The sequence below is a fragment of the Thalassophryne amazonica genome, chromosome 13 (assembly GCF_902500255.1).
Source record: "Thalassophryne amazonica chromosome 13, fThaAma1.1, whole genome shotgun sequence".
Classification (NCBI taxonomy): Eukaryota; Metazoa; Chordata; class Actinopteri; order Batrachoidiformes; family Batrachoididae; genus Thalassophryne; species Thalassophryne amazonica.
Genome location: NC_047115.1, coordinates 29,713,477 through 30,000,975, shown reverse-complemented (window position 1 = coordinate 30,000,975; position 287,499 = coordinate 29,713,477). Strand labels below are relative to the sequence as shown.

General features: G+C 41.7%; 3 protein-coding genes and 1 long non-coding RNA gene across 13 annotated transcripts in view; 2 read left to right on the top strand and 2 right to left on the bottom strand.

The window, feature by feature from the left end:
- The window catches only part of LOC117523387, a 17,349-nt gene extending 12,702 nt beyond the window's left edge, over window positions 1-4,647 (top strand). The window contains exon 3 of the long non-coding RNA XR_004564490.1: window positions 4,635-4,647. This is a non-coding gene — a long non-coding RNA (uncharacterized LOC117523387). The remainder of the gene's footprint in view (window positions 1-4,634) is intronic.
- The window catches only part of ppp2r2d (protein phosphatase 2, regulatory subunit B, delta), a 29,585-nt gene extending 13,751 nt beyond the window's left edge, over window positions 1-15,834 (bottom strand). Inside the window, exons 1-2 of the mRNA XM_034184879.1 lie at window positions 15,645-15,834; window positions 15,367-15,441 (exon numbers count right to left, since the gene is read on the bottom strand). Coding sequence (XP_034040770.1) covers window positions 15,367-15,441; window positions 15,645-15,651 — 82 coding nt within the window. The 5' untranslated portion in view covers window positions 15,652-15,834. The remainder of the gene's footprint in view (window positions 1-15,366; window positions 15,442-15,644) is intronic.
- Window positions 15,835-46,088: 30,254 nt separating this feature from the next.
- On the top strand, window positions 46,089-170,500 carry LOC117523373 (transcription factor COE3). Of its 9 annotated transcripts, none has more exons than XR_004564487.1 (17): window positions 46,759-46,889; window positions 47,172-47,328; window positions 47,694-47,757; window positions 47,985-48,040; window positions 49,694-49,767; window positions 51,576-51,644; window positions 113,461-113,542; window positions 115,507-115,648; window positions 120,244-120,377; window positions 126,511-126,637; window positions 146,547-146,635; window positions 151,560-151,625; window positions 151,821-151,992; window positions 157,444-157,629; window positions 158,079-158,168; window positions 159,462-159,555; window positions 170,479-170,500. XR_004564487.1 is itself a non-coding variant. In XM_034184874.1 (16 exons), the coding sequence occupies exons 1-16, from the start codon at window positions 46,759-46,761 to the stop codon at window positions 159,491-159,493; spliced, it is 1,722 nt and encodes a 573-aa protein (XP_034040765.1). In that variant the 5' UTR covers window positions 46,089-46,758; the 3' UTR covers window positions 159,494-161,337. The 9 variants fall into 9 exon arrangements, 7 of the variants coding, with proteins under 7 accessions (XP_034040765.1, XP_034040764.1, XP_034040763.1 ...); XR_004564486.1 differs by having other exon boundaries at window positions 158,079-158,246; XM_034184874.1 differs by lacking the exon at window positions 170,479-170,500 and having other exon boundaries at window positions 46,089-46,889; window positions 115,507-115,624; window positions 120,247-120,377; window positions 158,079-158,246; window positions 159,462-161,337.
- Window positions 170,501-170,802: 302 nt separating this feature from the next.
- Window positions 170,803-197,303, bottom strand: mgmt (O-6-methylguanine-DNA methyltransferase). 2 transcript variants are annotated; one of them, XM_034184886.1, is made up of 5 exons: window positions 197,214-197,303; window positions 187,347-187,495; window positions 178,576-178,736; window positions 174,191-174,330; window positions 170,803-171,443 (listed from the first exon to the last, which is right to left on the bottom strand). In XM_034184886.1, exons 2-5 carry the CDS (start codon window positions 187,481-187,483, stop codon window positions 171,315-171,317), a joined length of 567 nt encoding a protein of 188 aa, XP_034040777.1. In that variant the 5' UTR covers window positions 187,484-187,495; window positions 197,214-197,303; the 3' UTR covers window positions 170,803-171,314. The 2 variants fall into 2 exon arrangements, with proteins under 2 accessions (XP_034040777.1, XP_034040778.1); XM_034184887.1 differs by having other exon boundaries at window positions 187,347-187,492; window positions 197,214-197,295.
- Between the last annotated feature and the right edge of the window lie 90,196 nt (window positions 197,304-287,499).

The window sequence follows — 287,499 nt, the reverse complement described above, 5'->3', positions numbered from 1 at the left end:
ATGGCCATATGTCGGCCTCAGGTAATAAAATCTGTACATGGTCACTGGATCCTTGATCTCTGGACATAAATAAAATAAATAAAATCTGTAGTTTTTGTCAAAAGCATTTCCTTTCAGGTATTAATGAAACAAATTTAACTCCATAGCCTCTGAGCTGCAGCCTCGCAAATGATCAAGATCAATGTAATTCATAAAGAACAGAGGACATCTCAATTGGGGGGGGGGGGGGGGGGGGGGTTGGTCAGTTGTAGCTTATTGTTTGTATTGCAATGTTTGGAAAAACCGTGTCATTTGATTTTAAAATAGCAATTCATTTTGAAGTTAGTAATTCCAACTGAAATCTATCTTTCCAACTTTACTCGGCAGAGAGCCGCACAGCGTTTGGAGCTGTGCAGTTAGTCCCACAAAATAGAGGCTATTATTATTATTATTTCCTTTACATGAAGGACAGTACTGCAATGTTCTATTTTCTGGTTTTCCGCAGTCTAGCATTAGGGGTCTCCAATTGGTTCAAAATGCTGCAGCCAGACCTTTGACACAAAGCAGAAAGTTCGACCACATTACACCCATTTTGGCATCCCTTCACTGGCTTCCTGTCCCAGTGAGATCAGATTTTAAAGGTTCTGCTACTAACCTATAAAATTATTCATGGACTGGCACATCCCTACCTAGCTGATGTAATTAAACCTTACGAACCGACACGGGCTTTACGTTCTCAGGGTGCAGGACTACTTTGTATCCCGAAGGTGAATAAGTAGTCTGCGGGTCACAGAGCTTTCTCTTATCGTGCCCATGTTCTGTGGAATGATCTCCCTGCATCAATAAAACAGTCAGATTCTGTGGAGATTTTCAAGTCCAGACTTAAGATGCACTTATTTTCCCTTTCATATGGCTAGCATACTGGTACAGTTTTGTTTTATGCTTTTTACTCTTTTAATTCATTTATTAGTAATTGGAGCAGGCCGCAGCCTCAAAATTCTGGGTCTTTTAGTAAAGTTTAGGGCTAGTGGCCGGCGATCACCTTAGTATTTCTGTTTTTCTTGTTGTTTAATGCTGGCAAATTATACAGTATTTTTTTGTCTTTCTGATGCCAGATTCTGTTTTTTTTCTCTGTTTAAGGTGCAGCTCCACCCAGAGATGGGAGTTGTATTCGTGTTGTGCTGTGTCCTGTGCACCAATAGCATTTCTTGTATATTTGTCCGTGAATTGTTCTGTAATTTATGTTTGTAGCATGGCCCAAGCAGAGGGTCACACCTTTGAGTCTGGTCTGCTTGAGGTTTCTTCCTCAGAGGGAGTTTTTCCTTACCACTGTTGCTCTGGGGGTTGGTAAGGTTAGACCTTACCTGTGTGAAGCGCTTTGAGGCAACTCTGTGATTTGGCGCTATATAAATGAAAATAAATTGAAATTGAAGTACTTGAGTTTACAAACTGGCGAAGGGGGTTCAGGTCATGCCTAGGGATGGGTATTAATATGATAGATGCCATTATTAATTCCACTTACTGAGCCTATTCCTTATCGATACCTCTTGTGAATTTTCTGTGTACTATAAGTAGGCTTTACAGGTTTTCTATGTCAACAACATTTTAAATTGGTCACTGGATCCTTGATCTCTGGACATAGAGATAAATAACATATGTAGTTTTTGTCAAAAGCATTTCCTTTCAGACATTTTGGCATGAAAGTCTCTCCGTACCTCTGAGCTGAGCTCAGCCAGCTGCTGCACATCAGTGCAGGACGCCTCATTTTGGGAGGAAAAAAAAAAGTTTTGATCGACTGCAGTTTATTTGTATTACAACCTTTGGAAAGAGGTGTCATTTGATTTAAACGGCGTTTCGCTTTGAATTTATTAATTCCGGCTGGACTCTATCGTTTTTTTTTTATTTATTTTTTTATGTTTATTCAATTTTCTCTTAATACAACAAATTCAACACAAAACAAAACACATATCTGCTCAGCAACACACCAACAACTGCACATATAGCCATATGCAAACAACAACATCATCGGTACCAAACAGCACAGCACTGGCCCATGGGATGTTGAGATGGCATCTCAAACCCATCAATACATAAAACATTAGACAACAGCGGGGGACAAAATAGAAGAGACATTTCCCTCAAAATAATCTAAAAGGGGTTTCCATATGAGATAAAATGTGTCAGTCTTGGCATGGCTCAAAGCTGTCATAAAAACAAGTGGAATATGCTCCAGAATTAACTTTTTCCACCCAGAAATAGTGGGAAGCCGTGGAGATATCCATTGAAGGAGAATATTTTTCCTGGCGCAATAAGTTAAAATATTATACAATTTACTGTTGTGTTTATTTTTGATGCATTTATTAGATAGATCAAGAAGAAGAGATAAAGGATCAAGTTCCAAATTAATTTTAATAATCTTTTGAATTTCAGTATTAATATCTTTCCAATATTTCAGGATTCTAGGGCACGACCAGAAACAGTGTGTGAGAGTTCCTTCTCGCAATGCACATTTTGGACATAGTGAAGAGGAGCTTGTTTTGAATTTGGACAGCCTGTTCGGGGCCATGTGTGATCTATGCAACACTTTTAACTGAAGAGCCTAACAAATAGTAATTTGTTTGGCTGCATTCCAAATAATGCCCAGTTTTCTTCGGTTATGTCAATCTCTAAATCTCTTCCCCATGTCTGAGCTACGACAGGAGCAACAGTCTGACAGTCTTTTAATGTTTTGTAGTACATGCTAAGTGACATCTTTTGATCCAAAGAACAGCCTTTCTACATCTGAAACCCTAGTGTCCCTCAAAAGAGAGGTGCCTTTTTTAATAAAGTCCCTTATTTGGAAGAATCTAAAAAGGTTGTTCCTCCTGATATTAAACTCCTCCATAACTTGTGTGAAGGACATAAGTGTTCCTTCTTTGAATAAACAACCAAGGGTAGAGATTCCCGCAGATTCCCAGTCCCTGAAACCCAGATCCATTACGCCAGGAGAAAAGTCTGGGTTATTAACAATAGGTGAAAACGATGATGTAATTTCAGCTCTCCCTTGAACATATCATACGGCTCTTCATGCCTGCACTGTATTTATAATAACTGGGTTATTGCAGTATTTAGTAACAGTTTTCATACTTCTTAAAAAGAGCAAGCTTTTAAGTGGGCATTCACACAGGGAGGCCTCCACATCTAACCAAATGGCTGAAGAGCTCCTACAGATCCACTCTTGTGCATACATTAGGAGAGAACTCAATTGATACTTTTTCAAATCTGGGAGATCCAAACCTCCACTGTGGGTAGGGAGCTGCAGAGTAGACATTTTAATGAGCGCCCTTCTTTTGTTCCATATAAATGAACTAAACCACCCTTTTATTTTTTGGATTAATTTGTGTGAAAATAAAACAGGGATCATTCTCATCGGATAGAGTAAGCGAGGGAGAATATTCATTTTAAGAAGGGAAATCCTACCAATCCATGATATAGGGAGGCAGTGCCACCTTTCCAAATCCAATTTGATTCTATCTAGTAGTGGGACGAAATTTTCTTTGAACATTTGGTCAAAATTAGGTGTAATAAAAATACCCAGATATGTGAATCCTGCAGGAGACCATTTGAAGGGAGATGTGGAAATGGGCTGTTGATTACCTAGAGGCATTGCCTCAGACTTTGAGAAATAAATTTTATAACCAGAAAATAAACTAAAATTGTTAATAATGGTTATGACCCTGTGGACTGATGTATATGGGTTAGACAGAAATAATAAAACATCGTCTGCATATAAAGAAATTTTGTGAACTGCATTTTTAACTAAAATGCCACACACTGCATGATCACATCTAACTGCTTCAGCCAAGGGTTCAATGGCGAGGGTAAACAGAAGGGGCGAAAGGGGACAGCCTTGTCTGTTGCCCCTTCCCACCAAAAATTTTTTGGATCTGAGTCTGTAATAACTGCTGCTCTGGGATCCTGATACAAAACGTCAATCCATTTGATAAATTTAGGACCTAGCCCAAACTTCTGCAGAGAATAAAATAAATATGACCACTCAACACGGTTGAACGCCTTCTCCGTGTCCACGGAAACTACCATGCCGTCAACTGCACGTCGCTGACACAATTGGACTACATTAAGAAGACGCCTAACATTATTACCCGAGTTGCGACCCTTTATAAAACCGGTTTGATCATTCTTTATTAACTGAGGTAAGACACCTTCGAGACGTACCGAGAGAATTTTAGACAATATTTTAAGATCTACATTAAGTAATGAAATAGGCCTATAAGAGCCACAATTTTCAGGAGCTTTGTCCTTTTGGAGAATTAAGGATATATTTGCTTCCCTAAGAGAAGGGGGGAGGACACCTGCCCCAAACGAGTCATTGAGCATTTCCATATATGGTTTGGTTAATAAATCCTTGAATTCTTTATAAAATTCAGATGTTAATCCATCTGTACCCGGTGCCTTCCCACTCCGAAGGGACTTAATAGCTCTGTGTATCTCCAACTCTGAAATATCTGCATTTAGTATTGTTTTTTTGTCTTTTGAAACAGTGGGAAGATTAATTTTAGAAAAGAAAGCTTCCATCTTAGATTGGGAATTTTTGCATTGCTCAGACTTATATAAGTTGCTATAAAATTCAGAAAATGTTGCATTAATGACCCCAGGGTCAGTGGAGTAGGAGCCATTCCTATCAGTGATGGAGGCTATTGTTTGGGAAGCAATTCGGGATTTAGTAAGGTACGCAAGGTATCTTCCTGGTTTATCTCCATGTTCAAATAATTTGTTTGGCAAATTTTATTTTATCTGTTGCATTTTGGGTTAATAAAGTATTGAGTGAACATCGAATGGCATTAAGTTCCTTCAATTTAGACGGTGTGGGTCTTTTAATATACTCTTTTTCCCCAAAACTAAGTCTTCTTTCTAAAATGTTTTGCTGCTCTGTGATTTTATGCTTCTTACTGGCCGTGTAAGACAGAATCAGTCCTCTACTGTAGGCTTTAATAGTCTCCCAGAGAAGAGAAGGACTACTAGCCGTGGGTGAATTAATAGAAAGTGCTTAAATTCTGTTGAAAAATATTCCACGAACTTAGAATCTTTCAAAATAGTAGGATTCATTTTCCAGTAGTTAGAAGTTTTGTCTGCATTTTTGGGGGCAAAATTCAGATAAACAGCTGCATGATCAGATATAACTATATGTCCAATTGTGCAAGAAATCACTTGCTTTAAGACAGTTTTAGGAAGAAAGAGGTAATCAATACATGTGTGGCATTTATGTGGGTTAGAATAAAAGGTGTACTCCTTTCCAGCAGGGTGGAGTCTCCTCCACACATCCACAAAACCTACTTCTTCCTTAAGGTTTGATACTTGTTTTGGGATAGAGGGAGAGCCAACGGGGAGCCGGTCAGTCAACGGATTCATAAGACAGTTAAAATCACTAGCAATAATGGTGTTCTCAATTGGAAAACCTGAAAGTTTTGTGACGATTTCAGTCAGATATGTAATAGGGTGGCCAGGTGGGAGATAAACATTAAGTATAGCAAATTCTTCACCATGTATAACTGCTTTAATTAGTACATATCTTCCATTGGAATCTTTATGGCATTCTAAGAGCTTAAAGGGCAGAGAATTTCTAATAAGGATCGCAACCCCTCGACTATTACTTGTAAACGAAGAAAAGAAAACCTGATCAAAACCACACATTTGCAGCTTTAAATGCTCTGTGTCATTTAAGTGCGTTTCTTGTAATAACGCTATGTCAACCCTTTCCTTCTTTAAAGATAGAAGACCTTTCTTTTAATTGGTGAATGACTCCCCTTAATATTCCAAGTACAGAGTTTAAAGGTGTTTACAGCCATGACCATATATTCATATACTTATGCTCCAGTGTCGATGATGAGTCTGAATAACAGTGTGCTGAGCTAAAACCATAACAAAAACACGTTTGCAGGAAACAGCACTGCATAACTAAATGAACATGAACAAAAACAAAAACTTTAGCTTTCCAGAAGCATTCCTCCGTCCACTCGGAGATCAGCTTTTCCCAACTAACATTCTGTTCATCGCGCACCACTATACAGGATGAGCAAATAGAGAGAGCTAATTATATATAATAAGTATACTCACGTCTTTTTAGTCCAAAACAGTAGCTAAAAATATAAAAAGAAAAGAAGAAGAAAAAAAAAAACCTATGTCCATGGTATACAATCCAACTCAAATCAATTTGTCCCATTGAAGCAAATCTCGGGGTCTTCATTTCAGACTGTCCACAAACGCTGATGCCTTTTCCGGAGAGTCAAAAACTGTAATTGAACCTTCATGAGTGACTCTTAGTCTCGCAGGATAGAGAAGAGAGTATTGGATTCCCGCATCACGCAGCCTCCGCTTCACAGCATCAAATCTCCTCCGTTTCCGCGTTGTGTCAGCCGAGAAATCTTGGAAGAACATGATCCTGGAGCCTTTATACGTCTTGTTGGTGGTGCCGCTCCTCCGTGATGCCTCCAGCACTCATTGTTTGTCTCTGAAGTTATGCGCCCGCCTTTAGCCTCGATTTGCAGGAACTCTGGCAGCCATTTCTCAAAGAAGTGCACAGCGTGTGATCCTTCTGAAGATTCAGGCAGCCCGATCACAAGAACATTTTTCCTCCTGCCTCTATCCTCAAAATTGTCAATGCACTGTGTTATGGAGAGGACCTTGTTCTCCAGAGTTTGGATGCGATCCGTGGCTTGCTCCAGCTCGTCTTCCTGGGCTGCGATTCTGTCCTCCGCTTCAGTAGTGCGTTTACTCAGCTCCTTGATTTCCCCGGATTGGGTCTTAAACATTTCAGACAGCGCGTCTATTTTTTTGGGTGACGACAGCTGTTGTTAGTAACTTCTTCAATAACTTGACAAAGGGCAGGGTCAAGCGTGCCGACCGAGCCAGGCTCAGCTGGTGGCTCTGAAGTTGACTCTGTGTTAGTATCCATGCTAACGCTAGCCACCGTGGTAGCAGCTGTCTCGGCTTCAGTTGTTTTCACATTTTTCTTGGCACTTTTAGGCGGCATCGTGCTGGGTCGATTCAAAAAATATCCCTCAATACTCATAGTATCAAGGAAAATCAGAGAGCACCGGGGGGAGCGTCAGGTTATGCTCAAATAAAAGAAATGTGGTGCGCAGTGAAGCGATACTGACCACTCCTTATGCCGCCATCTTGGAAATTCGGACTCTTATTTTAACTTGACTCGGCAGAGAGCCACGCAGCTTTTGGAGCTGTGTGAACAGAACGGAGGACGATTTTCGTTTCTTTCTCCCAACAAGACAGGAGTCCCAGTTAGTGACTTTAATCCACACAAAAGTGACTCACGATTGACATATTCAGGGATGAATGTGGTGAAAACCAAAAAAAGCTGAAACCCAAAATTACTTCCCAACACCACCCACATGAAAATGTTTGAATTCTCAAAAGCTCTGAATTGCAATCTGGGACTATTCCAAACTGCAGTTGAGTGAAGCATCCATTTTGGGGAGAAAAAAAAAAAAAAAAAAAAAAAAAACTTTCCTTATGGCCCAGTCACACGACGATTCCTGAACGAAGGGAAAAAGTAAAAAACGTCACAATTCGTTGAGAAAAGGTGGACGAAGGAGCTTTTATCACCGAACAGTCTGCGAAGCAAGAACGCAAAAGGGATGAAAGAGGAAATTAACAAAACCGAAGCTCACGATCTCGACGAAACGCACCTGGAGCAGTGTGTGTCTGCGTCTCTGCGTTCCAGGACTCGGCGCTGGGACGGAGCTCATAGCACCTGAGTCCTGGAGAAACTGCAAACAGAATCTGTGGAGATCTGTGTGCACGTCAATGGACCACCTGCTCTGGTTCTTCATCCAGAACAACAGAGGGATCATGTCCATCATTATCAGAATCCACACTGTTGACGCGCTGCGCACTCCGTCTTCCTCCAATTAAAAAAAAAAAGAAAAAAGTGTGCCGTGGTTACTGCTGTATCACAGTATTATGTTCTAAGCCATATATATTTATTTATAACAGAAAACTGTCAAAAGGGAGAGTAAATATAAGTGTAAAGATGTTTGAATATATCAGATATTTTGATTCATCTACCTGTTGCCACATGTACAGAAGGACTGGATTATCATTCCTACACTCAGATTGTTATATTTAATAATAATAATAATAATAAGCGCACGCAGGAGCTCCTGCTAATGCTGCATTCAAGTACCGTCGGAAATTACACAACTTTTGTTGTTTCAAATTCAACAGTTGCTTGTGGCAAAATAATTAATTATGTCCACACAAAAGATTAATTTGGGCCTATGTAAGGTGCCTGAGCCCACTGAAGCTGCCCCCCCACACAGATCAAAAAAAATCCAAGCAAGCAGGCTGAGTTTGCCTTGTAATTTCCGATGTACATGAACGCAGCAGCAGCCTCAGCCCTCACAAACCGGCTTCTGCACTGTGTGAAAACGTTCAGCTGCTCCAACAAAGTCAAATTAAACAATAATGTTACAAAAACTACACAAATGCTTAAAAAAAAAGTCAAGAACGACAGCAAAACGAGACAGACGAATTGAGGTTTTCATTGCCTTCGTTCAAAATTTTCAACAGTTTAAAAATCCTGATGAAGCGCCCGCTGCAGGAACGAGGCTGCGCGAAGGTTAAACGATGCCAACGACAGTCAACGAAGGTCCAGATTTCTTGTTTTGTCAGGTCTTCGTCACCCTTCATTAAGTGCCATGTGACTGGGCCATTAAATTCAAATTAATTCCAGTAGTATTCTGCTCTTACTAGGATGTAGTAGTTTGAGACTGGCAGATAGTTCTGGAGGAAATCACTGAAGAAATTAACAAATTGAAAATATGGTTTGACCGAAACAAGTTGTCATTAAACAGGGATGAAGTGGGGGTGTAAGAGTCACTCGGTGTTCACAAGAAACAGTTATTTCTATATTTATGTTCATTGTTAATTGGTTTTATCTTTTCTGTTGTGTTTTGCTTCAGTTTCTTTGTCTCTTTTTCTAAAATTCTATTGTAGCATTATAAATTCTGAGCTATTATTACTATTGTTGTTTATTAATATATAAAGAAAAATAAATAAAAAAATACAATTTGACTCTTTTACGACAACAAACGCTGAGCCATTAATAATTATACAGAAAAATACACACAAACGTGCTGAGATGCGAACAGCTTAATGCTAACTTTATCATTGAAAACACCATAGACATGCCAATGTGTTAGCATCGGTCCCATTTTAAGTTAGAAAATACATCAAGTGTTTCAGTAGACCATAACAGGTTGGTTTAACATAAAAAAGTAATTACTCACAGACATATATATGGTCTTCAGGGTTTTAGCGGGAAAAATTAAGATAAAGCGAAATAAAACAATGAATTAAAGCAGCACATGCGAAGCAGTGCTTTGATCTGTGAATCACTGCTTCGATTGGTTTAAGGTTCAAAGCAAAGCGGTGCAGCAGAAACAGTTGATTACAGATCCACTGCAGGGTCTGTAATCAATGTAGAGAAATGATCATTTTCCTGACAAACACCCCCCAAAACAACGGCCAGTCTGAAGGACCGAAAAGGAAATCGTTAAGCAAAAAGGTTATTGATGTTGGTGGATCGAGCCATTTCTTAATGATACCCGAAAGGAACTGGTTCCCGATACCCATCCTGACTCACGCCAGAGAACGACTGTGTGCGCTGCCCCACACAAAGTTAATAAGGAACAAATTAAAAAATCCAGTGTGGAATGAAAGACAATTCTCATTTCTTGCCCGCAACAAGACAAGTGTCCCAGTTAGTGACTAATAAATCAGCACAAAGGTGACTCATGATGGACATCTTTAAATGGCTTTGAGGGGGGTTAATGAAGATAGAAGCAGCTTCACTGCTTGTGCTGTGACCCGCTGCTTTGCAGTGTTTCAGACACAGCGGGTCCACAATCAACGTAGATAAATGATCATTTTCCTAATACACACCCTCAAAAACAATGGCCGCTCCGGCATATTGTGAACTTATAACCGATAAGGGAATCGATAGGCAAAAAGGCTATTGATGTCGGTGGAGCAAATCATTTCTTATAGATACTTAACAGGAACCACTTTCTGATACCCATCCCTAGAGGTTCTTAATCTCAATGGGATTTTTTTTCTTGGTTAAAGAAAAATAAATAAGAAATGGCTAACTTAGCTTTTCTTACCCTCCACCTCAGTTACCAAGAAAGACAACAGGCTAAGCTTGGTTCTGGTGTTTCTATTAACACATATTTCTGTGGACTGGATGATGGTTTTCATGACAGAGGGCTTATGTGCAGGTATTAAAAATTATGAGAGGTTCATCGCCTCTGTGGCTTTGATAGTTTAGTTTTACCTTACAAATTAGATCAAATTTATTCAAAATCACAGTGAAAATCAGGTCTGGATTCTGAAGGTCTTCTCTCTCATAGGCGATCCATTCTTTTAGAATCCCGAACAAAGCACTGAAACAGTTTTTAGAAAACAATATGTGCATGACAAAAGGTGGACCTTATTTTGCTAATCCCTCCCTTATTGGTCCCCGGTGGGCATAGAGGGAGGTCCAGACCCCTGTGATAATGGGATATATTGTAATATATATTGTAACTTGAATCTCTTTGTTCCAAGTGGTAAAACTGATTGAAATCAGTTCCACATGAACGTTTAAGCAGATAAGGTCGGGCTCTACATAGTTTCTTAAAACTCGATATGATACTCATCATTGGATGTCCAATACATATCATAATATCAATTCCGGCGCCCCGTCCAAGGTCTACCGTGCTTCTCACCCAATGACACAGACTCCAGCCCCCTCATGACCCTCAATTGGAGTAAGCGGTTTTCAAAAATGGATGGATATCTATGGGTGTTCCATTTCAGTTCTGCTGTCCATCATTGAAAAACCATAACGTGCTTCCAATTAAAGCATCACAAAGCTTCATACTGCGCCCTCACGTCCATGACATTTCTGCCTTTCACATGGAAATTAGTATAAGAATGAGTATTCATGGCAACTAGTGATGCACGATACTGGATTTTTGTTGATATTCAATATGCCCATATTTTCAAACTCATTTTGGAAGATACAGATATATAGACATTGGGGGATTTTCTTTAATTTAGCTGAAAAGCGCCAAGTCCCTCCTTTACTGAACTGACCTATTACACTTACACAAAATATGACAAACAACATTTAAAATGACACATTAGCGATTCCAGCTTCAAAAAGCACTCATGAAAAACAAGTATATAAACTTGTATGAGCTATAAACTGATGCTAGTACCACATTTCAATGTTTCGTAAAATAGTAAAATTAAGAACCCTATATCATTTCCTCTGAGTCACAAACAGACCTATAAGAACCCAGTAACAGTCAGCTCTCTACTGCATGAAATGTATCACATTTTTTAAGTAGGCTATTATGTTTTTTGAAATAAAACTGTAAATCTTCTGGTAGTTGAACAGGTTTGCATGATGCTTCTCTGATATAATCCTGACAGAACAGTTGATGTTGAGGACAAAACTTCATTATTCACGTCAGTTCTGTGAGCAACACTAACACGGCTTTCATCACAATACAGAACTGCTTTGGGTTCTAGATGGCAACCATACAGGCAGACAACAAGTCCATCACCACCTCCTGAAAGTTACAGTCTATCAGGTGAAACAGTGGTATGTTCTTGGCATTTTCCAGCCACTGTGGTCCTCAACACAGACACCTGTATGCTGGGCCATGTCCAGAGAAATGCACCACATGATTAAAATGGCATAACCGGCATTCCCTTACAATGCAAGTGCTGCTCCTCATTATTTGCATAAAAAAATAAAGAAGAAAAACACAAAAGAAACCCCACATACTTCAGTCAACTAAAAATCCAGCTTTGTGTGGTGTTTTCGGTTATCCACAAAAGGCACTATAACAGTCAGCCATGCACTGGACAAAGTATTGTGAGAACCTGGCAACAGTTGAACATTTATGTGCAGAACTAAGTTGTAAAGGGATAAACTGTTGTGGAGTTACACATGTCGGAGAGTGAGAGAAGCTGGAGTCATACACACAGACTGCGTTAGCATTGGACCTGTTGAGCTTGGTGTGAGGCCTAAACAGTAGCTCTTTTGAGTTACAAGAGCTTGGAAGAGTAAGCCCCTTCGGCATCTCCCTTGTTTTCACTCAGGGTCGCCACAGCAGATCCGAGGTGGACCTGCATACTGATTTTTCACCGGATGCCCTTCCTGATGCAACTTCATATCGGAAATTGATCAGGGGTGGGTTTGAACCAGGAACCTTCCGCACTGGAAGCAAGTACACTTAACCACTTGGCCACCACCCCTGCCTAGTTAAAAGGCTTGAAATAAACATGTAAATTGATCAATATCTCAGACTGGTGTTGGATGAAGTCCAGGGCATTTCAATATTAAATTTAATACTTTGCCATCTTCAGCTAAGGGAGGCTGACAGACAATTTTTTTTTTAAATAAACGGCACATGTCAGTTTCTCCTATGCATAAATTAACAATGCTACTTTTTTCCCTTTTTAACAAGGCAGCATCCTGTGGGCGCACACACAAACACACATGCGCGCAGTCACAAGCCTCAAGCTTACAGTAGCCTGTTAACATTGGGTGACTTTTAAAAGATGCCATTTCAAGACATCAAATATTAAATCCACCATGAATAGCTGCTTTAAGATGCTTAGGTCATCCTCCACAGTTTGACATGAAAATCAAAACACCTCCTCAGGAAACTCCATATAGACATTCCCCATAATGAATTCCCCCGGCAAGTCACAACAATCTATTGGCCATGTGTATTAAAATAACAAGATGCTGACACTGGAACTGCCTTTAAAGGGAAAGTCACACATGCTGCAGCCACTGATCTGTGGTGTGGACAACACTGGACAATTTTATCTGCACACGATTGTATCAGCGTAGATTTTCATATCTAGAGATATGATCGATTTGTGCTTTTATCAGGCAACACCGCTATTTCCCCCCAGTATTATTGTGCATCCCTAAACAAAAAAACTGATCAGTAATGGTTCTACTTGCACAAAAACAATCCTGTGTGCACCACAAAAGAAAAGTGCAGGGCTGCAGTCCCTGTTACATGCAACAAACTAAGCACAGATGTATTTAGCACTATTTACAAAACAAGCATAAATACATTTTTACCTCATTAAACATGCACAAAGTTTAGGGGCAGAAATTATTATTTTTTTTTCTTTCATTAATGAGAAGGCTGCAATAAGTGATGAAATCACTACACACTGCCTCATACTTAAAAGACATGTTTTTATGTTCTGAAAACTTAGGAATACATATGAAACTGAGTGGAAACACTGGAAATCAAGGGGGCAATATTTAATAATAATGATAATATAATCCATCCACATTCTAACCCGCTTACTCCAATTAAGGGTCAATTAAATTGGAGCCTATCCCAGCAGTCATAGGGTGTGAGGCAGGACACCAGTCTGTAGCAAGGCCATGACAACAACAACTTCTGGAGTCGGTTCCTTGGAACCGACTGCAGATGTAGAGACGCTGCCCTGGTCAAGGGCAGAGAAAAGAGCAGATCCTAAATAAGCATGTTTTTTGATTGTTGGAGGAAACTCACACAGACAGAGGGAGAACATGCAAACTCTACACAAAAAGGCTGGGAAGCGATTCCACAACCTTGCTGCTGTGAGGCATTAGTCCTAACCACTAATCAACCAGAGCCAAAGCTGAAAACAACACAGCATTAGACTAAAGGACATGAAGACACTTAACAGTTGAGGAATGTTTCGATGAGTTGGACGGACATTTTTGTTAAACACCTGTGCTAACATAAAAGATGTATGAAAGTGTGTGGACACTGGAAAGTGATCACTGCACTGTTTAAAGCACAAGAATACATTACATACATAAATGAAGCCTAAATAAGCCCAAGGCTCCCTTATAACATTTATCATAGAAGAAATGCTCATTTAAAGTTTGGTCGATTTCTCAATTCTTCAAATCACAGTTCAAGCCAAACTGTTCCAGCTGGACTTAACCCCAAACTAGGGATGGGACCGATCCGATCTTGGATCGGGTTCCGATTCCAACGTAATTCACTTATCGAAAAATACCGATCCAACCCAGGACATTTTCTGATACTGGAGAAGAGCCACTGTGAATCCTCTCAACTGCTGTTGTTTGCTCTCTCTCTGCTTGTTTACTACTGAGCGGGAGGAGGAGGAGAGAGGGAGGCTTTTGAAGCCAGGCTGTTTGAGAGAACTCTCTTCCGCAGTGTTCAGCTGCGGTTAGCGGCTCACGGGTTCAAATTGTCTGTTCCTCAAGCACGGATTTTCTGAAAAATGAACTGAATTGTTGCTGAAAATGTGTGCTACAAAGTTAGTCGCTTCACTGTCCCAAGGCTGTAAAACGCCAGCTCAGAGTGCAGCTGAGGAAGACAGCGGACAGAGATTCTGTCCCGCTGAAAAGGAAAAAGTCTCCATTAAAATCCTGCGTGTGAGCATTGGCGATGATACATTTATTTTACAGTTGAAAGGCTTTTGCGTTTCCCAAAAGTATGAAGTTTGCACAGCACGAACAGTGAGGAAGAAAAAGATAGAGACAGAGGGAGAGAGAAAGCAAGCGAGCAAGAGAGAGAAAGAGTGACAGAGACAGACACAGAGAGAGGGAGAGAGACAGAGGCAAGGAGATAGTGCTGTCTTTTCTCTTTAAGTCTATAAAAATAAGGCTATAAAAATCTATAAAAAATAAAAATACTTAATTCTTTCACCAAAACATCAAATCTAGCCTTTCATCTTAGATACACCTGGCAAATTGTTGCTCAACATTCAGGTCTCATTTTTAAGAAAATCCTCATATAAAAATCAACAATAGTAATAATAATAATAATAAAGCAAACAGAGCTCTGGTATCAGATCGGAAAAGTATCGATATTGTCAGCTATCAGAATTCAGGTATCGGGACTGGAAGTGAAAAATTGTGGATCGGTGCATCCCTACCCCAAACCCTACTGCTGTGTTTCAGTGCAGACTGAAACAACTCTTTCCTTTTATAAAGTTGCATGCATAATATCCCATGTGTACCCATTTAAGCAGCAAATGAATGAAAACAGGCATGATGTCACCAAACAATTTATGGACGCAGCACATTGACGTCACAGGCACGGTCGCTCCCCTTCCATTAGCCTAGCCACCACCTAGCCAGACAACATTTTTGCATTTATTTAAACACTTACACCATAAACCCGCAAACGTGCTTCCACAAATGACCTCAGACGCGCTGCACCCAGACCGGTACAGCAGCCTAGCTAACGTGTATCGCGTGAGAATCCCACAGAGCAGTTTAGCACAGTGTTAGCATAGCTTACCGAGCTAACGTTAGCCACATACCTTCCGCAACATCTTCATCTATCGCCCCCTTCACTTGGGAGAAACACCACTGGAAATCATTTCCTCCTGCAACACCTGTAAAACAAACAAAAAACATTTAAAAAAAGGGTAGTCGCCATGTTAGTTTATAACAACTAAGCGGTGAAAAAATGAGACAGTATCACACTTTGACAACTTAGCTTCGGCTAAGCTAAGGTGCAGAGTCAGGCCGTCACACAGCAAAGTGAGCTGGATCCTCTGCTCCAAAAAATAAGACAAAATTATGAACGGGAACTTACCCGCCATTGCTTCATTGAGCAGCTCTTGCAGCGCACGGATTCCGAGACCTGATCAAGCAGCGCGGGGTGCTGGTGGAAACGGCGAACATCCACAGTCAGTGTGAAGACTATCGGCTAAACACAATCTGTCACGGAAATTATCCGGGAATCTTTTTTTTTTTTTTTTTTTCTTCCCTCGTTCAAAATGGCGCACGCGACATGGAGAAATGACGTCATGCACGCATGCTACACATCTTGGCTGCTGCATCCATCCGGAGCATCAGGTTTTTAAAATGTGCCTTTTTTTTTTTTACTCTGACTTTTATCCACATTAAGCGTTACTTCATCACATATTACTTGTAGTGTGTATGCGTGTGGTTTTAACGCATATTCAGCTATCACTTGATGGATCCAGAAAGTACATTTACACTACAAATTGTGCCTGAAAATGACTGAATTAGTCATCAACAGCAGAATTACATTTTCCCCCTCCGATAGCCATGATTTCTGTCTATGTCGAAATATTTCTTAAAGAATATACGCAGTGTTTTTGCATGTGTTAACACATTTCCATAATGTTTTATTCATTCAAACTTTATTTTATGTTTGTTAAGTGATTATTAAATATTACATGAAATGTGCTTTACTCAGAAACATGATGGACCTGTTTTAAGTGGTGAGTCGGTGACATCTAGCGGTCGAAATGTAGAACTGCAGTCCTCCTCCTTAAATTGACTTTTTCTTGCCTAAAACTTTTAACAATTTGTCTTACAACCCCTGGCAAAAATTAAGGAATCACCGGCCTCGGAGGATGTTCATTCAATTGTTTATTTTTGTAGAAAAAAAGCAGATCACAGACATGACACAAAACTAAATTCATTTTAAATGGCAGCTTTCAGGCTTTAAGAAACACTATAAGAAATCAGGAAAAAAAATTGTGGCAGTCAGTAACGGTTACTTTTTTAGACCAAGCAGAGGGAAAAAAATATGGAATCACTCAATTCTGAGGAAAAAATTATGGAATCATGAAAAACAAAAGAACGCTCCAACACATCACTAGTATTTTGTTGCACCACCTCTGGCTTTTATAACAGCTTGCAGTCTCTGAGGCATGGACTTAATGAGTGACAAACAGTACTCTTCATCAATCTGGCTCCAACTTTCTCTGATTGCTGTTGCCAGATCAGCTTTGCAGGTTGGAGCCTTGTCATGGACCATTTTCTTCAACTTCCACCAAAGATTTTCAATTGGATTAAGATCCGGACTATTTGCAGGCCATGACATTGACCCTATGTGTCTTTTTGCAAGGAATGTTTTCACAGTTTTTGCTCTATGGCAAGATGCATTATCATCTTGAAAAATGATTTCATCATCCCAAAACATCCTTTCAATTGATGGGATAAGAAAAGTGTCCAAAATATCAACATAAACTTGTGCATTTATTGATGATGTAATGACAGCCATCTCCCCAGTGCCTTTACCTGACATGCAGCCCCATATCATCAATGACTGTGGAAATTTACATGTTCTCTTCAGGCAGTCATCTTTATAAATCTCATTGGAACGGCACCAAGTTCCAGCATCATCACCTTGCCCAATGCAGATTCGAGATTCATCACTGAATATGACTTTCATCCACAGTCCACGATTGCTTTTCCTTAGCCCATTGTAACCTTGTTTTTTCTGTTTAGGTGTTAATGATGGCTTTTGTTTAGCTTTTCTGTATGTAAATCCCATTTCCTGTAGGCAGTTTCTTACAGTTCGGTCACAGACGTTGACTCCAGTTTCCTCCCATTCGTTCCTCATTTGTTTTGTTGTGCATTTTCGATTTTTGAGACATATTGCTTTAAGTTTTCTGTCTTGACGCTTTGATGTCTTCCTTGGTCTACCAGTATGTTTGCCTTTAACAACCTTCCCATGTTGTTTGTATTTGGTCCAGAGTTTAGACACAGCTAACTGTGAACAACCAACATCTTTTGCAACATTGTGTGATGATTTACCCTCTTTTAAGAGTTTGGTAATCCTCTCCTTTGTTTCAATTGACATCTCTCGTGTTGGAGCCATGATTCATGTCAGTCCACTTGGTGCAACAGCTCTCCAAGGTGTGATCACTCCTTTTTAGATGCAGACTAACGAGCAGATCTGATTTGATGCAGGTGTTAGTTTTGGGGATGAAAATTTACAGGGTGATTCCATAATTTATTCCTCAGAATTGAGTGATTCCATATTTTTTTTCTCTGCTTGGTCTAAAAAAGTAACCGTTACTGACTGCCACAATTACTTTTCCTGATTTCTTATAGTGTTTCTTAAAGCCAGAAAGTTGACATTTGAAATGACTTTAGTTTTGTGTCATGTCTGTGATCTGCTTTTTTCTACAAAATTAAACAACTGAATGAACATCCTCCGAGGCCGGTGATTCCATAATTTTTGCCAGGGGTTGTATAAGGTGGAAAAAACAGGGCCTTTGTTAGTTCATTTTATTTTTTAAGAATGTGAATAACAATCATGCATATCTATGTGTCACCTGCTCCTATATTCGATCCTTGAGCATTAAAATATGAATGAAAAACAGTATGAATCAAACTTTTTGCACGGTTTATGTATTTCAGAGGTACGTGGCTGTGTTTCAATGACTGTTTAAGGCTAAACCATGCAGGTAAGCTTCGATGAGCTCAGACAAAACCCACCTGGAAGAAGAACAAGCTGCAGTTCCTTAAGTGTCCACTTGAGACTGGCTCCAAATGCGAGCAGGTTCCCATGTTAAAATCTACAACTTTAGAGCACAAAGAAACATGTTTACAGCCTGGTACAAGATGGTTTTGGTCTCTATAGCTAGTTTCGCCCGACAATGACAACTATATGGGGTGAATTTTTTCTAACTTATTAATTTAAGACGTTTGAAGCAATGAAGTTCTGTATAATTGGGGGTGTGGTTACTTCCAATCGTGAATCTCACTATGTTGGTAACTTGTTGTACGCTCAATGCGGCTGCTAGCTGTTGTGGCAGCTGTGTCTCTCATTTTGAGCATTCTGTGACAAATGCCTGAGATAATATGGCTTGTTCTGTGGTGGAACATTCAAACGGATCATCTAAGGGCCGGGTCACACAGCACACGGCATTAGCTGAATGAAGGAAAAAGTCACAAATTGTCAAGAAAAAGTGGACGAATGAGGCTGCACTTCTCCCATCAACGAAAAGTCTGTGAGTCCAGAGTGCAAAAAAGAACGAAACAAAACCAAGACTGACAAAAGAAAAACGAAGCAAACGGCGACCATGACGCTTTAAACACAATCAAAACAAAACATTCATGATGATGTGACTTGACAGCAGGTATCAGACAGCAGGTTGCAGCCGTCTCTGGCTGCAACATGCGTGCGCACACACACACACGTTGCAGCCAGAGACAGCTGGAATGCGTAAATAGTTAAAGTAGTTGATAAAACGTTTTTGCCACTATTGTTTCTGTATGACAGTGTTGCTTTTCGTCCCACACATGGACAAGTCACGTTCAGCTCGTTGGATCTTTAGTTATTGATCCGTTCAGATATCGTCAACGTTCATCCAAGAGGTCGGACTTGGGAGGTTGGACCAAGTTGGACGACAGTCAAACGGAGCATTGACGGTACGTGATCTATGCAAACGATGAGGAACTATCAAGGCAGAAAGCAAAACGGAATATGGATGAATTGAAGTTGCCATCGGGATTCGTTCGCATTTTTCAACAGTTTGGAAATTCTGACAAAGCGGCAGCTGCATAAATGAAGCTGGACGATGGTTAAACGATGTCAACGTAAGTCCAGATTTCTTGTTTTGTTTTGGCTTCGGTGTCCTTCGTTAGTGCCGTGTGACCGGGGCTTAAGACTTCCCTGATGCCATATTTGCACTGAGTGAAATTCTCTTCCTATTTAATGTTGTATACTAATAGTATTAACACTTTTTGTAGCTGTCGGTAGCCTGATCTGATAGGCCACTTTAATGCATGATTACTGAGAAAATAAGCTGCTCATAACTTTTAATGTCCACACCAAACCAAACCATTTTGGCAACCACTGCCCAGTCCCCAAAAATATGATTTAATCAACACGTGAACCGAAGTTAGCCTGTCAGCTGAGCTGGTTCAGTCTCAGAGAGAGAGCTGCGTGTTCAGGCGTCTTTTCGTCACACACTGAGCCACCAATGCTCCACCCCTTTATACATTTAAGGGTTCACTGTGGCGTGGCCAGAACAGTGCTGCCAACATGGCAACATCCACACATGAGCTTCATATCAGCTGTTCCGTGTCTCCACAGAAAACCTGTGGGTGATGTTGGAGTTTGTGGGTTTAATGAGCATTTCAGCACAAAACTCTGCTTCCTAACATATAAACCCACAAAACACACATTTGAGATAATCCTGCGGCAGTTATTAAAATAAATTATTTCTATACGAAAAGTAATTAGCATGAGTTTGACTTACGTTGCAGAACTACACAAAAAGTGAGCAGAGTTCTTTATCCCTCAGCTTTTTGCCAATGTGCTGAAATTGGTATTGATTTCCAGAATAATGATATTTGGTGTTATTTTTCATTGGCATGATTAAAAATATATTCCTGGCCTCGCACTGATGAGTTTAACTGAGTTTAAATTTTTTGAAATTATCGCCTTACTTTGACAGAGGTAATTATAATCTAAAATCCCATTGAGTAGGGCCAGCACTCTATGTATAAGCTTGAGCATGAACTTGCATGACAGAGACATCTGGACTTTTCTTTATTTTCTCATATTTTTCTCTTCAGATTGAATTTGGCATGGATAGACACAGCATTCCATCATTTAATTTTTTTTGGAGCGTAAACTCATGCGTCCAGCAGCTGCATTGAGGTGTGTGTGAGTTACTGTGTGATCAATGCACATTTACTCTTGCAGGGTGTACCTTTGGAAGATCCAACCAAGTCACAACGATCCCTGAAGCTACCTGAAGCTAAATTCGCCCCTGTCAACTGCTGAATGGGTCATGGTTGTCATGACCCATTGTATTCATAAGCCATCAATTAAAATGAATAATAAATAAATAGATGTCATATCCACAATTAGAGCCCGACCGATATGGATTTTTTGAGGCCGATGCCGATAATGATATTTGGATGAAAAAAATGCCGATAATCGATAAATCAGCTGATTTGCAGATAGCCGATAAATCAGCCCATATTATTATTTTTTTAATGAATAAAATGTTCTTTTTTGGACCCTTAACAAAAAAGGTATGAGCTAAAAGCTGAAATACAATTTACAAGTTATTTACAATTTAGTAAAGCTTGGTCCCAGCCGTCGTCAGCCCCAGAGGGTTAATGGCGAACGGCAGTAATTCCCAGAACCCTTTCGGACGACCAGTGAATCTGAATGTTTCAACCTCTTAGCAGTAAACAAAAGTTTTTCATGCTAGAAATAAGATCTACACAACGTGGGCTTAATAAACAGCATGACCGACGCAATGAAGCACATTTGACACATTACTACATAAACCGAGTTAATCAAACTGAGTTGAACTGTTTTGGGAGAAATGTGGGGTGAATGTAATTGCAAAGTTGTTACAAACAACATCCTTATAAACTTACTTGTATGCTTTTGTCAGCCGATCAGTGCAGTGTGACGGTGAACTATGGGGGCCGGTGATGAACACATTTAAGCAGGGGTGTAAGCAGCTCTCAGTTGAATGGAGTCAGAGCTCCATCTACTGGACAAACAGTGCAAGGACATTTTACATTGCTGACACAAACATTATTTCAGTAACTGTTCTGTTTATGAGAAATTATCGGCGTTCTATCGGCAAAATTTCAGCCGATAGTGAGTACTTTGAAAAGGGCTTATATCGGCCATCGGCCGATAATATCGTCCGGCCTCTGTCCACAATATTTCCCTGCACTGGTAACAGCGTGTACAGCAAAAATATAGACGAATGGCGGAGTGGCGTAAGGTTGCGTAAGCAACAACTCAAAATTAATGAATGCCATCATCTTATAACTGACCAGCTTAAAAAAGTAAGGAGGATGGTGTGATTAGATGATGATTAACTTTGACTTGGCTACATTGCCAACAAAATATCCAGCAGAACAGGAAAGTAAAACTGGAATTAAAGAATGCCTAGAATGTGTGGCTGGAAAATACTGTTGGATGCTTTTTTCAAATTACCGTTAATTTTCTTGTTTTATGTCTTTCATTCATGCATCATTTGCTTTTGAGCCATTTTTTAAACACAGAATTATTTTGTGAAGCAGTTATTCATTTACTGTTTCTGGTATTTCAAGAGAACATATTTCAGTTTTCCAAAGCAAATGTTTCAACTGCTTCATTGGCATAAATGCTTCAGTTGTTTCAGACAGTTATGCTGTACACTGTTAAACTGAACACTCCATTTTAATACAATAATTAAGTTAATGTAACTCAAACTTTGAAAAAAGTTATAGCCACTCATTTCCATTAATTAAACTAACTCAAAAATGAATTGTCATAACAACTCAGTTCCTTTAAGTGCATTTAAAGTTTTCGGCATTTAAGTGTTGGTGATGTATTTTCAGTGATTTCCGTTTACTCATTTTAATTGAGTTTATGTAACGGAGGCCAGCAGGTGTCGCTGTGCATATGTAGTTAGTAAACCTCACTCCCAACAGCTCAAAAGGATTCTCTGGTCACAAGGCCAGAGTCCTGGGTTTTAGGCTTCTGGTCAGAGAGTCCGACTTCCATGCCGGAGATCGTGAGTTCGCGACCTGAGGAGAGTGAATGGGCGGAGTCATAACAACTCAAAGCAGTGTCAACAAGTAAACCAAAGAATGCATCAAAAAAAAAAAATCTAATCCAAAATGTAATGCAAATTTTTTAGGCAAAAATGTATTTGTCACTTTTTTATTGAAAAACATAAACTAGATTTACATAAGTTTAATTAACTATAAATTGTTAAGTTTATATATAAATTGTTAAAACTTTAACAATTAAATTTTTGAAAATTATTTTATTTAAGTTGGCACACTCAAATGGTTTAAGGCAGTTGGTTTCCTCAAATGGTTTGAGTTCAACTAACTCGTTGAGTTTTACAGTGTAGTCATGATATCCAGTTCAAGACTACCTGTGCCCATTCTCCATGTAATGTGGAGTGGCATCCGGTGTAAAACTTATGCCAAATCAACATGCAGATCAATCTCAGATCTGCTGTGGTGACCTTGAGTGAAGAATGGGAGAAGCAGAAGGGACTGGTTGGCCAGTCTGTTGTAAGCCAGCAAAAGGCAAACATAATGGAATTGAGTAGAAGGTCTAGAAACCCAACTCTGGGCTCAGTCAAAGTCTGCTTTCTCTTATCGTGCACCTGTTGTGTGGAATGATCTCCCTGCAGAGACAAAACAGTCAGATTCTGTAGAGACTTTCAAGTCCAGACTTAAGATGCACTTATTTTCCCTTTTGTATGGCTAGCATACTGGCATAGTATGTCACTATGCTTTCTATCCTTTTAAATTCATTTTATTAGTAAACAGAGTGGGCGCGGCCTTAATTTTATCTAAATTCTGGGTCTTTTAGTGAAGCTTAGGGCTAGTGGCCGGCGATCACCTTAGTATTTCTTCTGTTTTTCCTTGTTGCTTAATGCTGACAAATTATAAAATTATACATTAATTGTAGTCTTTCTACCACCTGATTCTGTTTTTTTTTCTTTCTCTGTTTGAGGTGTGGCTCCATCCAGAACTGGGGTGGGTGTCTTCTTCTGCAAGCCTCCCATCCTGGACACCAGCATGGACTCCCAAAATATCCTCTATATTTGATTTGTCAATTGTGTCGGTCGCATGGCTCAAGTAGAGGGTCACCCCTTTGAGTCTGGTCTGCTTGAGGTTTCTTCCTCATATCAACAGAGGGAGTTTTTCCTTACCACTATCGCCCGTGTGCTTGCTCTAGGGGTTGGTAAGGTTAGACCTTACTTCTGTGAAGCACCTTGAGGCAGCTTTGCTGTGATTTAAGCCTATATAAATGAAATAAATTAATTCAATAGATGAAGAAACCTTTGAGCTCTTTAAAAATCATCCTCCATGCTCCTAACAGTTTTTTTTTTCACACTGATGAGCTCTTTTAAGGGATAAAATGCTTTGTGAATAACTTTTATTCTTACGAGGATTTAAAATTCTGAGAAATTTCATAATTTTAAGATGTGCCTTGCAATATCGTTATAAGAAACTCTTTGAATATGGATTATGGAGGTTATTATCAAGATAAGTTGTTCTGATCATTTTTTTTTTGCCAACCCAGAACTAATGTGTGTGTTTTGTTAAAAGTTTTGTGGATTGTTGACCCTTGACAGAGGTAGGTGCTTGAATAAGGTTGAACATAGTCATCTGCACTTTTAGTGACTCAAACACCAGTAAGGTTTTACACGTATAACAAGCAGCAGTATCCTTGGTGAGCACTCGATCTAGCCTTTCGAAATAGTACAAACATTTGAACAAGCTCATTTCAGGCTACAAATAACTAATTTTCATGATGCATGCGTTGATAAGATTATTCCCTGCAAAGGCATACAGTAATATGGTGTAATACCAAAGCAATAGAAACATGGTTTTGTCTTGACCAGGTGCATGAAAGTAAAACCGATTTTAATCTGTTCATCCTCACAACATGCCCTTTTCATTTGGATGCTTACAAGATGATAAATTGAGGCACCTGTACCAGTGTACTGGAGGAAAAACACCAAATGTAATTTTGGTTATAGTGAAATAGGTTGTGAATTTAGAAGTCTAAATATATTTTAGTGTTGAAGTGCTTATTTTTACCTTCATGGTTTCTTTCCAAAATAATTTTAAAAAATAATAATTTATTAATTAACTTATTTTTAGATGTGATACTATATATGAACTCCTGTGTGTTGACTAAGTACGTTTACTGTGTGAAGGTCTGGTCATGTCTGGCAGCATGCCCTGGTGCCACGCTTCACCGCATCCAGCGCACCATGGAACCGCCTTAGGCCTTGGATGGCAACCACCCAGGTAGACTACAGAGCCATCTCCACCTCTCAAAAGTAACCATCTACCTGCTGCTGCCAGGTGAAATGTGGGCATCTCCTTGGCCTTCTCCGGCACTTGGGGTCCTCAACACTGAGGCACCTACATGTTGGATAAATGCACAGAGAAACTTGCCACATGGCTAAAATTAAATAGCCATCGTCACTCAGTTTTCTCTTCACTCAGTTCTCCCTCAGTAAACATTTATTTGATATAAAGTCATTTTGGTGGTACCCAAGGACCCTGTAAAGAGAACTGGTCCCAAAATCATCCACTTGTCACGTTAAGTCACGAGTTAGTGTTCAAGTCTCCCAACTATACAGTAAGCCAAGAAACACCAGGACCCTAAAGACTTGGACCGTGATTCTCTTGCAAAGATATCGCCATCAGCACACACCTCTGTCCAGCGCCGGAGTGACTCCATAAGCTATTGCTGGTTGTTTCTCGAGCTCAAAGGCCGAGGACCCAGAGACATGAATGTCAGTGCCAAGATAAGTAAATAAGTAAGTAAGATAAGTAAATGTCTCTGCAAGTTCAACACTTTCACCACATACAGATACACTTCTGATGGCCGAGTCCAGGAAGTCATTTGAAAGCCTGGCTCTTGGTTTTGATCCAAGACAGTCGCAAACCAGACACTCACGCACTCTGTGCAAAAGACCATGGGTTTAAAACTCTTTCTTTTGCCCCACCCTTTGGACCCCCCCCCCCCCCCCCAAAAAAAAAACAACTATGGAGCCTTTCCACAAAATTATTGTTAATATTTTTGAAATGCTAGTAATATTAATATAACCAGCAACAATTACATTCATTCAAAATGTTTTATTATAAATAATCAGCCAACTGACCCACTGCTTTGCAGATGTCTATCTATCTATCTATCTATCTATCTATCTATCTATCTATCTATCTATCTATCTATCTATCTATCTATCTATCTATCTATCTATCTATCTATCTATCTATCTATCTATCTATCTATCTATCTATCTATCTATCTATCTATCTATCTATCTATCTATCTGTCTGTCTGTCTGTCTGTCTGTCTGTCTGTCTGTCTGTCTGTCTGTCTGTCTGTCTGTCTGTCTAGTAATTTTTGGTGTAAACAGACTCTAAGGGTCAGGGGTTGTCATGAATTTGAGGGATGGAGATAACTCATGGCGTCTGATTGCATAATAAAACAGCAATAACAATATCAAAGTCTAAATAGTGATGAAACATAAACCCGTGTGACACTGAGTCTCCAAAACTGCCTATGAAGATATATACAGTGCATGATACAGGTCTCATGACAGCTAAGCATCCACACTGACTTTATGTTCTGCTGATTTTCAGCCGCACTCATAATGCTGCGACTCTTGTGCTTCTGAGCTTTGTTTGTTTTCTGCCACAGCAGATTGTCTTGGAGTTGGCAAGTGAATAAATAAGGATGAACCCTGAAAGACCTGGACCAAATCTCACCAAAACCTTCTCCCTGGTGCCTCCTGAGTTCCACATCCCTCTCATCACTCACTCAGCGTTCCTTTGGGAGAAGCGAAGCAGAGGCCTGGAGGTGAGGGAAAACTGTGCACAGTCTACATGTTCATACTGCTGCTTACTGAACAACGTCTTTTAAAATGAACAGCGTTTAACACAGAACTTGTAGGGGTTAATGTTATAAAAAAAGTACATCTGTGTTTTCTGTTTTATTTGTTTTTATTCAGTGGCTCAACATAAACATCTAATTCAACCTGTTCAAACTTTCCTATTCTAACAAAAACTGAAATCAAATAGGAGGTCACAAACCTTGTTTTCAAATAAAAACAAAAAAAATTCTTGATTTCTTAATATGTGGACTGTGAGGTACATGGCAACACAAAATAGTTGCTGATGATTACTTGGTGTAAAATACTGTTTAAATAAAAACATATTTTAATTGAAACTGCAGATCAGTACCACATTATTGTTGGGCAAGTCCAAAACACTAGTTTTTAAAAACTGAAAACCACATATTTTGGATATAACAAGTCACAGATCAGAATAAAAATAAAGAATGTGGTTATTCAGATTTTTAGCATTAATATATTTAAGATACTGTTCTCTATTTTTTGCTGTTCAAATACTTAATTTCTCTGGAAATAGGGGAGGTGTACCTATATTGGACCGGTCCTGAAATTGGACCAGCACCCTTTCTTGGATTGATATAAAGCTATCACGTGATCGTGACGTTGCAATAACGCGCCACGTGAGATTTTGTCTGCTCGTGTTAAATGATGGCAGTCGGATCGAAAATGACCAAACGGTAAGCAAAAAACAGTTTTTACACTATTTTTAGTAATTTTAGATCAATTTCCTGTGTGTGCAGTTCCACCGTATGCAGTGCTAAGCTTCCACAATTGCATGTGTTAGTTGCTTGACGTTTTAATTACCAAATAATAAGAAAAATTGAAAGAAACATTAAGGTTGATGAGAACTACATATGGGAACTTACACAAGGGCACCAGCCCGATACTGGACCACCCCATGTGCCTCATTTTGGACCGGTGGCTCAATATGAGGCACCATGGTCCAATATGTGTAACAGTCCCATCTTGAAAAAAGGTTGACCATTAACCTTGTAATTTAGCATGTAGAGCACGTTTTTTTTCACTCACAATAAACAAAATATTCGATTAATTTTCGAAATTGAATATATAGCTGACCAATAGAAAGTCTCGGGGGGTTTTGTGTATAAATTAGGCCTATGTGATTCCTTTGGATCTGTCTAGTCCTAACATTTGCCCTATAGGATATTAGCTCTCACAAGCAGCATGTCGAGGATGATTGGTGTCTCATTGGGACTCTAAATTTCAATTTTCAAAAGCCCTGTTTGGGTAAGCCCAATTTATAGTCTACATGTAGGCATGGGCCTATTTATATTTAATCAGCCAAACTCACAGATTTCTCTTTCTTGTCTTTTCAGAGGTAAATATGGCAAATGGTCCTAAGAAGATTTAGAAAGAGCAGTGATGTCATTCATGAATGGCGATGCAGGCCTTAATGCAACTAGCAGAGTTTATGGCATCCCCAAAGCCACCCTGAAGTGGCATGTTGAGAACAAAAACAAGATTGCCAGTGGTCCAAACAGACATTTTGGTCGCCTTTCTACCCTGCCCCCAGAACTTGAAGAAATGCTGGTTGAGCATATTCTAGATCTGGAAAATATGCTCATCGGAATGACCAAAAAAGACCTGATGGAGATCGCCTTCCAATTGGCCGAGCTAAACGGACTGAAGCACACTTTCAACCATGATAAGAAAGCTGCAAGTACCCACTGGTATCGAGACTTCATGAAAAGACACCCACAGTTATCCCTCCGTCAACCTGAGGCAACCTCAGTGGCCAGAGCAAAGGGATTCAATCGCCAAAGTGTCGACGAATTTTATGACAAACTGGAAAACTTGATAGAAACACACAACCTTGGTCCTAATGAGATTTTTAACATGGACGAATCGGGCATCACAATGGTTCATAAGCCAGGGCGTGTACTTGGAAGAAGAGGAAAAAAGCAGATTGGCTCCCTCACCAGTGGGGAGAGAGGCTCCACAACAACAGTTGTTTGCTGTATGAGTGCTGGTGGAACTATCGTTCCTCCTATGATCATATTCAAACGCAAACGTATGGTCCAAGCATTCCGGTCAGGAGTTCCTCCTGGCAGTGTTGTGGTGAATAGTGAATCTGGTTGGATGAATAAAGATTTCTTCTCAACTTGGCTGAAACATTTTGCATCCCATGTGGGCTGGTCAAAAAACAAGCATGGTCTTCTGATTCTTGACGGACACTTGTCTCACACAAAGAATGTTGAGGCGACAGAATATGCCCGAGACCGTGGCATAATCATGCTGTTGTTACGTCCCCACACAACACACCGCCTCCAGCCCCTTGATCGTGCATTTTACAAGCCACTGATGACCTTCTATAACCAGGAATGCGACACGTATATCAGAACTGAAAAGAGGCCAGTCACTATTTTCTCAATAAGCCATATCTTTGGTAGGGCATACATCCGTTCTGCCACAATGTCAACAGCTGTGAACGGCTTCCAATGTACTGGGCTTTGGCCCTGCGACCGACATATATGGACTGAGGCAGATTTTGCTGCTGCTGGAAGGTTCCATGTCGAATGTGATGGTGATGATGGCAACAGGCATTGTGAGTCCCCACACACCTCTCTGAGAGCAAATCTGAGCCAGAACCAGCAAACTGTCCATCAGACACCCTCAGAAGAGTTACAACAGTCAACTTCAAGTCGGCAAGTTCCATGTCAGCACCCATCATCAGTGGATGTTACAGTTAGTGAAGATCAACAGCCCCCCTCAAACACAGAAATCTCAGAGAAGACTCAGCAACCAACAAATATCCACTGTCAGATGTGTCAAAACAGCACAAGATGGACAATATTTTTTCCGTGCGATAGCTATATGCCAGAACAGTGAGTTCCAGACAGCAACGAGAGATGGCAACGGCAACATAAAAGAGCTTTGGCTATGAATCCAGGAGATGAATTCGGCAGACTTGCTTCGTTCACAAATCATTTGTCATATGCTGAAGAACTTTGAGAAGTATGAAAACTTCAACCCACTGGTGATAAATGCTGATCTTCCTAAGTAAATGTGTTATGGATCCATGGAGGAAAGAATCGCTGCAATGGCCAATCCAAGTGAAATGGTTGGCGAAATAGAAATTGCTGCCACAGCTCAGTACCTGCAGCAGCCCATTGGTGTTTGTGTTGGTGAGAGCACTATGCCTATCACGTTTGGAAGTGAGTTCGAGTCAGCTGAAGGCCTTGGCCTATCTATGAAGTACCTTAGGCTAGGCGAAGATGTTGGCCACTATGAAGCTCGAATCCAAGAAAGGGTGGTTCAACAAGAACAGAGGTCAAGGCAGTTAATCACTCCAGCCATGCTGTTGCCTATTCCCAAGACAGTGGTATCAAAGGCCAAACGTAGGAGCAGCAAGTCTGAAATACGAGGTCTGTCCATAAAGTATCGTACCTTTTTTTTTTTTAAACTATATGGATTTGATTAATATGTTTTCACGTCAGACAAGCTTGAACCCTTGTTCGCATGCGTGAGTTTTTCCACGCCTGTCGGTGACGTCATTCGCCTGTGAGCACGCCTTGTGGAAGGAGTGGTCCCACCCCGTCATCAGATTTTCATTGTTTGGAAATGGCGGAATGATTTGGGGGTTTTTTCCATCAGAATTTTTTCAGAAGCTGTTAGAGACTGGCACCTGGAAACTATTCGAAAAATTTAACTGGCTTTCGGTGAAAATTTTACGGGCTTCACAGAGAATAAGGTCTGGTAGTACAGCTTTAAGGACGCTCAGCGCACCGCGCTGCAAGCTGCAACGACACGGCACAAGCCACCGGACCATTTCTGAGCTGATGGCTCTGTGGATACGAGACCATCGTGTGCTCTTTCTCTGGTTATCACAAGAGCTGGACATCAGCCATTTTCCGGCAGATTTCACTTTTAAGAAGAGATTTTGTCATGGAAAACCACGCGGAGGCTTCGTGCGTCACGACTGATTCGCTTTGGAAGTGAGACAAAGGAACACCTCCGTTTCGGCGTGTCAGAGGACAAGTTGGGACATGTCCAGCTCTTCACAATTTCACTGCTACTTACTGGACTGGTAAGCATTGAAAGCCGAGATAGACATGTCCAAACTTGTCCTGTGACACGCCGAAACGGAGGTGTTCCTTTGTCTCGCTTCCAAAGCGAATCGGTCGTGACGCGCGAAGCCTCTGCACGGCTTTCCATGACAAAATCTCTTATTAAAAGTGAAATCTGCCGGAAAATGGCTGATGTCCAGCTCTTGTGATAACCAGAGAAAGAGCACACGACGGTCTCGTATCCACAGAGCCATCAGCTCAGAAATGGTCCGGTGGCTTGTGCCGTGTCGTCGCAGCTCGGAGCGCGGCGCACTGAGCGTCCTTAAAGGGGTCCTTAAAGCTGTACTACCAGATCTTATTCTCTGTGAAGCCTGTAAAATTTTCACCGAAAGCCAGATAAATTTTTCGAATAGTTTCCAGGTGTCAGTCCCTAACAGCTTCTGAAAAAATTCTGATGGAAAAAAACCCTAAATCATTCCGCCATTTCCAGACAATGAAAATCCGACGACGGGGCGGGACCACTCCTTCCACAAGGCGTGCTCACAGACGAATGACGTCACCGACAGGCGTGGAAAAACTCACGCATGCGCACAAGGGTTCAAGCTTGTCTGACGTGAAAACATATGAATCAAATCCATATAGTTTAAAAAATAAAAATAAAAAAGTACGATACTTTATGGACAGACCTCGTAATTACGTCAAACCCGTATAAAAACAGCCTCAAGAAAAAGCATAAAAAGCCTTCCAACCCAGTCAGAAGAACCGGAAAGAAGTCTACTCCAGTTGCTGCTAAAAGACCTAGAAGGGCAGTTGCTCCAGTTACCTTGGAGGAAAGTGACCAGGGTGACGACACTGACAATGACTCTTGGTACTACGTGATATGTGATGAGGATCACGCTGAAACAATGGTGAGATGTAAATACTGTAACACATGGATTCACCAGAGCTGTGCCGGAGGGCTTCCTCCTGACTATCAATGTGACGTTTGCGTGTAAAGAAACTGTGTATTCAGGACTTTAGGCCAACATGTCTGTTCGGCTGCCATATAGGCTATACAATGTGACTGTTACTGCTGTTACTGACTGTTAGTGTTATTGACTGTTAGGGTCTATCGAATGTAAGCCCTGTTTGAAATTGAAGTTTTGTTCACTCTTTGACTGTTTCTTGTTTTTCAAAATGTTAATGAAATGCTATTAAATGTTGTTTTCTATTTTTGGTGACCTATAGTTTTTATTTTAATGGAAATCCTTGTTTAAGCTCACATATGGATGTCAAAAGGGAGTGTGGTCACTTAAGTACCGTAGCTCAGAATACATTTCAGCATACCCAGCAATTACATAGATGACACTTCCCCTCCCGCCTTGAGGTCCTGATGTGAAACTAACATTTTTAGTTTAGAGAGATCAAAGAAGCATTGTTAAAGAGTTTCTATGCCTTGGAAGGTCATAAGATTGCCAGTGACTTAAATTGGTCCAGGCTGACCCCAATATTGGACCAATATTGGGGACAGCCTGGACCAGTTTAAGTCACTGAGTCCGGATATTGGACCATTTTGAAAAAAATTGATATTGCCTACTTGAAGGAAGTATATAATATTTTGTGAACTCATATATTGTGTGCATAGATTGCTTATTTTACCTTATCCCTTGATCTAAATATACAATTAATATGACTGAAGAGAACAGAGGTACACGATGATATTGTTAGGTGGTCCAGTATAGGTACACCTCCCCTACCAATAAAATGCTGTTTTTGCTTGGCTCATGTTGTCTTGCTTTCACTTAATTTATTTGATCTTGACTTGATCGGACATCATATCTTAAGCTGACCATACACATGATGATGCCAAATGATTTCAGGTGACAGCAGGATTGTGGAGAAACACACACTGCATGACACAATGTATGGAGTAACTGCAATGCGATTTTGCATCTTCATGAGTTTAGACTGCATAGCAACAGCTCAAACATGGTCGAACATTCATGACGTGTAATATGCAATACATGTCATGACGTGTATTGCATGAACAGGTACGGAGACACAAACAGGGCTGTACAGGTGTGTGTACATGCACATACTTGCAGTTTATACAGATATAATGGCAAATATAAATAAATAAATAGAATAATAATAATTTTGGTAGCTCATAAATGGAAAACTTTCACTTCTACATCTGGGGAAATGCTGATATATATATATATATATATATATATATATAGAGAGAGAGAGAGAGAGAGAGAGAGAGAGAGAGAGAGAGAGAGAGAGAGAGAGAGATATATATATATATATATAGATAGATAGATAGATAGATAGATATAGATATATATAGATATAGATATATATATATATATATATATATATATATATATATATATATATATATATATATATATATATATATATATAGATAGATAGATAGATAGATATAGACCACAACCTGTTGCCCAGCTGAGTGTGTATGGACACATACTGATACTGCAGGCCAAAACAAGTATGTCGTCATGTTGTGTTTTTTTTGCAATATGCGACTGGATTACATTGATATGTTTATGATACAGCCGTATTGCATTGTGTCATTGTGTAGTGCCTATCCAGCTTTATCTGATCATATTATCGAATCTTATATCTTCTTGTCCTGTATTATATTGTCCTTGCTTGTCAGCTTTAGCTTGTCTCATCTTTTCTTATCTTGTCTTTTGTTATTCTGTCTTGTCTCAATGTACTGTGTCTTGTGTTATCTCTTCTTGTATGATCTTATATCTTGTTTTAACTTACATTATGTCAAATCATCTCGTATTAGCTTTTCTTGTCTCTTCCTATCTACAATACCCCATAATGACAATGTGAAAAAGTTTGTTGGAAATTTTTGCAAATTTATTAAAAATTTCCACAAAAAAAGAAAAATCAATAACAACTAAGAAATCACATGTACTTAAGTATTCACAGACTTTTCCATGAAGCTCAAAGTTGAGCTCAGGTGCATCCTGGGAGAAGGACCTTAGTCAGAGAGGTGATCAAGAACCCAATGGTCACTCCATTAGAGCTTCAGAATTACTCTGTGGAGGGAGGAGAACATTGCAGAAGGACAACCATCTCTGCAGCATTCCACCAATCAGGTTTGTATGGTAGAGTGTCCAGACGGAAGCCACTCACAGCCCACCTGGAGGTTGCCAAAAGGCACCTGAAGGACTCTCAGACCATGAGAAACAAAATTCTCTGGTCTGATGAGACAAAGATTGAACTTTTTTGCGTGAATGCCAGACGTCATGTTTGAAGGAAGCCAGGAACTGGGAGACTAGTCAGGATTCAAGGAAAGATGAATGCCGCAATGTACAGAGACATCCTGGATGAAAACCTGTTCCAGAGTACTCTGGACCTCAGACTGGGGTGACTATTCATCTTTCAGCAGGACAATAACCCTAAACGCACAGCCAAAATATCAAAGGAGTGGCTTCAGGACAACTCTGTGAATGTCCTTGAGTGTCCCAGCCAGAGCCCAGACCTGAATCTGACTGAACGTCTCTAGAGAGATCTGAACATGGCTGTGCACCGACGCTCCCCATTCAACCTGATGGAGCTTGAGAGGTGCTGCAAAGAGGAATGGACAAAACTGCTGCTGACAAAAAGCTGTGACATCATATTTAAGAAGACTTGAAGCTGTAATTGCTGTCAAAGGTGCATCAACAAAGTATTGAGCAAAGTGAGTGAATACTTATATGTACATGTGATTTCTTTTTCTTTTTTTTAAATAAATTTGCAAAAAAACAAAATTAGAAAACCCCAACAAAACCTTTTTCATGTTGTCATTATGGGGTGTTGTGAGTAGAATTTTGAGGGAGCAAATGAATTTACTCCATTTTGGAATAAGGCTGAAACATAACAAAATGTGGAAAAAGTGAAGTGCTGTGAGGACTTTCTGGATGCACTGTATTTCCTCATTTCCTGCTTATTTTAGCTCACCTTGTATTGGCTTGTTTGTAATCTTATCTTGTTTTATATTATCTTGTTTGCACTCATTTCATCTTTCATTATCTCTTGTCTTGTGATCTTTTCTTTTTGTCTTATCCTATCTTATCTCATACTGCATTTTCTTCATGTGTCTTGTCTTATACTGTATTATCTCATTTTATCTTATTTTATTGAGCTTCATCGTATCCTATTGCCTCATCTTATTTAATCTCCTCTCATCTTATTTTCTTGTCTTGTTTTTCTCATCTTGTCTAACCGCGTCTCATCCATCTTGTCTCTTCTGACTGTCATATTTCATCTCATTTGATCTCATCTTATCTTATCAGCACTTGCCTTCTGTAAGGTATTTCACTAAAAAAAAAGTTTTTATATTATTAAAGGCAATTCATCACTTTCTCTTATTTGTTTTTTTTTGTGCAGAGTCCTGCACTAATGAATAATATGGTATTAAAAATAATTTCCATTCAGCCTCACAGCATGAGGCAGAAACACTTTAGGACAGATTAATTGTCGGCAAACTTTACAGCTTAATTGCTGTGTACGTTTTTCACCATTTCATAACTTAAGCGTCTTGTGTGTATGTTTGCGTGTGTGTGTGTGTGTGTGTGTGTGTGTGTGTGTGTGTGTGTGTGTGTGTGTGTGCGGCGTAGCTTCATCAGGTATAAGGAGAGGTGTTGACTTTATTCCGAGCCTCCAGTAACACCACTGACTCTGATAGTTCCCCATCCCTGTGGGAATTCATTATAAGACAGCTAGAGGCAGCTTGTGGATGGTTACTGTGCTGCCCGTATGTTAACTTGTCGCTATCGCACAAGGCAAACATGTGGTGCAGCTGCTTTCTCTGGCTGTGGGCAACCTGCAGAGATTGATTGGTGAGCCTTCTGTTTTATCCAGGATCAGGGCCACATTCAGTAGACACGGTGCCTCCGGAGTAGCAGCCATTTTCCCCAGAAAATATGGCTCATTACCAGTACAGACGAAATGAAGGTATATTGACTTTTTGGCTTTTTTTTTTTTTTTAAACATCTTACAACACACCTATTGCTGAGTCGTTTAATAACAACCAATTGTTATCCTGGAAAAACTTTAGTTGAACCTAATAGTGACTGGATCCATGAACACTTCTTGCATTTAATGTGTTTTTAAGTTTACAACTTGTCTTTCGGATAGAGTTTATTACACAGGCGTGCACGTAAATACCCAAAGACATTTGAACCCTGCACACACACAAACATACCCCCCCGTATATTTGGTCCGTCAGACAGTTTTTAACAAAACCCATTGGCCAGTGGATGTTTCTGCTCTGCTCAGGGGCATAAGCTCAGTCCAGACCCTCTGTCTCTCCAACTCTCTCTCTCTTACACACACACACACACACACACACACACACACACACACACACACACACACACACACACACACACACACACACACACACACACACACACACACACAGTAAAAGACAAACACAATCAATTATTCAGGACTCTTGTTTTGGCTCGTGTGTTTTTTCTTATTATTTCTGTTCTCTTGTTCCTATAGCATCTCCTGGCAGCATAACAGCCAGGAGGCCCGGTCAGCCAGATATGAACCCTGATGACTCCAGGTTTGTGTACGTCTGTGTAATTTAGATGGCAGAGTGTAATTTGCATGCTGCTTGCCTTCACCTTTTGCTTCATTTTTTCCAAGAGAAGATGATCCTTTAACAGAGGGGGCTTTTAAAAAATAAACCCTGATCTGCACGGGTCGATTTTTGCATGCTCTTACATTGCCGTCTTTGACACCGCTTTATTTATTTGTTTATTTTAAAAGCAGCTGTGCGCCGTAATTGCATGTGCAGACAGACATCTTCTATAATTTTGCATGCACGCTACAGTGTGCAAATGTGTGCACTAGATGGCACTATGGCACTTATTATTCAAAACCAATAAGTAATTTCTGTTTGGGAAGACAAGTATGTCCTGCTGCCACAAGTGATGATCACAGGGTGCTTGTTTTACTGAACTGAACCTGCATTAAAAACATCAGGAAAAAAGCATATTAGTTATTGAGTTAATTAGCTCTGCTGACCTTTATGCATGAATTAGTTTTTGATCTTCTGCCAGAGTTCCAGGTGAAACTACAAACACGAGTTGAGTTGATTCGAATGCATTGACCGGAGAGAGTTGGGCTCCCGTCACCGTGCACGTCAAAGAAAATCCACTCTCACCAAATCAGCAAGGAGCCACACTTGAGGAGTTATATTAAATGTGAATCTGTGCAGCCATGACGTGTTTGTAACAGATAATATTGTAAATAAGATAGGTTAAATTGCACTTGTAGCTTCCTTTCAAACAGTCAGGCTATTCTCTCGGGGAGACGAGGCGAGCGCCGCAGACTCTTCCTCTAATAACACCAGACAATGAGATCCCGGCTCATAACGTAGGCCTCCACTATATAGAACAAGTATTGGGGCTTAGCAGCTAATAAAGTGGCAAGTCTTCAAATCCATGTCAGAGGAGCACAGTGCCACAGGGACCTTTCATAACACTTGTATGTGCAGGTTCAACTGCAGAGTAAAGGTTACATGTCCACATTGTACTGATCTAACCTGATGAGTTGTCTTAAGCCTCACAAATTTCAAGGATGCGTTTCTTATTTATACGTAGAAGCAGAAGTGAATAATTCTCCCACCCACTAAGAGACGACAGCCGAAGACAGGAGGCGATTCAGTGCGTCAAAAAGTCTGCAGCGTGTTCTGCTTGCTATTAAGTCATGATGAGATTTAAAGCTACAGTGTGTAGGATTTAGGGGCATTTATTAGCAGAAATGAAATATAGCATTCTTAGCTATCTGTTCATTAGTGTGTAATTACCTGAAACAATGAATTGATGTATTTTCATAAGGTTAGAATGAGCCCTTCATAGTTACATGAGAGCGGGCTCCCTCGTGGAGGCTGCCATGTTCCACTGCAGTAGCCCAAAAGGGACGTACGAGGTCTATTACAAAAGTATCCGACCTTATTATTTTTTTCAAAAACCATATGGATTTGAATCACGTGTGATTACATCAGACATGCTTGAACCCTCGTGGGCATGCGAGAGTTTTTTCACGCCTGTCGGTTACGTCATTCGCCTGTGGGCAGTCTTTGAGTGAGGAGTCGTCCACCCGCTCGTCGATTTTTTTCATTGTTTAGGAATGGCTCAGAAACTGTTGCTTTGTTTGATAAAAATTTTTTCAAAACTGTAAGGCACAACTGAGTGGACACCATTCAATAAATTCAGCTGGTTTTCGGTAAAAATTTTAACGGCTGATGAGAGATTTTGGTCTGGTAGTGTCGGTGTAAGGACGGCCCACGGCGCCTGACGGCGATCTGCGCTTCGAGGCAGCAGCGTCTCGCCGTTTCAAGTTGAAAACTTCCACATTTCAGGCTCTGTTGACGCAGTAAGTCGTCAGAGAACAGAGAACTTTCAGAAGAAGTCGGCATGAGGAGTTTATTCGGACATTCCATTGTTAACGGTCATTTTGTAATGAAAGAACGTGCGGGCAGAGTCGCATGTCGGGCTGGACCCGACCGCGGGGGGTCGCGGCAGGAAAAACACCTCCGTTGGAAATCTTAACGGGCAAGTTGGAACATGCCCAAGCTGTTAAACAATTTCTCAGTTACTCACTTGTTGAAAGCCATTAAAAGCCGCCTGAATTCTACAAATGGTTTTCAACACGGAGGTGTTTTTCCTGTCGCGGCGCACACAGATTTGCCGAGTCGTCACGGAAACGACTCGGCGAATTTGCGCGTACGTCTTTCATTAAAAAAATGTCCTTAAACAGTGGAATGTCCGCATAAATTCCTCATGCCGGCCTCTTCTGAATCTTCTCTGTTCTCTCACGATGTCCTGGGTGAATTAAGCCTTAAATTAGGATGTTTTCAGCTCGAAACAGGCCGACGACAGCGCCTGGAAGCGCTGCAGGACGTCCCGCTCCGTGGGAAGTCCTTACACCGACAGAAACACCCCATAATCTCTCATCAGCCGTTAAACTTTTCACAGAAAACCAGCTTAATTTCTCGAATAGTGTCCACTCGGATATTCCTCACAGGTCCAGAAAAAATTTTGATAAAGCAACGCGCGCCGTCTCGAGCAGCGTGTGAAACAAAGGAATTCAGCCGAGAGGGCGGGACCACATCTCACTCAAGGCCTGCCCACAGGGAAATGACGTCACCGACACGCGTGAAAAAACTCACGCATGCGCACGAGGGTTCAAGCATGATTGGTGTAATCGCATGTCATTCAAATCCATATAGTTAAAAAAAATAATAAAAGGGTCGGTTTATTATCTAAGAGACCTCGTACTTATTGTGTGTTCCATTTACCTCAGAACTCGGAAGTTGTAACTGGGAATGATGTCGCGCTCGAGTTGAATGCGTTCCATTTTCCATACAGCACCACAGTTCGGAAAATGAGCTGGATATAGAGTGCTATAAAAAATATGCGGACCGCCGAAGAGATCTTATGGAAGAGAACAAATGGCGTAGAATTTCCATTAGTATTTTAACTCACTGCTTGGTTTTTAGACAGTCATTGTTGTTAGCAACATCTATTGGGTTAGCCAGTTTTAAGAGCACCGCTTGATAAATAACACATTACGTAGAATTTAACACACACGCACACACACACACAAAAATCCCACAGCAACATGTCCACAGACACTGGTAGGGCAGTATTGTGTGCATAATTTACAAAAAAGATCGAAGTTCTAAAAAAACAAAACATTAAAACTACAATTTTCACAACTGTTGCTATGGGAGCAACCATGTTGGATCATGAAGTCGGAGTATGTAGGGTATGTACGAATTGATAACTTGGAATTATGAGTTCAGGGAGTGTTGTGGAAGGCTGGAAATGGGAAATTTTGCATTTTTCAGCCCAGCTGGAAACTGAAGTGAAAAAAACAAACAAAAAACAAGCGGAATCAGTGATTGCACTGTGTGCTGGCTGCTAGTGCAGGCTAACAACTTTGAGAACCCTCATTTTTGTGAAATGCAACATCAGACATCTTGCTTATGACAAGAGAAGGCAGCATGAATCCCCGTCACCAACGAAGCGAAAACATGAGGGGTCACCATAATGCAATCTGCAACCTCACCAGTAGATGACACCAAATCCTACAAACTGTAGCTTTACATTGGTGTCCATGCAGCAGGCTTCTTTTATTGCAGTACATTTTTGCGAAGGTGATCGCCCCCTCTCCCCAAGAAATGATTGAAAATGATGACACGCATCAATTTTGTTAATCGTGCTGCCCCTAGAGTTCACAAAAGACAGCCTCAGTAATTAGTCTTGATTGCCTAGTCTGCGCTTCGTAAACGGCCTGTGCTGCCTTCTCGCCGGTGAACCTGTCCTTCATTCGAACACAGATGCTCCTCCAGCATTTCCACCCACTTTGTTTGTGAGTCTTTGATCCACAGTATTCCAGTTAAAGTTACACCCATGTGCTGCAAGTTGAAACTTTGAGCATTGTCGCTCAGGGGAACCTTATACCCGTGGCGCCTTCTGCTTTTGTCCTTCCCTTTAGCAACAGAACTCTCCTATGGTGGTGGACAAAAGACTACTCATGACACCATTTTATGATCTCTGTGATGATACCGTTTCCTCCTCTTGCTTGCGTGTTACTATCTAATCCCCCTCCCAAAAAAAAAAAAAAAAAAAAATGTCATTAAGGGTTGTTTCTTGAGACAGCTGTTGATTTGGCTCACAGGACCATGAAGTAAGGAAAAAGAAACATCTTTTACCCCTGAAATGCATTTTAACTGCAATAAAACCAATTTAAATTAGTACCTGTGCAGATGTTTTTTTTTTTTTTTTCGATTTAATCCATAATAATAATAATAGAACAAATTTGACCAAGTTGATCATAAAACTAAAAAGATTGTTTCTTTTATGATCCTATTATATTGATGTACACTGTGCACTGTTGCTCATAATGCTCATTCCGCATGCCGGATGATTGTTTGCGCACATGTGTGCAAGTATGTGTACTTGATTTACATGTGCATGTTAAACCTAATTGAAACAACAATAAAAGACATTTTAACGAAAAAAAAACAGGCAAGAACAACAAATACACGATATTACAGTGGAAGTGTGAAGCGCGGCGACGCCGTGCCTCTCCAGTCTGTCTAATCACTATGTGAGTGAAACATTCATGGTACACTAGATCAGTTCAATATTTAATTTCTCAACAAAGACTACATGATGGAACAGATGCTCAAACTTCATACATTCTCCGGAGAGCAAAACTCACTTTGGCGGACAACGGCGAATACAGAGATCCTCATTGGTGGGCGAGCTTTTCACCTGGGCACTAAAACGTACAGTTGTGCAAAAAAGAAGGTGCAAAGCGAGTCATGCCCCCAACAACTATGAGCCGGATGCATCAACTGTTTACCGAAAACTCAAGTCGGGGGGGGCACATTAGAGATGCAGCATCGGTTGCCCTTTGCCTCCGTGTCACATTTCGAGTGAGAATTTGACTTGGCATGTTTACACAGGATTTCTTCATCTCCCTTTTAAACCCCTATAGGCACGCTGAAGGTGAGGGGGAACTAAGATTATTATCCCCCGTTTCTCTGAGGAGCTTTTCTTCGTGCACACCCTCACAGATGTCGACATTTGGTTAGGCGGTGTACATAGAAGCCCCAGATTATCTTGCGCTTCAGGAAGTCTGTTCAGCTAAAGTTAGGAGTGGTTACTTTCCAGCACCTAGATGGGTGCACTCCGTGGGGTGTTTTGTAACCACCATGCATCCCCCTCCCCTTTGAATACTCATGCAAAAGGTAAACACATTGATGCCCACTGAAAAGTACAGGTCTAATCTTCAGGCTCCCATTTGTGCGGTTGCAGGCCGAGTATAAGGGGGAAGTGTAACAGATGGTGTACTATATGTCATAATTCTATAAAATCCAACAGGAATTGACAAATGAAATCCCACCCTGGAGTTTGCCTCTTTTAGCTTTGGCATAATCTTCTCAGGATTTCAATTGCAAAGTCAAAGGGAATAGTCTAGCACACGGGGACTAGTTATCTGGGGCAAACGCGGTCTAAGGTTGACAATGCAAAGGGTATGTTTATGTGCATCACACCAGCTATACTAAATGTTTCCCAGAGTGCAAGAACATCCTCCCCTGAATTCTACTCCTCTTCCCACGTCCCAGCGCTGCCGTGGAAAGTAGGCCAAGTGAGCACCAGGGCGTTGCTTTTTTAAGATGATCAGTTTGTCAGTGTGTTTTGTGTGTGTGTGTGTGAATGTTCAGGACGGCTATTCATGTGGCTCGACTCTGCGGAACAATGAGTGGCATTATACAATTTGCTGCTCTTCCCAATAAGAGGGAAAGGGAGAGGTTGGAAAAATAGGGACAGGACGAGCACGGATGAAACAAAGACAAAATCTGGCTTGTACTCTAATTCGTTTACTTCCTCTTTTGTTGCAGCAAAAAGGTCCCTTGCCAGTAACACTCCTCTGCAGGATCATACTGTACTTCAGATGGATTATTTTTAGAGATCGCCGTGCTGCTTTCACCTTGACTCTTTCACCGTCTTGACACCATAATTAACATTTCTCTTACTAGTAAAGGCAGCCAAGTATTAATAAAGATTAAAAAAAAAAAACAGCGTGAGCAATGCTGCTGATTTATGAGGCACCATCAAACCTGTATCACCTTAATGATCTCAGCAGATGCAAATGAGAGGCAGTGATGCAACGCAGCAAACATACAGCGGTGGTGTGAGTGACTCCTGCAGGTGGAAGAGCATCACTATAGGCTGGCAGGAGCTCAGTCAGTCAGCTCGGATGAAAGTTCTCCTGAGTGCTGCTGCTGCTGCTCGTGTGCACGCGCACATGTGCTGTAAAACAGCCAAGGTTAAAGCTGATGCCTCCCATTTTATTAATTCATTTATTTATTCATCTTGGAGGCCTCATCGCCCAATGCAACATGTGTCCATACCAGACTCACTGGTGAGCAGTTTTTTTTTTTTTTTTTTTTTTTTTTTTTTTTTTTTTAAGTGACCTTTAAATTCTGTTTTTGCAGCCGTTTTCTGACTGGCACATTCCAGGGCGCATGCATTAACACACAAAACAACATAAAACTATCCGATGGTGAAATTCACTTCGAGATATGCATTTTTTTTTAAATAAAGAATTTCAGACAGGGCTACAAAACACTGATGGACACACAACGGAACAGGGCTCGGAGAGCGATGGTATCCCTGGGTATTTGGCCATGTGTATTTTGGTCCAAATTTCCAGGGGATATTTTAGATGTTAATAGCCCTGAAGTGGTCTCGGTTTCTTATTTAATTTCTCTCGCCTTCTTTAAATGTAATTCGCCCACAGACTGCGCCGCGAGGCTCTAAACCGCGCAGAAACTCTCTCATCATTTCCACAGCAGAATGGAAATGCAAATTGTGCGCACGGGCAATGCCCTTGACAGAACTCACCACTGCACACAATTAACATGAGCGCTCCTGACAGGAGTTAGTGACGAAATGTGAGCTCACACCGTGCTGATGTGCAGCCTCAAAATGCGCAATAATAATGCATTAGAATTTATTTTTATTTTTGTGTACACTTTGCTAAAAAATTCTGGCACCAAAAATGTTTTTTTTTTTTTTTTTCAAAATCTGCAAAAAAATTTGGCTTGCGCATTGGCGATTTTTTTTTTTTTTTTTTTTTGGACGCTTTCTACGCGGGGTTTTAGACAAAACCTATGTTGAGATTTAACTGTCTTGTCACTGAACGAACACAGCTGCCTCACATCGACAAAATGATCTCAACTGTAACCAACGAGGGGCGCTGTCCGTCTATCAGCCGCCTGACACGCACAGCCCGCCTGATTAATCTCATTACTCTCATTTTATTTGGGGTTTTACTCCAATAAAAAAAGGAAAAAGAATTAGAATAAGAATAAATAAAAAAAGCATAAATTGTATTTAATCATTAAATATTTTAAAACGAATTTACATTCATGAGGCCTAACGTGCTGAAATAAAAATGTGAGGCTTTTAATATGTTATCACGCAGTTCGTTAATTTACAAATACAATATAATTCCTTCATTTTGTGTCACTTAGAAAAACACACAAATTTATATATATATATATATATATATATATATATATATATATATATATATATATATATATATATATATATATATATATATATATATATATATATATATCAGTTAATTTATTTTACTCAAATCATACATAAATTACTTAAAAATAAGTAAAAGGGATAAATAAGCTGATGCTTCACCCTACCCCTTTTCGGACATGTTGGGTACACAGTAGGAACTTTTTTGTTGTTGTCTTTACTGATCTATCTTGTAACTGTTGTTGTATCAAATGTTCGAAATAAACAGTTTTCATTCATTCAAAATTAAATAAATTGATTTATTTTTATATGGACACAGTTGGCCCTTGCGAGTTCACTTTCGGTATATAAATGTATGCAAAAATATTATTAATCATGCAGAATATGATGAGAAAAAAGTGTGCTGAGCGACTGTTTCTGGTATATGGATTTTTGTTGTTTTTGTTTTATTATAGGTTTGTCTGATTAATATTTAAAGTGTTTTTTTCAGGTAAATCTAATGAAAAAAATGTCCCAATAAAAGTGCACGGATGGACAGCTGGGCAGCGGCCGGCTGATTGACTTTGCCTTGACATCTGGGAGGCCCGCTGGCCCCTGGCACGCGTGTAGGCTGATGTCGCCATTTACATGCAAATTTAAGGAGATCATGAGGGCCTCGCCCCGTAAATTCACACAAAAAAAGAAGACGTCACCCTTAATACGGAGGAGGCTCGTCCCGTCGAGACGGGAGGTCTCCAAGTCACCGTGTACATTTTTTTATTGGGAGCCAGCACGCGTCCGCAGGAGAGTTTGGTCAATTTTTCTTTATTTTTTGGAAGGGGGTGGAGGTGCTTTGGCTGCAGAGGAAACTTTGCACTTGTTTCACATCACTTACCTCCTCTTTTTTTTCCTTTCCATGTGAGAAATGACAAAATGATCCCCTAATCCCGCACCCGTGTGCGCAAGTTTGCATGCGTAAAAACAACCGTGGATCAGCATTCCCTTTATTTCTGATGCTGTTACGTTTCACCTAATGATGGCGAGCGCATTTTCCACGGGTGTAAAGCCCAACCACCACGCAGATGATCCCAGAGAATGAGCTGAGACGGATTCAGGCTCCGCGCCTCACGCGTGCGGAGCAGCTGACTCCCCTTCTCTCCACGTCCAGATGGCTCCTGCACACAGATTTGCATTCATTTTCCCTCTAATATCTTCTGAAATAGCGGGGCCAGCTGCATTTGTTGTCAAATACGGTTTAAAACTCCCTTTCAGGACAGCATCGTTACCTACGTGACGGGTGTGGAGATCCTTTTTCCCCCCTCTCTCCAGTCAACAGTATCAGATCTAAGAGGATTTGTCTCCTAATTTGATAATCAGATTTAAATCGCCTCGGTGCGTGTAATCAGGGGTTAAGTTCTTGAACGTGCGCGAAAAAAGAAGGAAAAAAGTAGAAAAAATGGAAAAGAGGGTTTGAAAAAAAAAATCACTTGATTTAAAAAAAAAAAAATGCATTTCAACAAACAGGGCTTCATTTGAAATTTGCACAAATTTAAAGTTCTTATAAGCAAAAATAATTTTTGAACAACAACAAAATCCACACCTTAATTTTGTCTTGGCAATTTGGCAATAGATTGTGCAGAGGTGAAAGCAACAGCTTATAATTCACTTATCTTTGGCAGCAGCTATTAACCCTCAGCACCAGCTAGATAGATTGCTCAGGATACAGAACACATCTCTCCTCCTCGCTCCCACCCTCTTCTCTCCCTCCATCCTCTCCTCCTTTTCAGCACTAATGAACCGAATTGCCTGCTTGCCCCGTTCTCGGACAGAGTCGGACACGTATGGTCTGTTGGCTCTTTAAAAAACAAGAAAAGAAAAGAGAGGGAGAGAGAGAGAGAAAAAAGATCAAGATGTTCCTCATTATGACTGATTTTCCAGGACGTGCGTGAAATGGACACACAAAGGGCGTGAATGTCCTGAAGTTTGTTTAATGTCACACACTTATTATTCTGTTTTTAATAAAAGTGATCAGAAAATGTAGCTTTATATTCTCAGGATTTATTCAAATTGAAAATAGCAATAATAAAATATTCCATTTATTTAAAAAAAAAAAATCCAAATTAACATTTAATGCGAAATAACATTTGTTCTATTCTTTTCTAATGAATCTTATATTTAGTAAATTAATCTAAAATAAAAAATACCTCTCAACGTGCAAGCAAAGAAGATGAAATAAAAAAAGAAGCATGACGTGACATTGAAATAATTATTTATTAACATCAATCAATGTGTAATAATAATTAAACTGAATCGAATAAATAGATGAAGTGCTAATTTTAATTAAACACGTTCATTTAAAGAAATCAATAAGAAAAAAAATGCATTCATCAGCTGATTCCTGATGTAACATTTGCTTTAATTTGTTTTATTATATTTATTATTATTATTATCTTCTCCTGATGTATGTGTGATGGATGCACCTCGTTGAATTTTTTATTTTTTTTCCCCCGTATCATTAAAAAAGTCAAACTCACCACATATAGGGCCTAAGCAAGAGGAAAAGTGGAGCGAGTGAGTGTGTCTCAGGCTGCCGCACTACACGGCTCAGGCAGCGCGCCGGAGCGCCGCCGCTCGGCAGGAAGCGTCACGGCGCCATATATGGTCAAAGCTCCGCCCATTCCGCGTCATATTCTGACAGCGCCTCTCCCGTGGGTTTAGAGTTTTGGCTCCCGGGAAAGATTTCAGTCCTCGGGGAAAGAGGGCTTAGTTTTGCATGTTCCCATCCATCGCGCACGACGCGAAAGGGCCCCTTATCCACCTCTCCTGTGTCCAAGGAACACCTCCACTGGTGATCAGCCTTCGCCCGTGTTTGTCTTGTGGAGAAGCGAGCAGCACCTTTTTCAGGAGTGGGGTTTTTTTATTCAGCAAGAAGTCCTGAAGGTTTTGGATGCGGGTGCTTCAGGGATGTGGGCACTTTGAGAGCAGCAGCAGCATCACCCACAAATACAAACAAGCGCCATCGATTTTTCTCTAAATAGCGCAAAAAAGAGAGAGAGAGAGAGAAAGAGAGAGAGAGAGAGAGAGAGGAGGAAAAAACAAAAGAGGAACAATAGCAACACGAAAGAAAAAAAAAATCTTGTCTATTGAACAATTCACTTTTTTTTTCCAGTGTGTGGATACGGCTCTGACTAAGTGCAGCACTTTGAGAATTGTTCACATCGGACGGACTGAAGAGGGAAGCAAGCAAGACCTGTGGACCGGGTTTTCCCTCGCAATCCCGTGAAAACACCCTGAAGGATAACACGCGTGGACGTTTATTTCCTCACTAATTTCGCAGGAGGCTCCTCTTTCTTTTTCTTTTTTTTTTCCCCCTTCCTTCATCTTCTTCTTCTTGTTCTTCTTTCAAATTGTCCTAAATGTTTGGGATTCAGGAAACTATACCGCGGGGTGGGACGACGATGAAGGAGGAACCGCTGGGTGGACTGAACTCGGTCCGCTCCTGGATGCACACAGCTGGGGTGGTGGACGCGAACACAGCCGCCCAAAGGTACGCATGCCAAAAAGCATCAGATTTTTCTCACGCATTCCCTTCCTCATCATATCGACCCCTCAATCCCCTGAATACTCTGTATCAATTACGGTCTCCCAATAAATGCCCCCCTTCGGCTTTCCCCTTCTTTCATTACATCAGATTAGCCATTATTGTGACAAATCAAGAAATCTCCAAGCGTGCTTGTGCATCTCCAAATGTTTCCATCAGCTTCTCCATCATCCAGCATCCCCGGTGTCCGGTGCTTAACCGAGATGGTCTCTTGTTTTCTCCCCGCAGCGGTGTCGGCTTGGCACGGGCACATTACGAAAAGCAGCCCCCTTCCAACCTCAGAAAATCCAATTTTTTCCATTTCGTCCTGGCGCTGTATGACAGACAGGGTCAGCCCGTGGAGATCGAAAGGACAGCTTTTGTGGACTTTGTGGAGAAAGAAAAAGTAAGCGGTGCATTTTTTTCCCCGAATCATCAGCATTGAAATTATCTGCTTTGAAACAGCAGCTCTGGGTTACTGAAGGGGGAAGTCACGTGTAATATTGATTTCTATAAAAAAAAAAAAAAGATTACAGTGGTACATGTTAAACGGTTTCTCATATATATATATATATATATATATATATATATATATATATATATATATATATATATATATATATATATATATATATATATATATATATATATATATATATATATATATATATATATATATATATATATATATATATATATATATATATATAAAGCATAGTTTGATAGTTTATTTCTAAAGTTGATTCTCACAAAACTTATTGTCTCCTGCAGGAACCAACCAGTGAAAAAACTAACAATGGGATACATTACAAACTACAATTATTGTACAGCAATGGTGAGTTAATATCTTATTAATATTCGGAAAACACGCATGCTGGCTGAATAAAATAGTAGTAATAATAATAATAATAATAATAATAATAATAATAATAATAATAATAATAATAATAATGGATATTGCGCTTCACTTCAATTTTATGATGTTTTTTAATGTTTTTGAATTATTTTTTTCTAACCAAGACGTATTAAAAATTGACAAGTCCTCTTCCTTTTTCTCCCCAGGCGTCAGAACAGAACAGGATCTTTACATACGGTTAATCGATTCGATGACGAAGCAGGTAAGCTGTCTGGTACACTTGTTTGTACGCACATCCACGGTTCACTTGTGCCAACCGAAACGCGCCGTGCGTAATTGTAGACAGACACGATTTCTCAAAAAAGAAAAAAAAAAAAAGAAGAAAGAAAACATAAAATAACATACAATAAAAAAAATGTTTTGCAAATGAATGCAGCCGTGCCACAAATAAAATCTAGTCACAGACGTAACAAGAGGAGACAGCTTCCGTTTCCAGTGTTTACGTTTGGTCGGATCATGTTGCAAGAACCTAAAGTGAATTTTACTGTGTCGGAGTTGTGCTTCTTTGTCCAACATTAAAATTTAAACGCCGCATGCCTGCTGCAGATGATCTAATTTGACTTTCGTGCAACGAGTCAGAGGTGACGTTCTAAACACATTTTTTTTTAAATTTGCATCACTCATAGATATTTATAAATATTAATATTTTTGCAAAGGTGCGTTTCATCTATCTTCATCGGCACACGCGCATTTGTGTGACTTTTAACCCCGAGCTGAACGCACAGCCTTAATAATTTAAGGCCTGGCGCGCACATCTTAGCAAACTCAAATATAATTAGAGAAATATAATCAGGCCTTATTATTTCAGCTTTCCATCTCTTGTCTTGTGATGAAACGGTGGGGTTTGGATGCCCTGAATAGAGCCGTGAAGCCTGGGCCACCGGTCACAGGCAACACTCCAGCGCGAATGATCCGAGTCAATGACGCAGAACAAGCAATTTATGGATTTCTGTTTCTACACCTTCAAATGGCGACATAAATTAAACCAATATAGATAATCGTTCCAAGAGTGGATTAAAGAAGAAGAAGAAGAAGGAAAAATGACAGACATCAGGTCAAGTATGACAGCTGTTAACAGCGACATGATTCAGATGTGTCACCTTTTAAGGGACTGATGTTTTTACGCACGCCATCAAAACAGAGGGGAAAGCAGTGTTTTATTTTTCCCATTTAATTTTATTGTTGTCGTTTTAAGTCAATAATGTCGTGCTTTTTTGTGTGTGCCGGATGGTGTAAAGTGTTTATCCTGAGAGAAAGGAGGGAGGGATCGAGGGAGGGAGAGAGAGAGAAGAGCGGCAGAACTGATAGCTCCACGCCATCTGTTTCAGCCAATGCTCAAAAATTACTCAACCGTACCGCCAGACACCGCTTTTTATCCACAGAAAGATCATTGTTAGCGGCTCAAAATAAACAACAGATTGCCCATTAACACTTTCCCCCAAATATCCCCAGATTATAAGCATATTGATGACACTTCTATTGGATCCCTCCTTGTGAAAATCTCCCTCTTGTCTCGCTCTGTTTCTGTCTGTCTGAGCCCCTACATATTGTCTAGATTTAAGAATAAAAATGACCATTTGCACTAATATTATGATTATATTTTTATCAGTACTCATATTTGTAATATCAATATTATTTATGGTTGTTAATGTGCTGATTTATGTTGATGCTTTAGTTCATTTTAAATTAATTGTAGCTCCAACAAATTTTAAAGCATTTTGCTTTTCCTTTGCTGATCTTAAATTACTAAAATTATTTTATGTAGTTCAAAACTACCACATGTGTTATTGCAATTATATGACTGTGATGTGTTTAAGATTTTTTTTTAAACTATATTTGTCATTTCTACTCAAAGGCCATAGTTTATGAGGGCCAAGACAAGAATCCAGAAATGTGCAGAGTTCTTCTCACTCATGAAATTATGTGCAGGTAAGAATTATTATTAATTCTTATTATTGGTATTTGCAGATATGTGCAGCAAAAAAGTAATCTTTCAGTAGGTTTTGACACTCATAATATGATGCAGCAATTCTGAGTTTACTGTCCAAGTACAGAGAAAAGCTTCCTGTCATTTCAGACTTTGATTATGATTCGCCTTTGATTCAAATGTGATGCTGGAGAAAAGAAAATGATTTGAGATCATGCATGTTGTCTTTTTTAGTGAAGGATAATTTGATGGATAATAAACTGTTAGTGACACATGTCTGCAAGTTATTTCTGTATGTGTGTGTGTGTGTGTGTATATATATATATATATATATATATATATATATATATATATATATATATATATATATATATATATATATAATATGCACGTGTGTGTATTTTAAGAATCATCTGCCATTATGTAGACCTGCCAGACACAATATGTTTTCCGTTAAGTTATGCACAGGCGTCGCGTGCTATGCATTTGTTTATTCTTTTATGGTACAGAGTCAGTTCTTGCTTGATCCCACCTGTCAACAATGATCAGCGAGCCTTTTAGCGTCATTTAACCACATAAATCTCAACCTCTCATATTGCGACGCCATTGAGCAGTGTCACCGATACTAAAAGGAAAAATGTCTTTTGTTGTTATTGTGGAGCTCAGCGTGAGCTTTGTGAACATTGAATTCGGATACTGTCGGTTAACCTCTCCTTTGTTGCACCGGTGCATTGTTCAACTTGCTGCTTGAGAGCAAGTGCAGCACTGGAGCTGAGAGTGATTTGTCTTTTTCCATGCATAAACTCATCACTCATGCTCAATTTACACATGCATCCATCACTTATTTGTGACACACTGAATATGCTGGTGCTCTAGAGGTAATCTGTGTATATATATATATATATATATATGTGTGTGTGTATTTTTGTCAAGTGCTTTTGGCTGCAGAATAAGGATCTATTTTAACAGCTGTAGATTATAAGATAAGAGCTGATTAAAATCAGAATATTCTTTTGATATCTTATTTTTTCAGCCTTTTGAATTCTATGTTTTTTCTATGCACTGCAGGGCTTCAACTGTATAACGCATCTTTATTATTGCTGTTGCAGAGTTGTGTAAATCAGACATATTTTTAATAGACCGCGCTTGACTGACAGTAGCTTTGCACAAAATCTTGTTTTTCATTCTGCACCGTATGGCATAAATCAATCTCATATGTTTATATGTTTTCATTTCAAATGGGAGCCGGAATGATGTATTTGTTTATTTTCGCCGTTTTGATTCAAGCTCCAATCAAAAGACCTGAGCAGCAGCTAGCTATAGGCTTAGGGAGGAGAATGTTGAAACATGTGGTGGAAGATAGATTAGTGCTTTTGAGGCCATAATTGATAAATGCCCTGCAGAAATATTGGTTGAGGGTGGCACCTTGCATCTCCCTCAGAAATAGCAGCTTGGCAATTAGAGGTAAACAAAGCTGAAGCTGTGAAAAGTGACTCCCCTGCCTCCTGGCCCAATCCCCACTCCCCTCCCCGCCAGCACTAAAGCCAAACAACACAACATGTTTTCACCGTTTTTATCAGCCATCAGCATCAATGGAATGGATGGATTGAGTGAAAGAAATCTCATGGCTATTTTTTTCCACTCCCTCCCCGATATCAAAAAAACTCTCCAAGGCACTTAATAAATGTATGTGTTTGTGTGTGTGTGTGTGTGTGTGTGTGTGTGTGTGTGTGTGTGCATTATTTATTTATTTTTATTTATTTAGCACAAGTGTTGCTTGCTCTCTGAAAAGCTCTATCTGTGTTCCCAGCCGGTGCTGTGACAAGAAAAGCTGTGGAAACAGGAATGAGACTCCATCGGACCCCGTGATCATTGACAGGTAGGCCTCGCTTTGTGAATGAGTGAGTGAGTGAGTGAGTGGATGAACAAATGACGTCCCCTCCTGGTGTGCCAGACGGTCCGTTTGGGGCTTCTAGTCCCCCCACCCGCACCACCACAGTGTGGGAACTGTGGGTGAGGCTGTGTGAGATGCTGAGGGGCCGCCTTTCCCAGGTACCTGTGCACTGAGGGAGCAGTCACCACCTGGATAAGGTTTGTTCAATCACAGGTGGTTCAATCACTGGAGGATCACGCTGGGAATACACCTAATTAGCTTTGGCGACTTCACATTTATTTGGCTGGCTTCCTTCTCTTTGTTTACGGCGGTGATGCTCACACTGTCAATAGTTGTTTTCTCTTGACCGATTTCCTTCCTCGTGAGTTTGCACCGAGCTGGATGTTGTTAAAGTTTGGCTGTAAAGTGGGATTAAACATTTTATATGTGTCTTGATCCAGGTTAACGTTTTAAAGAGGGCGAATTAATGTGTTTTAAGGCTCTGATGTTTTGTCAAACTTGAGCAGCTATACCAATCCCAATGAGTGCTGCTGGGTGTCATTCCAGCATCAGTCTCAATGTAACTCTCACCACGTAGCAGGGAGGGACAGCAATGCTAATGTTTGACTAGCCAGAATCAGTGTTTGCTTAGCGGAGAATGTCTGGTATCTGACAGAGGGGACAACTCTCTTATTAGTAATCAAATAGGGCTGAGCAGTTGTTGCTGCCACTCTACTCCAGCGGCTTCTCATGCATCAGGAAGTAGGAGCTGGCTGCCCTGGGAGCCTGGATGGATTACTAGAGTCTGCTGCTGTCTGAACTCACACAGACAAATGCAGACCACAACAATGACGACAGCAGCGACACCACTGAAAAGACAGACAACTCGCACAGCCACGTGTGTTGTTTACGCTGTTCCTCTATTGCTAGAATGTTTATACTGTGTTGCATGCTGGCAGTCACACACACACATAAGAAAACTGACTTTTTTTTTTGGTTTTTGTTTTGCTTGCTTAACGTATTTGTCAGGTGCATTTGCTAGCGAGCAGCGCAAACATTAGCATATAACTTGAGATGTCTACTTTGCCTAATTTCCGCCGCTTTTCATGTTGGCTTTATGTTACTCTGCTGCCTTTTTTTTTTTTTTACTGCTTAGAGTTTCACACGCCATTGTTCTTCAATCTGAGGGACAAAACGTGTAACATAAGTACAATAAGCGAAATGAACGCACGGAGAATTAAAGTCGAGAACAGGGGTGGGGAGGCAAGAAAAAAAGGGGGACGTTGAAGCGGATGGATATTGTAAGCTCAACTGGCTCAGGGAGGGCTCAGATTTTCATTGTGACGAGTCTGAATAGGAGAAGAGTATCCCTTTCCTTGCACAATGAGCGGCTCTGTTGAAACACAAAAGCATATGTTCCTCATTAGACCCTCCCATTGTCTCCATGTCGTAACTATGAGCCCGTCAGCTCGCCCTAGCAGACCCACACAGGCTTTCAGGGAATGGAGAGGTGCCGGTGAAAGGTTGCAGAGTTGAGCGAAAGTTACCGACGTGACCAGAGCCCAGTGCGATTATTTACTGCACTCACTTAACTATTCCCACTGTGTGCGTGCACGGGGTAAGCTTTTAGTTAAAGCTTCCGTGTTTTACAGCCATTTCTGTTACATCTGTCATTTTCTCATGCACATCATTACAGGCACCTGCGCTGCGGTCGCTGCCGGCAGAGACTGATTATTTCCAATTGAGTAGAACATAGTTGAGTGACATAAACCTCGCGGAGAGGTCTGATTGTAGAATCAGGCACGTCTCATCTGTCGACAATTACAGTATGAAAACCGGCTAGCACCGCCATGGATTTTCTTTTTCTTTCTTTTTTTTTTCTTGCTGGAGAAACAGTAGCGTGGCTGAACCTTAAGAAACAGATTTGGAGTGAATCATTGATGGCGCTCGTTCGCTGTAACATTTTCCCCAGATGGTAAGAGGGGAAAGCGCACACAGCTAGCTGGCATCTAGCGAGACATTAACTGGCGTTCCCATGGATCTGGCATATCCAACGGAGTTTGGGAAACTTATCATTCCAAATGTGTCCTATTTTCCTGTGGTCAAGCCAGACATCTGTTTACCCTATTTTCTCTCAGAGTTTTGATACAGTTTTTCAACTGAGATATTTTATTTATTTATTTATTTTATTTTTTTGAAGAGGAAGGATTCTGTTTAAAAAAAGAAGAAGGGGTGAGGGTAGGGAAAAAAAAAGAAGTTTGTTAGATATAGGCCCAACAGCTGTCACAAAGTTTCAGCACTGCTCAGTCTTTAAATATTTCAGCACTTCATTTCGATGCCAGTGCATTATTTATTAGTGATTTTTGGATGAAGAAAGACCCCTATTTTTGTTGCATTTATGTGGGTTTGTAAGTGTTCTAACTCATATTTGAATATCTTTTGAATGATCATTAGTACAACACAGGGGTGGGGGACAAAACATAATCCCCTGAAGTCTGAATATAAAAAAATCCTTAAAGACAAATGAGGGCTTGCATTAAACAGAAGAAAGCATCATTTTACGCTGCCTAATTGTAGCACTGCTGCTGCTGCTGCTACGGCCACTTTGCAGGTATAATCATCTTTTCCCCTCCTTTATGAATCCAACAGTGCTACAGATGTCACACTTATAAGTTAATGGTGCCTTAAAGTAAGCAGGGGTGTCGATTTATTCACTGGGTAATTTGAGCTTTTAGAAGTGTAGTGATGAGGTGCCCGATATCTGATTAGCCAGTTTTCCCATTTACACTGTATGCCGTGTACAGCCAAACATAACTCAATTTGCAATGACTATCCAGGTCTGGAATCTGTCTTCGCTCTCTTGCATATCGACTTTGTCTTCTCTTGTGTGAAAGATTAGATACATTGTTCGGGCTTATGCATGGATTTTGTAATAAGGCATGTTGTTGAAAGTGGAGAGAAAATGACTCATTCTGTGTGGTCAGGGTTCAAAGGTCACACTTTACTGTGAGCTGTGTGTGTGCTGTAATTGTGCACGTTATTCATATATGAACTTGGAATTAAACGTGTGTTTGTGTAACTGCCACTCAGAAACAGATCCGAACATGTCAGCGGCATTTATTCTAGCATCTACGGCACTCCCTTTCACTTCCTGTCACAAAGGTCAAAGAGCATCGACCTTTGGAGTGCAGCCCAGCCACTGAATAATTCATGACATTGACTTGTTTTTTTCCCTTGTCCTTTTTTTTTTCTTTCTTGTTTTTTTTGGTCAGCACACATGGTCGTGTTGTGGGAGGCTTTTATTCATTTAGCTCATTTATAAAGGCTTCACCGCACCTGTTCATGTGTTAACGCAATTAAATTTTGGCCTAATGTAAATTTTGCTTAGCTTTCCGTTATGTCCCTCATTAGCGAGCCTGTATTTTCTAAATGACTTTGCGTTATCGTTCATTTGTGGAACACCTACGAGGTCATTTCCCAGAGTGCACTTGACTTGTTGTCAAGTTGTTTACCAGAAAACAAAAGACGGCAGCCTTAGAACGCCTCACGTGCGGCTCCCCTCGGCCTTCGAAGAAACAAATCGGAAAATTTGTGCGCTCCCATCTGGTTTTTGCAAAAGCGTGATTACCTCCAAAAGCTGAACAAATGCCAGTATTTATAAGGTCAGCTCTTTATGTGGAAATGTGATGTAAATGAGAATCAGCGAAAGGGGACATTAAGCAAAATTAAATTCATTGTCTCCTTTAATGTCATTTACATTTTTGGCTAAGCCCTGGACTGTCAAAGAGGATTTCGAAAACCATTTTAATTGCACATCAGCATTGAAAAAGAGGGTGTGTTTTCAATGAACCACGCTCTTGATAACCTGCAAAAAAAAAAGAAAAAAAGAAGAAGTCGGTTTATGAAGTAGCTAAATTACATATTTCCACTGCATCTGCACAGAGACAATTAAGGTGGCACCCGGTAGGTCGTGTTAATTTAGCTTTGTGTTCCCACCCAACCATCATGAAAATGATGCAGTGGAGGGGTTGCTGTTGTTGTGACTGAGAGCTGATCTGCTTTTTTTTTTTTAACACTACAGCATTGAGCAGCTAGACTTGCAGAAACAAAAAAATAAATGCACTTTGCACATACTTGCACACGCCTTTTCCTTGCATGCATTAAACTCGTGGCTTGTGTTGGTGTAATTCATGTGACAGATGTGAGTTTTTCGTGCTGACTGCGAAATGGGAGAATAATCTGGCCACCCTCGGCCTAAATCGGCGTGATGTTTGAGTGAAGCCTGTCTCCTCTCGAGCCAAAGTAGGAAGAGCAGGAAGTGTTGAGAGCGAAAGCTGTACTTGGCAGCTCTCCGTTGGCTTGCACTTGCTGAAAAATGAAACCCAGACCCTCTCTTGCAGCCCCAGAGCCAGAACCTCCTTCCCCAGCGCACCGACATTCAGGATTGGGTAATACTGTTCACTAAGCAAAACATTACCTCAAATTATTCTCGCCCTGTTTTCTATTTCCTCCTCCCTCATGTCAGTTTTATCGCAGTTTGTAAATGTCAAGACACGTACAAAGACGCACAGTATAAATGATATTTTCCAAATTATGCTCACATGTTTGGGTTCACATGAGTGGCGGCTGAACGTAACGTGGTGCCTGATGCTCCCGCGGGAGACCCACCTCACTGGGGTAGGATTCCCCAGTGGCATCAGCTAATGGCAAGACTTGACAACAGCAGAGAAGCCGGGGGTGTTGTGTTTTACTAGCACTGAGCAGGGGTGATGACTTTAACATGTGCGCTCAGAGAGAGAGAGAGAGAGAGAGAGAGAGAGAGATGCTTGTGTGCAGTGTGTGTGTGTGCATTCACACGTGAACGTGTGTGTGTGTGTGTTTTTGGGGGGCTGTGCTAAAGAGAGAAGGTGTGTGGTACAAAAGTACGGCGCGGGCCAACAGAGCGACGGATTCGGCTCCAGCTTGACGGCAGTGAAAGACGAAACATGGTTCCACATGTGCTGAGAAAGAGCAGTCCATCTGTCCATGGAGACAACCCCTCCCACCCACCCCCCTTTCACCACCCCCCTCTTCTCTTTCCTTCTCTTCCTCTCTCTCTCTCTCTCTTTTTCTCCCCCACTCTTTTTACTCCCCTGGTTCATTGCTGACAGAAACAAGGCCAGAGCTGGGGTGATGGGATGAACACTGGGCCAAGACCAACATTGGCCCTCGTACACGACATAGATACACGCTCACATGTTTAAGCAAAAAAAAAACAAAACACATTTTTTTCTTAAATGCTAAACTTTACGAACATTATCGCTTGTTATAATCCAACTGATTTACTTCGATACCATGAAAGAAAACAATCTATTAAGATTCATGCACTTTCCCCGTCTGCACACTGTGAAAATCTTACATTATTGAAATTAAATCCCAACTAAATAACACATGCTGCTCTTTCTGAAATATTTAATGGCTCTCCTTTATAGTTAAACTTTGTAGCTGTTTTGAAGATGCAGTTTGGTTCCTTAAAGCATCCATGACACAGAAGCTTTGTCAAACATCTGCAGATTCTGTGAATCACACTCAGGTCAATTTGGAGTAGTGTTTTTTTTTTTTTAAGTCTTTTTTTTTACTTGTGAAAAAGAGTCTCCTTTCTTTCTTCTGGCACATTCTCACTCCCATTCAATCCTTATTAGGTTTCCACTAATTGTCAAACAAACTGTTGGGTCAACCTCAGTTGTATCTGGCCGTAAAACAGCACATTAGGCCCCGGCGAGGGATATATGTGGTATTTCATCGGAGACGGAGTAATGCTGGGGTTTTATGGTTAAGTACCAGTTCACGCCCACGCCATTTGTTTCGCATTAGAGTAGAGGTTTTGTAAATCAGATCAATATGTTCGCCGAGATGTGATTCCTTGTCGGGATCTCCCGAGTCGTTCTTTCTCCAAGTATTTTTCTTAGGGGACTGGTTGTCGATGCTCACACCCCTAACCTGCCCCCCCCCCGTCTCCCACCACCTCCCCACTCTGCCTACCTGCTCCAGCCACTTCCTCCGTCTCCGTCTTGATTTATTTCCATTTTCTGAATGTGGCAATTTGTAGTGTGACACGGGCAAGATTAGGACGGGAAGCAGTCTGAAGATTTCATCGGACATGGTCCTGCTCCCGCTGGTGTGAGGTCACAGGACAAAGATGGCAGGGTGGGGTGGTGGTGGTGGTGGGGATTCAGGGATAGGGTCATCAGTTACCTCGGGGAAACGAGCTGGTCTGCTGGCTGCTCTGTTGGCCCCAGGGGTGCCTGGGATGTATCGGAGGAGAAACCCCAGAGAAAGAGCCCTGAACCAGTGTCATTTATTAAAAGTGACAAGTTATTTCTAACTATAGCTCTGTTTTTATTGTTTTACAATGCTGTCATTTGGAACGGTGCTCTTCTGTTCTGAAATCACAAACAAGTGATAAATGAACGCGGCGACCTGCTTTTTAAACGTACACGCTTTCTCTACGTGCGTGTGCTGTTAAATTATACTATGCATTTAGCTGGGGCTCTTAAATCAAACAAATGTGCAGATTTAATAAGATCGACCGTGTGATAGAAGCAATAAACAAAATATTTCACTCTTCCCCTGATTTCTCCAGGACATTTGTTTAGCAAGTTAATAACAGCTTACGGTATGAATCTCCAGCTGACCTCCACATAATCAGGACCAGAAGTTTCACAGAACGTGACCACGTTGTGTTTGTTTGCAGAAAGTAGAGCTGCAGTCTATTTTAGTTTTCCAAATATTTAGTTGGACAAGTTTCTTCGTGAAATCACACCAAATCTGCTTTAATAATGGAGTATTTATTCAACGTTTGACCAACCTTCTTCATTGAGGGTCACAGAGGTACTCTGCACCCCCTAACCCCCCTCCCGTTTTTTTTTTTTTTACTGCCGCCCCCCAACTGCGTTAATGATATATGACAGAAATTTCCTTGTGCTGGTTCAGTGGCAAGAAAGGTCCTGGCTAGTCTATATCAATCCATCTGACTTATGTTCCCATGTCTTGAATTACCGCTTGATGGAAACCTGCTGCGGGCTTCTCTTGCCAATTGAAATCAGATCTCCTCCACAGCCTGGTGTGATATTGATCCATATTCAACACCCAGGCTGCAGATCGATCAGTATTGATTTACAATAAAAAACACTCCTGTGCTTGTTCAGCACTGCGATCAATACTTTAAAGCAAGGTGGGGAGGGGGGAAAAATGTAAAAAAGAAGAAAAACAGGACGGTGCTATTACCATGCAGTGACCTGCAGGAATATATATAAAAATGAAAGGACATATTTTATATCATTAACAATGTAGAAATGGCCATAGTGAACAATGATTCTCTGAGGCAAACAATAAAAACGGTTTAACAGGACAGCACTTCTATAAGGACTCGTTTATTGAAGGAGGTGTGTCTGTTTCTGAATTAGTGGCACATCTGCACTGCAATGGGGAGTGCTAAACCTGTCATATCAAATATGTCGGAAAATTGAAACAGAATGCTGAAAGTGCCGGATCAAGCCGGAGCACTTTAGCTTGATTTCTGCGTGTTAACACAATGATATAATTTCCTGTGGTTTTGATATTAATTTGTGTCTCGCTCTCCATCCCACCTGCACACACACATGTTGAGCGTCCGCCTCCCACGCGGACCTCATCCCAACCCAGTGTGGAACACAATGGGAGAGAGAGAGAGAGAGAGAGAGAGGGAGAGAGCATGGCGACCCATTCAGCTCCGGTCCTGATCCACTTTTCTCAATGTCAGAACTTTAGTCCTAATCTCTCGGACTTCCTCCCCTCTGCCAAATAACCGTTCCCATCCAGCAGGTCCCAGCACTGGCCGGAGCTGCCAACATCTGAAAGTTATTATCCCCAATCTCTGACATCCAGGAGTTTACAGTTATATAATGATGGGGAAAACCACATGTCCCCAGAGGCAGAGCACATTTTTGAGATGCCTCCCCATCTGTTTTCGGGGAGCTACCCATTTCGGGCCAAACTCAGAATGGCAGGCAGGCAGATTTTTTGGGGGGGGGGTAAATCTTTTATTTTCTACCACTGGAACAGGCCAGTCTGGAAGTCATTATATGGGGTGATAAAGCAAATCCAATTGGGTCAGGTTCCCCCTGCACACAGCGCTGGTGGCACCAGTTCTCCCTGCCTCATTGCTCGTCCCCGACTGTGTAAGTGGTGCTTGTTTGTTTGTCCTAGAGAGGCTGGGTTGGGGGACTAATGCAGGCCTGGGGGCCAGCCAGGTCGGAGGCGACGGTAAACCCGAGCTGCCTGGTGTAGCAGTGCTCCCTCACTGCTGGCTCGGCCTTGTTTGGACTGCAGCTCCGGTTTGCTTTCTTAGAGGGAAGCTGAGCCTCCGTAATCATTGAGCCCTTCGCTCGGGCGGAGAGCACAGAGGGAGTGATGACATCGGTCCGCAGAGGCCTGGCCTGGTCAACCCCTACCTCTCTTAGCATATTTATTTTCTTTTCTCATTGTATGGTTTAAGTCACACCATATTATGTTCGGACCTCATGCACGTGCACAGTGATATGATGGCGTAAATCTGTAAGCTTTGTTTTTAATAATAACGCCAGGGATTAGTGACTTGCTGACCTTGGTGTAATCTTTATTATTCTGTTAATTTTATACTCCGTATAAAGCAGTCGTAACCTATGTGAGGCGGCGACACACGCATGCATTTAAGTTGTAAAAACATCCAAATCGCATGTTTTCACTGAATTAATATACAGATTGATAACAGATTGCAACAGTCTTATGTGTATGTGTGCATGCTGCTTCTGCAGTCTCTGAGATTTAGATAATTTAAGACCCCCATCTTGCCCCCTGGGCACTCTTCCAAAAATGTTTTATTCAACATCACGACTCTGTTCTGTTTTGTTACGTTATTGAAATGGGTTGTCGATTCGAATAGAGTCAACCTGGTGGGCCAATCTCATTGTAGCCAGTGGAGAGTGAAAGCCATCTCTGCAGCGTGGGCTCACCAGAACACACACACACAGATTGGAACAGGGGGGCAGCCAGAGCAAGAGTGCCTTCTCCAGATGGAGATCCCAGATATGGGGGGGAAATGTCCGGGCCATTTTCCAGGGCTTCCATAATGGGAATCTACCCCTTGCTTGCTTATTAAGTTGTGCACACAAGGAAGAGTGAGGAGGGAGATGGAGAGCAGAGGAGATAAGGGCAGGCGGAGCAATAGATGGACAGCCTGCACGGCGTCACCTCGCTGTTGTGAGTGTCAAGCGCACCCTGTCGGAGAAATCACAGGTCATGTGGATAGATGATTGTCAAAGAATTGATATAAGGGTTGTCTTTTCTTTTTATTCCCCCCCGACAGAGTCGCAAAGGCCAATGATAACATTTGTTTTTGTTTTTTTTTGCTGGAGCGAAGGAGAAAGTATGATGTTCAGGTCAGGGAGGTCAGCTCGGAGGGGTCACGGGGTCACGGCCTTTTTTGGTACCTGACTAACCTCACATGGCGAAGCCATTTCTCAGGCTCCCTGAAATGACAGTGGGGGGTGGAGGGGGGGTGGGGGGGGCAGGTTGAAGGGCCGGCCAGCCGGGCGATCTATCAGCGGCGGCAGCAGACATGCAGACAGCATGGCAGCTACTGCAGCTAAACAGAGTGAGACAGATCGGCACAACTCTCTCATACGTAACACCGGGAGCATTAAGACGACAGCGCTGAGTGTTATGGATGCTTGACATTGACCTCTTATACACAGATAGTGTATTTATCAACACCGTAGGACAATCGCGTATTTGTAAATTATTTAGCTCGCCGAGTGATGTGCGACTGTCCTCACGTAACAATCGGCGCGTTTGCGAGATGAGAGCGATCGCTTTCTATTCTCGCCTTATTCATTTGTTTTTTTTGTCGTCTCCTGTCAGCTGTTTTCTACATGACTTAGAATTTAGGTGATCACATTTTGAGCACTGTTACTTCTATCACGTCGCATCCACGCTAGAAAGAGAAGGAGGAGGAAAAAAAAAAAAAAAAAAAAAATACAAACCCCACGCTCTGAATCTTACATTTTTCTGGAAGAGACATATTTGTGTACAGATAGGGGCCTGTCATTTTGTGAAACAACATTCATGATTCTTTTATTGGTGCTCAGCCGTCACCCCCCCCCCCCCTTCGTTCTCTCTTCCTCTGCGGGAAAAAAGGGCTAGTCTACAAAGTGGCTTTTTGTCGTTTGAGAGAAGTAAACTTCATCAGGTCGACGGTGAGGTGTGCTTCACATGTCACTCAGTCGAGCTCCCTCCTAATGAAATGCTGCATACAGATTTCTGCCTGCGGGCTCGGGGGGATAAGACCGTGGTAACAGAATGAAACAAACCCTTCCCATTCCCTTCACTCACTCACACACATACACGCGCGTGCGTGCGAAAACGCACAAACACATACATTCGTGCGGCGGTGCCGCTCACGCGCACACGCTCCTGCTGGAGAGCATCCATGTGAGGAGATCCAAATCTGCAATTTATTCAAATATTGATATTTCTACTTGTCAGGAGAAAGGTGCCTTGAAATTTCCTCTGAGTACTCCTGTCAAAAAAATAGCAGGAAATATGTCAGATAATTCATAAATGGAGTTCAGTGCTTGCAAAGTCAGTTGGGAACAGCAAAAAAATATATATGCTTGTCAATGAAGAATAGGAGCAATATTACAGAGCCTGCTGCTCATTCTTCCATCATGTCAAGCAAACAGCCTTTGCAGGCCCGTAAGTGCACGTTTCACAGCCGATGAGTGTATTTGTGTATATATATGCGTGTATATTTGTATATGTCTTCATGTATGTACATGTGTGCGTATATTTATTCATCTGAATGTATGTGTGCTTTGGCCATGTTGTGACTCCTACTTAGACGTGTTTATCTTTTTCCATCGCGACACCCCATTTCCCATCCCGAAGCAGCCAGTGGGAATGTGTCCTGTTCTGCAGAGGTCCGTAACCGGACGCTGGCCTCCATGTGGTTTGAATTAGGGCCCCCGAAACTGTGAAAGACGCCTCGAATGACGTGAGGCACTTGCAGACCAAATTCCATTCTGCTGAATTGTGCAGAAAAAAAAGCGCTCTCCGGAATCCTCCGAGATTTTTTGGCTCCAGCTCGGCAGCGATTAAAACAGGGCGGAAACCAATAACTCAGTGAATCACGGGGCAACGTCCCATGAAATCTCTCACTGCTCTATCTGTCACACCCACATGCAAACCCAAATCAACTCTTAACTTTATTGATTATACTTTTATGCAAACTGAAAAAGAAAAAAAACATGCACATGCTCTTCTTGCAGCGCCCTCCTGCTCCTCTCAGTTGTTTCCAACGCGAGTGTCGGCTTTCACATGATGCATCGCTTGACCATGTTGTGCCAAGACAAGACAGAATAGGACTCTACATATCTCCTGTGGTCATGTGATGCCATAGTTCATAGCAAATGATGAGATGCAGTTTGGCACAGCTTGGGACCCATCTGGGAGATGCAGATATGCAGACATGAGAAGTATTTTACAGCAATGCATCTGCGCGCTTGAAGAGCTATTTAGCATATGCTGCTATACGAGAGAATTAGCTTCACCGTTGCCAGCTGCAGATTAGTCTTCATTTCTCAAAAATCCGACAGAACAGCTGATCCACAGTTGGAGATGGCGATGACCAAAATAGTGTTCATGCAGCATGATGTTTAATGTTTCCCTTAATTGCTTCTGCAGGAAGCTGAATTATTTTGTTAATGCGGCGCAGCCAAACGGTGTCTGTTTTTCCAGTTTCTTTTTGCATCAGCTGTAACAATGTCATGCGGGGCAGCAATGCTTTTGCCAGTGCTGGCTGGCTTGCTTCCTTTAGCTCTCGCAGAAGTCAAAGCCCATGCTGCTGCTCTAACTCAAGTAGCTGATATGTTCGGCCATCTAGTGCATGGCAGGCGGTTGACAGTCCATGCAGCCTGTCTACCCACAGGACATCTCCACATAGTGTGTCCACAGTGGGGCCAGCGCTGTCATCTGGCCCCACTATGGAACGCTGCTCTGCTGACAGTGAGAGGGTAAACGTTTACCACCTCAATCCCCCATTAACTCGGTGAAGGCGCTTCGATCCTCTGTGAAAATAATGATATTGATTGGAGCTTGGCTCTACAAACGAAAACGGTTGCAACTAAAAGAAGGATGGGCCCTTGCATTAGAATACGGGATTTTCGAGGATAAAAGAGTGTTTGGATCTTGTTATATTTTTCCTCTCCTCCATCTCCCTCTAGGACCCCCACCACCTTGCACCGCCACCTCCTTGTCTCTTTTTGCATTTGTATGTGTGTGCATGTTGCTGCACAAGGACCCACTCGTCCCCTAAGATCATCTGCCGCAACCCGCCCCCCCTCACCGCAATCAAATAACAAATGACAAGATCATTGCACGGGCCTTTAAAAAATGCGACACAAAAAGTGCGTTGCATTAACTTGCAACAACCCCCTAATAGACCCTTGTGGGTTTTGTATCTCTCCCACTTCTCCTTCCTCTCTTCTGTCTGCTCGGCCTGTCACACATCCACCCCACCCTTGCAGAGCGAGCCTCCGAGCCTCGGTGGAGATCAGGAGCTCCCTGTCGGAGGTGCTTTGTCACGTAGCCCAGGGAGCGTGGAACTCACCCAGAGCTGTTGAACAAACACAAGCACAGGGGCTGTCAATAGCAGCTCCGCAAACTAATTGCCTGTCAAATGAACCACCTTCGTTAAGCTGCCCTCATACACACAAACACACACACGTGTGCACTGCGACACCCGTACGTTCACACACACACACACACACACACACACACACACACACACACACACCACACACACACACACACACACACACACACCACACACACACACACACACACACACACACACACAGATGAGGATTTGATTCAAAGAGTAGTGATACCTTGTTAGAAGAAAAGACACGAGTGGCACTTCTCTGTTTGCCGTCTTGTTTCCGCAATCGTTACCGCCATGTGTAGTGCAGCCACCGTGAGATTGCCTTTTTGTTATTATTAAGGGGAGCATACCGTTGTATTGTATAGCCGATGTAACCCACACACACCCCGCACATCCTACAGTGTTATCAGCGGGCATAAGATTTCACTTTTTAAACCCACTCATTAGATGGTAGCAGAGCCCCGCACGCCAACTGTTATTGTTTTTGCGTTTGTTGTTGTTGTTTGTTTTTTTTCACCCCCCCCCCCCCCCTCTCTCTCTCTCCCCTTTCTGTAGTCATTAGGCGGTAGCAGTAGAGTGCCCAGCGCCTTGTCTGGGTGCCTGTAACAGCACTGTCGGATTGACACAGCTGGGGAGAGCAGCTTGAGGCTGCACGCTCAGGAATACACAGGGGTGTTCAAAGCCCCTCTCTGAATCCTGATCAGAGCGCTGCCCCGGCCAACTGATGGCCTATTAAATATACATGCACAGAGGTCAGAGCTGGAGGTCCCGGCTTCCTCCCAGCCATGTGCACTTAAGCGGAAGGGCTGGGCAACAATAAAATCTCCTCTCGCTCCAGCGAGCTCTCCCCTGACACCCTCACCTCCAGTGTGTACGTCAAGTACAGCGCTCACCTAGCGCTATATTACAACTGCCTTTGTGAAAAGGCCAAATGATGCATTTTTTACACGGTTATTATATATTTATATTCAATAACACCAAGTACCACTCTTGCGCCTGTCTGTCTCCTTTATTCTATTGTCGCTGATAAATAGCCTGAGTTGACACCAAGCGTACAGTAGAGCGGAGATTGAGACGGGGAGGAAGAGGGACGAGCCCCATAATGGCCAGTCATGATTAACATATTCAGAGTGACACTCTCTCTGTGTTCCTTCGTTAAGCCCGGTCTGTCTGACTAATGAAGTGGAGCGGCAGTTTATCAATTAACCCAGCTCGGAGCCATTTGTGTTGGGGATAACGCTCTCGCTGGGTATCGCCGTGATCCAGTTTGGTGGCATTTCACCTCTCGGCTCGTCCACCAATGCCACTGACAGCAAGATACACAAGGACACAATTGGACATCCGCTAAACAGGATTTGTACCCGCTGTTCACCAGTGGAGAAAAGGGTGTGGATTGATAGGGTAATGGGATTGTTAAAAAAAGAAAAGAAAGCCAGAACGAGATCTCTACACACTAACATTGGGGGTTTTTGGTGTTCTCAGACTTCGCATAGATCATAGCAAACAACTTAGTGCTGTCTCTATTAAAACAAGCCCTCCCCTGCCATTATCTTTCCCCCCACTGCTCCTTCCTCCATTTCACATTGTTTGTGTTCATTAAGACATGGGCGACCTGCCTTATCCACACATCAGACCCGGCTCTCAAGAGTAATTGCGATGGTCTCGCAGAGGATAATGTGGTTTAAACTCAGTATAGCCTGTCTATTAGGAGAGACATGATGGCAACCACAAATAATAAAGAACTATTTATTCCTCTCTCTGTGACGCTAACTAGGTAACATATCAAGCCAGCACCGCTAAGGGTCTCTCTTACTGTCAGATATGGCACCCTTCATCCATTCCCAATGGCCCTCGCCTCGACATCTCTGCTCTTCATTTTCTACATGAGCTTGGTCATAAATGCACCCACACCTCATATATATTTGATAGTTAATATTTATTTTCGCTAGGGAAGTGCACTTTACATGTGGTAACATACGATTACCTGCAATTCTTATAGCAAAGAAACAAAATCGATATGGATATATAATTCATGATGGAGGGGCTATCAGTTTTTATGGCTCTCTATCCAGGCTCATTAAAGTTTTATCGTAATTGACTGCAAGCAAGAGTTTTTAAGGCATGTTTCTCCCTCACTTTCTATCTTAAATAATTAAGTAAAGTTTAATTGGTAGGATTTTGAAGCACCTAGTAGATGATAGGAGTCTCCAAAATTCAGAAGTCATGAATTATATAGTGGTGTGTTATGCATTAACCTGTCAGTTTGCACATTTGTTAAGGCAGAAAACTACGCCGCCAACCGCCCGCCGCCCATCTCAAAATCACATCCCGGAGTCCAATAAATGGCCGGGCACTTCAAAAAAAGAAAAAAAATTCCTTTTTATGTCTTTCATTGCCGTGTTAATGTAGTGACACGACGCTGTCACTCAGAATGCGCCCGTCAACCGCCGGCCCCCGAATCGACTCTGCTGATTGGTGGTCAACTTGTTCTCTTGAAGGGAGATTGACAGACGGAAAATTGCACTCTCAGATTTCACCCTTCATTCGTTGCAGTTGTTCTTCCACTCGTCAACTCTCCGCCATGCCTGAGACAGACAGAGGCTTTATCCATTAGCTGCCGGCTTGGTGGGTGGGTGGGCAGATTGAGGCGGGATGGAGGAGGAGATGGGGGTAGGAAGACAATCCTACATTTGAGCACTCTGAGGGAAAATCAATCATGTCATCATAAGTGAGAAGTATGGATGAATTTCATCAACTGGTTCCTGTCCTGTTCACACCGCTAGCTTTCTGACTGGCCTGTCCTTCTTATTGTCTTCCTCACTGACCCTAAATCTGAGAAAGGAGGGGTACGATGTTGAAAACTCTTTAATAAGAGAATTTGGACAGTACTTTCAGGGTTACAGTTTCCCACATTGCCTGCTGTTACGCTGTGGCAGACCTCAAGCGGTTTCTCCTGACAAAGTGGCAATAGATTTACCATATGATTTTGTGCCAAACCAGCATTAAGTCAGTTTTGTAAGAAAATGTTTCTCAACTATTTTCCATCCGCAGCAGATATGATGAAGTGTTATAAAGGGCAGCAGCACTCTGCCACTGAAAATTTATTTTAGAATCCCCCCCCCCCACCACCACATCACCTCGCATGGTCACAGATGAGCACTAAAAGCATCATAGGTGCGGCGTGTGAAGCAATCAAAAAAAAAAAAGGAGAGTGAAGACATGGAAATCACAGATGAGAAATTGACAGGCGTTTACAGCCTCGCTGTTGATGGCAGTGACAGAGAGCGGGAGAAAGTGAGCGGGAAAAGGAGGAGAGAGGAAGGTGGTGGGGGAGGGGGCGTCTGTGTGGAAAAAGGCAAGTTAAAGTGGTGATAAATTTAATGGAAAAATCAAATACAAAACAAATTTGTTCCTCAGAACTTGATGCTGGAGCTGTTCTTTTCTTGGCCTGTGCTAAGCCTTAGAATAAACTGTCACTCCTTATTGATCGCATCTGAATTGTTACCGAGATTTCTGAGAAGTAGTCTTGACACACACCCGGCAAATAGTAATCTTGGGAGATGAGAACATCCAGACCGAGCAGCTAACACCCCTGACTTAAAATAAAAGAGGCTTTTCTTCACTCCTGTTTTTTCCCCCCCTCCAAATCCAAGCTAATACACTTTGGTGAATTACAAATTCAGTGATAAATATGTTGGGGTGAAAGATGGCGTTTATTGCGTTTGCTGTGACTGAAGCAGAGCTGGCGTTGGTCGCGGTGGGGTCACTAGTTTGTCATAAGGAATGTTTACAAACAACGACGTGGGTGTGAAATGTTTGCACGCCATTTGTGACGGACGTGACGCCATCACAATAATAAAATCAATCCGCTTGCTAAAACTCGTGCTATCACGGCGCGGTTCGTTATAAAGCAGCGGTGTATTAATTACGACTATATGTATGGAGCGCTGTGCTTGTGAGCCATAGCTTAGCTGCTGTGTGCCGGGGGGAGCTAGCCTGAGGAGGAAAGCTCGGCTTGTATCCACTCATCCCTCAGCTGACAGGCCTGCTCCAGGAGAAAAGGATTTCTACGGATTGAGTGCCATTTTCTCTTCTTTAACAAGGAAATTAGTGTGTAAAGGAGATCTGTCAGGATAAAGTGCAGCTTGACTGCCACCGCCCTCCCCTCCTCTCTGTCTTTCCCTTCCTGCCCTTCCCTCCCTTCGTCGTCCTGTAGTTTGCGCTCCACCTCTCTTTTTGCGCTCGCTCCCTCGATCTGCCTCCTCTCCTTCCTCTCACTTTCTTCGCCTTCACCCCCGCTCAATGGCTCCCTCAGGGGATCTTCCTTGAGCATTAGCAGAACACATCCAATGTCCCAGCTACATGATTTCATGATATGATTTGTACGGGGGATTTGCAATAATCCGCAAATAAAGTTGAAAGTGAATGACTCTCGCTAAGAGACGCAGACAAGCAAAACTGAGATTTTCTTTATCTTTAATGGCATGAAAAATGAATTTGTTTTGCATTAGATTACAACAATTTAGCAATAGCCCCGCGTATGCTGTTTTGTCTTTGGCTTTTATGATCATGATTAATTCCTGCACAGGAACCCTAATGATATACATAATGTATCATTCGCCCGTGTAAGTGTTCAATTCCTCTGCAGTTGCTCAGCGCTCGGTAGCTCATTACGCATTGCCAGTGTGCGCCTGGCAGTCGGAGTGTGCCAGTAAAGACACCGTATCTGCTGCTTTAGCAGGATGTCACAACTAGACGATGTGATTAAACTCAGTTGTCATCACCTCCACTCTGGCTTCGTTCACCTCATGTTAGTCCCTTTATTTTGCTTCGACGTCGGCGAGAACAAACTTTTCGCCTCAAGTAGATGGACAGGGCCAAGCCCCACCGGCTAATTTTAATAAGTCTCGCTTCAAAGGTGGAGGGCGAAGAGAGAGAGAGAAAAAATAAGAATCAAAACATCCTGGGTTAATTTGAAATGTATTCTGCATCTGTGATGGGAAACGGGCCTCACAGGTAAGTAAGGGAGACAATTAGGGGAATATCCATAAGTGTAGGAGCTGCATACTAAAAAACGCAAATCACTATTTCCCCATCTGGCCCCCACTGTGCCGAGAACTGCAGCTGAGGTCCGATTTCACCCGTCAATCACCGCCGCCTCGCTGTGGGGTGTGTGTCCTGGTGAGAGAGCCTACCCCCAAGTCATTAGCACACACAGTCAAACTGTACTGAGAACTGCCCCGCTCGGCTCCGCTCTGTGCCACGGTTTAAATATCCCCAGCCTGTGACAGGATCAGTTTAGCGATCTGTAGGATTGATCTCCTCTTTAAAGTTTTGCCTGAGGCGACTCTAATTGGGAACGAGGCTGCCTCCCACTCCCCTCACTCCCTTAACTGTCAGTCTTGGCTTTGTTTACTGAGGACATGCCCAAACCTATTTACTCAATAATGAGGAGACGTGGTGGGGATGCTGCTGATCACATTGAGGCCCCCCGCGGGACTTCTGCATGCTGTGAAGGGTGGGAACATCATTTTAGACTTTTTTTTTTTTTGAACTGCTGAAAGTTAGCCTATTGCCAGCGCTATACATAATGTAGAGGATATATTTTCCTCCCTCGTCTCTCAGATGGCTCTCACTTCTTGTTTTGCCAAGCACTTGCTGACCCTCGGGGGGGATCTACTATTCCTCTAAAATACCGTGTAGTTGTAGCTAAATTCGCAACCGCGTTCATAAGACAGAACACACTTTGCGAAAACGTCTGCCATATGCGGCGTACGGTCGAGTTACATGTAAAGGATTAAGAGCTGAAGCCCACTCGAGCCATGTGAGGTGTTGCCAGTGCCTTGAGTGGACTATTCATGATTGGAGTGGTTTGGCCAATCAGGTCACTTCCTTGTCTTTTATGGTGAATTCCTCAGATTGTGACTCTCATTGAGGTTGCTTTCATTTGCGCTGAATGGCGAAGTCTTTGGTGTGGATGTTGAGGCTGTGGAGTCCATTGATGCCCAGTGGGATTATGAATGATGAAGTGGAGAAGCCGGCGCTATCAGAGGGACACAACGCTGCTCTTAATAGAAAAGCATTTAGAAAGGCGGCGGAGAGGATGCGATGGTGCGGGGGGGTGGGAGCTTTCTGACACTCGACTGATAAGAGGCAGCTCTTCAGAGGTGGTAGTGTGTACAATGAAACACGCTGATGGGGATACAATGACACACATGTTGCATCTGACAGGCGGTGATTTAGATGTGGGGGTTAAAAGTGGGAAAAAAAAAAAATCTCTGTGCACAGAACAGAGAGTTTCATGACGGGCAGCCATCAATGCCGAATTTTCCTTTTGAGGCGTGTTTCCACTTATTGGTTTGATTTGAGGTAAAGAAATGCATTGTCATTACTCATATCTGCCCTTGACAGATTGAAGAGGGGCAGGGAAAAGGGAGAGGAGAGGAGTTAGTAGTGTAGTGGCACGGGAGCAAAGGAGAGATATGCAGAAAGGGAGAGCTGTCAGTTTGAGGAATGAGCCTGATAAGAGGAAGGGACTTGGCAGATGGGCAGAAGGAAGCGGCAGCACACTTCTCAATTAAACATGTAAATACCAAAAGCAGGCTGAGATGGAGATGAGAAAGTTAAATAAACAGAGCGCTGTGCTGTGATTACAAGATGAAAATACCGCCACCTTTTGCCATTTTTAAAGGAACCCACACACACCGGGTCTCGTGCATGAAAATTTTTCATAAACTCTTAGCAAATTTCTCATACATTATTCTTTATTCTTTTTTTTTTTTTTTTAGGGTGTTAGGTTCATACAATAGTGTGGGCACGCCAGATTCTGGAAATGCTCATAAATGCAGAAAACTGCATAAATTATGTGTGTAAACATGCTGAATTCTGCCTGTGCATAAATCAGTGCACGTTCATGAGAAACGTGAATCAGCCCCCAAAAATATCAGTTATATTTACATTATATTAATTTAGCTGACCTGATGATCTAAAAGGACTTAGCAGCCGGTCTGCTCTGTCTAAGCCTGATCCCGTCAGATCTCAGAAGCTAAGCAGTGCGGCATCTGGTTAGTACTTGGATGGGAGACCTCTATGGAACACCAGCAGCTGTGTGTTTCTCCATGTGAAACTGAAGTTGCGTCAGGAAGGGCATCCGGCGTGAAACTTGTGCCAAATACCAGTGCGGATCTGGTTCTGTCCGCTGTGGCGACCCCGAACAAAAAGGGAGCAGCTGAATGGACAACAACATTATCTAAAAGGACTTACAAATGAGGAATAAAGGGGGATTTATGCGTAAGATAAAAATACAACCTCAAATCAGAAAAAGTTGAGAAGATATGGAAAATGACCCCCCCAAAAAATGCAATGATCTTCATATGTACATTCATTTCTACTTCATTACAGACAGTATGAACCCTGCATATTCAATGTTTTGTGTGGTCATCTTCATTCTGGGCAGTGGTTAGCACTGTTGCCTCACAACAGGAATTTTTTGGGTTCCATTCCCACCTGTGGCCTTTCTGTGTGGAGTTTGTATGTTCTCCCCGTGATTGCGTGGGTTCCGTCTATGTGCTCCGGCTTCCTCCCACATTTAAAGACATACAGTGTAGGTGTATTGGAAACTTTAGAATTGCCCAGGTCTCTCTTGCAAAAGAGGTCTCGATCTCAATGGGACTAACCTGGTTCAATTAAATTCCATTTGTTAATAAACATCCATTCCTGCATTTAAGGCCTGCAACAGATTCCCCCAAAAAGTTGGGACGGGGGCAAGTGATTGTAAATATAAGGACTAAATCATCACTTTTACAGCTAGTTTTCTTGAGACAAGTTAGGGGATGGATGCATGAACATTTCCAAGTCACTGAACATGTCTTGGACTTCATTCACATCAATCATTGTGACATACAAACAGTATAGTTCTATATGATAAATCTGTCTTGATTAGGTAGTTCTCAACAACTGAGTGACGAGACAACTGAGGGAAGCCACCAAGACACACACGACAGATCAGAAAGAATGGACGTCTTCTGTGCGAGTGCAGTGTTAGTTTTGACAGCATGTTTATCCAGTTTAGATGTAGTCACAGTCTTGACTAAAATGTCATGCAGTTTAGTCATAATTTAGTCACATGAATTGTTTTAATTTGACTCACCAAAATATCATAAAGTACCAGTTTTCTGCCTTGGTGGTTGCCATCCAGGACCCAAGGCCGTACAGTGGTGTTGTGGATGCTGTAACCACCTCGTGCTCCCAGACTCTGACATTTTAGTCATTTTAGTCAATAAATCTGCTGTAGCGTTTGTTATGATGCAAAGCACAAACAAACATAAACATTTACTCTGACTTCGATATCACTGCATACAGTTATGAACCTAAGATGTGTGATGTTTTGTGTGTAGTCAGTGTCATTTCATTTGTTTCATTCCTGTAGATTTAGTTGGCTAAAATGTTATGATAGCAGAGTAAAATGAAAACAATTCAAATGGCTATATTATGACGACAACTAAATGACATTTTTGTTGATATTATGACTGAAACTAAATCAAATTATGCTGTCAAAATTGACACTGCATATATCCATCCTCTCACTTTTCTCAAGAAAACTGCCTGTAAAAGTGATGATTTAATCCTTATATTTAGAATAAAATGGTTATGTACCATTTTTTTTGGAATGTGCTGCAGGCCTTAAATGCAGAAATTGATGTATAGTAAGAAATGAAATGAAGCTGACATCACAAAACATGAAATATGTTTTCATTCATACTGTCTGTAATGAAATAGAAGTCAGAATATATATATATGTAAGGATCACTGTGGGTTTTATTTATTTATTTTTAACATTTTCCACATTTTTCCAACTTTTACTGATTTGTGGTTGGATTACTTCACAGTTTATATATGACTTCAGTGGTGAACATCATCTTTGTACAAACACACAAAACAACAAGTTGTTATTTGTCTTTTTGTTGCTCCTAGTGTTCAGGGTTGCCACAGCAGACACACATTAAGATCTGGCACGAGTATTACGTCGGATGCCTTTCCTGACGCACTCCAGTTGTCCATGGAGAAATATACACACAGACACACACACACACTGCCCTTGTTCTTCCCAAGTGGCTCCTCAACCAAGTACTAGTCAGGACCTACTTTGCTTCAGTTCTGAGGTCTGATGGGATCAGATGCACACACAGCAGGTTGGCTGTACACAAACCACTGAGTGATAGTGTAAAAACGCAAGTTCACACCTGAGAGTGAAGTATGAGTAGGCAGTGAAAGGTTGAGAGAAAACATGCATTGTAAGGAGCGTCTGGAAAGTATTCACAGCGCTTCACTCTTTCCACATTTTGTTATGAACAGCATTATTCTGAATGGAGTAAATACATTTTTCCCCTCAAAATTCTACATATCTACATACAATACCCCATAATAACAACATGAAAAAAAGTTTTTTGATATTTTTGCAAATTTATTAAGGTAAAAACTAAGAAATCACATGTACATAAGTACTCACACCCTTTTCTCAGTACTTGGTTGATGCACCTTTGGCATCAATTACAGCCTCAAGTCTTTTTGAATATGATGCCACAAGCTCGGCGCACCTATCTTTGGACAGTTTTGCCCATTCATCTTTGCAGCACCTCTCAAGCTACATCAGGTTGGATGGGGAGCACCGGTGCACAGCCATTTTCAGATCTCTCCAGAGATGTTCAATCAGATTCAAGTCTGAGCTCTGGCTGGGTCACTCAAGGACATTCATAGAGTTGTCCTCAAGCCACTTCTTTAATATGTTGGCTGTGTACTTAGGGTCATTGTCCTGCTGAAAGATGAACCGTCAGCCCAGTCTGAGGTCAAGAGCGCTGTGGAACAGGTTTTCATCCAGGATGTCTCATCAGAGAATTTTGTTTCTCATGGTCTGACAGTCCTTCAGGTGCCTTTTGGCAAACTCCAGGTGGGCTGGGCTGTGAGTGGCTTCCGTCTGGCCACTCTACCATTTTGACCTGATTGGTGGATTGCTACAGAGATGGTTGTCCTTCTGCAAGGTTCTCCTCTCTCCACAGAGTAATTCTGAAGCTCTAACAGAGTGACCATTGGGTTCTTGGTCACCTCCCTGAAGGGCCTTCTCCCCTGATCTCTCAGTTTAGACAGATGACCAGCTCTAGGAAGAGTCCTGGTGGATCAGAGCTTCTTCCATTTATTGACGATGGAGGTCACTGTGCTCACTGGGACCTTCAAAGCAGCAGAAATGTTTCTGTACCCTTCCCCAGATTTGTGCCTCGAGACAATCCTGTGTCGAAGGTCTACAGACAATTCCTTTGACTTCATGCTTGGTTTGTGCTCTGACATGCACTGTCAACTGTGGGACCTTATATGTAGACAGGTGTGTGTCTTTCCAAATCATGTCCAATCAACTGAGTTTTCCCCAGGTGGACTCCAATTAAGCTGCAGAAACATCTCAAGGATGATCAGTGGAAACAGGATGCGCCTGAGCTTCATGGCAAAGGCTGTGAATACTTATGTACATGTCATTTCTTAGCTTTTATTTTATTTGTCATAAATTTGCAAAAATCTACAATTTTTATTATTTTTTTGCATCGTCATTTTGGGGTATGATGTGTAAAATTTTGAGGACAAAAATGAATATCATCCATTATGGAATAAGGCTGTAACATAACAAAATGTGGAAAAAGTGAAGCACTGTGAATACTTTCTGTATGCACTGAAAGTGCCAGATAGGCATGTTAGGGTTGTTAAAGATTTTTGGGGAAGAGGTTCTCTCAGAAGAACCATATAATGCTATGTGTCCAACCCACATGTGCCACAGGTGTCCAACCAGAACACAAAGTTTGGCAACATTTCATTAGTCAGAGATTGAAGTCCTGCAATCAGACAAAGAGAAAAGAGACTCTGTAATTGTGAACAGTGTGAAAAGTGGAATCTAGCAATGTGCTAAACCCAGGGAATGATAAAAAATAACAAGTATTGTTACTATTGTACTGTCTGAGAGTGGGATTCTGTTGCTGAAATAAGGAAGTAACAGTTTGACATGAAAACTGAGGAAAAAGAAGTCTCAAGGCCATCGCCATTAGCTAGAAGAGACAGATGCAAAGTGACAAGCTGCTAGTCATTTTTAAACAGAGTGGGTGTTTTACAGCGACAAGAGACAAGTGAGTGCTGTGCCACTAGCTAGGCGGGGCCAAAACAGACAATAAATGGTAAATGGACTGCATTTATATAGCGCTTTTCCATCTGCATCAGACGCTCAAAGCGCTTTACAATTATGCCTCACATTCACCCCGATGTCAGGGTGCTGCCATACAAGGCGCTCACTACACACCGGGAGCAATAGGGGATTAAAGGCCTTGCCCAAGGGCCCTTAGTGATTTTCCAGTCAGGCGGGGATTTGAACCCATGATCTTCTGGACTCAAGCCCAACACCTTAACCACTAGACCATCACCTCCCCAATAAGTCTATTTTATGCAAATACTGAGCAATGCCACATGACAAATTTCAGTCTGAGTGAAGGCAGTGTGATGCTTGTTTGACGTACGAGGTCTGTTAGAAAACTATCGGACCTTTTTATTTTTTTCAAAAACCTGATGGATTTGAATCACGTGTGCTTGCATGAGCCAACCTTGAACCTTCGTGCGCATGCGTGATTTTTTTCAAGATGTTGTATGACTTGGTTGGTTGACTGCTTGGAAAAAAAAATTCAAGATGACAGAATATGCTCCCAGACAGCTGTATTTCTGTATAAATCTCATGTGTTTTCTGTTTTTTTCCTTTTATATATTGTATAAGTTAGTGAGAAATACTATTTTTCTAATTTAAAAACCCAATTTTTGTAACCCCTTAAGCAATTCACAAAACATCTTACCAAAGCATTAGCATGTTAAATAGCGATACAGGAATATCACCATGACACACATTGTACTGAAACAAATCAATCGAACTTTGATTCTGTCTTTGGTGCAGTCAAGTATGGAGGAACAGCTCACAGTGACAGTGTCGGGTTTCCTTAACCTTTATAATTGATCTTTAAATGTGTACAGTAACGCCAAGTAACCACAAGCTGACCACATCCCAGGAATGACCATCAAACGACAAATGCCAACTGCTTGCCACCCTCATTGTAGCTAATCTGACTTCATCATGGAGATGAATGAAGGTGTCATAAATGGTTTTGCACAATAAATTGTTTGTATTAATATCCAGTTCATGGAGGGTGGGCAGACCCACCTCTCAGGAACCTTTCTCCTCCACACTGGATGGACTGGATTATCAGAGGCAGGGGTCTAACATCTCCTACAATGGTTAGTTTCACTGTTTACATAAACAGAGCATACGAGCATTGTGAACACGCTTATGTGAGGCATATCTGGATATTTAATAACTTTATACCAGGTTTCTGCTCGTCTATGGCCCAGTCGCTTTCTGCGTTCTCACTGTACCTGACCACGGCTCATCTTAAGACTGACATGTTCACGGGTGTACAAATGAGCGGAATTCTTCTCACTATTTACACGATGTGAGTGCTGTGATTGAAAATGACAACAACACCAGTTTACGTGAAGAATAACGCTAACGTTGTGCTGTATGCTGCATTGCACCAGGTAGCAGATAGGGCCCCTCCTGTTTTCAGTTTGAGTTTCTCACAGCTTTTCAGACGGCTCTGGTCCTACAGCACCCACGTTTCCATAGCATCTGTTAGACATTGTTTATACATTGCACCGGGATCAACTGAACAAATTAACACCACTCATATAAGGCAAAATCTATTTATCTTTTGATTATTCTATTTGTCTTGGGATGCTGGTGTGATTAAAAAGGGATGGTTTCCTTGTCATACATCGTTGTTCATGAATCAGAACCTGGTGAAATTAAGAAATGGGACTTTGAGAAAGAGTGAAGGGGAATAGTGCCACCTAAAGGACAACAGTCTCTATCCTAACTGTGTCCTTATGTGTGAGTGCTGTCGTTTTTTCTGTTGTCCTGTCTGTATGCTTTGCCAAAAGTGTCCAACTTTGCATTTGTTTCCTATTTGAAGGGTCACTGTTCTGATTGCTGTTGGTGTCTGTTATGTGTTGTGTGTATGAGCTAACCGCTATGTTAAATACAGTCATATCCATAAAAATTTGGACAGTCAGACACTTTTTAGTAGCGATACCTCTTTACGTCACCACATTGAAGTTGAAAAGAAACAATCAAGATGTGCTTGTACTGTAGATTTTCAGCTTTAATTCAAGGGGTTTAACAAATACATTTTGTTATATTACCTTATTCCAAAATGGATTAAATTATTTTTTTCTTCAAAATTGTACACACAATACCCCATAATGACAAAATAAAAAGTTTTAGATTTTTTGCAGATTTATTAAAAATAAAAATAAAAAATCGCCTATACATAAGTATTCACAGCATTTGCCATGAAGCTCAAAATTGAGCTCAGGTGCATCCTGTTTCCTGGTCCCACAGTTGTCAGTGCATGTCAGAGCACAAACCAAGCATGAAGTCAAAGGAATTGTGTGTAGACCTCTGAGACAGGATTGTCTCAAGGCACAAATCTGGGGAAGGGTACAGAAACATTTCTGCTGCTTTGAAGGTCCCAGTGAGCACAGTGACCTCCATCATTTGTAAATGAAAGAAGTTTGGATCCACCAGGACTCTTCCTAGAGCTGTCCGCCCGCCTAAACAGAGCGATTAGTGAAGGAGGTGATCAAGAACCCAATGGTCACTCTGTCAGAGCTCCAGCATTCCTCTGTGGAGAGAGGAGAACCTTCCAGAAGGACAACCATCTTTGCAGCAATTCACCAATCAGGCCTGTATGTTAGAGTGGCCAGAAGGAAGCCAAGGCACATGGCAGCCTGCCTGGAGTTTGCCCAAAGGCACCTGAAAGACTCTCAGACCATGAGAAACTAATTCTTCTGGTCTGATGAGAGAAAGATTGAACTCTTTGGCATTAAAGCCAGGCGTCATGTTTGGAGGAAACCAGGCACCATCCCTACAGTGAAGCATGGTGGTGGCAGCATCATGCTGTGGGGATGTTTTTCAGCAGCAGGAACTGGGAGACTAGTCAGGATTGAGGGAAAGATGAATGCAGCAATGTACAGAGACATCCTGGATGAAAACCTGCTCCAGAGCGCTCTTGACCTCAGACTGGGCCGACGGTTCATCTTTCAGCAGGACAGTGACCCTAAGCACACAGTCAAGATATGAAAGGATTGGCTTCAGGACAACTCTGTGAATGTCCTTGAGTGGCCCAGCCAGAGTCCTGAATCTGATTGAACATCTCTGGAGAGAACTGAAAATGGCTGTGTACCGACACAGCCCATCCAACCTGATGTAGCTTGACAGGTGCTGCAAAGAGGAATGGACAAAACTGACCAAAGATAGGTGCACCAAGCTTGTTGCATCATATTTAAGAAGACTTGAGGCTGTAATTGCTGCCAAAGGTGCACCAACAAATTATTGAGCAAAGGGTGTGGATACTTATGTACATGTGATTTCTTAGTTTTTTATTTTTTAATAAATTTGGAAAAAAAAACTTTTATCATGTTGTCAATATGAGGTGTTGTGAGTAGAATTATGAGCAAAAAATTTAATTTACTCCATTTTGGAACAAGGGTAACATAACAAAATGTAGAAAAAAGTGAAGCGCTGTGAATACTTTCCAGATGCACCTTATATTCAATTTATTTCATTTATATAGCCCCAAATCACAACAATGTTGCCTCAAGGCACTTCACACAAGTAAGGTCTAACCTTACCAACCCCCAGAGCAAGCGCACAGGTGACAGTGGTAAGGAAAAACTTTCTCTGAGGAAGAAACCTCAAGCAGACCAGACTCAAAGGGGTGACTCTCTGCTTGGGCCATGCTACAGACATAAATTACAAAACAATTCATAAAACAAATATACAGGAAATGTTGCCGGTGCACAGGACAGGAGGTTTCACAAACAGACACCACACTCGTCTCTGGATGGATCTGCACCTCAAATAGAGAGAAGAAACGGAATCAGGCATCAGAAAGACAAGAAATACAGTATAATTTGTCAGCATTAAGCAACAAGAAGAACAAAAGAAATACTAAGGTGATCACTGGCCACTAGCCCTAAGCTTCACTAAAAGACCCAGAATTTAGATAAAGTTGAGGCTGTGGCACGCTCTGTTTCCTAATAAAATTAATTTAAAAGAGTAAAAAGCATAGTAACATACTATGCCAGTATGCTAGTCATATGAAAGGGAAAATAAGTGTGTCTTAAGTCTGGACTTGAAAGTCTCCACTGACTGTTTTATTGATGCAGGGAGATCATTCGACAGAACAGGGGCATGATAAGAGAAAGCTCTATGACCCTCAGACTTTTTCACCCTAGGGACACAAAGTAGTCCTGCACCCTGAGAAGCAGGTGGAAGAAAGCAGTCCTCATAATATCTCTAATGTGGAGGTCAAAGGACAATGTAGGATCAAAAATTACCCCAGGGTTCCTCACTTTGTCAGTGTGATGTATGACACATGAGCCTAGGCTAAGTGTTAGCTGGTCAAATTGATGCTGATGTCTCACTGGACCCAGAACCATCATTTCAGTCTTATCAGAGTTTAAAAGTAGGAAGTTGTTAGACATCCACCTTCTCATTAATGCAAGGCAATCTTCTAAGGATTTTATGTGGATGAGATTACCAGCAGTTATCGGCATGTATAACTGAGTATCATCAGCATAGCAGTGAAAGGTAATCCCAAAATGCCGCAATATGTGCCCAGGAGGTGCTATATAAAGGGAGAAAAGCAGGGGGGGCCTTAGACGGACCCCTGTGGAACCCCAAATTTCACGTCACTAAGGTTAGAGGTAGTGTTACTGTACACAACACAGTGAGAACGACTGGTCACGTATGACGTCAACTATGCAAGGGCACTCCCAGTAATCCCAAAATGATTCTTCAGCCTATCAAGTAGAATATGATGATCCACGGTATCAAACGCAGCACTGAGATCTAACAACACCAGAACTGTAATGGTGTCTGAATCCATTGCAAGCAGAAGATCATTCACCACTTTAGTGAGACCCGTCTCTGTGGAATAGTATTTTCTAAAAGCAGACTGCAGTGGCTCAAAAAGATTATTCTCAGTAAGATGGTCCACAAGCTGCCATGAAACCACTTTTTCCAGAATTTTAGAGCAAAATGATAGATTTGATATCGGCCTATAGTTTTTCAATACACTCGGGTCAAGATTAGATTTACTAAGTAATGGTTTAATCACTGCAGATTTGAAACATTTAGGAACAGATGAGAGATCGCAGGGGCGGTGGCCAAGTGGTTAATGCGCTTGGTTTCCCACCCCTGCCACATTTCTCCATGTAATGTGGAGTTGCGTCAGGAAGGGCATCCGGCGTAAAACCTGTGCCAAATCAACATGCAGATCCACCTTGGATTTGCTGTGGCGACCCCGAGTGCAAACAAGGGAGCAGCTGAAGGGACTTACTAGGAACAGATGAGAGATTAATAATTTCCAGCACAGTTGGCCCAAGAGTGGGCCACAGGTCCTTAAAAAGTTTTGTTGGTATAGGATCAAATAAGCAGGTTGTGCTTTTTGTAGATGTTACGAGTTTCATTAGCACGCCGAGTGACATACTGTCAAATTCTGTAAATCTAGGTAATACCTCAGTAATGGCATCCACCTCAGCAGCAGGGTGTAGTGGCTGGGTTAAGGCATGCTGGGATATGTTTAACCGTTCTAGACCTCTAGCCTTATGCTTGAGGTCACGCAAGTAACCAAGGTGAACTGAACCAAGGTGGCTGTGTTTTGGGGGGCGTGGTTTTAATAAAGGTGGCGCAATCATGTCGAGTGTAGTTTTGAGCGCTGAGTTTAAACTATCCACAAGACTGTCTACTGATTGGGCATTTTCCAGACGTGAAGCTAAGATATCAGGCAGTCTAGCTTCGAGTTCAGTTCATGGTAGAGTGGAACACATAAGGATTTTCTTTAAAATAAGATGTGAATTTTCAGTTACAGAGAAAGTCAAGTCTACATTCGATCTGCTTTCTTGTATTAGAACCCTTCTATGTTCCACTCCACGGAAGCCTAAGTCCTTTGAAGTTGTCATGAATGTTTTTTGGTGGCTTCCCTCACTAGTTTCTTTTTTTGCACGGTCCCTTAGTTTTTGAAAACTGCCTACTCCAGACAGATTTACCAAGCAGTACCATACTGTTTGCGTTTCTTAATGATTAAGGTCAGTTGGAAATGTTCATGTGTCCATCTCCTGACTTGTCTCAAGAAAACTAGTAGTAAAAATGCTAAATTCTATTAATAATAATCCTTCAATTTAGTTTGTCCAATTACTTGTGGGCTCATTTCAATGTTTCATGCAATATTTTGGTTAAACCTCTTGACTTAAAGATTAACATCTACAAAAATATTTAAATTGCACTCCATTGTGGTAGTGCAGAGGAAAAAAAGCACAAAAAGTAAAACTGTCCATATATTTATGGACCTGATTGTACATATTTGCACATCCCCCCACTAAATCCAAAACATCACATTAAATGCTTCAATGAAATCCATTAATTCAGATAAACTTGTAGCATCACATACATTTTAATCAATTAAAAAAAAAAATCATCAGGTGGCAGCAGAATGGATTTTTAATAATCCACCACAAATGTTGACATGACTTATCAATTAGAGTCATGTCAGCCATTTATCCTGTCACTTCATTCTCTGTAGTAATGTCACGATTATGATATTGTTGCTTATCATTTTTACATACGTGCCCCCTGCTGGGAGCGACGGCGAGCAGCTTCAGTACTTCAGTCGGCAGTGTCCCTGACATAAATTACAATGAGCTTGGCATAACCACAGTACATTCTTAGGGAAGATTCACAGTTTGACATTCAGCCCAGATGCTATCGCTGAGCCTCAGTGTTTAAGACCGCAGAGAAGACAGACATCTGTCACTTGTTACCTTTGAAGTGAATGAGAGAGGGGACGCGGAAAAACACAATGGACAAAAGGCCATTCTGACCACAGAGCCTCGGTGTTTACACACGGAAAGAGAGAGTGACAGGAGAAACTCAAGATGAATGGATCACTGCTGTTGATCCCCTCCTCATTCCGTGTGCTAAGTTATTCCGAGGCTGCTCCCCCAGTGGGGGGTGTAGGGAAACAGGAAGTTGAGAACGGCAGGGAGAGGCAGACTGAACGCCTCAAGGACTTTGGAAGAGCGAAGCATTGCAGCCTGTAAGGGGGGGGTGAAAAATATTGCTGTACACTTCTTTAACCTGAGGTAGCAAACATTACAAATGTGAACATAACACACATTTTAATGAGCAGATGATGCTATATTAAGGTGATATTTGCAAGAGTGTGATTTGTTGTGTGCGGAGAATTGAAAAAATGTGCATCTGTTGCACAAGCAATCTATTTTTAATGCAAAAAATACCAATATTATTGGTAATTAAATGCCGAGGGATGCATTGTATCAATTAGAGCGACAAATGTAGAATGGCACTTTGATTCTTACGTCTTTTATTAATGTCGCCGCTGGAGGCGAACACTCTGATCACCTTGGTCTCGATCTGTTTGACTGTACGCATGTGAGCAAGATATCGGTATCTTAAGAAGGCCTAATTTGATTTAGATCATTGGGCTTACAGATGTGAAGGCGTGATTAGAGTTTGGTTATAATGGGAGAATGTTCCAGGTCAGAGGTCAAGGTTAAATTTCTGGCCCCATGCTAATATGGCATGGAAAATTAATAACTTTATGAAAATTTGTTCAGATATTTTATTTTTAGCTAGCTAAACTGTTTAAAAGCCCACGCAACATTTTCACTCTAAGAAAGGAAACACAGGGGTTTTAAATGTAATGAACACTATTATTTTCACTTGCAAATGTTAATTTTAGGGATTTAAGTAATAATGTTTCATTTGATTTAATTAATTTCAACTACAATATTGTTTTGCACTCAGTTGACAAAAGTTACCTTAACTCTATCAATTAAATTCAACGTTTTACTTCTTAGAGTGTACATGCGTGATACTTTGAAATGTGGGTGTGGCATCTCTGTTCTTGTGCAGTTTTAATTGATTCATTATTATTACTTTATTATTTTTATTATATTTTCAGTTCATATAAAATTCTCATTTCAACTTGATATCTTCTCCACATAACTCATTAGCTTATTGTTATGCTACATTTTCCACTTCCCTTAAGTCTGGAAAACCTGCGGCTGTGCACCGGGGCTGAGCCAATTTTGCATCTGACCAATCAGAGCAATTGCTTCATCTTGCAAGCTCCACCCAGTAGTTAAAAGAGTCATTGAAGAGTTCCTCCCCGGGAGTACTGATGAGAAATAGTCTCCAGAATTGGAACCAAAATAGCTTGCGTCATGAGGAAATCCACCACAAGTGTCCTGAAAAGATACCCCGGACTTGACTTCAGGTACATAGATGTAATAATGGGATCAGTTATATATTATCAACGATGGCAAAGATGTGTATTTTGATATTTTGATTTTTTGATTTTGATAATTATTGGAACAATGGCCATGTTCATTTAGCTTCTGTCAGGTCTCATCAGACCTGTTTCTATTTCAGGTTGCACATCAAGTGAGAGCAGCTATATCTGGCTGGCAATTAAACTGGTCCTGCCTCCCCTTGATGCTTGATTAGTCCGATTGATGGAGGAGGCCATATGTGACGGTGTCAAAACTTGGCAGCCAGACTCCATCCTCTGAAATGAGAGGCAGGCAATAAAGAGGCAGGCTGCCCAAAGTGGGGACACGTACGCAGTGCCCGCAGCATTGGGATTTACCCCCCCCACCCCACCCCCCAACCCCCACTGACATGTAACATTCTCTCCTGAGGTCTTTGGGGCACTGACCACTCCGGCCAAGTTCCCGTCAGGGCAGAGGTGGCTACCGGGTAGGGGTGCCACTGTACCAAGCCCTCTGGGGCACAGGCTCCAGGCAAGGTGGTGGTGGTGGGGGGGTGTATGTGTGGGGAGGGGGTGGTGGGAGCTTTAGAAAGCTGAGAGATATGGCCCCCTTCCCAATCTCACTCGGAGACAACAAAAAGGGAATGCTTGAGAAGGGGAAGCAGCGGGAGGAGAGCACAAAGACAAAGGCGCGGGCAAGGTCAGTCTAGCTAATGGGCCTGAGCCGTAGGCTGCCTGGGGCTAGGCACACTTCTGTTCTCCCTCACACACTGGGCCTTCAAAGACCCTTCAGTCCACCCCTCTCCTTCTCTCCTCTATTCCTCCAACTCTTCCACTCCTCTGTTTACTCTTTCCCCTCTTCCATTGGTGACACTTCCTCCTTTCAAAAGGTTCCACGCCCTTAAAAACAACAACAAAAAAAACCACATTTACACTCACTTTCATCAAATGCATCAACAATTACGATGTCCCACCAAGTACTTTTCTGTAATTTCTTTCTCCGATTTATCGTCAACTACAGGGCGGCGGAATTCTTCAGGTTCATCCGCCGTCGTGATCATTATTAGGTTCCAAGGTGGGTCCTTTGGAAGTGCTAAGAGGAGGAAATGAGGAGGAGGCGGAGTGTTGCTGTCAGGTTGGCTGGCTGGCGTTGCTTGGCTCCACTCGAGGGCTCCTTTAATGTGCAGCGGAGTAGAATAAGTGAGTAGCTGTGGGCACCAGCTGAGCTCACTCTCGTCTTCGCCTGGTAGCTGAGGGGTGAGCCGCTGCCACCTGACACTGGGCACACGGCTCAGGGCTCCTCTTGGCAACGTGGCACAGCACACATGTCCCCTCATTTGGATGGAGATTCAGACACAACACACAAAAGCTTTACCCCTTTACCAGTCCTCCTCCTCCTCCTCCCCCTCCCCTCCATCCCTCAATCACTCACGTTGTCTCTCTCTTTTCATCCCCCTCTTGTTTTTTTCCTCCCTTCCTTTAGTTTTTGATGGCATCATAATAATCTGGGTATCTTCTTGATCATGCCCCGTGTTTTTTTTTTTCCTTCATCTTCTTCTCTCTCCTCATCTTCTCGGAGACGAGTTTGAAATTGCCTGCGTCAGGACTTTGCTAATTAAAGTCATACTTTCAAAAATGCCATAATAACTGTTAATTAGCTTGATGCTATTTTCAGCATAATTTGCTAATTAGTGGAAAACCTGTACAGCGTTTCTCTCTAATTACAGTATGGCTCCGCACGGCGCATCTGTGCCTTGACTCCAAATGATACCATTACAAAGTCCCGTATTACGCATTCTCTCAAAACAGTTAATTGCCTCCACAGATAGTGAGATACTTCAGTCAGCTGATTTTTATGGTAATAAATGGACAGGCACAGACTCAACCCTTCCCGGTTCATATTTATGAAATATGAAAAAGGAAAACAACCTCTTTATGAGATGCATGGAGTTAGCTTGGAATATAATCTGGTAGGTTCTGTGATGATTTTGTGTGCTCATGCGTACAGTTGCCGAGACTTTTAATGAAGTTTGATTTATTCAGTGTTTTAACCTTTGAAGCGAGTAAGCCATAACGGTGTCATTAAAGGAAAACGGTGGGTTGAGATAAGGATGACACAATGCAATTTTTTCATGTCTGATACCGACACTGAATCTGCCGATACTGATATCAATCTGGTATTCTGCAATCAATGTGTTTTCATAAGGTTCAAATGAGCCCTTTATAATTACATGGGAGGGGGCCTCTTATGGAGGCAGCCGTGTTGCACTGCTATGTTGATACAGTAGCCTAAAAGGGACATACTCTGTCTTTTACATATTGCCCATTGTGATCAGTGATGCCACAGTGCAATCTGCAACCTCACCACTAGATAACACTAAATCCTACACCCTGGAGCTTCAAAACAACTAATTTGCCAATGAATATATTTGTCTGGAGGTAGTTTTTTGGTAACAAGAGAACTCAGCCCTCAGGAGAACTCGGCCCAGGTTAAAAACTCTTCTTGTGGTAGGGTTACGGTTGGGTTAGCATTCGGGGTAGGGTTAGGGGCGGCTTAGTCCTGGACTCTGTTCACACCAGGAGCTGAGTTCACATCATGCCGACTTCTCCTATATCCACTTTTCTAACCCCAGCCAAAACAAAACATCAACTCAAACTGTCAAACAAATATTCTGCCTTTTTTATTTACTGTATTCCATCCAGTAATTTTGGCCAATATTGGACTGACACAATCGAAAATATTGCATGGACGAACCCATAGTTGAGATGATAAAAATGAATGGCCCTACTGGCTCTGATTTATTCCACTTTCAAAGGCAGATGGAGACGTAAGTCCCATATGGACTTATCTCTTAATTCGGGGTTTTCATGTATCCCATAATCCCTTGTGCGCGAGAGAGTCGCTGCAGTCAAAACAACATAGAGAATCCACATGATGACAATTGTAAATGAATATTATACTACAAAAATGTAATATTTTATGATTTTCGTCATGTTAATAAGAGACTGCTGCAAGATACCCTGAAAACTTGCTAAAACAATTATAACAAATAATCCGTGTCTGCTACATTTAATCTGCGTGGAATTTAATAAACACAAACCGAATTTCAGACATATTATATATATTAGTCTGGAACAAAGAGGACAAACAGTGTTGTAAAGAATCAAGATGTTAAAGAGCACACTTCACTTTCCCCGAGAACGACATGATCAGGAAGCGAGCGTAGCTCACAGCAGCTCCCACTGAAAATAACAGAGAGACAGCCTGTGATTCTCGCATGTTTACATAAACACAATAACAATGTCTATAAACCCAGAGAATATATTCATGAGAGTTTTAGGCACAATATAAAAATAGTTTTATGTTGCGATGTTAATGCTGTTGTCCGTTTGCAGCGGTTAAAGTGCAGTGTGATCAGAGCATCTCAATGCAGATCTCAGTGTTACTGAGATCTCGCCGCGCGGCGACCTCTCCGAGGTTTTGCGGGATTTGAAACCTGAAAAGGGTGAATTCCTTAGCGTCAAGTAGATGAGAGTCTACAACTCCTCTTAGATGGGATGCCAATCAGATGTAGGTTAATTCCCAAGGCAACGCTGGTGTCCATTTACAGCTGGGTGGACTGGGACAATGCAGACTGAGTGTCTTGTCCACGGACACAGTCAGATAGCATGAGCAGGATTTGAACTCAGGTCTCCATATCGGCAGGCCAACTCCTAATCCACTCAGCTACCTGCTCTACAGATTTAGCTGCCTTGTAAATACAAGTAGCAACATAATGTGGCCATGCTACAGCTTATTACGGCGTATGTAACCACCTTGTCGCCCTGACAGTTATTTTCTTGTAGCCTAGCAAAGGGAGAGAGTTATTGACACGACCACAGGTTGACCCTCATACGTGTGTACACCAGACACAAATTATGACTCATTAAGTGTGGCGAGGAGCATGATTGGCACGACCTCTGACCTAAGGATGTCAGCCGTGCCCATCCTCCGCTTTGCCCCGGTTTTGACAGCCACCAGTCTGACAGGGCTAGCATTGGCGTCGGCTAATTAATGCGCCACTTCAGAGACCCTTTCATTTATGGCTTCTGAAAGGCATTATTAAATTAATTAAACCACCAAGAGTTAGTCATTATGAAATCAGGAGGTTTACATGGATGACAGCGTTTATGAATTAAACATCCCCAAAGTTCCTTGCAGGAGATACCCCGAGCAGCGTGCGGGTACCTAGTGCGACAGATGTTTGGCCCCCCTCCCCTCCCGCACCTTCCTCGAGCTAACCTGTATTGCAAGCGATTTAGGTCTCATTTGGGGGTTTGAAAACTGAAAGCTGGAGAGAAAGAGGTGCAGGATAGCTAATGAGCAGAGAAAGAGAGGGGAAAAGGAGGTCACTCGCTCTGTTCATCTGTAGACAGTACAGATGGTTGTGTTTTATACAATACAACAACGGCGTACATCAATTTGTTGATCGTTAATAAATAGCTATTCTCCCATGAATTGCAAGCCGACATCAGATGTCTGTGTGGTTTTTTAGCTGAGAACTCTACATTTATAGCCTCCAAACATTTAGAAAAGCAATGTGCTGTTTTTAACTCATCATGTGATGTGAAAACTACAAATGGTTCAAGAGATAAATCCCATAAACTTGGGCTTAGCTGGAGAGCATAGGGCAGAGATGAGTAGCTCACTCAGGAGCCTTGACGATAGACTCCTTTTCATCTGCGGACTGAGATTCACAGATTATCTCAAGAGGCTCTCTATCTCTGTCCTCGTCTCTATTTCTCTTTTTCTGTTTCTCCACCCTCCCTTTCTCACCCCTCGATTCAGGAAGTTTGCCAGCTACTGTCTTTGTTTACAATGCCAAGGGAAAATGTCAGCGCCGTTGAGAAAAATATCCTTAGAATCTTTTTTTTTCATCTTCTTAATCTAACAGTTTACTGAACTTGATAAGTGTCCTATCAACATGCTAATCAAATTACTTCGGAACCAAAATTGACAGTTTTCATTAATTATACAAGATTATTCTAATTGCAATTCAAATTTATTCATTCCGAACAGAAGGTATTCAGTAATATTTTACAAAATTTGCATATTAAATGGAGGGAGTTGTGCATTATGCATGGTAATGTATGCACAGTTTCTTATTTTTAACTTCGCGGCCATATGTGGTGTCGTTGTAGGAGCAGGTGAAAAGTCTAAGTGTGTTTAATTTGCTTGACAAACATTCGGCTGGAGCTTGTCAAGGGGAGTATTGTGAATGCCAATCTTTATTCCCTCTTTATTGATTACCCTAAACTCTAAACATCTGGAGGTAAATGGCACTGAGAGAGATGAACTGAATCATGGGATTAGTACCTTCAATGACTGAATCACTATCAATTACTTCAATAGCATAATTCAAGTGTTCTGCATAAAAGCTACAGTACCTCGGTTTCAGACGGGATTAATATTGCAATTTAACGTAACAATGGAAGCATGAGAAGGATATGGATGGCGTCCAACTTTTTCACATTGATGTCATAAAGCTAATGCCGTTATCTCAATAGGAATGTATTTAATTCTTAATTTAGGCTTTGTTTGTAAAATGAAAAGCCTGAGCGCATTAGGCACATCTTTTAAAAGGTAATGGATTCTGTGAGTAAAACAACCTTATTTATTCACTGAGACGCAAAACCCCCAATTTGGTCTTTGTTTTTATTTCCTAGAGCAGGCAGTGAAGTGCAAACAGCTTACAGGAAAGCTGTTTACTACGGTATGTGACAAAGGTTGGTGCGTGTGTGCGCCTTTTTACGTTAGTGTATTTGTGTGTTTATGGGCAAAGGGGTGTCTCTCTTCCAGCTCTACAGGCAAGGTCTTGTGTTGTAATGTAAGCATAATAATTATCAAACAGCATCAGGGGCTCTGGGTACGGGCTTTAACAGGGGGAGAGCATGTTTGATATGTAGAATCAGCCCATAGTGCATCCATAGAGGGCGACTAAATCGCACGGTTCATGGATCACATTAGTATTGCTCTGCATCCACCCTCGCGCTATAGGTGATTTCCATTTAGACACACATTTCCACATGAAGATAAATATGACTTGAATCGTAATTTCCCTGAAGTAAATATAATACAAATACAACATAATACAGTGTCAGGCCATGCAGGCTAATAGATTACTAGCGTGTTTTCCATTTGTATGGTAAGTGGTGAACCTGGGTGGTGGGCTGCCGAGTAACAAATTGAATGTTTAATCCATCTCAGTGCAGATTGAGGGTATCGGCAAAGATCGCTAGTCACACCAGTTCTCCTGTGACTGCTGGTGTATTCGATGTTTTTTACTCTTTAGGGGGTTTGAGGAATGCTGTTGGATTAACAAGAGGTGTAAAGTGGTAGATAAATGTGTTTTCTTATCTTTTTTGAAGTTGTCTCTTATTTTTCCAATAGGTATTTGGATTTGGCAGTCTCAGTGGATTCTACATATCTTTTGTATTTACATGATCAAATTTATTTAATAGTGGAGCATTAATCCTAAGCAACTACACAGTAAATGTTGCAGAGCAAAACAGACTACATCTGATCCTACTGCAGAGTTAAACAAACGCTATCACAGTGTTAAATCAACTTATATGAATATATATTGAACAACTTGATTTAACATTGTGAGAGAGCTGATTTAACACTGAAACAGAATTTATTTAAATCAGCTCTATCATGGTATAAATGACTTATGAGAGATGAACAACTTGATTTTACACTGAGTTTATTTAACCCTGTCGTAGTTCCATTACAAGGTCAAATCGAGCTACAGTATAAATGACTATTATTAAAGATGATTGAACAATATAATAGAGTAACCCTATGATAACATTAAATCAACTCTATCATAGTATAAATTACTCATATGAGTTGATCAACTTGATTTAACACCATGATGGAGCTGATTTAACACTGCATTGGAGTTTATTTGACTCTATTATAGTGTTAAATCAACTCTGTAATTGTAGAAATAACTTGTTAGAGTTAAGCAACTTAACACTATCACAGAGCTCACATAAAGTTGAATATATTCTATTTTATTATATGGCTACATGTGTTCTGATTGGCTGATTTCTGGTCTGATATTTTCCCATATCAGACTGTTACCATGACATTCGGTCCGGATCGCGTATCGCATTTGTTTACAATTTTCACAGAGCAAAATAAAACAAAAAACGCAAACAAAGAAAATGGAGGAATTAACAGCAAATGAGCTGAAAGTAGACGTGCAGAATGAAATGCAACAAGATAAAAACACAGCTCCAAACAGTCAAGAAGAGATTGAAAACTTCGTTACACACCAGAAAGCTAAAAACACGATTAGAAAAACCAAGTCGGACATGAACATACTCCATCAATATCTAAACAGCACTGGAAAAAAAACACACAGATTGAAAGCTTACCAGCTAACGACCTTGACCATCTGTTCTTCATGGAGGTGAAGAAAGCAAACAGGTCTGACTACGAGCCCAAAACCGTCAGAAACTTTCATATTCGGACGATACTGTAAGCTTGTGTGTTTATATATAATAGCCATATAAGAAAACAAATTATTATCCCCACTTGCGTGGTCTGTACGGGGATATCAATCAATTCAATCAATTTCAATCAATCAATTTTTTTCAATCAATTTTTTTTTTTTATATAGCGCCAAATCACAACAAACAGTTGCCCCAAGGCGCTTTATATTGTAAGGCAAGGCCATACAATAATGATGTAAAACCCCAACGGTCAAAACGACCCCCTGTGAGCAAGCACTTGGCTACAGTGGGAAGGAAAAACTCCCTTTTAACAGGAAGAAACCTCCAGCAGAACCAGGCTCAGGGAGGGGCAGTCTTCTGCTAAAGATATCAGACCTCTGTAATTTTTGCACCAACCATGCGCCTGATATTTTCCCGTACAGACCACGAACTTGGTTAATAATCATTTAATATTAAATCATTATAATAGAGTACATTTAATAACTAATTTAAAAACTATTTACATAGTTATTAGAGTAGAAGAGTTTGCTTTAATACTATGATAGTGCCAATTAAAGCTATAAGAGGGTTGATTTAGCTCTCTGATAGTGCTAAATAAACTCGATCATCATGTAAATGATTTATTAGAGCTGAACATCTTGATTTAACACTGCGATAGAGCTCATTTAACACTATAATACAGTAACTTTATTATAAGATTAAATCAACTCCATCATAGTATAAATTACTCTTATAGGGGTTGAAGGACAACACCAAGGTAGAGGTGATTTACCACTACAATGGAGTTTATTTGACTCTATTATTGTGTTAAATTAACTGTAATTTTATAAGTGACTTGTTAGCGTTAAGCAGCATATCAATATAATAGAGCTGACGTAGAATAAATTTAACTCTATTATGTTAAATCATTATAATAGAGTATATTTAATAATGACTAATTGAAAGCTATTTACAGTTATTAGAGTAGAACTTTATTTAACAATATGAGAATATAATTAACTCTCCAATAGCACTAAATAAACTTGATTTAACAATATGAGAGTATAATTAACTCTCCAATAGCGTTAAATAAACTATCATAGTGTAAATGATTTATTAGAGCTGAACAACTTAATTTAACACTGCTCATTTGATACGATAATACAGTAACGTCATTTTAATATTAAATCAACTCTATCATAGCGTAAATTACTCTTGTAGGAGTTGAACAACTTGATTTAACACCATAATAGAGCTCATTTAACACTGCAATAGTTTATAACTCTATCGTAGTATAAATGATTCTTATTTAAAAAAACTTGATTTCATGCCATGAGAGCACTGATGTATTATGATTGAGTACATTTAACTCAATTATTGTGTTAAATACAATCCATTATAGTATAAATGAAAGAGGTGAACAACTTGATTTAACACTATGATAGAACTAGTTTAAATCAACATTATCACTGAGGCTTATTAGATTTGAATGGCTTGCTTTAACACTATGATAGCATTGTTTTAACAGTGTACTAGTGTATATTTAACTGTATTTGGAGTAGGAACAAATGTAGTTCATTTTACTCTGGAAAATTTACTGTGCACTAATAAATATATATTACATTATTACTGTAATATCCTAGTTTCTTATTGGTTTATTGGAAACAGATATTTTTATATGGATTAGGAGGAATACAGTGAGAAAGTCTGATATATGGAAGTACTAACTCTTACCTCACGACCAATTAATGATCAATCCATTAATAAATTAATTATTTAGTTTTTTTAGGCTCCTTCCCCGCTTGTTTGGAGGCTTACTGTGGAGAAACCAAAACAAATTTGCAAATGATACACTCCCTTAATGTTGCCCGACATCCTCTAAGTACATATTTAATTCTTTAATAAATGTTTGCAGTGGCATTTTGGAGAAGTGAGATTAGCGTCGACTGCACAGCATCTCTATAAAGTGTGACAAATTGATATTTTTATATAGCCTAATCTGTTTACTATGATGTTTATGCGAGGAATTATTACAAACTAATTAAAGAAACCACTTTGATATAATTAGTCAGATTTCAGGAAGCTCATTAGTAGTAATTTGCATGAAAAATAAGCCCTGTAGTGGTGCTTAGACCCAGCTATTCGATCTGCGTTTTATCTGGTTACACATCAACCGCCTTTGTTTGTTGTTGGAGGATGTCTGAAGTGGCCCCACAATATTTTCAGTCATTGCCCTGACAAGCAGTGGGGTGTCTTTCAACAAATTCCTTCCCTAAAGCAAGTCAACCTGTATGTGGAAGCAGACACACGCCTCTGTGTACATACGGCAGGCGGAGTGAGCGGCAAAACACTGTCTATTTATCTGTCAGCTTCCTGACAAAGAACTGAGCTGACAAGTGAGGGTTTCCCTCGGCAGAGCAGGGGGGCTTTATTCACCGTACTTACATGCCCAGTCTATGCCCAGAGACTCATGTTATTTGCAAATCACACACTCTTTGAAAACTCACAAACGGGGCGAGACACGCCACGCTCCGGGTTTGTCAGCTGCCTTCACCACAGCTAGCCGTATCGCTAACAGCGTGCGGTTCGCTAAGGAAGCAGCTTTCTCTTAGCATTTGCCTCGCTGTCACTTTTTCCAACACATGCGATCTGTGTCTTCATGCTTGGGGTCTCTCCTTCCTCAGAGGGTTGCCATCTTCCCTTTGGACTGACAAATAACATGCCCGCGCTCCCACTAAAATAAAAAAAATAAAAAAAAAAGAGAGGGGGGAAAAAGGGAGACTGGTGGAGGGATGAGAGTTGCTCCTGGAATTACATCATTCACTGCTGCGATTTCACTCCCACAGAAATGAAAAAAAATTAATAAATACATAAATAAAATCAATGTATATAAATTATTTGGAGTTTGATAAATATTTTAATAAAAAAAAATGCTGTATTCTTTTCTTAGAATATCCATGTCTGGTTACAAATCAAGGTCTCAGTGGAAAAAAAAAGTAGTCGTGTTTATTCTCTATACCCTTTTCCCACCATGGACGAAATCCTTCCCTAAACATCCGGACAGAGAAGTACTTGTGTGGCGCTGATGTCACGGACCTACCTGGCCTCCCTCTCACAAAAGCTAAGGTATCATTAGCTAGGTCCACACAATGGCCATTCAACCAAGTCACTGCACTCCTCAGGACTCAGGAACAATGTTATTTTTTGTCTCAGAATTATAAAGACAGAGTTTTGCAGGAAACCTGACAGACAAAACCCTTTAGAGGTAAATGCTCCAGGCGGCTTTTGGGTTTAATCTTTTCCCATTAGCATTTTGCTCCCCCCTTACCCTCCCTTGCTAACACACAAAGGCCATATTTACAGGGTCAAAAGTAAAGGCTGCCAGTCTCAGGAGACTGTTTTTTTAAGAGACTGTTACTATATATTGACCATACTTGTTTTTTTCCTAATGTGTTTCTTCAGAGTTTGAGATAGCTAATTAAACCTGCATGTTTATTTCTAACAAGAAATATACATGCTAATGCAGCACTGACTGTCGCCTTTCTACAAGTAATGTAATTTGTCATTATTTTTTCATTGTTACATAAGTATTTTTTATGATTCATAATACTAAAATCCTATTTCATTCACTTTTGTTATATTATGTTTAAACACCAGAGGGTGCTACTCAACTGGATGAAGTCAAAAACGTGATGACTATGATGTAATGAGGCCACATTTACAGCACATAATGTCTTCCTTTTGATACAGAGTTTGGAACAATGTTTCAAAACTAAAGTTTGCAAAAAAAAGGTTTGCAACATTCTGAACAGGGGGTTTGGATCATTATTCTGAAGGTCCATTGGTCTGACGGTCCCTAAAAAGGCTGGTCAGCTAGTTAGCTAGCAGGCTAACAGCATGCAGCAACAGCAGTATGACCAAAAAAGAAAAAAGAAAAGACTGTTCAAATCAGCCGCAACACTTTTCCATTCTCGAATCTTCCTCGGAATTTGAAGGTTTCTCCGCGGCACGTCCCAGTTCAGCTTCTGGCCTGGCAGCAGGGAAGAGCTAAAACTCCAGGCATCCACCTGCATGCTCCTCTGACGCTCAGGGCCTTCTCGATCAGGCATTACGGCGTCTTCACATCCAGCCTGATGGATGTTTGGACCAATGGGCCTTTGGATATCGAACAGTGTTTTTTAAGTTTGCCATCAATAATTTGCAGTAACCATTTTGTTAGCATCCATAGCCACATGGTCTGGCCATGCTTTAATTCCAGTTTTGCGTTCCTGTTCTGTTGAACATTTCATGCTGTACTTGACCACACAGTGGGTATCGTGTTAACCCTGTGGTTGCTAGCATGTTAACTGGCACTTGCATGAAGGAAGTTAAAAGCTGATGCTTACATGAAGACAGTTAGTGGCTTGCTAGCTCATGCTGACATGAAGGAGGTTGCTAGAGAGTAAATCTGCAAGAGTGAAGGTGAAAGTCCAGAAGACAGTCATGAGACCAGCTATGTTGTACAGCTTAGAGACAGTGGCACCAACAAAAAGACAGAAGGCAGAGCTGGAGGTGGTAGAGCAGAAGATGCTGCGATTTTCTTTGGGACTGATGAGGGTGGACAGGATTAGGAATGAACATTTCAGAGGTACAGCTCAGGTGGGACAGTTTGGAGAAAAAGTCAGAGATGCGAGATTGAGATGGTTTGGACATGTGCAGTGGAGGGATCCAGGTTATATAGGGAGAAGGATGCTGAGGATGTGAAAATGGTTGCTGGCTGATGCTCACATGAAAGAAGTTGTTGGTCTGTTACGTGACACTCAATGTGAAAGCACTTGTTAGTTTGTTAGCTGACACTTGTGATGGTGATTGCTAAATATGTTGGCTGACACTCATGTGAAGGCACTTGTTAGCTTGTTAGCTGACATGCGTGATGATTGCTACGTTCGTTGGCTGACACTCATGAAGGCACTTGCTAGCTTGTTAGCTGATTCTCTTGTGAAGGTGCTAGCTGATGCGTTCATAAAAGCATTTGCAATCTTGCTATGTGAAGGCAGGCAGCTGTTTCTAATTTTTCATAATCCATCCAGTACCTATTAACCATTCATTAGGTGGCACATCTATGGGATATTACTAATCAGTTCATCCTCTTTATGTGTTTTTTCTTTCTCTTTTTGTTTACCTCAGCGAATTTAAAGATTATAGCATTTACCGTTATTCCGTTGGCTAGAATGGACTAACCCACTCACTCACCCACTCATTTACATTTTTGCTGTCCAAGCCCTACACTTTTAGCACCATAGGGAATTATAAATAGTATGTTTTGTAAGAGCATAACAAAAATAACAAATTAACATGTTTAACCAAATATTGAGAAAAAAAAAATCCCACACATGGAAGCATATTAAAAATTATTAACCTATGACGTTGAGGTTAATTTAATAGTTATACTGTCCAAAGTGCAACAGCTATGAGGGTTCATATGTGCTACCTTTATATGTATGTGCGTAGGTGTATGTGTGTGCACACATTCACTTATGACTGTGTGCACGAGTGTGTGCGAAAGAGAGTATGTGTATGTGTGTGTGACTCCATGTGTGTGATTCATTCCAGGGCAGTTTTAGTCCTTATAAAATATTCATTTTGGTTGTGCAGGGCCCTGTAATTGCCATCTCTCACCCTGAATTATTTATACCTTGCACAGACTGACAAAGCTTTGCCATACGGCCCCAGATGAATCAGAAAGCAGCCATCTCTGCTGCCAACAGCACTGGGCTTTCACACAAATATGGCAGCCACGTCTCTCTGCCTGGCCTCTCTTAATTTGACATTTTCTTTTTCCCCCTGCCTTTGTCCTAGGTGCACAGAAAGGTTACCTGTTAGCTTTAAGCACCGACCCTCTCTCTGTCTTTCTCTCTCTACCCCCCCCCGTCCCCCCAACCCCCCAACATGACAGTCCACAGTAGGTGTTTTCTTTCTTTTTTTTTTATTTTTTGTTAATGTGGCAGCAACGTCAGTCTGGGCTGCCTCATGTTTTATGATGACTGACCAGCCCTGACAGCCACTTTAGATGTATGTATAATACATTAGTAATAATACCATGTACAGTATTGCATGCATTTGTGCATGCATGGACCTGCTCGTTGCACACACTCGCACATAAAAGTCCCCAGCCATCCCGCTGGATCCAACACGCCTGTTGGTAAATGGTCAAAGCCCCCCTGCTGGCTTTCCCTGTACAGCTGTGCTGCTCCGCGTGCCGCCTGGGTCTAATCACTCCGTGTGGCCACAGGAGAGCGCCGGGGAGAGACGGCGCTCTATGGCTCTCATTGTAGACCGGCTCTGGGCCCTTCCAGAACCCATCGTCCAACACCCTAAATACTACTATTCACCAAGTCCAGTTACTCCAGCATATGCTTATCTTCCATCTCACTGGTGCAGGGAGGTGCTGACTGGTATTTCCTCAAGGCCCCGAGCGCCAATGCTGACCAGTAATCAAAGCACCGTATTTCACCTGAGCAAAAAAAACAAAAAAAAAACCAACCTGCAGATACAGTATTTCTCTCCAGTTTAACTCCTGAACAGAGAATATCTATTAATGATGATTATTCTTGCGATGTCAGCAACCTCTCGGCCGACGGCGTTGAAACTGTCACCGCCGGTATCAATAGTTGTCATGCATTCTTCATAGTTGCCGGTGATGAGTCGAAATTGTTTATGAATTCCAGTTTAGATGTAAATGTGTCGACTCCACACCAGCAACTGGTGTTTGAGTCCGTTTTACAAGCAGGGTAGCAGAAGACGTAACAACGCGGAATTATTTATGCTTTGTGTCTTATTATATTGTGTTCAAAGTCTGGGAGAAAAGCCGCATTTGGAGTAAAACAAAGAACAGCGAGCAACAGTACACAGCCTCAGCAGTATCTTGATGTGAGGATGGGAGAGGTAGCGAGAGAAAGCTTGGGGCTAAACATACAGTATATGGTGGGCTGGAGCTAAAAGCTGCATAAAGCGCACAGCCCTAGTCCACTGTTAGCAAGTGATGGATAGTTAGTAGGAGCTCAGGGTCTCCGTCTAATCTGTTACAGTAAACCTGTGCCAAAGCCTGAAGGGAATCAGTGGGGGCTACAGCTAGGAGTCGGTTTGACGTGAAACCATTTGAGAAGACGAGCAATTCTCTTAAGTAAGAAACTAACAGTGTCTGGGAGAGAGACAGCGAGACATGAGGTGAGCAGAATAAGTGAGAGGGAAAGCGAGAAGGCAGAGAGAGAGAGAGAGAAGGCGGAAGAGCTACCATAATGAGTCCTGTAGCCATGGAGTAAATGAAGAGGGATTGACAGAGTGAGGGATCCTCAAGTGAAATAATGTCAATGCCACTCTGCCCATTAGAGAGAAAGGGGGGGATGGGGATGGTAGTGGAGAGGGTAAAGAGGGATGAATGGAGGGACACAGCTACATGTTAGGATGCAGGGGAAGCACATGAATTATTTGTGACACCCCCCCCCCACGCAACACACACTCACACCGCTAACAAAAAAAAAAAAGAAATATGAAACAATACAATGAACTCACAATGGCAGCTGGGAAAGAAAAAGAAATAATAAAAACAAGGCCTTGGAAATACACAATAAATTCTCCAAGACATGCACTCGTGATGCGCTACAATAATAATCACAGTGACATCTGCTGTGCTTCGCTCTCCGAGGAGACGGGTAGAGTCCGTGAGCGGAAGGGGTTAATCTCCCAAACCCAATAAGGTTGGATAGTGAGGCACTTGTTCCCTGATAAAGAAGTGATAGGATCTGTGGGTCTGGTCCCTCGGTGCTTGTACAGGGGTAGAGCAAATATTGTTAATGTGCTGTGGTTTACTTCAGCTAAGGCGAGAGAAAAACAGCCCCGCTTGACGAGAGAAGACAGCGGCAAACCTGAATACGACAAAAACGGCCATGGCAGCTCAGCTCGGCCTCCTACAGGCTCAGCGGCCAGCACACACACACACACACACACACATATATATATAACAGGCCCACTCAGCTGCATAAATAAGTGTTTGAGAAGATTAAGATCTATAAGTGTCTCTATTTCTAGTTTTACCTGCTTCGCCTTGTCACAACAGGGATCTGAATGCAGTTCAGTGGAGTGCCTAATAACTGGAGCAGTAGGTAAGGAAGGCAGGAGGCTTGACATTAAGACCCCGGCGTTTTGGAAATCCGATACGCTATTGACCCGTGTACTACTATCTCAGCATAGAGATCTGGTGTCAGCAGATTGTAGTCTGGTGTTGGAAGCTGTTTCTTTCAGGGCTTCTGTAACAGGGGCCCATTGAGTCTGGGCGGCAGCTGGGGCCTGATGGGCTGGAGCTGGGTGGTGATCGATACTCACCGCCTTGCAACGGATGACCTCACTGTCATGGCTGCCGGCTGTGGACACTGCATGCTAGTCATTAGTGCCGGGGCACCAATCAGGAGCTTAGGGTTGTCAATACCTGACTCTTACAGATACTGCGGCCATCTGTCAGTGTATTGTGTAACTGCACTAAACAAATATGGGGGAGCGCTTTTGTACAATAAGAACAAGGTGTAGGATTGAAGGAAAATGCCTATAAAGAATGAACTTTCACCAAAGAAAAATCCAAAAACCATTGACAAATTGACAGTCGATCTCCTTGCATCGACTGTGGCGCCTTCTTAATAATACAACATTATCCTTATTTGCCCTCTTCGCTCAAAGCGACGGACATTTATGCACGGGTGACATCAACCTGGCAATTAAGTTGGCCATTTAAATGAGAGCAGGCCTTTCTCACCTCCCCTGTTTGTTTTTCTCCCCCCCTTGCTCTCCTTTTTTTTCTTCTCCCTGCTCATCTTCCGTTTGATGATAGGAGAGGGTGAGCTAGAATTAGGGCAATGGGTCTCCCTTTGAGTGTCAGCCTAAAATGATCAGAGTAAAGATAAGAGAGTCTAGCAGCCCTCAAATCAGTCAAAGTGCCAAAGTCGGCCTTTTTCTCCTCAATTACCGGGTCTGTGAAGCCAGCGAGTGGAAGGCGCAGAGCCTGCTGCATTACTAAAGAGACAATCTATTTCCCCTTTGACCAGAGGGAGAGAAATCATTATGGCATGATTAGTAGCTTCGGCAGTGGGCGAGCATGAAGGTACTACAGGAGAATCGTATTAATTGCCTCAGACCGAGGCATGAGCAGGATTGTTTTAACGCTGATTTGTGGACTTGTATGACTAGCTGTCGGAGATAAAAGCTGATGTCGGGTCTTAGTTATACCGGCAGACTTCAGGCACGCAGGCAGAGGGTTGGTGTCAAAAATGAGCTTCCATGGCTGCCCTGGAAGTCTTTCTCGATATGCCAGTCGCTGTCTTCCTCTTTGTCTTTCTTCACACTTCATAGTTCTCCTTTATGCCTCCCCCCATCTCCTCCCACTCCTCCATCCCACTTGTCCCTCAGATGGACTGCACCCCACCCCTTCCCACTCTCCCTTTCTCTCTCCCCTCCAACTGATAGCTGCCTTGGCCGATTATTTCATCCAGTGCGGTCCGCTGAGAGCCTCCTCTCCCGGCTTTGGAAGAGCTTTAATTAGCCATGTTAATATCCCCTTCATTGGCCTTAATATCACTCAACACCTTCCTCCATCTCAGCAGCCACCAGGGTCCCCCTGTCCTGTCAGAACAGCTGATTATTGAGAAGGATAGCTTTAATCAAACCTAATTGCAGTTCATTCTTTCTCTCTATCCCCCTTTGCCCTCCATTGCCAACATCTAATGGCAGCGACGACTTGATATCCCATTAAAAAACAATTAAACAACCTTCTTTTGTCTCTGTGCGTGCCAAAACACCAGCACAAACTTCTGTAGATATTTAAGAAGTAAAAGAGAGAGAGCGGGGCCTTGTCTTAATTGCTCTCCTTTCCACCAAGGACCAATTTGCACTGTGCTCATGGAGAATCTTAACCAACTCAAATGTAATGGATGCTATAGCACCGCCACTGCTGCGGACTATGAAAATTAAGCTTATCTTTTTAGCAGAGAAATTGTGCTTAATTGCCTTCATAACAGTAAACATAAAGGAGCTCGCTTATGAAAGCGTGGGCACTCAATTTCTTGTGTTTATTGTTTCTTAAGTTTTAGTTTCGCCGTAGTAGAAACCGTATGTAAGGGCGTTAAAGTATCCCGCAAAAGAGACAAGACGAACTCTGGAAGTAATGTGTTTCTTTTATGAAGTCAGCTGCATAGTCTGGGAAATGTATTCTATCTCTCGCACCGACATAAATCCTCCACCAACGGGGTGACACGTGCACATACATATGCTCACATGCATGTGCACGCACGGGCCTTACCCAATCAGTATGAGAGGCGACAGACAAATAAAAGTCGTATTTCAGGTCTGCTTTCCACAGATGTCTGCTGCTCTACATTATGACTCTTTTGGGAAATAAAAACAGGGTCAGGGAATTAGAGTACATAATGGTCATTTTGATGATCAGCCAACAGATGCAACCCGAAAAAACATGGCGAACACAATCAAGCGAAATGCACTAATGACAAGTCAGGTTTTTTTTATGGCCTCACCACACACCGACAGGCAATCAGCATTTTGGCATGGGTTAAAATGTCTTTTATTGATGTCCAAGCCAAAGCTCCTTTGGATGCGGAGTGAAAATATTTTCTCACCTCTCCGCTCCCTCATGGGCCCTCAGTGAAGCACAAGGTATAGGAGTCTATCGAAGAACGCTTCTAAATGACCAGCGCATGTGTTAATGTGGCCAGGGTTAGAAGGGTCATTTCAGACTCTGATTTATGGCCTGGCCCAGATCCCACTGGGCAAACCAGAAGACTTAAGTGTTGTGAAAGCGTCCTCACAGGCCACACAAGCCACCGCATTTAGCCGAATGAAATGGCCTTGCAATCTATGGTGCAATCTATGGTAATCCAACAAACCGCCGAGATTCTACGAGTCAAGTCAGTGTTACAATGGAAGCTACAGTATTGCATATTGTAATGTTCATGCGACTTGATAAAAAATAAATACCACCGCACTGTATTTCTAATGAACATGCGAAAACAAAGGCGCAATCAGTCACGATTCTGTGGGGAGACTTTGGCGAAACTACAAGTCAATTTCATTGTTTATTCTGTGTGGTTGTGTAAGACAATAGGCTACATCTGAGACCATTTTTCTTATTGGTCTTGCTGTTAATCTTCCTCTCTTTAACTGTCTGCTAGGCTACATCTGAAGTACAGCTCTCGACGTGAGGCGTTGTAAATAAATTCTGCAAGATCAGAGACAGAGGCGGCTCACAGACATACCAGATCTCACTCAGACGTGACATTTGTTCAGAGGCGATTAGCCAGGTTGTAATTTGTGGCATAATTGCCTCACCCACCCACAAGTGCATGGTTGTGGGTGTGTGCGTTATGTGTGTGTATGTGTGTGTGTGGCATACGGTAGTCCCAGGAGTGTCCGCCTAATTGCCTGACAGGACTATAAGTTTTGTGGCGCGCTCTCACCTTGTTAGGTCCTTTATCCCTGACGCTCTTCAAACAAGACCTGGTCACAGGTGGGCCTCATTTGCCTCCCTATTGAACAGGAGAACTTTAATTGCACAGGGGGCGTCCTGGGATTAAAGAGGTGGGTGGAATATCAAGTGGCTTCCTGGATGTTAGTGGCAGATGGGTGTTGGAAAAGACCCGTGAACTCAGGTGAGAGGATGGAACGACAAAGAGGCTGACGCAATAGACTTTGAGGCAATAACAAATGCAAAAATATTGTCCTGCTTTTTAAGTGAGTGAGTGAATGAATGTGTTTGACAATACGTATTATGTCTTTTGATGGTGGCCAATAAGGGACGCAACACCTGCAAAAGCAGAATTTTTTTTTTTTTGCATCAATTCAACAAGTGGTAGTTGCATCACAAATAATAAAAAAGCCTTGCACATTGAAAAAAGAGAACACAAACACCTGCAGCACATGCAACAGTTTAATATGATATGATAATGTGTCTGTTGCAGATTCACACAACGCACGCACAGAAACACTTTGCAAAACTTCACAACAAAGCAGAAGTAGTCGCACCTCAAAAAGACCTCTCTGCCCAGAGGACATTAAGTCTGTTATCTTTATCCCAACCTGGTCAGCAGAGCTCAGTATATTTATTTATTTACTTTATTCAAGATTTTGCTCTTACGCGAGTTGTATTGTCACATTTTATCATTTTATTAGTAATGCACTGAGGGGTAGAAGTCAGTTAAAGTCCTCCAGGCAGGCTTGTGTTGTGAGTACGGTACTTGCGTTATGTCTTGAAACTTTGCACAGTAGACACGTTATCAAATTAAATTGTCACGTGTGTGCAGGTTGGGTTTGAATTCTCTGCATTTGCGAACAACTTTCAATGTGCAAGACATTTTTTGATCCAACTACCCATCATTGAATCGATGTAGGTGTTTTTTGTATTTGTAAAGGCCGAGGCTGTATACACGACAATCCTGTAAGCACTGAGCTTCTCTACACAGTGATTGTGTACGTAGTGTGTCAAAAAGCTATATACCCCACACATTATATAATGCACCATAGGGGTTCACGAGTCAAGTTAGATGAATCTCCTTTTGTCTTAGACAGAGAGAGACTTGTAAGAACCCACAGTTTTGTGGCATTATACTCCAGACTGAACAATAACTGTGGCCTGAGTGACATTTTATTAAACTAGAGATAATATTGCATTATTGATTCATATATACAGTGGTGGGCACACTTCCGATAATCCGATAACAGATAATTATCAAAGATAATGTTTTCATTATCGGATTATCTTTTTAGATAACTTTAAAAACCATTATCGGACTAATTATCTTCCGATGAATTGTTGTCCGATTACATAGTAAACCAAGCTGAACAGCAGCAAACATTTTTAAAATTTAAAATCAGTTGAGACCTACCTGTTGAAAGTTTCCTAAAAGATGTATAGTTCTACCCTCTACAAACAGAAGCGAGCTAGTTTCAGGAGAAATCACTCTACCCTCTGCAGGCAAAGAAGAACTGGTCACAAAAAAAAAAAAAATAATAATAATTTGCTTTAACACCATACTGATACGCTGGCAATATCACCCAAGTCATCCAGAGGCATACATTTTTAACTTATGGTTCAAATTTTGACCAAACTAATTTTGGGCAAGTTATTTAAAATTACTGTCATGCCTGAAGTTTCATAAAGTGAAACATCAGATATATGTTTTAATTTTAAAGTAATGTGCTAATTTTTAAGGTTTTGTGAGCACATGCTGTGCCCAGCAGTGCATTATGGGTAATCTCAGTATGTTCACGACAGGACAAATGCATTTCAGACACTCTGTTCAGGCTCCACGGACAGCAGCATTAAACTCTAGTGCCTAAAACTCTCGTGAATATATTCTCTGTGTTTATAGATGTTATTGTATTTGCGTTTGTTAAATTCCACGCATCTTAAATCAATGTAGCAGACATGGATTATCTGGAATTTTGTTTTGGCAAGTTTTCAAGGCCTCTACTGCCATCTACTGGCCAGTAGTGTTCATGGCAGTATTCGCCCTAAGTACTAAGCGTCGGGGCACCAGTAGATGGCAGTGTTCTATTTATTTGGCCCCGGTTATATCAAATGGTTGTCAGATCAACTTTTTGGCTTTGCAAATGGCTTTTTTTTTTTTTTTTTTACAAATTAAGTTTAAAAACAAAACAACAACAAAAAAAATAACATTACAAGACAGCTCTGCAGTGTTTACACATGCACAGTGTGAGCGGTTGGGTGCTTGTAGCTCTTCAGGAGCAGGATACAGAATAATATCAAACAGATTTGATTTTCATTCGAGCATACGATCGGCGAGCAGGAGGTGGTCGTCAGATGTTGAACGCAGCTTGTTACTCCATGTACACTACACGATGCAGGACACGCGATTAACCTGAAACTCGGTCCAAAAATTTCTCACACGAATGAAAAATCATCTGAAAAAGGACCAAAACTCGCACAGTATAAAGCCAACATTTATGTGTCAACACAATATTGAGTGCACGTTTTACAACATCATAAAACGTGCGCACGGAAATAATAAAACGTACGCACATTCTCTCCACATGCAAAACATTTTGCGATGACACTTCCAGGACTCCATAAAAATGCCTGTTTTTACAAATAAAAAATGGAATATTTTACAAAAGCACATTTATCTGTAAACACCAACACATGACACACGTCACATTAAAGTGTTGGTTTACATAATGAATGATTGAACCAGTGTTTAGCAGAGGCACTTTTACCCAGAATCCGTTGCGATCTGTCTGTGTTTGTTACAAAACCTCAGAATTAGTGCATTATTCAACATTAAAAGATATATGTTATATTTTAATTTTGTACAAATGACAGAATTGACATTAATGGAGTTATTCTATCAGTATTCACACAAAACCATAAGTCAGGATGCCTTTATTTTTCAAGACCTCTGCCTGACCGGAGCATTTTGATTGGTTGGGGGCTGGCTTTCTGGCTGCTCTCAGGGTGCTGCAGTGCTGTAGCTTTGGAGCTTCCAGAAGGGGGCATTATGTTCAAACATAGCAGTGCTGACTCACTGTTTGGGTCTTTTGTCGCTTTTTATGCTTCCAAAAGCAATCGTGGTGTCAAAACTCAAATTCAGTTTGTTAGTATTTGCAAATGTACCAGAGACAATACTGTAATTTATCGGTTATCTGTAACTTCCGATACATTTTTGGGTGGTTCATCGGTTTATCTTTATCAAAGATAATGTTTCAGTTATCTGATTATCTGTTATCGAAGTAAATTTTTTGCTAATCTGTGCCCACCACTATATATATATATACTTAACAAAAATATAAATGCAACAGTTTTGGTTTTGCTCCCATTTTGTATGAGATGAACTCAAAGATCTAAAACTTTTTCCACATACACAATATCACCATTTCCCTCAAATATTGTTCACAAACCAGTCTAAATCTGTGATCAATCAATCAATCAATTTTTTTTATATAGCGCCAAATCACAACAAACAGTTGCCCCAAGGCGCTTTATATTGTAAGGCAAGGCCATACAATAATTATGTAAAATCCCCAACGGTCAAAACGACCCCCTGTGAGCAAGCACTTGGCTACAGTGGGAAGGAAAAACTCCCTTTTAACAGGAAGAAACCTCCAGCAGAACCAGGCTCAGGGAGGGGCAGTCTTCTGCTGGGACTGGTTGGGGCTGAGGGAGAGAACCAGGAAAAAGACATGCTGTGGAGGGGAGCAGAGATCGATCACTAATGATTAAATGCAGAGTGGTGCATACAGAGCAAAAAGAGAAAGAAACAGTGCATCATGGGAACCCCCCAGCAGTCTACGTCTATAGCAGCATAACTAAGGGATGGTTCAGGGTCACCTGATCCAGCCCTAACTATAAGCTTTAGCAAAAAGGAAAGTTTTAAGCCTAATCTTAAAAGTAGAGAGGGTGTCTGTCTCCCTGATCTGAATTGGGAGCTGGTTCCACAGGAGAGGAGCCTGAAAGCTGAAGGCTCTGCCTCCCATTCTACTCTTACAAACCCTAGGAACTACAAGTAAGCCTGCGGTCTGAGAGCGAAGCGCTCTATTGGGGTGATATGGTACTACGAGGTCCCTAAGATAAGATGGGACCTGATTATTCAAAACCTTATAAGTAAGAAGAAGAATTTTAAATTCTATTCTAGAATTAACAGGAAGCCAATGAAGAGAGGCCAATATGGGTGAGATATGCTCTCTCCTTCCAGTCCCCGTCAGTACTCTAGCTGCAGCATTTTGAACCAACTGAAGGCTTTTTAGGGAACTTTTAGGACAACCTGATAATAACGAATTACAATAGTCCAGCCTAGAGGAAATAAATGCATGAATTAGTTTTTCAGCATCACTCTGAGACAAGACCTTTCTAATTTTAGAGATATTGCGTAAATGCAAAAAAGCAGTCCTACATATTTGTTTAATATGTGATAGTGAGCACTTCTCCTTTGCTGAGATAATCCATCCCACCTCACAGGTGTGCCATATCAAAATGCTGATTAGACACCATGATTAGTGCACAGGTGTGCCTTAGATTGCCCACAAGAAAAGGCCACTCTGAAAGGTGCAGTTTTGTTTTACTGGGGGGGGGGGGGGATACCAGTCAGTATCTTGTGTGACCACCATTTGCCTCATGCAGTGCAACACATCTCCTTCGCATAGAGTTGATCAGGTTGTCAATTGTGGCCTGTGGAATGTTGGTCCACTCCTCTTCAATTGCTGTGCGAAGTTGCTGGATATTGGCAGGAACTGGTACACGCTGTCGTATACGCCGGTCCAGAGCATCCCAAACATGCTCAATGGGTGACATGTCCGGTGAGTATGCCGGCCATGCAAGAACTGGGACATTTTCAGCTTCCAAGAATTGTGTACAGATCCTTGCAACATGGGGCCATGCATTATCCTGCTGCAACATGAGGTGATGTTCTTGGATGGCACAACAATGGGCCTCAGGATCTCGTCACGGTATCTCTGTGCATTCAAAATGCCATCAATCAAATGCACCTGTGTTCTTCGTCCATAAGAGACGCCTGCCCATACCATAAACCCACCGCCACCATGGGCCACTCGATCCACAACACTGACATCAGAAAACCGCTCACCCACACGACGCCACACACGCTGTCTGCCATCTGCCCTGAACAGTGTGAACCGGGATTCATCCGTGAAGAGAATATTTGCATTTGCCCACTCAAGTCGGTTACGACGACGAACTGGAGTCAGGTCGAGACCCCGATGAGGACAACGAGCATGCAGATGAGCTTCCCTGAGACGGTTTCTGACAGTTTGTGCAGAAATTCTTTGGTTATGCAAACCGATTGTTTCAGCAGCTGTCTGAGTGGCTGGTCTCAGACGATTTTGGAGGTGAACATGCTGGATGTGGAGGTCCTGGTGGGTCCTAGTGGCTGGTGTGGTTACACGTGGTCTGCGGTTGTGAGGCTGGTTGGATGTACTGCCAAATTCTCTGAAACGCCTTTGGAGACGGCTTATGGTAGAGAAATGAACATTCAATACACGAGCAACTCTGGTTGACATTCCTGCTGTCAGCATGCCAATTGCACGCTCCCTCAAATCTTGCGACATCTGTGGCATTGTGCTGTGTGATAAAACTGCACCTTTCAGAGTGGCCTTTTATTGTGGGCAGTCCTAAGGCACACCTGTGCACTAATCATGGTGTCTAATCAGCATCTTGATATGGCACACCTGTGAGGTGGGATGGATTATCTCAGCAAAGGAGACGTGCTCACTATCACAGATTTAGACTGGTTTGTGAACAATATTTGAGGGAAATGGTGATATTGTGTATGTGGAAAAAGTTTTAGATCTTTGAGTTCATCTCATACAAAATGGGAGCAAAACCAAAAGTGTTGCGTTTATATTTTTGTTGAGTGTAAATCATTGGTTGTCTGGATCAGAAATTTCAGTTAAATGTATCATATAGGAGACGAACACACTGATATTTGAGAAGTGAAATGAAGTTTCTAGTATTTACAGAAAGTGTGCAATAATTATTTAAACAAAATTGGGCAGGTGCATAAATTTGGGCACACTTGTCATTTTGTTGATTTGAATACATTTAGCACTAATTATTGGAACACAAAATTGGTTTGGTAAGCTCAATGACCCATGACCTCCTTACACAGGTGAATCCAATCATGAGAAAGGGTATTTAAGGTGGCCATTTGCAAATGTTCCCCTGTTTGCATCTCTTCTAATGAGTGGCAACATAGGAGCCTCTAAACAACTCTCAATGACCTGAAAACAAAGATTATTCAACATCATGGTTTACAGGAAGGATACAAAATCTATCTCAGAGATTTCAGCTGTCAGTTTCCACTGTGAAGAACATAGTGAGGAAATGGAAAACCACAGGCACAGTACTAGGTAAGGCCCAAAGTGGCAGGCCAAGAAAAATCTCAGATAAGCTCAAGCAAAGGATGGTAAGAACAGTCATAGTCAACCCATAGAGCTGCTCCAAAGACCTACATCATGATCTTGTTGTAGATAGTGTCTCTGTGCATTGTTCAACTATACAGTGCACTTTGCACAAAGAGATGCTGTATGATGCTATAATGCAGAGGAAGCCTTTTCTGCGTACACGCCACAAACAGAGTCACTTGAGGTATGCTAAAGCATATTTGGACAAGCCAGGATAATTTTGTAATAAGGTGCTGTGGAGTGATGAAACTAAAATTGAGTTATTTGGACATAACAAGGGGCGATATGCATGTTTGAAAAAGAACACAGCATTCCAAGAAAAACACTTGCTACCTACAGTAAAATTTGGAGACGGTTCCATCATGTTGTGGGGTTGTGAAGCCAGTGCAGGTACTGGGAATCTTGTTAAAGTTGAGGGTCACATGGATTCCAGTCAATATCAGCAGATTATTGAGAACAATGTTCATGAATCAGTAACAAAGTTGAAGTTGCGTCGGGGCTGGATCTTTCAACAAGACAACGACCCTAAACACTGCTCAAAATCTACTAAGGCATTCATGCAGAGGAACAAGTACAATGTTCTGGAATGGCCATCTCAGTCCCCAGACCTGAATATTATTGAAAATCTGTGGTGTGATTTTAAGCGGGCTGTCCATGCTCGGAAACCAACAAACCTGAGATGTTTTGTAAAGACGAATGGTCCAAAATACCTTCAACCAGAATCCAAACTCTCCTTGGAAGCTATAGGAAGCATTTAGAAGCTGTTATTTCTGCAAAAGGAGGATCTACTAAATACTAATGTATTTTTTCTGTTGGGGTGCCCAAATTTATTCACCTGCCTAATTTTGTTTAAAGAATTATTGCACACTTTCTGTAAATCCTATAAACTTAATTTCACTTCTCAAATATCAGTGTTTGTCTGCTATATGATACATTTAACTGAAATTACTGATCCAAACAATCAATAGTTTATGAAGGAAAATCATGGAAATCATTGGGGGTGCCCAAACTTTTACATACAACTGTGTGTGTGTGTGTGTGTGTGTGTACATTTTATATATATATATATATATATATATATATATATATATATATATATATATATATATATATATATACGAGGTCTGTCCATAAAGTATAGGTCCTTTTTATTTTTTTCAAAAACTATATGGATTTCATTCATATGTTTTTACCTCAGACATGCTTGAACCCTCGTGCGAATGCGTGAGTTTTTCCACGCCTGTCGGTGACGTCATTCGCCTGTGAGCACTCCTTGTGGGAGGAGTCGTCCAGCCCCTCGTTGGAATTCCTTTGTCTGAGAAGTTGCTGAGAGACTGGCGCTTTGTTTGATCAAAATTTTTTCTAAACCTTCAGAAATGCTGAAACCGACTTCTTCTGAAACTTCTCTGTTCTCTCACGACGTCCTGGATCAATAGAGCCTGAAATGTGGAGGTTTTCAGCTTGAAACAGGCTGATGACGCCGCCTGAGAGCGCTGAGCGACGTCTCGCACCGTGGGAAGTCCTTAAAGCGACAGTATCACCTCAAAATCTCTCATCAGCCGATAAAAGTTTTACTGAAAACCAGCTTAATTTTTCGAACCATGTCCACTTCGATGTGTCTCACAGGTTTAGAAAAAAATTTGATCAAACAAAGCGCCAGTCTCTCAGCAACTTCTCAGACAAAGGAATTCCGACGAGGGGCTGGACGACTCCTCCCACAAGGAGTGCTCACAGGCGAATGACGTCACCGACAGGCATGGAAAAACTCATGCATGCGCACGAGGGTTCAAGCATGACTGACGTAAAAACATATGAATGAAATCCATATAGTTTTTGAAAAAAATAAAAAGGACCTATGCTTTATGGACAGCCCTCGTATATATATATATATATATATATATATATATATATATATATATATATATATATATATATATATATATATATAAAATGTACACACACACACACACACACACACACACACACACACACACACACACAGTTGTATGTAAAAGTTTGGGCACCCCCAATGATTTCCATGATTTTCAAAAACCATATGGATTTGAATCACGTGTGAATCAGCCAAGGTTGAACCTTCGTGCGCATGCGTGAGTTTTTTCACGCCTGTCGGTCATTCGCGTCATTCACCTGTGAGCAGGCTTTGAGTGAGGTGTGGTCCACCCCTCTGGTCTGTTTTTTATTGCAAATAAATCTCTGAACGATTTGGAGCTTTGCTGCATCAATTTTTTTCCAGAAACTGTGAGAGACCTCCAGGTGGACACCGTTCGGAAAATTAATATGGCTTTCATGGACGATTTTATGGGGATTACACAGATTAAGTGATCCAGACGGTTTAAAGACCGCCCACAACTGCTGAGAGCGCGGCGCGCTCCCAGCCCCCATCGACAGGCTGACACCCCGCTGGAACATCCAGATCATTTCCAACGTGAAGGCTTTGTTGATCCGGGACCTCGTCTGACTTTCACAAAAAGGTTGAAGATGTGGACATCAGCACTTTTTCGGTACATTCCACCGTTACAGGAGTTTTTTTCATAGAAAGAAAAGCGGAGGGATGCGCCACAGAGCCGTTCATTACACGGGACAAAACCACCTCGGTGTTGGTCTCACAGGATGGCTTAAAGGTGGATTTCAGATGGATTCCAGTTGCTTTTCAGTCGTGTGATTATCCGATTGTGATTGTGCATGAGCTGAACCTGCCACGACATGTCCTGGAAGGCTTCATCATGGTGTTGCTTTGCACCATGCAGCTATACCGCGACGCGCGGGATTCCTCCGTACATCTGTCTCAATGTGCCGAAAAAATGCTGATGTCCACTGTTTTCACAGTTCCTGTGCTAGTCAGACGACATACCGGATCAAGACAGTGTCCAGTTTAGAAATGAATGGCACATTCCACTGTTACAGGAGTTTTTGTCATGGAAAGAGGAGCGGCTCCACCATGCGTCGTGGTGGAGCTGCATGGCGCAAAGCAACGCCGTGATGAAGCCTTCCAGGACATGTTGGGGCAGGTCCAGCTCATGCACAATCACAATCGGATAATCACATGACTGAAAAGCAACCGACAGCCGTCTGAAATACACCTTTAACCCGTCCTGTGAGACCAACACCGAGGTGGTTTTGTCCCGCGTAATGAACGGTTCTGTGGCGCGTCCCTCCGCTCCTCTTTTCATGACAAAAACTCCTGTAACAGTGGAATGTGCCGTTCATTTCTAAACTGGACGCTGTCTTGATCCAGTATGTCATCTGACTAGCACAGGAATTGTGAAAAGAGTGGACATCAGCATTTTTTCGACACATTGAGACAGACATGCGGAGGAATTCCGCACGTCGCGGTGGAGCTGCATGGTGCAAAGAAATGCCGTGATGAAGCGTCACAGGACATGTTGGGGCAGGTCCAGCTCATGCACAATCACAATCGGATAATCACACGACTGAAAAGCAACCGGAATCCATCTGAAATCCACCTTTAAGCTGTCCTGTGAGACCAACACCGAGGTGGTTTTGTCCCGCGTAATGAACGGCTCCGTGGTGTGTCCCTCCGGTTTTCCTTCCATGAAAAAAACTCCTGTAACGGTGGAATGTAGACCTCGTATATATATGCTTCTTTTGGGTTTTTTTTTGTTTGTTTTTTGCTCTTCAAGAGGCATTTTTGACAGGTGCAACTTATAGTCTGAAAAATACAGTACTATGATTTCTATTTATGTATTTCGGCTACCTGTGTGTCAGTGAACTGAGATAAGATAATATTGAAGGGGAAAAAGAATGCATGTTGGATTTGGACATGTGCAAAGAATGCAAATGGAAAACAAAAAGAATACACATTACTACTGTAGGAGATCCATATCTGTATCACTGCCAACTGCTCACAACAATATGAAACAGGATGAACATAAATAAATAATAATAATTTAACAAAATTTTCCACAATGAGATTCAAACTGGTGTGTCTTGCTCAAATAACTCAAATACTCTACTGATGGCACCACTGATGTTAATGAAGGTGGTGCGTATTCCTTCTCTTGAGTTTCCTGGGAGTAAATGGAGCCAACCTGTTACACTTGGAAGCCCTTTCTCTACACGACAGTCATGTAGATCACCACCTTCACATGTAAATGATTTCTGCCTATGGGCCACTGTATCTTTTATTCAAAGGGATAAAATAATCTTTTCTGTTTGTTTGTTTTCTTTGTGCCTCTTTTTTCAGATTCTTCCTAAAGTTCTTCCTCAAGTGCAATCAGAACTGTCTGAAGAATGCAGGGAATCCTCGAGACATGCGCAGATTTCAGGTAACTCAAATCAATTTTCTCTTGCGCTCTCTCTCTCTCTCTCTCTTCATGTTACATGTCACATGGCTCCACATTTACACGAGAGTACATTTCTGTTATTGCCAATAAAGAACACAAAAACGAGTGAAGGAGAGCACAAGAGATGTCGTGTCCTTTGTCCTCTGAGCAGAATATTTATTAGGGAATCACCATCTGACACAAATAAGGATGAAGGATTTAAGACTGCCATCAATTGTGTTCCTGACAGCTTCCTGAGCCTCAGCACAGAGGGGAGGACGATCCAACCACATGTAACAACAGTGTTAACTCAGATCTGTCTGGCAGCGGAAACACATACCTCTCTATGCACGCATATGTGCAAGCACACACACATACACATATGATGCATGCACATATAATGCATGCACTTGCTTTCTCTGTTTCCCCATTTCCCTTTTCTTATCCACATGCGCACACATTTGCACGTGTGCTTTTCTTTACGACACTGAAATCCATCCTGGGCCATCTGAAAATGATTATTATTGCAGCTTGACAATACACTGAAATTTACACTAAAGGGCATGACCCCGAAGCACTTTCAGTGCTTATTTAACCCTCTTGCTTCTAATGTGTCAAGTTGAGCCTTGAAATTAATAACCCACACTATTGATCCATTTATCCAACCATCCATCCATCCTGCCTGGGCATTTCCACCTCGAACAGCTCACTAGGTCAAGGTGAGAGAGTTTAGTGTGATTTGTCCTATCTGGCTAACTACAAACTGCAGGGGGGCGTCCATCAATGCCAGCTGTGTGCTGTGATAGTCACAAACCCCAGCATCCTCCTGGAGGAAGCCCAGACATGAAACAGACAAGACAGGGTGTCCCGTCCTGATGTCACCACCATCAGACCTTCCCTGCCTTCTCAAATCTTCCCTCGGGGGGAATCTGGACTGATGGATGACAGCCACCAAGGGCTTTCACCTCTCACTTTTCTGCCAAAGGGAAAGCAAGAAAGTCACACCTACCCCGTAAAATGGAAATGTATACTTGAATCCAAAGCAGGCAGGGGATAAAAAAGCACATTTATTGTTATCATGGGGGAGGAAGAAGTGGATTTTTTTTTTTTTTTTGGATGATCATCTTTTATCTTCGGTGCAACAGTTAGTAGACTGCGCCATTTTCTCCTCAAATAGATTTGCCAGATGCTCCACTGTAGGTGTTTCTCTGACCAAAGTTGTGTATTCTGCATGCCTTCCACTCCACTTATTACCCCCCAAAACCAGCTGGAGGCCAGAGAGGGCCCAATCCATCATCCTCAGCTTGGCCCAGCTCTGAACCTGCTTGCAAGAATGGAGCTCTTTCACTTCCCTTTCTCTCCCCTCCGCTCCGTCTACCCGCCACGTTTCCCAAACCAACCAACCAAAAAAAAAAAAAAAGCTGCCCCCCCTCGCCCCCTTTAAATTCCACTGCTACACTGAGGTCACTTACCGGCGAAGCAAACCTGAGAGGGGCTCTGTGTTTCCGGCTCAGAAACACTTTGGCCATTCACACGCGGCTCGCTGTTTGGAGATGTGGTAGCCAAAAAAACAACAACAAAAATAAGCATTATGAAATATTGAGTGTGGCTTGGAATTTGATCCTAGTAAAATGTTTGCTGAGTGATGAGATGCCGTCGGATTCGGTTGCTAATGACTCCAGTAATATTTTAAAAGGGAGGCCTTCCTTCCTCAAATAGATGGATGAACTGATCAATAATTCTGAGCTTTGGTTATGATGACAGTTGGTCAAATGGGTAAATGGAAATGGTATTTTAGCGACTGAAAAAGACAATTAGCTGGGCACAAAGCAAAACAACCACTCTAATAAAAAATAAAAAAAAATCAGCTGATATTACGCAGATTTCTTACACCTGTTGTATGATTCTTTTTTCAACTTTTCTCCTACAAAGAGCAAAAAAATTCACTGTGTACTTTCCTTTTGCAGGTTGTCGTATCGACGACTGTCAATGTGGACGGCCACGTGTTGGCCGTCTCTGACAACATGTTCGTACACAACAATTCCAAGCATGGGCGAAGGGCTCGCAGACTCGACCCTTCAGAAGGTACGCCTCCTTATCTGGAAAATGGTAGGCACATTTTTACATCTTATAATTTGCTACGCTCGTTTCTCCTCTATTTTTTTCCCCACTTTCAGACACCTTTCCATCTTAGAATTCACAGGCTAGTAGTTGCTTCTAGTTGTGTAGAATTCTGCATCGCACCATCATTGCCATTTTACTTTTTAAGCTGCTTTTTGTTTTGTTTTTTTTTTGCTTCCCTCACACATGCTGCTGCATATGGAAATAGTGTGCATTACTCAGTGTGTTCACCATTTTTGATGCCATCACTTATGATGAAAATTAGGCATATGTGTGATTTAAACGTGCTATACTGTTTCCACATTTCTAACGCTTAAATGCACCTACATTTGTCCTAAAAGCTGATGTGAAACATGATCGTATTGCTTAAGAATTTGGCTGTGAGGTCAATTTCCTGTCATTGGGTTCTGCAGATTTAGCTGTGAGAGAGCTGAAACAGGGGAGGAAAGAGAAAGAAGGGGAGGGAAGGGTGGGTCGATGGTGTATGTGTGTGTGTGTGAATGGTGGTGGTGGTTGGGGGCGGGCGGGGGGTGGCCTATGAGGAAAACAGAACTTACTGTTTTTCTTCCAACTGATTCCATATGATAGACTGATTGCCTGCTCGGCCAAAAAAAGAGAGAAGAAGGACCACCAAACCATGGGAAATCCAAAAACTAAAATGCACTAAACATAACCTTATGACCCTCGTGGCCTCCACTCACAGATGGGAGCGCGCACAGCTGAAAGATTGTTCGGAAAAAAAAAAATGGAGAACTGACTCGGGCCAATTGTGCAAATTGCTTATCTTCAGATTTCAAGAGCCAATTACGGCTGGGCAAACAGTTTATATCCACCCCTGACTGAAGCAACCTTCTCTACACATTAATGGGCATTAATGGTTCTATGACCAAAAGCAAATGTAATGTTTAATACAACAACGACGACTAATAAAAAAAAACAAAGACCAGACAATTAATATATCTCGGTGCACTGCAGTCCTAGTGGGGGGAAAAAGCTAATCTATTTGTTTTTGTCTTTATTAATGACTCCTCTACTGGAGAACAAAATCAAATAATTAAAGTCCTGCCCGGAGCACCAAAGTCATTATGTTCACTGACGTTCTGTTTGTGTGTTTCACGTTTATGACACGATAGGTGTGGATCGCCTAGCAACCAGTTTCTTAATGAGGAGAGCAATTAAAGAGGTTGAGCCCTCGCCTCCGTGTTCCCCCGCTCCCGTGGGACCCCCCATGTTTTGTGTGTATGCGTGTGTGTGTGTATCTTCACAGGTTACCCCGACCCATCCTTCTCCTCGCCGCACTCTTCAAAGCGGCAGAGTGACGCCCCGTAAAGAACGAAAAGAAGCGATTGTCAACCGCCCAGTTGAACACGTCTTTGCATAATAACTTTGATACACCTTCCCTTTGCTTAAACACTTGCGTCTTTTAAGCTGAGATCTGTAACAACCCCCCCCCAAAGAGCTTGCAGTCTCAACTCCACAACAAACTAATTTAACATGCTTCGTTCACTTTGTTTGAGTCACCTTTAACAAATGGTAGACGCGACACTAGAGAAAAGGCTGCCCAGTCATAAAATGTAATTGCAGCCGTGTCCTCCATCGTGCTCTGACAGACAGCGTGCTTTAAATTAGCAACACATTCTTCCTCAGGAGTTCACTGGGCCAGAAGCTCCACTGACTGACTGACTGTGATGCATCCTTCCTCTCAGAGGTGCTGCCCCCTGTTGGTGCAAAGAAGGGATAGCCTGTGGATGACAGAACATCACCATGTGACACTTTTTGTGTGTGTGTGTGTGTGTGTGTGTGTGTGTGTGTGTGTGTGTGTGTGTGTGTGTGTGTGTGTGTGTGTGTGTGTGTGTGTGTGTGTGTGTGTGTGTGTGTGTGTGCACTTGCTTGCACTGTCACACGACAAGCATATTATGCATTCAGACACGAACGTGCTTTGTGGCTGCCTGTCACTCAAAAACATATGGATTCAGGCTCAAAGGTGCATAAACATGCACAAATAGCTTAGCCTTTCAGACGGAGCATCACCCCCAATAACCCCCCCCACGATGCATGCAGACACACATAGACTCGTGCTCGCTTGCAGACACACGTTCCTCAGCTCGGTTCCACCGTTACAGAGCCCCAGACGATATAGGAAACTCAGTGCAGAGCCTGCAGCGCCTGCCTCATTTGCATGCCAAGTGGCTGTAATGCTGTTAGGGTTTATGCAATAAAGACAAGTGAATCCAGACTGCTGGGCCTACGAGGAAGAAAGAGAGGGAGAAAAGAAGTGGGGAAAGGAGAGAGTGATGGAGAGAGTATGAGATAGAGAGAGAGAGCGAGAGGGAGAGAGACAGAGACAGAGAGAGAGAGCGAGAGAGTCAAAGGGAACAGATGGCCCAGGGAGAGGTAAAAGGTATAATCCCATCAGCTGCACTATCAACCGACCATCTGGACATCCCACAGCACAATTACAACACATTTCAGCAGGCAGAACAAAGGACGGCTTCGTGGGGCCACATCAGACCTGTTTGAGTGTCACAGTACTAGATCTTTGGATCATTTACGTCTAGACCTAACTAGAGTAGAAAATATCAGGACTGATCACGGGCTGTTTTACAACCAGCGGCGGCTCTTCAAGTCAACACAAGTGGACAACCCCACCCCCCATCAAAAAAACAAACAAACAAAACAAAACAAAACAGTGTAACGTTTCAGGAAAGGTGACATAAATTCAGCTCGGCTGTAGCTGAAAGTTTGCAGTGACTTAGTGATGCAGCACTCGCTCTTTGCATCCTCATGCGTCCGCTCCTCGTGATGCCTATCATCTGTTGGGGGGGGTGCATTGTGCGTGTCTGTCATCAGATCGCCTGCGCTGACTGTGTAATCCACTTTGCCACGGTCTCCATTCAGCACATGCTCCCCGCGCTGTCTGTGCATTGAGACATATGCAAATTTTTTTTTTTTTTTTTTTGGCGGCAGAAGGGTGGACGGCTTAGGGTCTGAGTCGCTGCCTCTCCATGGGTCCTTCTGTGTGTGCACGGAGGGCGGCGGTGGGGGAGCTGGGATTTCCGACGTAGCGTGTCTGCGTTTGTGTGCATGCGTGATTGTGTGTTCCTGTCGTCGGGTTCAAGCTGCAGCTGCAACACCAACACCCCCCCCCGCCCACACCGCAACAGTCACCGTCACCATCAGGCCCGCTCCTTACCACCACCACCACCTCCTCCTCCTCCTTCCTGCACCCCGCCATCCCCAAAGTCAATTTGTTTACAGTAATTTTGAAGGGTGAATTATTTGCTGTAATCGTCCGCACTGATGAAGGTCAGGCCCTTAGAGGGGGCCCGGCGTGCCCATAGAGGGTTGGTCCTCTTTCAGATGCTCCGCTTCGCAATTAAGGAAAGCAAATGTCACTCCTCCAGGCCTCACAAATGAAAATCTGTACGGGGTGATTAGCATGAAGTCAACAGCGCCTGTTAAAGTCAGATTCCCTGTAGTACCGGTGTGTGTGCGTGCACTTTATGGGCAGCGAGAGAGAGCAAACATGACCTGAACAGACCCAACAGCAAAGCAAACAATGGGAGATGTCTTGTCGGAGGTGATCCGTACAACAATGGCCGACTGTGATTTACTTACTGGATGGGGAAGGATAATAGAGGTGTAGAACTGAGCGTGCAAAGAAAGGGAACTTGCTGAAATAGTTGCTCACGCTTTGAGAAGCGGGAAGAAAAAAACCCCCCACACACATAGTTCGGAGTGTATTAAAATATATTGATGGAAATAGATTAAATTTGATATTGCTATTTTATGGCTAGCTGTCATGCTATTTGTGTTGTAAACACAGTGTTGTGCCGCGCACCATATTAAGGTAATGCATCAAATGACAGTGAATGTGCGGCACCAGATCACTCAAATTAGATTATAATAACAACGCGGAGTGTTGATGAATGGTGGCGCTAGGTAGCAGAAGTCATGCCAGATGAAAAGCATTGTAATAAACAATATGAAATGGATTGAATCGATCACAAAAAGGGAAAAAAAAGACCCTCAATCTGAATAATTCATGAGTGTATTTCACGTTATGAAACCTGAAGCGACACCGTGCGCCTGCACTCTACTGTATACGCAGAACAAAGGTAATGAAACAAACATGAAACAGCAAAGCTTGAGCTTGTCATTTCCACTTTAACAGCCTGTATTCTTGACTCATTTGAGATTTATTCAACTTTGAAATTTTACTGTACGTGCCGGCGGCGTGCTTAATCAATTCTGATAGCTACATTTGCCCTGACACGTAATTTGCTCTATCAAATCATTTTCCTGGTGAGCCCGGCGTTTAGCCTTTGTGAAGTGGACCATTTGAAGGGTCTGCTTAACTACACCACTCCAGCGCGTTGATAAATGATTTTGATTCTCATGCCTTAAAGGACAAATCCATCATTTTTTTTTCCAGGGGGCAATTTTCATGATATGTCTTTGTGAGGCAGACAGGAAGGGATGAACGTAGAGGTGATGCAGTGATATGTCTGTGTGAAAAGAGATATGGACTTGAGTGCTGGAGCCCAGGTGCTGAATTTGCTCTTCTCTTTGTCTTGGATAAGCAGCCACCCCATGCATCAAGGCTATCAGCCCCAGTGAGGGATGGACCACCGGAGGAGCCACTGTCATCCTCATTGGCGACAACTTCTTCGATGGCCTACAAGTTGTGTTTGGCACCATGCTCGTATGGAGCGAGGTGACGTCTCAATTTATCCGCATGCTTTTAGATCTCTTGCAACATTTATTAACAGCCCCCCCTCTCCCATGTGGAGTATACAGGTTATGGCATCATTTGTGTCTACAGTCCTGTTTTTTTTTTTTTTTTTTTAAAAGATGGATTTTAAAATATCTTCAGAAATAAATGCAAATGAACATATTTTGTATGAGCAGAATAATTCATGAAAAATCTTGTTATTGACAACAAAAACAACAACAACAGCAGCAACTAAGCCAATGCTTTCATATAGTGAAATAAGACATATATTAAATGAACGCCTGACACAATTATTGGCAAACTTTGATATGAATCATAAAATTAAAAATAAAGAATAAGGACAAGATTAAGAGAGAATATAGACAATTAGAAGAAAAATGAATGTAAGTGCTGAAATGTAAGGCTTTCACATTACTGATGATGATATTCACCCTATGCTTGGTGACCTGATGATGAGACGGCATTGGGGTTGGACTTGAGGAAACAAATGGACTTTTAAATTTTGTTTTAAGGACCAGAGAATACTAGATTTATCTTCTTTTTGCTCCTTTTTGTTCATGAAAATGCTTACGTAACAAGGAAATGACTGAATGAAGTGACACGAACAAATGAACAAATAAAGTGAAAGTGATAAATTTACATTAAATTGTCATTTTCACAGCAGATGTCATGAGGTACATCAGGAGATGGATACATAAACATTTCCAAGTCACTGAATATCTCTTGGATTTCATTTACATTAATCAAGTTGTTAAGCGGACAAACGTTTCTTACGCCCCCTGGATGCTACACCAGTCCATTGCAGGTTACTCCCCTGGCCAAGATTGGTACCCATTTACAGCTGGGTGGACTGAGACAATGCAGACATGTCACTTGTCCAAGGGCTCAGATAGATAGTATCAACAAGAACTGAACTCAGGTCTATATAGTGGGAGTGCAACTTCTATCTCATTGGGCTGGAAGAGGTAGTTGTCAACGCATGAGCATCCATACAAGGAGTAGACTAGTGAGGGAAGCTACCAAGAGGCCCAACCAACTCTGAAGGAGTGATAGACTTTAGCAGCTGTCATTGGAGAAATTGGGCAGAGTGCAGCTATTGTCCGTTGCAGGAGTCACAGCGTCATGGTGGAGCAGAGAAGGACTTTGTGGCAAACAAACCGCCAATTAAATCTAGTCTCAATTCTCCCATGAGCCATTTGGCAAACTGTAACTGAAACTAGCAACAGTGGTGTTAGTGGCCACCATGACCCTGTGCTTCACAACAAGGCTGGCAAATCCCATGCAAGCAACAGGGCTATTCTGTACAAACATTCCTATTTAAACTCATATGTAATACGAGTACAACAACTGTAAATTATGTTAAAAGATGCCATCATGGCCCAAAATAGGAGGTTTACTGGTTGTCAGCTCTGTCTATCATAATCCAAAATTTCAGCACTGAATATATGCAGTTATGAAGTTACTGATGGAAATTTCATGATCCCACTCACTCATTGTGACTCCCGTCCTCTCATATACATGCCCTGCTAATAGCACAGAATTTCACTTGTTCTTTTCAAGAAAAAACATTCTCTGTTCCACTCCACCCTGAACCTGTGTCACTGCTGATGCAAATGACAAAAGTTGATCTGTGCACAATTTTCATATACAGTACTCATGGTGCTTTACAATGATGCCTAATATTCACATGCAGACACACTGACACACCGATGTCAGCGTGCTACTATGCAAGACACCCAGCTGCACACTGCGAGCAACTGGAGGATTGAGGACCTTGCTCAAGGGCACCATAGTGAATTTCCCGTCTGATGGGGAGTCAGATCCTCATCAAATCTGCAAGCGACGCATCAAAGTTAACTACTGTCTAATCACTACATCCTCATTATGTGCACTTCTAATTTGGTGTTACAAAATGATAGTATTTATTGTTTTGGGGCTTGTACAGCAAAGACTTAAGTGAGCTGGAGAATGTGTGTTTATAATACAACCCTAATTCCAATGAAGTTGGGACGTTATGTGGAATGTAAATAAAAACAGAACACAATGATTTGCAAATCCTCTTCAACCTATATTCAATTGAATACACCACAAAGACAAGATATTTAATGTTCAAACTGATAGACTTTTTTGTTTTTGTGCAAATATTTGCTCATTTTGAAATGGATGCCTGCAGCACAGTTCAAAAAAGTTGGGACAGGGCAACAAAAGACAGGGAAAGTTGATGAATGCTCAAAGAACACCTAATTGGAAACAAGTGAGTGTCATGATTGGGTATAAAAAGAGCATCCCCAAAAGGCTCAGCCGTTCACAAGCAAAGATGGGGCGAGGATCACCACTTTGTAAACAACTGCATGAAAAAAATAGTCCAACAGTTTAAGACTATTTCAACATTCAGTTGCAAGGAATTTAGGGATTCCATCATGTACAGTCCATAATATAATCAGAAGATTCAGAGAATCTGGAGAACTTTCTAGACGTATAAGCGGCAAGGCCAAAAACCAACATTGAATGCTCGTGACCTTCGATCCCTCAGGCGGCACTGCATTAAAAACTGACATTATTGTGTAAAGGATCAACAACATCCAGAAATGCTGCCGTCTTCTCTTGCCCCGAGCTCATTTGAAATGAACAGACGCAAAGTGGAAAAGTGTGCTGTGGTCTGATGAGTCCACATTTCAAATTGTTTTTGGAAATCATGGATGTCGTGTCCTCCAGACAAAAGAGGAAAAAGATCATCCAGATTGTTACCAGCGCAAAGTTCAAAAGCCAGCATCTGTGATGGTTTGGGGGTGTGTTAGTGCCCACGGCATGGGCAACTTACACATCTGTGATGGCACCATCAGTGCTGAAAGGTACATCCAGGTTTTGCAGCAACACATGCTGCCATCCAAGCAACGTCTTTTTCAGGGACGTCCCTGCTTATTTCAGCAAGACAATGCCAAGCCACATTCTGCACGTGTTACAACAGCGTGGCTTCGTAGTAAAAGAGCACAGGTACTAGACTGGCCTGCCTGCAGTCCAGACCTGTCGCCCATTGAAAATGTGTGGCGCATTATGAAGCACAAAATACGACAATGGAGACTCCGGACTGTTGAACAACTGAAGTCGTACATCAAACAAGAATGGGAAAGAATTCCACCTACAAAGCTTCAACAATTAGTGTCCTAAGTTCCCAAATGCTTATTGAGTGTTGTTAGAAGGAAAGGTGATGTAACACAGTGGTAAACATACCACTGTCCCAGCTTTTTTGAAACGTGTTGCAGGCATCCATTTCAAAATGAGCAAATATTTGCACAAAAACAATAAAGTTTATCAGTTTGAACATTAAACATCTTGTCTTTGTGGTGTATTCAATTGAATATAGGTTGAAGAGGATTTGCAAATCATTGTATTCTGTTTTTATTTACATTTTACACCACGTCCCAACTTCACTGGAATTGGGGCAGTAGCTCAACATCCAATAAATGCTATTATCGTGTATATTTCCAACATTAAAAGGGAGCTAATGAGGAAAAAGTGATTCAGATCTGGTGAATTTTGATGCACCAGATCAATAAAAAAAAACAAAACAAAAAAAAAACTGAGAATGGGGACGACAACAAAACTTTTCTGTTTGTATTTGTCAATGACTGATGTAGATGAAGTCCATGACATCTTCAGTGAGTTGGAAAAATGTCCATCTTTCCATCCTCTGACCTGTCTTAAGAAAACTGGCTGCAAAAGTGATGATTTAATGTAAATTTATCAAAGTGTGCTAATAATTGTGCCACATGTACATTTTGTGTCTATATATATTTTTTATTTAACTTTATGAATGTTTTTTGTTGCTGTTGTCATTCAGTAACTTTTGACATTTTCTTAAATAGTTTGATAATATATACAATTTATTAATTTGCATTTATTTTTGGAAATATTTTAAATTCTGTTTCTAAAAAGCAAGCGTGCCAACACTTTGTTGGTTTGTGGGAAAGACGCATAAAGACAGAACTAGAGGGCTGACTCCCTATACTGTGTATGTATTGCAAGTGTGCCACCGTGGGGAGCCGTCGGCCATCCCTGAATGGGTCAAGAAGTGCTCATGAACAATGAAAACTAGTCACTCAACAAGGAAGCAGTACATAAATTTATTGTAGCAAACTCATAAAAATAAAATGATTAATAGTACTTATTACAAATGCATTTGATAACAAGAGCAATCTGAGATTTCTGATGTCTGCCAAGGATTGACGAGGACTCAAAATAAAAGATATGTGATTCACATCATGACCCGGACTTTACTTGGATCTGGATTCCACAACACAATGCAATAATTGCATACTGATCCAGAATTGTCCAACTGAGATGTTGTAAGGTGTTGTTGATCTTTAATTCACAAGCTGAAACAAAATAGCATCTTCTTGATCAAGGTTTTACATTGTGATGTTGTAGCTTTCTGCTGCAAAACCTGCATATTGATCCAGATTACTCCCAACAAATCCTGAGCTAGATCGGGATCCGGATCAGCTCCAAAATTCAGTGGAGTCTTCTTCCATGCCTTAATATCTATCTGTGTTGGAAATTTCACCAGAATCCATGAAGTAGTTTTGAAGTAATACTGCAGAGACTAAATAAAGTGAAATCTTGATCCAGATCACCTCCAAAATTTAATGTTGTCTTCCGTGGCTTAATATGTATCTGTGGTGAAAATGTTGTCTAAGTCGGTGCAATACTTTTGAAGTAATGCTTAAAAGTCTACAAAGCGAAATCCTGACCCAGAATCCAGATCTGGATCCAAAATTTAATGGAGTCTTCCATGGAATAATATGTATCTGTGGTGAAAATGTTTTTTTTAATCAAAATCCGTGCAGTAGTTCTGATGTAATCCTGCCAACAGACAACACACACACACACACACACACACACACACACACACACACACACACACACACACACACACACACACACACACACACACACACACACACACACACCACAGAGCTGGGTAAAGAATAATAAATAGTTCACAGGTAAACAAACCTGTTGTTCTACATTGCAGAGCGTTGCTTTTATTTCGTTGAGTCGCTGCAAGTTGACCCACTGAGTGATGGCGACGCTGCACACTGAACGGCTCATGGTCACATCTCTAGTTCTTCTATCTTAGAAGATGGTCCTTGACTTAAAAAAGAGGTTGATCAAATGTTGGTGGATCTGGATCTGCCTCAATATATATATTTTTTTCTTTTTCTTCCACATAGCAAGAATCTACTTTACTAAGATGTTTACCTGTGGGGAACTACAGGTTCTAGATATGGCTGTTTGTACTGTATACAGAGGACAGCTATCTTTTGGGGAAACTCTGTTTACAGTTACGCTACATTTTTTAAATATTGACACAGAAATATTTCTTGCCTTTTATGAAAGTCTTTATTGATGGTTTAAGCTGTTTTCAGTTGTGTTCAGTTTTCTAAAAAGAATTGTTGTCAATAAGGTTTTCTGAAGCTAACCAGTACAATATTCCATGTAAAGAAATTACAAATAACTGAAGTTTTGTATTTGCACTGTGACAGTATTCACATTAGATCAATTTTTTTTTTTGGTTTGTGTGAGACATTGTTGAGACACAGTTCTGCTGTTTTGCCTACAGTCTGAACATGTTAATTGTAGGTTTGGGATCACATGCATACAGAAAATGTCCAGATTTGAATCTGCTGTCTGGGATGTTAGAGGATGGACAGACTGATGAATTCTGTGAGGTCTGCAGCAACCTCACAAGCTTTTATTTTGAAATACAGGCTCTTATTGTGGAAGTGCGTATTGGTCCAATCACCTTGCTGTTTTCAAGACTTGAATCCTCGGGTGCCAAAGGACGAAAGTCAGCTCTTTCTGGATACACAAACACACAGAGGCCACTTCCCTTTTATTATATGGATGATGTCATAAAGATCTGTAGTTATCTTGCAGACAAATAAGCTGTTAACCTTGATGGCATGCCTCGTAGTTTCCTCAAACAACTTGTGTCAAATGCAGCTAAGACTTTGCTTAGATAGAAAATCTTTACTTCGAACAATGTGTATGTGAAATTCTCCAGCTCTTTGTCATGGAGGACTCATTTCTTTTCATTTCCTCTGCAATCCAGCTGATAACTCCCCACGCCATCCGCGTACAGACTCCACCCCGGCACATCCCTGGTGTTGTGGAAGTCACGCTGTCCTACAAGTCCAAGCAGTTCTGCAAAGGTGCTCCTGGGAGATTTGTCTACACTGGTGAGTCAAAACCTTCTTTTCCTCTTTCTTTTCCTGCAGGCTGTTGGCTTCCATCCCTCCTTCTCCTCCTCCTCCTCCTATCTGGATGGAGCCTTCATCCCTGAGCGCAAGTCGCTCATAGTGAACTAGCCAAGGCCCCGCTTGCTGATTGCTAAATGTGTGAGATCTGCACTGCTAGTGAAAAGGTGTTTCGTGGAGGGGCTCCTCCAAGTGCAACTCGATCCCCCACTGACCTGTCATCGAACACGGCTTCTGCCAAGCTCCGTTAAACTCATGCTGTCAGGACACCTCATTCTGCCAGTTCTCTTCATCTGCTTTGTTGTGAGACAGATCATGCTTTCGACTAATTTGCTGATTTTTGTCAGACAAAATGTGGTTTTGTTCTTTTTTTTTGGGCTCTCTCTCCATGAATAAGAGTAGCAGGCAAACCCGAGGTTCCATCTGTGGTTGTCCTCGTGTATGTGGACATTGATATGAAGTAAGGGATGTGATTATCTTTGCTAACAGAAGGAAGTGGTGGTCTTATCTGTCATCATTGGTGAGGAGACAGAGGTTGCAGGGAGGGTCACAGCCTGTCTGACCTGGAAGCCTCTGTCTGTTCTAACTCTGATGGACGGAATGAAACAGGGGCGCGTCATAGCCGCTCTCACTTCCCCCAGCAGCAACCCCCAGGCCTCCAACACAACCCTGGCCTTGAGCACAGCAGAACTGCAAAGTGGGGGCTGCCCACCCAACCTCCCCCTTGGAAACCCCCAACCAGACCCCTCCGTCTTGGGGCAGCTGTTTCTCATCAAGTCTCCCCCATCACTACCCAAACCTCCAACGCCGTGCCACCCCTCCCCACCTAACCTTCCCCTTCTTCTCCAACCGTGCAGTCTGGCCCAGATCTCCTGCATTTAACCTTCCTAGCAGGAGTGGAGCAGAGGCCAACAAGGCACCGGGATAATGAAACAGGAGAGTAGTGTGGCTGCTAAGTGTATATGAGTCTGTTTGTGTGAGAGCAAAAAGTACCCAAGTGTGTGTGTGTGAGAGAGTGTGTGTCTGGGTGAGCTGGTGTGGAGCCTTAAGAAGGTGTATAAGTTAAGACATTAATGGCTTCTATAGCACCCTGGTGAAAGTGCCAGGTCCCTTAAGAACAGACCCCATTAGTCACAGAGGCTAAGCGGATTGGGATGATTACCATCAGGTTTTACTGGGGAAACGTGTCCCCTTCTCTCTCTATCTTTCTTGTTTTTTTCTTTCCCCCCCTGTTCTTCATCTCTGTCTTGCCTGGGTTCCTCCTCACTTCCAGTTAGTATAAAGATACAATTACCCCTAGAGGCAACGGTGGTACAATTGATTAGCGCGGTGAATTAAAAGAGAAAGTCACCAATAGACAGGTCCACCTCCTCTGCACCGTTATTCCCCGCGTAGCTCACCCTGATTGTATAAGGGTTGACGCTCGAGAGAATGAAACCGTTAGAGATCCGAATGCTCAGCAGCAGAATTACTGATTCCATATGCGCGGTAATTGCAAGGTGGAAGGATGTTAGCTAACTCTCTCAGACATTAAAAAGTGAAATCGCCGACGCGCTGTGTGCAAGAGACTGGATCATCATTTAAGAGCCAAAAGTGTAGCCTTCCTTCCACCTGAACAAACGCCACCATGCAAGCTACTCAAATAGATTCAAAATGACCTCAAGTTACAACTGCAAATTACTCTGTGCTGGAAAGGACACGTAGTGATGTACCGCCGTCTGAAAGACACGGAATGTTCTGGCGTGAGCAACATGTGTATATCAAAGGTCTAGTCATCAAAGCGTGCGCTTTGAGGGCTTCGAGCACCTATTTAAAGCAGGGTGACTCTCCTTACAATGCTGCCCTAATTGTGGAGATTTAACTCGCTCAATTTCAGAAATTATCATAAATTACGCAGAGTCAACATACAGGAGACTGCAGTCAATTCCAACAGTGGAGGGACACGTCCCAGCCTCAGGTTAGTGCCCTGGAACTGATCCAAAACTCACAGCCCGGCCTCAGGAAGAAAGCGCCCCGCAGTGTGTGTGTGTGTCAAATAATCCCATTATGGACACTAATAAGACAGGCAGGCATACTTTTTTAAACTTTAGCAGGCTGTACTTTACTCTTCTAAAGAGGCTATCTTTGCACTATAGGTGGCACATTTCTAAAGGAATGTCATTTTATCTATTTGTGCTATTTTACAGCCGAACAAAGTGTTGTCCCTTGGAGCGTGTGCACTTGTCCTCTGTGTAATCCATGTATTGGTTATCCATTGGTCAGGACAGGACTGGCAGAACCAACTGTCAGCAAGGTTGTGGAAAATCAAAAGGAGAAAGTCCAAGCTGTGCCCCAGTCAATACTTTATTATACTTTACACTTTGTGTGCTTGTTGGAGCTGATTTTTTTTTCTATTAATATATATTTTTTTTTCAGAAACTCTCCATTTTCAGCCTCATTGGCAGTGCTGTAACCTTTTTACTGCACAGCTTCAGCATGGTTTGAAAGAGTAAATCATAAATAAAAACTTTGACTGTACAATTTATTCAATTTAAGCTCCTAATTGCATCAGAGCTTTTGGTTTTATATCTTGGCCAAGTTTCCATGAGCGTTCCCCCTCCAGGGGCAATGATGCAGGCTCTTGGTAATATGGTTCTGCAAGCAGTTCTAACACACTCAGCCACTATTTATCCTAATCAGTGACATCCATATAACCAGGATTGCTTAAAATGAACCCCTTCTGTGCCCCAGAAAACGCACATTTACCAAGACCCCATTTGTCATGGGTAAATTGAGGGTCAGTAAACTTCGCCTGTATCCTCCAGTGGGGATCCAGGACATGCATCATAACGTTAGCAGAGAATGATTGGCGAAGGCGAGCTGTCACACATTTGTCAAGGGGAAGGGAACATTATTTGCTAATTTCCCAAGCTGGGCACTGACAGGGTGCTTCGTCTTCAGACCTTTGGTGACCAGCATGGCTTCTCGGCGATTAGTACAAGTCAAGTGTTTTTTCCCTGTGCTTTTTTTCCCCCCTCACTGTAAAGTGGCAGTAATAAGAGCTGTTCATTTGACCACACAAGAGCACGGCACGCTGGGTGAAGGATTTTTGGAGTGAGCGGATACCCCCATACAGTGAGTTGCTCTTGCCAGGCCTTAGTTGAGGCCAGACAGCCTTGAGAGCTGATGGATCGCAAAGTTACCTTGTCAAGGTGACGCTATTGACTCCACTGCACCAAAATCTGACAAAATGGGTAAGAGGCAGCCATTCATCAACATAAGGACAAAGGGGTCATATGTGCTTCACTCAATACTGCTGGAGATCAAGAAATGTCAGCCTCATAAGGGATGGAAAAGGAAGACGTTGGGTAGTGTAGAAGTCGTCTTTTTTTACTCCCTCATGCTTCATAAGAAAATTCTACAGGCCTATCAAGCTTCATGTATGTGCACACTTTTCCAGAGCAAGTCAGACGTAAAAATCATGAGTCCCGTTTACAAATCCAAAAGTAGAGGTAATAACGGCCAAATATTATTGGCTTGAAAGGCTTTCATATAAAATCGCTCAGCTTTTTCCTTCCGACCATCAAACATACAAGAGGAATAAGTCACAGAGCACAAACCTCAGCCAGGCAGTAATGGCCGAGCACGATTACACCTGCCAACTGACAAAAGAGAGCAGCAACAATAGTGCTCCTTGGATACGACGTCATCATCTCATTTATGTTCATGAAAATTCAGTAAGATATATCTTATATATTATATTCCAATTCTAAGGTGGAACTATGCCAGTATACAAAGGTATATCTAAATATCTAAAAAGGAAGAGTAAAATAGGAGAGTAGAAAAGAGTAGAGTAGAGCCACTTAGGTGCCTGGTCTTGAGAACCAGGGATGGTAGGTTAATGCAAGACAAAACAATCCTCATGACCACCGCAGCATATACATGTGAAAGCTTGGGGTATAATTAATAATTAACCAATAAAAATTGAAATATCCATATACAAATGTCCTTTTTCTTGTTCTTTTAAAAATATTATTATATTAGTAATAAAAATGGAGGAGTGGGGTACAGTTAGTTAAACCAAACAGCTAACGTTAGCTTATCGAGCCGGCTGCAGCACCGTTTATCATAGCTAACAACATAGTCAGTTCTGTTCTGTTTGGGAAGCTAATGTTAATACACACTTTTGTTTAGATTTGTTGTTATATGTATTTGTTGTTATTGTAGGGTGAAGCAATGCTATTGTACTTTATATGCCAGTTAACCGGCTTTGTTTAGCTTTGTTGGCTAGCAAGTTACGGTTGGCTAGTTAGCGGCTAAATTAACAGTAGCTCATCTGGCAATAGCTGGCCTACGTTCGTGATTTACACTTTTATGTTACATGGTGTAGATTTTGAATGGTTCTTCACTTTATGGGTTCTTTAACAGATAAACCGATAGTATCTAAGTTTCTAAGGTTGGGGTTTCCATTAGAAAGCACTTCAACCTACCATCCCTGGTTTTCAAGACCAGGCACCTAAGTGGCTCTACTCTATTCTTTTCTACTCTTCTCTTTTACTCTCCCTTTTTAGATATTTAGATATACAGTACCTTAGTATATACTAGCATAGTTCCACCTTAGAATTGGAATATAATAGATAAGATATACCTACTGAATTTTCATGTACAGATTTTGTCTTCCTATAGTAAGCTAGCAGGATGAACTTTACATAGAAACTGAAAACATATTACATCATAGCTTCTGTTTTTATAATAAAATAACCATATTTATAGCTTAGCCTACTCGCTATAATTTAGTTTTACAACAAGTCTACAGACTCGGTAGATGTATACTACAATCTTCTCCTGTATGAACATTTAGGTTTCAGGAGCTAACTCCTATAATATTATGTAGTAACTGTATTTCTTGTATATGTTGTTTACTACCCTGATTGTGTAAATGTCACTTATATACATACTGTCCATATTCTTGAGCCACTTAGGTGGATAGGGAGAGTTCCCATGGGATAAAAAAGCTTTTCAACCTTTTTTTTTTAGATATTTAGATATACCTTAGTATACACTAGTAGAGTTCTACCTTAGATTTGGAATGTATAATTGAAGATGTACCTTACTGAATTTTCATATAGACACATGGACCCCTGCATTGATCTAAATGTACAAGCAAAAAAATGGCTCGATTTTAAGTTTACAAAAATCGACTGAATTAACCTTGTTTTGCTGCCACTTTCTTTCCTTCAAACTCACGTACAAGTTCAAAGGATGTGAGGCTCTCACGAAACTGGTCACAGGAACATTAATGTGCAAGCAAAAAACAAAATCAACATGTCTGAATGTGGTGGGCAGTATAATGTTCGGTTCACAGTCTGTTCATATCTGTTAATACTGTCATAGTCATTCAGAATAAGAAGGTTACGCTGTGCAGTTGATGCTATACTAACAACAGCTGGCATCTTCTGCTATGCTGCACTTTCTGCGACTGTATATGGTGCTGCCCCAGTGGTGAACAAAGGCAGTGCAGATGCAACGTGTTGCGGCACAGTAAAGTAAGAAAAACCTGACGGCGATTCCTAGTTTTTCACAGAATATATATTTGAAGGTAAGCCATAAAATATTTTGGTTTATTCTGATCCATCATAGAAAATGAATGCCTGCATTAAACAAATAATTGTCTTGTATTGCATATTGTCGCATTTAATCGTTCCATAATACAATAATTGTCCCTGAATCACAGCATAACCCAAGTATCTAGGTACATATCAGATCCTTTTATAAGGGAGATATGTACACCACAAATAAAAGTAGTCCGATCAATATTTCCATAAATAACTAACTTTAGCAAGATCAAATTTTTACCAAAAATTATGGACCAGGAGCACAGTTTACTGCAATATAGGTAAAAATGTACAGTTTAAGCTATGGTTGGATTCCCCCCTCCCCTCTCATTTTGGGTTGCCAGAGTGACTCATTCATCTCCAGTATTGAACTTCTTTTTTTTATTTTGATTGGCATATTGATTTGGCAGAGGTTTTACACCGGATGCCCTTCGAGTACCAAAAACCCCGTCGACAAACATGCAAAGTCCACACAGAAACGGTCATGGTAAATGGACTGCATATCTGTCACGCTTTTCAATCTGAAGCAGATATTCAAAGCACTTTACAGTGATGCCTCACATTCACCCACACACTGATGTCAGGGTGCTACCATGCAACAGCATACCCGGAACAACTTATGGATTAGGGATCTTGCTCGAGCCTCCTTAGTGATGTTTTTCTGTCTGACAGGGAATCAAACGGAGGATCCTCTCTGGTCACATGCTCACTGCTAACCGCTCTAGTGGCATCGGTGAGCATACTTCAGTAATACTCATTCATAGTTGACAGTCTGGCAGAGCTTGGCTTAAGGAGAAACCATCCTTCATATAATTCATATCTGCATAGCAAGAGTCACTATTTCATGTCCCATAACAGCAGCGCGAACATAAAATTTTATCTGTGCTCCTATCTGGGTAATATGATACTGTTTTGTGGAAGAAAAAAAAATTACAAGTAAGAACGCATTCTTGAGAGCCTGTAGTTTGAAGGCTTTGCAAATGATGTTGGACACTGCAGTGTGTGTTTTGTTAATATAAAACAACAAAACACTCAAAAAAAGAACAAGAAGGAGAAAAGGATTATGTACGTCCCTATCACAAGAGTCCACAAATACTGCCACAGGATGAAAGTTAACCCTTTTTTGGGGGGAAAACATGCATCAGCAACACACATAGCGACTTTTTGGACTTCCTCTAGCAGCTAGAAGAGAAAGCATAGTGATGTAGGAAACTCCACCTATTCAGCGGCCAACATTGTGTTGTGTGTGAAGGGCCCATAGTAACTATAATCAGTTGTTTTAAAAAGGTTTTTTTAATTTGTTGAGTTAAACATGCACGTTTTTCTCTGCGTGGACTGTGTTCTTGCTACCAGACACTTCTAATGACATTGTTGCCTGTTCAGTGGTGTCAAGAAGTGGTTTATAAAAAGTGCTTTAGCGTGCCCCACGCCATTACATTCATTAGCCTGTATCAGACTTTGTGTTCTAAATCAATAATGGGGAGATTTATTTTATGTTTTTTGTCCTGTGTGAATAAATGACCTCAACAACTTCCAATATAATGCAATGCTAAAATACCCTCGGCCGTATGAGCATATTATCAATGAAAGAGTGTGTAGGAAGAATGTGACCTTTTGACCCCTTAGAATAGGTCAACGTTAGCCATCTTTGAACTTGAACAAGGTCTGTGTCCCAAGAATGCTTCCTGTGAATTTGAAGACCCTGGCAGCACTACGAATGGAGTTATACTGAGTGTCTAGAAAGAAAGTGCCCTTTTGACCCCTTAGAATAGGTCAAGGTTAGCCATCTTTGAACTTGTCCAAGGTCTGTGTCCCAAGAATGCTCCCTGTGAATTTGAAGAGCCTGGAAGTAATAGGAATGGAGTTATGCTGAGTGTATAGAAAGAATATGACCTTTTGACCCCTTAGAATAGGTGAAGGTTATCCATCTTTGAAGTTGTCCAAGGTCTGTGTCCCAAGAATGCTCCCCGTGAATTTGAAGACCCTGGCAGCAATAGGAATGGAGTTATACTGAGTGTCTAGAAAGAATATGACCTTTTGACCCCTTAGAATAGGTCAAGGTTAGCCGTCTTTGAATTTGTCCAAAGTCTGTGTCCCAAGAATGCTCCCCGTTAATTTGAAGACCCTCTCAGTAATAGGAATATGTTGAGCAAAGACAGACAGACAGACGGACAGACAGACGCAAAGTCTTCGCAATATGGCAATTGGGTAAAAATTAAAGCAGAGGCTGAAAAATGTTTAAATTCCCCTTTAAATAAATTAAGCAAAACAGGGAAATCAGGCAGCAATATAACCTCCATCCATCCTTGGTCAGTTTGTGGAGGAAACTAGGACACTCAGAGAGCATATGCCTCTGCTGAGGTGATAATAACTAAACATTATTATCTCTGTCATTTGACAGAGGAGAGCAGTCACAATGCTACCATCAGATCTTTGTGATGTCATAAGGTGTCAACGTTACATAAAGGCAGAAAAGGAAAACCTGTGTTAAAGAAATCAAAGAAAGACTCCGATCAATACCAAAATGTAATCCATTCTTTCTTGACCTATAAGAACCATGTCTCCACAAAACATAGAAATGATCTGACCAACTTTTGAGATATTTTAACTTCAAACAAACAAAGAGACGATCATATAACCGTTGTGCCTCTTCTGTTAGTGTTCTGATGTACTTAAACATATTTGTTGCTCCATTCTTGTGTGTGTGTGGGTGGTGTGGGGGGGGGGGGGGGGGTGGTATGGAGTCTTGGATACTCCGCCTTCCAAAAACATTAAGCAAATAAACACAGACATGTTTATCGGACCACATCAGATCGGGAACCGTGCTGCTCTGTTTGTGAATCGGACCAACCCTTATGTCTATTCTCTGTACTGTGCTGCCGTCAAAAAACACTTTGAAGTCTCAAACTAAGAAGCCGATCAGATGATCAGCTTCCTTCCGTTTCCTGTCTGGTAGGGTTGGGTTTGGTGCGCCAGTGGTTGTTGGGTAGTGATGGGTGTGGCCTACTGCAAAGATATGCTATAATGAAAGCCATTCAAGGAGGTATGTAAACAGATTTCGAGGAGAACTTACAAATGCATGCCAATTCCTGCAAAACTGTTGCATTTTTATTTTTTTTTGCAAAACCTATGGAAAATCCTTCATTCACTTACGATATGTAACTCACTGTCACATCTTATCATTATAGAATATACTGCTGCAGGAAGAAACAGCCGTCATAAATGTCACGGTCACAGTCAAGTGGGTTGTAACCAGTTGGCACAACAGTTTTAGCATGTGTCAAAGCATGTTATCCACTCACCGTATCCTCGTACCTGCCTGTCTCATTACAACCCTGGTATTTAGCACTAGCTCCACGGGAGTGGAGCAGACACTCGTTGCCAAGTTAGATGGGCTTGGTTTGAAGGCCTTGTGAGCTTGTGCGGAGCGCAACAAGGTTCCACTGAGGAAAGTCCTTGTGTCCAATTAGAGGGCTGACGTGACACGTGCTAGAACTCCCCCACTGTCAGGCAGCTTGTCAGGTAGGCTTTGAGAAGCACACTGTGGCATTATTCCACAGCGTGTTATCAGCAAGTGACCTGTGAAATCCAGCTCCAGGAAATTGATTGAAATAAGTACTTGCTGTTGAGCATGTATTTTTTCCCCCATTACATCTCTCTGTGAAATGAATTGTGGGTATCTTTCAAGAGAAAAATGAAAGTATGGGCGTGTGTGGTTTTTCTTTTCCTCCCTAGTAAGGATGGTATTCATTGATTTAATTTTAATTGGGCCCACATTTTGTGCTACGGTATGGTTAGAGGTCTGTTTTGGAACAGCTCTTAAAATGGATCGTCCTCACTGAGTCACAGCATCAGTCCTTCGCCACGAGAAAGATAGGCAGACGAGGCGGGCACGGAAGGGGGGGTGTTCTTGATAGACGTGGATCTTTCACCTCCTCCTGTCTCTACCTCCTCTTCTTGCCCCACTTTCAGTATGATCCACACCCAACGGGCTTTAAAAGAACTCCATCCCTCATGCCCTCCCCTCCGCCGTTCTGTCTCCACTGCCGCATTTTGATTGAAATTCATCGGCAAGTTTATTGAGAAATGAATGAGGGAGGCAGCGCGGTATTGACTTTGAGAGGAAAACACAACTCATCTTGAATGAGGGGGAAAACGCGGCCGTAATTTAGCTATCATCGATCTGCGCCCCGTCCATGTATTGATCTTCATTTTACAATATTAATTTGCGCTTGCAATCAGCTGTGAAGGGAACCCATTTGATTTCTGTTGGCCAGTAATGTGTGAAAGTCCGCCACCGTCCTTAGAGAAGTGGCACACTTGCTTTAGATGTCGTCTAAGAGGATTGAACAGGTGTCTTCGGCTTTTTCTAATATTACAACCGATATGAAGGGGATTTGAAATTATGGACGGGCAAGCTGTGACACTGCTCCCTTTTAACCGTGTTAATTACATTTTATCTGTTGCAAGAGCAATAACTGCTGGAGACTGTAACTGTCTAGGCTTTTTTCATCTGTATTGGCTCAAAGTTCATGAAATTTCAATGAACATTGATCTGTCTCCATTGATTTATCTTAACTGCAGATCTTTGAAATTTTAATTTCCTGTTCATCTTGAGACTCCCGGAGATGGAATCACTCAGTGATTACTGGCTGCAGTGGATGGAGATGATATGGTCAGTGTTAAAAACAGACAAAGTTTGCACTGCGTGGGTTTGCTGTGAAAAATCCAATCTGGCTTGTCTTGGTGTTGAAGAACCATCTTTTTTCTGCATGCCTGTTTTCTCTTCTTTCAACACTGGATAGCTAACATGCAGCAACAGCATGACTTCTGAGTATCTTTTGTGTTTGCACCGTATGCACTCCTTAACTGTGTTACCGGCACAGTATTAATTCTTCCAAAACTACACCAGCGATACAAGGTCATTGCGTGCGGTCATTTCTGATCTGACCCGCGTCCCTCCAACGGGCTGCAGGTGCCTTGAAGGTTTCGGTTCGAACGTTTGACAAGGCGCAAATGCAATAACACTTGAATGAACTTCTGCCTGTGCTGTTCATCTGACTCCCCCTTTCCAACTCCCACTCCACCTCTAATTTGTGTTAAGAGGGAGAGAAAAAAATAACTGCTCAATGGTGTAGGAGGAGTGGAGATAAGCTCGAAGCAGTTAAGTATAATTAGCGAAAGTAATAGCTGGCAAATGGCAACAAGGCTAGGTTTTTATCTCCTGGAAAGATAGAGTTATCGTAATAAGCTGTAATGGCTGGCAGGAATGCTGGTAGTCTGTGCAAGCTTCCATTCAGCCCTCGTAGACTTAACAAGGAACAATTTCCCTTAAATTTACTGCTTTGCTCAAACATTTCTCCATGTTTATACCCCGATACTGTAAATCAATACATGTGTTCAATCCACTTCCACACAGACTGAGGGCACGCGGTGGTGTTTTGCCATGTAAGCACTTCTAGCTGCCAACATCGGCCGTGTTACACTCTTGCTGTGGAGCGGTTACTCATGTCCTATTTCCAGAGAACACGGCGAAGGAGCAGCGGACCACACTCAGATGCCATGTACACTCCATCCACTCTACATTTTAAGTAAAGTAGCTCGACTGAGACAGCTAAAGCAACGCTCGGAGACGGGGGGAGGTTAGCGCCCTACAAGGACGAGAAGATTAAGGCATCAGATCAAAATGAGATTGGGCGATTGCACATTCCGGGCAAAGGATTTCCAATGAAGCCTTGCCATGCACGCGCGCACATGCGCAGTAGCAGTCCAAATGCGAAACGATACCGGTCACAGCTGCACGCAGAGTAATGCATTCCATCTCCAACAAGATCATTCGCTTTGTGTAGTGGAAAAAACATTTTTCTTGCGTGAAGACAGACCAGGTCTGTTACGTGTCGAGACTTTACTTCTGTTCAGTCCACTTAAATAATTCTCGTCTTTTCACTGCCTGCTGTTTCAGGCGAAACACTCGTCACTTTGTTCTGTTGCTTTTGTTAAATTCTAATCATCTCTGAAATGAAACCATGGAAACGAATTCATGAACGATTATGTCTTCTTACTTGTAACATGACCATGGGAAAACAAAAGATATAAGTGATGTAATTGGACAAAACGCGCGTCCTGTCGAATGCCGAACAGAAGATGAGAGAGAATGAAAATTCTATTAGTCCATAATGCTCCATCTGCACCCCCCCGCCCCACCGCCCGCCTCCCTCCACGTGCTCTTCATCTCTCCTGCAAAGTATTCAAATGCAAGCCCTGCCTTACCTCCCCGTGTCTCTTTTTCTCTAATTATCCATGAGGTCAGTAAGCAAAATGGGGAAGAAGCCAGGAGATCAATACAAATTATCCCTGAGCAAACCAGTGCTGACAGTTTGAATTGCAGCATATGTTTACCCAAAATCAGGCAATTTATCTTAATATCAGGCGAGTAATGCAGCAGGGGTGAGAGGTCACACAATCTCTCCACCTCATAATTACCCGCCTCTAAAACAGGAAAGTGGTATTGATTGGCCGCTGGCCGGGAAGTGGGCGTGACTGGAACGTGCCAGCGACCACCCCACCTACCCCCCGCAGCTTGCCCCCTCCCCTCGATCCTCCCTCCCCTCAGCAAGACTCTCAACCCAGTGCAGGATTTATGGGATGTGTGCGGAGGGTTTCATGTTTCTTCGCAGCGACTCTTGGTTGGGGGGGGGGGGGAGCAGGCGCTCCTTTTACGCCCTCACGCCCCTCTCTTATCATATTAGGTTGGAAGGACAAGGATGGCAAGCTAATTCTGGCATGCATGGAGTCATGCATGGGAGTTGCGCAGCTAGATTTGCCTGTTATCTCTTTCGAAGAAAGTTGGGACGGAGTGCGACGTGGCAGCAGAATGATGTTCCGGGGATTAGGCATAGACGAGGGTGAAGAGGATGAGGGTGGGAGTAAAAGCTACTGTCAGACAGTGTGGTCCATGAAGTGCATATATAGCAGCAGTGATTCCTGTAATGAAAATCTGTGCTTGAAAAAAAAAAAAAAATCCAATGAACATAATGCATAATACAGTCCTGATTGAATATAAGCGCTGAGTATATGTCATCAGCAGCTCTTACTGGATTATTGACATTGTCGGTGTCTGTCTGCACCAGTGTACATGCTATGACTACAAAACTGTCAACTCATCAACTGACAGCACCGTTTAGCGCTAATGCAAGTCTCCATCAGCTGTCAAAAGCATTTGCATGAAATCAATAGCAGATGGCGGTGTGTGTCACCAATTTCATTACGCCGGGGTTGTTACAAAGATCATCTCCATGATAGATGAGATGGCGACATGTCGACATGTGGAGATCATGGCTGTCGGTTGGGCCGCAACTGCAGAACCTTCAGCTATGTGTTAAAGATACTAAAAGCATAAGGTCCCACTGTGAAGCAGTTAATGGTGGATATAAATGATAAAACACGTGACAAAATTCAGTTTAAGCACTTCTTTCATTGCGTTTAAGGGGGAAACGTGCAAAAACCTGATTTTATCTACTTATTATGGTTTAAAATGGTTCAGGTTTCAAGTTAAACATCCCAAAGTCCCATAATTTTATGGCCGCACGTAAAATATATGTGCAGCTGCCTCAGTGTTGAGGATCCAGGCGGTTGTAGAAGGCCAAGGGGACACCCACACTTCACCTGGCTGCAGCAGATGGATGTTTACTTTTGAGAGGAGGGTATGGACTGGCTGTCTGCCTGGGTGGTTGCTGTCCGGGAGCCAAATCAGTTCCGTGATGTGCTCCTAGACATGACTTGAAAGAGAATATAAGTCAAATTTAGGCCTGAAACAGATACATTCAGACTACTATGACACACATGATGAAAATCCATAATTGGACTCCTGATTCATCTATTAGCCACGCCCACTGAGCTAGTCTGCTCGCTGTGTGACAGGTCCACATGGTCTGCAAGAGAGCGAGAGATGATAAAACACTCTCTCAGAAGGTAGAAGGGGGCGTGGCGATCTTTGAGATGCCATTTGTTACATTTAACACAAGCTTCACAAAGCATGTGAAGATAGTTTCTTCACTTTTTTCAAAGAGCGAGAGAATATTGAGGTTTGTACTACAACCCCTGGCAAAAATTATGGAATCACCAGCCTCAGAGGATGTTCATTCAGTTGTTTAATTTTGTAGAAAAAAGCAGATCACAGACATGACACAAAACTAAAGTCATTTCAAATGGCAACTATCTGGCTTTAAGAAACACTATAAAAAATCAGGAAAAAAAATTGTGGCAGTCAGTAACGGTTACTTTTTTAGACCAAGCAGAGGGAGAAAATATGGAATCACTCAATTCTGAGGAAAAAATATGGAATCATGAAAAACAAAAGAACGCTCCAACACATCACTAGTATTTTGTTGCACCACCTCTGGCTTTTATAACAGCTTGCAGTCTCTGAGGCATGGACTTAATGAGTGACAAACAGTACTCTTCATCAATCTGGCTCCAACTTTCTCTGATTGCTGTTGCCAGATCAGCTTTGCAGGTTGGATCCTTGTCATGGACCATTTTCTTCAACTTCCACCAAAGATTTTCATTTGGATTAAGATCCGGACTATTTGCAGGCCATGACATTGACCCTATGTGTCTTTTTGCAAGGAATGTTTTCACAGTTTTTGCGCTATGGCAAGATGCATTATCATCTTGAAAAATGATTTCATCATCCCCAAACATCCTTTCAATTGATGGGATAAGAAAAGTGTCCAAAATATCAACGTAAACTTGTGCATTTATTGATGATGTAATGACAGCCATCTCCCCCAGTGCTTTTACCTGACATGCAGCCCCATATCATCAATGACTGTGGAAATTTACATGTTCTCTTCAGGCAGTCATCTTTATAAATCTCATTGGAACGGCACCAAACAAAAGTTCCAGCATCATCACCTTGCCCAATGCAGATTCGAGATTCATCATTGAATATGACTTTCATCCAGTCATCCACAGTCCACGATTGCTTTCCCTTAGCCCATTGTAACCTTGTTTTTTTCTGTTTAGGTGTTAATGATGGCTTTCGTTTAGTTTTTCTGTATGTAAATCCCATTTCCTTTAGGTGGTTTCTTACAGTCGGTCACAGACGTTGACTCCAGTTTCCTCCCATTCGTTCCTCATTTGTTTTGTTGTGCATTTTCGATTTTTGAGACATATTGCTTTACGTTTTCTGTCTTGACGCTTTGATGTCTTCCTTGGTCTACCAGTATGTTTGCCTTTAACAACCTTCCCATGTTGTTTGTATTTGGTCCAGAGTTTAGACACAGCTGACTGTGAACAACCAACATCTTTTGCAACATTGCGTGATGATTTACCCTCTTTTAAGAGTTTGATAAAAAAGTAAACGTTACTGACTGCCACAATTTTTTTTCCTGATTTCTTATAGTGTTTCTTAAAGCCAGATAGTTGCCATTTGAAATGACTTTTAAACAACTGAATGAACATCCTCCGAGGCCGGTGATTCCATCATTTTTGCCAGGGGTTGTATAAACAATGTACGAGGTTTATTAGAAAAGTATCTGACCTTATTATTTTTTTCAAAAACCATATGGATTTGAATCACGTGTGATTACATCAGACATGCTTGAACCCTCGTGGGCATGCGAGAGTTTTTTCACACCTGTTGGCTACGTCATTCGCCTGTGGGCAGTCTTTGAGTGAGGAGTCGCCCACCCTCTCATCGTTTTTTCATTGTTTAGGAATGGCTCAGAGACTGCTGCTTTGTGTGATCAAAATTTTTTCAAAACTGTAAGGCACAACTGAGTGGACACCATTCGATAAATTCAGCTGGTTTTCGGTAAAAATTTTAACGGCTGATGAGAGATTTTGGTCTGGTAGTGTCGCTGTAAGGACGGCCCACGGCACCTGATGGCGATCTGCGCTTCGAGGCGGCAGCGTCTCGCCATTTCAAGTTGAAAACCTCCACATTTCAGGCTCTGTTGACCCAGTAAGTCGTCAGAGAACAGAGAACTTTCAGAAGAAGTCGGCATGAGGAGTTTATTCGGACATTCCATTGTTAACGGACATTGTGTAATGAAAGAACGTGCGGGCAGAGTCGCATGTCGGGCCGGACTCGACCGCGGGGGGTCGCGACAGGAAAAACACCTCCGTTGGAAACCTTAACGGGCAAGTTGGAACATGCCCAAGCTGTTAAATAATTTCTCAGTTACTCACTTGTTGAAAGCCATCAAAAGCCGCCTGAATTTTACAAATGGTTTTCAACACGGAGGTGTTTTTCCTGTCGCAGCGCACACAGATTTGCCGAGTTGTCACGGAAATGACTCGGCGAATTTGCGCGCACGTTTTTCATTACAAAATGTCCTTAAACAGTGGAATGTCCGCATAAAGTCCTCATGCCGGCCTCTTCTGAATCTTCTCTGTTCTCTCACGATGTCCTGGGTGAATTAAGCCTTAAATTAGGATGTTTTCAGGTCGAAACAGGCCGACGACGGCGCCTGGAAGCGCTGCACGATGTCCTGCTCCGTGGGAAGTCCTTACAGCGACAGAAACACCCCATAATCTCTCATCAGCCGTTAAACTTTTCACCGAAAACCAGCTTAATTTCTCGAATAGTGTCCACTCGGATATTCCTCACAGGTCCAGAAAAAATTTTGATAAAGCAACGCGCGCCGTCTCGAGCAGCGTGTGAAACAAAGGAATTCAGCCGAGAGGGCGGGACCACATCTCACTCAAGGCCTGCCCACAGGGAAATGACGTCACTGACACGCGTGAAAAAACTCACGCATGTGCACGAGGGTTCAAGCATGATTGGTGCAATCGCACGTCATTCAAATCCATACAGTTAAAAAAAAAATAAAAGGGTCGGTTTATTACCTAATAGACCTCGTATATATACACGAGGGTAGGCTGAAAAGTTCTACGGCTCCCCATGAAGGAGTAATGCATTAACTGCATTATAGTGAGCCTTAGAACTTAGAACTATATATATATATATATATATATATATATGGTTACAGTTTTTTAACAGTCACACAAAAAGATGGTGAGAAAAAAAAAATCTTTCGTTCATTAATTTGAGTCATGTTAGCATTGGCTACCCTTAGGTCACTCACTGGAAAAATAAAGATGTTTACAGTATAAATAAAAATAAAGATGTTTAGAGTATAACTCCATCAATAGGCCTCATGCAAGAACTGCTTTTACAAACAGATTCATTCATAAATGTCTCATACAAGTGATTTAAGGGAACTTCCCACATTTACTAATTTTCTTGTATTTATAGTTTTTCGTAAGTACGAACAAAATCTGTAAGTGGCTTAAATGTGCTTCCTTATTTTAAGCATAGCTTGTTTTGTTTTTTTTCATTAATTGAAAACTGCATTATCTGTGAATGGCGCAAATTGGACTACAGCTAACTTTTGTTATACTTTTGTGCAAAGGCAATAAAGGAACTCTGTTCTATTCTATTGTATTCTAGTAGAAGCCATCTGCTGTCATCCAATCCTAAGTTGTCAATCATTGATTGTGTATTTCATTACTTTGGAGCAGTTGTAGTTTGAAAATCCGATATAAATTGCATGTGTATTTTAGCGGCAGAGCCCGATCCTCAGTTGACACGGCATTAAAAGTGCTCTTTATTTTGTTCTTCCTTCCCATTTTCTGGCTTCCGTTAATTCCACTTTTTATACTCTTAACAATTACAGACTTTATTTTATATTTCTGTTCAATGTCTTTGAGCCCAGTGTGCTGAGTGGACACCTCTGGCATATATAAGCAGGGTGCAAAGCATAAAATGGTATTTTCGAGGCGTTATTTATGCTAATCCAGTTTTCTCATGAACACGCTGATTTACATACAGGTGGGCTCCAGCATCTTTACACATGCAATTCATACAGTTTTCTGGATTTATGAGCATTTATAGAATCTGGTTTGAGAACATTGTACTAAAAAGGTTAAGAAAAAATTAAGAGGTTATTAAAATGTCTTTGCACGAGGCCCACAGTTGTCAAATATTTGTTTCATTCTCGAAAACTATTCGCACACGCTCATTTCGTCTGAGGACTCACGCTGTCATTTTATTTACGCTGTAAATGGGCATCAGCTTTGGCTGGGGAAGTAACCTGTGTTGGACAGGCTTCCTATGGAATCTGAGGATAAAAACTGGCACCAGTGGCCTTCAGGGCAAACATAGCACATCATCTTCTTCTATTTTGCCAACATAGAGTGATGTTGCGCTCTCTTAACAAGCTTAAAGCAACAGGTTATTGTTTTAGGTATAAGGATTGCTTTTTGGATGCATCACATCACTTTCTGTGAAGTACGAACTTATCTGTTTCCAAGACCGCTGGTGACTGATACTAGCTTGCTGCAAAGGTGTCTATTATAACCCCTCTAAGGGTGCAGCATACCCTCCGAATCAATATTCATCATAATTCTTAGGCATGCATTAACAGAGGGCATCATTATCATTGGAAAGGCACATCTGACAGAACACCTCTCCCAACTCAGGTGTCGTCCTGTACTGTACGTCTCTCTGGCTGTGTTCCCAGCATGCCTGGCGGGTTGTGTAGGCCCCAGCTGAGGCAGAGGACAGGAGAGCGTGATGTATCACCCTGAGAGAGCCCACTGACAGCCTCTGATGATGGATGACCTGATTATGGAGTGCTTTTTACACATACACAATTTACATCACACTGAGCAGCGAGGTCTGGCAGGGCTGCCGTGCACATACACTCAGTCAGGCGGGCACGTGCACTCATACGCACCCATAGATGCACAGGCTTGTGTGTGTACGAATGTATACATGTATGGGACTGCCACAGTGCATAGATAAGAAAGGGGGGGGAAATAACAAAAGAAAGGGGGCAAATTCCCTGCTACAGCCTTGTCATGTACAATCAATACCCCAGATCAATCCTTTATTAAGGAGAAGATGGCATTCCCTGACATTCCGAAGCAGACTTTTGTCGTTTTGGGATGCATGATGACATGTCAAATCAGATTTCCAGCAGTGTATGTTGTTGTGGGTTTATTCAGGTGTGGCTGGCCGGTCGGTCTGTGTTTGCGAGCTAGATCCGTGCTATCGATTAGCACTGTCCACGCTTGAGCACATAATTGCTCCATTTGAACATGGTCGAGCTGGCAATCACTGTATACAGGTTTTTACGGCGGTAATGCATGTGTACAACTGTGCGCCAGAACTAGTAACGTTAGACGTGCAGGTAGGTAGTTGGAGGAGAGACACCAAAATAAAAGCACGTGTAAATATTCACTTTCACGCCACGCCTTCCTGGCTTATGCTTCAGTGGCCTTGCCTCTCTTGAGCGTGCGGGGGGTGGGGGGTGGGAGCGGCCTTCACGTTCGGCAGGTTCAGCGAGCTGTGCGGTGTTAATGCTGAAATTACATGCTGAGTAATGAGTGATGGGCCAAATTACAGGCTGAACAATGAATAGAGGCAGGCCGCTCTTATTAGTCTCCATAGAAAGCCATTGATTTATGAAGCGCCTCGCTTGGCGGAGTTACTCTCCTGAAAATGATATCTACATTGAGAAGTGATGTTCTCTATTAAGTCGTTCCTTCCCCTTTACACCGCTCGCCTCTGCCCTCCCTCCCTTGCCTGTCCTGCCTATGAGTGTACACATGATTGTTTAGAATCAGGCGGAGTTGTAAGGAAGCCTTCAATTACCCATTAGGACTGTCAGACATAAAACGCCCTGCTCTCACCAAAGTCTGGGTTATGATTCATTTACTTTGTGCCTCTGATTCATCGCCCAATATGCCTCATGCCCCAGATTACTATTTGAGGGGTGGGAGAGATTAATGGCTCCGTGGGATCTGCTGTCGTATTTCACAGGCCCAGTGTTGCAGTACAGTTGGTGCAGAAGGGTGAAATGACAGCAACTTACAGTAGATCAATGTGTGGACAGCCTTTCACAGATTATTAAAGCTCTGTTAGATTAAAAGACCCCTGCTATGTAGTTTGCTGTAGTCAATATTCTCAAGCACGTAAAAAGGGGGAGGCGCCCCTCTGAAGGATTCTCAGATTGATGTAGGTCATCACGGCTGTTAATGGAATAACACTCGGTGACACAAGTGTCACAGGAACTCGTGTCATTTTCCAATCGCTTGGCCCCTGGAGTCGCTGATGTTTCGTGAATCAACCCTTCACCCCTGAGGTTTCTCTGAAATTAGGCATTCCGTAATGACTTTTGTTCTATAAACTCTAACAGATTTGTCAGTTTCTTCCTCTTGCTGTAAAAAAAAAGAGAAAGAAATCAGCCCACGTGTTTCTAATTTTAGCCTTCCTTCTCTTTCAGCCCTGAACGAGCCCACTATCGACTACGGCTTCCAGAGGCTGCAGAAGGTCATCCCCAGACATCCTGGAGATCCTGAGAGGTTACCAAAGGTCAGTACGGTGTCACGTCACTGTTGTGCACAAAACAACGAAGCGGCGACACGGCAACAGCGAGAGACGGAGCGAAACAACATTAGCATCTACGCGGCGCGCTGTGACCCCCAAACCGTAACAGCTTTGCTCCACATATGTGGCTTACCCACTAACCAGCGTGGTAATGGTATTGGCTTTGTGCAGGGAGAGAGGCGTAAACTCTCTGTGTGGTAAAATAGCTCAATCAGGCCTTTTCCTCTCCAGTAGTCTGTGGAGATGGTAATCTGGTCAGAAACGACGTCTGCACCCTCATTACCCCACTCATGTTTTCCTTTCATTTTCTGCAGCTCGATTTGGTTTAATCTTTTGTTTACAGAACCCTGTGCCGTAAACCCCCTCGTCTTACTGCAGCTAATAGACAAAGACTGCATGCTATTATGCTTTGGCTTTCTTATTGTTTTCGTTTCAACCTGGCGAATCAATTGGAAGCCACATCGCTGTGCCACATAAACAGGCTGCCATATTGGTACACCTAAGCCTGGAATCTTTTATTCTTCCTTCCCTGCCCGCATTTCCTGCAGAGAGACTTTGATTCTCTTTCGATTTCCTTTGATTTCTCTGACTCTTTCCATTTCCTATTGATAAAATCTATTTGTGTGCTCGCTAATTGCCGCCCTGCTCGTAACCATTGTGGAGACTTGGCGTTCCAGATGTGTCAAGTGTAATAATATGACTGATTAGTACGCTGGAAACCCCTCGGCATGCAGTAAATTGGTGACCACCTCAGAGTTTTAATATTACTGTAAAACCTTTAAAGACCTTATCTATTAAATCCCAGCATGCAACACAGCAATATCATTAGCGTCCAACGGACAATTTAATAAAGAACAGAGTGTGTGGTAGCTGGAGATGTTTGACCAAGCCAATGTGAAGAAATGGGACATCACAGCCAGGTTCTGGTTCACTATATGAAGTGTTTCAATTAGACCCAGTCCCCATGGAGCCAAGAAACAACACCTGGACATGAAATGTTACTCTAATTTCAACTGTAAACCTCGACCAAAAGGTAAAGAACACTTACCTTTAATAAACCACAGGACTTTTCTCTATCTCCGCAGGCATCAGCGGTCAATCTACCTACGCTGTTTGAGTTTTATAAGTCACAGCGTCTTTGTAAAATCCGCAGCGCTCGGACAAAGAGAGCAACGCTGTTAAACACAGCTTTATCACAGAGAAACCTCGTTTCTTTCCCTGAATGCAAAGCATCGTCGGGCTGTGATTTTGACACTGAATCCAAGATTAGTTTCCTGGGTGCGCGTATACTTAATTTAGCGTGGTCTCCCAGCCTTTGCATGAAACAATCACAGAGTGAGATGAAACCCTGCACTTCCAATAAACAACATAAATATTTGATTTGCTCTCTAATGGACCCAAATATGGGGTTCAGGGGGCATGTAAATGATCCCACCAAGTGATTCGTCATTGTTAAGCTTGCCATCTGAGGGTCAGCTCTTGGGGTCAAAAGCACATTCCCAATAAAACAGCCTGAAGGCAGGCAGAAGCCGGAATGTACATGTGAAATGAGAACAGAAACAGCATATAGAGAGCAGCCATTACAGGGTGCAGGTGAGGCGGGGACACTCTATAAAAAGAAGATAAAGCTGGAGGACGCGCCGTGTGCATTAGCAGAAAGGCAAATCGACACCAAGTCCACTCACCGCCTCTACCCCCCCCCCCCCATGACTTCACCCTCCAGTTGATAATATTACTGCGCTATTGATTTCCACCAGCCTTCTCCCTGGGACCAGTAAGACACGTGGTAATTGTAAGGAGACAGAAAGCCAATATGGGAGTGCTCATGGATAGCAAGGGATGCACGCTAATATTGTTGCTACACATAGAAAAAAAAAAGAAACAAAACAAAACAAAAAAAAAATAGAGGGGGGAAGCTGCCTCTGATTGAAGTTTACCTCATAATTCTAAGACAACAACGCAGATGACAGTCTGACCCTGTGGGAGGAGCGGAGGCATAAAAATTCAATGCAAAGTCCAGGGTGAATATGAAAGTAATAAGTGTGAGCAGTCAAGTGATAAGAAAGGAGATTGGTTTGCGGGCATCACGTTAAGTGAAGAGAGACTTTAGAATTCACCCTCCTTTTTAAGATCTTGTTATAAAACAATTTTCTATTCATAATATAAAAAAGACAATTTATAATACCATTTTGTGCCCTCTGGCAGTAATGGACAAATAGACTGGATATCACATTATATCACACTCAATTTCTCTCTTCTGTAACAAATTAGATTCATTATGAAATTAAAAGTGGAAACTCAATATTGTTTTATTATTAAGCTGATTGCTTTGGATTATTTCTTTCCCCTCAAAATGAGCATAAGCCCATTCTTTTCCAATTCTTTGTGTAATCCACAAGGAGAAAAATATTACAAATGTGTTCATGTCAAGCAATTACCCATGTATTTAAATGAATCTCTCTTCCTGTGCTCTTTGAAGTACCTTCATCTAATGGCCCTATGCTTCTAAATGCATTCATTACCTCAGGCTAGAGCTAACAGAGTAATTGCCTTACAGTTTTATAATGGCATTAGCACTCCAAGCTACATAACCTAGGCCCTCTTTTATTAACTGTGATAATATAAATACAACATCCAAGCTAATCTAGCGCTTGAAAAATCACATTCGGGCCCATTTTAGGCCAAATCAGCTTATTGTTACGTTATTTTTTTTCCCTCTTTTTAAACGCGCCATTTATTACGTCTAACATGAAACGGCTTCTAAATCTTGGGCGATCTGTCACCTTTATGCAAAGTGAGGCAAACAATAGCAGAAATCTGTCATGCATTTGTCACACAACAACAGAAATCATTTGAGGTCCTTTAATTGTTTCAATTTAGCATGGCGTGTTCTGATATGTCTCCATGACAAGAAAGCCAATTACACTTATGTTGGAGTAGGATTGAGATTTACATGGAAATGCCCTCGGAACACTATTCCGTGTTAATCGTATTCACAGCGTGAGCCGACACGCATGAAAGCGCCTCGTCAGAAGAAAACAAACTTCTCCCTTGATTGGCTGCAGCACTTCTCATCATCCGTGGGATATGACTAGGTTGCCACTTAAGCATAGCCTTGCCAGTCGGCTTGGTTAGTTAAGACACCACGCGGTAAACGACAGATTAAAGATGAGAGGCAATATCGTTTCATCGCCTCCTTTTTTTTCCCTCCCAAGCTGTCCTTATGTCACTGCTGCAAAGTACCATATGGACAAGGAGGGAGAGGACATTTCGCCGAGAATGAAACATGGCTTGCGAACGCAACGGTCTTAATTGCTTTAATTGTTGTTTAAAATTGAGAGCCATGTAGGAGATCTTGAAATATGATAGAATAGATTATTGGTAATTATTAACCGTAGACAAAAACGAAAGAAAACCACTTTATCTCACTCAGCAAGAGAGAGAGAAATCTGTTCTGCCTGATGAGAACACATCAAGACAGCTGGTCCTCTCATTTAGTCTACCTGCCTCACGACAAGCATAATTCTTTATTTGTATGCAAACTAGATGCATGCAACGTTGAGCATACACACCAATTTAAGAGGTAAATGCCCATTCTAAGAGCCACCCATCCGCTAACCTGGGGCGGATTAAGCGATATGTTTCTATAAGAGAGCATGGCATATGCTGGAAGTGGCTTCTACAGCGATTCATCTTGATAAATCAAGGAGTGTGGTAGATATGCTCCTCAGGATGAAAGGGCCCATACAAAGACTCCGTACACACTACATGCGCCGCGCCTCGGAAACCCAGGCCAAGTCTTGGAGGCCGCTGTTTGAAGGCGCGAAGGCTGTGTTTACATTCATTTACGGCAGCTGCCGTCTTAATCCCGCACCGCTATTGCCAAGTGATGGAACACTTCAGACAAATTACCGAGGCCCACAAAAGAAAACACGGCGAATATGGGAAGAAAACAAGCGCCATCTGAGATGTTTCTGGTGACAGATTTGCATTGCTTTTAACCAGGGTTCTAACAGCGCAGTCGACAAATCTCTGCTCTACAGCAGGTGACAACAAGCGAGCATTTAAAAAAACACACACACACACACACGCAACAGCCATGTCTTCAACTCGCCTTTGTCAGATTAAATGCACTCTAAATGGAGAAGAGGGTTTTCATAGCGCATATTGCCTTCTGCATTCTAGAAAACAAAGAGAGCAGCCCAGGCCTTGAGAGGGATTTAATTGTAAGTGGCAAATTCAAAGAGCAGATAAAGGTGCCCAAACGGGCCAAACCCCACCTAGTTGAACGCTCAAAACAGAGTGGAGGCAACGGGATCCGGGGCAAACTCATTTTCAGTGTTAAGAGCCAAAGCAACACAGCTAATCCGCATTGTCGAACGGGGGCAAGCATGCAGACATGGATAAGACCACATCCGAGCATCCGTGTCCCCAAGGCACAAGCACCCAGCTCTTGCTGGATGGGAAGTCATTTGTGAAGTCCTTTGCAACAGCCAGTCAAAGAGGTTAATTGAAAAATTCCTTAATGTCATTACAACAGAACTAGATTAACCCAGAGCTAATTCACTTTATTGTTCTGAAGAGAGGCGACTCGGTGCTGAACTCTGGTGCACACGTGAAGCCCAGAATCAGGGGTGAGGTGTTGTTTTTAAAGGGCTATGCCAGTTTAATTAAGATAGGGAACATTATTCACTGCTCTGCACGGTTGGAAAGAGCAAAGTAGTAGAGCTGTGTAAAAACCAAGGCTGGTGCATCTTAAATCAGGGCAGCTTTTGTTTAGGCGGTTGAACCTGTAAACATCTCATCAGCCCACCTCGGCCCAAATGTGTAAGGCTGATTGTGATATTATTCGCTACTGTGCTGACCGCCGGGGTGTCGATCATAATGCGTTTAACATTTTTCTCACCAGGAGGTGTTACTGAAGAGGGCGGCTGATCTCGTCGAAGCCCTCTATGGAATGCCGCACAACAATCAGGTCTGTATATGCTCGCTTCTTCCACCTCTTTGCTCATTGCTAAGCAAGAACCCATTTCGAATTTTCAGGCTATTTTCATTGCTGTGGCTCAAACAATGTAGGCTACATGCGTTATGAGTTAACCGTATAACCGTGAACCGTGCTTCAAAGCAAACCATAAATAACAAAAACCTCTGCCTTCTCTGCGCTTCTCAGGAGATCATTCTGAAGAGGGCAGCTGACATCGCTGAGGCCCTGTACAGCGTTCCCCGCAACCACAACCAGATCCCCTCTCTCGCTAACACAGCCTCCCACGGAATGATGGGAGTCAACTCCTTCAGCAGCCAGCTAGCAGTCAATGTGTCTGAGTCACAAGGGAATGACCAAGGTATGTGATATAGGGTATGACTCCAAAACTCAGAGGTTCTCTAAAGTGGGGTCCAGAGACCTTCGGGGGCTTTTCAGGGGGTTTGCAGGGGTTTTATCAAAATGAGAAATGGTTAGATTTAACTTTTTTCCCCACCAAATACAATGAGAAAGTGGATAGAGATCACATTTTTGAACAGAGGGTTTACGGCCTCATCTCCACTTACAATACGGACAGTTAAAGTCCCAATTAAGTACCAATTTCTTTTTCTACAACCTCATTAAACTTGCATCTGCAAGTTTTATGTAGGGGTCATTCATATGAAAATGTGCAGGAATTAATTCTGGCAGTAAAAATCCTTTATTACTTAGCCTGCAATTTGCATTCATTTTCATTATTGATTAATATAAGAATTATTTGTACGATTAATTGAATAATTGTATTGAAACTATTTTTTGTTAAATCTGCCAAATTTTATCAGGACACAGGAGGAAAGTCTTTTATTGATAGCTGCTTTTAAGAAAATAACTTCAATTGTAACCAGTCTGAGTCCTGTTCTCAGTGTTCCATTTATATTGAACAGTGGCGGCTCCAGAGGAATTTTTGTTTGGGGGTGGGTGGTATCAATGAGGGTATAGTTATTCGGCAATGAGGAGACAAATTTTGTAGTCAACAAGCAAATGTACACCTTGAAGTAAAGGGTACTACAGATACAACTGATAAAATCATTCATTCATTCATTCATTCATTCATCTTCTACTGCTTAGTCCAACTATGGGTCACGGGGGGCTGGAGCCTATCCCAGCAGTCATAGAGCGCAAGGCGGGGTACACCCAGGACAGGACACCAGTCTGTCGCAGGGCCACAAACAGACAAACAAACACAGACACACCCACACACACACACACACCTACGGACAGTTTAAAGATTCCATTCCACCTAACCCGCATGTCTTTGGATGTGGGAGGAAACCGGAGCACCCAGAGGAAACCCACGCAAACAAGGGGAGAACACGCAAACTCCACACAGAAAGGCCACGGGAACTGATAAAATCAAATGTTTAAAAATGAGGGCAGCATGGTGGCTTAGTGGTTACGCTGTTGCATGTTCTCCCCATGTTTACATGGCTTCCCTCTGTGTACTCTAACTTCCGCTCACCTTAAAGATGTGCAGGTTAGGTGAATTAGAAACTTTAAATTGTCCACAGGTGTGACTGAGTTTGTCTGTCTATATAACACAGCACAGTGATAAACTCCAGTCACCCACCATGATCTTTAAATGGAGTAAGTATGTAAAAAAAAAAAATGAATGAATGAAAACATTTAAACATTGTAACAATCACCAGATGCTAATACAAAGTTGGAAAATTTAGCAAAACCGAGAGGTAGAACAATAAAACAAATTATACGGTGGGGGGAGATTAGAGCAGGGGTGGCCAAGTTCAGTCCTCGAGAGCCACCTTCCTGACACTCTTAGTTGTCTCCCTGCTCCAACACACCTGAATCCAATAAAAGACTCGTTAGCAGACTTTTAATGAGCCTTTCATTTGGATTCAGGTGTGTTGGAGCAGGGAGACAACTAAGAGTGTCAGGAAGGTGGCTCTCGAGGACTGAACTTGGCCACCCCTGGATTAGAGGCTATTGTATTCTTGGTAGCACTGTTCTCTTTCAGTCTGAGTGTAGGACTGTCACCCACCGGTTTCTTATTTTTACCAGGTTCTAGGTCCTGGAGTGGTTTCATAAGGAAGAAATCCATTTTTAATCATACTAGCATAGCTTTATTGTACAAGAGCAATCAGAGATTTCTGATGTCCACCAATCTGGATCCGGATCACCTCCAAAATTCAGTGGAGTCTTCCATGCCCTAACATCTATATGTGGTACAAATTTGGTGAGAATCCATGAAGTAGTTTTGAGGTAATCCTTCAAAGCCTATATAAAGTGAAATCTAATCAGAATCCGGATCCAGATCACCTCCAAAATTTAATGGAGTCTTCCATGGCCTCATATGTATCCATGGTGAAAATTTGGTGAGAATCTGTTAAGTATTTTTAACGTAATCCTGCAAGGCCTATACAAAGTGAAACTTGATCCAGAATCCATAACTGAATCACCTCCAGAATTTAATGGATTCTTCCATGGCCTAATATGTATGTGTTGAAAATTTTGACAAAATTTGTGCAGTAGATTTGACGTAATCCTGCAAACAGTGATCCTTCAAAACCTATATAAATTGAAACTTGACCCAGAATCCAGATCTGGATCACCTCCAAAATTTAAAGGCATCTTCCATCACCTAATATATATCTGTGGTGCAAATTTGGTGAGAATCCGTGAAGTAGTTTTGACGTAATCCTTCAAGGCCGTGAAGTAGTTTTGACGTAATCCTTCAAGGCCTATACAAAGTGAAACTTGATCCAGAACCCGGAACTGGATCACCTCCAAAATTTATTGTAATCTTCTATGGCCTAATATGTATCTGTGTTGAAACTTTCGCCAAAATCTGTGCAGTAGTTTTGACATAATCCTGCTAAAAGTAATTAGTCAAAGCCTATTCCATGGCCTAATATCTATCTGTGGTGCAAATTTGGTGAGAATCTGTGAAGTAGTTTTTAATGTAATCCTTCAAAGCCTATATAAAGTGAAATCTTGATCCAGAATCCAGAATTGGATCACCTCCAAAATTTAATGGATTCTTCCATGACCTAATATGTATGTGTTGAAAATTTCGTCAAAATCTGTGCTGCAGTTTTGACGTAATCCTGCTAACAGTAATCCTTCAAAGCCTATATAAAGTGAAACTTGATCTAGAATCCGGATCTTGATCACCTCCAAAATTTAAAGGAGTCTTCCATCACCTAATATGTATCTGTGGTGCAAATTTCAAATAAAGAGAAATAAATAAACAAATGCCAATGATTTTATTACATCCTTGGCGGGTGTAAGACTGACAAACATACATATATTTTGCATTATGTGAGTCATGTAAACTTTCTTCAGTCACTCTGAAGAAAGTGAGTCTGAAAACAAGGATTTTTAACAGCAAATGTCAGTTTTCTCATGGGGTAAGGGCCCCTTCACACATAACACGAATGAGGTGGAATGGCGCACGGAGGAGGATTTGAATGGCACACTTGATAAATCGGAGCTGCATTGCGAAGCCTCGTGCAGCAGTCGCCACATCCATTCGGGCACAGCACATGTACTCCACATTGGCGTATCGCTCGCGCCGGAAATCCATTCGAACAGCGGCAGATGAGGTCACACTGCCATCTAATCGTGCCTGCAACATTCGCATGGCATGTCGAACGCAGGTTGGACATATTGTGCCGCAGCCGAGGGGCTGCACGAAATCATTGGCCATGTCGAACCCTTGCTGAATGGCCCGTTACGGGTGGGCTGCTGAAATTCTTTTGGGTCCACAGTCCCATCAAGCTTGAGTGTAAAGCCAGTCCGGCAAACACTGTATGTGTCTTAAAATCACCCTGAGTCGGATTAAACGCAGTCTGAACTGTTCTGTCATTGATACAGGATGTTTCCAACCTTCAAGCAGCACAAGGGTGGACCTCACAGCCTGGAAGTTGTGCTTGCACTGTTTTAAAATCAGTGCTTCTCAACAAAATGGCAATTATGACAATGATTCAAAGACTACATTCTCAATAACAAAAATGAGCCAAAGCATGACATCATGTGACATCGTAGTCCTGACAAAAATGCAAGGACACACAAGATAACCTCCAGGCTAAAACAGAACCTACTTACTTTCTGATGATGTCACTTATGGAAGAGTTTTTAATTTTAAAGTCCTTCACCATCATTCGACACTAGACAAGTAGAGGATTTTATTCATGGGTCAGTGTCTCAACAGCAGCTGCTTAACCATGAAAACAGGCACATTTTCCAGTGTGTAAAATATGAGACAGGTCCATCTATTGGACAAACAGCTGTAAAGAAATTTAAAAAAGGCAAAACTAATGATGGAGAAGGTTTCTATTTCATAATGTGTGTGGAAAAAATGTGACTTTGCACTTGTTTTTATGTGTTTTTCTGGACAAAAGTCAGTCTTGGCACAAAATGGACACTGTCGCGTTTGTGCCAAAACAGGGACAAAAGTGGCGCCAAATGCAATCATTTTCTTCCCAGTTTGTTTATTAATTCTAAATCTGTCATCAGTTACAGTTTACATATTTAGCAACATTACAAACGTTAATCCAAGATGCTGGATTGCTGTGTTCCTGAAATTCCAAACCATTCTGACAATTGTTTAACTTGAAATAAAAACATTTTTTAATCAATATTGTTGAACACATGAGTATCTAAACTCATTTGCTGAAAAATTGAAAGGTTTTCTGTTAGTTTGTACAAAGTAAATGAGGCCTTTTTAGTATTTCAGGAATAATAAGTGGCCTTTAATTGTTGGGGATGTGATTTTGATGGAAATTGCTCAAAAATGCCTACAGGTCATAAAAGGTGAAAGATGTATACAAACAGATTATTTCTCATTTATCCAAATTCAAACTACTGCATATTAGGCATTATTTGGTGTAAAGTAGTGGAAATTTTTCATTGGAATAAAATTTCATGCTAAAATGGATCAAAAGTTGTCATATCCTTCTTGATATATTATTTAAACAACTAATGGGCTGTCAAAGTAGCTGATTTTTTTTTGTTGTTTTGTTAAACTGTAAAAAAAATAGTTTTTAACTTAAGAAAATGTAGTTTCTGACAACAAACATAAGTTTAGTGACCTACACACAATAATTTGTGACGTGTGAACCTTTATTATTGGTAACAGTACAGTGGCACTGTGGTAGTGCACCTGTCTTATAACAAAAATGTCTGTGCTTCAAAGTCATGGGTGATCAGTGATCCAAAGGAAGTTGCGAAAATAAAATATAAGAGAGACAGATAATGCCTACAATGAAAAAGAAAATTTTTGGACCAACTTACTCCAATTAATTAAACTGCGCTAAATTAATATTAATATTAATTAATAATAACAACTATATTATTATGTACTTTGAAATTGTTTTCCACTTGAAAGTGCTATGTAAACATGTAATATTAATGCCAACTTGTTAACTTACTTTAAGCAAACTTAATTCATTGAAGTGTTCCCAGTTCAAGCAATTTATTTAATTTCACGTTGTGGAGAGTTTATTTATTTTTATGCTGTGTTCCCCTGAAATACATGTTACTGAGCATGACACCATGGATCATTTATTCATGAATGATACTTATAAAAGTTACAATGATAATTATAAAAGTTACCTCAATTTATTTTTTCAAGTTTAAGTAATTGAAATTTTTAACATAGCCCAAGCTTTGTAAAGCTAAACCAGTCATTTTTTAAAAGCGTAACTAACCAAATAAGTTTTTTTTACTCTATCGCTTACTTTAATCTGTGAATATTTCTCTAGTGAATACAGAAGAAAAGAAACTAAAATTTCCTCTTTTGCATTTTTTTTTTAAGTTGGCTACAGCCGGAACACCAGCAGCGTGTCCCCTCGGGGCTACATTTCCAGCAGCACCCCGCAGCAGTCGAGCTACAACACAGTCAGCAACAGCATGAACGGCTACGGTAACGCCGGCATGAACCTGGGAGTGCCAAGCTCCCCTGGGTTCCTCAACGGATCCTCTGCCAACTCCCCATATGGAAGTGAGTAGCCTGCCACTATTGCACGCTGTAGTAACACTAAGCTGCTGCAGATTTAATTCCAGCAGTTCCCACGTTTGTTTTCACAACTATGAATCACTGGTGACAGGGTTATAACATTATTTATGATCATTTTATGTTACTGTTCATTCACGGGGGCTTGTTTGGTTTTAGTGTTTCACGCACACGTAGCTCGGAAAACACAAGGAATAATCATTTTTATGTAGATTTCACCATATGCCACCTGTATCTGTTGAACCGGACAAGATGTTGTTGATGGCAGGGGCCTGTAATGCTGTGCGAGTACTGATCGTGTATCCCCCCCCCGGCAGTAATACTATCCCAGCCTTACCTTAACTGCCCTCTCCCTCTTCTGCATCTTCAGCACGACTCGCCGCACGTTCTCACTCTCGCCCTCCCGCCTTCCCTTTCCTCCCCTATCGTCTCTGCAGTTAAACAAAAGAGCGCCTTCGCCCCTGTGGTCCGACCCCAGGCCTCCCCACCCCCCTCCTGCACCAGCGCCAACGGCAACGGACTGCAAGGTGAGCCCCCCTCACCCCCTCATCCTTTCCCCACGGACTACTGGTCAGATACCGCTGCTCAGGCCTCTGTCCGGTTTGGTGAGGGATTAATCATTACAAATATATGCATTTTGACAGGCCAATTTACACCTTTCAGTTCACATTCAAACACACACTGAATTCAGACGATTCCACCATGCATCTGCACCCACATGCACGCATGCACGCACGCACGCAGGCACACACCACTCAAACGCCACGTGTCTGTGCAAACAACATACACGCCGGCGTGCATCCTCGTTGCCCTTTCGTACAAATGATCCCCTCCGATGTCGCAGGAAAAGACCTTCCCCAGAATTGTTTTAGTAATTATGTTTATTAGGTTTTGTGCATGTGTCATGACCAACATGATTGCTTTGAAAACAAGCTTAGCCGTAGTCTGTGCCCCAAGATTAATAACATTGGGCTTAATGAAGTGGGAAATTAAAGTTCATCTTGCTACACGTTCATACTTATTAATACATGTTGTGCAGAAATTAATGAGCAATGCCTTGCCATCATCTGCGCTGGCAAACTTAAAAGCATTTCAACCATGACTCTACAAATATACTCAGAGCAGTATAATAATATATCACCCCAGCACTTCACTAGTCGCCTAATTGTTAAAACGTGCGAAAATACCAAATACATAAACTCCGAGGGTGAGCTACAGTTGCTAATGATATCCCAAGCAGATGTTCTTGGTAAAATAGCGGAAGCTACCTTTGATCTTGACTAATCTTTCTTGGATAATGGCGCAGAAGCGCGACTTGAGGAATGCAGGACGACCCGCGATGTTGTGTTCGAGGAAAGGAAAGGAAAGGAAAGGAAAAAAAAGATGGAAGGAGGGTGAGAACTGTCGAGTGATGTAGCATTGTGGCATTGTGGGAAGTGACCGTGTTGTTGCTCTGCCGTCACCACAGCAGAGTCTCCCGGGAGTCTGGGCCACTGTTTGCCATTACCCCAACGCCAGGAGAAATATCACATGTAGCAAGAGTGGGGTGCTGGGGGCCGAAATGTCAGAGCAGGAGGGAGGTTTTCAAACTCTCTCTCCGTCAGGAGGACGTGCGGCGGCTGACGCGGCAGTGGGGCGAGCGGACACAAAACAAACACTCACACGCACATCCACAAACAGGCACATTAAGGCATGCATGCATGCACACACGCACACACACACACTGAAAGAGAACACATTCAAAAATTTTACAATTCTTAATAGCCACGCTTAGTTTTCAACAATTAACTAACAGCTTTTCTCCGTGTCTGTGTTTTCAGCCATGTCCGGTTTGGTTGTCCCTCCAATGTAAATGCACTTTCATCGTCTCGAGCACCAGTGTACACACTTCCACTTCACGGGACACAGCACATAGCAGCACGCTGGTGTCATGTATAGCCGACAACAGTTGTTCTGCTTCTAAAGATGAAGAGAAAAAAAGAGAGAAAGAATTTTTTTTCCTTTTAAATGACTTTTACAGCTTACAGAAAAGGATTTCCTGACGAACTTTTTTTTTTTCCCCTGTGGGATTTTTTTTTTAACCCCCCCCCCCCCCTCCCCTCCCCACCACCATTTGATCGCCCTTGAAGAGGACGCAGGATGACGAAGCGTTTTATTTTGTATACCTGTCGGTTTGGGCTTTGGCCCCGGATACGTTCAATCAACCACACGCTCAGTACTGGAAGGAACTCTGTGGACTCGCCATCTGCTTGTAAAGTAAAAACACTGATGTACAGTACATTTGCCAATGAACTTGTTTGCCTCAGATATTTTTTTGTTTGTTTGTTTGTTTCAACTCTCTTTTAATAGATTCACAACAGTTGTGTGTCTTTATAATGTGACTTTTTTGTATTTTTATCTGTGAGACGCGGGGGAAAAAAAATTTACCGCAGGGGGCCAAGACAGTTTGGGTTTCAACTGGAAAATATAGAGATTATATAAATGTAGAAAAATCGACCATAAAGTAACAGCAAAGATGAGTTAAAGGGGCGGGTTCGGGTGGGTAAGGTTGTATCATGTTTCATTCCTGCATTTTAACTTAAAAATTTTGTAATTTATTGTAGCTAGAAATCATCTTCAAAAATAAAAAAAAATTAAAATTCTCTTCGATTCAACAAGCACACTGACGTGCACAAAACACTGCTCTGTTGATGATTATGATGTACTTCCATGTCTAGAGCTTCCTTTTAAAGCAAGTGTGATTTGCCATGTTTTTCAACTTTTTTGCTAGCACTGTATATTAATGCATTCCTAGGCTACTGTGAAGTCTGTTTCTTGTTGATGAGGAGCAGTCTCTCCCCCTTCAGGCTCCAATTCCCTTATGTGTTTTATATGTGGTTAAAAATTGTAGACTATTGTGATATTGCCAAATTTGTGCTAAATATTTATACATCTGTCTTTTTCATGTTATTTTAGATCAACGTGAAAAAAACGTAAAAAAAAAAAAAAAAAATCCCGCAAATAAACCCATTGAGAATGTAGGAGTACAGTAGTTCATTGTCATATTTCTGTTCAAATACACACTTGCGCTCACTGAGGGGAATTTTGTAACATATCAACTATAAATAATGTATTTATCTCTGAAATTTTGTATATTGCTTTTCATTATGTATGTATTAATCGTCATGCCCTTAATATAGTGATGCAGCACAGATAATTCAGCCAAGAACTGTTGCCTTCATTTGTTTTCTTTTTGTATTTGATGAAAATGCAATGTGCATATATTTCCATGTGTATCCTCAAATTTGTGTTACGCCGTCAAGACTCTCTTGTCTGTTGTTTTTTTTAAAAGGGGAAGTCAAACTTCATTGTTTATTTTTATATTGATTTTAAATTATCTATACAGACCATTTTTGGAGAAAAACTTTGTTGGTTGTATTGTCAAATAAATTGTTTGTGACCCATATGATAGTTGTTAAGATCCAATAGAGACTAATGTGCATGAGGGACAACCTTGGAGAAAAAAATAACACTCCATTTGTGGTTGTATTTTTTTCTGTTTTGTAGAATGTATAGAAGTCATTTTTACTCACCACTTATGACTCTGCCACATAGCTTACATGTGTTTACAGGGAAGAAAATTTAAAATGTCAATTTGGAATGGAAACAGAAATGAATAAGTGATGTTTTATTAAAATTTTCAGTAAAAACACAATAGTTCCTCAACTGTGGGCTTCTTTAGTTTTCAGCGCAGTTTGGCTAACTGACAATCAGAAGGAATAAAAGGGGGTTGGGGGGTGACGAACCTGTAATGCGTCTGTAAGTAGTCGTGTTTAGACTTTGCAATAGCATTAACTGTTTGAAACCTGTGGAAAGTGTAACATCCTTAAAAGTTGAAAGCCTATTTTTCAGCAAAGTACTCTGACATTGTGACATATTCCTCCTGGTCTTTGTATCGGAATATCCTGCATCTGTGGTGCTTCAAAGGTTCATTGTAGTCATTCATAAACAGTGCAAGCTTTTTATTCAAAGCACCCCAAATGGGGCTCATTCAAATCCCTCATTTCATTGCATTAAGCCACCTAGTTAATAAAGAATCAATACATTGAAAGAGCAAGGTTATCCTTTGTCTATAAGGGCTGGTATCGTTTTGAACCTCTTATAGTTTGAGAGCTGAAAGAGGGGGGCCGCAGTGAAATCTATACTCATCAAGAGGGTCAAACAGAAGGATAGAAGTGCTACAGGGAAGAATAGTGGGCCTCCTTAAAAAACAAGTGAACATCTTATCTGGCATCCTGAGTGGACACAGAGAGCAGGTCACAAAATGTCAATTTCTCATCAAGGCAACATTGTCCATGGCCACCTCTGCCTTTAATGCACAATTAAGCAACCCAAGCAGCAATCAGCATATCGCAGCTGATTATGCCAAGCAGAAGCGTGCATGGATCTCGCAGGCACACGAGATATAGTCCAGGAGGTGCTGATAGCGCAAAAGGACAGATACACTCCAAAAGAGAGATTTCATTTAAAGTGTAATCAGTGTGTTTGATAATGACAGACAATCCGCTTCCTGACATTGGTGCATCTTTTAAGGTGCACCGATTTGGGTCAGTTGTCTCACTTCCTGTCACCTGTACATGTTTTTACTTACATGGAGCAACTGTTTCTTCTTAAAGGAGCCATATTGTGTAAAATCTGCATGTGTGGAAATTTTTCTTTAACTGTGACATGGCTAAATTCTCCATGCTTTGGACTTTGGAGTCATATGAAACAGAAGTCAGTATTTGGACTACTTGCTCAAAGAGGTGTTGGGTGCTACGTGAGACACGCCCACAGCTTCTGCCACACCCTCTGCAGTGAACAGCTTCTTTCCATTTAAAGGAACAGGAAATAAAACAAGTCTTTCTTAACGGGGTCCACTTTTTAAAAAGATTTATTCTTATTAAAACATTGATAGGAAATCAAATCTGTGCTCGACTTGCCTTTGACAAAAGGGCTATTTTCCAAAATTGATGAAAAGAAAATAGAGTGTGAAGAGTGCACCAGCAGTAGAACACAAAATTGACTAGAAACCATGTTTTCCCCCCCCTGAGATCTAAAACATTAACAGTTGTTATTAATGCATTTGTTCATTTTAATACTTGGTTATGTGCAACATATTCTTTTGGGAAAAAATATTAAATTAGTATTGGAACTATTTATCATGTGCTACATCTGTCGCTTACACCAGCACAAGATTGTTATGAACCAGTATATATATATATATATATATATATATATATATATATATATAAACTACACTGTGACACTGTGGTCATACAATAGCCCAAGCAGTTAGCACACTTGCATGCCAAAGAGAAGGTCTCAGTTTCAAGGCTGTCCATGCCCTAATCTCCTTGTAAAGTTGCATCAGAAAAGGCATCCGGCAATTTTCTCTTGGCTCAGGATCACCACAGCGGCTCAAAACAGATCTGCATATTGATTTGGCACGAGATGACTGAAAAAATTATTTTGTTGCCATTTTGAGTTGACAGTGGATTTTTGTAATTCTTGGAACAGCTGCCCTATTGAATGTAATGGATTGATTTCTTGCAAGCAAAGCAATCGTCAAAGGTTAGCATAGCATAGCACTCAGACGATTGTGTGCTACGAATGTTTTAATGACTTGGGTGGTTAAAAATTTTTTTAATCCTTTCAGGAACGCACACATTATGGTCTGTGAAAGTCTTCCAAAATCCCAGAATGCTTGGTGGCACTTTGTTTTTCTTGATAAATATTGTTAGCATTAGCTATGTGATTAGCTTGACTAGATCAGCTGTTTTTTTGCTTTTTTTTCTGATTTCAAACTACTTTCAGAACAAGCCAGAAGCTAACATTTCCCCAGGCAGGTTCATGGCTTTAACTTTGTTCTTGACAGATAATTAATTTGTTGTTGTGCAGCTCTAGAAATTCTGACACATTCATTCTTTGGCCATTACCCATAATTCAGCATATTGCTAGGTAATGGTGCATGCACGCAAAGCAAATAGACGAGTTTTAGTTTGGCACTGTGCTCTCGACTCATGTTATTTGTATTTGTTCCTTGAGAATTCAAGCAAAAATGCACTGAACAAAAGTTACTGACAGTTGCAGTTTGCCTTGCTGCCCGTCCCACAAGCTTTGCCAATCTATACTCCTGAAATATTTAAAATGTTAGTTGAGAAAAAGTGAATTCAGGTGCAGAGAAACAAACTGGAAATCCTCCAACGATTTTGAACACATGCAACATTGTTATGGGTAATGGCAAAATACCAAATATGCTGCTAGCTAGCATTCTTCTCTCCACAGTTGTGTGCAAAGTTGCATTCTCAAGGGTCAATAAAGGTAGCACTATTATGTTCAGAAATCAGAAGGCCTTGTAGTTGGAAAATCAGTTGGGTTTCATTAGAAAAGCTCAACCCTAACCCTAAATGTATTGGGCTTTGACTAGTGGGCCTTCTGAAACCTAGGGTAAACCCCCATTCCATCAAGCAATAATGTTGCAGTACACCACAACCATAAGAGAACTTCACTTTCTTTTTTGGAGACTATTTTTGATGCATCACCTCAGTGACTATGGGTTACTTTTGGCTACAACCTTTAATATCAGGTTTAAAGACACCTGCTGATCTATGTTAACCTGCTGAGCATTTGGTACACAGGTTCATGACTCTTCTTTCAGAACCAAGAAAGGGGAGGAAAAGGCATCAGAAAGAAAAATTCTAAAGATAAAAACAAAATCACAAAATGGCACGCACACTCGTTTGTTGCCAGTTTTAAACACTCCCAACCTGGCAGGCAGGCTGGAGGTGCAGCACATCATCTCAGCAGGTTTCCCTGTAGCCAATGAGCAGCCATGAGCTCTGCCACACCGCTCAATCATCGTGAGAGCCTCTTTATTGGAGAACTCTAATGGCCACCCTCCACCATGATCTTAATGTGTGCATTAAATATTTATAAACCTGGTTCAATAATGCCCCATAACCAGTGCCTGACGGAGCCCACCATACCGTGCTGCTGCCTCTTTCTGTCTCTCAAACACAGGCAAAGGTCACGAGGTCACGCAATCAAAAGAGAGCGAGGCTCACCGCATCCATATGTTGCCACTCTTATCAAGAATTTTCTCCGTACTGCTTATCTGTCAAAGGAAAGAAATATTGAAAGCAATATCGATCTTAACTAGCCTTGTGTTGCCGTGGGCCATGCTTCAAACATCTGCTCGTGCATTGTTATATTTCAAAAAAACCTCCTCTCAATAATATAAGCCTGAGCAGTAATATTGAACATCCCTGTTTGATGCAGACTGCCAGAGCATGACTAACAACCCCGGTAATAACAAGCATCACCCGGCCTTTTTAAAAACTTGATAATAAGAATTTCTTCATTAATGCTGCCTTAATTGTGCCGCTCGGCGTTCGACACCTACAGGCGACACCTACTTTTGCGTCTTTTACGTGACCGTTTGCCGGCTGCGCTCCTGTGCTGTTCAGGTGAAAGATTGTGCTCTGGTGATAGCGCGCACAAAAGAGAGGCTGGACAATGAGCCAGTCAATGGAGAGCTCCAGTTGAAAGAGCCACAATGGCTGTGCATGCTGGGAATTGGGCTGGATGATATAAAGGAATGAAACCTTCATTGAGGCCATGGAGGACAAGCATTCAGAAAAGAGGTTTTGTTTGGTCTTTATCAAACTGGCGTTTCCCATGAGAAAAAACAATTCAAACTGACCTTAAAAAGAGAATATTACCTTACGCATCCACTCCCTACGTAACTCTCATTGAGGGACTTATACGTTCACGCTTAATGCATGTCCGCCGGCCTTTGTGCCCATGTGTGTACAGTAAGGACGTAGGGCAGCTCACATACTAAGCGGCGCACAACACTTTATCTCTACTCCTTGGACAGTGCTGAGAAGTACTTTTTAAGGATTTGCACTTGGACAGACGGGATTTGTGTAACCGCTGAGTGCAGGGCGGGCGGGCGGTTGGAGGGGGGGAGACTTGCCAACTCCCTTGCAGTTGAAGCACATCCACGTGTATGGTGCAGCAAAAAAAAAATCTGCATAACTCTGGCAACTTCAAATTGACAATGAATCAAAACGGTGTGACCTTTTTTGTTAATGAATCCTTGTTTGAATCAAAAACACACCCCTCCCACACATACTTTGTTTTTTTTTGTATTTTTAATGAAGAAAAACAATCCTGCATTTGCGCAGTCTGTGAATCACAAGAAAAGAAACTGTTTGTTCCCCTGCTACTGTACACCGGGAAAAGTCCAGACCTTCCGCACAAAATTTCCACTTCACTCACTGCAGTTGGGAAAGATGAGCAAAGTATTCCAGAGCTTCCAAATCCATTAAACTTGTATTTGGGTGTCATTTGATACTTCATTAATGTTTCAGTGCATTTCAAACCTCACAAATGCAGGATTTACGCCCCCCCTGCCTTTGGAAGAAATGTCCGTGTTTACCGTATTTCCTTTCTGTGAACTCTGATTTGCCCCCCCACCCCCCCAAAAAAGTGCGGCTGTACAGCACCGTCTGGTCAAACAGCGTTAGTCTGCAGTGATAAAATAATATCACTGGAACTGCATTTTTCTGCCACAGTCTCCACCACATAGAGCTCCTTTCATAGTACCCCTCTGTAGTGCTTTGTCCAGTAGTTCTGGATATGATATCATCTATTAATAATGTATTGGCAATGGATTACATAAAAAGGGAGCAGAAATAACATCCAATATTCATGCCCCCTGAGCTTGACTGTGTCCAATCCGTTTGGCCCATAAAACCTTAGCCCCATTTCCATATCCGCTGTGGGTCACGACAGGTCTGCCGTACAAAGGCTCACAGAACAGCTCAGGAAAAGAGCAGTAAAAATTGGGTGGATTTCTGAACCCTTATGAAACAGCCCCCCCACCACCACCACCAAAAAATAAAAAAAAATTGAAAAAAGCCCTTTTCCGATTTGAGCGCCTGTGAAAAACCTGGTGCTGTGTTTCCCTCTTTAATTGTGCCACTTGAGAAATTGACGTGCCTCTGAAACATGGCATGAATCTCGCAGTTATTGCAGTCGCCTTGGCAGGGAATGTTGATACAACATCTGCATGCTATAGAAAGTAATGGAAGTAGCAGAGGTGGCAGCTGCAACTCTACAGGAAGTGTGCCATTTTCAGGCAGCGCTGCTGTGAGAACCACTAACTGCCAGCCTGGTCTTGCAGGCAGCTCTGATTGCCAGGACACTATGACAAACACGCAGGGGCTGGGAGTGTTGCATCCTGGGGGATGACAGCTTCTGTTTGATTGTCAATAAGGCTCATTAGCAGAAAAAATGGAGAATGTGAAAAGAGATTAAATGGCTTGAGACAGGGTACCCCTCACGTTTCATTATAGAGGATTTATCAGAGCCTTTAGGGTCATCAATTCGGCATAGAAAAATAAAAGAGAGAGAAAACACCCACCTAAAATCATCACTGTGCAGCGAGTGCAGGTTTCCTGGACTTTTCCCCAAACCTCTCCCTTTGCCCAATTCTCATCTTAAGAACAGCGGCGGATGTTTCTCTCCATCTTAGGAAGGAACGGCCAACAAAGCAGCGTGTAAGGGCCTTTCCCTGAAGAGTCCTTGTCACGCCGCGCCAAACCTCTGTGATTATCGTTGTTTTTGCAGAGAGTGTCCATGCCTGCCAATACCGCTGTTCCATAAATGAATTTGGCCCCTCGTCAACGAATTACCTAACACGCAGAACTGTGTATGTGTCACATCCAATTCCAACTCACCGGCTTTGGCGGTGTGTGTCAGCTGGAGGACTTAATCATCAATCGTCAATCATAATAAGCGAAGCACATTGATGGGGGGGGGGGGTCTACCCGCCTCCCCAACTCTCTACATAGTTAAATAAAGTGTAAAGGGAGAAGTTAAAACTGACCTTGTTAAAATCGACACAATTTATATTCCTAATTTAGTGTATGGATTAATTAGTGTTGGCAAGTGCGCGCGTGTATCGGTTTCCATGTGGCCGAGCTTGATCAACATCATTGGTAGATTTCATAAGGAATCTCTGGAATGACATCTGTCAAGATTTTTTTTTTTTTAGCCGCCGTGATGTTTTCCCTCAGAACAGCCCGTGCATATTTCAGCATGCACTTTTAATTAAAGCTCGACTGGACGGTTTATAGAGAGGACTTTTTCCACAACATGAGCCGCTAATCAATAACTCCGACTCCCATCATACAAAATTAATCACTGTGACCTGTTATCAAGCCTCCATGTGATCACGCACGCACATACGTGTGGCGTGCAAACTGGCAAAGCGTGCAGGAATCTGGCAGGGAGAGGCTCATATTTTCCCTCTCACCGTGATCCAATCCACTCTCTCTCCCCCGTCATATAGATCGGAGTCTGCGGGGGCCAGAGGCGCTGACAGAGCCCAGATGCTCCCAGTCTGTCTGGGGGACTGGGGAGACTGGTGCCATGGGGTCCTGGAGCCTCTGAAGTGCCGCCCCTCCATCAACATGACCAAGGCTAGACCTGCACTTTCTCCAGGGCGAGACATTCTCCTTACCGCTCTGACAAGTGAGCTGCATAGTCATAGATTGATACGCACTCACGTCATGTACGCCTGTTCATCAGCCGTTCCTAATTACGGAGCACCAGACCAATGCTCGGGTTCACAAGGTTACGACGACACAAGGTTGCTACGGATACCTCTTGGGGTAGCCCATGTGGGGGGAAGGGGGGTGTGTGTCTTTGTTCTAAGGGAAACAAAAACAGGCACAATATGAATTCTTCATCCGCAAAGATCATTAGAAGAGCATCAAAGTATGCCATGTTTGAAATCATATTTCTCTTTGTAGTTTGGGGTAGAGCGTGCTGGTGTTAGATGCTGCTGTGGCAGCTGTCGCGGCTGGCTGCGTGGTGCCGCAGTGTCAGGGCCTCCGAGGCCGGGCTGTCCCGGCAGACAGAGGGGGGAGGAAACCTGATAGCGCAGCCAAACTGCAGTCTAACGTCTATCGTGCTATCCGTCCCCATGTCCGTCTCTCTGACTGCGCTGGACGTGGCCTATCTTAGCGGCGGACACTCCTCTTTACTTCCCAGCAGCCGTGCCAAGAAGTCTGGCGTTTTCACAGCACAAACTTCTGCTCAAGTTAGGAAGATTTAAGAATGACTGATACGGCTTCTGCAGGGTTGGCGGTACGTTTGCCATTCTTACTGAGGGGGTGCAGGCTGCAATAACGCCAGAATTATGACCCGACGCGTGTGTGTGTGTGTGTGAGACTACTAGAGACGGAAGTGCAGAGTGTTTGGATTTGATGTGGGGGTAGAAAATTGTTCTGTAATGAGGAGGGCTGCCAGGATATGAACGGGGATGCAGGGAGTTGGAGACAGGGTATAAGTTATGAGAAGAAACTGATGTTAGGAAACGTGGTGGTTGTTGCTGCAGCTAAAATGTATACTTTAGACCGGGATTAATACGGCCCGGCTGGGTTGAACCCCTGTACCAACCTTACGCTTTCTGGGGCTCAAATGAGTGTGCGTCACACACGAGAGCGAGTGTGCGTGTGTGAGGGGTTAATAAATGTTGAATCAAACGCCGCACGAGACACTCACACTCCTTAAGGGTTGCCCATTAGCTGTGTGTGGGTGCATGGGGAGTTTATCAGTGTCTGGGTGATTTATGAAGTCAGACTCAATATCATCCACCTCACCCACACACATATGGACATACACATGTGCGCACACGAACACGCGTGGCCACATGCTCTCCCGCACGCGCATGGAATCAGTCTTTGGGAAGTAGTGGGAGACATTAGGCCAAAATTAAAGGTTTCTGCAGTGCGACTGCCTTTTTTTTTGGCTGTCTCACAGCGCCGCAGAAGGTGCAACCGCAAAAATAATACAAATGTAATAATAAGTATGAAAATGCAAAAGGAGCGAATTAGTTTAAAGGGATTTCTCGGCTACCTAAGCAATTACACGGCCAATTACTACTGCAGCAGCAAAAATCCTTGATGCTGGACTTGTTTTCATCAGATACATCAGTGTCTCTGATTACTGAAGTCATAACATTCCACAGAATTTACTTAGCCACAAGCCCAAAAAAAAAAAAAAAAAGCGAGGGTGCTTACAGTGCACTTCAGAGTGCGCTTGGCTTAAATGGGACCCCTTGTGGCTGTGTCACAGCTCCCTTCGTTAGGGGGCTGACTGTAGCCTGTAGTCACCACAGGCATCATTAGCCCTCTGTGAAACCACAGACTGAGTCTCATTCTTCATCTGCCTGTCTGCTGCCTCAACATCCACGCTGCAACGCCGCTTCGGTGGCAGAAGGACTGAGTCCTGCAGCTTGGCGGACAGCCGCGTGGAGCTGAGAGAAAGATATTAAAAATAAAAAAAAAATAAAAATGTAGCAAAGTTCAAATGTATTCAGTGAGCGGTGCCACTTGAGTTGGTTGTGTAAAGGTTAGAGCTGAGGTTATTTTACAGAAGGTGATTAGTCCACCTGGGCTCAACAGAAGAGGAGCAACTCAGGGCAAGTGTGGGTCACACTTTAAGTGCATGAGACAGTGATGAGAATGTAAATTTAGAAATTAAAAAACTAAATTTGATAGACGTATGTGGAGTAGTACTGGTAGTAATTTCTAAGATATTTTTCTTTATCACGGCTCTCTCCACGTCTAAGAAGAAAAAAAAAATATCATCCAAAGGGATTAAATGGAGTTGTGGTCAAAGTAACATTTAAACATTTAAATTGCACATTAAGTGTGCAGGAGGACTTCAAGGTTGCCGTGTTGATTTCTGTTTCCCGTTCTGTACTGCCCTCTAATGGAAAACAGTCCTCAGAAATAAAAGGAAGCAGCAGCAGCAGCAGCACTGACGTGCAGAGCCGGAGCGCTCGCAAAAGAGACATCCTTAATTATGGGATCCGAGCTGAAAGGACAGAAGAGTGTGTGGAATCAATTTGAAAAATAAAGTACAATTAAAATGATTAAAAGAAAGCATTTGACATTGAGATTTTTTTTTTTTTTTTGTAATATCAGCTGTCTAATGTAACAAATGTGCAGTATATAATGCATACAACAGCAGCACTTGCTGTAGGTGGAATGAAAAGCGAAAGCAAACAATGAGATCTAAATGAAGACAAAACAAATACTTCACAACAAAGCTTTGTAGCAGGAAAATTCACAGCCTTTATCACTGGATGTCGAACAAAGCATTTACTTGGCAGGAAATTAAAAAAAACCAACGAGAGGTACAAAGACTAATTCTGCTTAGGAGAAAAAAATAACCAACAACAATGCAAGAGACATATTTTTAAAGGAATAATAATTCTCCAGAAAAAAAAACAAAAAAAAACACACACACTCCAGCACTATCTGGCAAACGCAACAGAGACCCATGGGAGCATATGTTTGTAATTCCTACTGTTCTCTGTTTAAGTTATTTTTGTACATTCTAATTCTGCAACAATTCTGTATCACATTAACTATGCAACATCTTTATTCTTAGATTATTTTTTTTTTAAAAGGACTACTATTAACTGAATATTTACAAGTAACAGCAACTGGTCCACAGGCAAGCGTACTGAAAGTTTGTGGAGTTGTTTGGTTGTTTTAAAAAAGAAAGAAGAGGAAGACGCTGCCCTGGCGTGAGCACCACATGGAGGGCGCTCTGAGCCCTGTCGTGCTTCAGCCGTCCTCTCTTTGCCTCTCGTGGGCGAGCAGCCATTGTTTGAGATGGTCGCCTTTACCGCTCATGTACGGCCCACTGTGCCCGCTGCTGGAAATGACTCGATGGCAGGGGATGAGGAGAGGAACCTGGTACGGGCAGAGCAAATCAACTTTGAAGGACACAAACAATATGGCTCACTCTTTGAAATGTTGAGTTTTACGTAAACAATTTTTCCAATGCACAAATTCATATCTTAGAGCTGAACTGATTATTGTCATAATAGATTAGTTTTAGGATTATTTTCACAGAAAAATCGATTGTTCGGTATAGAAAATGATGAAAAATGCCGACAGATGTTTAAGAGTGGAAGAGTAAGTAAAGTAGTAAAATAAATCATAACGTATTAACATTTAAAGAGCTGAAATCAGACAACCTGGATTCAAAAAGAAGACTCAAAATGATTAAACGATTATCAAAATATTTTTGGGTTAATTTAATAGCTGAATCATCATTCTACCAATATACAGTAGCACTCAAAAGTTTGGCAGTTTCCAAAACTGGGTCCAAACTTTTGAGTGGTACTGTATATTTGATACGTATACAGTCCCACCCCCCCTTTCTCAAAGCAGTGATATGGCTCCTATTTGAAGAGGAAGACGTTGGCAATTATTGTCACAGCAACAAGTTTAAGGCTAACATCAAATAATCTGATTCACCAAATATTACAAAGTACCCAATGTGCAGAAAATATGAATCTGCACTTTTCTCTCTTTTTATGTTCATGCGCTGCATGAAAACAAAGTGCCACACCACAAGTGCCTGGTTTGATCCTGCATGAATCCACACTCAGGGTGATAGCACCATCTTTGGGTAGTAATTATTTTTTTTTTTTTTTTTACTCTTTAATAGTGTAAAGCAAAGAAGCAATCAAAAATTAATGGGCAAAAACACCAGCAGGATGAATATTCAATCGAGAGGGTGTCAACATTAAGATCTGATAACTCTGTGATCATTAAAAAGTGGAAGTCGGTGGAGCATTTACTCTTGTTGCAGTCGCTCTGCCGGGGGGTCCTGAGTTCTTTGTAAACTAAATGGCTGGAGAAAGATTAAACACGCCAGCCTGAAACACTTCGATCATTGTGAATTCAGAACAAGAAGAGTGGCAATGGATTGAGTGAATCCCTGCAATCATTTCTTTTTAAATATTCTTAATGTGGCCCTTGTTTTGCTCAGTTTGGGGGAAGTGGAGAGGATCACAACTACTGCTGCTGCACTGTGACTGTATTACTAATTTATCTGAGCCCAGCCCTGACAGTTATCTGGTTGTGATGGCTGCACCTCCATCCTTTTTTGGAGAGAGAAAAAAAAAAGTTGAACATGCGGCGTGTTTCGGTTCAAATCCATCATTAAACCCACTCCCATATCAACAGCAATAAAACTTTCCGAGCCCCGGATTAACCTTGCAGACAGAGAAATACTGCTCGAGTATTTGGATCAATACTGTTCCCCGGGTTTGAATGGAGAGCAGGGTACCCTCAAGGCCTTCGGATCTGCCTCTCCACTTGGGGAGGGGGAAAGAGCAGTACGCCGGGCTTATCAATACTCAAATCCTGGTGAAGAAGAAGTGCCACAGAGAGGCGAGGATCGATTGAGCGCGCCGAGCTTTTCACAGCGGAAGCCCGAGTGGAGCGGCACTACTGACAAGTAATTGACACTGACAATCTGACTCTGGATCTGTATCAGGAGCTGAGGGCTCAGGCTCCCAGCCTCCCTGACGAAAGGGAAGAAATGTCTGTAAAACATGAGACTGAAAAGTATGATACAGCCATCCAGGAGCAACGCCATTGGCTAATGTAAGCCATAAAGTACAACTACAAAGTATATAAAGAAAAAGAAATTATGATTTATCGTCATTACTTCAGTTGCATAAATAAGTTTTCATCAAACATGACATTCATACTGAATTCATCTGACACATAAAAACACAGTCTGAAGATACCGTTTTTATTATGACAGCGTGCACGTTATTGCACAGAACACCTTACTGGCTGCCTCAGCGCGCACATCGGTGGTGCCCACAGCACTACATGGGCAGAGCTAAACGGGCTTTGATCAAAGGGTTTGATCAAAAGAAGACACGCCACTTGCCCTCTAGCCTTCCATTTTGTACAGTGGATTCATGGGCAAAAAAAAAAAAAGATGCAGGCCAGGTTTCCTACAAGAAGTACAGATTTGCTGGAAACATCTGCAGCAAAGGCGAAAACGTGAACAAAAGATGACGGCTCAAACTCGAGATGGTGGCAAATCTTTATTACCCGCCTCACATTTTCAGACAGAGCTGTTTATTTTCAAATATTCAGACGCACCTACAGTTTAGGCTGTGCATAATGCAGCAACAACATTTTTCTTTCATCCTGCATTTTTTAAAGACCTTTTCTCCATGAAAGAGAAAGAAAACCATGATATGTATCAATATTTTTTTGCCCTAAAGTGATTTACTTTTACATGTATTGCAAAAAATGTACAGTAGATGCATTTGTTTACTGATTTATGCATCAATTTATACACATTTTTGATATACAGTAACAGCGTAAAATGACATAATGCACAAAAATGATACAAACTATGTAGCTAGGAACAAAAAACTATTTAACTTGTGTAGCTCTTTCACTTAATCGGAACTGCTTTGGAAAACATTTAAAAACCTGATGTCTTGGGTGTTACTGGAACTTCTTTACAAATTTACCTCAATAAAACGACTAAAGTACGACGCAGAGCCAACAGGCTCATCTGCAGGACTAATGAAAATCATACCAATATTAAACTATTTCAGTCCCTGACTAGATGAAGTAAGTAAGAGAGAAGCCTGTCAATCACTGTCAGCTGCACTCACTGGGTTACTTCTCATGGCTCCTCCCACTGCTCGCACCGCTCTGGGGTTTCCCGCCATCTCGGCGAGGCGTTTGTACGAGACAGTCTCTCCAAACTTTACATCCCTCAGAAGAATGTGCAACACGCGGCTGGTGAACGCGTCTACGCCAGAAAGTGGAGGACAGAAGAAAAGAGAGAGAGGGAAGGAGAGAAGAGAGGAGGAGAGAGTTTTCATTATTTAATCAATCAAAAAAAAAAAAGACAGCTGACTGAGAGGCCGATGTCAGCATGCCTCACCATTTCGCGAAACGTGGAAGACACCGCTTTGAGGTCATCTGGAATTCAAAGCTAAAGTTGGAAACATCACTAGAATGTGATTATTAAATACTGGTGGCTGAAAAAACCTGACACTGTTCGAAATCACTTCATGAGTCCCTCTAATTTTATTGACAATAATTATTAGACAACTCAAAGCATACAACTTCCTGAACTTGACCTGAGAACAAGTATGAACACCATGGGGCTGCTGATGTGAGAAAATTATTTCAACATGAGAAAAATCTAGGTTATGCTTTGAGAGGTCACAGCTAAAATTAAAAAAGTTCGCTCTTTCATTTGAAAGGATTAAGAGAGGCCAAAAAGACTGCAAATCTGCTCCAGATTTTTAATAATAATAATTTGAATGTTGCATACCATTCGTGGCAGTGGGATGACTTTGGGGTTAATCAGACCAATTTGTCCTTTTAATTGCTTTCTATTCAGAGTCGATTCATTATATCATCTTCACTTAAATGGCAAAATTCTTCAAATCATCTGCAGCTTAACCGGCCACATTAACGGCTTTGATTCCATTAGTACTTCAGCAGAGGCATTATCTTTTTTTTTTCTTCTTTTCTGGATTACCCCGGCAGTGACTCAGAGCCATGTTTGGATTGCTCAGGAAAAGCGAAATGCATTTGAAGCATCTCGACACCTCGAGTTGCTCGATGCGCTGCACTGTGTCGCAGGCGAACAACAGTTTTTGAACAAGAAGAGGAACAATAGTCTCGTTATCAAGTGGGGGTGAAATTCTTCTAGTATATACATGTACTCAGTCATGAAAATTCAATTAGTGATCTCCCATTCTCTCTCATTTATATGGTCTAAGAGAGCACATGACAAGTGATCTATGTGAAATCCCTCTAAATTGGCATTGTGTGAAAACATGTCACACCCCTGTCTCTCTTCTACAGAGTGAACATCCTTTGCTCCCCAGGCTCCCTCCGCTACCTTATAGTTACTCTCCGCTACACAAAGCCACGCGAACAAGGCAATTTGCCTAAACTGGGGGGAATAAGTGTAAAACCTAAAGGGGATAGATCTGATTGATGCACACCCATGTGAGTTCTTTGTCTTGAACAAGGCCCGTAGGTACTGTTTAATAATTTTTCAGGTAATAATCACGCTGTCAACGAGCTGACGGGCTCTTACGCCGACAGAGCAGATAAGATACACCCCAGAAATTTCTTTGGTGCATTATTCTCCCTCATAAAGCTCAGATTTGGCCAGCGTGGTACATGTGCGACATCACTTTAACAGGCCCAGAACATCGGTGTGACAAATCCCCATTGATGCCAAACATTATTGACAAAAAAATTAAAATAAAATAAATAAATAGCAGGAGTTGCTTGAAGAGTCGGAGACAGAGCAACAAGCTGCAGTGGCGTTTGCACCTATTAAAAATCATGAGCTGCTGTAAGGTTCTGGACAAAAACAAGTGTCTGCGCTTTTATCCGTGACTACAGAGGTTAAAGAACTTTGCCCTCATCAGTGTTACTGACAGAGATTTCAAGCGGGTCACTCGAGGTGACCAGCAATGATTTGGAGAGCAATCCCCTAGCCCCATACTTCATAAAGAGCCTAATACGGTGTGTCTGAGGTCAAGACCCTCTTTAGATCGGGGTGCAGTGATGTCAATTGTTTAAATAAAAGTTGAGAGGAACCACTTACGTGTTTACAGACATCCCATAATTATGTCACAGGTCATTATTACCTAGCATGTGGCTGCACGATAGCGCCATTACAGAGGCACTGACGGCTTGACCTGCAACTAAAATCAAACCGATTGTGTGATTATGAAGATATCGACAGCTATGATCAATCTGCTCATAATTTCATGACCGTTTGGTGAGAGGAAAAAAACAAAAAAAAAGGCCACCAACTATAAAGTGAATTCCATCAGCGTTGATAGTGATAGATTTGGAAATGACTTCCAGCTGACAGTCACATCACACAAGGTTGTGAGAATAAAAAGACAATTGTGGAAATGCAGCTACCTCATTATCCTTTGTGTCTAATGGGAGGGAAGACTTTGACTCCCAGTCAAAGTGTCTCTTGAGTCTTGAAGAATCTATACTTTTGAAGGGTGACGGGGTGCTGATGATTCTCTGATTATTCGATATTCTGAAAACGTTCATTTCCCTAATTCCTCTCCACATCACAGGGGCGAGTCCTGGTGAGCGTCTCATCTCACCCTGCGCTGTGCACAGGGGGGAGGTTCAGGCTCCTGCAGGAACCCAGTCATTTGGGCTTTGAAGACCCCCCCCACCGCACATTCCCCACGCCGCTTACCGAGACTAAGATCCTCTCGTCTGTTACATATGGATGTATAATTAATGAGATAAGAATATGCATCGTTTTAAGAACCCACGACGGTGTCTGTGTTGTTTCTGAGGAGAACGCACGCGCACACGAATGCCCTCGCCATTCCTACACCTCTGACGGCCGAACTTGCATGTGATGTGGCGGCGTCAGTCAGACGCTACCGAAAAACGCACCTCCCCGCGTCTCCTTTCATGTCACCTCTGTTGCTCGGCTATATTGTGACAGCTAATATGAAAAGTGGCTTGTTTTGTCAGAAATGTGTAAATAAACATGGCAACACTTCAAGTGAAGGTCACAGCTCAATACTACATGACAAGTGCTGCGAGAGCGCCGTCAGGTTTTCCCACAAGATAACTGAGCAAACAAAACTTGGTTGTCACAGATTGTAATGACCTGATTAAAGTTGGATTTTTTTTTTCTCCCAGGCAGGCAGCAACTGTATGACTGAAATGAGCAGGAATTTGTATAGAGCACAGGCAAAACCTAATCCTTATAATGTTAAAAAAAAAAAAAAAACCTTTTCGTCCCTCAAAAGACAAATACTCTTGATGCACACATTTAACAGTTTAATACTAGCATGGCCTATGGTTTTGACTACTGAGAACAATCCAACCCTAAACCTGGTATTTACTGAGCCCCAAAACAACAGGCGAGGGAGAGAGGTGGAACATAGCACAATCACCTATTCAGATCAGGTACTAATGAAGAATTCCATCTATCCTGAAATTTAATTAAAACCCCAAAGACTTCAGATGAGATGCGATTTAAAAGAGCCTGGGGCTGGTACACAAGCACTTGGTGGCGAAGGGAATCACACTGAAAGTTGATATCGTAATTGGTCCTGATGTATTTCTGCATTGCCTTTGCGGGAGCGTGGGACTCGTAGCTGTATACAGGGTCTCAACGGAGTACCTGCTCATTGAAAATGCCATCACTCAAGCACTGCAGATCTGCATGAAATTAGAGAGCAAGTGAGGCCTGATTGCAGGGGAAGAGAGGCACAATTGTTAAATGCATATATTAAAATTCTATTTTTTTTTTTTGCTGCGTAGGAGTGCATTCTCCTCCTCAATGAGCCCCTGTGAAAATCTTTAAGTTAAAATGCAATAAACGTCTCACCGTGACAAAGAAATAGCTTGTAGCTGTTTTGGAAATGAACGCAATAAGTTTGTGATTTTTTTTTTTTTTTAAATGAGTTGTCAGTTGCATTTCCTCAAAACAAAACGACCAAGGATAATTAATGCCCCCCCCATTCTCCTGTCAATACCCTCAGTCATTCACTGGGGCGTCACGTGCAGTTGAAAGGACACTAATTGTCGGTTTTTGAGGTATTCATTTTACTCACCCTAGGTGGCTAGGCAAGCCAACAATAAGCTCATTGAAACTTTACCACCATTCACATGTTCTCATTTAAAAAAAAAAAGAAAAAAAAAAAAGCTTCCTGTCTGCAAATGTCAAGAGTGGAATTCGATCAGTTTCAAAGAATGTGCCAAGAATCATGGAAAAGCTTGCCAAGACTAACACGCGTGGTAAGAGCTGCCACAGATTACTGAACCAAGTTACAGCTCTGTGTTCTGTTCTCTCACTTTCACTCGCTCGCTCACTTTCCCCCAGTCTCTCTCTCCCTCTCTCGCTCTCTCTCCCTCAGCCATAAAATACTTCATTATAACACAGTGAGCCAGTGAGTGTAAGTGATGTAACTGACAATTAAGAGTGAAAGCCTGATCCCAGTCACGGCTCTGCAAATATTTATCCATGACAGACCTCCTCGCAGGGCGGGGTGGTGAAAGGCGGGGAGCGGGAGACTCCCAGTGGTCTGCGGCTCGCTGAAGTATGCCTGGATCCATTCGACGCAGCGCTGCAACTCGGGGCTCGTTTCAGCCGGGCTATCGTTGACCACACAGCTCAGAGGGGCCTCGCTGCTCCTGTGAGGGATATAAGGCAGGATGAGGAGGTGAGGTCGGGATCAGAGCAGCAATCAGAAGAGGAGAAGTCGTGTGCTAAAACATATCGCAGGAGTGTAATAATGTGCCACGGGTGACACCGATGCAAGATGACATAATTTGCTCAAAGAAACTAGAGCTTAAATACAAATATCAGAGCTGTGAAAGAGATGGGGACAGCGATGGTTATCCAGACCTTTTCTTAAAAAAACAAAACAAAACAAAAAAACCAGTAGATAGATGTATGAAAGAAAACACTATCAGGTCATAAGAGATGGTGTTAACAGTTTATTTCAACTTGACGGAAGCAGAACCGCTTCCTGGAAAAGAAGGTTTTTTTTAAAGTCTTGCAAATGTTAAAAGGAAAAAGTTAAGAGCGCAGCGCTAACAACAGTTTCAACTCCGCTTACGTCTGGATTACAGTTCATGACAAGAATAAATGGATTTTTTTTTTTTTTGCCAGAGTGATGCTGGCCAGCGAAGAACTGCACTTGGACGTGCATCTTAGCATGAGTAGATGCTTGGAGGAATTTGCCGATGGTTGAGTTGGCATCACTTAACAGCTGAATTTCTTCAGGCTGCTGACCACCCCCCAGGTCAATGCAGGCAGACTGACCCATATTTGACACTTAAAGACCCAACTGGGAAGGTCCTCTCTTACCATGTGCATTACTGCAAAGTGGACCTCAAGCTGTGTTGTGGATCTAAAGCACGCTGCCAGTTCCATTAACTGGTGTACAGGACTTATAAATAAATAATGGCACCATTTAAGTGCCCTTTTTTTCAAAATTGGCTTATACTGTATGGTATTAATAATAGACATTTACTTTGTTAAACACACAGACCGTCTCTCTCCTCCTCGCTGTAACACACTGAGCCAACACGGCCCCTGAAGTGTTTTTACACTTCTGCAGGTCCCAGTTTGAGCTACGTTTTATATTGGTCATGTGAAGCCGAGCTTTACTGGAGTGTTATGACTGAGCAGGTCAGTTTTCAGGGAGCCGCTCGTTTCTTGCTGGTTTTTGCAACTGTGTGATGAAAACCCCCGGGTGCCGTTTAACAGCGGGTGTAAATACAGTTAAAGGTGTAAATACTCTCATTTCTAAATAAACCGCACAGCGGTTCATAGTCGAGTGGTGAGAAGTCGCAAAACCCACCAGCGGGTCCTGCGCTGAGACCTGCTCAAACAATGGCCGTGGCTCATGGCAATCTCTGTCGGCATGGGTGAGTGCCCAGCCAGCCCCTACTTGTCATTGTCTCTCCTTTCTCCCCCTCCCTCCCTCTGCCTCTCATTTCCCCCTCTCTATTTCTCTATCCTCCCACTCCAGCTCTTTTGGCTCCCCATCACCTACACCCCAACACCCCCTACCACCCCTCTTTCTCTCAGCAAGGATCTTCGGGCCACTGTTCCTTCTCTACCCCTCTCCTCCTCCTCCCACCACCATCACCACCTCCTCTAACCCTCTGCACCCCCTCGTTCTCTCTCTGAGAGGATGTTCCAGCCACTGCACACTGACAGCTCTGGGATATTGTGTGTGGAAATGTTCCTGTTGGACCCGCAGGCCCTTACAATCTACCGGACAAAGGCTAGCGCACCTTTGCTTAAGGCTTGGCACCTTTGACCTCCAGCTCACACTTCAGACTTGTCACCGCAGCTAATTTTCCTCCCCTTCAGCTCTCCGATACGGATGCTCCGGCTTTAAAGGTGTCTTGAGTGATACAACATTGACAGTAGTAAAAGTTAATGCAATGCAGTACATGTTACGGCCGGTAAACAACACCGAAATAAATAAATAAAAATGGAACAACACTGGCCCAAGCTGAAGTCTGTCACCTCTAGGTGCAATGGGGGATTGTTTCTAAAGAGCATGTGGGCAGTGGAGATGGAGCTGCTTGCACTGGCAACATTTTCCATTTTTTTTTTTTTTCCCCGACCAGCATCACATTCTTTACCCGGTCCAGACTGGCAATTTGGAAACTGTGCCCTTGAAATGAGAGATTAGAGATGTCTAATAAATGTTAGCTAATTATGAAGAGACTCTCAAAGGAGAAGCAATCTTTAGATTGTCTCTTGCCATCCTGTGTATAAAAACCAACAATTATAATCACTATTCATTGTAAAGCACGTTAAGTTTAACAAGCAATACCAGCAAACTATTATTTATTGTCATTTAAATAGGATTTCCAATATCCTACAGGCGACGGCTGTTTCAGCACAAGTACAGAAATCTGAAAGTAATTCCAAACTAGCCAGGATTTGCTGCAGTAAAAGAATATTTCCCTTGATAGAAGATTGTGATTTGAGAAAATTTCTAATATTGTGCTGCTGTCACAATCAATTTCCAATTACCATAAATCATTGCTGTGTAAAGTGGGAGTCATTTGTAGTTCTACCTCTTTTCTTACTTCAATATAAAGAATGAATAGTGCATTTATACAATGTTGGAGGTTATTTCACTCATCCTGAAAAAAACAAAACAATCAAAAGAGACAAAGAAAAATGTAATTTGTCAAATTGCCTTTGCACACATTTTGTATCTGCACCTGCACAAATTTTCTGTCAGTGAGACTTTTCTATCAACCGCAGACGTAAAAAATGAAACAGGTTAACCACAGCATCTAATTGAAAGGAATCTGGCGAAGGGTGTAATGGTATATTGCACAAAAAGGGGAAAAACTCAGAACTCATGCCTCCATCCTGTGAAGCGTGATGGGGCTCATCCCGACTCGATCGGCTGTCACTTTTGACACAGCCTGCCAGAGTTCTCCTTCACTGATCATGGGTAACATGGCGGGTCAGAGGATGAAATAGAAAAGGCCAAGAGCAGTCCAATATTTTCCTCAGCTTTATAGCTGCAGATACTTAACTCACAGACGTCAAAGACTCAAGAGAGCATGAAAAAAGCCTAAAATGACTGTCTAAAAAGGGGGGAAAAACACAGCATGTCTCTATGAATGTCAAGATCCTGATGGTCTCTGAGCCAAAGGCTGTGATACAATTGTAAGCCACTTGCTCAAAGCAGCTCGTTCAACCATTTGAAGATCATTCAGATGTCTATCTAGCTACTGTGGCACTTAAGTCGAGGTTTTTGGAGTGGTAAGCTGTGAGAAATGCTTCCTATTCCGTTGTGTGGAGCCCCGTTCTGTGGTTTGCTATTTCAAAATAAAAACAACTGGGCCGGATAAACTGCTCTCTAGATATCAAGCAAGTCTTATTAGCGAATGTCCACCAAAGAGGCCACAATGCTCAATCCAATACATAAAGGTGGTGGTAAAATACTGCAGAGTAGGCAACAAAGCACACAACAATTAGGTCTTCTCCCAACTGGGTAGCCACGGGAGTCAGTGAAGGCATGTATTACCACAGCCTTAACTCTTACTCCATTATGTAGTGTATCCACACCCCAACGCAGCAATGTTTATCTACAACAGACTACCGCGCAGTTTCAAATAGCATTTTTAGCCTCTATTCTCAAGTGCCACAGTAAGAGATTCCAATTACCCGAATGGTAAGGAGCCAGTGAGGGAGGCATAAAGTACATTAGGGATCCCCTGTAACTGCAGGGACCTTTTAGAGACTCAACTGGAGGGCCCAGAGACTTGGGGGGGACAGTGACCCTGCATGGATAGCCTCTGTCAAAATTTGACCATGTCAAGCACAAAGGCATTATGGGAATCCAGTGTCACCAAGTCGTAATTACTGTCTGTGTTCAGAGCAAATTACTGCCTTGTTCCTCTGATTAGCGAGGAGGCTAATCTTCACCTGTGTACGCCAGCACTGCCGAGGGCCCTTGAGTGTTAGCGCTTCGTCTTCTGTAATTTATTTTTAAATCAGTGCCCGCTCCCAGGAGTTTTGAGTGTTTTGTTGTGAACCGCTTACCATGATCCCCACCGCCGCCCCCTCACCCCTAAATCCTTGACTAAATCCTTGTTTGGTGCCGCAGGAAGATAAGCAAGAACAACACTTGGGCATAATTGACTCGTACTCCACTCCAAGATGTCAGAGCCGAATCATCTCTCTGCATATTGCCTTAGTATGTCACCGCTGTACACTTCTGCGTGTTGCAGATATAGAATCCAATCAAGTTCTAAAACAAAACTACCACAATCATCGTGCTGGAAAACTTCTTGGTTGATAGCGCGAGAATGGGGAAAGGGAGTGGCGAGGTGGGAGCAGGAGCTGCTTTTAGCTACTGTGAGCAGGATCCCTCGCTCAGCTCCCGTCCTCACCCTGGAGGTTCCCTTTTAGAAACCACAACATTTGCAAATTTTCATCCGAGTGAATGTCAGCGTCTCGTCTGCGCGGGGCGGTTTACAGGTAGTATGTTACACAGGTGTTGGTTTACATAGGAAATGGCACATGCAGCCTGATTGGGATGTCCCGAGAGACGGACGCATAAACATAGAGCACAGATGGGTCCAAGGGCCAGTGGGAGCAGCACCTTAATGAATACGCAGCTGAGTACTGCACTTCACAACATGCAAAACAATATTCTGAGGGCGCAGTGAAAAATAGAACAAAAATCATCTGAATATCATTACACCATGAATTATTCATTTCTAAAGGGAGTACGCCAAAAAGTTGCTTTTATTGATGATTACATTCAATGTCAGCAGATCACCTTTTTTTATGACAAAGCACTTTAGTTCCAAATGTAAGAACTTTATTTAGGGCACATTTTAATGCCTACAGATTCTAATTATGTATTGACTTATCTACGTATTTATTTATTTTTATTTTAAAGACAGATTATTGTGGATATGGCGTGTAAGCACGCCATGTAAACAGGCTCCGAACACATTTACCGTTATGCTATTCGGTGTGACCAGGGACACTGATTCACAGCACTACATGAGTGTGAGAAAAACGATAAATGCATCACCTAAGATATTTCACACTAGTGTTGTGTAAAAGCTGTTGTGACAGCTTGGGTATTACAGCTAGATAGATGGAAAATGTCTGGCTGCTTATGAATGCCAATGCGACCGAGGTGAAGGGTTTGACACAAAACCAATCCACCTCAGAACAATTAGGTTGTTCTCAGGCTCCAACCGCTGTTGTCAGTGATAATGGAAAGCTGTGAGGATAACTGGTGATAAATAGACTTTAACACCCTCCTCTTTAAACGCAGTGCAGTCCTGCACTCCTCTCATATGCTTAACTAATCATGACCATGGCCGGCAAATTCATACAAAAGACTAATTACTGTTGCACTTCACTTTAGTCTCAAAGGCCTCTTATATAAGGACTTGGGGGTTCTCTTGCCTCTTTTCTCCTCTTGATGGGTATTTTTTTTTTTTTTTTTTACAAGTAGGGCTCGTGCTAGACAAAAGCGTTTAAAATTTGGTGATTGCTTTCATCCACTTTAATTACATTCAGAAATGGCATTTCTGCCACATAATACACCCCTATTGTTTCAGAATTATCTAGCTTGCAGAGTAAAATCTACAATATTTGACGATGCTCCCGAGCTAAATCGCCTCTTGAAATTGAAATATGCTGGCGAAATGCAAAATAAAAGCCAGCCTTTGCTGCTGATATAGTGGAGGCTCCTTGGCTTTCTGCAGAATGCTATTATTATGCATATCCAGGTAGAAAGTTAATTAACCCAAAGCTTAAGCTAATTATGGTAGCAGAATGCTATCAACCAAACGCTTTCAGTCAGACAGCTGTCCAGAATTTCATTTGCTAATCATTTGTCTTTTGCCGGAGCATATGGTACATTTCCCTCCTATCACAGCAACAACAAACAGATGAAAATCATTAACTAAAAACAATGTGCAATGTGAAAAATCAGACACAGATTTATAAGGCTTTCTGACAGAAGGAAAAAAAAAAAAAAAAAAAAAGGATTTATGGCTGGGGAAGTAGAATGATAATTCTTGGTTTTAGCCACTTAGGATTTTAGGCTGATCACATGACCCAAGTGTGCTGGGAATTCAGATGCACAAATATATTGTTTATATCTATATGCAAATGAGACAGGGTGTTTATTGTTTACCCGTGTAAAATTAATTACAATTTTCTATAGGAGCAGATGCAAAGAGCTTGCTGTTAACAATTTTTAGTTTCTAGCACATTTTGTGCTTGCCCCCCTCCTCGCCCCCCCAAACATTATATTTTCTCTGTTGTTAAAAGTAGAATCCCTCAGCTCAAAATTAGATCAATTATTTTTCAGAGAAATGCTTCATGCATCTTTTTTCCCCTCCTTTCTTTTCATAAAAACACATCACACTGGCTGTTAAAGGGTGATTGATATCAGCGTTGCCTTGCGACATTATCAGGCAATAAAGGCTACTCAGCTTCTAATGCAACATGTCATACATAGGCTCCCGTAGTACATTTCTATTGAGGACCTCACAAGCTAAATTGCTTTTTTCCTGCTCCCCCACATCTCAGCCGGCTTGACAGACAAATTGATCAAAGCATTGTAAAATAATATGCTCACAAAATGTCTCGGGGCAGGAGTCCGGCCCTTTATTCATTTTTCACCCTAATAAAAAAACGTACTCTGATTTCCTCTGAATTATGTGTCTGTGTTATGCGCGAAAGAGGCAAGAAGTGTCATATTTCAGATAATAGTAATCTCCTGTAAACAAAACGTGTGTCATTTTTTTGTTTGTTTGTTTCGGTGTGAACACCAGCAACCATGCTAAAACTAAGCTTAAAAAAAAGGAAAGGGTGTGTGTGTGTGTGTGTGTGTGTGTGGGGGGGGGGGGGGGGGTAAAGCTGGTTAACAGGAAGGCTGGTGCGCAGGGCCCCAACAGGGGTTGTTGAGATGTAATGAATTTGTTCATCTGATGGTGCCTTCAGGGCTGTCGTTAGACTGGCAGAGGAGGTTGATTTCAGGAAATGTTCCTAAGATCAGTTAGGAAGCAAAAGGGGCTTGAGACGTTTCCATTAGAAAGAGCTGACGGTCATGGTGTGTAAGCAATACTTCAAGGGTGTTTATGTAGCTCTAATGGCATTTATCAATAACTATCTATCAATGCCACGAGCACTTCTGTTGCTTCTCCAGCTGTTCAGCAACAACCAATCGTGAATTCTACAAAAAAAAGGAAACAAACACAGGTGCCTGATGCTTTAACTTATTTTTTTACAAATATCTACTCTAGCTCCCCCCCCCTTCATGTTATGCATAGATGTTATCTAGTTCCTTATCCAAAAGATGCTTTGTGGAGCTCATTTATCACCCTGACTTCTTAAGCCTGTACCGCACCACAACCAAAGCTGGAAGGAGCCTTGTTTAGTACGTCATAAATAAATCAATGGAAATACCTTGATCTCAACTATTACTGCTACAGGCAGGCTTTTCTGAGATCTACATGTAAAGCCGGTAGCAAAGATAAGCCTGATATTTGTCACATTATCTCCCTCCCTTAAAGCCTGTTTACATTGTGTCATATCAGAGGTGGTTCTGCTTTCGCCTATGATGATTGAATCGTATTCCACCGGTCGGGATCAAATCTAAACATTTTGGTTAATGATTTTCTTTTCCCTGTCTCGCACCTTTGAGAACATACAGACAGTGATGTGATTGGATCCTCGCTTATGACCGACATAGCAAATGATATTAAACTGAGAAATGATCTAGTGATGCGAATCATTAAATTCATTTGCATATTCCTACTGAACCTGAACACACAAATTAAACCCCCGTTCACAAGGAGATGGAGAAAGGTGCTTGCGCATGGTTACAGGACATCTTCCATAATCAAAATTCCATATTATTAATTTTCTCCCTTCAACTCATTAACAAGTGGAATGTTTTTACTGCTTGATGAATTTTAGGAAATAGCAGACAGTCGAGAAGGAAACACATGTTTGAGGTATAATATACAAGGTCATTAATGGGTTTTCCATAAATTAGAATTTGCCATATACTTTCAAAAGGGTGACTTCCTATCCGGGTGCATTTGAAAATGGTTTAATTTCCCAAACCATTCAAGTTTATCAAATGTGAATCTGAGATACATGGATATTTAATTTCAATCTAATCAAAACCAATCTGGGATGTAGGATGTGGAGTTGTAAAAATAAGGAATAAGTAGTTATTAATGCAGAGTTTAATCAGTTTCCATCGCTTCAGTAAAACTGTCAGCGTCCTTACAATTTTGAGGGATGGATAAGCCATGAAATGCAATCACATAATACATTTCTGAGTGTCAGGTTTGACACTCAAAACTACTACGTATAACTTGGAGGGAACATAAATAAACAGAAGCGAGTGGTCCGTGCTCCCCGTGGCCTTTGTTGACCCTACAGACATCAGCTCTAATCAACTCCCCTGTGGATAATAAAACAAGGTTGTTGTTTTTTTTTTCTTGAAATTTCAAATATACTGCAGGAAGACTCACAACCACATGCCATCAGAAATCTAATTTCAAGCCCAACTGTATTCTAGTGCCCCTCATATTTCTAGTGCCTGCTCATATTTGCCCAACTTTCTCCAGGATATTTCTTGTGGGATCTACAAAAATGCCCTGCTTCCGATGAGGAATGGTGGCACTCCATCACAGGAGTGGATTCTGTCTGCCTGTAAATTTCACACCTTTGTTTATCACGTCACCAGACCGGCTGTTGTACAGTACCTTTCAGCAGGTGCGACATCCATTAGGATCTGGATGGTGTGCACACCATTCTCACATCCACTGACTTGGATCGTCCCCAGGGGGCTCAGCAATGAGATGGTCTTCTGAGTACACTGGCTCTCCCTCTGCTGCTTCATCTCGCTGCCCTGCTAAGAAAGCACAAATTATAACGCCTTCATTGACATATTCATGTGGCAACTTTCAGAATTTCTCACACTATTTGCATTGAATGATCTATTGAAAAACCAGCGGGCCAACAACGAATGATGACTTACATATTTGAACACCTAGCCTCCAAACAATGTCATGATGTGACTTGATCCCTGCATTACTATCCAATATTTCTTTTGCGCATGGAGAAGAATACGCCTATCTAACCAATAAATCGCCCATTTTTTCCCCTCTTTCTGTTCTATATATCACATAAATGAGAAAAACAATGCAGTCTGTTCCCTTGTCTGGTGGGGGATTCCCAAGATAGCTCGACATTATTTTCAATCCGTCATTTTTGGTTGATGGCCGGGATGTTTTTCTAGCATTAAATTTGTTCCTTAGGGTGCAACTCCAATGGGATTCTGGTTTCCAGCCCTTAACAACAGCAAAAACGTGCAGCTTTTCTGACGACTGAGATGGATACTGGCAATAACCAGACAGCAGTTCCTTTTTTATTTTTACTTTGAGGGAAGGAGAGATGATTGACTATGTTATGTGAGTTTTTGAGAGATGGGGGTTATAATAAATAAAGGTCACATTGATTGTAAGAGTTTCAAAAAAGGAACCGTTGCTTTCTGGCACCTTGAACAGTGGCAGGAGAGTAAGTATGAAGAGTAAAGATTATTACTTGTTATTAAGTTATCTCTCAATTATTTTATTTAATAGGTGATCAATTAATCACATGGTCTATAAAAATGACTAAATACTTAAACCAGAGTTATGTGAGCAAACTCACAAAATGATGCTTCCCCCCACACTCTGCCATACTAGATTCTTGTATAGATTATATGTTGGTGGCAATAAATGATTTTCAATGAAATAACAGCATTAAATAAGTGGTCTTTCATTTTTATGTTTTTCAGTTTGTTTTTTAAACATATAATTCATAAATATTAGGGGTGTAACAATTAAACAACAGATCATTCATTCATTTTCTAAACCTGCTTATTCCAGTTATGGGTCACAGGGGAGCTGGAGCCTATCCCAGCGATCATTGGGTGAGAGGTGGAGCACACCCTGGACAGGCCGCAAGTCTGTTGTTTGGTTTTGGAATTTATGCTATGCTAACAACAGCTTCCTCTTTGCTGTACTTTCTATATCAGGGGTGGGCAATGAGGGCCGAGACACTGCAGGTTTTCCTTGCAACCAATCACCTCACCAGGTGGGTTGCTGATGAGCTTCTCCCCTGCACATAAACACCTGGTCATCAATGAAATCACCTGCTGAGACACCTGAACATTAATGAAATCACCTGCGAAGGTGATTGGTAGCAAGGAAAACCTGCAATGTCTTGGCCCTTTATGGCACGATTGCCCACCCCTGTTCTATATTGTATGTGGTGGTGCTCCCAGTGGTGAACAAGAGTCGAGCAATGGCAGCACCAATGTGCTACAGCACGGTAATAAAACCCTGAGGAAGCCTCATGGTATTTCATGAAATATATATTGAAAGGCAAGCCATGATCATTTTGGCTTATTCTAATTTATAACGGAAAATGAATGTTTACATTAAACAAATAATTGCATTGGATCCCATTGATCATTCTGTGATAAATAAAACTATAATTTCTGAATTGTATTTTAGCCCATTTAGCTACATATGTGTTTTATCATTTTATAGAGATGCACACCCCTAACAAATATAATGTTACAATGTTATCTCCTCTTGAAGACATCAGGCCAACATTATTTTTCTTCTTGCACATCTTTATATGGTGTGCTATCATCATATGAAGTTTCATTGAAATCCATAAGATGGTTTAAGAGTTGTCCTTATGTCATCTGACGCATCAAATAAACACAAAAGTCCAATTACCTTCCCTTGAGGAGTCAGACCTGAATTATTTTCCTTTATGCACATCTTCTTCTGGTGGGCTGTGACTGGGTGAAGTTTCTCTGAAATCCACTAACTAGTTTAGGAGTTGTTGTGTTTACAAGAGTTATAGATAGATGGACAGACAGATTTGTATGTACCACCACCCAAAGCAAAACAAAATGTTTCTTTGCAAGGGGTTAACAAAAAAAGAAGCAATTTTAATATTCCCCCAAATTACTTGTATGATCCGGCCAACAGCCAAAAAGCTCCTAAATATTCAATTTAAAAGGAAGAAAACAGAGAAACACTAAAATTAAACCACTTAAAGTAGTGATGATCAAAAAGTGACAATTTTTTGTTGTCTTACCCTTTGCTAAAAATGAATACCGTTTTATTTCTAATACTGTTTATCACCCATATTTAGGATTTTCAGCTATTTTACAATAACTGAAAGGTTATTTATTGTATATTATGATATGGAATTACTAAATAATTTAAGTTGTCCATGAACAACACAATCGTGATTATTACAAGGTGCAGTTCCAAATTAAGACACATCTCCAATAAGATTCCACGTAACTCGCATTTTTAATTCACAAATAGTTAATACACTTTTCATGCATTTACACTACTATATTTCACTGATAAAAGTTGCCCCTGCTTAACACACCACCATCACCACCACCACCACATCTGTCACGGTACGTGATCACAAATCTGCTCCAACTTTCTTGTTTCTACTCTTGCAGCTCTAACTGTATTCATTGGGGGTTTGCTTGAACTGACAATAAAGGCGAGAAATTTCTGTGCCAAACAACGGTACAGTGCACTTTGGATAAGCACAGAACAAACTGGCTGCCTTTTAGCACACTGGTAATAGACCTACACATAATGGTGAAAACAGCCAGTCCACATTAGATTTGCTTTATATAGATCACATTTGATTATGTGGTTATCCATGCAGCAGACAGATGATTATTATTTGAATGTTTCTCCCCAGCTTGTGCAGAATTCCTTATTTTTATGTCAGTTACCCCAATGACTAAAATTTATCATCAAACCTGCAAAATTAAGCACAAAAGGCTCTGTGCATGTGCAAAAATGCATCACGTGCACCGACACTTCCAATGAAGATAAATGCTCAAACATATTTTAAACATGCACAAATCCCAAACGTAATAGCTTGGGACACTATGGAGAATGCAAAAAAAAAAAACAACAACAGTGTTTCTTACATTTCTGCTGACTTGTATTTCTTGCAGACAGTATGAACATGACATATTTCATGTTTCGTGTGGTCAATTTAATTTATTAATATACATCCATTCCTGCATTTAAGGCATGCAGTACATTAAAAAAAAAGTTGCTACACTGAAGCATTTACTACTTTGTAATGTTGCCATTCTTTCTCACAACAGTTAAGATGTTTTCGCATTGAAGATACCATGAGATGAAACATTTCAAGTGTTTTGTCCTATTCTTCCTGATGCTTTACAAAGCTTTTTCAAAGTAATTCTTTGCCCATCTAAATGCAGTATCGTCTGAAGGAACAGAGATCATGTTGTGTTGATCTTGCCTTGCGCCCTTGCCCATTACACACTGAAATTCCTCCAGATTACTTGAAATTGTTTAGTGATATTATGCCCTGCAGAGAGAAATATCCCTTCCAATCATTTTTGAGGAATATTGTTTGAAGCATTTCATTAACTTTCTCACCCATTTGTTGACAAAGTGGAGATCCTCTGCCCAATCACCTGTTGACATCACCTTTTTAAGCTCCGACTTCCCTTGTCAAAACTGTTTTGGAATGTGTCGCAGGTCTTAAATGCAAGAATGGATGTATATTAACAAATAAAATGTAGTTGACCACACAAAGCATGAAACATCATGGGTTCATAATGTCTGCAATGAAACAGAAATCAAAGTAAATGTAAGGATTACTGAGGGTATTTATTTATTTATTTTTTGCATTTTAAATACCGTCCCAGCATTTTCAGATTTGGGATTGAGTAAATGTAAAGAGGAGAATTTGCAGCTCAGATCTATTTATCTTTTAGTTTAGACAATCCTGCAGTTTAGCTAAACCGCAGGATTGTCTTACAGACATAAAGACATGGATGACCTCTAATTTCCTGCTTTTAAACTCAGATAAAACTGAAGTTATTGTACTTGGCCCCACAAATCTTAGAAACATGGTGTCTAACCAGATCCTTACTCTGGATGGCATTACCCTGACCTTTAGTAATACTGTGAGAAATCTTGGAGTCATTTTTGATCAGGATATGTCATTCAAAGCGCATATTAAACAAATATGTAGGACTGCTTTTTTGCATTTACGCAATATCTCTAAAATCAGAAAGGTCTTGTCTCAGAGTGATGCTGAAAAACTAATTCATGCATTTATTTCCTCTAGGCTGGACTATTGTAATTCATTATTATCAGGTTGTCCTAAAAGTTCCCTAAAAAGCCTTCAGTTAATTCAAAATGCTGCTGCTAGAGTACTGACGGGGACTAGAAGGAGAGAGCATATCTCACCCATATTGGCCTCTCTTCATTGGCTTCCTGTTAATTCTAGAATAGAATTTAAAATTCTTCTTCTTACTTATAAGGTTTTGAATAATCAGGTCCCATCTTATCTTAGGGACCTCGTAGTACCATATCACCCCAATAGAGCGCTTCGCTCTCAGACTGCAGGCTTACTTGTAGTTCCTAGGGTTTGTAAGAGTAGAATGGGAGGCAGAGCCTTCAGCTTTCAGGCTCCTCTCCTGTGGAACCAGCTACCAATTCAGATCAGGGAGACAGACACCCTCTCTACTTTTAAGATTAGGCTTAAAACTTTCCTTTTTGCTAAAGCTTATAGTTAGGGCTGGATCAGGTGACCCTGAACCATCCCTTAGTTATGCTGCTATAGACGTAGACTGCTGGGGGGTTCCCATGATGCACTGTTTCTTTCTCTTTTTGCTCTGTATGCACCACTCTGCATTTAATCATTAGTGATCGATCTCTGCTCCCCTCCACAGCATGTCTTTTTCCTGGTTCTCTCCCTCAGCCCCAACCAGTCCCAGCAGAAGACTGCCCCTCCCTGAGCCTGGTTCTGCTGGAGGTTTCTTCCTGTTAAAAGGGAGTTTTTCCTTCCCACTGTAGCCAAGTGCTTGCTCACAGGGGGTCGTTTTGACCGTTGGGGTTTTACATAATTATTGTATGGCCTTGCCTTACAATATAAAGTGCCTTGGGGCAACTGTTTGTTGTGATTTGGCGCTATATAAAAAAATTGATTGATTTTCTTTTCTCAGTCACAATTGTTAAAAACAGAAATAGCAACTTCAACACCCAAGGCAGAGCTGTTTCAAAACCCCAAAGTTTACAAACAGGTAAACGACAACAACAACAACAAAAAAGCAGGCAGGTGGTCCATACTGAGTTCAGGTCCTTCAGTAATGACTGCAGTATAAGGTTCCGAGAGGATGCTGTGCACCAACTTCAATCTATATTATAATAGCCAACTGGCCTCTGTGTGTGTGTGTGTGTGTGTATATGGCTTTGATCATGCAAAAACCGGTGACAGCTGACATTTGCCGTTTGGTATGCTTATATATTCTGGGTCAAGGATGAACGCTGTGAAAAGTGAAAGTTGATAGGACTAGTATTTTTTGAAAAATTAGCTATTTTATCTAGCCAGTAAACAATGGACATTGTGCTGCAATGCACCATGGGAGTTTGAGGTTTCGAGGTTTAAATGTTAAGGTTCATGTTAGTTTAATAATGTTATTAGTGTTATTGATTTATTGTGTTTTTGTAGCGCAATTGGTTTAGTCAGTTTATTTATGTCTCACGTTGCTGTTACCATGAGTAACTTAAGTCTCATCTTGGTACCATGAATGAAATGAGGAATGTTTTTAATGTCTTCTGCCACTGTCTTCGTTTGTCAAATTAAAAGCACCTACTTACAGTAGCTGTGCGTGCATGTGTACGTGGAACTTTGATCACAGAGAAACTGTGGGCAGCTGACATTTGCCGTTTGGTAAGTGTATGCATTATGGGGCAAGGATGAAAAAAGGAACAATGGAGCTGCACTCACATGCCATTCCAGCAGAGGGTGATAAGTCATCTTTATATTAAAAGTGTGAGTGTGGCGAGTGATTTTATTTAGCAAGTTCAACATAAGTACATAATATAATTGTAAATACATCAAAAATACATGGATGACACAAGAAAGTGAAAGCCCTTATTTCCATTGTGGTCCAATTAAAAATCAAATGACAAAATTGAAGTTAAAATAAAATAATAAATAATAATGTGTATATGATAACAAGAACTTAAACAATTTATAAATACATTAAGACAGCAAATTAACATTAAGAAATTAAATAATTAACAAGAAATAAAACAGTTGAGTTCTTCTAAAATTGTTGAGGTCTAAGGTTCTAAAAACATTCTGGACTCACACTCTATTCCAACTCATTTCTACAAGCTTTAGGGTGATTCTTAGACTACGGGCACTTATTATGTCCTTTGATCATATTGTATGAAAAACAGAAAAAAGGGGAAATTTCACACTTTTATAGTCATCTTTACAATGAAAGTGTGTTAAGAAATTTGTTCTAGTAGTCTATGATGACTTTTTCACCTTTTTTCAGCATCATTATATGCAAATATTGCCGTTTTGTGCTTGTCCCACACCCAGACTTTTGATCTTCAATGATAAAGAAACGTTTTTTCTAATGTTTTAAAATATCTCTGAATAAAATATCAGTAAAATAATCAAAACATAGTTGGGGTATTCGATGTCATACAACTGTTGTGATTTTTTTTTTAAACAAAATGTAGTTGTCCCACACTACTGCCGTAATTTCCACCACAACACTGTAATGTCCCTTTAAACAGTTTGTATGAAAGATTGTTTGGGTAGTTTCTATGGAGATAAACAGTGACATCAGAGCACATGTATATAGCGCCAAATTACAAGAAAACAGTTGCCCCAAGGCGCTTTATATTGTAAGGCAATGGTGTGGTGGAAATTACATTTACAAGGCCAATAGTGCCCGTAGTTAAAGAATCACCCTTTATTTTATTTATTACCACCCTTGAAAAATGTCAGCTACCTATACTATCCAGTCTAGAGCCCGTGGATCCCCATGTGCAACATATTTAAAAAATTCATAAACTGTGTTTTGCCCCCCGCAAAAAGGTTTCAGTACTGGTTCATGGCTTTGAAAAGACCATCTCAGCGGACACTGCTGGGTTTGCAGGTTGAGGTCAAAATAACAACATTGGATCTGCATCCCTGTCGTGACACCTGTCATGCCCGTAGAGTCTAGACAATGATGAAAATCCACTAACTATGCAAATGATGTGAGAGAAAGGCAAACAAAACATGCATCTGTTTGCTGCAAAATCAACCAGAAGGTGGACCAACATTGTACCTTTCTGTGCTTCCAAAACTAGCCGGTACTTCCCCGAAGGAGCCGAGTTCATCTTAAACATAATGTGCGGTCAGCTGCCTAGTAACGGTGCAGATCACTTTCTCTTAAATGGTTTAAGGTTTTATTTCTCTGAAATGCACAGAATGTCTTGAAATATACACAATACTTTGAATATGTTCCAACTTATGAAACTGTACAACAACTGTACATAAACACAGAAGTCTTACACAGCATCAAAATTGTGACATGCTTTAAGTCCACTTCCAGAAGTGGACAAATTCCAATGTTGCCCGGAACATATGAATTTGCCCTTGACATTGCTGTGAATTAAATTATACTGAGAACTTTGACAGAAACAGCAACATGGCATCAACCAGCATTTCACTGGCATGGCAGTTATGAATTTGCCCTCTACTCAAGGTCAGGCTTTACCCAAGCATTCTCTAGTGGCTGTTTTTTGTCAGTGAAAACATCACCGAGCTCAATACAAATACATGTAATTTGGTCACTTTTCAAAGGGGTCAGACTTGTCAATAAAATCAATTTAATGTACAAAGGCTCATTTCAGGTCAGCTTGGTGTATAAATCTCATAATTCCAGGCAATGATAACTATAAGCTGGCTGCTAAAATCAAGTTAGAGACAATATTAAAAAAAAGAAGCTGATTTCAATAGAACAACATACAGCCCGAGCATGTTTTCACCGAGCAGCCAGCCATGGAAGTACGAATTCTCGCCTTCGGATTGGCCACTTCACCAGAAGTGATGCGGCGCCAACCTCAAGAACTGAGATATCCCATAATCCCTTGCGCACCAGAGAAGAGGCACTGCATTTGAAACATGGAGAAACCACATGGCAACAACTGCAAAAAAATAATAATTTTTTATGCCTTTCATAACATTTACAAGAGACTGCATGCTGGAGACCCCTGAACACTTGCTAAAACAAATATTCCATGACTGCTACCTTCAACCTGTGTGAAACTTCGTAAACCAAAACTAAATTTCAGACATTTTATATATATATATATATATATATATATATATATATATATATATATATATATATACATACACACACACACACCTCTGGAACAACAAAGTTGCCTCAAGGCATTTCACACAAGTAAGGTCTAACCTTACCAACCCCCACAGCAAGCATGCAGGTGACAGTGGTAAGGAAAAACTCCCTCTGATGATTTGAGGAAGAAACCTCAAGCAGACCAGACTCAAAGGTGCGACCCTCTGCTTGGGCCATGCTACCAAAACAATTCACAAAAGGAATATACAGGAAATTTTGCCAGTGCACAGGAGGGTTGCAGAGAGCAGACTTCACTTTCCTCGACAATGACATGAACAGGAAGTGACTGCAGCTCACGGCAATTCCTATTGTAAATAACGGTGAAATCACTTGAGATTCTCATACGTTTACATAAAATGAACAGAACAACATCTAAAAATCTGGATGATATATTCACAAGAGTTTTAAGCACAATATACAAAGAGTATTACTTTGCAGTGTTGATGCCACTGTCCACGTGCAGCGGTAAAACTGCAGTGTTATGTAAGCAGTTCTCAATGTTGTTGCCATCTCGCTGTGCAGCTACCTCTCTCAGATTTTGCGAGATCTGAAACCTCAATAAGGCACAAGTTTCCGTAAATGTCTATATATTAGATCATCTAGCAAATTGTATTTTTTTTTCAATTATTGTTTACTACCATAGAGCGTGCCTCGCACCGCTGTCGTATTATGGATTACTGTATAATACAAGTGCTGCACCGCGCCACTGCGCTCGCTCTTATGATAAACAAAGGCACAAAATAATCTGGAAATGGAACAAAAAAACTGCCCTGTGGGGAAAAAGCCACAAAGCGGACAACACTGTCGCAAAAAGGCATAAAAAGCCACAAACCAATAGTAGATGAAGAGCTTTGCTCATTCATGTCCGCGACACATATTATCTATGTCACGCGGTACACCGTTCAGACAGTAGGCTGTCCACTAAGTTTATGATTGGAAGTTTAGAAGAATTTCAAAACGTTTCACAAAAAACAAATGTTTAAAAATTGGTTCAAAATTTCAATTGTTATTTCCACCAGAAAAAAAAGCCAAGTTTTTTTTTTAAGATTTCAAAAACTGGCCTGTAGGTGTCGCTGCACATACAACCATACAGATGAGTAACAAAATCCCCCCGTTTTGAACAAGTTTGAAACAGAGTTCGAAACAAGCTTTGGAACAGTGTTTCAAACAGTCACGTGACCAACTGCCCCTCCACTGATTTATTACAGCTGCCGTACACGGCTCCGACAGCAGGCGGCGCATGGCCAGAGAGCGAGCATTTCAAAACGACGGCTTCCTCAAGCGTTTCTAAATTGATTCAAAACGTTGAACGTGCCATGTCTAATGAGGCGTGCACCTTTACAGCGAAGATTAAAGCACCCGCAGGCGTCTGTTCGCTTCCTTCTTCTCGTCCTTCTGCAACACAATCGGTAAGGAAAACTTCCTGTTTTTCTGCAACGCGAGTGAGTGAGACAGCCAATCACAGGAGGCAAAAACTCCGCTCTCGCCCTCTAATTGGCTGCTGTGGTGCTTGGCTCCACCTCGACGCGGGAAAGACAGAAGGTTCCTCTAATGAGTCTCAAATTGGGATTTGGGCTCCTTGAGGGCCCCCAAAGTACACCACAGACTAGTAATAATCATGATTTAGATATTTGATTTGCTCTAGCAAAATATTGTAATACATATTTTGAGCATTAATTTCACATAGTGTCATCTTTGTATTTACAGTGGAGCCATAGCATACAAGCATACTGCATACTGTGTGTGTGTGTGTGTGTGTGTGTGTGTGTGTGTGTGTGTGTGTGTGTGTGTGTGTGTGTGTGTGTGTGTGTGTGTGTGTGTGTGTGTGTGTGAGGGGGGTGTGGGAGAAAAAAATGACTCTAAGAGCCAATAACATCTTATGTATTACCTAACTAATAAAGTCAGCATGTTATTAAACAACACATAATGTTTTGTCGGATCCCTTTATTAGGGCTGCCTTATGTTGCCTGGAGGAGCAGTCACCGATTTAGTTGGATGGTGTATTTCAGTCATTATGAGCAGGTGTGAGGCATCGCTCACACATTGTTTTAAAAGTGCCTGTTGTCCTCTGCCGCTCTAATTTTTATTTCTGCTGTGCCTTCAGCTCTCTGCATGCCTCCATTTGGAGCGTACAGGCCCACACCCTGTCTCAGTGGCGAGGGTGGGAGCGGGCGGAGGGGGTGGAGATGGGGGGGCTGGGGGGAGAAAACGCCACCCCTGCAGAGACCATTTTGAAATCTGTGAGGATTTCTGTGCCATCTGGACCCGCTGCCAGTCTGCCCCAGATAGTAAGGGTTGGCAACGGTACCCGACGGTGCAATATGGCTCTCTCTTTAATGAACTACTAACTGTCCCCCGTTTTAATTGATGTGACATTTGAGCCATTTATCTCTGACATTTCAATGAAGGATGATTCTCAGCCTTGCCATTTACTTTTTTTTTTTGGTGCTATTTCCTCAGAGTCATTTGCATTTTTCTACTCTAAACCTGCTTTTTTGTCTCTCATTAGCTAATTAGAGAGCAACATGCACAATTAATAAAAATGAACATAGCCTAGTTTGATATAGGCTTGATGAGGGATAATCAGAATATCACAGTTTTCTTAATGTTCAACAGAAATGATGCGAAGGGCACCTGTGGTAAAAAGGTGACTTGGATAAAGCCTCGTAACCTTTACGCACATACCAACATGTAGCCTACAGTGTGGGACAACTTATGTTCCCAGCATGAGGAGAATCAAGCTCAATTAATCAGCATATGATTGCAGCGAGCAGCCCCCTCTACTGGATCCTGTGGGCCAGACTGTTTGAAATGAATTTAATACTGCATCTTCACTCATCATCTGGGTACACACACACATCTCATGTTTTCTTAAAAAAAAAAAAGAAAAAAAAAAGCTCAAATATGCAACAGATTTAAATGGATTTAAAAACATTTTAATGACATATTAACTCTAAAGATATTTAGCATATTTTAAATCATGCATGTAAAAAATATTAGTATGCCACTGAAAGACCAAATCTGAAATTTCCAAATGTTCATTTTCAGAGAAAGAGAGTATATATTTTTAATCTATTTTATTAAAGAAACAACCCATCTATTCAGATAATGAAAAGCTTGATTGCTTTGGGTTTACAGCCGAAGCAGGATTCCAAAAAGAAAGAAACAGCTTTTTATTTAATGACAAATGAAAAAGAACATCATTTTAAAACCCCAGAATTCATCCAAGATTTCAGTTTTAAAGGTTGAAATTTAAAAGGAAGAGTCAACTGTGCTTTTAATTTTGTTTCATTCTAGCAACACTCTTGTAAATTATTTGCCTGTGCAAAATAGCTTTGCATGGTCTTGTATGTTGACTGTGGTAGATCACAAACTGCACATTAAAAGAAAATGTAAATGTAATTACACTGTTGTTTTCTGTTTTTCATAGGTAGCAGGTGATTTTTTGTGAAGAGCCACAGTGTGAAATATTTTTGCTATGACCTGTAATAAACTTGTCGAAAATCTTTCCAAAGCCAGTATGCATGAATCAACTTAAAAAAAAAATACACAGAACTCAGAAAGAAATCTGAGGTTGGCTGAAGCCAAGGCAATAGATGCAAAGAGGGGGAGAGAACACAGCACAAAAACCTAAAAGAAAAATTAATTACAATTTAAAAAAATGTTGCTGAACATTACAATAATAATAATAATATTTACAATTTTGATTTTTTTTTATTTGCCTGAGATTATTGAACATACATTATATGTGTGAATAAGTACTCATGTATTTTAAAAGAGATCATCTAATACTTTCACCTTAATGTGAAGTAACAAACAGCCGGAATTACGTGAGTGACATAAAAAGCTGCTGTACTAAAGGTTCTGGGATCAATTGTTTTCCATAATGTCACTTATTTTCATTCTTTTTGAGATATCCTTTAAAAACACAGCTACAGTGATGACGACTGTTCCTTTGATTGTGAGCGGCATCATTGCCAAGGTGTGGTGCCCTGTCTGTGCTGGCAGCCGGGCTCGTATCTTTTGTTTGAGAGTCAAAGAGCTCCGTTTCCTCTTCAGCTTCCTTCACTGTTTTTGTTTGTGTGAGGTGTCGATAGACTTATATGTTGCTGTGCTTCCTTTTAGTGTACCACGTCCAGATGTTTGTGAGAATAACAACTCTAACCTTTTTGCTCAGAATGATAGATATTGTTTATTGGCACTTTTGTCCATCCGGTAATGTATGATTGTCACAGCTCACTCACATAAGCTGCTGCCTGGATCTGTCTTGGTCTCTTTTCCTGTGTTGGCAATCTCACTCTCATGTTGGCGTGGGAGGAGTTGAAGTCATTTATGATATCAGATATTCTCCAGGAGAACAGGAAAGTACTGACAGACTGAACAACCGCCATCCTCTCACACGGTGCCGTGTGTGAGTGTGCATTTTAATCAGGAGAAATGGCTCTGCGGGCCTCAAGCTCCATATCCAGAAGGTCTGGGGGTCCTTCGTGCGAATACAATGTACATCATAGGGTGGGTATAGTATTTTTATAGTATTTTTGGGTGCAAACCCCCTCCTGAAATATTCATCTGGCAGTGATGGCAACAACGCTTTCTGATACTTTGATTCAAAAGGAACAAGTTGCTTCAGAAAATAATTTACAGTTTTGAAGAACTCAAAAAAATAATAATAATTTTTTTTTGAAATGCTGAACAGTAGCTTTTGTAAAAAGTATTTTCCAAAACTGAAACAATGACTTCAAAAGCAATCCACTGCTGAAAGACTTACAGCATTAAAATAACCGATTGCTTAACAAATAAATAAATACATTCCATTTCAATTTCAAATCCAGAAAGTCTGCGTTTTGAAATGTTTTGAAAATAAATATTTGCTTCAGAAAATCAACCACCGCTTTGAAATGCTTAAAAAGAGTAAGCAAAAACAATTATTCCAGAAAATGATTAAATCCCATTTCACTTTCAAATCCAAAAAGTCTGCGTTTTGAAATGTTTTGAACATAAATATTTGCTTCAGAAAATCAACCACCGCTTTGAAATGCTTAAAAAGAGTAAGCAAAAACAATTATTCCAGAAAATGATTAAATCTTTCAAACTGCTTAAAACCCAAATGAAATCATTTCTTCAGAGAAAGATTTACAGTCAGTTCCATAATAGTGAAACAATTTCTTACCTCAGTACACTAACACAACAGAGATTAAATGAAACAATCATGTTTGCAGTGTTGACTTTTAGCTTTAATTCAAGGGGTTTAACAAAAATATCGCATTAACTATTTAGGACTTACAGCCCCTTTTTATTCACAGTTCCAGCAATTTCCAAAAGTAATTTGACATAATTAATATCAGGATTAATTTTAATAGAAATCATCACTTTTACAGGCAGTTTACTTTAGAAAAGTCAGAAGAAGGAGACTAGTGAAGGAAGCCACCAAGACACCCATGATATCTCTGAAAGAGTTACAAGTTTCTGTGTATGTGACTGAAGAAAGCGGCCATTGTGCAACTTTTGCCTGTCGTCATATCAGACACAGCCTCATGGTGGCGCAGTACAGAGTCGAATTTTCATACAAGCAAATCAGATCAAAGCTCAAGTCTCCCATGTGCCTTCTGGCAAACTATGGCTAAAATTTCACATCTTTTTCAAGAAAAGCCTTCCATGTGCCAGTCCACTAAGCTGTACCATATAGTACCATACTGTTTGCATTTCTTAAATCTGTAATTTGATTAAAGTTATTAAAAAAGGGTTTTATTTGGCCCTATTGTTATTTCATTCCTGGCTGATAATTTGGTTAAAATTTGCCTTGTCTGGAGATATTTTAAGTTTTGACCCACACGATTAAAAATTGTAGTGACAAGATTTGGAAACTCACTTTCCCAGCATGCCATTTGAGGCTCAAATGGCACTGCTATAATGCATATGCTGTGTTCAAAACACTGGGAAGGTCAGATATTCCTATCTCTAGCTTGGGGGAAAAAACGCCTTGAATGCCTGAATTTCTGCTTGAAACTGAGATATCAGAGATATGTGAGTTGACAGCACAGCTATGGCAGCTGCATTTGCGACTGGTTAGCAATGTTACTAATGTTGAAATTACATGTTTACATTGATTTTTTTTTTAATACAACATTACTGCTATATGTAATATATTCACATTCTATGTACAATTAGTTAAGGTAGCAGCACCACATCAGCAAAAATGTCTTTGACGATTTCATTTAGCCCAAAAAGATAACGTTAGCCTAGCTCTTCTGTGACACATAATTAGTTGATCCATATTTGTCTCAGATGTAATTTTATGAATGCACTTTTTTTTAGAAGTAGAGATTTTTTATGTTGAATCTTTCCGAGCTTCCGAGGGTTCTGAATGCAGCAGTATGCTAGTGTTACCATTTTGGAACTGAATAAACTTTATAGGCCTACAGTTATGCCTGAAAATACCCCCCCACCCCCCTCCAAAAAAAAAGAACATAAAATGTAAACAGATAGATGGCAACAGAAACATCTAATGATACAATTTAATTATTTCACACAAAGATTTTGCTGGATATCTGCTGGACAGGAAAGACAATACTTAATCAGGTTGACTGTGTCAGTTGTCACTACTACCATTACAGTCGCAATGGTTTTACTTGGTTTGAAAAAATTAATCAGTGGGGAAACATTTTTTGATAACTTTATTCAAAGTGTTTTTCCTAGTTGAAAGTTTGAAATTCAGAGTTCCATTCCATTCCATTTTCTTCTGCTTTATCCGGAGTCGGGTCGCAGGGGCAGCAGCTCAAGCAAAGCTGCCCAGACCTCCCGATCCACACACACCTCCCCCAGCTCCTCCGGGGGAACCCCAAGGCGTTCCCAAGCCAGCCGAGAGATGTAGTCCCTCCAGCGTGTCCTGGGTCTTCCCCGGGGCCTCCTCCCAATGGGACGTGCCCGGAACACCTCTCCAGCGAGGCGTCCAGGGGGCATCCGGAAAAGATGCCCGAGCCACCTCAACTGACTCCTTTCGATGTGGAGGAGCAGCGGCTCGACTCCGAGCTCCTCCCGAGTGACCGAGCTTCTCACCCTATCTCTAAGGGAGCGCCCAGCCACCCTGCGGAGGAAACTCATCTCGGCCGCTTGTACTCGCGATCTCGTTCTTTCGGTCATGAGCCAAATGTCATGACCTTAGGTTCGGATCGGAACGTAGATCGATCAGTAAATCGAGAGCTTTGCCCCCCTACTCAGCTCTCTCTTCACCACGACGGTCCGATACAGCGACCGCATCACTGCAGATGCTGCACCGATCCGTCTGTCGATCTCACGCTCCATCCGTCCCTCACTCGTGAACAAGACCCTGAGATACTTAAACTCCACTTGAGGCAAGGACACTCCACCTACCTGAAGAGGGCAAAGCACCTTTTTCCGGTCGAGAACCATGGCCTCGGATTTTGAGGTGCTGATTTTCAACCCGGACGCTTCACACTCGGCTGCAAACTGCCCCAGCGCATGCTGAAGGTCCTGATTTGACGAAGCCAACAGAACCACATCATCCGCAAACAGCAGAGGCGAGATTCTGTGGTTCCCAAACCAGACCCCCTCTACACCCTGGCTCCGCCTAGAAATTCTGTCCATAAAAATAATGAACAGAACCGGTGACAAAGGGCAGCCCTGGCGGAGGCCAACGTGCACTGGAAACAGATTTGACTTACTACCGGCAATGCGAACCAAGCTCCTGCTGCGGTCGTACAGGGACCGGATAGCCCTTAGCAAAGAACCCCGGACCCTGTACTCCCGGAGCACTCCCCACAGGGTGCCCCGAGGGACACGGTTGAACACCTTCTCCAGATCCAAAAAACACCTGTGGACTGGTTGGGCGAACTCCCATGAACCCTCGAGCACCCGATGGAGCGTGTAGAGCTGGTCCAGTGTGCCGTGACCAGGACGAAAACCACACTGCTCCTCCTGAATCCGAGGTTCGACAGCTCTGCCCCTCTCTTCACTCGAGTGTCCGAGACATGTGGCCGAAAGTCAGATGATATGACTACAAAGTTAATCATCGACCTCCGGCTCAGGGTGTCCTGGTTCCACGTGCGCTTATGGACACCCCTTGTGCTCGAACATGGTGTTTGTGATGGACAAACTGTGACTAGCACAGAAGTCCAACAACTGAACACCACTCGGGTTCAGATCGGGGAGGCCGTGCTTCCCGATCACCCCCCTCCAGGTCTCACTGTGGCCGCCCGCGTTGAAATCCCCCAGGAGAACAATGGAGTCCCCAGTCGGAGCGCTATCTAGTACCCCTCCCGGGGACTCCAAGAAGGTCGGGTACTCTGCACTGCTGCTCGACCTGTAGGCCGAGACAATGGTGAGAGACCTGTCCCCGACCCGAAGGCGTAGGGACGTGACCCTCTCGTTCACCGGAGTGAACTCCAACACATGGTGACTGAGCTGGGGAGCAATAAGCAATGCAACCCCAGCTCTCCGCCTCTCCCCGCGGGCAATGCCAGAAAAATGAAGCATCCAGCGCCTCTCCAGGAGTTGGGTACCAGAGCCCAAGCTGTGCATGGAGGTGAGCCCGACTATCTCTAGTCGGTATCTCTCAACCTCCCGCACAAGCTCAGGCTCCTTCCCCCCTAGCGAGGTGACATTCCACGTCCCAACAGCCAGGGGCTGTGAGCATGAACCGGGCCGCTGGGCCACCCACCCTCGACTGCCACCCAATCCTCTCTGCACCCGACCCCCATGGCCCCCTCTGCAGGTGGTGAACCCACAGGAGGGCGGGCCCACGTCGCTCTTTCGGTTTGAGCCCGGCCGGGCCCCATGGGCTAAGGCCTGACCACCAGGCGCTTGCGCGCGAGTCCCAATCCCAGGCCGGGCGATACCGGGCGATGTCTCTGTCCTTGATTTTTTTTACTGGTCATGGAGGTTCTGAACTGCCCTTAGTCTGACCCGTCACCTAGGACCTGTTTGCCTTGGGAGACCCTACAGGGAGCACAAAGCCCCCGACAACATAGCTCCTAGGATCATCTGGGTACGCAAACTCCCCCACCACGATAGGGTGGCAGCTAGAGGGGGAGAAAATTCAGAGTTCCCAGTTTTAATTGAATGCAGCATGAACTTCAAATGTTGTACATGTGCTTCCGCTTGCATGACGTTTGAGTAAAACTCAACAAGCGAGCTCAACATTTGCTATGGAATCGCCCCAAAATAAATTTAAATAGCAAGAAAATGAGCTTTTGTTACATATCACAGAAAGACAGGAAGTTTATAATGAATAGATTTCAGCATGATATAAATGTGGGATTTTTGACACATCAGAGCCCTTGAATTAAAGCTGAATATCAACACTACATGCACATGCTGTTTCATTTTATTTCCATTAGGATGTCGTACAGAGGCAAACTTCCAAAAACTGCCACTGACCACATACTTATGGACCTGACTGTGGTTTTCTCATGGTCACAGAATTGCTTCATTAAATTATCCACTGCTGTGAAACAATCAAAGCTAAATCAAAACAGTAAACAAAACAGTTACTTGAGAAAATTATTCAGCATTTCAAAATCCTAAATGAAGCAATTATTTCAGAGAATGAGTTATAATTTTAACCCTCTGGGGCTGACGCCGTCATATACGATGGCTAACACCAAGCTTTACTAAATTATAAATAACTTTTTAATGATATGAGATAGAAACTTACTTTTTTTTTTGCTGAAATGTTAACTCTGCGGACTTTCGAGCCAGCCATCGGCCATCTTTGTAGTCCTCATAGAAGCTGTGTGATGACGTGCGTAATGTGAGTGTCCAGTCAGAATTGGTTCACCGTCACATGGTTTTCCAAAATTCAATCGTAGGGCAGATTTACCTCACGTGAAAAGCCAAAGATCGTTTTCAGAAGTGATATGTTACCAGTTGGCCCGTTTGAATAGCCCCCTGGGTGCTCCAGTGAGTACATACTATTGGGCTTCATGCGCCCTGTGCCATTACGCACGGCAATCAGTGAAAGCGGACGGAGCAGACGGAGAGCCTCTGATGACAATCTCACGTGCTCAAACAAAGAGTGTATAACTATCAGGATTGCTCCACTAGTTTGGATGTGACTATTACTGATAACTCTGTTGCTTTCTCTGCATAAAGCACTGTTTACCATATCAACGGAGCGAGGGGGAGGGCTGCTCCTCAGACTGTAAGGAGCCAAAGTGGGCCAAAGTGTGAATGAAAGCTGCTTTAGGAGCAGCATAGAACACTCCAAAACACAGTAGAAGTAGAAGTTTGTGATGTAACCTTTGTGTAATAGTAGACAGAAATTGCTTTGAGATGAAGACAAAAAAAAATGCATAGACCATTTTGTATATATTGTTCAAAATGTGCATTTGTGTTTATTGTTTGAACGTTTTTGTTGTACAGTCTTTCACACAAGGCCTCAAATTACCTTTATAAAGTGTCAAAACACTTGTTTATTATAGTTTGCTGTGTGTTTTGAATAAATGTGTGTGGAAAATAATTTCCGCTTTATTTTTTCCTTTCTTATTTCTGATTATAAACCTTTATTACACATAAAACACAACAAAAGCATATATATTATGAAAGCACAGGTTGTCCTGAAAAAAAGAGACATAAAACTTGATTGTGGGATGCAGGGAGAGCTGTTAACAGCAATAATAAAACATTTATACCAGGCGAGTGAACTGTCCAAAAAATGCCCTCAGACCCCAGAGGGTTAAAATGCTCATAAACTAAAGAATTGCTTCAGAAATCATCCACTGTTTTGAAACCATCAAAACTAAAAAGATTGCTTTAAAAATAATTCTCAACCTTGAAAAGCCCACAACAGAAAGTGAAACTAATTACATCAGAGTAGGGTTAAATGTTGTTGAAATTTGTGAAACCCTGCATGAATGAATTGTTTCAGGAAAGGATTCACTGTTTCTGATTGTTCAAAACAACTGCTGAAGTGGTTTCCTTCATGCTTTGATCATTTCAAAGGAGAAAAGATGAAGTATGATGAAGAAGATGAGTGCCTGAGAAGATTACTGTTGGGGAAAGTGTAGTGACACGGAGCCACAACAGGGGGCGCAAATGAACGGACAATGAAAGAGTCAAATATGAACACTTTACTGTTGTGAATGAGCACAACACAGAGGAATGTGAAAGTTAACAGACAGTCAATCACAAGGGTGACGTGTGGGCAGGCTCGAGGATAGAAGACGTCTGTCCTGAGATGAACTGGAACCACACGATTTCCTCCGCCACCGAACCCGGAGAATACTGGAGCCGCCAAGTCCCGAGTCCCCAAGTGGCCACCGTCTTCGAAGGTCGGATCTGGTACTGCTGGCAGGGAGCAGAGACAATAAGATATGGGTGTGTGCACACCCAGTAGCAACAACGGTGGGAATGCCACCTCCACCTCTAACACACACTCGTGCAGCTCCTGTCTACCCACTTATCTGGTAGAGGTGTGCAGCGGAGCCGTTGCTGGACACACCGAACACCGGTCACACAGACACGGAACACCACAGGAAAGCGGCTGCAAAAAAGAGTTCAGACTGATACACAGTTCCCTTTCAAGGCTGAGAATACTACCTGAACGGTTTGACGATATCTCGGCGATGAGGTGGAGATGACGTCCGGGTTTTATGGAGTGAGATGATGAAGCATGAATGAGTGACAGCTGTCAGGAGATAATGAGTGACAGCTGTCAGGAGATAATGAGTGACAGCTGTCACCCCCGGCTGTGTCCGTGGCGGCAGCGCCCTCTCGTGCCTGAAGCCCACACTTCAGGCAGGGCGCCCTCTGGTGGTGGGCCAGCAGTATCTCCTCTTCTGGTGGCCCACACAACAGGACCCCCCCCCAACGGGCGCCTCCTGGCGCCCGACCAGGCTTATCGGGGTGTCGACGGTAGAAATCGGCCAGGAGGGCCGGATCCAGGATGAAGCTCCTCTTCACCCAGGAGCGTTCTTCGGGTCCATACTCCTCCCAGTCCACCAGATATTGGAAACCCCGGCCCATTCGATGGATGTCCAGGAGCCGGTGCACTGTCCAAGCCGGCCCCCCGTCAATGATCCGGGCAGGAGGTGGCGCCGGACCGGGAGCACAGAGGGGTGAGGTGCGGTGCGGTTTGATCCTGGGGATGTGGAACACCGGGTGGATCCGCAGTGAAGCTGGGAGCTGGAGCTTCACTGCGGCAGGGCTAAGGACCTTGAGGATGCGGAAAGGTCCGATGAACCTGTCCATTAGTTTCGGTGACTGTACCTGAAGCGGGATGTCCTTTGTCGACAACCACATCTCCTGCCCGGGCTGATATGCAGGGGCCGGGGACCGCCGGCGGTCTGCATGGGTCTTGGCCCTTGTCCGGGCCTTTAACAAGGCAGAACGGGCGGTGCGCCACACCCGACGGCACCTCCGAAGGTGGGCCCGGACCGAGGGCACACCGACCTCTCCCTCAACCACAGGAAATAATGGGGGCTGGTACCCCAAACACACCTCAAACGGGGAGAGGCCGGTGGCAGAAGACACCTGGCTGTTATGTGCATACTCGATCCAGGCCAGGTGGTTGCTCCAGGCCGTCGGGTGCGCGGATGTCACACAGCGGAGTGTCTGTTCCAACTCCTGGTTGGCCCGTTCTGCCTGTCCGTTCGTCTGTGGATGGTACCCGGACGAGAGGCTCACGGTGGCCCCAGTTCCCTGCAGAAACTCCTCCAGACGTGAGAGGAAAACTGGGGACCACGATCCGAGACTACGTCAGTAGGGATCCCATGCAGACGGACGACGTGGTGGACCAGGAGGTCCGCTGTCTCCTGGGCCGTAGGGAGCTTCGGGAGGGCCACGAAGTGGGCCGCCTTGGAGAATCGGTCCACTATTGTGAGGATGGTGGTGTTGCCCTGGGACGGTGGGAGGCTCGTGACAAAATCCAGGCCGATGTGGGACCAGGGGCGATGAGGCACAGGAAGCGGTTGGAGCAGTCCTTGGGACTTCCTGTGGTCAGCCTTGCCCCTGGCGCAGGTGGTGCAGGCCTGGATGTACTCCCGGATGTCGGCCTCCATAGACGCCCACCAGAAGCGCTGCCGGACAACTGCCACGGTCCTTCGCACCCCCGGATGACAGGAGAGCTTGGAACTGTGACAGAAGTCTAGGACCGCAGCCCTGGCCTCTGGTGGGACGTATAGTTTGTCTTTTGGTCCAGTTCCTGGGTCCGGGCTTCGTGCCAGGGCCTCCCCGACTATCTTCTCCACGTCCCAGGTGAGGGTGGCCACGATAGTGGTCTCAGGCAGGATGTGCTCCGGTGGATCCGACAGCACAGTTTTGACCTCCTCTTCGTGTACCCGGGACAAGGCATCCGATCTCTGGTTCTTGGTCCCGGGGCGATAGGTGATCCGGAAGTCAAAACGCCCGAAGAACAGTGACCAGCGGGTTTGCCTGGGGTTCAGCCGCTTGGCGGTCCTGATATACTCCAGGTTCCAATGGTCAGTGAAAACCGTGAATGGCACAGACGCTCCCTCCGACAGGTGTCTCCACTCCTCAAGAGCCTCTTTCACCGCAAGGAGTTCTCGATTGCCGACGTCATAGTTCCGTTCAGCCGGGGTCAACCTGCGAGAAAAGTAGACACACGGGTGAAGAACCTTATCGGTCTCTCCGCTCTGGGATAGCACGGCTCCTATCCCTGAGTCAGAGGCGTCCACTTCAACCACAAACTGGCGGCTAGGGTCGGGCTGCACCAAAACTGGCGCAGTAGAGAACCGTCGTTTCAACTCCTTGAACGCGGCTTCGAACCGATCCGACCAGGTGAAGGGGACTTTTGGAGAGGTCAGGGCTGTCAGGGGGCTAACTACCTGACTGTAGCCCTTAATGAACCTCCTATAGAAATTAGCGAAGCCGAGGAACTGTTGCAGCTTCCTACGGCTTGTTGGTTGGGGCCAATCTCTCACCGCCCCAACCTTGGCCGGATCAGGGGCGACGGAGTTAGAGGAGATGATAAACCCCAGGAAGGACAAAGAAGTGCAGTGAAATTCGCACTTCTCGCCCTTCACAAACAGTCGGTTCTCTAACAACTGCTGCAGGACCTGACGTACATGCTGGACATGGGTCTCAGGATCCGGAGAAAAGATGAGAATATCGTCCAGATATATGAAGACGAATCGGTGCAGGAAGTCCCGCAAGACGTCGTTAACCAAGGCTTGGAACGTCGCGGGGGCGTTGGTGAGGCCGAACGGCATGACCAGGTACTCAAAGTGACCTAACGGGGTGTAAAATGCCGTCTTCCATTCGTCTCCCTTCCGGATCCGAACCAGGTGATACGCATTCCTAAGATCCAGATTAGTAAAGATTTTGGCTCCATGCAGGGGGGTGAACACGGAATCCAACAACGGCAACGGGTATCGGTTGCGAACCGTAATCTCATTCAGCCCCCTGTAATCAATGCATGGACGGAGTCCGCCATCCTTCTTGCCCACAAAAAAGAAACCTGCACCCATCGGGAAGGTGGAGTTCCGGATCAGCCCGGCAGCTAATGAGTCCCGGATGTAGGTCTCCATTGATTCGCGCTCAGGTCATGAGAGGTTGTACAGCCTGCTGGACGGGAACTCAACACCTGGAATCAGATCAATGGCACAATTGTATGGACGGTGCGGGGGAAGGGCGAGTGCCAGATCCTTGCTGAAGACATCAGCAAGATCGTGGTACTCAACCGGCACCGCCGTCAGATTGGGATGGACTTTGACCTCCTCCCTAGCATGTAAACCGGGAGGAACCGAGGATCCTAAACACGCCCGATGGCAGGTCTCGCTCCACTGAACCACCACCCCAGACGGCCAATCAATCCGGGGATTGTGTTTCAACATCCACGGGAAACCCAAAATCACGCGGGAGGTAGAAGGAGTCACAAAAAACTCGATCTCCTCCCGATGATTCCCAGACACCACCAGAGTTACAGGTTGTGTCTTGTGCGTGATTAAAGGGAGAAGGGTACCATCTAGTGCCCGCACCTGCAATGGCGAGGGAAGCGCCACCAGAGGGAGCCCTACCTCCCTTGCCCATCTGCTATCCAGCAGATTCCCTTCTGTCCCCGTGTCCACCAGTGCTAGGGCTTGAAGGGTTAAATCCCCGCTCAGGATTGTAACTGGGAGTCGTGTGGCAATATGTGTGTGTCCCACGTGAATGTTATGACCCCCCCTTAGCCCAGTCTCTAAGGGCGGGTGTTGTCGTTTTGGCCGTTTGGGGCAGTTTTTCTGTATGTGCTCTTTTGAGCTGCAGAGAAAACACTCCCTGCGGACCAGCCTCCTCATTCTGTCAGCTGTTCTCATTTTGGCCCTGTGCGTTTCCCTAGCAACGTCAGCAGGAGGAGCTGTTGCCCCACGGAGCGCTGCGGCTGTGGAGCGTGGGGAGGGCGGAACCTTTTCGAACCCGGAAGGGAGAGGGATGGCGCATGCCCGGCCACGTCCCTCGTCTCGCTCCCGACGGCGTTCCTCCAACCGATTGTCTAACCGTATAACGAGATCGATAAGCCCATCTAAATCCCGCGGTTCTTCCTTCCTTAGCTACCAGGTGCTCCTTCAGGACCGACGACAGTCCGTTTATGAAGGCGGCGCGGAGCGCAACGTTATTCCAGCCAGACCTCGCAGCCGCGATGCCGAAGTCGACTGAATATTCGGCTGCGCGCCGGCGCCCCTGTCGACCAGTGGAATGTTAATATCGGGCACAGGGTCGGCAGGAGGAGGAGCCGCATCAGCGCTCTGATCGCGCGCTTCCACCTGTGCGGTGAGAGCCTCCATCCTGCGATTAAGGATGACGTTTTGCTCAGTCATCAAATCCAGCCGAGCGGTAAAGGCAGTGAGGATTTGCTGCAACTCACCGAGCACGCCTCCTGCAGACGCCTGTGCACCCTGCTCTTCCATTGGCTGTCCAACAGATGGGTGACGCCCCTCGGGATCCATGACGCTGGCCGAGATATCCTGTTGGGGAAAGTGTAGTGACACGGACCAACAACAGGGGGCGCAAATGAATGGACAATGAAAGAGTCAAATATGAACACTTTACTGTTGTGAATGAGCACAACACAGAGGAATGTGAAAGTTAACAGACAGTCAATCACAAGGGTGACGTGTGGGCAGGCTCGAGGATAGAAGACGTCTGTCCTGAGATGAACCGGAACCACACGATTTCCTCCGCCACCGAACCCGGAGAATACTGGAGCCGCCAAGTCCCGAGTCCCCAGGTGGCCACCGTCTTCGAAGGTCGGATCTGGTACTGCTGGCAGGGAGCAGAGACAATAAGATATGGGTGTGTGCACACCCAGTAGCAACAACGGTGGGAATGCCACCTCCACCTCTAACACACACTCATGCAGCTCCTGTCTACCCACTTATCTGGTAGAGGTGTGCAGCGGAGCCGTTGCTGGACACACCGAACACCGGTCACACAGACACGGAACACCACAGGAAAGCGGCTGCAAAAAAGAGTTCAGACTGATACACAGTTCCCTTTCAAGGCTGAGAATACTACCTGAACGGTTTGACGATATCTCGGCGATGAGGTGGAGATGACGTCCGGGTTTTATGGAGTGAGATGATGAAGCATGAATGAGTGACAGCTGTCAGGAGATAATGAGTGACAGCTGTCATCCCCGGCTGTGTCCGTGGCGGCAGCGCCCTCTCGTGCCTGAAGCCCGCACTTCAGGCAGGGCGCCCTCTGGTGGTGGGCCAGCAGTACCTCCTCTTCTGGCGGCCCACACAACAATTACTTAAGCTTTCAAAATGCTCAAAACATGAAATAAAACAATTATTTCTTCACTGCTTCAAACATTTCAAAACACAAAATGAAACAACTCCCTGTGAAAATGGCTTATTGTTTTGAAATGCTCACAGCGCCATGAGTGAGACATCTTATGGATTGTGGGTGTTCTTTGTTTCAAAAATGTGATTCACTCTCATACGTCATAGAGACCTGGAACAGCCTAACGAGTGAAGCAGTGACGAGTGACACAATCAATGACTTCAAGAGTCAACCGCACAGAATTTATGGGGTGCTGTAATGGGTGTGTATGTGCATATCATAACCCTATGTTCACGTTAGCTGCAAGTAACAGCAAGCAAAAACTTCCCATTCATTTTGAATCAGAGTGGGATTTTTGTAGCAAGAGACAATGGATGCACCAGGTAGGTGGGGCCAAAATAGACCAGCAGTCCATTTTATGCAAATGCTGAGCAACATGACACAGGGACTATCAGTCCGAGTGAATAGGCTGCATGACATCTGCTGGTTGGTTGTGCGAACAAAATAATCCAACATGTCGGAATACGCACCGAAACAGCTGTATTTCTGTATAAATCTAATACAGTGCATTCAGAAAGTATTCAAAGCGCTTCATTTTTCCACATATTGTTATGTTACAACCTTATTCTAAAATGGATAAAATTATTTTTTCCCCCCTCAAAATTCTACACAAAATACCCCATAATGACAATGTGAGATCCGTTATTCCGCATCCAGATCACCTCCAAAATTCAGTGGAGTCTTCCTTGCCCTAATATCTATCTGTGGTGCAAATTTGGTGAGAATGCATGAAGTAGTTCTCTTTTTTTGACATAATACTTCAAAGCCTATATAAAGTGAAATCTTGATCCAGAATCCAGATCACCTCCAAAATTTAATGGAGTCTTCCATGGCCTAATATCTATCTGTGGGGAATTATTTCATCAAAATCTGTGCAGTAGTTTTTACGTAATCCTGCTAAGAGACAGGCATGCAGACAGACAGACAGGCAAATAAACACTGATGATTTTATTATGTCCTTGGTGGGTGTAATTTAAAAAAAAAAATCTAAGAAATTACATGTACATAAGTATTCACAGCCTTTGCCATGAAGCTAAAAATTGAGCTCAGGTGCATCCTGTTTCCACTGATCATCCTTGAGATGTTTCAGCAGCTTAATTGGAGTCCACCTGGGGTAAAGTCAGTTGACTGGACATGATTTGGAAAGACACACACCTGTCTACATATGAGGACCAATAGTTGACAGTGCATGTCAGACCACAAACCAAGCATGAAGTCAAAGGAACTGTCTGTAGACCTCCGAGACACTATTGTCTTGAGGCACAAATCTGGGGAAGGGTACAGAAACATTTCTGCTGCTTTGAAGGTCCCAATGAGCACAGTGGCCTCCAACATCCATAAACAGATGTTCAGATCCACCAGGACTCTTCCGAGAGCTGGCCGCCCATCTAAACTGAGGAATCGGAGGAGAAGGGCCTTAGTCAGGGAGGTGACTGAGAACCCGTTGGTCACTTTGTCAGAGCACCAGCAGTCCTCTGTGGAGAGAGGAAAAACTTCCAGAAGGACAACCATCTCTGCAGCAATCCACCAATCAGGCCTGTATGGTAGAGTGGCCAGACAGAAGCCACTCGTTAGTAAAAGGCACATGGCAGCCCGCGTGGAGTTTACCAAAAGGCACCTGAAGGACTCTCAGACCATGAGAAACAAAATTCTCTGGTCTGATGAGACAAAGATTGAACTCTTTGGTGTGAATGCCAGGCATGATGTTTGGAGGAAACCAGGCACCATCCCTACAGTGAAGCATGGTGGTGGCAGCATCATGCTGTGGGGATGTTTTTCAGCAGCAGGAACTGGGAGACTAGTCAGGATTGAGGGAAAGATTAATGCAGCAATATACAGAGACATCCTGGGTCATCTTTCAGCAGGACAGTGACCCTAAGCACACAGCCAAGATATCAAAGGAGTGGCTTCAGAACAACTCTGTGAATGTCCTTGAGTGGCCCAGCCAGAGTCCAGATTCCACTTGAACATCTCTGGAGAGATCTGAAAATGGCTGTGCACCAATGCTCCCCGTCCAACCTGATGGAGGGTGAGAGGTGCTGTAAAGAGGAATGGGCAAAACTGCCCAAAGATAGGTCCATCAAGAAGACTTAGGCTGTAATTGCTGCCAAAGGTGCAGCAACAAAGTATTGAGCAAAGGGTGTGAATACTTATGTACAAGAGATTTGTTTTTTGTTTTTTTTTTTATAAATTTACAACAACAACAACAAAAAAAAACCCAACATTTTCCATGTTGTCATTATGGGGTGTTGTGAGTAGAATTTTGTAGAGATAAAATGAATTTACTTTATTCTGGGATAAAGCTGTGACATAAAATGTGGAAAAAGTGAATCTCTGTGAATACTTTCTAGATAAACAGCATGTTTCTCATAGTATTTTGTAAATGTTAGTAAGAAATACACACTTCTAAATCTAAAAAATCAGATTTTATAACCAGATAACAAGTCTGAAGTGATTTAAAAGACATCTTACAGAGATGTTCGCATGCACACCCCGGGAACACTCATCAAGCGACAAAGTCAAGTGATTGTTGGTGTCATTTGTAGTTAATGTGATTGTACGGTAAACCAGTGGCTTTCAAGCCCAGTAAGAAACCACTGGCAAGATAGTTAATGTGTTGGAGAGACCTGCTAAGCTATTTTTTGTAAAACTGAAAACAGTCATTCCATACAAAGAGTCACTGTTTCAGACAGAGTTTATGTGCCGAAACACTGTGATCTTGATGATCGTGGGCAACAGGACCTCCCCGACATGAATTCCTGGCTGCGCCCCGTTATAGATGTTCCTCTAAGTTAAACTTGGAAAGAAGGAGGAAAAAAACAGCCTGTATATATTGCTCTTTTTGCTTTGACACTCCTCTCAGAAGAATTAGCCTGTTCATAAGCAATGCCCTGACTACAAAGACGAAGATTTCTCACTAGCCTCCAGTGCCCACTTGTTTAGTGCACCTGTGTGCCTCCATCCCCCCGTCTCTGATATGATGTGGCTTCTCTATTTTACTGTTGACAAAGTGCTATGAATGTCTGAGCACTTTGCAAATGAAGAGGCCTGAACTCCTGACAGGCAGTGTCGCCCGCACCATGACACACTGGCCCGCACATGCTGTGCGGCATAATGATGACATTAGGATCCAGTGATAATATCAGGACGCACTTCAGATAAATGACTGATAAACCAGGGGTTGTGCCTCTCGTATTACACGCTTGACAGAGCAGCTAATCAGTGTCCAAGTGACTGCTATTACATAAATCATGAGCTCGACTTTGATGCATATTCCATCGGTGTTCTCTATTCATCACGTCATCTGGGGGAGACTCTCTGGATGACTGGCTGCCGGGCCAGCACACATTTTAAGAGCACATTATGTTTTCATTAGAATTTGATATGATCCATTCCGGTGTTGATTTGATTTTACACGCTCGGGTCATTTGATAGAAAGGGGAGGGAGTGTGTGAAGCTTTGGGTGTCGTTGCTTTGTCACACGGCCACATTTACAGTAAAGCAACTGAAATATTTTGATTTGATAGAAATTATTCAAATCTTGGCAGGGGTGTAGCCAGGAATGCATTTTTCAGATTCAGACCCACTGAACATTGTACGTGTGTTGCCTTTATACTGTTTCCAGTGTTGTTTTGAAACATGACTTTTTTAAGCAACTTTTTATTTTATTTGGATTTTTTAATGTACCGTGTGTGTGTGTGTTTCAGAGCTATTAGTTTCTGAAGCATATGATATGAGTTATGTTTCAAACATCAGTCTGCAGAGTGGGTTGCACACCAGTTTGTGGTTTTGATCCCCTTTTGTGGATTAGCAAACAATCAAACCTGTAGGGCTCAATGACCTTACTGACCTTACATAAATTTCTGGATAAAATAGAGAGAATGAATAAAAATCTTTTATGAAACATTTGTTTTATTCATTGTTTGAAGCAATGACCCGTTTTCTGAAATAAGCATTGTATTCAGTGTTCAAAGCACTTCGTAAAACAGTGAAATTATTTCTGAAGTAATTATTTCATTTACTGGTTTGACTGTTTCTAAAATGTAATTGATTTGTGAAGCAATTGGTTCATTTGTGTGTTTTCTCAATTAATTGTTGTTAGAAGCAGTTGTTTCAGTTTTGAGTGTTTTATTAGTGTTTTGAGAAATTTCAAACAGTGACCCATTTTATTAAGCAGTTGTTTTAATTCATCTTTCAAACATGTTGAAACATTGAATCCTTTGGGGTAATTGTTTCATTTTGTTGTTTAAGAATTTTAAAGGAATTGTATCATTTAATAGTTTCTGTAGCATGTGTTTCATTTAGTGATTTGAGCATTTGGGTATAGTTTATCATTTGCTGCGCTGATTGTTCAATTAACTAAATGTTTCATTTACTGTTTTTGAGTGTTTTCAAAGAGTGAATTATTACTTTTAAAATTACTGTTACGTTTCTTGCTTTGCTTTTTTGTGTTTCAGTCATTTAGCAACAGTGAAGAACTTTCAAAACAGTTGCCTCACTTTTTTTTTGTTTTGAGCAATTTTTAAAAAGTGACTTATTTCTTGAAGCAATTGTTAATTTATTGTTTCTGGTATCGAAAAGAATATATTTAGTTTTCTAAAGCAAATATTTCAACTGTGTAATTGCTTCAGATAGTAATGCTGCAATCGTTGTATCCACCCGTGTCCATTCTCCATGTAATGTTCTGTTGAATCAGGAAGGGCATCCAGCATAAAACATGTGCCAAATCAACATGCACATACATATCAGATCCAGTCTGATGACTCTGAGCAAAAGAGCTGAAAAAACTTACTTTCATTATATCATTTCCTAAAGGGAATGTATCATTTTGTATTTAAATCATTTTAAAACGATGACAAGCTTACTGTAGCAAGTGCTTCATTTTGTGTTTTGAGCATTTTGGGACAGTTGATTATTTTCTGAACAAATTGATAAATTCACTGTTTTAAGCATTTCAAAAATGTTACTTAATTTGCTGTTTCGAGTCTTTTCAAAGAGGGAGTTATTGTTGGAAGCTTTTAAAAATTGCATGGGGTATTTTTTTCTTCATTTTTTCCTTTTTTGTATTTCAATCATTTTGAAACAGTGAGTCATTTTCAAAGAAGTTACTTGGCTTGCTTTTTTGAGCAGTTCAACAGAGTAAATTGTTTTGTGAAGCAATTTTTCATTTGCTATTTCTGGTATTTATGACAGTGTAGCTGTCTGAAGCAGTTGCTTTGTGTATAATGGTTTCAATTGTTTCGGACAATGATGCTGCAAATATTATATAATTTCCTGAAGAAATTGTATTATCAAGCATTTGAAGTGTTTTTAAACATTTTTTGAAACAAGTGTTTCAATTAGTGTTTTGAGCATTTTGGAATAATAAACCATTTTCTGAACTAGCTGTTAGACACTGTTTTAAGCATTTAAAAACAACAAAAAAAGTTGTTTTATGTATTGTTTTGAGTGTTTTCAAACGGTGAAATATTGTTGGAAACTTTTTAAACTGACTATCATTCTTTGCCTTTTTATTTCCTTGTATTGTCTGTAGTGTTTAAAAAGAATATAGAATTGCCTAACTCGTTTGGCTCAGTTATTGTGTTGAGTGTTTTGAAACATACAGTTGATTTATGAAGCAGTTGGTTCATTTGGTTCAAAGTTTCAAAACGCATGTTTCTGCCATCACTGTGTGGTGTCCCGTGGAGATGAGGTGAACGTCGAGATGAGGTGCGTCGCGCTACTGCGCATGCGTACATCTCTCTACCCCGGACTTGAAGACGTCACCCGTCGAGATGAGGTGCCTCACGCAACTGCACATGGGGAGATGATGTAACTCGCTTGATGTGTAACTGCGCATGCGCATTTTATTTATTTATTTTTTTTCCATCAGTCTTTTTTTCTTAATTGTATTCAGTGTATTTATAGCCTAGTAAGTAAAACATTTTCTGTATTTTACGTTAGGAGCATAAATGTATGTATATGTATATTTTGCCTGTCAAAATAAGCTAACTCCAGGTTAAAAACACTTATCGTTTTATAGTGAGTAGATTTTATACATTATTACGTTCGGATGAACAATTTATACATTTACTTGCCCATCAAAATAAGCAAACTTCGTCAAATAATTTTTTCAGTGTACACATATGCAGTTACGTGAGGAACCTCATCTCGATGACGCACCTCATCTCGACAGAACAGTGGAACATTTCAGGCAGGGTTTCAGCCCGGAACCCCCCCATAGCTACGCCTATGGTGCCGTATGTATAATTTGCTGTGCGACTGTTTTTGGTGTATTTACAGGTTTGCCTTCAGTAATTCCAGCCTGAGCGTTGTTTTCCTTTGCAGTGAACTCAAACACATTCAGAGTTGAAGTTGGAAGCAGGATGCATGGTGTTGAAGTGAGTCACCACGTATGTTTTATTCTGCAGTATTGGGGTCAGAGGATGTGAAGGTGGGGGTGTTAATTTAATCCCCATTCTTACCCAGAGCATGGCCACACTCTCTAAGGAGCTTTATCTCTGACAACTGTGTCAAATTAGAGAGACCACGAGCCCCTCATAAAGAATATGTCTGTCAGACTACATTGTTCCTGGCCTCTGAAATATACGGCCGAGAGAGACAAAAATAGAAGATAACACCGTAGTCCCACAGTTGGACTTGGACATGATGAAATAATTTTCGAGCCATGTGATCCTGTCACTGAGACAAACCACTAATAAAACTGACGTACTATCCGGTAGCTTTTGTGATTTGCTATTCATAGTTTTCAGTGTGCATTCGAACAGCCCACCTATTCTACAGTAACATATATGTCTGATAGGTAATTGTTTTTTGTTTTATTTTTTATCTTAACACTCTAATTAAATGTTTCAACAGAATTAATCCATAAAATTTATTGGTCACTGTAAATCATCCTGGTTACAGATAATTAATGGGGATCTAACATTCCATTAGCGGTGGCCCATAACTGCAGGTCCGTCCACTCTGATAAGCGGCCGTCATTTATCTTCGCGGTATCATCGCTGTCCCACAGTCAAACATGTAAAACAACTCTTAATGTTCTCTCCGGTCCCCTATGGGTGTTCTTCCCTGTTATCATCATTGCTGCTATTCTAGCGGGGCATCCTCTGGAGACAACATTTTCATAGACGTTTGACCTAAACCATATTTTCCATTTGAATGGTCCAACTAGTGAATATTTACAACATGTTTAATGTATAATAGATCTCATCTGTGAGTATCGGGAGCCATTTTCTGCTCAGTCAGGTTCTGGCATTGGCCTTGGCCTCTTGCTTTAGGTAATATTGACCCCTCGTAAAACCGAAACGACCCGCGCCTCATTGAGGCCAAGTAGTATGCATACGTATTGTACAGGCCCGAGGGGCATACATGTTTATAACAAGGAAAGCTGGTGGTCTCGAATGTAAACATCTTAGCACTGTAATATTATTGTATCAGTAAAGTCCCAGTAGGTGGTAGATTTAATAATGTGGGTGGATTATATAAGAGAGAGAAATAAAGCAGTAATTTGAAATTGTTTGGGGACCTTTTGTGTCAATGGTTATGGAGGCTAAGGGACAATTCCATTCCCTCAGGCCACTGTTAAAAAGGCAATGACTTTTCTTGTACACGCACAGCATTTTGGAATCTACATGCATTACCAGCACCAAAGGCTTTTATCATGTGATTAGTAATACATAATACATTTGATTCTATTATCATGCAAGGGGGGGAAAAATGAAAGAAAGTGGTGAAAAGAACACGACGATGATGAATAGTGTCTCAGTGCAGTCCTTGAATATACATTTAATAGTGAAACAGATCTTGGTTTGCTTCTCCAGTGCTTATACAACCACTGGGTTTTTAATCTCTCTCTCTGTTTTTTTTTTTTTACACCAATGAAAGTCCCAGTAATTGCTATATTTCCCTTTTTGTTTCACGGACCTTTGATGATCCCTTGGCTTGCATCAGAGGGCAAAGTCATTAGTGGAGAAATGAGCTCAAGTGAGGAGAAAGAGATTGCAGGGCTCCCAGCGTGATTGGAAACTTTGGCTCACATTGCATCCTAATTTGGAATTCAATTTTCAACATATATGTGACAGAAAAGAGCAATTATTAAAAATAAATAAATAAATAAAATTATTTTTTGTTTTATTTCTCTTTTTGCATGTGGACATTTGAGGACTGCTGACCATCCTCATAGCATTCATCGATATTTATTGAAATATCAATAAATAATGGATTTAAATGTGATGAAATCTTCAAAAAATTGTCCGTCCATGTCACGTTAAATACAGATTAACATCAGTGCAGAGTAGCTTAATACTATGGTCTACGGTGCATCCATAAAGTATTCACAGCGGTGCAGTTTTTCGACATTTTTTTTATGTTACATTCCTTTTACGAAAATGGATTAAATAAATGTTTTTTCTCAAAATACTACTCACAATACCCCATAATGACAATATGAAAAAAGATTTTTTTGAGATTTTTCAAATTTATAAAAAAAAAAAAAAATAATAATAAACTAAAAAATCACGTGTACATAAGTATTCACAGCCTTTGCCATGAATCTTCAAACTGAGCTCAGGTGCATCCTGTTTCTGCTGATCATCCTTGAGATGTTTCTACAGCATAATTGGAGTTAACCTGGGGTAAATTCAGCAGATTGGACATGATTTGGAAAGACACACACCTGTCGACATATAAGGTCCCACAGTTGGCAGTGCATGTCAGAGCACAAACCAAGCATGAAGTCAAAGGAATTGTCTGTAGACCTCTGAGAGAGGATTGTCTAGAAGCACAAATGTGGGGAGGGTACAGAAACACTTCTGCTGCTTTGAAGGTCCCAATGAGCACAGTGGCCTCCAAATGGTAAAAAGACTGCATTTACATAGCACTTTTCCATCTGCATCAGACGCACAAAGCGCTTTACAAATAATGCCTCACATTCACCCCGATGTGAGGGTGCTGCCATACAAGGTACTCAGTACACACCGGGAGCAACTAGGGGATTAAGGACCTTGCCCAAGGGCCCTTAGTGATTTTCTGGTTAGACTGGGATTTGAACCAAGTATGCTCTGGTCTCAAGCCCAACGCTTAACCACAAGACCATCACCTCCCCCGAAAATGGAAGAAGTTCAGATCCACCAGGATTCCTCCTAGAGCTGGCTGCCCGTCTAAACTGAGCGATCAGGAGATTAGTCAGAGAGGTGACCAAGAACCCATTGGTCACTCTGTCAGAGCTCCAGCATTCCTCTATGGAGAGAGTAGAACTTTCAGAAGTACAACCATCTCTGCAGCAATCCACCAATCAGGCCTGTATGGTAGAGTGGCCAGATGGAAGCCACTCCTTAGCAAAAGGCACATGGCAGCCCACATGGAGTTTACCAAAAGGCACCTGAAGGACTCCCAGACCATGAGAAACAAAATTCTCTGGTCAGATGAGACAAAGATTGAACTCTTTGGTGTGAATGCCAGGTGTCATGATGAGAATAAACCAGGCACCATCCCTACAGCGAAGCGTGATGGTGGCAGCATCATGCTGTGGGGATGTTTTTCAGCGGCAGGAATTAGGAGACTAGTCAGGAATCAGGATTGAGGGAAAGATGAATGCAGCAATGTACAGAGAAATCCTGGATGAAAACCTGCTCCAGAACGCTCTTGACCTCAGGCTGGGGTGACAGTTCATCTTTCAGCAGGACAGTGACCCTTAGCACACAGCCAAGATATTAAAGGAGTGACTTCAGGACAACTCTGTGAATGCCCTTGTGTGGCCCAGCCACAGCCCAGACCTGAATCTGACTGAACATCTCTGGAGAGATCTGAAAATGACTGTGCACCGACGCTCCCTTTCCAACCTGATGGAGCGTGAGAGGTGCTGCAAAGAGGAATGGACAAAACTGCCCAAAGATAGATGCACCAAGCTTGTGGCATCATATTCAAGAAGATTTGAGACTGTAATTGCTGCCAAAAGTACATCAACAAAGTAATGAGCAAAGGCTGTGAATACTTATGTAGACATGATTTCTTAATTTTTTTTTTATTTTTAACAAATTTGCAAAAAAAAAAAATCCAAAAAGTTTTTGTCATGTTATAACAATAGAATTTTGAGAGAAAAATGAATTTACTCCATGTAACATAACAAAACGTGGGGAAAAAGTAAAGTGCTGTGAATACTTTCTGGATGCACAGTATTTACAATGTTGTAATCATTATGCCATTTTCCAAAAGAATTGTACGATGGTTCAATGCATTTTGAAACAATGACACTTTTTTTTTTATTGAATTACATTTTTTGCAGCAAATGTTTTATTTAGTGTTTTGAGCATATATAATATTCTGAAGGAAGTGTTAAATAAGTGCTTCAAACCAGAATATTTTTTGTCAATCAGTTTGCTCTGAGCAGAATTGGTAGTTTAACGTTTATGGTTTTGGGTTGAAGTTATGGTTCCCAAACGTGACAGGACAAAATGAAATGCCAATTAATAACATTCCATGTCACACTGTGTGACATAAGAATATATATATCTTTTGGACTTTATCTCTGGCTATATGTTACTCTGTAATCTATCACCAATACTACATTTAAGCTAGGCTACACTGAGCACACTGGTTAGCCCAACCTGAGCCACTTCAGCGTTATTTATATGTTAGCCTGTCCATCAAACACCAATGGAGTTTATGTCAAAGACCAACATTTATAATGTATATAACACAATATTTACCTCCTCTGGCTGGAAACAGGGAGACTACATCACATTTTACTTTAACCACTGGTAAATATCGCTCTACCATTCAAAGACGTGCATGACGCTCAGAGGAAGAACGGAAGTGAACTTAGCATTAGCACCAAGCTATTGCTAGATAAACACAGAGAAACGTCAAGGCAGAGCAGCTAAAATGCCAGTCTGTTCTATATTAACTTTCTGAAGCAATTCTTTCATTTAATGTGTGAAACCTTTTTACATACTGACTCATTTTCTGGAGGAACTGTTTTCATGAGTGTTTATAATATTTTTTCTGAAGGCATTTCAAAAAAGTTGCTGTATTCATAATTTTGTGCATTGTCATAAAATGAAGCTCTATCGGAAGCTGTTTTATTTATTTATGTTTTTATGTGTTTTAGTGTTACTGTGAATTACTTTCAGACTAACTGTTTCATTTGTTGTTTTGAGTGTTTCATGAAAGTGAATTGTTTCATGAAGCACTGTGTTCATTTACTGTTTCAACCATTTTCAAACAATAGATCATTGTCTATCACAATTTTTTTTTCCATTTATTTCTTTATTATTTGTGGGTGTTTTGAGAGTTTCGAAACAGTAGCTCATTTTTTAACAACTGTTCCATTCAGTATTTCAAGATTTTTTTTTAAACACATTTTGTAAAGCAACAGCTTAAACTAGTGTTTTCAGCATGTTGGACAAAGTGAATTGTGAGGAAATTACTTTGTTTGCTGTTTTAAGTGTTCCAAGCAGTGACATTCTCTGCAGCAGTTGTTTCATTTACTGCTTCAAGTATTTTTGAAACAGTTAATCAGTGCCTGAAGCATGTGGTGAATTTGTTCCATGAGGTTTGCCCAGGTGAAAAATGCTATAATTGGACCTTGATAAAACACTGCAAAGCCATTGCATGGAGACTCAGAAGTATTGTTAAACTTTGTAGACTTTTTATGCATTTATGATACATTAGCTTAGAACCTTGTTCTGAATCCAGAAGTCTGCAGTAACCTCGAGCAATGGCGGTCAGTTTTGCAAATAGGTCATACCACTTTTCTTCCTTGTTTCTTTCTTTCTTTTTCTGCAATATTAAATCACACATTTAAATAACACAATGTGATGAAATATGCAAAACAAACAAACAAAAAAACCCCACAAAAAACCTCATGTGTTGTATGGCTGGGGGGCCTGGCTGCCTTTTTGTTTCTGTCTTTTGTTTTTCCTTCCAGGTGGCTTGCATTTGGGACTGAGTGGCTGTGTTGCTGAGGTTATCAGGACCTCACCCTGATCACCTGCGGCTCGTCAGGACTCACAGCTGTGGTGCATCTATATGGATTGGAACATGGTGGCATTTAAGACTGGAGTATACAGTGTGTATTTGCCAGAGACTCGACCTTGTGACCAGACGGGTGAGATCGTCGTCTCGGGAGCCATATCATCAGTGGATGCAGAGAACGTCCAGGGTTTGATGCACGGTCTGTGAAAGAGGAGGGGGTGAGGTCTCACGCTCGTCAGCACACTTCCTGAGGTACGTTAGATTTTGTGACTAACGTTTATACAGTCAGTAAATGTGGTGTCCCTCACACCTTATTATATTGAGCTGTACGTTAGTCATGTATCGGCTTCCACTGCAGTGGAGTTTTGTGAACTGGATGTTCCATGCCTGCAGGTTGGGAAGCTGATTAGTAATTAAGCCAGGAAGTGTTTGCTGTTTATGTACACCTTTGAGTGGTCTCTCTGTGTGTAGAGTGTGGACTCACATAATGGTTCCTTCTTTCACAGACTCGGTTTGTTGCGGCCACCTGGGGGGTGTCGGCGGGGTCCTTGGGTCCGAACAGCTTCTGGCTCCGGACCGTTAGCGCTGCTGGGAGCGCACCGTATCACCACCACGCCAGACCGCACACTCTTTTGTTGTTTTATATCACATCACTGTTATGTATTAAATTCAGTTAGCCTTTGTACCGTGCTCTGCTTATTTCATACTGGGTCCTTCAACCGCTGGTCGGTTCTCCGAGCTGCGTCCGACACATAACAGTAGTCTCTGGCCAAACATCACGGACCCAGCGATAGCAGAGACGGTAACGTGCTGGGAAGGCGGCAGCAGACGTTCAGTAGTTATCCGGATCAGTTGCGGGTGCTCTCCGCCCGGATGGTGCGTGTTTGAGACCCATTACTGAATACTGATTTGTGCTCTCTTGCAGCCGTGTTCCTGTGTTTGTGCCTTATCCGTGGGTCGTGGTGGAGTGTGACTGGCGACGGCTTCACGTCACGCTCCGACCGGATAAGAGGTTTAAACGGGAGCTGCAAGAGTGTGTCTGTAATGGGTGCACGCGCACGGCGGAGCTCTGTGGCACGGGTCGCTGAGCTTCCTGTGTTACAGTTGTAGCCCCGTTTCCCCGGATAAAGATAACTACTGCGTCTGTTGTATTAGCTCCGGCGTTATTTAGTTGAGCACATTTTGGTTGTGTGTTGCACACAGCTGCGCACGGAGATGCAGCTCGTTTGTTTTCTGTCACCAAAGGTTTTTTTTTCATTTTTAGCACTTTGGCTCCCTCTTTTGGTGACTTAGTCACATTACCGTTAAGCTCTTAAATTAGAACAGGTGTGTTTGATTTGTTTGAGCTTAACGGTATACGTCACTGATTTGTTTTGTGGTAGTTCATTTCGTGTGGGTGTTTTTTGAGTTGGTTTTTGTGTGGGATTTTTTTTTTTTCCACTGTTTGTGTCTGGGGGTGTGACCCTGCAGCCTGTCTAAGAAGAAAAAAAAAAGAAAAAAAAAAGGACCCAAACAACTGTATGTTGGTCTGTTAGTCTTTCTTTTTATTTCTTTTTGTTTCACCTCCCCAGGGTTTGATGGGACGGTCCCCTGGGGGGTGATGGGGTGGTTCTTGGGTTTTTTTTTCTTTTTTTTTGTTTGTTTTGTTATGCCCTCTCTTCTCCTCTGACTCCAGCCGGGTGAGCCGTAGTGTCGACGTTGCTGGAGGGGTGCAGTTTGGTTGTGCTGGGCATTTCCCAGGTAGCCTCTGCACCCGGGAGGGGGGGGGGGGGGGGTTGGGGTATTTTCTTTTTCTTCCCTCTCTTCTCCTCTGGCTCCAGCTGGGTGAGCCGTAGTGTCGGCGTTGCTGGAGTGGTGCAGTTTGGTTATACTGGGCGTTTCCCGGGTAACCTCTGCACCTGGGGGGGGGGGGGGTGTTTTTTGATTCCCTGTTCCACCTCCGGCTTCAGCACGCCTTTGGCCGTCTGCCATCGGCGTGGCTGAGGTTTGGGGCAGTGGGATATACCCGCAGCTAGTGGCTGGTGTAGAAGTCGGAGGAGTGGCGCCGTTTTGTGCCGTTTGCCATAACCGCTGTTCCACTCCTCCCGGTTGGCTTCTGGGGTATAGTCACGGTTGGTGACACTGGACGTGCTTCCAGTTTCCACTGCGCCAAGGGGGTGGGGTTGGGGTTGTTTTGTTTGTATGTTTTTTTTTCTCTCTCTTCTTGTTTTTCCCCCCCAGTTTCCGTCCTCAGGGTTTGACTGTGGTGTCCTCTGGGGGGGGAAGGGCTGTGGGTCCATCTAGCCATAGACGGCCGGGGCTGGGTCCGTTGGTCATGAGGGGAGGCGTCTCCTGGGGTTGACGAGTGGTCCTCTGGGAGGCGCTGGGAGTCCCCGTGGGTGACGTTGGATCCCAGAGGGACCTCGGCTGGACCTTCCTTCCAGGTGGCTTGCATTTGGGACTGAGTGGCTGTGTTGCTGAGGTTATCAGGACCTCACCCTGATCACCTGCGGCTCGTCAGGACTCACAGCTGTGGTGCATCTATATGGATTGGAACATGGTGGCATTTAAGACTGGAGTATACAGTGTGTATTTGCCAGAGACTCGACCTTGTGACCAGACGGGTGAGATCGTCGTCTCGGGAGCCATATCATCAGTGGATGCAGAGAACGTCCAGGGTTTGATGCACGGTCTGTGAAAGAGGAGGGGGTGAGGTCTCACGCTCGTCAGCACACTTCCTGAGGTACGTTAGATTTTGTGACTAACGTTTATACAGTCAGTAAATGTGGTGTCCCTCACACCTTATTATATTGAGCTGTACGTTAGTCATGTATCGGCTTCCACTGCAGTGGAGTTTTGTGAACTGGATGTTCCATGCCTGCAGGTTGGGAAGCTGATTAGTAATTAAGCCAGGAAGTGTTTGCTGTTTATGTACACCTTTGAGTGGTCTCTCTGTGTGTAGAGTGTGGACTCACATAATGGTTCCTTCTTTCACAGACTCGGTTTGTTGCGGCCACCTGGGGGGTGTCGGCGGGGTCCTTGGGTCCGAACAGCTTCTGGCTCCGGACCGTTAGCGCTGCTGGGAGCGCACCGTATCACCACCACGCCAGACCGCACACTCTTTTGTTGTTTTGTATCACATCACTGTTATGTATTAAATTCAGTTAGCCTTTGTACCGTGCTTTGCTTATTTCATACTGGGTCCTTCAAACGCTGGTCGGTTCTCCGAGCTGCGTCCGACACATAACATCATGTCCTTCCATATCACATTAAACACATGCCAAGCAGTGGCACTGTGCAGCAGCTAAAGTGGCAATATGTTCCACGTTCTAATGCAGCAATCATCATCAAGTTGTTCAGGCAGGGAACGCTGGAGGAGGGAGGGGTGCGGCGGGGGCATATGAAATCCTGTCAATCATACTGTGGTATACAACGGCGTGTTGCGGTTGGGTGACAGTGGTTCTTTCATGTAAATCACAGACATTAGGAATAAAAGACAGGCCTGTTGACTTGTTTCATGCTGGGAATCGGTGGCCCAGCATGTGTTGCTCTGTCTGTGCTCCACTCTCCTGTGGAACCGCTTGTCCCCTGGGTCTTAGCACTGCTCCCTGGGGTGCACTGCATATAATTACCCACAATCCACCCTGAAACAGCTCTCATTTACAGTAATCAACAGTCTGCACTTCAAAGGATTCATGTGGCATCAAACACCAAAAGCCAGCATGTGTTATTACAAATTATTTTTATTGGCTCTCAGTTACCTGTATCCACTGAAGCTGATGACTTATATATATATATATATATATGTGTGTGTGTGTGTGTATTTTTGTCCCATTACGGACTGATGAGGGCAAACATAATATATGCTACTTCAAAAGTGGCGCTGGTTCAGTATCTGGCCTGAACAACAGCCGCCAAAGCATCAGATGTCTAATATTATACAGAAGGGTGCGAGCAGAAACGGGGGTGAGTTTCATCAAGGGCTTAAATTTACATGACTAACGAATTCAGAACGCAAGCAAGAAATGCAAGATCATTTGATCATTTGGCAGACGTGATGGCGGTCTGTGTGATAATGGTCATTATCATAAGCTGGAGCCATCATTAGGCTTGATTTCAGATAATGGTCAGTGTGGAAAGCATTTTATACAAAGAAAAGCCTTACCCCATTAAAGACATATTAAGTGAATTAACTCGCATCACGAGTGGGGAGCCACTGTGTGGTATTGCCTGGAACATAATGTGCTTATAATGTGAAGTGATTTCTCCTGAAGAGAGAGACAAGTGAACCAGTTTACATTCATAACAATTTGCCTGAACTCTGCACCGTTCAGCTGTTTATTACAGACAAAACATTTCCTTTTTTTCGCACGCCGGATTAAGTGTGACCATCGTATACATCACAAAATGTGCTATCTAATTGCCATATGTATGAACAACAGTGTGTTTATTAGGATTGGTCTTATCACTGATTTCTTACCATACTGTATTATTCATCCTACAGTCTTTAGTCTCATGTTTTGTGTGTTATATGCTCTAAGTAATATTGTTTATTATAGTGAATAAAGTGTGCATGTAACAAATTAAAGAAAGCACATCCAAAAGAGTCTACAAGGTTTGCCAGTGTTTTATTTTTTTATGTATTCATGCTTCATAATGAAATGTCTTTGGTTTATAAATGATTTTTTTTAACCTCAATACACTCAAAATAGTAAACAAGGTGGTTCATGCACTTTATTATTATCATTATTAATTTATATTTTTGTTGTCAGTTTACTTAAAATGCATGTCTTTGTAAGTAAGTGAAATTTATTTATATAACATATTTCAAGAACAGGATAAATGTAATATAATGTATTGTAGAAATGGGGTTGTGTAATGTAAGTTTTTACTTCTGCCTACTCCTTTTCAAACATATCAATGTGAAGATGTAAATATTGTAAATATAGTCAACTTTGCTAATGACAGAACATGTTTAAAATGAATGAATGAATAAATAAATCAACAGGAGTCACAAAGTGTTTCACAAATTAAAAGAAAATATAAATGCATTAATATAGCAATTAAAATGCAACAATTGTAAATACAACTAAATAAAAGTAAGCCTGTACAGATGGGTCGTAAGTATATTTTTAAATGATTCAACAGTGTTAAGTTATAAAAAAATCTAATAACACAAGTCCATTTTAGTTGAACTTAATGTTTTTGTTTTTAACTAACCTACTACAATTTTGTGGAACTTGGTAACAAAATAAATTTAACTAAAGTCAATGTTCCAATTTTTTGAGTGTCCTTTGAAATCACTTTTATAACGTCATAACGTTTGAGTTGCATTTTATATTTTTTATTACTTCTGCCAGTTGACAGATCAGAGTGGACGTTTAATAATAATAATAATAATAATAAAAAAATAACTAAAGGACATGTTATGACATTTTGTCACAAGATCTGATGATGTCTGTGTGGTGACCCAAGTCAGCCACCAAATATTTCCTTTTTTATGTTATTTTTCACTGTGTTCTGTGTGTTTTCTTTGGCATTCTTGCTTCATGTCATCACAAAGATATTTAATCTTCACATATAACTTGGTTCATGTTTGCATGATCCAGGAGAGTTGTGTAGTTGGATTTGCCACATGGTGTGTAAATCTAAATTATCTCAAGATTCCCACTGATGTGAGTTGGTCTTTGCAGGAAATCATCATCTCCACATTGGCACATACAAGCTACATGCTCCGTTGGCAGAAGTGCGCATTCTCTGTGTACCCTTCTAATTACTGCCATAATTAATACTGCTATTATTATTATTATTATTTACAAATGCTTATATACTTATTACTAATTATGTTGTGTGAATATGAACATTAAATGTCATTTACACATTTTTGTGGATATTTTATTAATTCATCCTTAGTGAGAATAAAAATTGTCCCAGCAGATTTGTACTTTTTAAAGGGGAACATGTAAATATCGGTATACACATATCAGTAATTCAAAAATTCTTTTAGCTCTTGGCATAATGGCTGCTGTGCGCCCACAGAGACCACCTTCAGACATGACATCCTCTGCTCTCTCGTGAGAAGAGCGGTGTCCTCCACAGAAGCTGCCTCTGACCCTCTGGCGCTGCCGGGCCTCATCATTGCCGGTCCATTAGGAATGCTGGAGCAGGTCTCCAAACGGGCACGGCTGCACCACATTACTCCTACCACTCGCTGCTGGCAGGTCCCCTAGTGGCCAGGTCATGTCATGGCATGGGTGGCCTGTGAGTGAGCTTGTACCAGGTCTGCCCTTGACATGCCCCTCCTCCTGCTCCTCCTCCTCCACCTCCTCCCCTTCCCCCTCTGTGGAGGAGTCAGAGCAGACCGTCCGGATGGGGCAACTGGGGGTGCCAGCTGGTGCCAGCTGCAAGGGGAGATATCCAAGGTGGCAGACACCTGTCCTAACTCACGCCCCCCAGCTCCCACAATGCATCTGGTGCGGCCCGGCAGACCCATCGTGGGGAAATGAGGCGCTAACCTTGAGGAGAAATGCTCCCAGCTTCGCATTAAGAGAGGCCCTAATTGCTGAGCGCTAGCACTGCCAAATGACATTAGGAAGTGCTGTCGTTTACTTTAACATAATGGCTCAGCGTGTTTTTTGGCTAAACTTCCTTTGCTTCTCTGAGGTGTTTCGCCACAGTGGCCATTTTGGCCCCGTCATGACCAATCACTGAAGGACTTGAGGATGACAGCAATTCTTGAGGACAATATTTCTAAAGACATTTGAGAGTTGGGTATTCAAATGTAAAATTGAACCCTATGGTGAGAAAAAAAAAAAACCCCACTCCCTCTATAATATAATTACCATACCATGTAAACTGCTGCCATTTGTGAAATAGCATCTGCGCTAACTGCGCGGGCCACGTGAGTGAGTTTATTATTTTTTCCTGCTCTTATCAGTCTGCTTACTTGTATGTCTTTGTCATTTCAAAGAAATACTAACACAGTCAACTCAGTGTGGTTAAATTAAACGGGCACGCTCATTACATTATGCATACTGCAGTAAGAATAGCCCTGACCGCTATGTAGCGGCGTAGCGGGCTCCGCCGAGAATGATCACATGTTTCGCCGCTGTTCTAGATTTTTTGGGGCACCCATTAGCAGAACAAAAATCACCTTTGATTTAATGAAAGGTCCTCATTTGCTTACCGGCTCCGCTCACTTACGGGCACACGGTTAAATTAAGCACCCCACCCCTCCGCTACCCCCCTCCATCTTTGCCTCCGTTCGAAGGAGACGCCGTCCCCTCTCCTGCAGTATAATGCTGGGATGATTCTATGATCTGGTGTTTCAAGTCGGCGGGAGTGTCAGAAATCCACTGCAAGGTGCTTCTAATTGCAGATACACCTCAGCACTTGAAAGTAATGAATGTGAGCACTGCTAAACCTCCAAGGATCAAACGCTAGTAATACATCATCAGTTCTGAAAAGGGTAATTCGTTTCCCTTCGCCAAGCAAAATATTAGAAGTTCAGATAGGGGGTTTTATTATTAATTTATTCTTCCCCCAATACATGATTTTGTAATTGAAGTGCTATGAATAACGTAACCCATATATCTTAGCAAGCCACTATGCATCCGTTGACTAGACGTGGGATTTGAGTGTGTAAATATTGTCTGTAGCGAGTTGCAACAGGATGATTCTAACTCAAACACACTTTGGTGATATGTTTGATTGGATTTTGAGCCATGCATTTCCCAAGACCATAAAAAATCATATTTTATTGTCTCTTATCGTAGCTCTATAGTGTTATTTATAGGATGACTATTCATCTTAAATCCATCATTTTGTTTGAAGTTTTGTTCATTTAAATGTGAACACTGCTTGCAGGTATTTTTATAATTGTTAATCTTATAATTCATCAATGTATGTTTTTATTTTATTTTATTTATTTGCTATTTTCCCCTGACCAGCTATGTAGAATTCTTTCTTCATTTAGGTAGTTGTCACCTTGATCAAATAAATCTTCAGCAATTACCACTGCGCAATTTCTTACATAGGCCTTGGGCCACACCCCTAAAAGTGTGGAAGTCACTCCCACCTTTGGTAGAAAAACACTCATAACTTACTAGGTACATAGTGCAAATTAATATTTATGTATGATAGCCATCCCACAGTGGTAGCCATAACCAGGTATGGATCAATGAAGTGTTACACAGGGATCAACATTTAAAAATGCTCCAATCATATTGCAAACTATGCCACATTATTGGTCTGACCATAAAGACTCCAAAAAGGTGCAGTTTGGATAATGTATCACTCAGTGGCGTTATGGTGTACAAAAAAAAAAGCACAACAAATGTTGAAAGAAGTAATGCAAATTATTGGTTGAGTTAATTGTGTTCTAAAAAGGAATAGTTAGCACCATCTGTCATGCTAAGTTATTACGTTACGGGGTAACATATGTCATATGTCATCGAATCCAGTGGACATTGATCTTGTCTTACCATTCCTTTGGGGCCATTCATTCAACACAATCACAGAGTATTTATTAATCCTACTTGCTCAACCAATAATTAGCATCATTTTTTCACCAAAACTGGAGCAATTTCAACTTTCGACCCCTGCGTACTTCTTCATTCACTGTGACCTGTTTACAGCTACCATCCTGAGATAACTATCATATTTTTTCAAGTACTTATAGACAGGTGACCAAATTGTCATATCAAATGTTTTGCCATTCTGGTTGTAGTGACCAATTTATTTGGCCAACACACTAACAACAAGAGAAGCTATATAGAAACAAATTCTGGCTGGGGTATGCATGGACCCCAAGCTAGCTTAAGAGGCTGAAAAATGAACATATGCCAAAGTGACAAATCTTGCAGTTGATTGAGGCTGATTCCAAAATATTAAAATGTCTAACTTTACAGCAGAAATAAACATGTTTACAATCTGCCAATAAAAAACAAAACAAAACAAGGTTTTGGTGTCTACATTAATTTTCTCTGACTTGGTTAGCACCGTTGCCTCACAGCAAGAAGGTCATGGGATCAATTCCCACCTGTGGCCTTTCTGTGTGGAGTTTGCATGTTCTCCCCTTGTTTACGTGGGTTCCCTCTGGGTGCTCTGGCTTCCTTCCACATCCAAAGACATGCAGTTTAGATGAATTGGAATCTTTAAATTGACCGTAGGTGTGCGTGCAGGTGTGAATGTGTTTGTTTATCTATATGTGGCCCTGAGACAGACTGGCGTCCTGTCCAGGGTGCACCCTGCCTCATACCCTATGACTGCTGGGATAGGCTCCAGCCACCTGTGACCCTTAATTGGAGTAAGCGGTTGAAGATGAGTGAATGAGTGAGTAATTGTCCCCATTCATGACAGTTGTGCAGAGACAAATTTTAATATGACTATTTAGTTGAAGCTACATTGAGCCATAAAGTTATGAATAACAGGGGGCATGGTCACTTTGAGCGAAGGCTGGTATGCCGGGTCAAGTGGTCACCCCCTAGCTACTAGTAGTGGATGCTAGCTGACCATTTGACTATTTGAGCTTTCTGAGTATTTTTATTGCAAATAGCTGATATAATATGACTGACTGACTGCACCGTTAATTGTACTAACACGCCACCTAAGAAGTCAGTGCTGCAGTATTTCCATTGTCATGGAGGGTTTGTCTGTATATACACAGTCTATGGAAACATTACTTGAAATGTTTTTCCCATTGCTAATCTACCCCCCAGCCCTGATATACAGATATTAACACCATCTAGGCAGACTTACTAATTAAATACTGTATGAGGGATTTTGGCTCGACCAAATCAAATCAAATTTTTAGTATTGCCCAGGCGGATTTAGTTCTCAGTGATGGTCAGCATTACTGGCACACCTGAAACATGGAGCTTAATGTGTTCAAAAATAAATACAAGTTTGCCAGCTTTGTATGACGAGAATATTTAATAAAATGCCCTGAGCAACAACAACAGGAAATAAATTGAATAACCAGTTTTGTAATAATCAGTTATTTTACAAACGTCCAAAGTTATTAAAAATCCCCAACAACAAAAATACTTCCATTGAGTAAAAATAAATAAATACAGGCATAAAATTTACATGTAACACAGTTACTGACACGTTTGAACTGATTTTATAGTAAACTGTCACTCTTGGAGTTACTGAACTCCAAGAGACATTCAGTGACTTAGAAATGCTCATGTATCCATCCCCTGAGTTGTATGTATACATGAACATCTCCAAGTCACTGAATGCCTCTTGGAGTTTATTTCATCAGTCACTGAGAAACACTAATAGTATGGTACTCTGCGGCACATGCAGAGTAGCCAGTTTTCAAACATTTGAGTGCATGTAAAAGAAAGAGACTAGCGAGGGTAGTCATCAAGACACTCATGACAACTCCAGCATTTAGGCTTGTGTAGCTGCAATTGAAGAGACCAGGCATAGGGACATTTTCATCTGTTCCATCACCAGCTGTACATCATTAAGGTCAAATGGAACAGAGAATAATTTCTCTGGAAGAATACATTTCAGCTGCAGTTTGCTGGACTTGAGCTGAGATTTGATCTGTTTTCTTGTGTTAAAGTCCTTCTCTGTTCCAGTCAACAGACGATGTTGCACTATGCGAGTCTCTCCAATCACAGCTGCATAAATCTGGAATGCCTTTACAGTTGTCATGGGTGTCTTGGTGGCTTCCCTCACTAGGCTTCTATTGCACGGTTACCCAGTTTTTGAGTACTGCTTACTCCAGACAGATTTATCACACAGTACCATACTGTATTTATTTCTTAATGAGTGACATAAATAAAGTCTGAAACATGTTAAGTGACTTGGAAATGATCATCTGATTGGCTGTAAAAGTAACAATTAACACAAAAATCATCAGTGGGTGCTGTTTGTTGTGATTTGGCGCTATATAAAATTGATTGATTGATTGATCATTGTCTGTTTTTAATTTCACCACATGAAAACATTTTGTTATTTTGGGCTCCACATCGATGTGTACTTTTAGTGAGCTGACTGTACTTCCTCAGGAGGCTCAGATCTTTCAATGTCTGCAGAAATATGTTGCAGAAGTTTTGCCATTCAGTGGTCTCCAGCATCATCTTATACGCTGTAGTGTGCTGGAGCATCAGGCTGAAGGCAGCTGATACAAACAGACTCAACACGCTCATCAGGAGAGCTGGCTCTGTCCTGGAGGTTGAGATATAGTCTGTGGAGGTGTCAGAGAGGAGGATGTTGAGGAAACTGCTCAGCATCAAGGACAGCACCTCCCATGTGCGGCATGCCACGCTGGCATCCTATCAGAACACCTTCAGCCATAGACCGAGATCACCGAGGTGCACCACAGAACATCACAGGAGGTCTTTCCTACCTGTATAATCCCCCCCCCCGCAAGATGAATGCATAATGAACAGAGTTATTCAGAGTTTTTCAGTTACTCAAAGTTATGTGCAATATTATCGAACATCTTGTGCAAATGTCTTAAAAAACATTGCTCACTGTTTACACTGTTTCAGTACTGTGGCAAAAATAATTTCATTCTGGATAAATAAAGTTGATCTTATTCCTATTCTTATTCTTAAATTTGGACATATTCTGATTATACAAAATTGGTTCATTTGCATTTTAGTTTATTTTATTTTGAACATTTAAAAACCTATATGTAAAAAATATATGGGGAGGTGATGGTCTAGTGGCTGAGACCAGGATCCTTGAGACCAGAGGATCCTCAGTTCAAACCCCAGCCTGACCGGAAAATCACTAAGGGCCCTTGGGCAAGGTCCTTAATCCCAAAGTTGCTCCTGCACAGTAAATTTTGCAGAGTAAAATTTACTCTGCTGGGATAACATTTGGTCCCAGTCCAAATAGAGTTAAATATACTCTATCACAGTGCTAAATCAACACAGTGTAAAATCAACTCTTATTGGAGTAGAAACACTTGATTTGACAAGACGGTAGAGCTGATTTCACTCTATAATAGAGTCTATTTTACTCTATTTAGACTGGGACCAAATGTTATCCCAGCAGAGTATATTTTACTCAGCAAAATTCACTGTGTGCTGTGTAGTGAGCATCTTGCATGGCAGCACCCTGACATCGGTGTGTGAGTGTTTGTGTGAATGGGTGAATGGGTAAAGTGCATTGAGCGTCTAAATGCAGATTTCCCATTTATATGTAAAAAATAAGACAACAAAAAATAGAATTTCAGTAACATAAGTTGTAGAGGAAAAAAAAAAGAAAATGATCAAATATTCAGCAACATAAATTCACTTTCTTGCTTTAAAATCCAGGGGTGCCTATAATCCTGACTAGGATTGTACACCTGGGGTCCACGTGGATGTGTACTTCTAGTGAAATGATGGTGGTCCAGGTGGACCCCAGGTGTACAAATTAGTATGTTTGCCCAAATGTACTTATGAGGGTTAATTTGCACAAGTTGCTTTTCATTTCTAAAAGGTACTTGCAGCATATTACATGAACTGTGTACCTCATCAACATGCCCACATGCAATCCAAATGTTGTTGCTAAAGCTTACTGCACCTAATCTCTCCTCAGTAACGACTCCAGTTGCCACAAGCTAATCTTGCCACAGGGACCCAGTCAAAACGAGACGGGCAGTTCACTAGAAGATGGCCTCTTACTGCTGGTTGACCCTGGTGGCCACCAAGCTGTTGACCCCAGGAACACAGGGGTAAGAAGTTCAAAACCCAGCTGTCCATGCGTGATCGCTTCCTCTAAGTCAGGGTCGTGCGCTGCGGGGCCACTACCACCCCCCCCAGAACCCCGGTCTCCTCTCCAAACTAAATCAGGATACGCTGCGCTACCGCAACGGTGCTGTTGAAAGTCAGTGGAGCGCAGAGTGTTTGTGCGATCGTAATTTACAGCCCGGTGGTGGATGCGAGCTACCAAGCTCGTGCAGGGAACCGGTGCTCCTGGCATCTGCTCGGATGGCCGCCGAGGAGCATGCGGAACAATGTGCCATTCACGGGCCAGATGATGTCCAACTGCGAAGACGACTTTGGACAGGAAGGGTAGAAGAAGGGCAAAAGTGACAGGAGAGGTTGATGGACTTTTTCCACCGGAAAACTAAAGACTAAAAACACACGGCAGAATTATCGAAGAGGAATTGAGATAGTGTGAGGGCAGTTCATTTTATGGCATATTTATCACCTACTTACCTCCGTCGCGCCTGTCGTTGGGCCGCTCACATAATCAATTCTTTGCTATTTCAATGGAGAGACAAATCAGAGTTGCGGTCGGCACTTAAAGCCGGGTCTCAGCGCCCTGTCATCTGTGGTGTACAGTTAGGAGGTGGCTAACCCCTCGGGGAGGAGAGAAAGTGCTGGGGGGTCTGAGGTGTAAAAACCCAGGAATTTCAGAGGCTGATAAATGAGGCTCTTCCTAACTGCATATGGTATGTGTTTTAAACTGACTCCCCCTCGGCCCGCCTTGTAGCCAGCCATCCTTCATGAAGAGTTCAGGGGCCCTCTGCTGTACACGGGGGCCCTGTTTTGTTGCCAAGACAGGCCCCCTGCATAGGCTGCATATGGGACTGTATGACGTCTGGCTTGGCCGGCTTTTATAGATTGTTATGGTGGCGTTATGAAGGCTTCACATTGGGTCATTGTTAATTTACACTGACTTTCCACACTATTAGTCGTACAAAGAAAATGGTTTGCCACTTGTGATATACACCTGCTACCTGAGAATAACAGAAGTAAAATTACAATATTTCTAGTAGGAACACTGTCAAAAAGGCACGGAAGTGACTGACATCTGTCTGACAGTTTCCTAATGTGATCTCGGAATAATCTTGGAATATGGAAGGAAACGAGAACACCTTTGATGCTGTTTCGTACATAAAACCCAGCGTTATATTTTCGCAGTATCAACAGCAGCACTTGTAAATTTTGTCTTGCGACCTTTTTGGTGCAATGAGCACTTAGTATGGGTCATTTGTGCACGTTACAGACGACTGTTGGCCACAGTGGTCGCTCGCCATCCTGTTCGTGTCTTTTGACCAGCCAGCCGGACACATATGCCCCTCGGTTATTCCACCGGACCTTTACCTCCTCTCTTATAATAGCACCCCGGTCTCTCAGTTTTTCCAATGTATTCTACTCATTGTTTACTGTACATGCGGGTCCAGAGTAATAATAAATAAGGAGCGTGTGTGCCGTGCCAACATGATTGATTATGACAGGGAGGCAAGGTCAGGATGGAGGAACAGGCTAGGGCTGTCCGACTCATTGAGTTAACACTGTATCCGTATTGTATGAATGTCACCAGCGATCCCGTGATTTATTACTACAGCCACTGCTCAATTCTCCTTTTCTTACCTCCCCCCTGCTTTTGGTACCTGACCGAGATACAGGATATGAGCAGAACTGTAGACAAAATTCAGTGTGTCAGTGGGCAGGTTACATCTGTGTTGGAATATTTTCACAAGTGAAAATATTTTATTTGAATAGCCAAAAAATATATAAAAAATTAGACATATATATATATATATATATATATATATATATATATATATATATATATATATATATATATATATATATATACTTACAGTATTGTGCAAAAAATAAAAAAAATCACATAAAATATAAAAAACCCCAGACATGATTATAAAGCGTTGTAAAGCAAAGATGATGCAACAATCATGAAAAACTTGTAAATATCAAATAATTTGTATGCATGTGTGAATGAGAAAAGATTAGGTAGGGGTCATATACCAGTTACGGTAAATAACATTTTAACAATCAGGGTGTTGCACATTTAATTTTGTTTTCTGTGCAAAGATAATACAGACATTCTATTCTATTCTATAATAAATAGTGCATTAAAATAGCCCATATAAATGTCTCATTTTCCTACTTTGAATTATTTTGTGTAGTGTTCTCTTGTGTGCATTATGTCTATTCCATCATGCTGATCAATGCATTATTCATTATTATCCATTCTATGCTGTCTTTGTGGAGTCATGTATTAAGCTGTAAGGCTAAAAGATTATCAGGTTTTTATAATCTAAAGTGGCCTGTTACTTCCTTTTAATATGCTAATTTCTTTAATACATTCATCCAAATTTCCTTTAAAATTTCCGTATTTTTGAAAATTAACTTTTACATTCTAATGAAGAAAAAAAGCATCAAAACCCACAATCATTCAGAATTGAGGAGTGCCTAACATTTTGTCACAGCGCTGTATTAGCCTCGCACGATTCAAGAAATGCGTCGATCAAAGATGGATATTTGCTCTGTAAACATAATCTGCCATCTATATGAAGCAAACAAACAAAAACAGGAGATACATTCATATACATGCGCAGTTGGTCGACATCTGTATACACTGCCTGTGCATGTGTGCATGATAACACACACATACACACACCCAAAGAAAAAAAATTCTAAGGGGACTGACTGAATTGTTTATTTTCTTGAATAACACACAAAAAAAGAAAAACAAAAGTCATTGTCACTTTCAACAATATACACTGAACTACTCTTTTCCTTTCAGAGGATCTAACCTTTCATCTGGACTGAATACACAATGCCCCTCTGGACCTCTGGACTGCTCACTCTTTAGTGCATGTCAAGAAGACACCAGTCTGGACTATTTCCTCTGGGAGGTGGGTAAGCAAGCGCCACGCTCTGTCAGTTAGCGTAAAATGTTTCAGACTGAAGATGGATGGAGACGACGTGTCACTGTAGCTCAACCGGGCTTTTACTGCTGCCATGGCCATGTCCTGGTCACATCAACCCAAGCGACCGCATCGCTAGGACCTGTCCTTCCTTTTGAGTTAGCATATACACTACATGACAGAGCTTGTGGCCTTCACTCAGTCAAAGCAACAAAAAGAGACAAAAGGTTCTTTTAGTTTGTCTGGATGAAACAGACAACTTCCATTGATTTGTTTTAGTTTTTGCAGACTTTTTCCCCCCAAGCAGCAAACAAGACATCACCTTTTTTGGTATTTCTGGTAAAGTGATCTCGTGGATGAGGTCTTATTTGTGGTGTTAATCCCAGTGTGTTGTTGTTGTTTTTTTTTTTTTTATCAACATGCCATTTGGATTTGTCCCTGTTAAGCATGGTGTCCCTCAGGGATCGGTTCTTGGCCCATTAGGGAAGATTATTCATGGGTCTGAGTTGAATTTTCATTGTTATACTGAAGATCTTCAGGTGTATATGCGAGTGTTTGCAGGAAATTTGTATGATATCGCTAACGCCCTGAAACTGAGGCCTGTCTGGTTGCAGTGAGGAGTTGGATGGATCATCTAATTTTCTACTTTTGAACTCAAATAAGACTGAGATGATGATCATCAGGCCACCTCAATTAAGAATTGTATTTAATCAATGACAGTATCACAGTGGTTAGCACGGCTACCTCACAATGAGAAGGACCTGGTTGTCTCTTCTGACATGGTCCTTTCTGTGTGGATTTTTGCCTGGGTTCCCACCGGGTGCTCCAGCCTCCTCCCACATCCATATACATGCAGATTAGGTGAATTGGTAACTCTAGGTGTGTGTGAATGTGTTTGTCTGACTATGTCAGCCCTGAGATAGACTATTGGGATGTCCAGTGTGTACCCCGCCTCTCGTACAATGACTGCTGGGACCAGCTCCACACACCCATGACTCTTAACTGCAATGAAATGGATAGATGTTTGATCATTTAACTCTTTGATTATGTGACTGAATGAGTCAGTGTAGTGATACTGTGAAGAATCGTGATGTAATTTGTGGTGTTTTTTCTCTTTTTTGATGCACATATTACACAGATGACAAGGGTCATGCTTTTGCACTTGAGAAATATTGCAAGGATTAGAAGTTCTGTCTTTAGCTTAGACCTATGCTGTTCTGTCTTCAAAAATTGAGTATTCTCACGCTTTGTTTCTGGGTCTGCCACTTAGAAGCGATTGAAGTCACCAGATGGTCCAGAATGTAACTGTTGGGATTTTGACTTGAACCACGAAAGTTTGATCACATAACCCCGTTGCTGGCATCTCTCCTTTGATTGCCTATTCATATGAAGGCGGATTTTCAAGTTTTGTTACAGAATTACAAGACTTTGTGTGGCTGTGTGCCGTCTAATATGGCCAGTTTCACATGGCCATATGTGCCGGTGCACGCCTTGCGATCACAGGGGGTTAGCTTGCTGTGTGTTCTGGAGGTCAGGAAGAAATCAGCAGGTGGCAGATCTTTTGTATTTCGTGCATCATGACTGTGGAACAAACTGTTCGCTGATATTAGACAGCCAAGTTCTATCAACAATTTCAAATCTAGACAAAAAAATATTTGTTCTCAGCTGCCCACATTGACAAAATGTCTGTTAGATTTACATGAGTTAAATGTGTACATCACCTGTATTACATTACAGGTAATTTCCTTATGTTTCTCAATTAGAAAATTATATTATTTGAACACATTCTGATCATGTGCATGTTTAAGTACATATTTAAGTCCTGTTTCCTTTTTTCAGTGTATATTCAGTGATAGTGGGGAAGTTAGTGTTTTATTTTTGTTTTATTGTACTCTTATTTTTTATTGTTATTGTTAATTTTATTATTATTTTCATTGTTAAATTAATTTTAAATTAATTTCATGAATTTTAATTTGATTTTTTTTTCTTTTAGTTAGCACAGCGTTGCAAGCGTATTGTGTGGTGCTTCCAAAACAGAGGGTTTCCAGTTCAAGACCACCTGTGCTTATTGCCCATGAACATGAGGAAGGGCAGTCAGCTATAAACATGTGGATAAAAAAAACATGTGGATATTGGATAAAAAAAACAAAAAAAACAAAAAACAAAACAGAGGAGCTTAAAGAAATTACTAACTTTTTCTTTCTATTGTATATTATCTTGTTGTTGTTGTTTTTTAATTCTGTGAAGCACTTTTTTTATGGAATGAAAGTGTTATTATTATTATTATTATTATTTATTATTATTATGGGGTTTGAATGAATGAATGAATGAATGAGTTTATTCAGCACGCACATAAACAAAACAAAACAAAATACCAACATAAACTCTTACTAACATAAATTAAAAAAACAAACAAAAGAAAAATACAACAATCACTCAGTTTCTCAAATTAGGTGCGGCCGAAAGGGCATGGGCTGAAGCAAAAGCTTATAAACGCCCACCCCGTACACCGTACACCCGTTACCATCCACAGTTAAATACACTCAAATAAGATAGAAATCAGAAAATAACATAACTAAACAGAATAGAACAATTTCATATTTACATTTTACATTTACATTTTATATCTACATTAGAATATAGTTAGGTACTAACAATTGCATCAATGGCATTCCATTATTTTCAAATCATTTAAAGTTTAACACATTTTTACCTTCTAAGCAATTACAAATAGTCTTGCACCCTGATCATTACTGGCATAATGTCATACACCAAATACTGTTCAATGTCTATACAATCATCTACACTTCTATAAACATTTTTACTCATTTGTGTACTGTGCTAACATAATTTCTTTATATTTCCTGTTTTCCTTAATTTCCTACTCTATTCACTCACTCACCACTTGTACTTTGAGTTACCATGAGGTGGTATTAATGTTATTAATATTAATTTTGTTAATCGTATATTACATGCAGGGATACTTGATGAGAGACGAAAAGTCAGCAATGATTTAGATTTGCCTTGTAGTTAAAACAAAGCGGCAGAAGTGGAAAAGCCTGAAGGGTCTGACGAGAGCGCCGACCTTGACATGGAAAGTCTTGGAGCTTTGACCTCTGCCTTTGACCTCCTCTGATATGTTTCCACAGGCAATTCCATAACTCTCCAGCTAACATTTAAATGCTTCCTGCTTAACAGGAAGTACCACATCGCTCTCTGGGACCAAGGGTAGCGCTCAACTGTGCGAAACGGCGGAGCGCGCAAACCCAGCGTTAATTTATATCACGTCTCATCACCTTTTTTTGTGGAAGACTGCGCCCACACGTGTACACAATCAGGCAGAGACAAACATTCGAACGTGGTTCTTCCCGGTCATGCATGCAGGCAGCACCCCCCCACGTGCACACAGGCTCTCTCTGGGCTGGTAATGTTTCCGCCTTTTGAGTCAAAGGTACAGTATGCAGCCATCTTACACGCTCGCTGAAGTAAAAGTCTCTGTATGACAAGATATTTTTCTCACACTTTTACTCGCTCTCCTTCCATCTCTCTGTGTTACTCACTCACTCACTATTTCACAGTGTTGTTATTGGAGAGTGTGTGTGCGTGTGTGAGTGTGCTGGTGTGGACTGTGAAACTGATGAATGACCAGCCATGGCAGATTCATAGTCCGGATCCTGGTGCAGCTGGAGAGGAAACTAATGGCAAGCTGGGACTGTGGCGGTCTCAGAGCTAATACCTGTCTCTTCCATCAGGAGACCTGGGGGCATTTTTTTTACACCCAGCCAAATAAGAGCCCCCCCCCCCACACACACACACACCACCAGCACTCTTACTTTTAACACCTTCCATAACCCCCCAACACAAACCACCCGCTCTCATGCACATATACATGCATGCTGGCTGCACACATGCAGGCACAAACGATCAGTCAATCACACAATCACACAGCCGCACACAGATGGACACTCACTACCCGCCGAGCCCCCAAACTGTCCAAACGGCGGGGGTGCTGGGGGAATGGGTGGCCATACAGGTACAGAGCATCAGCTGTTGGAAAGTAACTGTGCAGCAAAAACAAAAAAAAAAAAAAAGAAAAAAGAAAAGAAAAAGTAAAAAAGGCGCCGGCCGCTTTACTGGTCATTGGCTTTATCTTCCTGCTGATCAGCCTGATAATGAACAACAGCCAATGTTTGGTCCAGGGGCAGAGCCAGGGATTTATTTTGAGGTGTTGTTGGTGTTTTGGCCATTTTAATACACCAATTATAATCATAATAATTATTTTTATTGTTAGATAATATCTGTGCTAACTCCTTAATTTATGTTAGTTATCAAGTATTTGCTTTTACTATTTGATTGGAAGTCTTTGGGATTTGGTTTAACATTTAAACGTAAGAGTTAAGTTTCACTTCCATTACTTATGTTTAAGTTTTAGATACAGAAATGTGAGACTAAACTACACCCACTGTAAACACCCACATTGTATAAAAAGTGCTGTATGACACATTTTCTGGGCCTTTCACAAGATGGACACTGTCTGTGAGGGTCCCGGTCCGGTTCTCACTGTGACCTTCAATAAATCCAAAATGACGAATACAGTGGCTTGGTTCTCGGTAAGGGGCAGTAAGAACCAGGAGAAATTACATTATTAATTATTTAAAATTATTTTATTTTATGAAGAGGTTGGTTTGTTTGGTTTTCTGAAATTTTCACTCACTCACTCATCGTCAACCATTTAGTCCAATTAAGGGTCACGGGGGCTGGAGCTTATCCCAGCAGTCATAGAGCACGAAGCGGGGTACACCCAGGACACCAGTCTGTCGCAGGGCCACATGTAGACAAACAAACACAACCATACCTGCACACACACTTACGGACAATTTAAATCTTACCTAACCTGCATGTCTTTGGATATGGGAGGAAGCCAGAGCACCCGGAGAGAAACACGGGGAGAACATGCAAACTTCACACAGAAAGACCACAGGTGGGAATCGAGCCCATGACCTTCTTGCTGTGAGGCAGCAGTGCTAACCACAAAGCCACCATGCTGCCCTTCTGAAATTTTCATGACAGAATAATACTTTTCTTAAAGAATTGTTTAATTTAGTTTTCAAAGCACCAAATGTTTTCTGTGCTGATTGTTTCTTAGTTAATTGTGAACAAAATAAGAGTTCTGATCCAATTTGGACCAAATCTGAATGAATGATTGAAGGCCAGCAAAGGACAAAATGATTTAATTTTGTGAAAAACTGGTTAAAAGTTAATGTCACAGACCAAAGTCAAATTTTAGGCTTAATGTATATGGGGGATATTTAGAATGTCTGTTCCAGGAAATTGGTTGAAGATACACTTATGGTTACTATTAAACAGTAACATGAAGTCCTACATCATGTTTTTATAGATTACCTGACCCGAGACCTTGGGTGAACGTGAAAAGTCAAACTCAAATTTATGCCTATTGAACTCAAACGATACGGTGTATCTGGAAAGTGTTCACAGCGCTTCACTTTTTCCAAATTTTGTTATGTTACAGCCTTATTCCAAAATGGAGTGAATTCATTTTTTTCCCTCAAAATTCTACTCCCAACACCCCATAATGACAACATGAAAAAGGTTCTTTTTACCTCCGCCAAGGAGGTTATGTTTTCGGTCACGGTTGTTTGTTTGTTTGTTTGTCTCTCAGCAGGATAACTCAAAATGTTTTGAACGGATTTTGATGAAATTTTGTGGAGAGGTTGGAAATGACAAGAGGAACAAGGGATTAAATTTTAGTGGTGATCCGGATCACGATCCGGATCCCGATGCTAACGTGTTAGCATGTCTATGGCATTTTCAATGTTAAAAGTTAGCATTAAGCAGTTGCAGCTGTCATCACGTTCGGGTGCATTTGTTTTCAAATTGTAATATTTCTTAAGTTTATTTTTGTTTATAGACATTTTGTGGAGTGGTTGGAAATGACAAGAGGAACAAGTGATTAAATTTTAGTGGTGATCTGGATCCTGATGCTAACACGTTAGCATGTCTATGGCATTTTCAATGTTAAAAGTTAGCATTAAGCAGTTGCAGCTGTCCTCACGTTCGGGTGCATTTGTTTTCAAATTGTAATATTTCTTAAATTTATTTTTGTTTATATATTAATAATCTAATGATTATTATATACAATTTTAGAGAAAGAGACAAAAAGAAATAGATCACTGTGCCAAGGAGGGAATCTCTTTAGGGTCAGTGACCCTATGGCCTTGTTTAGAGAAGTGTTTCATAAATTCTAAAAAAAAATTCATATATTTGCAGTTTAGTTGAATAATAAATTTAATTTTATCTCTTATTTGTTTTTGTCTATAAGCGCATGCAATATTAGTATCAGTGCTCAGATGACAGTAGCTTCTAGGAAAGGTGAAAGTTGCAATAAACTGTGATGTCAAGCGCTAAGGATACATGCTGTCCAGTCACAGCAGATGAAACTTTTTTTTACTACTGAGCAAACATCATTGTTAGACTTTTTTAGGTTCAATGATTCCACGGTGTGTAGATGTTATGGCGTCAGTGACCCCATGGCCTTGGCGGAGGTTTGCACTCTCTGAGTGCTTCTAGTTTTATTTTTGCAAATGTATTAAAAACAAAAAACTAAGAAATCACATGTACATGTGCGTATGTACTTGTACATAAGCACCCTTTGCTCAATCCTTTGTTGCTGCACCTTTGGCTGCTATTACAGCCTCAAGTCTTCTTGAATATGATGCCACAAGCTTGGTGCACCTATCTTTGGGCAGTTTTGTCCATTCCTCTTTGCAGTGCCTCTCAAGCTCCATCAGGGTGGATGGGGAGTGTTGGTGCACAGCCATTTTCAGATCTCTCCAGAGATGTTCAATCAGATTCAGGTCTGGACTCTGGCTGGGTCACTCAAGAACATTCACAGAGTTGTCCTGAAGCCACTCCTTTGATGTCTTGGCTGTGTGCTTAGGGTCATTGTCCTGCTGAAACATGAACCGTCGCCCCAGTCTGAGGTCAAGAACACTTTGGAGCAGGTTTTCATCCAGGATGTCTCTGTATATTGCTACATTCATCTTTCCCTCAATCCTAACTAGTCTCCCAGTTCCTGCTGCTGAAAAACATCTCCACATAAAGATGCTGCCACCACCATGCTTCACTGTAGGGATGGTGCTTGGTTTTCTCCAAACATGACGCCTGGCTTTGACGCCAAAGAGTTCAATCTTTGTCTCATCAGACCAGAGAATTTTGTTTCTCATGGTCTGAGAGTGCCTTTTGGCAAACTCCAGGTAGGCTGCCATGTGTCTTTTATAGGGATGAGAATCACCTGCCGATCGGCGGTTTCCCGACTTTTGGGCTTCATTTTGGCACCTGTTGATATAATTTCAAATCCAGTGAGAAAAAATTCACGTGGGATGTCATGTGTTTGTGACAGTTTTCACATTAGCCACCGGGCGTTGCTGTTACACTGAGCAGCATGGTGTGCAAAAAAGGCTTGCCAGAAGTGCTAAAGTAGGTAGAAGAAGGAGCTGCGAGGCTCAGAGCAAAGCATGTTGTTTCGCAGTTTGTTTGTGTCTGCAAATGGGTAGTTCATGACAGGGCAGGAGTACCCTAAGTGGTAAAAATGTACTTTTCCTGAAAAACTTCTCTTGCACGAGGTCCTGTGTCACAGTCTGATTGGTCCCCCCTATCTGATCAGTCGCCCTGCCTTCAATAAAAAAAAAAGAAGCTTTTTTTCATGTTGTCATTAAGGGGTGTTGTGAAGAAAAAAATGAATGTAATCCATGTTCAAATAAGGCTGTAACATAACAAAATTTGGAAAAAGTGAGGCACCATGAACAGTTTCCAGATGCACTGTATAACAAATCACGACTGTTACTGCCAGTTGTCTTGAGATGAGTCACTGGACGGATACATGAACATTTCCAAGTCACTGAATATGTCTTGGACTTTATTTATATTTCACCCCCTTGTCTACTTTTTTTTACTAATAGCCCAATTTCATAGCCTTAAGAGTGTGCATATCATGAATGCTTGGTCTTGTTGGATTTGTGAGAATCTACTGTACTGGTACCTTGTTTCCCATGTAACAATAAGAAATATACTCAAAACCTGGATTAATATTTTTAGTCACATAGCACTACTATTATTCTGAACACTACTGTATATAGCACTTTTCCATCTGCATCAGACGCTTAAAGCGCTTTACACATCAAATGTGGGCCTCTACTGGTGGTTGGCTCTCACTGCGGTATTGTATCACTTCCTGTTCCGGAGCACAGCGGTATTTTGCTGTATCTGTTAGCTGTTTAATCTGCATAGTTAGATTGATCTAGATAACTAGATAATGATTTATTTCACAGTGTAATCTTCATGTGCCTTAATTAAAGCACTCTCTCTGCTGAATCACCTCTAAATTATTCACACATTATTCACTTTGTGTGTTTTTAGGAATCCGCTAGCTTAGCGCAGCTATTAGCTCTTAGCCGGTTTAGCATGGCGGCTTCTCCTGTCTCTCCCCCACTTTTCTGCACTGGGTGTGAAATGTTTAGTTATTCCTCGGCCTCCTTTAGCAGTAATGGTACTTGTAATAAGTGTAGCTTGTTCGTAGCTTTGGAGGCCAGGCTGGGCGAATTGGAGACTCGGCTCCACACCTTGGAAAATCCTACAGCTAGCCAGGCCCCTGTAGTTGGTGTGGACCAAGGTAGCTTAGCCGCCGTTAGCTGTCCCCCAGCAGATCCCGAGCAGCCGGGAAAGCAGGCCGGCTGGGTGACTGTGAGGAAGAAGCGTAGTTCTAAACAGAAGCCCCCTGTACACCACCAACCCGTTCACATCTCTAACCATTTTTCCCCACTCGGCTACACACCCGCAGAGGATCAAACTCTGGTTACTGGCGACTCTGTTTTGAGAAATGTGAAGTTAGCGACACCAGTAACCATAGTCATATATCTTCCGGGGGCCAGAGCAGGCGACATTGAAGGAAATTTGAAACTGCTGGCTAAGGCTAAGCGTAAATTTGGTAAGATTGTAATTCACATCGGCAGTAATGACACCCGGTTACGCCAATTGGAGGTCACTAAAATTAATATTGAATCGGTGTGTAACTTTGCAAAAACAATGTCGGACTCTGTAGTTTTCTCTGGGCCCCTCCCCAGTCGGACCGGGAGTGACATGTTTAGCCGCATGTTCTCCTTGAATTGCTGGCTGTCTGAGTGGTGTCCAAAAAATGAGGTGGGCTTCATAGATAATTGGCAAAGTTTCTGGGGAAAACCTGGTCTTGTTAGGAGAGATGGCATCCATCCCACTTTGGATGGAGCAGCTCTCATCTCTAGAAATCTAGCCAATTTTATTAAACCCTCCAAATCGTGACTATCCAGGGTTGGGACCAGGAAGCAGAGTTGTAGTCTTACACACCTCTCTGCAGCTTCTCTCCCCCTGCCATCCCCCCAGTAACCCATCCCCGTAGAGACGGTGCCTGCTCCTAGACCACAATAACCAGTAAAAATCTATTTAAGCATAAAAATTCAAAAAGAAAAAATAATATAGCACCTTCAACTGCACCACAGACTAAAACAGTTAAATGTGGTCTATTAAACATTAGGTCTCTCTCTTCTAAGTCCCTGTTACTAAATGATAACATATTGATTTATTCTGCCTTACAGAAACCTGGTTACAGCAGGATGAATATGTTAGTTTAAATGAGTCAACACCCCCGAGTCACACTAACTGTCAGAATGCTCGTAGCACGGGTCGAGGAGGAGGATTAGCAGCAATCTTCCACTCCAGCTTATTAATTAATCAAAGACCCAGACAGAGCTTTAATTCATTTGAAAGCTTGACTCTTAGTCTTGTCCATCCAAATTGGAAGTCCCAAAAACCTGTTTTATTTGTTATTATCTATCGTCCACCTGGTCTTTACTGTGAGTTTCTTTGTGATTTTTCAGACCTTTTGTCTGACTTAGTGCTTAGCTCAGATAAGATAATTATAGTTGGTGATTTTAACATCCACATGGATGCTGAGAATGACAGCCTCAACACTGCATTTAATCTATTATTAGACTCTATTGGCTTTGCTCAAAATGTAAATGAGTCCACCCACCACTTTAATCATATCTTAGATCTTGTTCTGACTTATGGTATGGAAATAGAAGACTTAACAGTATTCCCTGAAAACCCCCTGTTGTCTGATCATTTCTTAATGACATTTACATTTACTTTAATGGACTACCCAGCAGTGGGGAATAAGTTACATTACAGTAGAAGTCTTTCTGAAAGTGCTGTAACTAGGTTTAAGGATATAATTCCTTCTTTGTTATGTTCTTCAATGCCATATACCAACACAGTGCAGAGTAGCTACCTAAACTCTGTGAGTGAGATAGATTATCTCATCAATAGCTTTACATCCTCATTGAGCACAACTTTGGATGCTGTAGTTCCTCTGAAAAAGAGAGCCTTAAATCAGAAATGCTGGACTCCGTGATATAACCCACAAACTCGCAGCTTAAAGCAGATAACCTGTAAGCTGGAGAGGAAATGGCGTCTCACTAATTTAGAAGATCTTCATTTAGCCTGGAAAAAGAGTCTGTTGCTCTATAAAAAAGCCCTCCGTAAAGCTAGGACATCTTACTATTCATTACTAATTGAAGAAAATAAGAACAACCCCAGGTTTCTTTTCAGCACTGTAGCCAGGCTGACAAAGAGTCAGAGCTCTACTGAGACGAGTAGTCCTTTAACTTTAACTAGTAATGACTTCATGACTTTCTTTGCAAATAAACATTTAACTATTAGAGAAAAAATTATTCATAACCATCCCAAAGACATATCTTTATGTTAGGCTGCCTTCAGTAATGCTGGTATTTGGCTAGACTCTTTCTCTCCGATTGTTCTGTCTGAGTGATTTTCATTAGTTACTTCCTCCAAACCATCAACATGTCTATTAGACCTCATTCCTACCAGGCTGCTCAAGGAAGACCTACCATTAGTTAATGCTTCGATCTTAAATATGATCAATCTGTCTTTATTAGTTGGCTATGTACAACAGGCTTTTAAGGTGGCAGTAATTAAACCATTACTTAAAAAGCCATCACTTGACCCAGCTATCTTAGTTAATTATAGGCCAATCTCCAGCCTTCCTTTTCTCTCAAAAATTCTTGAAAGTGTAGTTGTAAAACAGCTAACTGAGCATCTGCAGAGGAATGGTCTATTTGAAGAGTTTCAGTCAGGTTTCAGAATTCATCATAGTACAGAAACAGCATTAGTGAAGGTTACAAATGATCTTCTTTTGGCCTCAGATAGTGGACTCATCTCTGTGTTTGTCCTGTTAGACCTCAGTGCAGCTTTTGATACTGTTGACCATAAAATTTTATTACAGAGATTAGAGCATGCCATAGGTATTAAAGGCACTGCGCTGCAGTGATTTGAATCATATTTATCAAATAGATTACAATTTGTTCATGTAAATGGGGAATCTTCTTCACAGACTAAGGTTAATTATGGAGTTCCACAAGGTTCTGTGCTAGGACCAATTTTATTCACTTTATACATGCTTCCCTTAGGCAGTGTTATTAGAAAGCATTGGTTAAATTTTCATTGTTACGCAGATGATACCCAGCTTTATCTATCCATGAAGCCAGAGGACACACACCAATTAGTTAAACTGCAGGAATGTCTTTCAGACATAAAGACATGGATGACCTCTAATTTCCTGCTTTTAAATTCTGATAAAACTGAAGTTATTGTACTTGGCCCCACAAATCTTAGAAACATGGTGTCTAACCAGATCCTTACTCTGGATGGCATTACCCTGACCTCCAGTAATACTGTGAGAAATCTCGAAGTCATTTTTGATCAGGATATGTCCTTCAATGCGCATATTAAGCAAATATGTAGGACTGCTTTTTTGCATTTACGCAATATCTCTAAAATTAGAAAGGTCTTGTCTCAGAGTGATACTGAAAAGCTAATTCATGCATTTATTTCTTCTAGGCTGGTCTACTGTAATTCATTATTATCAGGTTGTCCTAAAAGTTCCCTGAAAAGCCTTCAGTTAATTCAAAATGCTGCAGCTAGAGTACTGACGGGGACTAGAAGGAGAGAGCATATTTCACCCATATTGGCCTCTCTTCATTGGCTCCCTGTTAATTCCAGAATAGAATTTAAAATTCTTTTTCTTACTTATAAGGTTTTGAATAATCAGGTCCCATCTTATCTTAGGGACCTCTTAGTACCATATCACCCCAATAGAGCGCTTCGCTCTCAGACTGCAGGCTTACTTGTAGTTCCTAGGGTTTGTAAGAGTAGAATGGGAGGCAGAGCCTTCAGCTTTCAGGCTCCTCTCCTGTGGAACCAGCTCCCAATTCGGATTAGGGAGACAGACACCCTCTCTACTTTTAAGATTAGGCTTAAAACTTTCCTTTTTGAAAAAGCTTATAGTTAGGCCTGGATCAGGTGACCCTGAACCATCCCTTAGTTATGCTGCTATAGACTTAGACTGCTGGGGGGTTTCCCGTGATGCACCCAGTGTTTCTTTTTATTCACCTCTTTTTGCTCTGTATGCACCACTCTGCTTTTAATCATTGGTGATTGATCTCTGCTCTCTTCCACAGCATGTCTTTTTCCTGATTCTCTCCCCTCAGCCCCAACCAGTCCCAGCAGAAAACTGCCCCTCCCTGAGCCTGGTTCTGCTGGAGGTTTCTTCCTGTTAAAAGGGAGTTTTTCCTTTCCACTGTCGCCAAGTGGTTGCTCATAGGTGGTCGTTTTGACCGTTGGGGTTTTTCTGTAATTATTGTATGGGTTTTGCCTTACAATATAAAGCGCCTTGGGGCAACTGTTTGTTGTGATTTGGCGCTATATAAATAAAATTGATTTGATTTGAAATGTATCATATTCACCTCGATGTCAGGCTACTGCCATGCAAGGTGCCCACTACACACCGGGAGCAGCTAGGGGATTAAGGTTCTTGCCCAAGGGCCCTTAGTGATTTTCCAGTCAGGCTGGGATTTGAACCGAAGATCCTCTGGTCTGAAGCCCAATGCCTTAACCTCTGCACCATCACCTCCCCTAACCTTTCACCCTGTGTAATTCATTGATTGACTCCTTCCTGGCTATAGCTACCACCCTGGGATGGCTATCATCCATTTTTGGGTCGTCCATGGTACAATGAGGCTGGATTGTAAGTGTTGCTGTGTCCTCTTAAGTGGTACCGAATAGTTCAAAATTGATGACTGGCTCATGAGCTATAAGTCTTGACCCCTGAACCGTCACAGACCCTTTTCAGGCTTCACCTGAAAAGTGACTGAATGCAAGAGGTTGCAAGGGACCAAAATGGTTTAATTAGGAAGTGGACACACTGTGTCACATTTCCTTATGGCCCCTTCACACAGTGCAAAGTTTGGATGCCGTTTGGACAAAAACGGTGAAACAGCGCGAAACAGTTCAAAATCAGCGCACCACAAAACATTGCGCTAACGAGCAGGCGTGCACGAACCCGGTGCGAGAGTTTGCGCATGCACCGGCTGTGGCACATCGCACTGCTTACATGGAGGAAATATAAAAAACCAGCCGGTACCTGTGGGACCACATTGCACCGCTTATGTGGAAAGAACCCCCCCAAAAAACATGTGACCCACTGGACGTGAATCTGCACCGTCCAAAAGCTCTTGCCAGTCAGAGACTTTACCACTGAGCTACAAAGCTGTTCTTTGAAAGCTGTGGGAATCTGCCTCATATCAGGAAGGACATGGCAGTATTACAAAAAAATTATAAAAAAAAAAAAAATCACAAGCAGTTCGCTCATCTCATTCATGTCCACATTTTTTGGCATGTCTCCAACTCGCCGTGTGTGTGTCTTGTGGATGACGCACCACAGGGCACTGTGTCATGTGGAACAGAGCTCACGTGGGTGATGTGACAGTAAGATCACCTGCTGCATGTTCTGATCTGATGGTCCGTTTCAACCTGGACCAACCTGTCCATGTGCGTGCCGTGCACGGGCTCGCTCACTGCGGCACATCGCCACAGTGATATATGTTTTTATTTATGTCCACTTGATAACAGCAAACAGACACATGTGCATCACAGTGGGCAGTTGTTTGTCCATGTCCGTCCAAACACAGTACATGGTGTCCAGCTGGAATGTCCAGATCCACAGATTTCCACAGCCGCTTCAGTGGGAGGACACACCTCCTGTCATCTCAGCACACACACCAAAGCCACACTTGTGTGGGACTTAGACAAATTTCTCTGCGAGTACGAAAGTTATTGTCTGCAGTCTGTTGTCATGCCAAGAGCGCGACTGGCCACACATTTTCTAAGTGCCATGCAAGTGGTGTTAGATGTTCATGCGTGTCACCTGGAATTTGGTCGACACCTGCCGCGAGAGGGTGCGATGGGTTCACACAGCGCACACTTTGTCTTTTGTGCACAAATAGTTGTAACAACAGGTGTCCGAGGCTTTGGAGGCAGCGACGACATTACACGGTTTGCACACGATTCCTGCGTCATGTGCGCTAAGTGTGCACTTCATTCAAACTTCGCACTATGTGTGAAGGGGCCCTCAACACTGTCATATTGCTTGCTATTTTGTACAAAAAAAAGGCTTGCTTATAACATTTACCCATTTAAACTGCATATAAGATTTTTGGGGTGGGGAGACATTCTCCATGTAATATGGACTTGCATCAGGAAGGGCATCCATTGTAAACCTTGTGCCAAATCAATATGCAGATCCACCTCAGATCTGCTGTGGTGACCCCAAGTGGGGGGGACCCAGACACTTGAAAGGGCCTATTTTTAATTGCATATATGAGATTTTAACCTATTTGGATTGCAGTTTTAACCTCAACTAATAAACTTAATTGAAGGCATACTCGTATTTATTAGTTAAACTAGTTCATTTGAATGTCAAAGAAACTACAGTTATTCATGATAAATACATAAATCTGCTTATGTATTTACAACACACCAATTTTCTTGGTGACCTACTTTAATCTCATTCTTTCCTGTTTCATTTATGCTTGACTAACATATTAACTTTACACTGAGTTTATTAATTTTATTGTTTAAAAACATATTCCAAATGGATGGAAATCCTATATACAATTAAAATACATAAATTTTGGTTGATGGCCTTTTTTAAATTTTGGGTTGTGACATTGAGAAGTGTTAAGATAAAAAATAATACAAAAACAAAAAAAACAAAACAGAACCAGCTGTTTTTGGACTGATGGTAATGCAATGATATAAGACAGAAGAGGTTCACTTGGTCACTTTTTGTTCCTGAATGTATGGGGGGAAAAGGTATGTGACGTGAGTTCTCTCTGCTCATCCCCAATAAACTGTGAAATTTCTGCTTTTAAAAAAACAGATTTTCCAACCTTTCCGAGTATGCTGAAGGCTCACATAAAGCAGAGTTGTACCCTGTTTTATAAGAGGTCAAGAAACGTCCAAATAGCAGCTCGTCTGCTCTGTGTAGACCTGAACCCCTCAGATCTTAGAGGCTAAGCAGGGTAGGTCCTGACTAGTACTTGGATGGGAGATCTCTTAAAAAGACCAGGAGCTGTGTGTGTTTTTCAAAGTGCAACTGGAGTTGCGCCAGGATATCTGGTGGAAAACGTGTGCCAAATCCCGGTGAAAATCTGCACTGGATCTACTGTGGTGACCCTGCACAAAAACAGGGGCAGCCAAAAGATGAACAAGAAACATCCAAATAGCTGATTTGCTGAGTGGAATTTCCAGTTGTGATCACCTAAAATCGTCCCCTACCACTATTTTCATGTTGCACGATTTGTACGATACACATAGTTTGTCCTACAGAACCATAATGACAGTTCAAATGGAAGTATGCATGTGTGACGTGATGTTTTCAGCAATGCTACAAAGTTCAGCCAGTGGCACAACACATGTTCCTGGTTTAATTATTCTGACACAGGTGCAAAGTGCATAAGCGCAGCACAACCAGTGTACACGTGCATTTTGATGAGGCGCATATGAACGTTTGCTGGAGTGGTAATGGGCAAACTCAACTCAATACTTTTTACTTTTTACCTCCATTAAGGAGTTAATGTTTTCACCCAAATTTGTCTTTGTTTGGCTGTTAGCAGAATTACTCCAAAGATAAAAAACATAATTCAGTCAAATTTGGGCAGCAGATGGATAATGTTCTGAGACATACGTGATTCCGTTTTGGAGGCGATCTGGAATATACTGTTTGGCACATAGCAGCATTAAACTCAAAACATCATGAGAAGATGTTGATGAAATTTGGTGAGCAGATAAATAATATCCGAGGATCCAAAAGAATATTTAAGCAACATGTAGCCATGGTGGAGGTCGATGCTGCCTTCTTGTACTTGAGTAGATTTCTTAAGGAGGAAGTTTCACTTTTACTTGAGTTTTTTTTTTTTTAATGGTAGCAGTTCTACTTTTCCTTGCGTATTACTTTTCCACTGCACACGGGACTGTAGACTTAAGTTAGCCAGTGTAATGATGGAATGGAGCAGGCAGACAACTATCGTGAAGCAATCATATGGTCCACTTTAGGGGAGGCCGAAATAGTTTTGCAAGGTTTTTCCAAATGTGAATATAGGAAACTTATTCTTACTTACAATTACAGGTAAGAAGGACACATACTGTATTTTCTTGAGCATAAATTACTGGGATTGTTTTTTTCTTCTTTTTTTTTTACTAGTTGAGGAGGTCTTGCAACTTCTATCAAAGTTAGTCCTTTTGACTTCTCCTGTTTTCCACTTGGGGTTGCTGTGTTGATTTGGCACAACTTTTACACCAGATGCCCTTCCTGACAAAACTCTACATTCCGTGGGAAATGGGTCGAGGTGGCCTTGAACCACAAATCTTCTACTCTGGAAACGAAATGCACCACCCGCTTGGCCATCATTCATATATTTAGCTATATACTCAGCGTTCACACATTCATTATTAATAACGATAATAATTAAAGAAATCAAAGCACTAAACAAAATAAGCCCCATAATAAGAGAATAAACACACCAGTAATAAAATGTACACTACAATAAAGCATTGAAAATCCTAAATTAAAGAGGTGACAAGATAGAAAAAAGGTGCAATTTATAATGTAGAAAAATACACGACATATTTTGACAAACTCTTGTTTTTAACCTCTTTTTTTGGGGAGGGGGAGCCTTAGTTGGGATGAGGAGGTTAGACTCTCCATTGTCCACTGTATTTCGAACCATGGAGAAACGTAATTACTCTCATAACGGTTTCATTTAGTCTCGCCAAAGTGTTTCAAAGCACTGAATCTTTTTTTTTTACCTCTGCCAAGGAGGTTATGTTTTCGGTCGCGTCCGTTTGTTTGTTGGTTGGTTAGTTGGTTGGTTTGTTAGCAGGATTACTCAAAAAATCCTCAACAGATTTCAATGAAATTTTTACCAGGGGTGTGTCTTGGCCTAACTTAGAAGTCATTAAATTTTGGGAATGATCTGGAACACGATCCGGATCCAGTAATTATTTTAAGGATTCTTTATCATTGCAGGATTGGGCCAATTTCAACATTTTTGCATCTAACTTCATGAAGACGGGTCACAAAGGCTGAACAAAAATTAAGTTACTACACAACAATAATTTAGAATTTGGTTCTCCTCATTGAATAAACTTGTTATTCGAAAGTACAAAAAACTTGTGTAGTTCATGCAGTTTCTCTTTGCTGAAGATCTAAGGGTTTAACCACTGAATATGAAACATGATGATAGATGCATGAAACGATGTGGAATAAGTCTCTTTGCCAAAGGGTATTCCATGTGATGTCAGTGACCCTATGGCCTTGGCGGAGGTTTGCGCTCTCCGAGTGCTTCTAGTTTTAAAATAAATTGATTCAAAGTATCAAAACCTACTTTTGAGGTACATTTGTGGGAGCTGGGGAAGCTGGGGAAGGTTGAACATGAAGCCCCCCCAACAGCCACGTTTATGGTTCAATTTGTGCCACTGGAAATATTTCAGCCACACTTCATTTCAACGGGGTTTAATTTTGAAGCCAGATACATATATTAATGGTTGCAGTCGTATGTCTCCCAATGTTATGCTCATTAGTGTTCTATACTGCGCTCATCCTGAGAGCAGACTGTGAAATAGAATCAGAGCAATAGTGGAAGTCATTAGTCAGTTTTGAGTGTGCATATGTTCAATTGACCTGCGGTATGTAAATTCCTTCGATGCTGGCCTTGCATATGGGCCGAGCGCCTCACTGGAGGCCCGTCCAGCATGGTGCCTCATTACAGAGCGGCTTTCCAGAGTCCTCTCTGTTAATTAGAGAGCCTTTGTCCGTCACGTGACTCCGCCACTCTGACACTCTGAGGTCACACTAAGGACTTATGGATCTTCCTCCTGCACTCTTCGTGTGTCTATCTGTCTGTCCATTTGTTTTGTTTTGGGTTTTTTTGTCATATATGATGTTGGACGGCGTTGCGGCTGAACCCCATCAGTATATTCTAAAGCTAATGTTTAGTCTAATTAAGGCTGTTGTTCTGTAATGCAGTGAAAAACGCAGCCAAAACCGGGTTATCAGTGGAAAACGTCAAAATTGCTCCTCTATTCTACCTTTTCACCTGCTTGGCAGACTTGGAAACACGCTCAGTGAAATTATCTCCAGGGCAACAACAAAGCTCTGTCAAGATCCCCAGCATCCTGCGGCTTAATTGTTATTAATTTACTGCAATAAAATATGTCTCTCTTTCTCTCTCTCTCTCTGTCTGTGTGTCTGCTTTTTCTTTTTCCTTTTTTTTTTCATGCCTTGACAAGCATGGATATTGTTTACACGCAAAGAGAAACTGTTGAAGAACATTTCCAAGCAATGTCACCGTCTATGCATAGCTCTAAGCGATTCCGGCGCACATCGTGATAAAGCCCATATTTGAATAGGAGCGGATATCAAACACATTCATTAGGTTACATGCTTCACTTGATTAATTATATCTGAAGAAAATTGCGGGCACTTCGGATCTTAGTCTGGTAGTATCGCCATGTGCCACGGATCCCTAATTTCCAAAAGAAAAGGGTGGAGGGGGGGGGGGCTGAAGGGGCTTTTTTTTTTTCTCCCAGTCTATCCCGGACAGCCTGCCTCCCTCCCCAAGGAAATGAACGTATTCAAATGTATCTCCATCAATGAGCACAGTAATTATGAATTCAGCACTAATTAGTAGATACACTACTTTCCTTGCATATTTGATTTCCACTGTGAGATGTTAATAAGGGAAGTGCCCATTTTTGTCCTATCTCATAAAAATTCCAGAGTGTTGGGGTGGGTGGGGGGTGGGGGGGTGCACACGGGGGTGAGGGGAAAGGGGCGGGTGGAGGGGTGTGTGTTGGGGGGGCAGATGGCAAGAGGGGAAACAGGGGATGCATTAAGTATGCATGGAAGTTGAAAAAAAATAAGTTTACAGATAATTGGCGTGGTTACTGAGGGGCTAAAACAACACTGCTTACCTTAGTTAACATTCTGCTGGCTAAACATGCCTCTTAAAAGACATGCACACATTGTATTCCCTCATTTACTACACAAATAAAGGCTTTCCACCAGGAAGAAAAAAAAAAAAACCCAACGACAACCAACCCCAAACAAACAAACATGTTGAACCAATAATGTCACACCCTTTTCACGGAGTCTACATTACCATATGAATAATAGATTTTTGGTTTTGTTTTAAATTTTATGTCTTTGTTCAAATGTCATGAAATAGTAAAAGCTGATACTGTTTTGCTCTCTTACAACGCCAAGGGGTAATTACACTATTTTCCCAGCGAGAGAGGAATAAGAGAAAACCCTCCCCTTCTTTGATAATGTTGCTGAAACATATTTACAGTGCGCCACTGCTTGTGATTTATTAATATCAGAAGACAGCTTTTGTTACAGTGTTTTCATAGTCGCTGATTAGTGCGCTGAATAAATGCATAAGTTGATTAAACGATCAAAGTGGAATAAATCGAATAATATGAATGTTCATTGGAAGTGAAGGACTTCATATTTGCGTCAGATTAGGGAGCAGATGGTCGCCCTTATGCCAGTGTTAGTGTGTGAACACGGGTGTCACAGGCCATACCTTTACCAATAACATGAACATATTTCTGGACAACACACACTTGCATTGGATACAGTGGATTTATCTAATTAATCCAATCATCTCTTTTGAATGGAAGGTTTCTGTAGCTCTGTTTTTTTCTGTTTTTTTTTTATAGACGTCTTTGTGCCAGGCTGCCAGCTGAAGCGGCCTGTCGCCTTCTCAAGGAGACTGTTATGACCATGTGGCGTGCGTGCCAACCTCTGGCTGCCACACAGAGATAGGAGACAGACACAAAAAATGAAAAACACACACACACACACACACACACACACACACACACACACATATATATATATATATATCCACGGGCTCTAGATTAGGTAGTGTTTATAAAATAGGCAGCTAACATTTTACAAGGGTGTCAATAAATTATGCAAAGTTTCTATAATGAGTTTGAATGGCGTGTGAGTCCCGAATGTTTTTTGAACCTAAGACCTGAGTCCTCAGCAATTTTTAGAAGAACTCAACCCTTTTTTTTCCTGTTAATTACACAGTTTTTTAAAATGTTAATTTACTGTTTAATGTATTTATAAATTGATAACATTCTTGTTATCACATACACACTATTATTATTATTATTATTATTATTATTAGTAGTAGTAGTAGTAGTAGTAGTAGTAGTAGTAGTATTACTTCTATTTTGTCATTTGACTTTTAAATGGACCCATAATTGAAATAATTGTTTTCACTTTCTTGTGTCATCCATGTATTTTTTAACATAATTACAATTATATTATGCACTTACATTGAACTTACTAAATAAAATCACGCATGCACGCACTCACGCTTTTCATATCAAGATGATTTACCGCCCCCTGCATGGAATGGCGCGTTAGTCCAGAATGTAATTAGCAACATTAGCTAATATCCATAGTTTCTTCAAAAATATTAGTCTGATCAATGTTCTGTTTTGGCAGCGTTCGTCCTTGACCCAAAATACATAAGCATACCAAATGACAAATGTGAGCTGTCCTCATTTTGTGCGCACGCACACATGCACGGACAGGTTTTTGTCATTTCTGCATTGTGCTGCAAGCAGGTGCTTCTATTTTAGACACAAACAGAGATGGTGGCAGAAGACATCAAATGCAATACACATTTCACTTATCGTACCGGCAACATAACACTTAACTCACTCATGATAACAGCAACATGACACTGAACTAAACTGACTAAACCAATTGAACTACAACAGTACAATAAACCCATAACACTAATAACACTTTTAAACTAACATGAACCACAATAACAATATTAATAACCCCAAAACTCCCATGGTGCATTGCAGCACAATGGCCATTGATTACTGGTTCACTAAAATTGCTAATTTCTCAAAAAATATTTGTCCTATCAACTTATCATTTTTGCAGCATTCACCCTATTTATATATGTGTGTGTGTGTTTCTGAATGTAAGCTGACTTTCTCAAGACTAAATATTTTTTATTTTTAATAAATAAAACACTTTTATTTGAAAAGCATTGAAATTGGTTTATTTCTGAATATGAGACATCCTCGCTTTTTCAAGGCATACTTTTAGAAAAAGACTTTCTGAAGATCATATCTTTTTAGCAAAGAAAATGCTTTCATTTTAAATTAATGTGAATAAAACCATATTTTATTGGTTGCCTTTTTCCTTTTCTTTCTTTTTTCAACCACCGAGTAATATTCTTGTACTTTTAGGACTACAGTAAGATTTTCTGACTTTTTGCATTTTTCAGGTAGTCTCTTTGGCCACACCATTTTCTAATATTGCACTCTCACCATATTTCTTGGCTGCTTGAGAGTTGTCTGATGACACTGCCACATTTATCACCATGACTTTAAAGTATACATCATAACTTCGCCTCAGTTGCTGGTGAATGTACTCAGGTATATGGCACCACCTACTATTCTGGTTTTATATATATATATATATATATATGTATGTATGTATGTATGTAATGTATGTATACAGCCTAGTCCCACGCTTTTTCCGTGCCCCTGTCACGACAATGAGGCGCTTCTCGTGATGCATTTTTTAAATTTTACTATGTATAATCCACCCCCTTCTCCTAACTCTAACCATAACATACATAACATAAATATCTCTTTTCCCCTAATGCTAACCATAACCTCCCCAGACCCCCCATCACCGCGCATTTTGTGCCCCCGTCATGAAAGTGCCCCATTTTCGTGGCGATATTACAAACCCATAGATTAATTCACTTTTTGTAATGCCATCAGGAATTGGCATGAGACTGGGTTGTGTGTGTATATATACTATATATATATATAGTACACACAAATGCACTTGTAGCGCTGACTCATGGACCCAGTCTGCTTCATATGTGATCAGGTGAAACACAATAAAGGCCGGAAAAAGCGGGAATGGGGCTATTATAAATGATCTGTATGTCGCTCAAGCAGCACAAACACCAGGACGGCCGTACAAACACACACGTACACACAAAGGCAGCTCCCTCACACTCTTATTTGACTTTGTGTGTGCTTCGCTGGGTTTATTATGACAGGCTGAGCGGCGGGGAGGGAATTAAACTGTTAAGCAGACATCAGAGGCAGTCTAATGTTTAATGCAGGAGCCGGGGCATGTGCTGACTGATAATGAATACAAACAGGCCAACGTCTTATTTGTTGTGCTTTTCATTGGGAACGACTGGGGTGCTTGACATCCACAGCTAATGTACTGTACGGGGCTATTGTTCTCACCCCCTTCTCCTCCTTCCTCCATATCTTGCTCGCATGCTCTCTTTCTTTTTTTTTTCATTTCACTTGTCTTCTTTTATTGTGCTGATTCTTCAGAGCGCCACTGTCACTGCCATCATACAACAAGCCCATCTCGGCCTCGCCGTGACAGGATAATGTTGTAACTCTTGTGGAATCACAATCTCCATCATGATAATGTGTTGATGGGATGTGGTAATAGTTGTTAAAAGGTCACCCAGTGAGCTGTAATTGGCTCTTTCATACTTCACTACGTTTACTACGACAGAAGGCATGACCTCGCTGGCAGAGACGGTAAATATGCCATCTTGAGAGTGTAATTATACAAGCCAAGCCTTCTTGGATCTCCTTCTCTCACCTCCTTGCCCTCTCTTGCCACTCGTCTCCTTATTGTCTTAGGTTCGATGTCCAAATGCACTTTAAGCTGCGGTGAGAAATGAAGCAAAGCTGCACTATAGTGCTGTGTGAATGCCATGACTTGCAACAACATGAGGGCAACTTTGAAATCTAATTTAAGGAGGCATCCATTTAACATTTGTTTTCAAAATTTGCTTACTTCCTTCGCCGATTTCATATTAATACAAATTCAGATTATATTTATTGCTGCAACAGCATGTAATGCAACATAATTAACACAAAAATCTAAATAAACACATTTACCAGGTACAAACAATTTAATGGCTTCAGAATTACATTGTGACAGCCCAGGGAATAAATAATAAATAACAATGCTACATATTTATTTTTCAGTAACAGCTTTAGCTCAGCTCTTAATTAGTTCAAACACACAATTAGGTGGAAAATGTGATTTATGTTTTTGGGCATTAGGTGTTAAGTTAAATCAATAGTGTAATTAATACAGTGATACAAACAGGCAACTATACTTTAAAAAGCTTAATTGCTCTAAGCACATGGAGACAATTAAAACAATGCTTATGAGACTCGAGCTTCCAGGTAACTTGCACAAACACCAGCTTTTTTGCAGATCAGTGTCTGCAGACACAGTTTTTTTTTTTTTGACAGCAAAGATGCTGCAAGAGTGGTAAAAGGGTTCTAAATATCAATCAATAAAAGAGTAGCAATGATGAATGATAATGTAAAAATAAATGTGTCATGTGACTCCTGTTTATTTTAAAAAGTGAATTATTGTGGGAGAACTGTACCAGAATTTTATAAGAACTTATTATCGATCAATTTCCGTCCCACAATCGCACACTCGGCTGAAAACCTGCAAATTAATGAAGCTTTTACTCATATGAAAAGGTGTCTTTGCTTTTAATATAGTTCAGATTGTTTCTTTAATAAAACAGGCACAATTCTTGAACATTCTTTCTTTTCCTTTTTGGAAAAGTAAAATTAAGAAACCTGAAATGTAGGGTTTTTTTAATTGATGTACTAAGGAAGAAAACATCAAAAACCACATTTATGCAGAAACACCAGGATGCTTAAGACTTTTGCACAGTTCTGTGCATTATTTATGAACAAGATTCATGAAAACTAAAACTAATTAGCTCTCTGTTGTGTTTTCTGGAATGCTGAGGGTTTTTAAATTTAAAAATTAATTAATGGTAAACAAAAATGTGGACACGGTCATCAGGAGTGAGATCAATAAATCAGTCTATGTATCTATCATCAGGTGTTTTTATTTTTAAAGAAACCGCTTGTCCCCACCTTTTCTCAAGTTGCCTATTCAGTAAAATCTGTTTGTAAATGTACACGTTTTTGACTTACATTTAATACCCATGTGTGCTTTTACTAAAGTAAAAAAAAAAAAAAAAAAAAAAGCCATTTCTAAAATTGACAGTAAAATTGGATTTTTTTTCTCATCCTTTTATGCTGCTCTGAATTCATTTCCTGCTTCATATTATATGTATGTTGCTTTTAATCGGTGCAGTAAAATGTGAAAAATAAAAATTGATTTTGCAGATGTGGGAATGTTCATGCATTAAAGTGCACATGCTGCGTGGAACGGGCTGCAGATCCATAGCACCTCCCTGTGGTGCTGGCAACTTTATTGTGCACAGAGTGAACGGGTTCCACTCTCACTGTCCAATTTCGCATCCACCTTTTCACCCAGTGCCATCACAGAACATTAAAAACAGCAGCATTAAACACAGAGAAAAAAAAAAAAAATACAAACACAGATTCTCTTTCAGAAAACTCATCATCCAGTCTGACAATATGCTTCATTCAGTTTCGGCACCTATTGAAAAGTGCTGCCATCATTGTAACATTGTTATGGTAACCGCTCGAGTGAAGTCACCAAATCTCATTGTAAAATCTCCTACAATATCATAATAACACTTGGAAGCGGGGGCAGCAGAGTTTGACAATAATATATCTGTGGAAATCTTTCCCCCCTTCTCTCCAGATCCTCAGTGAGAGGCACATCAGAGGAGACATTTGCGCTTTATGAAGTGCATTCATTTGGCCATTTGCCATGTTTCCTCACCAGAGGACTGCTATGATGAATGAGAGAAGAGAAGAAGCAGATTTTCTCTCCCACCTCTCGACTCTCCCCTGTGATTACTAATACAGAGCCCTGCAACCTCCCACACTATATGAAAACTGTAGGCTTGCTCTCATATCCTGGGTAATCCTCAATTTCCCAGAATCATTAAACTGAGACTAGCATCTCTGATGGCTGCAGATACTTGACGTATTATGATTATCATCATATGAATACCTTGTTGTTGCCTAGGAAGTGGTGAAGTTGCCTTAAAATCGATGTGGAAGACATGTGTAATAGTCCTTGTAGATTGCTGCATGCGAGAGTCGAAAACCCCTATTTCCATGCAGGAGATAAATCACAAGGAATTCTGCACAAACACAGACAAAGGGAAGGACAAAACTGGAAGAAGTACAGCTTTGACTTGTAGTTGAATCTCCACAAAACAGGTGTTGTTTTCACCAGTGTGTGTTAGTTGGATTGCTAGTAGGATTAATCAAAAATTAATAAATTGGTATTTATCAAATCTGTTATGAAGGTTGGGCCTGACATGGAGTAGAAACTTTAAAATTTTGGGGGTGGATGCTCATAAAGGAGTGAAACCAAAACATTTAAAGCATATTAAAGTAATAACGCCAATTGTTACATTGGGCATAATAATAGAACTGAAGGGCCCTATCTTTACAGTCTCTTTGGTGCATGGTGTAAAGTGCATATTAAAGGATTATTAACCAAGTGAGAGGTCTGTATGGGGAAACATCAGACTCAGGTGTTAGTACGGAGCGAGCGTTAGCGAGGTCCGTGTGAAAAACATCGAGGTCTGATATCCCTGTACAGGCCGAGCTAACAAGGATAATAATTAATCTATTATATATAAAACACACAAACTTACAGTATCGCCTGAATATGCTGTGTTGAAGTCATTCGCTTTCTTCACCTCCATGAAGAACTTGCTAACAGGCGGTCCGGTCATTAGCTGGTAAGCTTTCAGTCTGTGTGTTTTTTCCAGTGCTGTTTAAATATTTATTGAGTATGTTCATGTCTGACTTGGTTTTTCTAATCATGTTTTTAGCTTCCTGGTTTGTCACGAAAATACATGTTGCGGACTGATTGTCATGGTAACCGGTCCGGATATGGGAAAATATCCGACCTGCAATCAGCCAATCAGCGCGCGTATTGTTGCAGCCATATAATAAAGTGCAATACTTTTAGCATAAAAAAAATCGTGCAGAATAAACTGAAATTTTCACCATAGGTTCAGAAAAATATGTAAGTCCTCACACCCAGTCATTTTGTCTCTTTTTCAAAATCCAAGATGGCTTCCAAACTGGCTACCATTTCACTTGTTTTTACATATCTTTGCTCTGGAAGGGTAAAAACAAAACAACAACAACAAAAAAACAAACATTAAAAAATAATGTAAGTGTCTAAATGTGTGTATTATCTTGTGCTTTTGAGTGTTGGACATGTTGAAAATTAAGTTGTGGCCATATTGGAATACACACACACACACACACACACACACACACACACACACACACACACACACACACACACACACACACACACACACACCACACACACACACACACACACACACACACACACATTTTGGCCTGTGATCATGATTCTGCTTAATCTGATATAAGTATGAAAATTCATGGAGTTCACATCTATAATGCTAATGCTAAAATTTAACACTACTGAACTGTGCTGTTCTTAGTACTTCACAACAGTGAATAATCTGAAGCTATTAAATTGCAGTTTCAAAATTTGTGAAACATTTTGACGCATTTGGCAAATTTAGTATAAAATGTACCATTTGACACGAAAGAACTGTCATGCTCAAAACAGCCAGTCATCTTCTGAAAATATTAAACGAATGTTGTTTTGAAATCATGAAACGTATTCAGCAACTGTAATGCTAGTGACACCATTTGACACTATGGGGCTGTAGCGTTTCTAGCATTTCAAAATAGTGAATACTTTTCAAAAGCAATTATTTTATTTGGGTCAAACTTTCACAAAGTCAAGTTTGTACCATCACTATAAAGAAAGACTAATTTAGTCACAAATTAGCTTTGACAAAACGAGTGTATGTTTGAGATCAATCCTGAAACACAAAGGACTGAAATATTTTTTAATTTTATGTTTTAACATTGCATTGGTTGCTTGAGGTTGCTGGACAGAGGTGTTCGGTGATGCTGATATCTTTGTAGGACAGTGAAGGTCTAAGACTTTAGGGTCCTGGTGCTACCTGTCTTACTGTATGGTTATGAGACGCCAACCAGTGACCCAAGACGATGACTGGATGTCTTTAGTACTAGGTCACTTTGTAGGATCCTTGGGTATTGCTGAAATGACTTTGTATCAAATAAGCAGTTACATAGGGAGACTAATGTGAGGAGTTTCACTTTCACTGTGTAGAGAACATCGGCTTTGACATTTTGGCCGTGTGGCGTGCATGACACCTCTGTGCATGATCGAGCACAGAGGTGTCTGAGTGTTGAGGGCTGCAGTGGCTGGAGAAGGCCAAGGGGATGCCCATGTTTCACCTGGCGGTCACAGATAAGATGATTACCTTTAAGAAGTGGGGATGGAACCGTTGTCTTGCCTGCGTGGTTGCCATCCAGGACCCTGCATTGTTGTGAATGCAGTGAAGCGTGACACCAGTGCATAACAGAAAAATAATTGTCATCACTCACTTTGACAAGTGTTTAGGCACCTTGACACTTGCATGAATTTGATCCCTACACAGACACTCAAACTTGTGAGCCAATGAGTAAACTTGTCGCAAACTGTTGTAAACTGTGCGAGGCTGCGTGCTAGTGCGCAAAGAAAATTGTGAAATATTCAAAATTTCTCGCTCGCAGAAATTTTGTGTCGCTTGCGTGAACTGGTCGTGAACAAACACTGCGTGTCACTGTGTGTCATTGCGCGCAGGGCCTCGCACAGTTCACGACGAGTTTACTCATTGGCATGCAAGATTGCGTGCCAGTGCGGGGATCAAATTCATTCATTCATCAAGTGTCAAGGTGACGTAAGTCTTTAAAAATAAGGCAAACTTTTACTTATGCACATTTTTTAACAAGGAAATTTTAATCTTTTATGTGATATTGCACTATCAACTACATCCGATATGATTCCTTCTTTATGTTCTCTAATGCCATATAACAACACAGTGCAGAGTAGCTACCTAAACTCTGTAAGGGAGATAGAGTATCTCGTCAATAGTTTTACATCCTCATTGAAGACAACTTTGGATGCTGTAGCTCCTCTGAAAAAGAGAGCTTTAAATCAGAAGTGTCTGACTCCGTGGTATAACTCACAAACTCGTAGCTTAAAGCAGACAGCCTCAACACTGCATTTAATCTATTATTAGACTCTATTGGCTTTGCTCAAAAAGTAAATGAGTCCACCCACCACTTTAATCATATCTTAGATCTTGTTCTGACTTATGGTATGGAAATAGAAGACTTAACAGTATTCCCTGAAAACTCCCTTCTGTCTGATCATTTCTTAATAACATTTACATTTACTCTGATGGACTACCCAGCAGTGGGGAATAAGTTTCATTACACTAGAAGTCTTTCAGAAAGCGCTGTAACTAGGTTTAAGGATATGATTCCTTCTTTATGTTCTCTAATGCCATATACCAACACAGTGCAGAGTAGCTACCTAAACTCTGTAAGTGAGATAGAGTATCTCGTCAGTAGTTTTACATCCTCATTGAAGACAACTTTGGATGCTGTAGCTCCTCTAAAAAAGAGAGCTTTAAATCAGAAGTGCCTGACTCCGTGGTATAACTCACAAACTCGTAGCTTAAAGCAGATAACCCGTAAGTTGGAGAGGAAATGGCGTCTCACTAATTTAGAAGATCTTCACTTAGCCTGGAAAAAGAGTCTGTTGCTCTATAAAAAAAGCCCTCCGTAAAGCTAGGACATCTTTCTACTCATCACTAATTGAAGAAAATAAGAACAACCCCAGGTTTCTTTTCAGCACTGTAGCCAGGCTGACAAAGAGTCAGAGCTCTATTGAGCTGAGTATTCCATTAACTTTAACTAGTAATGACTTCATGACTTTCTTTGCTAACAAAATTTTAACTATTAGAGAAAAAATTACTCATAACCATCCCAAAGACGTATCGTTATCTTTGGCTGCTTTCAGTGATGCCGGTATTTGGTTAGACTCTTTCTCTCCAATTGTTCTGTCTGAGTTATTTTCATTAGTTACTTCATCCAAACCATCAACATGTTTATTAGACCCCATTCCTACCAGGCTGCTCAAGGAAGCCCTACCATTATTTAATGCTTCGATCTTAAATATGATCAATCTATCTTTGTTAGTTGGCTATGTACCACAGGCTTTTAAGGTGGCAGTAATTAAACCATTACTTAAAAAGCCATCACTTGACCCAGCTATCTTAGCTAATTATAGGCCAATCTCCAACCTTCCTTTTCTCTCAAAAATTCTTGAAAGGGTAGTTGTAAAACAGCTAACTGATCATCTGCAGAGGAATGGTCTATTTGAAGAGTTTCAGTCAGGTTTTAGAATTCATCATAGTACAGAAACAGCATTAGTGAAGGTTACAAATGATCTTCTTATGGCCTCGGACAGTGGACTCATCTCTGTGCTTGTTCTGTTAGACCTCAGTGCTGCTTTTGATACTGTTGACCATAAAATTTTATTACAGAGATTAGAGCATGCCATAGGTATTAAAGGCACTGCACTGCGGTGGTTTGAATCATATTTGTCTAATAGATTACAATTTGTTCATGTAAATGGGGAATCTTCTTCACAGACTAAAGTTAATTATGGAGTTCCACAAGGTTCTGTGCTAGGACCAATTTTATTCACTTTATATATGCTTCCTTAGGCAGTATTATTAGACGGTATTGCTTAAATTTTCATTGTTACGCAGATGATACCCAGCTTTATCTATCCATGAAGCCAGAGGACACACACCAATTAGCTAAACTGCAGGATTGTCTTACAGACATAAAGACATGGATGACCTCTAATTTCCTGCTTTTAAACTCAGATAAAACTGAAGTTATTGTACTTGGCCCCACAAATCTTAGAAACATGGTGTCTAACCAGATCCTTACTCTGGATGGCATTACCCTGACCTCTAGTAATACTGTGAGAAATCTTGGAGTCATTTTTGATCAGGATATGTCATTCAAAGCGCATATTAAACAAATATGTAGGACTGCTTTTTTGCATTTACGCAATATCTCTAAAATCAGAAAGGTCTTGTCTCAGAGTGATGCTGAAAAACTAATTCATGCATTATTTCCTCTAGGCTGGACTATTGTAATTCATTATTATCAGGTTGTCCCTAAAAGTTCCCTAAAAAGCCTTCAGTTAATTCAAAATGCTGCAGCTAGAGTACTGACGGGGACTAGAAGGAGAGAGCATATCTCACCCATATTGGCCTCTCTTCATTGGCTTCCTGTTATTCTAGAATAGAATTTAAAATTCTTCTTCTTACTTATAAGGTTTTGAATAATCAGGTCCCATCTTATCTTAGGGACCTTGTAGTACCATATCACCCCAATAGAGCGCTTCGCTCTCAGACTGCAGGCTTACTTGTAGTTCCTAGGGTTTGTAAGAGTAGAATGGGAGGCAGAGCCTTCAGCTTTCAGGCTCCTCTCCTGTGGAACCAGCTCCCAATTCAGATCAGGGAGACAGACACCCTCTCTACTTTTAAGATTAGGCTTAAAACTTTCCTTTTTGCTAAAGCTTATAGTTAGGGCTGGATCAGGTGACCCTGAACCATCCCTTAGTTATGCTGCTATAGACGTAGACTGCTGGGGGGTTCCCATGATGCACTGTTTCTTTCTCTTTTTGCTCTGTATGCACCACTCTGCATTTAATCATTAGTGATCGATCTCTGCTCCCCTCCACAGCATGTCTTTTCCTGGTTCTCTCTCCTCAGCCCCAACCAGTCCCAGCAGAAGACTGCCCCTCCCTGAGCCTGGTTCTGCTGGAGGTTTCTTCCTGTTAAAAGGGAGTTTTTCCTTCCCACTGTAGCCAAGTGCTTGCTCACAGGGGGTCGTTTGACCGTTGGGGTTTTACATAATTATTGTATGGCCTTGCCTTACAATATAAAGCGCCTTGGGGCAACTGTTTGTTGTGATTTGGCGCTATATAAAAAAATTGATTGATTGATTGATCCACCGTCACCTTTTGTGCTTTATTACATGCACAACTGTGTAATTTATCCTGTGCAATAATTTTACCACACCTATGTATGCTTATACTCACCATGTTCTATTTTTCACATAATCTGTTTACATCAGTATTTAAGTATGCACCCACCAGCAAACATCACCTTTCTTTAATGTAAATATTTTTCTTTTTCTTTAATACAATACGGCTCTCGCTGGTGCAACAAGTGATTTTCCCCGCTGTGAGATCAATATAGTTTATCTTATGTTATTAGTCATTATTACATCATGACACTTTTGGGCTGTTGCTCAGACAAATCAAGTATTGTCAAGATACTTTGGAATTTGTGAAATAATACTAACGATAACCAACATTTAAATTGTAAAGATGATCAACAATTTATAATACTTCATGAACATAAATGGCAGCTGCAGCACTCATTTTCTTTCACAGTCATGTGTGTGAAACCACCTGGAATCCAACCGCACAACTCTGACCCAAACCCTGCGAAGGCGGATACTCCTAACTGTCTCACCCGCCGCCGGGATGCGGCGTGGAAACAGTAAACGTTTCAAATGCATCATTTACTGTACACATTCAGTCATGTTTTTGATTATAAATGCCACTCTTAGGTGGAAGGGATGGAATTGAAGTCGGCTGCTGTTGCGGTGGAGAGGAGTTCCGCGGAGGGCGGGATGGGAAAATTTATGTGGGAGAAAAATGTATGTTCAGCGGATCAGCTCCAAACCAAACACATTATCTTTTGGTTTGCCCTCCTCTTCATAGCCTCAATCAGTCGTTCACAGCGGATAATTCGCTGACATGTTCACCGCGCACAGAGCGAGAACAGGCTCTTTTCTCTACCTCTGAGGCGAAGGATACGGAGACGAGCACAGGAGCTAAACCTGGCACCTCTTCAAAGGTTCCACACAGTTTACTCATGGAAATGTTTCTTTTTTAAGCGGTGATAATACTGTGGTCCTCTGCAAGTCAATCAGAAAAATACGAAAGCGACAATAAAATAATAAACGAAAAGGTGAAAAATAAGCGCTGCTGCGGCCTCAGAGGCTCGGATTAGCAGGTCTCCACTCGGTCTCCTGCACGAGTTCTAGCGACAGTTTTGGAGGATGGGTCAGATGAAAGCCAACAGAAGGAAAGCAGGATCAAAAGCCACATGCCTTCCTGTATCCCTGCTTGTTCTAAAGGCCATACATAGTGCATTGGATTCATATCAAGGTCTTTGTACAAGGAGAGGCAGCCAACACGCAGTGGCCTTATTATTCTTTACTTCAATAACAAACCCACGTCCTCCCCTCTCGCCATCAAAGGCGCGTCTCTCCAGAAGTGAAAACACACATCATATATGAGTCAATCCTCCTCCTTGAAATTTAAATAACTCCTTTGAACATTGTCTTTGGTAACTTTTGCCCAAATATGTAATACCGCGCGCACTACAATGTCAGACACTCGCTGAAGACGTTATGGTGGCTCCCCGTCACGTCGGTCGGCCACACAGCGCAAAGAAGGCACCATACTTTTTCCTCACTCTGCAAAACTACACCACATAACTTTTCATACCTTTCAATCCACTCCCATTCGCGAGCCGGTAACGACGTTCACTCCCTCGCCCTGAGTGACAATAACTAAGTTGTCCACATCCATTGCGCGCAGTTATCCGCCCGTAGCCTATAAAACAGAAATAACGTGGAGGTTTACACACAGTGAGGGGTTACTCTCAGACCGGGCCTGGGCAGCCATTTGAAATGACAGGGCCGCCCATCATGCACCTCTAACGGGGTCAGGGGGCCTTATGGGGACTTGATCCGGAGCGAGGCAAAGGGGACCGGGCCTTTAGAGAGGATGGATGGAGCACTGGCGAGAAGGAAAGACAGGCTGATTACATCATTTTTCAGAGCCACCAAAAGGACCTTTGGGCAGCTGGATTGACAGTTGGCCTCTCTGCTAATACATTTTGGAGTGATTTGTCAAAATGAAGAAATTGTTCTTGCCGACCTATCCCGCTTAGCGGCGAGTGACTCAGTCGGCGAGATGAGCGACGTATTGCCCCTCGCTAACAGTAGCTCATGCTGAATATATGAGCACTAAAGTCTTAACATAGCATTCATCAACATGAAAAACTCCTCTTCTTTATCCCCTTCCCCAACCGGAACATACTTCACGTCTAAGCAAACGGCATTAAGGAGAGCGTGTCAGGAGCAGAGTTAATCACCTCAGCCCACGTCGTATCATAGGTGGCGTTCACTTCCTTTGAGGGAAAATGTTTTGGTTTTGTGCATTTCTTGAATATCTACAAATATTCCCTGAAGGCACGCTGCAGCGCGATGTTGCGACACCTGTTTTCAAGGCACAGTTTTTTTTCCCCGGGGCCCCTCAACAAATCATCTTCTTTGTTTCTCCTGCAGGGAAAAAGACGCCGTCACTCCTGGGTTTTGGGTGTCACTTCATGCTGAAAGATGCTAGAGCAAATTCGACATTTCCGTCTGTCCCAACAGGTAAAGTGAGAATCAGAAAAGCAAGTGATTGTGAAATTGTACAGGAGGTTAGAAGCTGCTTTTGCTTTCAGAATCCGTCAGGCTAAAAGAGACAAATGTTGCTTTGCTTTTTTTTTTGTCTTTTTAATAACCACATTATTTTAGTCTTCATTGTTCAGGGGGTATACTTAACTTTAAACGGAATCAACGCTTTGTCCCGCGTCTTTGTTTCAGCGGTGTGGACATAATGACTGACCTGGATTCATACTAAGGTTTTCAATCACCATCTCCCTCCCAGGTTATTGGCTAAAATCCAAAGGTTGTTCTGGGATTCCACTTTATCAGAGGCTGAGGCCGAGCAGCATGTGGAGTTAATAATAATTTGGTCTGTGTTTTACAGCTGTTACACAATAGACACTGTGCAAACCTCGTATAACACCGGGGCCTTAGCGCTTCCCGTTTTAGAGCTAAAGACACGTCTCTGACAGACAAATACCACAAAGACATCTGACACAAGGAGGTGGTGGAATTGTTGCAAGTCTATAATGCAAAAAGCAAGGTTGCCTTGCTTCATACATGTTTTCCAGTACAGTTACTGGCAGTTAGTATGTACCTATACTTACTTTTATATAATGTGTGTCCTGCTTTCTGTGCATCTGCTCCCAATGATCTCAGAAGTGAAGCAGAGTATCAGCTAAACAGTCATGCGTTGTCAATTTGCATTTTTTTTTGGCCAGTGTGACTTTAGTAAATGATTGTTTAACTGTAAAGTTGAGCACAGTATATTTATAGTATTTATATGGCGCAATTGTCAGCTTTGCCTTACATAGGAGAGTGTATGCTGCGTGTCCACTTTGCTTGGACACACACTTAAACTTTAAACTGAGTTTATTTCAAACAATGCAAAACTTCACTGTCTTGCTTCACCTCAGGGAGCTTTGGCGGTTGCTGTTTGCTTGCCAGCTTTTATTCACTGCATGCAGTTGTGTTAATTCAACAATCTCTGCTATCTAAATAGCAAAGCATCAAATTCAAGCACTCTGACATTAGAAGAAATGACAGATGGCAATCTGATTGGTGCAATTTATGTTGCATCCAAAAACACACTTATGATTAATTAAGTGACTTAACTGATTTGCACCTTCTGCCTTAATTTACACTCTGAATTTGTGAATTGGAAGGAGCAAAGTAAGCTGGACACACACAAAATGCATTTGCACTACTGTATCTTCTGGCGTATAAGCACAGAGCCGTATATGAGTACAAGAGTCCGTAGTTGCACTAGAGTGTCATGCCTATGAAATGCATGAATATGAAGTTGTATATCATGTACAGTAATGTATTAATAAAATTTTGTGTATGTGTAAAGAATTGATTATTAGATTTTTACTGTAACATCTGAAGGGCCTGTACCCAATCTGAAGATTTAGAAACCACCTGGAAAGATGAATTAATTCAGTACGATACAAAAATGGATTTGCCATGTGGAATTAATTAATGGGGCCTGTGTGCAGAATTTTTAAGCGGGAACATATCGGATCTGTGTAAACTTTCAACACTTGTTTGGATTATAACATGTTGAACTTCAGCTTCTGTACCTTGATACTGTCTGGCAGTGCCTGGAATAAAATGTGACTCATGAATGATCATCCACAAAGGAATTGATTGAAGCTCGAACAGATCGGATCCATGTAAATTTCAACACTAATATTTCGTAATGTGTGGGTGTCAGGGTAATTTTAATACTTTCCTTGCATAATTTAATGTAAATTAATTTTACTGGCTCGATGTCCAGGTTAGACAGAACAGTGTGTTCACTCGTGTATTTACTTGCACATTGAAAAAACACACACAAAAACACTTCATTTGTGAGCACTTCATCAATATTTTGCCCAGTTACAAAATGATGGCTCGCTCACCATGAAGGAACATTCGCGTTAGGCATGCAGCCGCGCACAGCTCACGCACAGTTTACGAGTTTACACACTTGCACGCCAGATTGCATCCGAGTGTGGGGATCAAATTCGTACAAGTGTCAAGGCACATTTATACTCCAGTGCAATTTAGCATATACTGAAAAAATCACATGTATGATAATACTTATTCTGTCCAGTTATATAGGACTTTCCCAGTAATCAAAGCACTAAACAAAATAAACTCTAATAATACAAGAATAAATGCCAATAATAAAAGGTACACTACAATAATCTCCCAAATCCCAAATTATAGATGTGATATTAATGAAAAAAGGCACGATTTGTACTCCGGTGTGACATATACTCCAACAAATATGGCATGTGCTTTAAACTGTGCTACAGATTGTCAGGATAGGGCCCTTAATGGCAGCACAGTAGCTTAGTGGTTAGCACTGTTGCCTCACAGCAAGAAGGCCATGGGTTTGATTCCCACCTGTAGCCTTTCTTTGTGGAGTTTTCATGTTCTCCCCGTGTTTGCGTGGGTTTCCTCCCACACTTAAAAGACATGCAGGTTAGGTGAATTGGAAACTTTATAGTTGTCGTAGATTTTGATCGCAATGGGACTAACCTGGTTAAATAAAGGTTAAATTAAAATGCCATGTGTAAATTCCAGCCCAGTCTCACACTTTTTTTTTATGATACCTTCACAAAATGCATCACATTTTCCTGATGCAGTCAGGTTTCAGTCACTACTTTTACCCCTATCTGTAACCACAACCATAACCCTGACAATCTCCCCTGTCGCTGCAAATTTCAGAATACCATCACAAAATAATTTTGTGATACCTTCATGAAAATGTGGCACATTTTCTTACTGCATCATGATCTAATAAATTAAATCACTTTTTGCGACACCATTACGAACTTGCTGGGAGATCGAGTTAGTAAATTCTCTGTCGATTTGATCTAATAATGGTTTGATGCTTTTTCTGCTATCTAGAATAGAGTGATATGAGTTGTACGGACACAAACTGCACTAAACAAAATATGAGTTGCTCATTCAGCTTTTAAACAGCTAAATCTGCTTCAGAGAAGGATGCATTCAGGGCCTAAAGGCTCCAGAGCTCTGCTGTGGGAAGTGGGGGGTTAACCTGCAAATCACACTAACTTTTACTCTGCTTCGCTTAACAGCACACTGTTGAGAGGTCTGTTGTTCTTGTGTAAAAAAAACCTGTTTCATCTAGAAAAGAATCCCCACTTTTGCAGACTGTATCTGTTATCTGATTGCATGTTTTTTTCCCTCCCCTCTGTAACTGTAGTGGAACACAGTTCCATATTATCCGTATCCTGAAGATGTAATTCAGTTACATTTAATCCATTACTCCCCTCGTGTGTGCAGAAAAGCTACAGTGTGACACCGTGTTCCCTCGGCGCTATATTTAGGAGGCAGCAAATGTTCCCTCAACAGCACGAGTGTGAAACTTTCTATAGATTTTCATTACGGTCTCCTCGTGCAGCGGCGGTGTGAGAAAAGGGGAGCGAGGAGGGCGGCGGGTACACGCTGCCGCGCTGAACATCTGCTTTTCCCATTACAAGCTGAGCCAGAAAGCACATTAAAAAAAGCTACAGGTAAACGTTAATGCACTGTTCCACAGTAATTGTAAGCTGACACGCTGAATATAAAAGCCGGCGTTGTGACGATTGGGTTCATCCGGGGAGCAAGCACGGTTAAAAATTGAAACAGCAGAGCCGCACATAGAAAATAAAGCGAGTTTACTTATTTACTGCCCGAGTCGGAACGCGTCTAATGACGAGGCTGACGTCTGTCAACAATGAGGAATAATGAATATATTTACAATGTAATTCAGAACTCCTGCAGCCTCCAGACGGTTGAGCTTCTCCTTCATGCACCTCTGTATTTTATTCAAAGCAGAACCTCACCAAAGGAAAATCTTCTATTATCCAGCCTAACACTGCAGCCTGAGGAGAAACACTGGGTAAAACAGTGACTTAATATTTCATATTGGTTAGATTATTCATCCACACAAAGACATCTCACCCCCCCCCCCACCCCGCACCACCCCGTTTTTTTTTTTTTTTTTTTTCTCTCACGCTGCAATGTCCTCATTAAAAATGGGATGCTGCACATTGAAACTTTTTAAAAATTCAAATATTTTCTTTCAATCTTTAAAGAGCTTATATCTAATGAACTAAGATTTAATTTGGCATGGCTTAACATCCATTTGCACTGTTCATAATTAGGAATGCAGGCCTCGGTATTAAAATGAAGGGGCAAAGCCCTCGGTAAGTTCCCAAGTGAAGCAAGAATTGGTTCCACTTTAAGTATTAATTGATTGGCTTTGCAATATCCCTTACAGGAGAAGAGTACACACACATACACACACACACATACACATGCATGCACAAAGCTCCACTACACCCACCTGCACACACACACACACACACACACACAATTTACAGAGCGCTCATTTCTCATCAATCTGGTGCTGCTTCATTTGCCTGTCTCTCCGTCCCCCAGAGAGGGACAACCTATCTGCTAGCGGAGCTTAGCATTTGATCATGAGTGTCAATATCAAAACTGTACAGCGGGATTACACGACGCCGTCGTCAATAGGCGTAAATGGTTTTACATGTGTTAAGGTTAACTCAGCCATTTAATGCGCATGGCACCTTGGAGATAGTCGCTCAAAAAAAGGACTTAAATATGTCACAGAAGCCTCAACAGACGCGGGCATCCGCGATGATCACACGCTACACTCAAAGGGTCTTCTTGCATTTTTCTCTTTTCGAAGATTTCACAGCTTTTGACTATGGAGGAGAGATGATTTCTACTGTGTAGAAGTAATTTGGTACACGGTGTATTTTCTGTGATGTGCGATCAGACTGTCTGCGGAGTCACCAGAGGAACTATTATTGATCATAGGCCGACTTAATAAAAACAATGTTAACTGTTTATTAAAACTTGTTTCTACACGGAACCGAACAGACAAATTTTTGCCTTTCGGCGCAGCGCACGCATCAGACCAATTTAGCCTATGAGCATATCACACAAAAGAAAGACGACTGAGCAACAGGGTTTAAAATGCCGACCCCGGGAAGTCAGAATATGAAGGAAACAGTGATGAAAACATCCAGTTTCAATACAAAGTAGACAAACTGTGTACTAAAGTAAAGTTTTTTGCTCTGGGTGGGTTAAATTGAAGAATAATTCACATTGTAAACCACATTTCTGAAAGAAAGTTGGTAAAGTAGGAAAAGAAGGCATTCAGAGAGCACATACCTCCGCCAAGGTTGTCAAAATCCAACCCCTCGTCTGTGCCATGACACCTGAGTAACAGGTCAAGTAGGGGATTACCTGCTGAGGTGAAATACGGTGGGGAACTTGTGTGCGAGGAGGGTCCTCTAGTCCTGGGGTCCACTGGTCCTACCTCTTTATATTATTTTATGGTGTATATTACAAACCCAAACTGATTTTAAAGTTCACCCTAACCCTAATACTAGGGGAGCTACGACCACTACCTTTGCACCCCCCCCACCCCCCGCAGGATTTAACCAAACCAACCTTTTTAGGTTCCTTAGATGATCCCAAAACACAAACAGGATGTTCCCAAAAATATAACTGGCCTCAAGCCAGTTATCCAATATGGCGTCCAAGATGGCCACCAAAATAAGGTTTTAAAACACCAATGATTTCTGTCATTATTAAGTCTATTGTTTGTTCCTACTATGTTTTGCTGTGCTGAGTTTGCTGTGACCTGCAATGGTCTTTCCATTTAATCTCTGTGATATTTAAGTTGTTTATATGTTGTGTAAAGGTGTTTTAGTGAAAAAACCCTATTTTGGTGGCCATCTTGGATAACTGGCTTGAGGCCAGTTTTTATTTTTGGGAACATCCTGATTGTGTTTTGGGGTCATCGAAAGCACCTAAAACAGTTGGTTTGGTTTAGTCCTGGGGGGGGGGGGGGGGGGGGGGGTGCAAAGGTAGTGGTCGTAACTCCCCTAGTGTAAGCAGGACTAGTGCCCCTAGCACAAGTCTACCCCAGGAATAGCAGACCATAGGTGTTGTGGGAAGTTCCCTTTGTGAGCCCTGTGGTTGCTACTGTAGCCATGAAGTCCCAACAGTAATCCTGAACACAAGACAGCTAACGGGGCTCTGATGAAAGAAGTAGTCCTCAACGGCATTTCAGGCGGAGGGGGTGATGGCTTGTAACTCAACAGCTGTGAAGGTGGATGAAGGCTGCAGCAGGCACTCAGACCCCAATCATCTGGGATTTCCCAGCCATCGGTCCAGAGTATGGATCTGTCAAGAACTGTATGTTTGTTGCCGTGCAACGACATTCCCACGTTAAACAAATTCACGCATAGGCATCTCTGGATCAACCCTTGATGTAGAATTCCACTATCTCATCCAGGAATCTACCAAGAGAACATTTCTCGCTACCGAGGGATTGCCACGACGACGACCTCTGCCAATACAACATATTGTCTAAAACGTCTTATGGAGCCTGGATCCAAATACGAGGGGTGACTGAGATGTTTTGAGCCTGATGCAGAAAAAGTAGGGTGTGGTTCGCATTCTTTTGCATTCTGAGAAACTCAAGAATCTGTGATGTTTTGCTTCACTGGGTGCACTGTTGAGAAATGTTGGTTTTGCAGAAAGCAAAAAAATGGAGAACTGCGACCTACTTTTTGTGGGTCAGACTCAAAAATTCTCCGTCGCCCTGGATCAAATTAAAAATCCCTCTTTTTCTTGGACATTATCCATCTGCTCACCGAATTTCATCCACATCCTCTCTCAGCATTTTGAGTTAAATGTTGCTTTGTGCCAAATATACTTCTGGATCTCAGTTCCAGAATATATTCTAGATTACTTCTGAAACTGAATCACTTATTTCCCAAATTATTATCTATCAGCTCACAAAATTTCATTGACATTTGCTCATTACTTTTTTAGTTATCCTGCGAACAGGCAAACAAACATACATACACTGGTGATAACATTACCTCATTGGTAGAGGTAAAAAAGGTGAGCAGTTTGCATAGCAGCACCCTGACATCAGTTTGTGAATGTGAGGCATCACTGTAAAGTGCTTTGAGCTTCTGATTCAGATATAAAGGTGCTATGTAAATCTGGTCAGTTAGTTTGTGGTGAACTGTGATGCACCAAATCAATCCCAAAGGCAATATTGTTTTGCTGACATAATCTCCCAAAGAGGTTCCTGCTCTGCTCCTCACGCATCAGCTAATGAGTGGCGTTAAGCTAGCAAATGCAGGGAGAAGCATGATGCTACTTTGCAAATTCAAGACAAAATATACAACAGACTGGAGAAGTAAAACCAGAATAGAATGTGTGGCTGTGGATGGTGCCAGAACTTTTTTTTTGTCATTACTGTAAATTACAGACAGCTAACTCAAAACACTGCTTCAAAATGTTTTGAAACCTTTGAAACTCCAGTGTTTCAAACATTTTTTTTTTTTTTTTTTTTTAGTCCACAGGAAAAGAAAGACATCACAAAACAAGCTGAAATATACCGGACAGGAAAGCAAAACCGGAACTGAAGAATAAGCTAAACCTCTCATCAGTACTGCAAATTAGTGATGGCTAACTCAAAAAACTGCGTTGAGATATTTTGAAACCTTTGAAACAACAGTGTTTCAAGTATTGTTCTGGAGTCTGCAAGGAAGGTGACATTGCTTGCTGTGCTGCCACATAATCCAGCCAAATGTTAAAGGATAAAAATGTAACAAGACCCCCATCCTCACATTTCCACAAGATTGGTCATGAATAAACTTTGATTGTAGCAGTGATCCACTTTCAAAGCATGTGTTGTCACATCATCTACTGTGCAGCAAAACCTCAGTAATTTTGTAACAATATGACTCAAATGCTCATTGTGCACCTTATATTCCATCCAGAGAGATAAACGAGCACTTTCTGGAAAGCGTGAGGTCACTGTGACACGGCTGCCAGGTCCATTTTCATTTTCTCACCAGCGATCACTTCTGGCACAGACGTAAAATTAGTCAAGTCGATCTGATTTTCAAGACTCCAGTGGTCTGGCCAGATGGGCCTATAAAGTGCTACACATACGTAATAGTGTTTACACAGGTGACACTATTTGGAAACGCAGTCATTTTAGAAATATGTTTTGTTAATGGTTAAGCTAAAAGAAAGCTACAAGAAACTGGAGACTGTAAGGTAGCGGCAGGGGAGAGTATAGCTGGATAGCATAGGATGGCGGTTTGTAGGACAACTTTAGAGGTGAAGAAGATGAAGAGCTCAACAAAGGATCAGATGATGGAAGTTGAAGGATGAAGAGTGTTGTGTGAAATTCATTGAGCAGGTGAGAGGCAGTGAATGGAGGGGAATCAGTTTTGAACAACTGGAAAATTACTGCAGATGTGGGGAGGGAGACAGCTAGGAAGGTACTGGGTGTGACATCTGGACAGTGGAAAGAAGACAAGGAAACTTGGTAATGGAACGAAGATGCCCAGGAAAGCATAAGGAGAAAGAGGTTGGCGGAAAAGAATTGGGATAGTCGGAGAGATGAAGAAAGTAGACAGAAGTACAAGGAGATGTGGCGTAAGGTGAAAGGAGAGGTGGCAAAAGCTAATGAAAAGGCATATAGTGAGCTGTACAAGAAGTTGAATAGTAAGGAAGAGAAAAGGACTTGTGTTGGTCAGACAAAGAGACAGAGCTGGAAAGGATGTGCAACAGGTTAGGATGATAAAGAATACAGGTGGTAAAGTGCTGACAAGTGAGGAGAGTGTGTTGACAAGGTGGAGGGAATATTTTGAGGAGCTGATGAATGAAGAAAATGAGAGAGAAAAGGCTGGATGATGTGGAGAGAGTAAATCAGGAAGTGAAAGAGAGTAGTAGGATGAAGTGAGGCAGCAAGAGGATGTAGCGTGGAAAGGCAGTTAGTCCAGATGACATCCCAATGGAAGCATGGAAATGTTTAGGAGACATGGCAGTGGAGTTTCTAAGCAGACTGTTTAATAAAATCTTAGAAATTGAGAGGATGCCTGAGAGGTGGAGATGAAGTGTGCTGGTTCCTATATAAAAGAACAAGGGTGATGTGCAGAACTGCAGTAACTACAGAGGCATAAAGTTGATTAGCCACAGCATGAAGTAATAGGAAAGAGTAATAGAGCTAGGCTTAGAAAATGTGAAGCTTTATGAGCAGCAATATGATTTCATGCCAAGAAAGAGCACTACAGATGCAATGTTTGCTCTGAGAGTACTGATGAAGAAGTATGGGGAAGGCCAGAAGGAGTTACAGGACAGGATGCCAAGAGTTGTGGTATTGTATGAGGAAGTCTGGAGTGGCAGAGAAGTATGTGGGGGTAGTGCAGGACATGTACAAGGACCGCGTGACATCGGTGAGATGTGCAGTAGGAATGACAGACTCATTCAAGGTATATATCAAGAATCAGCTCTGAGTCCTTTCTTGTTTGCAATGGTGATGGACAAGTTGACGGATGAGCTCAGACAAGAGTCTCCACGGACTATGATGTTTGCAGATGACATTGTGATCTGTTTAATTTTAATTTAATTTAACCTTTATTCAACCAGGCTTGTCCCATTGAGATCAAGGGAGACCTGGACAATTATAAAGTTTCCAATTCACCTAAGCTGTATGTCTGTATGTCACCCAGAGGAAACCCACTCAAACACGGGGAGAACATGCAAACCCCAAACAGAAAGGCCACAAGTGGGATTCGAACCCATGACCTTCTTGCTGTGAGGCAAAATTGCTAACCACTAAGCCACCATGCTGCTCATCTATAGTGAGAGTAGAGAGCAGGTTGAGTCTAGCCTGGAGAGGTGGAGATATGCTCTGGAGAGCAGGGGAATGAAAGTCAGTAGGAGCAAGACTAAGTACATGTGTATGAATGAGAAGGGAGCCCAGTGGAATAGTGCGGAGAGGAAGATATAGAGGACAGGGTGAGATGCAAACGACTGATCTGCTGTGCCGACTCCTAATGGGAGCAGCCGAAAGAAGAAGTTTTGTTAATGGTTAGGATAAAAGTTACCAACATCCAAATTACTAAGGGTCTGACTGATTGTGTTTTTGTTTTCAGCACACCTATTGCACAAGATCACATATGGGCCTGGAACAACTTCAAAATTGTGGGGTCTAACATGGCCTTATTTATTTAAAAAAAAAAAAAAAAAAAAAGAAAAAGAAAAACCCATAATGTAACAATAACAGGTATTTGAATCCAAGTGCTAATCTGAGCATCGGGAGTCATTTGGGGGTCAGTGTCTTGCTCAAGGATATTTTGGCAGGAGCAACTGGGATACTGTTTATATTTCTTAAAGACTGATGTGAACGAAAACTGAGAAAATTTTCATGCATCCAGCACCCGGTGTGTCTAAAGAAAACTGGCTGTATAATAGTGATGAAAAATGTTAATAATAACCCGTATAATTTCTGTAATTCTTTAATGTATCGTGCCCTATTTTTTTAATACTTTTGAATGAACAAAAATTCTTCATGGCAAGCACATCTTGACTCCACTGGGGTGGACTAGCTGTCTGCCTCAGTGGTTGCCATCCAGGATCAAAGCATATTGTGCATCGTTTGTATATATCCTGGACAAGCCATCTGTGATGTCACCCATAGGTTTTCTAAAGAGACCCGGAGCAACCGTTTTGAACCTCAAAAATTGCTGCTCTTAGCGTTGCCATGTTGGCAGTGCTTACTCCACCTACATCTTGGCTCATTTATAAGAGGATAAAGAAGTGGCATGACCTGGGTAGGACAAATGAAGTCTGAATGTACCCCCATCCCAGAGTACCAAACTATCTAAAGCTAACAGGCTAACATTGGTTTTGTGTGTTTTTATTAAATCATGTTTGTGTGGATGAGGCAGTGATTGGGTATGAGTACTAAAATGTATGACTGGTTTATTTCTTCAGTAATTTTTGATTAAATGAACTGAATGTCATCCAGCTACCAATAGTTGCTAAAAGCGCTGACGCCGCGAATGAACAAAATGAAATAACACGATAGTTTGACTTGATGGAAATACTGGAGTACAGTCTTGCCCCGAGTTTTTCATAACTTTATGGCTTAAAATATCTTAAACAGCTGTGTGTAGCTACAGAGACCAAAACCATTTTTTGTTCCAGGCTGTAAACATGTGTATTTCTATTCAAAAAATTTCTATTCTAAAGCTAAACATTTTAACATGGGCTTCTGTGAGAATCTGCATGTTTTTGGAGCCAGTCTCAAGTGGCCAAGGAGCTGGACCTTTTTTCTTCTTGGTAAATGGTAAATGGACTGCATTTATATAGCGCTTTTCCATCTGCAGATGCTCAAAGTGCTTTACAGTTATGCCTCACATTCACCCCGATGTCAGGGTGCTGCCATACAATGCCCTCACTACACACCGGAAGCAATAGGGGATTAAAGGACTTGCCCAAGGGCCCTTAGTGATTTTTCAGTCAGGCAGGGATTTAAACCCATGATCTTCTGGACTCAAGCCCAACACCTTAACCACTGGACCATCGCCTCCCCTTCTTCTGGGTAGGCTTCATTTTAGACTGTCGGAGGTTGGGGCCCGGGCAGATGTAGCGATACGTTGCCCCAGTAGATGCTCACAAACCTGACCTATGTACAATAAGTGCACCACTGTCCAAATACTTATGAACCTGAGTGTATATCATTGAAGACAGAAAAACAGTCACAATTAAAATCATATTTGCACCTTTCTTTTTATCTGCAGAATGCTGTTACATGCATCTTCATGCCGTTGTACACTTTTTTATTTGTTACCGATGTGTCCACGTTTCAGCGTGCAGCTGTTTTCGGGAGAGTCTCGTATTTATTTTCAGAAAATGTAACACTCTCTTACTGTAAAGCTCTACCAGTGCAGGCGACAGCTTAAAAAAAAAAAAAAAAATCCCCCACAATGCTGCGAATTATGAAGCGGTCTATTAGACACATGATCACATGATGTGGGATTAGTGGACTGGAGTCTTCAAAGCTGCTATTACAACTCCTGAGATGTGATACAAGCACCCCCACTGCTCTCTGCAGGGGCGTGTGGCTCTTCCTCAGAGAATTACCTGACACCGTCGTGTCTGCGCTCAGGGAGACGAGTGCTGTGGCTCTGAGTGGAACAGCCAACATCAGTCGGAAACGCTCGCTCCATGCTGCGCCGAGCCATCATACCCTGCATTTAATCCCATGTGTGAGCTGCCGCGATGGCGACATGAGTTGACATCAGAGAAAAGGAGTTAGGGCGCTACGGCTGGAATGATGGGCGATAAAGTGGATTACAGACACAGAAATGCCATCACGCTTGAATAGTGAGTCAGAGCCGGGATGGTAATACGGCAATGTGCTGTGTGGTGATCACACTCGTGTAAGCTGAAGATATGTTAGAATTAGGGGTGGAGATATTTCACACTGCATTGTGTGAAATGTTTAAATGTGTAAAATAGAGCTGTGGAGAATAATCAATACAGCTGAGTATTGCGATATTTTTCTTTGATTTTCTTGCGCCTTGTCCAGGGGGAGTCGTAGACTTTCAGCCATTGTAGTATCCAGCACCTATGGGCCTCAGTGTCTACACTGGATTTAAGACTAAGATATCATATCGATACGTTAAATATCCTCAAATTTCTCTCAAATACTTGTGATCTCTGTGACCTCCAGCCTGTAGATGGCGCTGTAGGGCGAGCAGGCTAGCTGTCTCCCGGTATCCTGCACTCATCGCTCCCGGCATTATATTTTCAAATAAACTGGAAAATACAAGAGCGATGCCTTCATCTTTTACAGCTGACATATGGTGAACTTTAGTGTTAAAACTAATAGAGGGAGTCATGATTTAGATGAAACAAATGTTTGCAAGATTTCCACTACGCTGCAAGCTAGCTAGCATAGCGGAAATCCCCAACTTCAGGCAAATTGCAAACATTACGGCGCTGTGCCGTGTCATGTGATCTTGACTTGCCCACGCACGCTAATGAGTGTTTAGGATTTACACAAAAGTGAAGGAAAAACTGTGCACTTTATTGTAATGATAATATTGATTTTAAAGGACATATCTTTTAAAAAATTATATACCAGATTATGAATCATTACTTCCAACTCTTTAACTTGTGGGAGTCCTGATGTAGCTGATAAAAATGAAATTAGCCACACAGCGTCTGAAAAATACATAACAGATTCAGAGCTTTTTTAGCCGTAGAAGTGATATAACCTCAGGTGTTGACTATTATCTGTCTGAAGGTCTCTCCACCTGTGTCCACTTCATGACTTACTCCAGTACACACAGTCAGTCTGGGTTGTTTTTGTCTCCAAATGTAATATGGCTTTAATATAGTTTTATTTTGGCTTTCAAATCAAATTCTTGTATTTTGT

Bases quoted from the DNA above. Each gene is read 5' to 3' on its own strand.
- LOC117523373 (XM_034184872.1), top strand. From the start codon at position 46,759: ATGTTTGGGATTCAGGAAACTATACCGCGGGGTGGGACGACGATGAAG. The intron at 48,041-49,693 runs GTAAGCTGTCTG...TTCTACTCAAAG, and splicing joins TCGATTCGATGACGAAGCAG to GCCATAGTTTATGAGGGCCA. The intron at 151,626-151,820 runs GTCTGTATATGC...TGCGCTTCTCAG, and splicing joins GAATGCCGCACAACAATCAG to GAGATCATTCTGAAGAGGGC.
- mgmt (XM_034184886.1), bottom strand. From the start codon at position 187,483: ATGAAGCAGCAGAGGGAGAGCCAGTGTACTCAGAAGACCATCTCATTG. The intron at 174,331-178,575 runs GTCTGTCATGGA...TTTCTGGCGTAG, and splicing joins CCACCCCGCCCTGCGAGGAG to ACGCGTTCACCAGCCGCGTG. The intron at 171,444-174,190 runs GTGAGTGCAGCT...TGCCCGTACCAG, and splicing joins GAGCCATGAGAAGTAACCCA to GTTCCTCTCCTCATCCCCTG.